Source organism: Phocoena sinus, chromosome 3 (assembly GCF_008692025.1).
Source record: "Phocoena sinus isolate mPhoSin1 chromosome 3, mPhoSin1.pri, whole genome shotgun sequence".
NCBI lineage: Eukaryota > Metazoa > Chordata > Mammalia > Artiodactyla > Phocoenidae > Phocoena > Phocoena sinus.
The window spans coordinates 135102928-135334239 of record NC_045765.1 but is presented as its reverse complement, the minus strand read 5'-3'; the positions used below and the strand labels follow the sequence as shown (position 1 = coordinate 135334239).

The following is a 231312-nucleotide window of genomic DNA, read 5'->3' as shown; positions in this document are numbered from 1 at the left end:
TGGTTTTCTTTAATTAACAATAATCTTTTGATGTTCCCGACTACCTGCCCTTATCGCAAAACCCCTGTATATCCTGGCTCCCCCGACCTCGCCTCCTCGGAGCAGTTTCTCACAGTTACCTGAAACACTGTCTCCCAGGCTGCAGTCCTCATTTTCCCCAGATAAAACTTAACTTGCAACTCTCACATTGTGCATTTTTTTTTAAGTCAACAAACTTAGGGTTACCAGGGGGGAAGGGTGGGGGAGAGGGATAGACTGGGAGTTTGGGATTGACATGTACACACTGCTATATTTAAAAGAGATAACCAACAGGGACCTACTGTAAAAAAATAAAACAGTAAACTTACCAACCAAAAACAAAAAGAAAAATGAAAATCTTAAGAATCTGTGGAACAATATCAAAAGTTCTCATCTATGTGCACATGGATACCCAGCCAGAGAGTGAGATAGGGGGATAGATTAAAAGTGGACATGAGAAAAATTTTGGAAATTTTTCATTAACTTGATTGTGGTAATGACTTACACAAATGTGGAAACTCATTCAATTATACACCTTACATTTAAATATAAAAATTTAATGTCAATTGTACTTCAATGAAATTGTTTAAAAAAATTTTAATTACATACGCACACAAAAAAAGAAGAAAAGTAAATGTCCTTACAACCCCCCAAAAAAAGCCCAGAGATGATAGAGACCCAGACAAAGATTTTTTACTTAAGACATGCCTATGATGCAGTTACAATTGCTGAATGAAACTGCTTAAACAATTTGATCCAGATTTCATCTTTCTTTGAGGCAAAGGGAGGAAACAATAGGCTTACAGAACTCTAGGAACTAGAAGTCAGCTAGCAAAAACATACTATCCAACCTACTCCATCTCATCATATTGCTTTCTTGAAAACATTGTACAGAGCCAGTTAGCATTCAAAAAGCCAACTCTTCTAATTCTAAAAAAATTAAAAGACACACTGTAATTTTATTTCAAACGTCTTCTAGAATACTACTTAAAATTCTTTTCTTCTTGCTTCATTAAAATCTGATTAGCAATATGTAAAAACTTCCACTTTATTAGCAATCAGTAACCTCTCTTCTTCTGATCAGCATTATTTTTTTTTCTATTAAATATAGAAAATGAGATTCTGGGAAGTATACCTAAACTTTGTGATCCTGAGATTTTGTATTTTCAAATTGAAGTTACTATCCTCTTGTATCACAAAAAAAATACTTAAGATGGTTTAGATTATATTTAAATATTGTTGGATGAAACGTACTTAGTGGCTGAAGCCAATTATGTTACAAACCATGTGTTTTTCAGTACCAAATTAAACGAAATGGAAAAACAATGACAGTTCTATCTAGTATCCCTGCTTCAATATTGCACAAATCAGGATCATACATATTCTGTTATATATATATATATATATATATATATAAAAGTTCTGGGGCTTCTCTTCTACTTAGAAATAAAATAATTGATAAGTAAGGAAATTGTGTGTTTATGTGTATAATAACAAAAGATTGGGTAGATCTAGAGACCCAAATTGCCTGAATAGCCAGCTGAGTACTTTAAGCAGTATGTATTTTTACTCCAACAATTTTTTATTAAACTCCAGTGATAAGTAAGCAGTGTATACTGAACATCATGAATACTTTCCTTGGTGAGTCAGGGTTATCTCAACACAATACCAGTATCATATAGATTAGAGTTAAAAAGTGACTGCTCTTGGGACCTTGAGGTATTTGGGTGATGTTGGTAGCATATGAAGAGAAAAACATGCCAGTAGAATTTAGTCTGCCACCTGCATGAACACGCTCTTGCCATTTCTGAATGTTAAGGATTCCCTTAGCTTTTGAACCACTTCGACTCGTGTTTGGATTTACCTGTAATCATGGGGCTTGACAGGCTCTACCTTTCTGGTCCACATTGTGCAATGAATACCTATTTTCTGTTTCTTCCTAATCTGACCCATTTTGATCTCTTCACCTCTAAATCTTATTTGTATTTTACAGTAAACATACATAACACGTATGCCAATAAGTAGAGTGGAGGATGGAAAACTTGCCAGACAACTTTGTTTAATATTATTCTTTTCACAAACTAGACACCATAACACAGAAAAAAATTTAAGAATGTTCAGTAGCCTTCAGTGCTTACACTGGTTATTGCAGAATTTGCAGGAATCAAAATTTGTTGAAGATTCACTAGGTCTGTGCTGGTTAATTGTGTGTGTCAACTTGATTGCATCACAGGGTGCCTAAATATTTGGTCAAACATTGCTTTGGGTGTTTCTGTGAGGGTGTTTTTGGATGCAATGGATATTTAAGCCAGTGGACTAAGTGAAGCAGATTGCCCTCCCTAATGTGAGTGGGTCTTATCTAATCAGTTGAAGGTCTGAATGGAATAAAAAAGCTGACCCCCCCACTTGATTAAGGGATTTCCTGCCTGACTGCTTTTGAATTGGGCCATCAGCTTTTTTCTGCCTTCACATTTGAACTGAAGCATCAGCTCTTCCTGGTTCTTGAGCCTGCCCATCTTTGAACTGAAACTATACCATTGGTTTTCCTGGGTATCTAGCTTGTGGACTCACCCTGCAAATCTTGGACTTGCCAGCCTCCATAATCATGTGAGCCATTTCCTTATAATGTATATACTATATAATATACAATATCCTTTTAGTTCTATTTCTTCAGAGAACCCTAACACAAGGTGCCTCAAATAATTTCAGAATTTTGACTAAGAAATAATAATGAAAATGCATTTCTTATAGTGTTCTTTAATCTACTGTTTCCTCTACATGTGGTGTTCTTATTTGTGTGCATGGTTATTGTTATAAGATCAGAGGCTAGTGGAGGTATTTGTCATGACCTGTTAACTTTTTCTTCTATACTCAATTTCCTGACCAATTCATGCTTTCCTTTTGCCCACCTCTGCCAGATTTGGGGACAAGTAATAGATTAGCTCATGGTGGCTATATTAAAGATGAATTTTCCTTCAATCAGTCCAATTTTTAGAAAAGAGACTAGTGAAATTATTTTAGATTATAACTTCAAAATCATTAAGTGGGTTGTAGAGCTAGAGAACAGAGTTGACCCTCTCCATTCTCAGATGGTTATAAGGAAAACTGTATCCACAGAAAATATAATGGAAGCAGAATCTCTTGTTGCATATTCAACAGCTATTTCCCATTCCTCCTTTTTTTAAATTTTTTGGTAGCCTTTCAGAAGCGTGAGTAGGCCAATGTCAAATGTGTGTTATTACTCAGAATCAGGCTATTAGTTACCAAGAAAATGGCTGTTTACTGGAATCATCTGTTCTTTTTATTTTATTTATTATTTATTTATTTATTTTTGGCTGAGTTGGGTCTTCATTGCTGCACGTGGGCCTTCTCTAGTTGTGGCGAGCGGGGGCTACTCTTCATTGCAGTCCATGGGCTTCTCATTGCGGTGGCTTCTCTTGTTGCGGAGCATGGGTTCTGGGCGTGTGAGCTTCAGTAGTTGTGGCACGCAGCTTCAGTAGTTGTGACTCGCGGACTTTAGAGCACAGGCTCAGTAGTTGTGGCGCACAGGCTTAGTTGCTCCACGGCACATGGGATCTTCCTGGACCAGGGCTCGAACCCGTGTCCCCTGCATTGGCAGGCAGATTCTTAACCACTGCATCACCAGGGAAGACCCCCATTCCTCCTTGATAACAGATCCCTATTATCATTTAGGACCCTGGTCTCAGTTGATGAACCATGAAGGAGTCTGAGTCAACAAGGTAATATTTTCTCTTTGCTTGTGATTGTTTTAGAGGCAGGTCTGTGATGTATTTCTGACCTCTGAGATATAAGAAGAAATATGTTGAAGACTTCTGGGAAAGATTTCACCTCTAATTTAAAAAAAAAGATAGCCTTTTTTGCCCCTTTCTCTATTTTCTTACTTTGGAAACTTCCAAATAAGTAGAGCTGCAAAGCTATTTACAACTTTGAGGTGATGAGCCTGCTGGTGACATTCGATACCCTGAGGAAGGCAGAGTGAAAGGATAGAAAGAAACTAGTTTTTTAAGATACCACTGAGCCACCAAACCAACCCTGGGACCAAGTACCTTAAGACCTCTTGTTAAGTAAAAATCAAACGTTGCTGTGTTAATTAAGTTTTCTATTGCTTTCAACCAAACACAACCTAACCGGGATAATCTAACATGATTAATTATGTATTAACAGTGTATGAATTTGTCTTTATTTTTCAATGGTTCTTTCTGATTATGTTGGCTTCATACTGAGTAGCCTATCTTTTCTTGCATTATACGTAATTGCATTATGTTCATTTCTGTTATGATGTTTTCTATTGACATTCTCATGAATGTAATACCATATGGTTGCCTTTGCTTGCACAATGTAATCTGCAAACACACATTATTAGAAATATAAATAAAGTATTTTTTTATACTAATGGTCTAAAGTACCCCTCAGAAGTTCACAGAGTTTAGAGCAAAATGCTTTTTATTTGGCAAAATAACATTTTTGTTCTTTAAAGAAACGACTCTTGATTTGATTCCAGGCCATTGTAGAGACTGAAGTCCTATCAATGGAAGAAACATGACAACATGAACTGCTTTTCCAGAATTGAGTTCTACCCAATTAACTAGTCTCCTCCATTAGCAGGTGGGAACAATATATGTGGACTTGAGCCAAAACGGATTCCAAAGACACAGTAAGCTGCATGAGCTTACTGTCTGCACTGCTGCCCCTCCTTAATGCTCACCTATGTCTTCATGGGAAGTTCCCTCTGGCCAGTTGACCAATGAGGGGAAAACTGAGCCTAATTTACAGAAGTCACTGCACAATATATCAGCACCAGAGAAAAGTAGACTGCTTAGGCGTTATGGTCCACTTGAGTGTAATCTTAAGAGAACTTCAGGCTATATATTTGGTTGTTCACTATTCCTGTAAGGAGAGATAGTATTGATTTATGTGTGGTGGCTAATGATTGGCTAAGTGTGTAGGGACTTGGAAGGAACAAGACTGGAGGTTGGTAACCATGAGTTTGGGGGAAGAGATATGGGGATGAATCACTGAGAATGAACCAGACAGAGTAGGAGAACATTTGTGCTTAATGGGAATGCTCACCAAACTACTGTCAAGAAGATTATCAATCGGATATTCACTTCAGGTGTGATACAACCTCTTTCACCAGGCACTACGTTACTTGTCAGAAGGCTAGTGACCAAAGCAACCTTGGTGGTGGCAGTAGAGAATATGCATAGGCTCAGCAGCATGGCCCATTCCTCTCCAAAGCCAGCTTATCTGCAGTACTATTAGGTGTCCAATAAGGAAACGACAGGAATCAAGGCTAAGCACCCAACAATATGTCATTGGTGAACAAACCACTCGCTTTTCGGCAGGCTCATTGACAATCCTGGCAATCTTCTGTCACAGTGGCAACAGGGAATTTTATAACTGGAATAGATGTTCATTCTAGGATTACGTTGTCTCCATTACTGCACACCGTGCTTCTCTGATTACCGCTCTCCATGAGCATATCAAATACCTTATATGCTGCTGCAGTATCCAATTCTACATTGCTCCTATGCAAGGAACCTGTTTTATAACAAGAGAGTATTCATTGGACTTGCCTGTCTCACCATTTACCCTATCACCCCAAAACAACTGTTATTACAGAATGGTGAATGTTCTATTAAAGTCTCAATTGCAGTGCCACCTGAGAGACAATGGCTTGTGAGGTTGGGCTGATACTAGAGGATGAGGTGTGTGTTCTGAACTAGTAACCAAGCATGAGCTTGTATGGTGTCTCCCACAGAGCAAATACAAGAATCTTTGATCTGGGTTATGGATGTCAGAATGACACCATTCACTGTTAAAACTACTGATCCTTTCCAACTTTTTGTCTCCTATCCCTGAGATTCTAGGCTTTGCTGAATTAGTACCCAAGGGGAAGATCCACAGCAATATTCCACTGAATTTGAGGATGAGACAGCTATGTGGCCTTTAGGGGTCCTCATGCCTCTGGACAAACAGTAAAAAATTTAAGAGTGGATCCATTGTTGGCTGGGTTAATAAACCTTGACTCTAGAGAGGAATTAAAATTGCAATTTCTGAGAAAAGTAGAAAGGACCCAGGGGATACCCTTGGATAGCTCCTAATTCTGCCAAGTCCTGTGGTAAAAATTAATGAAGACTAATTGCCAAAACCTGGAAGCAACCAAGATAGCCTTCAATAGGTGGATGGATAAATAAGCAGTGGTACATCCACACAATGGAATACTATTCAGTGACTTTTTAGAATGAGCTATCAAGCCATGAAAAGACATGGAGAAAATAGATGTATTTTGCTAACTGACAGAGGCTAGTCTGAAAAGGCTGTATACTGTAGTATTCCAACTATATGACATTCTGGAAGCCACATAAAGACAGTAAAAATATCAGTGGTTGCCAGGAGTTGGCGGGGAGGGGGACGAGTACATGCATGAGGTTTTTAGGGCCCTGAAACTATTCTGAGTGACACTATAATGGTCAATACATGATATTATACATTTGGCAAAATGCATAGATCTGTGCAACATGAAGACTGAACCCTAATGTAAACTATGCGTTTTAGTTAATAGTAATAATAATAATGTATCAATGTTGATTCCTCAATTTTAACAAAAGTACCACACCAATACAAGATGCTAAACTTTCTTGGAACTCTCTGTACTTTCTAACTCAATTTTTCTGTAAACCTATAACCACTCTAAAAAATGAAGGCTATTAAGTTTTAAAAATAAACTAAGAATGGCTACAGCAAGTTCATACAAATAAATTATGAAGGACATTTCTGTCAGGAATGAAGATTTGGTCACTTTACAATGTAAAACCTCAACTAGCAGAGATGTTAGCTGGGGGCACATGGTCATAGATACCTGGTCACCAATAATGACCTGGTGACCATCCACAGAAACAAGGGCCTTAACTTCCACCCACATTTCCTTTCCTGTATTGTCTTGTATATACTTATATACCTTAACAGTTTTTCCATCTTCTTTCCTTTCCATTTCTCCCTTTTTTTTAATGTAGGGTATATATTGAAGGTTAATTTTGAAGCCGTACTTGACAAAATATCAAGATAGTATAGTGATGGACTTAGAAGAGGAATGGACATCACCCAGAACTCTTGGACTTAAAGTAGATGCTGCGACTGGTGATATTTTTGGATTATTCCCTTGTTGTAGAGATGTAGGTAAGTGTTCACTTGTGGAAGAAATCGTATTATGTTAGGAGGAAGCATGGGTCTTTTGTGATTAATTGAAAAAAATAAAAATTTATGTTAATATTGAGCAAACCAAAAGATGGGTAACTATTATAATTTGAAGTTTGTTCCTATTTTTGCGGAATTCCCTAGCCTATCAGTCTTGATGGGAGTAGGAAACTATTTCTTGCTTTAGAAGCTAATACACCAAATGCATGCTTTCTCCACCTCCTTTGCAGCTAGGGTACCAGCATATGATTTAGGTTCTGCCAACCTGTTTGCCGGTGCTGAATTTTGACTTAGGAATTCATAGAAAAGAAACAGATTCAGTTAAGCTTTCTCTGTTTCTAGCGGAGGCAATGCAGCAGCTGCTAAAGTGTCTGCTGTGCGGTGCACGGTGGGTGTGATAATAGTAGTTTAACAGTTGGCCTCGGATTGTGCAACAGGTACGGTTGCTGCCTTCTGCAAGCTGCAGCGTTAGTTCTTAGCGACGGCGGCAGTGGTTTCCTCTCTGGACCAGTTCTACAACATGGTTTGGGGCACGTTTCCTGTCTATTTAACTTTAGGTCTGGTTTTCCAGCCTTTTCAACAGTTCCACCAGCTCCCCAATATTTCTGTGATAAGCTTATTTACTGTTAAAATCGGGCATATTAGGCGTCTGTAATTTATATTTTAAAAAATCCAAGATACACGGTTATAAGAGAGGCACAGCAAACATTTATCTTTTTAATTTAAGATCTAATCTATGTCACATCAGGTAAAATGAACAAAATTCAACAAGTTGAATTGAGGTAAAGACCAAAGATATCTTAAGCCTGGTTGGTCTTAAAAATGTAACTGGATAGGCCTTAGGTTTTTGACTAAGTAGAAAAAAGGTTACATATGTGTATATATATATATATATATATATATATATATATATATATATGTATATATATGTATACATATGCTTAAATATATTTATAAACTAACATTTTAAAAGGACTGGAGTGTTTGGGTCCAAATGTTCTGGCTAAAAATGTTGATTCTAATCTTGTGGGGAAAGTGGAATGTGAAAATATACTGATAATCTGAAATCAGTATTTTTCAATTCTAGGAAACAACTTTTTTATAGATTTTCAATGGGTATTACATGGAAAAGGAAATATTGGGTTAATTAATATGAAAACTGTAGGTATGATCATAATTAGAATTTTTAATTTTTTACTTCTTAAAATGTTTAATATGTCTTGTGCTTTGTGAATCTCTAAAAGTGTGAAAAATACAGCTTGATATTTTCTAAATGTATTTGAACATGGACTATTTAACTTATTAAGTTAGCAAGCAAATACTCCCCTAAACACTCTGGCAAATCTGGTATAGATCAATTGTGAGCTAACATTTTAGCACGAATCTATTTGAATAGTTTTGGCTGCAAGTAACAAAAAGCATAATTCAAACTGGCTTTTATAATAAAGAGAATTAGGATAACAAAGAATTAAGGAGAGTTTAATGCAAAGGTTTAGCAATGACACAAAATAAACGCTTCTTGCCTCTCTGTATCTCCCTTCTACATTATTAGGTGTCTGTTTTATTCTATGGCTTGAAATTCCATGTCATCACAAGGTAACTCCCTCATGCTTCCTCTGCTGCCATCAGAGAGAGGCTATTTTCCCCTCAATCATTGAATTAAAAAGCTGTGCTCCCTTCTGATTTGATTAGCTGAAAGCATATGCTCCTTCCCACACCAATGATCATGACCAAGAGTGCTTGGCATGGGGGTCATCCCACTCAGATGTTGTCATGGCTGGGAAATTTACTGTCTGGTCAGCAGTATGTGTGGGCAGGGAGTACTGAATGCTTAGGAGGCCACTGCATGTATTTCCATTTCAGTAGACTTTGCCATTAAGATACTGCTACAACAACAATCAGAAGAGCAGAGTCTGGAGTCCCCAACTTTGTTGATCTGACAAAATGAGGTTGTTTTCAACTGGATAGTTTTAAAGCTCACCTATGCCCATATGTCCTAGTCCAAATTTATTTTAAACGATTTTCAGACCCATATGTTTAGGATATTCCATTTGTTTGTTTACACATGAGTGCATTGTGTATTATACATATGTACATCATATGTATAAATATTTACAATATATGCGCATACACACTCCTACATACATTAAACTGTTTTCCCTAAAGAGTGAAGAAAAAAGATGGGTGCCAGAGTTGAAAAGAAAACTTTTATTTTATTTACATTTGTAGAATATGCATCTAAATATTTTACATTGTGGATGTATTAATATTTTCACAGTTTTATTTATTTATTTTGCCTTAAAATGACAGACATGTATTTTCTCACAGTTCTGGAGGATAGGAGCCTGAAATCAAGGTGTCAGCAGGGCCACGCTTCCTCTGACACCTGTAGGGAAGACTCCTTCATGCTTCTTCTAGCTTCTGGTGTTTGCTAGTGATCCTTTAAATTTCTTGACTTATAGATGCACCATTCCAATCTCTGGCTCCATCATCACATAGACTTCTTCTCCCTCTGTCCTTGTCTTCACTTGGTGATCTCCCATAATTTTAAACACTACTTTAAAACCAGCAGATGAGTTCCCTTAAACAAATTTGGCTCTCACCTAAAAGATATCAAAGTATATGGTAGAGGCACTTTGCTTCTCAGTGTCCTCTATAGAAATTTAGAAGGCCCCTACATTTCAGAAGGGTCTAACATATGTAATTACACACATGCACTAAGGTCTACAACTGTCAACCAAATACTGACAGAAAGCTACAGGATGTGACATAGAGGTGGCAGCTCCAGGGTTTGCATTAGCTTCTACTAGTTCTTTCCACCGTGTCTGCCATGTTTCATGTTACTGTTATTTAGTTACTGAGATAATGTACTTATATTTATAAAGGGTCTCGTGTGAACCTGTAAATAATTAAAGACGCATTAGCTCCCTGGAGGGCCAACATGAATTCCCGAACAAGCCAAAACACCTAGGGACCTAATCATGCAATTTCCCTAAAAAGCCTAGCTTTGAGGAAGAAGTCACATCACTCAGCAATGAGTAATATAATTACTCAGAGTACTTTGCCTGGTGCTCTATAACATTCAATTTTCAGAATTAAAGGTAATGCAATTCAAAAGAAAAATAGCTGGTTTTAACGAATGAATGGCCACATCAACTATTGAAAGTGTCTTTGGGTTAGAGCCTCTGTATTAGGGTTTCGCAAGGCTTATACTTTTAATTAACATCCTATTTAGCTTGCTGTAACTTCCATTAAGCTTCTCCAGGACAAAACAAATCAGAAATTGATTTTTGATTATAAGTCAAAAAGCAAAAGAACTGAGAAAAATTTTGAAGAAAGAGGTCAATCAGGACTAATCTTTCCAAAAGGATAAAGACAAATCAGATAAAAAAAGAAGCAGATATAATAAAAAAAACCCTATGAAATGCGCCTAGAAAAAAATAATTTATTTTTTTAAGAAAAAATGTTTAACCTGCCAGAGGAAAGAGTTAGCAGTTTGGACAGGAAAACAGCCAAATACCAAAGAATTACTTGAAGTCTAGAAGAGGAAGCTTTAAATTTTCTCAGAAAGAATTGGGTTGCTAAAGGATATAGTGTAGTTAAAAGTTGTGACATAAGACTTTCTTATAGTCTAATCTCAACTCAGTGATTTCTAACTTTTTAGAATTGTATTATATGTTTAATTTATTCATAAAAATTATGTTTCATTGTTTATTCATTTTATCATAAGCATAACAAATGCAATGGCATTAGATTTAAAGAACTCATTGGATTTAAAATGAGAAATAAATATGCCCCTCTCCCCTACCTACACTATTGCACAGAGAAAGGTGCTGTTAATTTCTTTGTCCTTGTATGTTACATTTCCTTTTCCAAAAAAGTAGTGTACGGGGAGACCTTCAAGATGGAGGAGGAATGAGACGTGGAGATCACCTTCCTCGCCACAAATACATCAGAAATACATCTACATGTGTAACAACTCCTACAGAACAACCACTGAATGCTGGCAGAAGACCTCAGACCTCCCAAAATGCAAGAAACTCCCCCACGTACCTGGGTAGCGTAAAAGAAAAAACAGAGACAAAAGAATAGGGACGGGACCTGCACCTCTGCAAGGGAGCTGTGAAGGAGGAAAGGTTTCCACACACTAGGAAGCCCCTTTGTGGGCAGAGACTGCTGGGGGTGGAGGGGGAAGCTTCGGAGCCACAGAGGAGAGCACAGCAACAGGGGTGCGGAGGGCAAAGCGGAGAGATTCCCGCACAGAGGATCGGTGCCGACCAGCACTCACCAGCCCGAGAGGCTTGTCTGCTCACCCGCCGGGGCAGACGGGGGTTAGGAACTGAGGCTCGGGCTTCAGTCAGAGCGCAGGGAGAGGACTGGGGTTGGCGGCGTGAACACAGCCTGAAGGGGGCTAGTGCACCACAGCTAGCCGGGAGGGAGTCCAGGAAAAAGTCTGGAGCTGCCTAAGAGGCAAGAGACCATTGTTACAGGGTGCACGAGGAGAGGGGATTCAGAACACTGCCTAAACGAGCTCCAGAGATGGGCGTGAGCTGCGGCTATCAGCGGGGACCCCAGAGACAGGCATGAGACACTAAGGCTGCTGCTGCATCAGTGGAATACCTGAATAGAAAACGAATCATCCCAAAATTGGGGCAGTGGATGTTGGGAGCAACTTTAGACGTAGGGTTTGCTCTATGCGACTGACTGGTTTCTGATTTTATGTTTATCTTAGTTTAGTATTTACAGTTTATTATCATTGGTAGATTTGTTTATTGATTTGGTTGCTCTCTTCGTTTTTTTTTATACATATAGATTTTTTTTTCCTTTTTCTTTTTTTTGAGTGTGTATGTGTAAGCTTCTCTGTGTGATTTTGTCTGTATAGCTTTGCTTTTACCATTTATCCTACGGTTCAGTCTGTCTGTTTTTTTTTGTTTTCTTTTGTTTTTTAAGTATAGTTTTTAGAGCTCGTTAACATTCATGGATTTGTTTTTTGGTTTAGTAGCTCTCTTCTCTCTTTCTTTTTTTTAATACTTTTTTTTTTTTTTTTTTTTTGGCAGTACATGGTCCTCTCACTGTTGTGGCCTCTCCTGTTGTGGAGCACAGTCTCTGGACACACAGGCTCAGCGGCCATGGCACACAGGCCCAGCCGCTCCGCGGCATGTGGGATCTTCCCGGACTGGGGCACGAACCCGTATCCCCTGCATTGGCAGGTGGACTCTCAACCACTGTGCCACCAGGGAAGCCTGATACTATTTAATTTTTGAATTTTTAATAATTATTTTTATAACTTTATTTCTTTTTATTTTATTTTATTTTTCTTTCTTTCTTTTTTTCTCCATTTTCTTCTGGGCCATGTGTGTGACAGGGTCTTGGTGCTCAGAACAGGTGTCAGGCCTGTGCCTCTGAGGTGGGAGAGCTGAGTTCAGGACACTGGTCCACCAGAGACCTCCCAGCTCCACATAATATCAAATGGCGAAAGTTCTCCCAGATATCTCCATCTCAATACTAAGACCCAGCTCCACTCGATGACCAGCAAGCTACAGTGCTGGACACCAAGTGCCAAACAACTAGCAAGACAGGAACACAACCCCACGCATTAGCAGAGAGGCTGCCTAAAATCATCATAATCATAATAAAATCATAACACCCCAAAACATACCACTGGGCATGGTCTTGCCCCCCAGAAAGACAAGATCCAGCCTCATCAACCAGAACACAGGCAATAATACCCTCCCAGGAAGGCTACACAACCCACTGAACCAACCTTAGCCACTGGGGGCAGACACCAAAATCAACAGAAACTACGAACCTGCAGGCTGTGAAAAGGAGACCCCAAATACAGTAAGTTAAGCAAAATGAGAAAACAGAGAAACACACAGCAGATGAAGGATCAAGGTAAAAACCTACCAGACCAAACAAATAAAGAGGAAATAGGCAGTCTACCTGACAAGGAATTCAGAATAATGATAGTAAGGATGATCCGAAATCTTGGAAATAGAATGGACAAAATGCAAGAAACAGTTAACAAGGACCTAGAAGAAATAAAGATGAAACAAGCAACGATGAACAAAGCAATAAATGAAATTAAAAATACTCTAGAAGGGATCAATAGCAGAATAACTGAGGCAGAAGAACGGATAAGTGACCTGGAAGATAAAGTAGTGGAAATAACTACTGCAGAGCAGAATAAAGAAAAAAGAATGTCCCAGACCTCTGGGACAACATTAAATGCACCAACATTCGAATTATAGGGGTTCCAGAAGAAGAAGAGAAAAAGAAAGGGACTGAGAAAATATTTGAAGAGATTATACTTGAAAACTTCCCTAATATGGGAAAGGAAATAGTTAATCAAGTCCAGGAAGCACAGAGAGTCCCATACAGGATAAATCCAAGGAGAAATACGCCAAGACACATATTAATCAAACTGTCAAAAATTAAATACAAAGAAAGCATATTAAAAGCAGCAAGGGAAAAACAACAAATAACACACAAGGGAATCCCCATAAGGTTAACAGCTGATCTCTCAGCAGAACCCCTACAAGCCAGAAGGGAGTGGCAGGACATACTGAAAGTGATGAAGGAGAAAAACCTGCAACCAAGACTACTCTACCCAGCAAGGATCTCATTCAGATTGGATGGAGAAATTAAAACCTTTACAGACAAGCAAAAGCTGAGAGAGTTCAGCACCACCAAACCAGCTTTACAACAAATGCTAAAGGAACTTCTCTAGACAAGAAACACAAGAGAAGGAAAAGACCTATAATAATGAACCCAAAACAATTTAGAAAATGGGAATAGGAACATACATATCAATAATTACCTTAAAGATAAATGGACTAAATACACCCACCAAAAGACACAGATTGGCTAAATGGATACAAAAACAAGACCCTTACATATGCTGTCTACAAGAGACCCACTTCAGACCTAGAGACACATACAGACTGAAAGTAAGGGGATGGAAAAAGATATTCCATGCCAATGGAAACCAAAAGAAAGCTGGAGGAGCAATTCTCATATCAGACAAAATAGACTTTAAAATAAGAACTATTAAAAGAGACAAAGAAGGACACTACATAATGATCAAGGGATTGATCCAACAAGAAGATATAACAATTGTAAATATTTATGCACCCAACATAGGAGCACCTCAATACATAAGGCAAATTCTAACAGCCATAAAAGGGGAGATCGACAGTAACACATTCATAGTAGGGGACTTTAACACCCCATTTTCACCCATGGACAGATCATCCAAAATGAAAATAAATAAGGAAACACAAGCTTTAAATGATACATTAAACAAGATGGACTTAATTGATATTTATAGGACACTCCATCCAAAAACAACAGAATACACATTTTTCTCAAGTGCTCATGGAACATTCTCCAGGATAGATCATATCTTGGGTCACAAATCAAGCCTTGGTAAATTTACGAAAATTGAAATTGAATCAAGTATCTTTTCTGACCACAACGCCATGAGACTAGATATCAATTACAGAAAAAGATCTGTAAAAAATACAAACACATGGAGGCTAAACAATACACTACTTAATAATGAAGTGATCACTGAAGAAATCAAAGAGGAAATTAAAAAATACCTAGAAACAAATGATAGTGGAGACACAATGACCCAAAACCTATGGGATGCAGCAAAAGCAGTTCTAAGGGGGAAGTTTATAGCAATACAAGCCCACCTTAAGAAGCAGGAAACATCTCGAATAAACAACCTAACCTTGCACCTCAAGCAATTAGAGAAAGAAGAACAAAAAACCCCCAAAGCTTGCAGAAGGAAAGAAATCCTAAAAATCAGATCAGAAATAAATGAAAAAGACATGAAGGAAACGATAGCAAAGATCAATAAAACTAAAAGCTGGTTCTTTGAGAAGATAAACAAAATAGATAAACCACTAGCCAGACTCATCAAGAAAAAAAAAGGAGAAGACTCAAATCAATAGAATTAGAAATGAAAAAGGAGAAGTAACAACTGACACTGCAGAAATAAAAAAAAATCATGAGAGATTACTACAAGCAACTCTATGCCAATAAAATGGACAATCTGGAAGAAATGGGCAAATTCTTAGAAATGCACAACCTGCCAAGACTGAATCAGGAAGAAATAGAAAATATGAACAGACCAATCACAAGCACTGAAATTGAAACTGTGATTAAAGATCTTCCAGCAAACAAAAGCCCAGGACCAGATGGCTTCACAGGTGAATTCTATCAAACGTTTAGAGAAGAGGTAACACCTGTCCTTCTCAAACTCTTCCAAAATATAGCAGAGGGAGGAACACTCCCAAATTCCTTCTACGAGGCCACCATCACCCTGATACCAAAACCAGATAAGGATGTCACAAAGAAAGAAAACTACAGGCCAATATCACTGATGAACACAGATGCAAAAATCCTCAACAAAATACTAGCAAACAGAATCCAACAGCACATTAAAAGGATCATACACCATGATCAAGTGGGGTTTATTCCAGGAATGCAAGGATTCTTCAATATACGCAAATCTATCAATGTGATAAACCATATTAACAAATTGAAGGAGAAAAACCATATGATCATCTCAATAGATGCAGAGAAAGCTTTCGACAAAATTCAACACCTATTTATGATAAAAACCCTCCAGAAAGTAGGCATAGAGGGAACTTTCCTCAACATAATAAAGGCCATATATGACAAGCCCACAGCAAACATCATCCTCAATGGTGAAAAACTGAAAGCACTTCCACTAAGATCAGGAACAAGACAAGGTTGCCCACTCTCACCACTCTTATTCAACAGTTTTGGAAGTTTTAGCCACAGCAATCAGAGAAGAAAAGGAAATAAAAGGAATCCAAATCAGAAAAGAAGAAGTAAAGCTGTCACTGTTTGCAGATGACATGATACTGTACACAGAGAATCCTAAAGATGCTACCAGAAAACTACTAGAGCTAATCATCAAATTTGGTAAGGTAGCAGGATACAAAATTAATGCACAGAAATCTCTAGCATTCCTATATACTAATGATGAAAAATCTGAGAGACAAATTAAGGAAACACTCCTTAATGGAAACATTTATGATTGCAACAAAAAAAATAAAATATCTAGGAATAAACCTGCCTAAGGAGACAAAACACCTGTATGCAGAAAACTATAAGACACTGATGAAAGTAATTAAAGATGATACAAACAGATGGAGAGATATACCATGTTCTTGGATTGAAAGAATCAACATTGTGAAAATGACTTTACTACCCAAAGTCATATCTACAGATTCAGTGCAATCCCTATCAAACTACCAATGCCATTTTTCACAGAACTAGAATGAAAAATTTCACAATTTGTATGGAAACACAGAAGATCCCGTATAGGGCTTCCCTGGTGGCACAGTGGTTGAGAGTCCGCCTGCCGATGCAGGGGACACGGAGATACACAGACTGCCAACAAACATATGAAAGGATGCTCAACATCACTAATCATTAGAGAAATGCAAATCAAAACTACAATGAGATATCATCTCACACCAGTCAGAATGGCCATCATCAAAAAATCTACAAACAATAAATGCCGGAGAGAGTGTGGAGGAAAGGGAACCCTCTTGCACTGTTGGTGGGAATGTAAATTGATACAGCCACTATGGAAAACAGTATGGAGGTTCCTTAAAAAACTAAAAATAGCACTACCATATGACCTAGCAATCCCACCACTCGGCATATACCCTGAGAAAACCATAATTTAAAAAGAGTCATGTACCACAGTGTTCATTGCAGCTCTATTTACAGTAGCCAGGACATGCAAGCAACCTAACCTGTCCATTGGCAGATGAATGGATAAAGAAGATGTGGCACATATATACAATGTGGTATTTCTCAGCCATAAAAAAAATGAAATTGAGTTATTTGTAGTGAGGTGGATGGACCTAGAGTGTGTCATACAGGGTGAAGTAAGTTGGAAAGAGAAAAGCAAATACCGTATGCTAACACATATATATGGAATCTAAAAAAAAAAAAAATAAATCGTTCTAAGGAACCTAGGGACGGGACAGGAATAAAGATGCAGATGTAGAGAATGTACTTGAGGACACGGGGAGGGGGAAGGGTAAGCTGGGACGAAGTGAGAGAGTGGCATGGACTTATATATACTACCAAATGTAAAATAGATAGCTAGTGGGAAGCAGCCACATAGCACAGGGAGATTTGATTGTTGCTTTGTGACCACCTAGAGCGGTGGGATAGGGAGGGTGAGAGGGAGACACAAGAGGGAGTGGATATGAGGATATATGTATAGGTATAGCTGATTCACTTTGTTATAAAGGAGAAACTAACACACCATTGTAAAGCAATTATATTCCAATAAAGATGTTAAAAAAAGGTAGTGTACTATACTAGTATACGTACTGTCTGTTCATGAACTTTGATTTTATCATTTAATATGTCTTAGATCCCTTTTCATAACAGCATATATCTCTACCCATGATTTTTTTTTTTATTTTGGTACGCGGGCCTGTCACTGCTGTGGCCTCTCCCATTGCGGAGCACAGGCTGCGGACACGCAGGCTCAGCGGCCATGGCTCACGGGCCCAGCCGCTCCGCAGCATGTGGGATCTTCCCAGACCGGGGCACGAACCCGTGTCCCCTGCAGCGGCAGGCAGACTCTCAACTACTGCGCTACCAGAGAAGCCCATACCCATGATTTTAGTTATTGCATAGTGCATCATTCCGATGTACAATTATTTATTTACCCAATCTCTTATCAGTGATTATTTAGATTGTTTCCAGTTTGCCCTTGCAAACAACACTGCAATGAACAATCCTTACACATATATTATTGTACGTATATCACAGGGTTTGTTCTACCAAAGAGAATATACATTGCTAATTTTGGTAGATGCCACCAAATTGTACACCAAAAAAATTTAATCAGTACACACACTCTCTCTAAGATTATGTGTGAGAATAGCCCTGGTTCCCAACTAGGTATTTGACAACCGTAGATATTACTAAATACAAACTTTGCCAATTTATTAGTTGATAACTGGCAGTCCAATGCTATTTGGATTTGAATACCTTGAGTTATCAATGAGGCTGAGCATCTTTTCACACATTCATTGGTAATTTGCTTCTCTTTCTCTGTTGTCTCTCTTTTTCTATGTTATACAGGTTTCCCAAGCTTTCCAAAAATAAAATGAAACCTTTCCTAAGCCAAAATGGCATAAAGCAATGCAATTACCTTAAGACAGATCTTGCTAATGGACACACAAAATAAATCGAGGTAAAGCACAGATGATCACTGACAAAGTTTGAAGGTATTGGCGGCTTATGCTGAGATGTTGAGTGTGGAAGGAGCTTAGTGATACCAGTCTTACTGCTGGGCTGCGCTATGCCTCTATAACGGCTCTCAGCAAAACAAACGCTGAAGCCTATTTTTTCTTTTTGCCTTTTTGTTTTTTACAAAAGTGAAAAACCTCTTTAGATTTCTTCCAGTTAGTGAAAAGGCAGGTAGTACTGTAAATCTTTTGTAAAAGAGAAGTGGCCAAAAGTGAACTTTAGAAAAGTGGGGGATATGTGTACTTATTCATACCGTCTACCCTTCTGCATATTGGGCTCTTCACTGTTTTCTTAATCATTTGTAAGTTTAAAAAATGACCTATTTATCGGCTGCATTTTAGTCTAATAATTTTTCTCAATTGTTTATCTTTTATCAATGATTATGGAATTTCTTGCTGTTTAGAAAGATTGTTTAAAATATTTTATATAAACTAATTTTATTCTTTGCCATTAATATCACTAGGTTTGAAATCTTCCAGACCTCCCTGTAAACCACCTACAGGAAATTTTCCTCAGAGATAAATCGCCTTTTTCCCATTTGATTGTTGAGAAAGAATAACATTGGCAATGTGAGGCACTGAGGAAATTTAATCTGTGCATAATTGCTTTTAACCCTCATAATAATCCTATGAAATAAATATTATTTATTATCCCCATCTTAAGGACGAGGAAACTGGTTTAAATAATTTAAGAACTTTGCTTAAAGTCGTAAAAGAAGTAAATGGTGAGACCAGAATTCAAATCTAGGCAATGTGAATCTGAGCTTGAGCATTTTGCCTCTACATAAACTATTTCATTTTGAGATTTCTATTACAGTGTCTGCAACATTTACAACACTTATTTTTTACGTCTCCAAGAAATCCTTTGTAGGGTAGGGAATGCATTAATCTCTGCATTCCCCAGAGCATACCACAGGACCTGGAAATCAGAAAATGATGGAAAATATTTACTGAAAGAATTATTTATCTGTGATAGTTGTTATAAACATTCAATTAGTTGTGCATGCTTACCAATTGCCATAAGGGAGTCAAAAGAAAGAAATTACAGATCTTTTCTTGGAGAATTTATAGTTTACTACCAGGAAATTAAACTATATATATTTGTGAAAGACTGAAGGATACTTACAAAAGAATATCTACTTAATCCCCAAGAGGCTGTATTAATAATGAAGCAAACAAGTTTGTTCATAAACAACTGAATAAATGAATGGTTTTGCTTTGCCTTGCCAGTTATTTTTTCCCCCCAAGATCTCTACTCTTATATTATTATTTTTAAAAAAGTATCGAGTTAACCTTCTAAAAAGAAAAAAAATGAGTGTGTGGCTCAGTTTGGAAACAAAGTATTACAGAGTAGAAATTCAGGATTAAGGTCAGATTCTATGCAACAATGCTGAAACAGAAAAGCATGATTTTTAGCTCAGTGCTCCAACTGAGTGCTAGGTGAGTGCTAGAGGTGTGAGAAGGTAAGCCAGTATAATTGGCTTTGAAATACATCTTTGAAAAATTCTGTCTCATTATGGCATGCCACATATGCTAGCATTTGACCCCTGGAAAAAAGGATGGTATCACACCGAAATCTTGACTTACAATTTTTTCACATTGCTCGCTACATGGATTTCTCTCTATTTGATTCTCATGTTAAGGGCAGACAGAATTCTTACTCATACAAAAGGGATAGTCACCTGAAGCTTTTCCTTCAATTATCACTAGAGTGAGAAAGTTAATCAAGGGATTATGTATATTTATATATATCAGATAAATAATATGGATAGGCTGTAGGATATATAGGGTATGTTACAGGCTGAATTATGCCCCTCCTCCCCAATTCGTGTGTTGAAATGCTAACCCCCAGAACCTCAGGATGTGACTGTATTTGGAGATAGGGACTTTAAAGATGTAATTAAAGATGTAATTAAGGAAAATGAACTCATATGGGTGGTACCTGAACTAATAGGACCGATGTTCCTATCTGAAGAGGAAAGTTGGACACAGCTATGCATGCACACAGAGAAAAGACCCCATGAGGACACAGGGAGAAGATGGTCATCTACAAGTCAAGGAGAGAGGCCTCAGAATGAAATCAATCCTGCTGATGCCTTGATCTCGGACTTGTAGCCTCCAGAACTGTGAGAAAATAAATTCTGTTGTTTAAGCTGCCCAGTCTGAGGTATTTGTTTTAGTAAACTTAAAGAACTAATACAGGGTATAGATAAATAGATAGATAGATAGATAGATAGATTAGATAGATAGATAGATAGATTTTTATATTTATATGTGTATAAACATTCTTTCCTGGTATGTAGAGAACAAGAGGAAAAAGAATCTCACATCTCTCTTCCTTTCTGCTCTTTTTGGATTGCAGACTCTCCTCGTACATACAAAAAGTAATAATGCTAACAAAGTAAACAGAAAGGAAAATAATACTATTTTTGACCCCTGTGCAATCTTTTCTAAAATTACTGCAATTTTTAAAATTTACATTGAGAAGTTGATGTTTAAAGTTTTATTAACGTGGAAGAACTCACTACTATTCCAAACATACAGAAATAATAGATAAATATGATAGAGGATTCTTTTAAAATACACAGCTGAATTAGAATAATAGAAAGTAATTCCCTGCCCCCACCAAGCACAGAGCCAAGCATCACACTGCAGGTTGCTATAAGACCTAGGTCTAAGGACTGAAAGTTAGGATATATATTGAGAGAAAGAAAAAATGATAATGCAAATTTCATAAAATAATAATAATATTAACAATCAGGGTAAAGGGTGTGTGGGTATTATGGGTGCTACTGTTTTTTTCATTTGCTTAATTTCAAACTTAAGTTTGAATTGTTTCCAAATAAAAAATCTTTAAGTTAAAAAACAGAAAGATATTTTTGGGTAACATTTTCACATCTAGGCTTTTCAGATACAGGAAGTACTCCAAGCGCTGAGCAAACTCCATAAGAATAAACGCATACCTACATACACCACAGTGAAATTGCAAGATACTAAAGGCACAAAGAATATCTTGGAATCCACCAGAGAGGAAAAGCACATAACCTGCAATGAAAGGCAACTAGATGATTGCAGACTTTTCTTCATCTGCCGTGAGAACAGGCAATAGAGAAATAACATCTTCCAAGTTGACAACCCTCAAACTAGAATTCTACAGCCTAATAAACCATCATTCAATGGACAGGGATTAAAAATATTACCAGGACTTCCTTGGTGGTGCAGTGATTAAGAGTCTGCCTGCCGATGCAGGGGAAACGGGTTCGATCCCTGGTCGGGGAAGATCCCACATGCCGCAGAGCAACTAAGCCTGTGTGCCACAACTACTGAGTCTGTGCTCCACAACTACTGAAGCCCGCGTGCCTAGAGCCCGTGCTCCACAACTACTGAAGCCCGCGTGCCTAGAGCCCGTGCTCCACAACAAGAGAAGCCACCACAGTGAGAAGCCCGCACACTGCAACAAAGAGTAGCCCCCGCTCACCGCAACCAGAGAAAAAGCCCGCCTGCAGCAACGAAGACCCAACGCAGCCAAAAATAAATAAATAAATTTGTAAAAAAAAAAAAAAAAGAATTCCTGACTGGGTAATGGGTAGGACATCATAAGGTTTTCTTTTCCACAGAGCGTCTGACACAGTTGCAATAATTTATTAAATAAAAGTAAAAGTCACATTATATGAAGAGACAGAACAAGTCAAAGAAACTGGGCTTTCTAGATGAGTGTTAATCAATGTGGATCTAAAAGCAGCAGGAAAAGCAAAAGGATTTGGGCTTGGAGTGTGAGGAGATTTTTAGGTGCTGCAGACAGGCTGTGGTGTCTTTCCAGGAAAGCTGGAATTGGGTTAAAATAAGATAAGATAACCTCAGTGAAGAGATAAGTCCTTTTCCACTGAATGTCTCCTTCAGTGGAGAAATTAAAGTAAAAGGGGATTTCTTTATCATAGAAAGGGGAGAGGGAGGCCACTGTTTCAGAGGGAGGAGAGCTGTGAGAGGAGGGATCTGGAAAGAAAACCTGTGAGTCCTGAAGAAATGATAGTACACGAGAAGGTGGATACTTTGATCAGTTAAGGTTGCAGTAAAAGGTAAGGGTGTGTGGCTTGATAGAATGTGTTGGCTGCATGTTTTCTAAAATAGTTAATTCCAGCAGTCCCTTGACCCTTCCTGGCTGAGGAAATAGCAGCCTAGTGGATGAAGTTTAGACCTTTCTAGAAGAAGAAAGAAAAACGCTGTCTTTTAAAAACCAGTCCAGAAAAATAATAATTATGAGGGGATAATATGCCCATTAATTTATTAAATGTAAAGAGATAGCTCTATCTGCTTCTCTATCTATAGCACCATTAATTTATTTTACTTTTTTTCCTCTCTCTTTCCCACTCAACATTTTCAAGTACTTTTCAGACCACTGAGTGTGCATTGTCTCTGGGGAGGGATGTGAAAAGATAAAGCAGAGGAAAATGTTTTTCAGGCTTTGGTTTCTAAGGTTCTAAGCCTTAGGGAACTAGAGAGGATTCTAGACTTACCAAGGTATTTCGAGGCAGAGCAGAATTTTCCCCCACCTTCTCATTAAACCAGAACCAAAACCAAAATGAGACAAAATCCAAAATACTTTGGGTTCAGATTAGAAGAGAGAGAAGAGACGATGATGAATTTGGGAAGAAGTAAGACCTGGAGAGAGAGCCACCCTTAGAGTCACCCTGAAAGGAAGGAGGAAAGTTGCAACAGCAAAGACCTGCAGCCACAGATGTATCTGGGGGTCCAAGGAGCTGGACCTGAGTGAGCTGACAAGCTTGCACTTGTATAAGCAGAATGTGCTGCCTCATCACAGGGGTAATGCTAACTGAACTTCCCCTCTGTAACCTTGGGTAGATTCCTTCTCCACAGAATTGTGCCTGAGGATCACAAGTGACCCCTGTCAGTGCCCACAGGGGTAGATAACAACAGCCCTAAAATGCCATTGGATGAAAGGGGGTGGGGAGTTTTATATGGATGAGGAAGTCCTTGTTCCTGAACCCTGGTAATGTTACTGAACCAAACCTATGTCCCTTCACCTGACTCACAGCAGAGACAATTTACTGACACCAGGTTGTGGTGAAGGAAAGTACAGTGTTTATTGTAGGGCCAAGCAAGGAGAACGGGCAGCTCATGCTCAAAAGACCTGAACTCCCTGATGGATTTGAGGGAAGGGTTTTTAAAGGTAAGATGAGGGAGAGGTGGCAGGGTGTCTGATCAGCTTGTGAACACTCTTCTGATTGGTTGGTGGGGAGGTAATCGGGAGTCAACATCGTTAACTTTCTGGTTCCAACCAGTCTGGGGTCTACATGCTGGTGGTCAGCAGTTAACTTCTTCCACCTGATGGGGGCTTTCATATCTGCAAAACAACTGAAAGATATGGCTCAGGATATTATCTATAACCCTTGAGGAGGAACTAAATGTCTTTTGACTTTGTTTTATGGATAAACTATTATTATTTTATGTTGCTTGACTGCTTTCCTTTGTTTCTGCATTTTCTCACTTTTTAAATTAAATTTGCTCTATGGAACTCGGGAAAGGCCTAGGAGGCTAAAACTTTTCTATAAATAAGCGGGGGGGGGGGGGGGATTCCCTGGTGGCGCAGTGGTTGAGAGTCTGCCTGCCGATGCAGGGTACATGGGTTCATGCCCTGGTCCGGGAAGATCCCACATGCCGCGGAGCGGATAGGCCCGTGAGCCATGGCTGATGAGCCTGCGCGTCCAGAGCCTGTGCTCCGCAATGGGAGAGACCACAACAGTGAGAGGCCCGCGTACCACAAAAAATAATAATAATAATAAGAGGCGGGGGACTTTGTGTGGGGGCGTGGGCTGTCCCTGGGAATGCCCCAAAGGGTCCTGCTCAGTTTTAGTAAGATATACCCCTACTACAGAGCCTTCCACCAATGTCAGATAAGCAGTATCTAAATGGCCCCTAGAAGTAGGGTTTACTGAAGAAGTTCATTTTAAAAAGAAATCTTTTCTTTTAGAGTTGAGAAAAGTAGAGTAGAAGTAAAATAAATACCTCAGTTATGGAAGTGTAACAATGTTCGCTTTCCATCTTTTTGTTGTTGTTAGTTCTGAACTTTCCATGGGAAAACAAATGATCACTTAAAAATCCGTAATTTGAACATCAGGCTAAATTTGTTTAAAATAAACTAAAATGTTTTAAAATGCCAATAATCCTCATAGTTATTGAAAATTTAAAAATAAGGAGAAAAAAATCAACACATTCATAATACCAACATTCAGAGATAAATACGTTTAACATTTTGGTATAATTTCCAAGACACTATGAGACGTAACCATTCAGAAGTAAAGAATCCTACTTTGTAAAAGTTTGATTTCACACTGTGTTTTCATCTTGCAAGGCACATGTTGAGCGTGACAAAATGGGAGCCACCATGAGGGCATGAAGGCATCATTGTAGGTATAAAGTTCGTGACTTTTGTAGTAAGTTTTCTTTTCAAGAAACTCACAGTTTTCTAGTGTATGCCAGCAATGGTCTGGTGGACTGTTTGCATTGTCTTTATTGATTTATTTTTTCTTTACTGTTTGTGTCGGTCAACAATTACTACAACAATGCCGAGTAACAAATCCACTCCAAACTCTGTGGCTTAAAGCAGCAATCATTTATTCTTATTAATGTGTCTGTGCCTGATCCAAGCTGGAGTAGACTGGGCTTGGCTCCAATTGGCAAACTGAATCCAGATCTGCCCTACATGTCTGTCATCCTTCTGGGAACCAACAGATTACCTAGGTTATGCTCTTCTCATGGTGATGGACAGGTGCAAGAGAGCAAGTCTAACCACCCTCGCACATTTCAAGCTTCTACTTGTTTCACATCTGTGAACAACCTATGGGCCAGAACAAAGGCAAGGGCAGCAATGTACACTATACCTGGCAGGAGACCAAAGAGAGTCACATGTCCAGCAACAACTAGTAGACTTTGCTCCTGCGGATTAAAGGGCAGGAAAATTATTGAGTAATAATGGAATCTATTCCATTAAATTTCAGTACAAACACTGAGTATCGTAAGTTTGCTTTGTCAATTCTTGAAGTGATTGTATACTGTTAAGGTCAATGGTACTTACATTTTGATTTACAAAAATTTCCCTTATGACAACTTTCCATGGATGACTCACTTTCATAAGATAGGAGAAGAAACATACATTCTTATTGACTTCATCATTACTAGGTTGTTTTGTAACCACTTTTCCATGACAGTAACCAGTAATAGCAATATTAATTCTAATTCCTGATTCTATTTTAAATTTCCCTTGTTAAACTAGAAGTTTAAACAGGTAGAACAATCATTTTAAACACCAAGTATTCCCTACACAGGGCAGTAGAAAGGCTAAAGACCCCAAGAGAAGAGAGGGTCAGATTTAGGAACTAAGGCCCTATAAACTGCTTTTAGGGATCAGAAACTAGGGGAAAGGGAAGAAGGCTCTTTGACTGCCGTGAGGTCAAGTAAGAAGTTTTTGAGAGCCTGTCCACTGCTGACATCTCATGCTTTCATAAAAGCAAAACCCTAAATGAAAACCAACAAAGTGACTCTGAAAAGAATGCTCCAAGGTAGCTCCTCATTTCATCCAAATCCCATGTGCAGCTGCTGCTTTCACTATAAGCTTCCATCTCAACAGCCCTGGAAAGAACATGACTCTATTCCTTTTTCCTCCTCCCTCCCTCCTTGCCTTCCTGCATTCCTTCCTTCCTTCCTTCCTCTCTCTCTCCCCCACCTCCCTCTCTCAGTCTCTTTCTCTCTTAAATAGACTTTTTTCTATACATATTCATAAAGTTGAAAGCAACGTGAAAACCCATTTAGTGTATACCTCTGCTATTAGACTGGACCACACCTAAAATAATCTGGACAGAAAAGAAAAACTTGGTGAGAGTTGGCAACCTTTTAGTTGGAAGTTTGCTAATGTCAGCATTTCAGGAGGCTGGTGTGCCAGGTGGCAGGAGGAAGTAGACTTGTATTATATGGGAGATATGAGCTACTGGCACTGACAAAGTAGTGCTGCTATCGTGGCTTGGTCTTGATGGAACCAAGCTTAGGTTGGGCCTGGTGTAGCTCTAGGCTAAACTGTTGGCTAAGGTTGATTTGCTAGGACAGGCAATGACTTCCCTAGAACTGCAAGCATTTACATAGGGCGACCGTTTATGTCACCTGCCCAGTTTGCCATACAACACTATTGTTGAAGAACTCTAGCCAGCAGATACTGAGCGAGTCGTGTCATGTGTTTTCCCTTTCAGAATCGTTCAGTGGCTAAGAAATTCAGATGTCTGTGCTTCACACATAAGTTCCTTCATGATTTGATTTTTGAGTAGCTTTCTAGCTTCATCTGTAGTAATATTCTGTCCTCATGCTTCATGCAGTGGCATGGTAAATGTTTTAACTGTCAGCTCTCTGGAGAAGAAAGTTGAGGCTCTGCTTTGCAGTGATTCTGATTTCTGTGGTGAATATTCCCATCAGTGAAGGGAGAGTGGGGAAGAGCTGTGTACCATTGGTCTTGCAAACTTATGGGAGCCAGCTTGGGCACACCACTGACTCCAGACCTTCCCACAGCCGAGAATGTTCTTCACTTTCTTTACTCCTACTCTGCCTCCAATACTTAGCATCACTGATACCCGCTTCCCCCCCAGCTCATCTGAGTTATATGCCCAATGAGTGTTTCACATTCTCCTTCCTTCTTTAAACAAGCACTTATTGTTTTCTGTGTTTCACACGTTAGCTTAAGTATAAGAGAAATACTGTTGAACAGAGCAAATTACTCAGGCTCTGGTCACGTTTGCTCAGCCTTGTAAGAGAGGAGGACAAACAGTATGTGTGGTACGTGCTGTTACTGGGGTAAGCGCAGAGGAGGGGCACCAATATGGAGCATAGCATGCAAGTATTCTCACTACTTCACTGTAAGAATAAAATGAGAAGAAATCCAAACTGGGAGGAATAAAATAATACATTTTTTGAGATATTTCAACCCCCCAAATATTAGTGAACACTCCAGACCCAGTCTAGAGAAATGTAGTAAACTGGTGATGTAATAAATGATTTTTTATCAGACCAGTAAGAGATCAGTAAGAGATATTGCCTTCATTCTTTCTCACGTGCTGCCCCTAAACGTGAAATGAGTAACGGACTTGGTTCTAACAAATCAGAATACTTCATGCACTTGACCACAGTGATTGTCCAAAGATAGACCCTTGACCGGAGGTGGGTGGCTAGTCTTATTACTTTTATCCTGGGATTCATATAGAGTTCCTGGGGAAAAGAAGCTATCTTGTCCCCCCTGCCCGGGCTTAATAAGCTGCAATGTTATAGGGGATTACCAGAGGGCCATTTTCTCTGGTATCTGAAAGTATGAAAATGCCACGCAGAAATGGAAATGGGAAGAGAGAGACAGTGGGTTGAGTTGAGTCCTCAGTTCAGTTCCCTGAGCTGCTAGGTCTACCAGCTCTTGCTTTGGTCTGCTATGCCACCCAAACATCCTTCCCAGTTGTCAGAGCCAACAAATCAAGTGTTGCTTTTGCTGGTTTGAGTTAGAGTTCTGTGATACAACAAAACATTTCCTGACAAATATAGTGACCCTGGATGTGACCTCAAGGGGGCAAGACTGGGTTATAAAAACTGCACCTCCAGGGAGGCACTTGTTCCATGTTCCTCGAGCTCCTTCCTCTACCTAGAATCTGTATGGGCTCCCAGATGGCACCAAGTACGTGGGCAGGGCCTACAAATATGAATAAGAGGAAGTCCCTGTGCAGGGACTTACCACTTACTTATAACAAATGCATCCAGACCATATGACAGAAACCTACCAAACTGGGGAAGCCAAGAAGGAATTAGTCAATTGTAGATAGGGGTGAGGGAGAGAATTTTTTAAAGGCGGTTCCTGGGGCTTCCCTGGTGGTGCAGTGGTTGAGAGTCCACCTGCCGATGCAGGGGACACGGGTTCGTGCCCGGTCTGGGAAGATCCCACATGCCACGGAGCAGCTGGACCCGTGAGCCATGGCCACTGAGCCTGCGTGTCCAGAGCCTGTGCTCCACAACAGGTGAGGCCACAACAGTGAGAGGCCCACGTACTGCAAAAAAAATAAATAAATAACATAAAAGCGGTTCCTTAATAACAATTAATTCTTACTAAGCAACTCCTATATTTCTCTTTACATGGGCTTATCTCATTTAAACCTCTTCAACTGTTAATGGCTAAGGGCCATTGTTCTTCCCATTTTTCAGATAAGAAAACTGAGATTTTATGTAATGACAAATTGATATTGGATACCTTGCCCAAGTTTCCAATTCTAGTAAGTTGGAGAGTCAGAATTTGATCCTGACTCTTTTACTCCAAAGCCCAGTGGGATGAGGGTTAAAGTTGTTCCACAGTTAATATCGTAAAGAAGAAAAAGAACATATAATGGAAGTTTTTACCTGAATTAAGAAAATATTGAAATTACATGGAACACAATTCATTGCCAACAAACAAATGCAAACCCCAAGTGCTCAGTCATCTAAAGCTGTTTAAATATGCCACATATCCCTCTTAGGTGTATTACAGGCTCAACATTAATTAGAGAGAAGCCTATTTAACTTTACTTAATCCACTTTCCCTCAAACTTATTTGAATCTGGAACCACTTTGGGGGGAAATCTCATTATATAATATAAAATTAATATCCCATGGGACACTCTTGGGGAAATGCTTCTCTTTTTCAGAAGAAAGCATGAAATGTCGAAGGTCATAACAAAGTGAAATCAATTAATCAATACATATGTACTGAGTACCTCCAATATAGTCAGCAATGTGCCAGGAGCTATTTATGGTCAGTGGAAACAGAGTAAGTAACAGGGGAAATCTAAATTTCAAGGAATTTAAAACAAAGCAATAAAAGACAATAATTAAGGCTTCAAGTTAATCCAACAATTATCCATTAAACTACAGTGCATTATATTAAAACAGGCTCTTTTGTAAGCTCTGCGGTGGTTACTGAAATGAGTAAAACTAGTTCCCGCCTTCAAGGAACTTATAGTCTAGAAATGGGGAGTTTGGAGAAGAGGAGATATTAGTGAGTTGGAAAAATCAGGACAGATTTTTTTGAAGAAAAGAGTATGTGGTCTTAAAGGAGTTCGTTTAATTTTTTTTTATTATTGTTTTTAATAAAGACTTAAAACTTCTATCTGACTAGAGTACCTATGAAAGAAAAGGTATTGCTATCCAGAAGATATAAAACCTCCTAGGGGAAGAAAAAAAAAAAAATCCAGAACCAATAGGAAAACAGAGAAAGCCTATGACAGACAGCCATACTCAATTATACTTGTATACTCAAAAGACTACAAATTGCCAATAAACACTTGAAAAAATGCCCAACCTCACTAACAATCAGGGAAGTACAAATAAAATACAAGGCAGATATTTTTCATCCAACCAATTAGAAAAAGATTTAAAGATTGATAGTGCCTGTTGTTGGAAATGTTGCAGAGAATTAGGTATTCGCAAAAAACAGTTGGCAGAGTATAAAATAATTTTGAGAGCAATTTGCTTGTACCTATCAAATTTTTAAATTGCCAGTTCCCTGTATTTCAGACGATCCGCTTCTAACAATCTACCCAAAGAAACAGCTGAAACTTTGCAGAAAGTGTGCATTTGTTGCAAATTGTTTTAATCACAAAACATTTTGAAAAGCCCATCATGACTGCAGAGGCATGGTTAAAATATATTCAATAAAATATATTTTATTTCATTCAATAAAATTCTCTGCAGGAGCTAAAAGAAATGAGTTAGATCTCTTTGTACTGACTGAGAAAGTTCTCCAGGACAGTGGAAAAATCAAATTGCAAAACAATGTGTATTACGTGGTTCCTTTTAAATTAGAATGTATATGTATAAACCTATGAATATATGTACATTTGTGTGTGGATAGATGAATGCAAGAACCAAGAACGGGAGGATTCTCTTATAACTATTAATACCAGTTACCTTTGGAAGGAGGAGTAGAATTAGGGGTTATGATAGATGGGAATTTTCACATTTTACTCTCTGTACAAATACATGTCTTAAATGGTTTGCACTGAGAATATATTCATGCAGTATTTATGCACTTTAAAAAATAAACAAAGGAGAGGTATTTAAAAGAAAGTAGAATTAATATGATTGAGTGCAAGCTGAGAAATTTAATGAGTTTGTTTGCATGGGATGGTGACGCATCTCATCTAACTAGGGCCGAGGATGCATCTATGGTAGAAACAAGAATTAAAGTTTAATGAGAGACAAATGGGACTAAATTAAAGAGAAACTTGGAACTAGAAAGAGCAGTTCAGGTTTCACACTGTAGCTGTGATATTAGTTAAGTTCATTAAGATTGCTAGAAAGTGCTGTAAAACCTCCACATGACCACTGTGCTGCCCCATCTGACCTTAGGTTAGGGGTGGGGTAAGGATTAAATTCAGATGAATTTCATATCAAGCCACCTAAAATTCTCCATTTTCAAGGCTGACTTTGGTTTGCCCCTACTTTGATTGCTAGGCCAATCAGATGAGGCCAAGATAGCAGGATTAGTATCTCTCAAAGCAAAACTACTAGCTGCTTTATGACAAACTGCCCAAATCCACTTGTTTTAGAAGAGGCCAGCTGGGGCTAGCAGAGATTTTGAATTGGGTGGATTCCTTTCCATTATAGAACAATTGCAAGAAGAAGTTATAGAAATCTAATGATTGACAAGAGCTTTGAGACTGCCTTCCTTCCAGTGGCTTCCCATTTCTCTCAAATTTCACTTCCCCACTCTGGCTTAAAGGCTCTTGGTGACCCCTTCCCATAGCGACCCCTCCGACACAACCTCTCCCTTTTTCACTCTGATTCTACCACAAATGATCACAGCGCTGTTTCCAAGGTCGACCAAGCCTGCTGGGCATTCCCAGGGCATTTGCTACTGATAACACCGTCACATATTTGGGAAAGAGGGCTGCTCTCTTTGCTAATCCTGTCTCCCACCCTCTTTTCTTAATCCCCATGGAATAGCAGAGGTCAGGCTTTTACTAAGACTTTACTGAGGCCTGGGATTCATTTGGGAAAGGAAGTTCAATGCAGGAAAGAGAAACATAACTGCAACTAGAAGAGGCTATTTTGAGAGCCCATAGGCTCCAGGCATCCCTCAGAATCCATTATGGGGCTTCTTGTTGGCTTGGGTCCTGGCCTGCTGCCATTAGTGGGGCCAGTTTACTCAGCAGTGAGACTTCTGAACATTTATCTTCCTTAAAGCTCAGTTCAACTGCTGAAAGGTTTGGAGAGAGGAAAAGGTTCATTGCCATCTAGTCCCACCTTAGACAAGCTAATTAACCCTTTTGTACCTCAGTCTCCTCTTTTGTAAAATGTGAAGAATAATAGGACAGCTTCCATATAGGGTTATTGTGAATTAAATGAGTTAATATATGTAAAGCATTTAGAGCAGTGTCAGGCTGCACTACTAAGTTCTGGATAAGTGTGAGTTATTAATACCCACATCACACTGTTGAACTTAATGCCACATTTCCATTACCTTACACTTCTGCAGTTGAGTCTTTTAGCATAGGTGAGGAATTTACATTTTTTTTCTAGTAAATCCTCTCTGTTGGCTTGGGATCATTTTTCTAAACCAGTGGGACTTTTTTTGGCTAGACTCTATCATCCACCACATAAAGTATTATTTCCAATTACTACGGCATACCACAGGCGTTCTCTCTCATCAAGAATAATGATTTTTTTTTTTAACAAAGTGATTAAGGGCCTGTATGCACTATGTTCCTGAATGCATGCAAGTGTGTGTGTTTGCACAGAAGTGTTTAAGGCAGGGATATAACCTCTTCCTCATCTCAAAGGTACGTATAGTTTTTAATAAGACCACGAATAATCTAACTGTTTAAATAGGAGTCTGAGATGAGTCAGGGTGAACGGGATGCTGGCTATGAGCAGAGTTTGAAAGCATCATGCCATAAAGATCTAGCATAGGAACACTGATGCCTTGGTAGTTTTTATGAGAGAAACTTATCTTGTAGAAATGCATACTAGATAGAAAAGTTAGTTTTTAATTTTTTAATTATCCCTTAAAATTTAAAAATATTTAAATATATCACACCTTAAGGGCATGAACAGAGTGAGGTTAGCTTTGTTTAACCAAAACAAGGCAGCCTGTGAAGCTTGAAGAAAAAATCAAATGTAGGACAAATCACAAGGCCTATTTTATGGAGTGAGTGGTAAACCAGGAGGTGAGCCAGACCAAAAACATTTGGTACCTTTAAAACTATTTCAAATTTACTTTGGGAATGCAAGCTTGATGGATAGACAACTATAAAATAAATTCTTGTGAGTTAACAGATTTTAAGTTTTTAGAGACGTTAGGGCACAGAATGGAAGGAGGAAGTACGCATGATACCCAGTGTTATGTGGAAGAGAAGAAAGTATTTTTGGTAGCCAGGGGGCCTACACAAAGCAGCATATTCAGGAAGGACTTGAACCCGTCCTGCCCTAGTCAGGAAGCATTTCAGGAAGGATGTGAGCAGATGTACCGTGACTGTGCCTCTACTACATCAAAGACTGCAGTGGTCCAGGTAATGCAGAGGAATGTTTCCTTCTATAATGCACAACGAATGTGATGTATTCCAGGGCGTACCACAAATCATTTCGTGTTTTCTTTCTGCAAGATAGAGGAGTTGGAGCATATGATTTCTCATTGCTTTTGTCTCTCTAGAATCTTAAGAATCCATCAGGGATCACAGTCATTCCTAATTCTCCTAAAGACATTGTCACTGTCAGTGTTAGAACTGTACAGATTAAGGGTCTGAGCCAGTTTGACAACTCTTGGGGACTTATACTGATAAGGAAGCAGACTGAAGCTGGAGTATCCATAAAGAGGTTGAAGGGACGACCATTCATGCATTCAGCCAACATTTCAGCCTCGCTCCTATATTCCAGGCACTGTATTAGGCACTGGGGATGCAGAACCAAGTGAGACGTGGTCTGCTCAGGGAAGCAGTCTCAGTGGAGAAAAGATCAACAAGCAAAGCGCTGTTAGAGGCCTGTCCTAGGCCATATGGCAGGATAGAGGCAGGGCAGCTACATCAGCCCAAGGTGTTCTTAGGCAGAACAGAACCAAGTGAGACGTGGTCTGCTCAGGGAAGCAGTCTCAGTGGAGAAAAGATCAACAAGCAAAGCGCTGTTAGAGGCCTGTCCTAGGCCATATGGCAGGATAGAGGCAGGGCAGCTACATCAGCCCAAGGTGTTCTTAGGCAGAACAGAAAGTGAGGCTCAGAGCAGTATCTCATTTCTAAACAAGACAACAGGATTGTAGACGCTTTCCCTTGATTGGCGAAAAAGTGGCTTTTTAAAACGAGCCAAACAGATATCCATCCTTTAGGGAGACCCTGGCACGTGCCAGATGATTCTGCCAATTTTTCATGGACGGAAACACAGAGCAGGGAAGAACTAGTGAGTCTCTGCAAGTAGAAGTCCCTCAAAAGGGTCTGTGTTTCATAAACGGCGCTCCAAAGGGACTAAACTACTTCCATCCGGGAGAAAAAGACTCTGGCAGTCAGGGCACGGGAGGGTGTACGTCTGGAGGCAATTCAAGGCTTTTTCCATCTTGCCTGATGTGGCAACAAGGAAAGATTTGTTCGTTTTATTTATTTATTTTCCATTTTGAACGCTTTTGCTTTTCCCTTCTTCCCCCCTCCCAGCCACTCGGGTTTGGGTTTTCCGTATGACTCATAATTCCTTCCGAAAGTGGAGTCGAATTCATAAAAGTGGTGGTGCGCGGGGGGGAGGGGCTGGGAGCCCCAGGGAGTCTTCACTACCGACATTCCCAGCCCCCGGCGCGAGCGGCGGCCGGGCTGGGGAATCCAGCCTGCGCTCGGATGGCGGATACTATCAGAGCCCCGGCGGCCGGGACCGGGTGACTTCGCGGCGGGCGCGGGAGGGTCTGCGGCGGGCGGCGCTGCAGCAGCCTCGGCACGGTCGCCGCGCCCCCGGGCGGGAGTGTGCGCGGGTGTGGAAGGCCGGCGTGCGGGCCGCGAGGGGTGTGTGCGCGTGAGGCGGAGCGGGGCTCGCCCCTCGCCGGCGCCCGCCGCCCCGCGGGCGATTGCTCTCTTGCCGTCTCCGGGACCCCCGGACCCCCACGGCCTTTGGTCCGGGCGGGGGAGGGAGAAAGTGAGACTCTGTGTCATCATCATCCATTGTGAGGAGGGGAAGAAATTGGAATCCAGCAGCGGCTAGCAGCAGCTGGGCGGTCACATCTGGGAATGCAAAGCCGACCTCCCCCCCCCCTCCTCCACCACCTCCTCCTCTCTCACCCAGGATCTCTTCCGAAACCACTTCGCCTTCAGCCCCTGCCTCGACCAGAGGTTTCATTTTTAACTGAATATTTACGAAAGCTGGAAGCGTGCGAGAGGGTGGGGTGGGGTGGAAATAGCGGCTGCTTCTTTTCCAGGGATTTATTTAATGGGGATGTGTTCAAGGCAAGAGCGAATTCAGAAGGATATCGACGTCGTGATCCAGAAGTCCAGAGCTGAGAAGGACTGCCTGTTTGCAGGTGAGTTCTCGCCTTTCCAGAGCCTCGGACCCAGCGCCAGCTTCCTCTGCCTGCCCGTCACCCCCTTTCCCAGTTTTCTGGCCGCGACGTGTGTGGCTGGGGCTAGGGGGTGGGTTGCACGTCCCCATTCCCGGGGTCATTTGGCAACAGCTGCGGCAGGGGGAGCGGGAGCCAAAAGGGGGAGGGGGTGCCAGCCTCTCCCCTTCTCCCCTCCCCCCTCTGGGGCGGCCACTAGCTTTGGGGGCAGAACCCTGATGGCCCGAGCAGGGGTCTAGGCGGGGGAGCCTTGCATTGTATTTTTAGTCCCCGGTGAACGCCCGGAGCGTCCGAGCCCGCCTCCGGGGTTTCAGCAGCAGCGACCCAGGCGGCGGGTTGGACTCGCCGGGTTTGCGCAATGGGCAGAGCAGCGGCGGCGGCTGCCGGGAATGGAGCCCGCTGCGCTGCGGTGGCCGGCTGCGCCCGGCACCGAGGCCCCCCGTGGGTCAGCGCTGGGCCGATCTCCCGCCCCTTCTGCTCCCTCTAGTACCTCCGACTGGCAGTGCGATGCCCCGGAAAGAGAAGGGATTCCCGAGGTTCCGAGGCGCGCGCCGCCCCTGCCTGGGGGTCGCCTTTCGTCCATTTTGCTACCCCGGGAGAGGGACTGGATTTTGCTTTCGCAGCCGCGACCTCGGCTGGGGCCGCTTCCGGCTGTCCGGACCGGGAAATTCCCGCCGTTGCCACGGCACCAGGCACTTGTTGCGGGGGGCGGCCTTCCGCGGCACCCGGCACGGGGTGCGCGGCATCCCCTTCCGCACCACTCGGAGAGCGGACCTAGGGGCTCTCCAGCTCTGGCCTCCCGCCCTGCCCCGCCCCACCCCGCCAGGTTTCCCTTCGGCTCCATCAAATAGGGGGCCCGAGCCATGACCAGGGTTAAAAATCCACTCCAGGGGTAGCTTTTAACAAGACTTTTCGTTTCAGATTTCAGATACTCAGACTCCACCTTTACTTTCACCTACGTTGGCGGCCCCAAAAGGTACTTATGTGTAGAGTTGCTTCATTTCCTGTTCACAGGCTTGTGTTTCCTTTGTTCTTAGCGTGTTCCGTGTTCCGGTATTTTTTTCTTCTTTTTCTTCTTCTTATTCTCTTGTTGTCCTTTAGCCACGTCCCAAGCCTGAGGTCCCTCGATTTTAAATAGCAGAGGGGAAAGAAATATGTTTGATTCAGGTGTTTCTAAGATCACGCCACGGGCCATGAACAGAGCTCTCACACTCTTCGTGTTAAAGCTGTTCTACAGTAGTAGCTAGCTCTTGAGGCTTTAGGGGTTGACATAGGCGAGTGCAAAACCTGAATACTGGGCATAAGACATAACATGTCACAGAATAGTTTGATCACATGTGGTGATTCTTCTGGTGAGCTGGGGCTGCATGTTTCCATGTTTTCTGAAGATTGACATAAACATGCAGTGTGCCAATTCTCCATGCTTTTTTTTTTTTTTTAAGGAGTCCTATTTTGGTGTTCATAGTTGGAAAGAATTTGGGAGTTATATGTAGCTGGAGTGTATAACTTCTTTCTTGAAGAGGAAGAATGAGAGGTGCATATATTAATACTAAGTTGTTAACAGTATGAAAGAAGCCCAAATCCAATTTTGTGTTTAAAGAATTAGAGATGAAATGAAAAGTAATGATTAAAATATGCTTTGCTGTCTTCACTTGGTTGAGGTAGAATTTTCTCCCTGTTAGCCCTTTGGGGACACAGTGGTTTAAAAGAGCAGTGGCCACATATGAGAACTGTCAGAGTTTTAACCTTGCTGTTCGGACTTGACATTCACTACCATTTGATCATATTCCAAATTATGTCTTAGCTAATGGAAACATTTATGAACATATAAATTGCAAAAGAAGCTTTCTTCTGTAAATACATTTTTTACAAGCTTGGAATTGTTACGAATCTTAAAAATGCTTAGGATCTGTGTTGCAATGTACATCTCAAGAAAGCTTTCATTGAGATAGTTATTCAGGTTTCCCATATGCACGGTACACCTAAGTGTCAGGATTGGTATATTGATTTGATTTACTGGTTGAAAATATAACATACGGACTTATTGGGGGAGAATAAAATTACAGTATTTCTCAATTTCCTATAGTACCATCATTTTTGAATAAAAAGAATCAATTAGAAGAGATTCAACTAAGTTAACGCTGCTCCTACACTTGCTATCCAGAGAATGTTGGTGTATGACTAATAATCTCTAGAGTTGTTTTAATAGTTAAAATATGCTGTGTGGCCCACTGAAAACATTCCCCATGCAGTCAGGTTGATACCTGCTTGAGTCGTCTGTTTCACCTCATGAGAGGTGCGGACTGGGAAAGCCCTGGCTAGGCTTTTTAACTAACTAGCTTTACTATTTCCAATAAGATAGTAGAGTTGTTTTGGCCTCAGTTTACTTATCTGTACAAGGGAAAGCCCTGGGTAGGCTTTTTAACTAACTAGCTTTACTATTTCCAATAAGATAGTAGAGTTGTTTTGGCCTCAGTTTACTTATCTGTACAAGGGAAAGCCCTGGGTAGGCTTTTTAACTAACTAGCTTTACTATTTCCAATAAGATAGTAGAGTTGTTTTGGCCACAGTTTACTTATCTGCACAAGGAGGGGGTGAACCTTAGACTTAATTTCTAAGATCTGTTAGATACTGCACTAAGATTGTTTATCAGCAAATTACTGAACTAGTGTCCACACAGCAAGAGGTGAAGGTATGAACGCCTCCAGGAGCAAGGTCTGGAGGTTGGGATGAATAATTAACTAATTGAGATAACGTCAGTTTTCACTGTAGGAACAAGTTTCCTTTTCTATGTTATCCTACTAAGGAGATAGTTTTTTCCTTTGGTTCCTGATTTAAATAATGGGGAACTTGCATATCTAATGTGGAACAGTCTGCTTTTTAAAGATGTGTTGTGAATTGTTGATGTGATTGCTTTGTCTTCCCAAAAGCTTGTTCTATAAACCAATATATAAAAGATTGTTTTGGTACAGTAATAATAGTACCCTTAATGATTATCCCTTTATGGGTTTGTAGCTAATGGCAGAAAATAAATTTTCCGAAAGAAAAAATATTGTTTTCATGAACTACATTATCTACATTAGAATCTGATATTTATTATGTATTTCTCATTGCTGTGTGTCTGTCGGGCATTTAAAAATCAAATAATCCTCCTCTGTTTTGATCTAATATGCTTATCAACTTGTAATATTCAATTAATAGTGTCATGTCGGGAAAAGTAGACTTATTTCCTGATTAAAGGAAGGTGGGGATCTTATGGAGAGATAGTACTTGTTTATCTTGAATTATATTGTACTATCATTTCATCTAAACCATTGAAAACATTTATTTTTGAGAAATGATTTCAAGAATAATTTTCAATTCAAGTTGTAGATAAAACAATCTGCTCTTCTGTGTCTGACACTCTCCAAGAACAATTACAGTTTGTTCTAGGACAAAAGTTGATCTTACATGTTACCCTTCAAAAAAAGAAATAATATTGAGAATTTTTTTTACATGTAAATTTATTTATGTTTCTGTGGATAAGAGGAAATGCCAAGAGGCCACTGTGTCAGGACTGGCTGCTGTCCTAGTAAATTGGCCTGTCATTCAGAGGTTGTGAGAGGGGCAGAGTTCCTTTTGCCATTTGCTCTCCTGCCTGGGTGGACTTCAGGTGAGGATTGAGGGGGAGCAGATGGTCAGCTGGAAGACTGGGTTCACTTAGTTCTCCCTCATGGGAAGGTTCATGGAATTATTATTATCCTCAGCTTTGGACTGGATTTGCAAACTGAGGCACAGAGAGTTTAGAAAACATGCTCAGATTTACTCAGTTACTGATGAAGCTGCCATATGAACCCTGTTATGTCACACTTCTGAGACCTGTGCTCCTTCCTCTACACTAGTGTTCCCAACCTCTTTGAGACCTCTTTGAGACACTCGTACATCAAAAAAATTATGCAGATGTTTACTTGAGAGCCGTAGTGTTAGTGTCATTTGATTGAGAAATAATGAGAAAAGTGTTAAATGTTAAGAATTGATGGGCTTCCCTGGTGGTGCAGTGGTTGAGAGTCCGCCTGCCGATGCAGGGGACACGGGTTCGTGCCCCGGTCCGGGAGTATCCCACATGCCGCGGAACGGCTGGGCCGGTGAGCCATGGCCGCTGAGCCTGCGCGTCCGAAGCCTGTGCTCCGCAACGGGAGAGGCCACAACAGTGAGAGGCCCGCGTACCGCAAAAAAAAAAAAAAAAAAAAAATTGGTAATACCATCTACATATGCTTGAAAACTTGTGTTATACATAGGGCAAGATTGACTCATTGTAGCAATGGTCCTTATAATGCTTCTGACTCCTGGGCTTCTTGGAAGAACTCCACAGTCATCAGTGTTCCAGGGCCTGCTGTAGGCTCCTACCGAATGCTGCCCCCCATTTCAGGGGTGTGCTAAGAACTATAAAACCGGAAGCCTCAACTGTATACAATTTGTAAGTTTATGCAAAAGTCATTCCTTCCTTGTACTTTGTCATGCTGTGATCTCCTGCCTCCTTCTTTCTCCTTTTTTGGTTGGCGGTAAACTCCTTTCAGACCACTAAGGTTTGGGGTTATGGTCCTTCATCTCACCTGCAGTCAGTTGTACAGTTAGTGGTAGAAGAAACAGAAGGGATAAAGTGGGTGGTGACAGCTACTGAGAGGCTGGGGAAGCAGGCTGAGTGTCTGGGGCCAGAAGTTAACAAAGACAAAGAGAGAGCAGGGAGAGAGCCCCACATGAGCCTGGCCATGGACCCCTGTGGGATTCCCTGATTGTGAGCTTTTAGCAAGAAAAGTGTTGTGAAGATATAATTGAAGTTTTAAGTGTTGATTGTTAAAAAAAAAAAAAAAAAAAAAGGAAAAAAGATAAGCCAAAAAGAAGAAAATTTAAAAAAACATGATTTCTCCATCTTCTATTAACATATTAGAATTTATTCTTTCAGAATTTTTATGTCTATATGCATATAAAATGTATGCATCCAAAGACGGTATTATACTCTTGAGACCTCAAGAGTTTTTCACCTAAGAATATGACATGAATGTCTTTCCTTTAGAAAGAATATGAAAATAAAGAAATGTTTATTGAATTAGGAGTTTTCCAGTCAAGGAGTGTGCATGATAAGAAATATAAAATTTATATTAGAAATTATTAATAAATTAGAAATTTAATATTTAGTGGAATGTTCAGAGTTGCCTGTAAATGTACAACCTGTATTGTATGAATAGACACTTTTTCATGTGGTCATGGGTAGATTGACATCTTTGAAGTGCACTCTTCTCTTTTAGGAGTTTCTGTCCACATAACTTTTGGAGCATTCTGTGTGACACTAACAGTAGTACTCCACAATCTCTCAAATCACGTGCTACCTCCTCTTTCTCCTGGGCCTTTGCACACCCATCCACATCCTACCCTCCCACCTCTCCCACCTCTCCACCCTAGTCAGCTTTCCTTGTCGAGATCTTTGCTAACCCAAATTCCCCTCTGAGAAGCCTTTCCTGGCATCCTCTACCCTGTTTGATTTTGTTAGTTGTTTCTAAAATCATGTCACATTGTATTGTTAGCTACTGTTTACTTGATCATCTGTCTGGCCATAAGCCTCTCTGAGGCAGGGTCTGTCTTATTCATTGCAATTTGCCCAGCCCTTCGTGCACTGCCTAGTACTATATATTTTCTCAGTAAGTAGATGTTGAATGAATCAGGAAATGAATGCTAAAAGGGCTTCTGGCAGGTGAAAAACAATTTCCTAACCCAAATGGCCAGGTGTAGAGATGCTCAAATAGTTCAAAAAGCCCCCAATCTGGTGATGTCACTTGGACTGGAATGTCTTATGAATCCAGAAGTTGCTTACCCAAGTTATAAGCCCCGTTCTCTGCCCCGTTCAAATGCTTTCAGGAGACAGGTAATGCAATTGCTCAGGATAATAGAGAGTTACAAGGACTGTGGTACACTGGAGAGTTTGGTTTCTAAAAGTATTTAATTCAGTTAAAAAAATCAACACCACTCTGGTTATCAAGCACATCTTCTGGGGACCCTAACCCACCTGGACTCCCAGTGTATGATTCCTTACTCATGGAATGCTATGGAAAGAGAAAATCTACTTGATTGCCAAAGTGCATTTGTTTTCTTTTGATTTTCTTAGAAAGGAGGCATGTACCTGCGTGCAGGAGTTGGGGAGCTGGGAGGGTGGAGAAGTAATTCCATCATCTCCAAAAGATTTGTCAGTTTTCATTATGAAAGAAGTACATGCTCATTCTAAAATCTTGAAATATGTAATTATTTTGAAACCATCAAGTGCCCCTGAAGGTGTCAGAATGAAAAGAAGGATCTTTTTTTTTTTTTTTAAATAGGATGCTCCTGTTAGAAACGGGGACTTGTTTTCCATCATTTTTGGTTATACCAATTATTATTCAAAATGATGATTTTTTAAAAAAAGTGTGTGCCCTGGAGCCCTGGGAACCTACCTTAGAAGTTTGGGGTGACCGGTGGAAGGGAGTGTGAAGGAAGCTGAATGTGTGAGAGCCAGGCTTTCACATCCCTTTGTAAATCACAGCTGCTCTAGCTCTTTTCTGTTCCGTATAACATTTTCTTTGAAAAACGTTTCATTGGTAAATGAATTTTAAAATCATTGACCTAAAATAACCACCAATTTAATACAAGTGTAACGTTATTGAAGCTTATATAGTAAAAACATATTTAAACTCCATTTATTTCATGGATTAAAATAATACTACTAATCATATTTCTGGGCATAACCTCTGCTATGCTTTTTGCCTACCTTACATCCTGTATTTGCAACAGAGAAGACCAGTAGGTATTTTGTCAGCTGTTTTACATTTTATAGCTAAAGAAACTGAGGCTTGGGTAGTTTAAATAACAGAGTTAGTAAGAAGTAGAGTAGGGATATATTGCAGAGTAAGTCAGTGTTTTTGTGAGGTTTTAAGGGGCATTGATTGAACTGGCAAGACTAGAATAGTAGGGAATGTTTGAGCCTAGGAAGGGATTGCTATTGCCAGTGGCAGGGGCAGACATCTCTTTCCATAGCATTCCATGAAAATCTACTGCTTGGCAGGGGAAGTGCCCAAGCCCAGTGCTAAGCATTAATAGTAGGAAACTTATGTACATTTGCTGTGGAATCCTTATGCAGATATCCGGCCGACCCATTTAAATTCCCCATCGTTTCTTTCTGCAGCATTGGGTGAAAAAAATGAATAAAAGTGAAATTTCATCAACCTTAAAGATATTTTGTAATTCTCTGCACACGTTGGCTTTTGGATGGATATTGTGCTATAGCAGATAAGTATTGCTTTAAAACAGCTGCCACTGACTTTGTATGGAATTTTAATCAAGTTATTGATATATAATCTTTCTTTTTTTCATTCTCTAAACTTCTGAAATCCTATCTTCCATGTAACCCCCAGGAAAGACTAATCAGGAATATGTTTTTATTAATAAGCCTTGTCATTCCTACTTTATTGTGTCATACTTTAGGTTTTCTGTTCAGTCATCTCACTTAAATGCTGGGCACTTCAACCCAACACATGAAACAAATCATCATTTCCTCCTTAAAAGAAGCTTCTCTTCCCAGCCCTTCCTTGGGCGGTATCACATCAATTGAGCCTGGTGTGGGGAACCACAGTCTCAGGTTTCATGTATCCCACCATCCTCTTTGCCTCCTAAGCTCCACCAGCTCTTCCTTTGCAATCTTGGTTGGCACCTTCATCCCTCCCCATGTTTACACTTGGTCTGGGCCCTGATCACCTTGACTTAGGTCAGTCACTTTAACCAAGTGCTTTAAAATACTTGATTAACAGCTATTCACCAATCCAGTTCATTTATACTTGAATTCTTTAAGCATGAGTTTAATCATAGCATTTACATGCTCAGAAGCTTTCAAATGCAACCAAAGTTTATTCCGTATCAAATTTAATCCCCCTTCTTGGCTTTCAAGAGCCAGCTTCCCCATCCATTCATATATTTCTCAGCCTTCTAAACACTGACTCACTACTATTTGTTTATTGACCTCATCTCTCCACTCAACAGCAGTTTGTATTAACTTAGTGCATTAAGCATATACAGCAGCTGTTCAAGGTTTATCGATTGTAACGTGTCGCTTAATATTCTTGGTTTGGCTATCAAGATCATGTTTTTTATTATCACGAAGACTGGTTCATTTAATCTTTCTTTGACCCCAAGTAGCAACTCCGTGAAAATGTATAATGTATTCACATACAAGAAGAGGATAGAGTGAGGCCCTGAGTGGAACAAGGTGAGACTGAGAAAGACAAAATGAAATCTGAGGAGGGTGGGATTAGACTATAAACAGATTAGTCCCAATCCGTTACACAATAACAACAACAGCAGGTCTCAAGTGTAGTTTATTTGCATATCAGTGACATCCTGTTTGTGGCTGACACCTTCTCAGTATTAAATGGAGGATGCAGATTTTCCAGTGTTAAATTTAAAAGGGAGACATCCACTTAAGTCTTTGTGCAGTCAGATCGATTTTCCTTATACCGAAATTAGCAAACAAGATGGTTTCTTTCTGAACATTTTGAAATGTAGGTTGGAAAGACCTTCCCAATGGCCTGAAAATGTTCGTAGGATTTGTCAGCCAACTCTGAAGTGCTGTAGTTATTTGGATTTTCATCATCATTTTGTTTATGAAGCAAATACAGGTTGTTATTATCCAAGAATCGTTTGTAGATTATTTACTGTATTTGAAGTATAGAATTGAGCCAGAGACTAATAGAACTACTTTACATTCGTCAGGCTTTCACATCTGTGCAGAAAAAAGTTCAGGCAAAACTGTAAAACAACAAACCAAAAATACTATTAAGGATAGAGCTGTGTAAAAGAAACAATAAGTCAAATAAAATGTCACACACAAGAAATCAATACTCTGTTTAAAGACTAGAACTATTTTAGCAGAGTGCCCAGAATATAGTATTTCCCAATATTTCTTAAATGATAGTAGTATTTTTCTTAAATGCTATGCGATAGCATTTCCCAAACTGTTTAATTAGATGTTAGGTATGTGGCCAAATAATGTCTGGGAAATGCTTAGTTAAATAATATTAAACAATTTTAATGGTTGTCTTTTTAGAGACTTTTATATGTTAGTGTGCATTATGCATACCCAAGAGGTGAATGAAGTATTCAGGGTTTTTCAGACTTATTTGATTACAGATCTGGAACATCTCGAGAGAGTCATTTTGTGGAAAACGCTTTGGTAAACTCTGTCTTATTCATTAAAAATAGTTTTTGAGTAAACAACAGTATAATATAAATGGAAATTGCCGATTCACATTGAGCCCCAAAGAATTTATTTTAAGTAAGTTTTACAGGCGTTGCTTTATGACAGTTAAAGGCACTTGGCATTTCATGCCACCAACATTTCCACATGAGGATTTATCTTTCTGGGTCTCTCACTCCCTCCTCAGTTGTATTGAAGTCACTTATGATGAGGGTTCTCAACTATTCTTCGTTATCAAAGCACCCAAGTTAGCAGGACCCTGTTTGGCACATGATTAGAAGTCAGCTTCATAAAGAAGTATTAGAGATAATGATTCTGTGTAGCAGAAGGATTCATTATGTCCTCTTAAATTCTGCCACTGTAACTGCAGTAGAGCTTCTTAGTGGGCCATCTTTGTTGGAGTATATACTGTGGGAGAAGTTGGTGGCAAGAGAAATCTAGAATTTATCTAAATGTTTCATTTCTTTGACAAATTACCTTTAAAAAATCAATGTGGTTATCTATTTTGTAAACTCATTTTCCTCCCAGTGACCACATAAGAAAATTACTTGAAGGAGTTTTACAGCATTTCTCAGAATGTTTTCAACATTAGTCAGGAAGCAAACTCCCTCTTTAGACAGTGTCAGTCGTTAAACTTTAGGCAGCCACACGTTTCTTTTGGTAACACATGAATAGAGGATGAATCATCTGCTTTACAGCGCACTCCTGGGGACACAGGGTCAGGTCTGTATTTAAAAGGATTCATGTTAACAGTTGATGTTTTGTCTATACGAACATTTTTGTGATTCAGGGGAGCCAGTGGAACCTCACATGTACCAAGATCTGCTTAGTTCTAGGTTTCTCATTTGGAAGTCAGTGTGCAAAATCTTAACAGTGAATTTGTGATTGTGATAATACATTTGTCCGTCTACATGTATTTGTGTCATTGATCTTCTTCAGAACAAAGTCTTCGATATTGGCATGCGGGAGACCTAAGCAGAAGGCTAAAATCTGCTTCATGGATAAAAGCTGATGCAGTCATCCTTTCTCATTAAAATGCACCACAGCTAGATATGCAGCAGCAAAAAAAAAGGCCCTCCAGCTGAAAAGCAGTCATTGCTTTATTACTACTACAGAATTTGATATGATTTCTCTAGTGATTGGTCATATTCATTTTTAGCTAACTAAGAAAGAAGTTTGAATAATTCACTGCAAGCCACATTCTTTCTTGATTCTTTTTGGATCAGTCCATCCTTATGAGAAAACCAGCCTAGAATGGTGATTTCAGTGAATTTCGATTAAGCGATTTCAATCAGAGTTGCATATTCTTGGCTGAATTTGACCCCCCATTGATGAAACTTTGGTCAAGAAAGATTTTAGACTTAATTTTTTGAAATTATACTAGTTTGATTTCATATGAGCTTTCTGTGTTGACTTCCTATGTCATTAATTTAAAATTTCCAGTATTCTCAATTCTTTTTTTTTTTAAATAAAAAAATTATCTATTTATTTTTGGCCGCATTGAGTCTTCGTTGCTGCGCGCGGGCTTTCTCAAGTTGCGGCGAGAGGGGGCTACTCTTCCTTGCGGTGCCCGGGCTTCTCACTGCAGTGGCTTCTCGTTGCGGAGCATGGGGCTCTAGGCGTGTGGGCTTCAGTAGTTGTGGCAGGCAGGCTCAGTAGCTGTGGCTCGCGGGCTCTAGAGCTCAGGCTCAGTAGTTGTGGCACAAGGGCTTAGTTGCTCCGTGGCATGTGGGATCTTCCCGGACCAGGGCTCGAGCCCGTGTCCCCTGCATTGGCAGGCGGATTCTTAACCACTGCGCCATCAGGGAAGTCCAGTATTCTCAATCCTTGATGTCCAATATGTACAAAATTCTTCCTAACCAAAAGTAATTGGTGGGGAAAAATCTACTTAGGGCAATAGTTTCCTAAAGGGGTATTTTTTCAAAACAGAGAAATGTTGACATTTTCAGCCTTTGAGTTATATTCTGGGAAATGTTACATTTCAGAGGTACTTTGAAATCAGAATTCAGGTGCTTAACACTACACAGCTATTAGAATGGCCAAATTCCAGAACACTGGAAGCACCAGATGCTGGCAGGGATGTGGAGCAACAGGAGTTCCTGGCGGGGAGGCAAGATGTAGGTCCGGTCACTTTGGAAGACAGTTTGGACACTTTCCGATAAAACTAAACCTACTTTTACCTGTGATCCAGCAATCACACTCCTTGGTAGTTACACAAAAGAGTTGAAAACTGAATGTCCACACAGAAACCTGCACATGATGTTTATAGCAGTTTTACTCAAAATTGCCCAAACCTGCATGCCACCAACATGTCCTTCATGTTGGTGGATGGATAAGTCAACTGTGGTACATCCAGACAATAGTGGAATATTTTTCAGCACTAAAAAGGAACTAGCTATCAGGCCATGAAAAGACATGGAGGAACCTTAAATGCATGTTACTAGTAAAAGAAGCCAATCTGAAGGGCTACACACTCTATGGTTCCAACTATGTGAGTTCTGGAAATGGCACAACTACAGAGACTGTGAAAAGATCAGTGGTTGCCAGGGGTTAACAGGGGAGGAAGGGCTAAATAGGCAGAACAGAGAATTTTTAGGGTATTGAAACTGTTCTGTGTGATACTATAATGGTAGATACATGTCATTTTACATTTGTGTAAATCCATAAAATGTACAACACCAAGAGTGAACCTTAAAGTAAACTACAGACTCTGGGTGATAATGATGTGTTGCTGTAGGTTCATCATTATTAATAAATGTATCCCTCTGGTGGGGAAAGTTGGTGATAGGGGAGCCTATGCTTGTGGGGAGGATAGAGGGAGCAAACGGGAAATCTCTATATTCTGCTCAATTTTGCTGTGAACCGAAAACCACTCTAAAAGATAAAGTCCATTTAAAAAATTAGCCAGAAAAAAGAGGCAGGTGCTTGCCAAGGCTTTTCCAACTTAAGATTCATATCGATAGAAAGCAATCTACAGATTCAATGCAATCCCTATCAAACTACCGCTGGCATTTTTCACAGAACTAGAACAAAAAATTTCACAATTTGTATGGAAACACATAAGACCCCGAATAGCCAAAGCAATCTTGAGAACGAAAAAAGGAGCTGGAGGAATCAGGCTCCCTGACTTCAGACTATACTACAAAGCTACAGTAATCAAGACAGTATGGTACTGGCACAAAAACAGAAAGATAGATCAATGGAACAGGATAGAAAGCCCAGAGATAAACCCACGAACATATGGTCACCTTATCTTTGATAAAGAGACAGGAATGTACAGTGGAGAAAGGACAGCCTCTTCAATAAATGATGCTGGGAAAACTGGACAGGTACATGTAAAAGTATGAGATTAGATCACTCCCTAACACCATACACAAAAATAAGCTCAAAATGGATTAAAGACCTAAATGTAAGGCCAGAAACTATCAAACTCTTAGAGGAAAACAGGCAGAACACACTATGACATAAATCACAGCAAGATCCTTTTTGACCCACCTCCTAGAGAAATGGAAATAAAAACAAAAATAAACAAATGGGACCTAATGAAACTTAAAAGGTTTTGCACAGCAAAGGAAACCATAAACAAGACCAAAAGACAACCCTCAGAATGGGAGAAAATATTGGCAAATGAAGCAACTGACAAAGGATTAATCTCCAAAATTTATAAGCAGCTCATGCAGCTCAATAACAAAAAAACAAACAACCCAATCCAAAAATGGGCAGAAGACCTAAATAGACATTTCTCCAAAGAAGATCTACAGACTGCCAACAAACACATGAAAGAATGCTCAACATCATTAATCATTAGAGAAATGTAAATCAAAACTACAATGCAATATCATCTTACACCAGTCAGAATGGCCATCATCAGAAAATCTAGAAACAATAAATGCTGGAGAGGGTGTGGAGAAAAGGGAACACTCTTGCACTGCTGGTGGGAATGTGAATTGGTACAGCCACTATGGAGAACAGTATGGAGGTTCCTTAAAAAACTACAAATAGAACTACCATATGACCCAGCAGTCCCACTACTGGGCATATACCCTGAGAAAACCATAATTCAAAAAGAGTCATGTACCAAAATGTTCATTGCAGCTCTATTTACAATAGCCCGGAAATGGAAACAACCTAAGTGTCCATCATTGGATGAATGGATAAAGAAGATGTGGTACATATATTCAATGGAATATTACTCAGCCATAAAAAGAAACAAAATTGAGCTATTTGTAATGAGGTGGATGGACCTGGAGTCTGTCATACAGAGTGAAGTAAGTCAGAGAGAGACAGGTACCGTATGCTAACACATATATATGGAATTTAAGGGAAAAAATGTCATGAAGAACCTAGGGGTAAGACAGGAATAAAGACACAGACCTACTAGAGAATGGACTTGAGGATATGGGGAGGGGGAAGGGTAAGCTGTGACAAGGTGAGAGAGTGGCATGGACATATAAACACTACCAAACGTAAGGTAGATAGCTAGTGGGAAGCAGCCGCATAGCACAGGGAGACCAGCTCAGTGCTTTGTGACCACCTGGAGGGGTGGGATAGGGAGGGTGGGAGGGAGGGAGATGCAGGAGGGAGGAGATATGGGAACATATGTATATGTATAACTGATTCACTTTGTTATAAAGCAGAAACTAACACACCATTGTGAAGAAATTATACTCCAATAAAGATGTAAAAAAAAAAGTTTCAGGATTTCTTTTCACATTACACAGGCATATAAATTTAAATCAGGAAAGTATAACATTAGCTATTTTGTTTTATTAAATAAGAGTGTCTTGGCACAAAACTAAAATGGGTAATCTGTATTATGGTTTTAGCATTTAGCTAATTATGTAAAAGAAAAATCACAATTTTAAATTAGAAATTTATAAATATTATTCAAATACAGATCATAAAACTGTACTAAACAATAAGTATTTTGTATTCCAAGAAATATCAGTAACTATACAAAAATTCTATGCTTCCAGAATTTTAGTCACCACGGAAACACAATATTTAGTAATGCCAGTGCACTTCTCAAATAAAACCAAGTAGGACTTCGTGCTATCAGATATTTCTGTGGCTGAATACTGAACTTAAACATAAAATATATTTGAAATATTTCTCTCTTGTACACACACGTACACGCATACGCACAAACCTGCAAAACATTGAAATGACAGTGCATTTTAAGCTTCCCCCCTCAACATACAAAGATAACGTTCTGAAGTACACTTGTACATGTTAAGAAAATAATGTATCTATTTCTTTCCCTCACACACACACATCCCCATATGGTTTTCAAAGATGGGAAGCACTGAGAATTACCCTGAAAAATTTTTTTTAGGGTGGAGGGATAGGTAGGCAAGGAACATCGTATAATTTTTAAAAGTGCTGGTACCATATTACTGCTTTTAGAACCACCACAGACATACATAAAATTCTTAATGAATGTAAGTTGGACAGTGTTTACAAATTAATTATAGTCTAAATATTTTTCAAGGATTATGAAATTGTATTTTATATTTTCCAAAGAAAATATTGCAAATGTAGGTTAACTTATAAGATTATTTTAACAGTTCTTTATAGCCTGTAACATTACAGCATGGTATAGCAGAAGTGATTCAGATTCTTTTAACCAACCAGTCAAATGGCTTAACCTCTCTGAGTCTGGATTCTGTCGTCTGTGAAATGGCAGTAGTTATATTGCAGGGTTTTCAGGATTGAACTAGATAACATGTTTGGAAGGGGTCTTGAAGACTGAAGGAATCACAGGACTCAGAAAGCTGTTAAACTCACTGTTATATTTTATCGTAACAAAAAAATACAGATTAAAATCAGCAAAGGGCAAAGGCTTATTGGGCAAAGTCCAGGAGACACTAGCACAAGTTTCCAAGTGTCTGGTCAGTAGAGTCACATGGACACACTTCATTTTCCCTGCAGTGATTGGTGATAACACATGCAGAGTGTTGCCAACCAGGGAAGCTCCCCTGAGCCTTGGTGTCCAGGCCTTTCATTAGGGGTCAGTCACAGCCGTACCGCACCTTTATGACTGACCTTAGCTACTCAGACTCCAGCAGAACAAAAAAAAAACAGGTGTTTACCATAAATCACAGTTGTTAGCACAACCATCTGAGCAAATCCAAGACCATAGGCCTAGAAAAACACCCTTATCAGGCAGAATATTCCAAGGGCTCAGAGCTCCTTTCCTAGGAACTGGCCAAGGGCCTGTCTTAAAGACAGACCTTTCTTGGGAATGCGCAGGGTTTGAACATCCAAGGCCTGAGTTAATCCTTTTCTGCAGTGTCCTGCACAGGACAATACTTGTGCTGGACAATAGAGAAGGCAATACTTGATATAATTATTCATAGCACTAGCCTGACTAATTCCTGGAGTCTGGGCCCCAGGAGCAAGCAGAATAAGGGTGGAAAATGCCCTTTTTTGGGTAGGAAAATTGCTCTGATTGATTTGGAAATGCAAAATGTTCTCGATTTAAAAAGGCATTAATTTGCAAGATGCACTGTCATTGAATAACAACTTCTAATAAAAACTATAGTAAGTGTACACAAACGTTAAAAAGATAGCAATAGCATATGTTCATTTGTATAATTGCATGCTATTCTTTTTTTTTTTTTTTCTGTGTCACGAGGTCCAAGTCTAAGCCTTCGTCATTTTTAGAGTCTAAAGATCCTTCAGACTCACTTGTGGCCGCTATCAGGTCACCGCAGCATCCCAGTGATACTAATTTTCCTTCCCCAAGTTCTGGGTTCCTGATCTTCACCTATAACTTTAGAATAGTTAGGCCTCCTTTTTTTTTAAAAAAAAAAAGTTGAACAATTGTAGGATTTTGTCTACATTTCTTATTTGCTTAACCTTGTAGTTTTTCCCTTTCTTTCATTGAATTATGTATTAGTGAAAATTAAGTAGTTTCTCTGGAAAATCAGCTAAAATGTGTTTTAAGGCCACCATAAGAGCCCTCCTCTTGGCAGGTCCCTCCTATTGTACCAGCCTCCCCCATCCTTAGAAAGTCTTCATATTATTCTGGTACATTTGACAGTTCCTCCTGACGTTTCTTGCGTTGTCTGACATGTAACGACCCTCTCCATAGGAAAAAAAAAAATCTTTTATTTCAGGGTTGTATCCTAGCTTTATGCAACAGACAAGTGGTGATTCCAACGCAGCTGACGATCAAATGAGGTGAAATACTGTTGAGGTTAAGCTATCACTTTTGCTAACACTGGTCGGTAAATGTCACAACTTTTCAGAAGCTTCTTTTGATATATATTTTAGAGATAACAAGTTAAAAACATGAGTGTTATAATCAAGAAAGTTCAATAACCAAGCAAAGGCTTAGTGAGCAAGTTTATGAGATAGGCAAACAATTCCTAATTTCGGCTTCTAAATTACCCCTCACATTTTGGTCCCAAGCAGATTTCTCATTTATTCCATGTCCTCTACATGCTAGAGAAGCTGTTGGAACAGGTGACTGGAATAACTTTATACATTCTGATAGCCTGGATTGCCTCAACATTTACATGTTTAATTAAAGTATCTGATGATTTAAATTAATTTGAAACAGTATAATGAAGGGAAAGCTCTTCAGATTTTGTGAGAGAGGCTATTTGGGGACCAGATATTTATGGCTAGGCTTACTACTTCTGCCTCTTCCATTACCGTGGATCAGTGCCCCTCGTTCTGATTTTTCACAGCGCCCTCCCTCCTGCTTCTCATAGCCTCTGCGTTTTCTTTTTTGACAGTGACTCTCAAGGCTATTGGAGCTGCTACACCAGGCAAGGTGGGAAACGGGAGGGGTGAATGAACATAGAGGTCATTTGCAAACCATCTGTGTTCTTACTGCTCCTCCATTCACTCTGTGTCTCTGCCTCTGTCTGTGTGCATGTCTATTACAATATGTATTTTTCACGCACACATTTACAGTTTTTAAAGAGCAACTATTGTCACAGTTAAAACCGGGGGAAATTGATTTTTTTAAAGGAAATACCAATAGGCAAATAAATCAATTGATTTTTTTCCCCCTGAAACTTGCTTAAGTGCATTGATGAAACACACTCAGTAAAGAAAAACATCACTGTCTCATAAAGTATGTTTCACTTTCATATGCCTTCCATATTCCAGTAACTCAGAATTCCCCTTTCTAAGGGTTAGTTTCTAAGTGATGTTGGAAGCCGTGTATGTGGTAAGAGGACAGAATTATAACATCATATTTAAATAAAAAAGTAAAATCTTGCTATATTTGGCACAAATCCATCAGTCCTATGTCCTTTGTTAGGACCTGAGGGCATGCCTGATTTTCATAAAAGCCGTGCATTGCCATTCAAATAAACAAGCAAAAATTATTTTTGATACCCTACTGAAAAGCACATGAATAACTTAAGTGTATTAGAAATTTTGCAAATGGTTGAAATTTTATAAAATGCTGAGTTTTATCTTTTTTCATGAATCCAAAAGATAGACCCTAGTTTTCTGAAAAAAATAATTAATTCACATAGATAATATCTATGTGATTATAGGTAGTAATTAATTAATTAGCATAGATAATTTCCCTACTAATAGGGCATGAGTGAGTTTTAGTTCCAACTTAAAAGAATATATATTACCAGAGATATAAAAACAGAAGAATCAAATATATCCGATCCCATTAGAAAATATTACTTTTTCTTGAAATTTTAAATGACAGGAATTTAATGACATACGTAAGTCACCTCTTGTCTGATTTTAAAAAATGGTTTCAGTAAAATGCAGTTGAGCAATTGAGATTTGTTTTCCCAGTACCTATGATATTTTTTGGCTAAAAATTAAGTGAGTTTGGCTTTGAATCCAGTTCATTTATTCTTTAAGGGCTGTTGGATCACTGACCTATGAGGCAAAAGTCATTTAATCATCCTGGACGTGGATAGTCACTTCTAAGCATTTTTTAGATCCTGTTTACTTAAAATGAGAGGGATTAGCATTGGGCACCTGAAAAGGAGGGTGAATATTCCTCTTTGATACCTAGAGCAGCAAGTTTACAGATTCGTTATTCTCACAGGTCAGATTGAGAGCTTCATATAAAATTTAATTCCAATTTCAGCTACTTGTGAAGCAGTTTATTTAAAGTAAAATTAAAGTCCTTGTTTTGAAGTTATGGAGGAGACGCAAGAATCAGAACAGAGTTTCTTTCAACCTGAAGTTGGAAGTCTGTGAGTTCAAGGACTAATAAGTAAAAAAGCAAACTATGTAGTGTGATCATTAAGGGGGAACTATTCCTGTAGTTACCCAGTTGAGGAACATTCCAGTCTTGAATCTCCCACTTTCTGTCCTCTGTCTCCACACACCCCATTCTTCTTTTTCAATTTACTTGTAATACAGTGTGATCGGAAACCAAATAACCTGCTTGTTAGAATTGTGTCAAAAATGGCACAGGCTTTGTGCAGGGACCAGAGGGAACATAAGGACACGGCCTTGTGACATATTTTTTGATGGTTTAAAACCATTTTGTGTGTTTTGTTTTCTTCTGTGCTTAATCTCATGGCTATTATTGTTTCATATCCTCTGACTTAGACCTTTGGCTACAAAGCAGTGTAAATGTTGCACATATTACCATTTGAAATATTGGCAGATGGCAGTGTATAGATAGACGGTTGGAATTTTGCTGTTTGGGCAAGGCTATGCCATTAAAAACTTGTTTTCCCAAGTATCAGTACATTCTCTACTTCTCTGAGTAGAGAAACCCAGATCAGAACTAAGCATAATTGAATACATACCAAGCGAGAGGAGGGAATAACAGTCATTGCCACTTCCTTTGCTTATATATTGTTCATTGCATTTGAATATGAATGGAAAGGTTTTCTACCAAGAATATGAAAGTAACATTTTGCTAAGCGTAATTTTAATGAAATCATTTGGGCTTATTTATAGTCACTTAACATTTTCGGTTCATGTGTTCATATTAATTCTGCTTGCTGGAGAGAAAGTACAGAAATGGTATTCAATGTGAACACCTCGTTACTGCAGACATGTAGAAATTTGGCATTTTTAATATCAGATGTTTTAAGTTAAAGAAAACTTGCCAGTGTCCCACAGCATAATCTATGCTTGCTTATGTCCCTTTAATCTTTCCGTTATAAAATTAAGCCTAGAGGCCTTATACGATTTAAAATTTTCAAAATTAGGTCACGTAAATGTTGTGTCAGACTTCTAATTCATAAGTAATATCCTCATGAATAGTGAAGATCGGATGTATTTATATCCTACTACTTGCTTAGCTGTGGATCAGCAGAGGTGAATAGAGAACACTAATGGTACTTTCAAATGTTGGTAAACTGTTTTTCTTGATCTCTTATATACAAGTGTGATGACTTTTTTTTTCATTCCTGAACACTGGAACATATGGTCTGGTAAGTGTGAGTACATTTGGGGAAGGCAAGAGAGAATGCTTCAAATTAGGGCTGACCTGGAAATTTGTGGATTAGGAGGGGGAGGTAGTGAAAAGGAACTTTAAAAGCAACAGAATGAATGGTAAAGAGAATGGATTAGCAGCATTCTCGGGGATCCCAAGGATTTATCCTGAAGAGACTGGGGAGAGTTCCTGTGATTAATGCAGCAGGGGAACAAATTGAAAGCCTTCCACCTAGGAAATGATTTAAATACCCTGGTCCTATCCAGAGTGTGAATACTTTATTTACTTTGAGGAGGATGTTTTGACCCTTCTTACAGATTCTGTCAATTTCAGATGTAAGGCAAATACATTTTCCCTTTGGCTGTTTTACAAGGACGTTGAGGATTAATTAAATTTAAAAGAAAGTAGTGCATTGAACTCCCAGGAGACAGAGGAGCTATTTATTATTTTCTCATCATTCATTCCTCATTCATTCATTTTACAAATATTTGTTGAATATCAATTGCAATGAAGACACTATACCAGGTGCTGTAACTGGGAATAAAAAGATGAATAATTAGGGTGACTTCTGCCCTCATTATGTATTGTGTTCGTATTTTATTTTAAAAATTTCCATTGTAATATGAGTAATTGTGCAGGGATATAACGTTGCCAGTGTCAGCAGTAGTTGATCTTTGACTAACATCACTGACACATATTTTTACTTTGTAAATTCATTTTTCTCTTCTAAATTTAGAACTGCTCTACCTTCTACTGTAAGAGAGGCACAACATAACTTCATTTTGTTTTATATTATAATCAGCGCTATATGAACTATTTTTTCTTACTAAAAAAATAAACACAAATTATAATAGGAAACCAAAATAAGCCCCTTACACATTACTTCTCCCATTAAAATACATAGGTATCATTTTAGATGCCACACTGAGAATGATTTTAATCTTGCGTTCTTATTTGTGAAAATATTAAGTAGAATTTTAAAAAAGGGTCTCTAATATTCATATCCTTTAATTAGCATTAAAGAAGCATAAATTAATCCACAGTTTGAATTAAAATATATGTTAATTATCGAAGACATAAACTTAGACATTTCCAATAAGCATTTGTAATCTATTGTAGTAGAAAAATGCACACTATTTTCCAAAGAGGCTGGCGAAGGTTTCCTAGCTTAGATGACTTTTATAGCTCGTTGGTTCTTGAAGTTCATTGAATAATGAGTGAACAATTTTGACTACCAGCCTGAAAATGTTAATCGTTCATTTCAGCCTTAGCAAGTGAAAGTAGATAAATTTGTAACGTGTGCCTGGTTCTCTCCTTTGCATTTGAGAAGAAATAAAGACTCTCCTTCCTAAATTAGTACATACAGAAAAGAGGAGAATTTCTCTCCTTGATTATTTCTCAGTTTAGGTTTGTGTTTTTGGAGAAGGAAAATAGTGCTGGAATCAGTAGCCTTTGCCACTGCCAAATAACGCTGTCCTGGACTGGGCTGAAAAAATACTGGATTAAGAATAATGATAAGTGATAAGCTAAAGTTTTATATATATTCATATACTCTATTTCTCTTCATCTTATGTAATGTTATAAAAATGATAAAATGCCTAAATGTAGTCTTGATAGAGCACCAGCGTCCAACTTCTGCTTAAATTACGTGAACCTATCAGAAATCTTAGGATGATATTTTGGGGCTAACCTAATATTATTTGGAACCAGTGTCGGGAGTGATTTCCGGGACTCACTTGACTTCCATATTTATGGCATGGATTTTTAAAAACGATCTTTTCAGTTTGGCTACTTTGAAAGCAGGGAGTTTAGTAAGTGTCACAAATGGCGTATTTTTCTATTCCTGCCTCCTGTTCCTTTCCCAGAAGCGGGATATGGGTGAAGTCTCTTTGTAGGTGGTGTGCTTGCAGGGCAATCAGGGGACCTGTGGTTCTACTGTAGCTCCATTCCCATGAAGATCAAATCATTCAACATCTCTGTGGCTTCAGCTGTCCCACTTATAACAATTGTTCTCGACTGTAAGCTCCTTTTACCAGAAGTGCAGATTTTACGGTATTTCTAAATTTTTTTGCATTTAGTTTAAAGGGTTATTTGTAGTTGATTAGAGAATGCGGAGAAGGAAGCAGGATTTCTGGAATGTGCAGATCATTCTCAGAGCATGGAACACACACAAGCTGTGTGTCTTGACATTTGTGTATGTCAGGATGCCTTCATTTGAGAATGACGGAATACCCAACTCAGTTGGCTGGAATAAAAGAGGATTTTCTTAGTTATCTAATTCTGGATTTGGTGATAAATTGAGTTTCTGGGTTGATGAGTTCAGAGTTTAACAATGTCTTCAACTACTTGGTTGCTTTCCAAAAGTGGGCTCTTGCCTTCCATGTCAGCTAGTATGTATCACTTTCTCCAGGGACTGCAAGATAGCTACAGACAACTCCAGTGGTTTTTCCTTTCCCATATCCAAACAGGGGAGATGCTTTCAGAAGCTGATTATTTTAGGCCTACATTCCATGTCCCATTGCTAGAGTCGGGGGTAAAATTAGATGTCCTCAAATTAGCTACCCTGCGGAAGATATGATATAGTCATGGACAGTAGGAACATTTCTAAGAAAAAAGGAATAGATGATGTTGGCGTGACAACCACAAAGTCCACCAGAGAGAGAGTTTTTCCATTTCCATTACATAGTGTATTTTTCTGTTTGGCCTTGGAAAAGCTACAGAACAATTGGATTTATCTTAAGCAAATAATTGTACTGTGCTATGTGAGAGTAGTTCACTCTGACACGCAGCTCTAACAAACAAAATACACTCCTTGGTTTGAGTGTGCTCGGGGCAGACTTCTATAACCACTATCATAATTTTTTTTTTTTTTTGCGGTACGCGGGCCTCTCACCGTTGCTGCCTCTCCCGTTGCGGAGCATAGGCTCAGTCAGCGGCCATGGCTCACGGGCCCAGCCGCTCCGCGGCATGTGGGATCCTCCCGGACCGAGGCACGAACCCGTGTCCCCTGCATCGGCAGGTGGACTCTCAACCACTGCGCCACCAGGGAAGCCCCCAGTATCATAATTTTTGCCACGAACCTCAGAGTTCCCTGGTGAGTAGGCATTGCAGAAGAAGAGACTTCACAGGAAATACAGATTCATTGGGAAATAGATCAGAATATGTCATCATGAACCACGCCCTTCCAGTGCAGATGGTGGAGATAATGATTGGTAAATATTTTATTGTTTTGGATAATATTCTACAGTTCATTTGAATTTATATTATTGATGTAGTTTCAAACTCACATGTGTGACATAAATTATGTATTAATACTTTAATAACGATGGGAAATAAAAATCATAATTCTCATTTCTGTATAAAATCTAATTATGAAAGTTCTAAGTTAATATTTATATAGTGCCTAGAAGTTAATTCTAGCTTGACTCTTCAAGTGTTCTTCAAGTAGCATTTAAATTCTTTACTGAAAGAAAATATGAGATGAGTCATTATGTTATTTTACTCCTTTTATTATATAGCTTTGTCAATTCAGAAAATTAAGGACATCTTGGTATATTATGGGTTGAGCTGTGGCTCAAGGCACTCAAACAGGAAAATGATCACTTTGGTGATTTTGGACAAATATCATCATTCACAACGACTTCCTTGTTTGTGCCAAAGGAATGGCGTAGTGTGGGGGAAGGTGTTTAAATATGAATGATTTTTCTTGCCGAGTTCTCCAGGGGATGCTACATTGTTCCTGGGGGCTCTTAAACTGCCCCTTGACCCTCTGGCCTTCCGAGGAAGAGACACTTTAGTTCACCAATTATCGGAGATGTGATTTTCCAGGAGGCTGGGCTGCCTGACCCTTTAAACCGACTTATCTGTAATTTTGTCCACACCATCCACTCTTGTCAGCAATCACAGCTTTTGATTTTCTTGGCCAATATGGACGTTTTCTATGTTTAGTGAGTATAGCCTAGTTATGCTGCAGTAACCAAGTAACTCTGAAATCCAAGCCACTTCATTCTATTGATACTAAGGCTTAGTTCTCTCTTACTGTCTGCAACCATCTTTGGCTGGTGGGGGGCTCCATATAATCACCCAAGGAGTAGGATTGAAGAGCCTCTATCTTGTATGTTCATTATCTGGAAACGCACCCTGCTCAGTCTCTATTTCAGGGAAAGAAAGAAGCTAGAGAATTCTACATGGGCCTTTCATTACCTCAGTCCAGACGTGACACACAGCACTTGCTCTCCCGTATCACAGGCTCACATCGGTACCGGGCCACGGCCTGTTAGGAACCGGGCTGCACAGCAGAAGGTGAGCAGCGAGCGCGCAAAGCTTCGTCCACCGCTCCCCCATCGCTGGCATTACCGCCTGAACTGTCCCCCCAACCACCAGTCCATGGAAAAATTGTCTTCCACAAAACCAGTCCCTGGTGTCAAAAAGGTTGGGGACCGCTGATGTAGACCTGCTCAACTATGAGGGTTACAGTGAAAGGGGGCAAAAGGAATGTCAGTGAACAGTGCTACACCTGCTTTACTTCTCTGCACTGGAAAAGGTTGCAATTTCTGAACACTTGGGGAGGTCGCAGGGGACCAACTCATTCCCTCGCCTACCTTACTTGGTAGAATGGTCTCTTGGTATTCATAGATCTAGACAATTCCTAAATGAGGCATGTGTCTCACCTTGTACCTGGATTATTGCAGGCACTTTCTGTTGGAAGATTGTTTTGGAAACATTATTTATCCTTCTAGCTGCTCTCACACTGAGGCTTGTCAGTTTCTAGCCTTAGGTGGAGATTGGGCCTTCCCTGAGGTCATCTTCCTGCAACTCTCTTAAGAAAGCTGCTCTTAGGTAAGATGGCAAGTAGATAAAAGGATTCCCATTTGATGGCTTTCATTTCTTTCTTAAGGAAGGTAGACGAATAGAGAGATTAAGAAAGTTGGAATAGCCTGCTTAAACTGTGGCATATTAAGCCCATATAACCTCACTCTCTGACATTGTCAATGTGCCATCTTTCCAGTTCTCACATTATTATTACTAACACTTCTTTGAGACCTTTGATCTCATGGCCCATTTACTTTCTCTGTTAACCTCTTCCTAATTTTACTCCTTCCCCTTTTAGCCTGTTCTGTTGTCTCAGAGACCCATTTGGTAGTATCCTCTAAACTTGTCCTTTTAGCTTTCTGTTGGACCCATTTAGCTAAACTACATTTAAGATTTGTCTACCTACCTACTCCACCCCTAGGCTGATTCACATTTCTGCAGGTAAAAACTCAGAAGTGACAATTAATGTTCCTAAGTGTATGATCTCCAGCCTCAACTGGGCCCTCACATACCAGGTACTACATTAGCTGTTGAGAGAATACTGAATAGTGAGACACCAGTACAGTCTGCTTCCCTGTTCAGCTCTGTCTCCTGTTTTCCACAGTAGTTGCTCTTTCTCTACCTCCCTTCTCCACCCTCCTAGAACCTCTTATTCCTCCACCTTCTTCCAGATTCTTCCAAAATTCTCATTAAAATCAGTAACCAAAAGGTAGCAACTCTTCATTTTTTGCCCGGTACCCACAACCCTGCTTTTGATGATCCTTTCTTCCGTCATTCAATCTCGTTGGAAAGGAGCCCGTGGCTAATGTGTTAACATCCCGCTTTGTGCTCTGGAACACATCTATTCCATGATTTATTCCCCTTTCGCACACCTTCTTCTCACTAGTTCCTTTGTCTTAAAAAAAAAAAAAAAAAAAAAGCAAACCAGCTTACAAATAAAAACTCCCTTGTTTCCCCATTCTTTTGTTCCTGCTTTACTCGCCTCCAAAGCCAAATTCTCTGACAGAAGTGTTTGTGTTCTTTTCTTTACATCCTCAGCTTTTCCCTTCAGCTGGCCAGCAATCCTGTCCAGTAGTTGCCCCCTGTGCTCCATTGACACAGCTCTTTGCTTGTCTTGCCTGAATGTAGGCTTTGACAGGATTAATCAGGCTTCCTTTTGGAAATGCTCTTCTCCCTTGGCCTCTGTGATGGACTCCTGGTTCTGCCCCACACCTCTGACTGCTACATCCTTTTTATGGACTCCACTCCCTATTCCAGTCTCGGAAATGTCAGTGTAACTTAACATTCTCTTCTGTTCCCTCATTTTTACCTACTCCAAACATCCGGGGAAATCTCCTGTCAACTCCCTTGTGTTGAGTTAATTTCATTATTGTCATGTCCCAGATCTCCCCACTTCCTGACCCCCTTGTTTTCTTCAGCCCCGATCGATGCTCTGTATATCTGCTTATCTACTAGGCACCCCAACTCGGACATTTAAAGAATCTTCAAACTAAATACGTCAAAAATGAAACTCAGCTTTTGTGCCCTCCCAAGTTCCTATGCCATTGAATGACTCCACTGCTTACCCATATTTACTACCCATGTGAAAAACTTGGGGGGCATCCAAGATGCCTTTGTCTCCCACACTCCCTCTTTATAATTAACCACCACATTCTTCTTGCTTGTTTAACTCCTTAATATCAGTCAAATGACTGATATTGAATGGCGGCCACTTTCCATCCCAACTCCCTCTACCTTAGTTCTGACCACCACCACCATTTCTTTCTTTGATTATTCTGATTTTCCAAATTGGTCTTTCTTCTTCCCGTCTTGCTTCATTCCATTCCATTCCACCATAGCAAGATGACCTTAAGTATAAATCTGATCATATTACTTCCTCCTTTTAAAGCCCGTTCTGGTTTACCCACTGACTACAGAGTGAATCTAGAAATCTTCATCGTGTTATTCAGAAGCCGTCTTGTGATCAGACATCCCTTGATCTTCCTAGCTAATCATTAGTCCTCACCACTTTATTTACTTTGGATATTTTTATTTTGCGTTTTATTTTATTACTGTTTGTTTTGATTTCGGTTTAGATGTCATTTCCTCTAAGTTTTCCCTGAAACCCTCAAGGTTAGAGTATATGTCTGTCTCAGGTGCTACTGTAGCCCCTAATACTTACCTATATGTAGAGTAACCTCATAGTTAAAATTCCATAAAGTATTTATGACTCTGTCTTTTACACTCCTTAAAAGCAAAAAAAGTTTCTTTTCCACTTAGCCTGGTGCCTGTGTGAAAGCAGATAATCAGAACTTTTGAATGAAGGAGTGAATGCTATTGGGACCTAATTAGACAGGCCTATTGATGAGAAGTTCTCTTTGTCCCCAGGATTGTGTTTTCTTACATCCATAGGATGGTAAAAATTAATACCCTTTACCTCTCTAATCCATTTGACTAGATCTTACTATCAACATCTAAGATTCAGCTTAAGTAGTCACACTTGGTCAGTCATTACCTTGTCTTAGAGGCACTTAATTTGCACCACCATGACACCTCATGCTTGCTTGTTATAGCACTGAAAGCAATGATTTATAATTATTGGCTTTCCTGCTTGTGTTTACTTCTTGACTTCAAATTCTTCAAAGCAAGAATGTATATTGTTCTTATCTGTGTATCTAGATGACTGACCCAGGAAAAGAGGAGCGCTTAAAATTTTTATTATAAGGATGTTGGGGACTGCCCTTAGGAATTCTTTATATACGTTAAACATAGGAGTTCTCCAGATGATTACCAAACTCAAATGCCATTGGTAGATTTCAAGAGAAATTATCAGTTGACAGGAAATGAAAGGGATATTTTAAATGCTGTTTTCCCTTACTTTTCAGTATTTATTACAACTGACCATAGATTTCCCCCACTGATTTTTAAATGGCCTGTCTCAAATAAAATTTGAATAAGCATGGGAAGTAGCTATCTTGGCCTGGTGTTTTCTTACCCTTTATTCATTCATTTAACACTACAATTAAAAGCATCCCCGGGCATAGGATGGATTACATTTAGCCAGCATTTTGAATCTGAGCCATGTTCTGCAGCCATTAGGAAATTAAGCCTGTCCAGGTGTTGCTGATTGTGTTGATTTTCCTAGGAGGTCATAACCTACCTCAGGATAGAACATAACTACTTTATAGAAGAACATGTTCAGAGTCTAGGGTAGCATTATAGAATTCTAAGCTTTTTTGGTTTGTTATATTCACATCTACACTGCCCATGACTTTAGAGTTACGCATACTTGTTCTTATAATCCTGACAATGCAGAAGGGTATGAAGAAGAAAGAAAGCTGCTTATAATTTCAGCACCCAAAGATAATGGATTAACCGTTTGATATCTTCAGTGTATTTTTCTATACACACACACATTTGTACTCTCTCTCTTGCTCTTTCATAATTTTTTTATTATGTGTAGACTAAGATAATCCTAAATTCCTAAATGGTGTTTTGTAAGTAGCCTTTTTTTCACATAACAATAGCAATAAATAATTGTCTACAGTACCATACTTTATGCTTGAAGCAAATATTTGTGAATATTTTTGTTGCTTTCAATATCCTGCAGTGAACAAGGATCCTTGTACTTACATTTTATTGCACTTGTCTATTAACTCATAATATATTCCTAGAGTGAAAATTCTGAGTCTTTTGACACATGTTGTGAAATTGCCCTTATGAAAGTGACACCGATTTACTTACACTCCTGCCAGCACTCTCATGACTTAGCTCATGCAGGATGTTAGAATTCTTTTAAATTTTTGCCAGTTCCATGCACACAAAGTTGAATCTCATTATAGTTTTAATTTGCATTTATTTAATTGGTAGTCAGTTTGAATATGCTTTCATGTTTAGTTTATTCTCCTAGATTTAATCAAAATCCCCTTGGAGGGTTTTGGTACCACATTTCCTGCAGAGCGGGTTTCATCTCTGAATGTCCTTGAGGCATTTTTTTACGGTGGCTTCAGGAACCTTGATTTTAACTATGAGCCTGACAGTACAGCTTCTAGAAACTGGGGCCATGTGTACCTGGCTTTATATTCTCTATGGAATAATCTGCTCCCAAGTATAGAAGTGGAGTGCCTTGACAATCATGCTGAATCGTCAGTGCTCAGGTAGCACTGAGCTTTAGGTGGGACCATGACCTGATGCAGCACCCAGGATGCTTAGAAAATGAAAAAATTAACAGCCTAATCCAGGTTCCTGCTTAGTCACCCAGACTTCCTAAAGCAGTGACCTGGGTTGTTAATGTCTGAGCAGTTTAGCTAATTGAATATTTATTAGACATACTTCATAAAAGCAGATGGGTAGTTTCTGTAATCTGCACTAATAATGTGTACCAATTAATTATTATTATTGTCAATAAAAGAGCAAAATATTTTTATGTCTTTCTTTTATGGCTCTTTTTTTTTTTTTTTTTTTTCCGTACGCGGGCCTCTCACTGTTGTGGCCTCTCCCGTTGCGGAGCACAGGCTCCGGATGCGCAGGCTCAGCGGCCATGGCTCACGGGCCCAGCCACTCCGCGGCATGTGGGGTCTTCCGAGACCGGGGCACGAACCCGTGTCCCCTGCATCGGCAGGCGGACTCTCAACCACTGCGCCACCAGGGAAGCCCTATGGCTCTTTTTAAAAATAAATATGAATCATTTTTTTCTTTTGGTTATTATACAATGAATCTTTGCTTCATTGTATAATACAGTAACGGATTATTTCTAAACTTTTCCCCCAATAATACATTATTTTGATTTAAAAATAACTCAATAGATAAGGAATTATTACTTCCAGAAGCACTACAAGTTGATTTACTTTTGAATATGCAAAATATAAGCTTTAGTGTACTTGAGCAATGTTTTTGTGATTTAGAGTTGCTGTGGGATTTATAAATTTCAAAAAATTTCACTTGGGTGAATTCAGAATCATTCTCCACTATGGCATCTTGATATATTTCAGTTGAATTTACTGTTTATTTTTGAACAAAGGCATGATTTAGTTGAAAGAAATACTTGTTCTTCATTATCAGGGATTATGTAAATCTTATAAATTAAACCTGTACATCAGCACTTACAGGACATAATTTAATGCTTATACAGGAGAGATAAAAGATTTTGTTTTAAATGAGGAAAAGAAAAACAACGACTTCATATTAATTTCAAATAGACAATGTAGCAAAAGATTGAGGAGAATCAAACTTTAACTTAGCTGCTTCTGTGTTAATCTATAGTCACTTTTTAGAGTGTTTGGGCTGCCTTACAGAAATAATTTTTTAAAAAATTTTATTTATATATTTATTTATTTATTATCTTTGGCTGCGTTGGGTCTTTGTTGCTGTGTGCAGGCTTTCTCTAGTTGTGGCAAACAGGGGCTGCTCTTTGTTGCAGTGTGTGGGCTTCTCATTGCAGTGGCTTCTCTTGTTGCAGAGCATGGGCTCTAGGCACACGGGCTTCAGTAGTTGTGGCACGTGGGCTCAGTAGTTGTGGCTCCCGGGCTCTAGAGCACAGTCTCAGTAGTTGCGGTGCACGGGCTTAATTCCTCTGTGGCATGTGGGATCTTCTTTCTGGACCAGGGCTCGAACCCGTTTCCCCTGCACTGGCGGGAGGATTCTTAACCACTGTGCCACCAGGGAAGTTCCGATTGTTTTAAAAAGTAGAATTTTTTTAAACTTTCTGGGTGAAAGCTAAAAGTTTTAAGATTAGCTTAAACTTGGGTAACCGAAAAATTGTCCCAAATTTTAAATTAAATTTGGCCATCCAAGGTACCATATTTTCATGTATGTGGAAAACATCCATTAAATTTCTTGAATAATTAGCCCATAATCTTCAATATGAAAGGATGAAAACTGTAGGGCAGCCAGGATGATATTATCTAAAAACAAAGTAGCAGTCCTGTTTTACTCATCAGCTACTTCCCTTTCTCTTTCTCCCTTCAAAAATGTTCTACGCTCTTTATTTTCCATTTACTGATTACCCACTATGTGCCCTCTGCCCTCGCTGTTCTGACTGATGACCTTCTACTTGGTGTCTTCTTTCTGTGAAGTCTTTTTCCCTTTGACCTTACTAACATCACTCCTAGTTTTGTTTGTTCGTTTTTGTTTCTCTTTTCCTTTCTCTCATCGCTTCTCAGGCTTTGACATTTCCACATTTCTACTTTTTTATCTGCCTGCTTGCCCCTTAATCTCCTTGCCCCTTTCTTAACTGACTCTGTAGCTTTTGGAATTTCTTATGCTTTTGCATACTTAGCTCTGGCTATCAGACCCTGAGGACTCACCTGTCTTATCTCTCTCTGTGCCCTTGGACTTATTGCACTTGCCTTGGGTGTTCTTATTCTCACTGAGGATAGTGAGACCCAGGCTTGCAGCAACATCTGTCACTCAGGACATTAAAAGAATGGGCCTGAAAACATGTTCATACCCTTCTGAGTCAAAAACTCTAGGCTTTCGGAAAGTTATTGAACAGGCTGCCAGAATCCTATCTGGAAATCCTGGCCAACAGTGTTTGAAAGAAGAAAATTGGTACTTAAATCAAGACGTAAATTAAAAAGACATTGATTCTATAAAAAATAAAAAAAAAATTATTTGTATCATTTTCTTGATAAATGTGTTGGTGGTAACGGATACATGTTGGCAAAGCTGTATCTTTTAAGTAAATAATATTCTCATTTGTCATCCATAATGTAATTTAGCATGTGGCTTATAAACTGTTTGTTTACTTAACTAATTTCACTAATAATGACAATAATCACTGGGTTGGATCAGTAACACTACTTCCCTTTTGTACCTCCTTTGTAGCTTTCACCGCTGAAGTGTCACAGGAAAGCCTCTCTTTCATGAGGTTAAATCCTCCCATTAGACATCTCTCCTAGCATTGCAACTGAAAATTTACACATTCATATATGATTACTTGATCAAAGTTTAATTTCTCTCTGGACTATGAACTCCACGAGGGCTTTTGGTGTTATGTTGTCCAGGGCCTAGCACAATGCCTGGTACACAATAGGTGCTCAATGACTATTTCTCAATTGAGTGCATAAGTAAGTAAATGAATGAGCTGGTGCTTCATGACTAAATTAAAGGTATAGATAAGAAAACCTCTGAGAACAAAATTCGTAAAATATTTACTAATTGGTTTACTCACCTATCATTCCAGCAGATTTAGGCATCAGAGAAACAAAGATGAATTCGATGTGACCCCTCACACTGCAGGTGTCCATATTAATCCCAAACGTCCCCTATTCTCAGGACTTCCTGAGAATCCTAGAACATCTGTGAGTGTTGTAATTGAAATACTCTCAAATGATACCTTCTAGCAGGTTCTTCATATCCCCCTCTTATTCCTTAGCATCTTTTCACTTATCACTTTGTCAAATGCCTTATATGAAGCCAGAAATTATACCTGAGTTTGATAGGCAGCAGAATCTCAATGGAAATGAGAACCCCACCCCTACCCCTGACCCCAGCGCATTGAAGAGCAGGAAAAAGGCCGGAGACCATTCTCAGTCAAAGAATAAACAATCTCTTATCCTGATGAGATTTTTGCTTTACCCCGTCTCTGAATGGAAGGAAAAACCATTGAAGGAAATAAATGGGAAACCAAAAAAAATCTGAAAAGAGGCTCTGGTGCCAGGGGTTCCTTGAAAAGGGTTCAGGGAAGGAAAAGGATTAGAAGATGAGGTGTTATATAAGATGTGCTGGCCAAGATGATCTGTAGCTTCTAACTGGTAAGTTAAAAATGTACCAAGTAAATCTATTCAAGACATGTTCCCCCACTGGGAAGACTTAGAACAGGATTTTGCTTAGTTTCATAGGGAAAAAAAAATTCTTTGGAAAAAGTTCAACTTTGCCTCCTTGGAACTATAGTGGAAAGATACTTTTCCACATGCCTGTGTTCAGGAAATGAGGCCACTGTGGTGTCATTGGATCTTGTCTGTCTGGTTGGAAGAGGATGATACCTAGAACCATGATAATGTCGTTCCCATACAGACAGAGTTGTGTCTGTTTTACTCTCCACTGACTGTAATTCTTATCCTTAACATGGCAGGACACAGATAATGTTGTGTTAAATGAGTGTTAAATGACTGACCAAGTGAATGAAAGATTGTGAAGGGCCTCCCACCCTGGAACATGGAAAGGATTGCTGGATTTGTTGACCCTTTAAATTCCTCCCTTGCCAAGTCCATGATCTAAAGAACATGGATCTCTGGCAGAATTGGGATCTTCAGAAAAAAATCACAGGACCAACAGTTATTTAAGACCTTACTGGTTACAAAGTGTTTTGTACATACATTTCCATGTAATCTCATTTCCAGAGCTGCCTCAGTTTCTCAGTCATCTTGAGAGCACATCATTGTGTAGAGGTAGTTGGATCAGAGGAAATGTACATTTACTCAGCCATCTTCAGTAAGCCATCATCACCTGCTTAGGATTCCTACCAAAATGGTCCTAGAGAGACTCTTGTGGATCAGCCAGATTATTTATAGTGCTGTCTCTATTCAATATGATGAAAAAAACAAGTGTGCTGAATGTCAGCCTTGAATGTAATAGGGATCGCTTGAGCATCTGTTGAAATGTAGATTCAGATTCAGTGGGTCTGAGATGGGCCAAGTTGTACTATTTCTAATAAACTCCTAGATAAGCTGATGCTGCTGGACTGTGGACCATATTCTGAGTAGTAGCAAGTTGCTAGGACATTAGAGGTCTTTGGGTACAGCTAAGGTCTCCCATTGTTTTTCTCTGGCTGATACATTGTTGATAGGATAACATCACCCATTGGTTAGATAAAAGTTCCCATTAACACGCAAAAGGACAGACAGCATGACTTATGGAACCTGTCTTCATTGAAAATGAGTGAATTAAGCCAGACTAAATACATATCCATTTTTAAAAGGCCAACCGGAGGCATTCTGGTGAGAAAAATGAGGCTTTCAGGTGGCGTTACTGGTTTAAGGTCAAGAAAATATTGGACTTAAGTCTTAAATCATCAACATTTGTCCTTCTCCTATACCAAGGGCCAGATGTGCCAGAATCAGCTTCTAGAAAAAAGAACTGCACTGGTTTAGGGGTGAAAGGAGCTGGTATTTTTAACTTGTTGCCACTTTGCTGAAAAAAGAACTTATCTTTATATGATTTTCCTCTTTAAAATTCTCTGAGTGGATAAAGCTCTGCAGAGAAAACTAAGTTCCAACTAACTATTGATTATTCAGTAGATAACTTCATTCACAGTTGGGAGAAAAAATAATAAGTTTGCACATAAAAACTTCTTAAGTAGCCTGTGGTTTCCATCATAAATTTTGTTTTGCTTTTCTGTAATGAACTGAAATGGAGACTTAATTTGATCAACTACAAGGAAATAAACATAATATGACCTAAATTTACTAAACAATGCTTTAAGGCAAGTATTTAAATTCTTGGAATATATGTTTGGTTTTCTCTTAACTATTTTATTTTAGTCTCTTAACTATTGCTTATACTTAATAACTGAATGTTTGTGTCAGGCGTCATTTCTCAAAATTATATTTTCCCCCTATGGATGCAATGTTAAATTATTGTGGTAATGTGGTAATGCTAATTCAACTACGGTTCCATAAACTTCCATGTCTTTTCTTTAATCTGGCAAAAGCTTTCTCTCAAGATAATCATTATACTTAGTAATCTTCACCTTCACACTTGATGTAGTTACTAGATAGATAATCTTCCAAGTAGTACTCCTGATCTATCTGCATACTCATTAAAATATTTATTGTTGGTATCGGAAGTTTCTGAATTTCTGTATCTCTGAGACAACAGAAATTCCCCAGGTTATGCTATGGAGAATTTTTTATATTAGAATTTATATTTAAGTCTCACATTGTTTGAATACTCAAATTCTAATTTTAAACGTGATTTATTTTTAATGACTGACATGAATTCAATCAATTAAATCAATGAATTAAATCAATACAGATTTTAATTTTTGGAGTTCAGTTAACCTAACACAGATTAAAGATTTGACAGCCTAAGTCATTGTCCCCCTTCTCACTCATTTTTTCTTAGTAGAGTGATAAAACGAAAGCGTCGTATATAATTATCTTTTTTTAAAAAATATTTATTTATTTATTATTTATTTATTTATCTTTGGCTGCGTTGAGTCTTCGTTGCTGTGCACGGGCTTTCTCTAGTTGCGGTGCGCGGGCTTCTCATCGCGGTGGCTTCTCTTGTTGCGGAGCACGGGCTCTAGGTGCCTGGGCTTCAGTAGTTGTGGCGCATGGGCTCAACAGTTGTGGTGCACGGGCTTAGTTGCATCCGTGGCATGTGGGATCTTCCCAGACCAGGGCTCGAACCCGTGTCCCCTGCATTGGCAGGCGGATTCTTAACCACTGAGCCACCAAGGGAGTCCCTATAATTATCTTTAATAAGAGGAGACTTATAGTATGGCTATAAGGATGGGGATAAGTGGATGAATTGATATTAAATGGCAGAATTTGGTGTTGATCGGATGTGTAGGCTGGGGTGTGTTGATTGCATATGTGGGGTATGAATTGGGGGAATTCATTAAAACGAAGTTCAAATTTCAAAGCATAGTGAATTTGTTTACCTGGGGATAAAGCCTTTATTTAATTCTTCTAATGAAAAGAATATGCTTTTTACCTGAATCCTTTTTATAGATATCAGTTTGCTCTCCGCATAATTTTCAAAAGTAGCATATAATATATATGACACTCAGGTAATTACCTTTCCATTTTGAATAGTCATGTTTGAAGTGACTTTGGTTAACAAGATCGGCTCTTTTGAAATCTGGAAATCTGTATAAATGGTTAAAGAGATAAAGTTTGCTTGCAAAGACCATTTAAAGCATGTGTTGATTAATGATTCCAAAATAAATCGTTACTCTTCTGCTTAGATAATAACCACACACATCCAAGGAAGACCTTGTCTTGCCCAAGGGGCTACAGAGAGGGTACATTTTGAGAATTTTTTTTGTTTGTGTTCAGCAGCACAGTGATACACAGCATTTAGAACTTCTCCCTTTATTATTTAGAAACTTGGAACCTTTTATGTCATAATTTTATTTTTAAAAAAATTCAAGAATTTGACCTCATTCTTCCAGCTCTGACTCATGAAAATGATGGGTGTAATTGTGGAGTTGTGACTGTTTTAGCTTGTAAACATAAACGAATACTTTTTTCTTGTTTTTACAGCTGACCTTTTAAATAAAACAGCATTCAGTTTTCCTGCTTTTGTGGACCGATTTGCAGAACATATAATTTGAAACCTGATGAAAATGTATTCATCTTTAGTTGTACAATTTATGTACAATTTATGTTCTTAAATTTGGTTCGTTTGGAAACAAAAGGAGCATCTTCCCTTAACTTCTAATTATATCTTATTTAATTTCCCTAAGCAAGAATATTAAGTTTTTTTTTAAGGTAGATATTATACTACCCTTAATCATACAGTTGCCATAATTAGACCTAGTCCTGTGTGATCATAAATAGCTTGATCTTGGTCACTGATAAAGCATGAAAGTAAAATTCTCTTTAAGTAGATAAATAAATTCCTACTTTATTGGTGGCCTCTAGAACAATACCAACTTTAAAATTCACACCTTCTTATCGAAGTGAAAGTATTCTGAAATGACAGTTTTCAAGTCTTGTCACTTTGTTATATGATTTTCTAACACATTTTTATTGTCTATGAAGTATTTAAAATTCATTCTAAGTCAAAAAACCCTAGTTCATCCAAACTAAGAATCTAGTAGATGACACCCTTGCTTTTGACTTCTCACTCTTACCTCTATTTTAAAAATGCATAAAATTCCAAATCCCATAGCTACAGCACTGTTCTTTTTCTCCACCCAGTTTCCCTCTCCACTGTATTCAACAACAGTAGTGGGAATTGTTTCTTTTATTAATGTATGTCTTTAATCCTCCTGTAGAAGTAATTGAGGCACCCAGTAACGTTAAGTGCAAAAACAAGGATTAGGTGAATCCATCAATTACACAGGAGAGGAAACAATAAGGACAATATATGCCTTTCCTCCACGTCATTGTTCCATGAGTGCTTCCTCTCTCTGTGCCAGGCACAGCGGATATAGTAGTGACAGTACTGACCTACTGACCGGGACCCTGACCTCCTGGGCAGACAGACAAATGTACATATAAATAAACCAGATAATTACAGATGATAGGAGGTTTTTCAAAAGCAGATCAACAGGATGATGTGATAATCCCTGGGAAATGCTATTTCTGATTAAGGAAAAAATTTCTTTTTAAAATTATTTCCTCTATGTAGAGACGAGGTATGATACTCGAACTGTCCAACTAAGTCAGTTCATTTCTCCAGAGGTTTACCTGGGGGTTTGATTTGGCCCTTGAAGGAGTCATGATATTATCACTGCCACTGCTTATGCATCAAGCCACCAATATTGATTGAGTGCCTGTTGCATTTCAGGCCCTGGTCTGGCCTTTGGGAACAAAACTGTCAAATTCCCTGATCTCAGTGAGCTTGCCATTTGTTCTCTGCTTTGATATAACCCACCTTGGGAACAACTGGAAGTCTCTTTCCTCTCCGAAGAAAGCTTCAATGGGAAGCTTTGGCCAGCAGGGAACTTGCTTTTCCATTTGTACCCTCCATTAGGCTTGGGAAAGTGAAACAGATGTAGTCAGAGGGTTAGATTTTGGAATTAGTCATGCTTGTCTTATCTCTTTACTTTTAGTGGTAGTTGTTGTCGTAACACCTCACATACCGCTCTTCACAGGTGAGATGCTGGTGAATATTAATGACTGACTTCCTGTGTGTTCACACCACTGATCTAGTAGTGTATGTGTATGTGTTCTAGACTTCTGAGGGCCTTTATCTATGTGCCGGACACTAGGGTTTGAACAATAGAGCCTTTTTCAACAAGTCCCTCTTCATTAAAGAGAGACTCATCTGGAGACCTTATGGAGTTTTCTTTTGAAGATTTTATGTCAAATATGGAAGGCCATTAATAAATTTCTGTTTTTACATTTGCCTAATTAATTTATATTTGCCTTGAGACTTTTTCATGCTTTAAAAAGTGCTTTTATTTTATTTTTAGTCTCAAGAGCTTGAACTTTCAAAATATTCTTAAAATGTATTGATGGAGGTTTGTTTTAAATTTACTTTTTAGGTAAGAAAAATGTCATTTGGGGGAGCTTACTAGAAAAGAATAATGGACTACAAAATGTATTGATTCTATAAGTTTTTATCAGGATCCACTATGTGGCAGGCACTTTGCTGGCTGCTGGGAATATGATGGCGAGCACAGTGAATGTGCTTGATTTCATTATGCAATCAGGCAAAAATACTCATTGAAATATTTTCAGTACTGTTGTACAAAATGTGATGTGATAACCATTTAGCAAGATCCCTGTTTTCAAGAAAACTGTAATGGGGCAGAGTTCATAAAATTTAATTTGGTGAAGAAATTTTATTAAAGTAAGGTGAGTGTCATATGATACTGACTACACACCTGTATATGGTTGTAGTTCAAAGGAAGGAGAAACTGCATTGCCTTGAGTGAGGCACTGGGTTCTTAAAGATAAGTATAATTCAAAAGAGTATCAAGAAAGATAACAATGACATTAAAATTGGTTTACATTTATTGGGCACTCACATGGTCCATACAGTTTTACACACACACACACACACACACACACACACACACACACAAACACAATCTCTCATATACTTTGAGTTGACATTTTCAGTTTTGGGGGTTTAACTTCTTTAAACAAATTGTTATTGTTTAAGTACTGAAAACTTTGTAGGGAATACTTTCTTCCTTTATTTTATCACCTCAGTTATATCAGAAATGTAATGAAAATGAGAGGAAAATATATGACATAAATATGACAAAGCCTTGATGGAGGAAATTTTTGTGTAATTAGTGTAATACAAGGACATTCCAATTTAATAGCGGTTAGTAAAGAGAAAATGACTTTAGAAGAATGAACTTTTAAAAAAACTTTTGGTAGATTTTTCTTCTTTTTTTGGCTGTGTTGGGTCTTCGTTGCCATGCGCGGGCATTCTCTAGATGCGGCGAGCGGGGGCTACTCTTCTTGCGGCGCGCGGGCTTCTCATTGCAGTGGCTTCTGTTGCGGAGCACGGGCTCTAGGCGCACAGGCTTCAGTAGTTGTGGTGCACGAGCTTAGTTGCTCCGAGGCACGTGGGATCTTCCCCGACCAGGGCTCGAACCCATGTCCCCTGCATTGGCAGGCGGATTCTTAACCACTGTGCCACCAGGGAAGTCCCCCTGGTAGATATTTTAAGATCGTTGACTTTTCATGTTAGATAACCGCTAAATTATTAATTCTTCTAAGTGCTGCTTTGACTTTTCATTTCTCCTTGAAAGTTTGCAATGCTAAGGAAGTGAGGCATTTATTGCCTTTTTCATTTCAGTTTTTATTCTTTAAGGAGAAGGCAGAAATCTCCTAGATTCAGCATTTGACCTGGAATAGTCCTCTGTGTTAGACGGTGAGGAACCCGAGATTGAGCGAGAGAATGACTACTCCCAGGTCACACAGCCATCTCAGCATGGCCTGCAAAGCCATACTTTTTTACTTCAGGACTTTTTCCACAACATGTGACTTTTCTTGGAGAAAACAAATCTAAAAATCGAGCCCTCCTCTCCCCTCTTTTAAGTTTTAGAAACCAAGCTGTTTGCTTATTGTAAGAAAACAACTCTGAATACGTGAATACAACTCTGAATACATGAACTTAGGTTCCATAATTAATCTTTCATCTTGGAGACCATTAAAAGGTGGGAGTCAACTAAAATTGTAGTCTGCTTTCTCATATTCGTGAACTTGGTGAAGGTAGAACTCACACTGTGGCAAGATTGCGCAGAGGGCTTAGGCTTTGTTTAAGGGACCACTTGACAAGTAAAATAAGGAAGAGCTTGTATTTGGTTTTTTATTTCAGCTCAGAAAATTTCTTCCCAGTTAATATTGTACTTGGTTTCAGCTTCCCCAGATTTCATCTTGAAGTTCAAAGCCTATGAACTGCCCTAACCTTATATTTATACCTTCTCTTCCATGGCTCTCCCAGTCGCACACACTGTTGCCTTTGACATTGTCTTTGGAATTCTGTGTTTTTCAGCACCATTTGTCTATTTAGAGAGTCTGACCTTGTCCATGTCATTGTCTTGATTCTGCCTGCACACATACTCGCCAGTTTTTTTTAAAAAATGAGTAGTTTTATTATGATTCTTATTTTTTCTTTCCATATTTTACTCGGACCTATTAAAATGCTAACATTTGAGAAAAATCTAGGTCAAGCCATTTGAATTAGTTTAGTTTTTGAGTAAAATGAGAGTACTGAAGAAGAGGAAAGAAGGTATCATATCCACAGATAAAAAGGGTCACATTTTCAATGCTCTCCAGCAGTGGGTATGTTAACTTTAAGTACTCAGCCTATTTGGTTGGGTGGATGTTGCCATGTACATTACAGTGCTTGCTATGATGATGTATACCTGAAGGTGGGCATGGTGACAGCACTCAAGCTTTTCAGCCCCTGCCTCAGTGCCAGGGATGTAGCTCTGTGAGAAACAAGAATCCAGTCACGATAGGAGTAAACCTGCAGTACATTTGCAATGAATTTGCAAAAAATAACAGCTTTGCAGTCCATCTGTTGATGTCCATGGGATAATGCCTCAATATCTCACAACTTACGCTTTCCTTATATGAAAGGTTCTGTATTAGATACTTAAGGGTCCTCCAGGCCCCTCAGTTTTATAACAGTCTGAACATTCATTCTTTGAACATTAATTTTCCATGTTTAGATATGAATTATAGGGGAAAGTACCTGCTGTATAAAGCAAAATTTAAGATTTAATTGATAACATTGAAATGATTGACTTTGCTGTTGTTGCTGTTATTTTTGAGCTGTATTTAACATTTGTTTAGCTTGCCCTCATATTAAATCTTTTCCTGCAGTTAGAAGTTGTCTTCTCTGTGCGTTCTATAGGGAATCTGGTGCCAAATCTGCCTCAGGCTGGAGAGTCTGGCCTACTTTTCCTACTTTTAGCCTTTGAGACTCGCGGTGCCTCAAAGTCCTTATCATTCTGAATATTCTGATAATTCTCCTTGGTGTATGTAGATCCTGATCACCAACTGACTATCAAAAGCCATTTATCTGTCTTCTTTTCAAATCATAATCAGAAAATGTTGCTTATTTTTCTACCATCTTTGAAAAACTACCCTGACCAATGTGTAATTACCTGGGTAAGTACATGGTCATTTATTTAGTATCAGTCTTTATTCCCTAAATGCTCACCTCTAAAGTCTTGCAGTAGTTATTCCTTTAAATCTCTCCTCCCCTGGATAGCAGCCACTAGCTGAAAGTGGCTGTTGAGTACCAGAGATGTAGCTGAATTGAGATGTGCTGGAAGCTACACACTGGATTTCAAAGATTTAGTATAATAAAAAGAAGGTAAACTATCTCAATAATTTTTACATTGGTCACATATTGGAATGATACTATTTTGGATATATTGGGTTAAATAAAATATATTTTAAAAATGATTTCATCTATTTCTTTTTACCTCTTCAATGTAACAATTTAAAATTACATCTGTGGCTTGCAGTATATTTCATTTGGACAGTGCTGCTTTAAAATAGGAATGCATGAAGAATGTTTCAAAATGGTTTTGGAAAGCTGTATTCGTTAATCTATTTGCAGAGATGCAAAATCAGTCTAGAGCAGTGTAATTTTAAAATTTAGAATCACTTCATGGTCAATAATTTGCTTCCTTGTAAAGCAAGTGAGAGCTTTAATGTTGCATATGGGATGGATGCGACATTTACAAATGGACAAACTACAAACTGCCACAGCAGTGTCTTCATTGCCATCTTGATTCTCTTCTCAATATAGATTGAGACTCATGTACACAAGGAAAAATGTTTTGGTGGAAATTGTTGTTTCAGATTTTTAAAGTGTATTATTTTAAAATTGAGATTATTGACCTGAGTAGTACTGTAGGCAGTACTAGTCAGAGATTGGCTTTGGGTTTGTGTTATGCTTTGTTGAGTTTCCAGACACCAAAGTAAATCAAGGGGTTTTCTTCATGTGAGTTTTATGTGCGTCACTTGATTATAGGAGAACAACCACAGTAGCTAATTAGCTTGCTTCTTTTTTAATTGCCACTTCCTAATGTGTCACACAGGTGAGGAAAGAAAAATACTAATTTGATAAAGATGTCTGACTTATTTTTAGTTAACTGGGCTCATTTTTTTTTTAAAATCAGAAGGCTGCAATATAGGATATAAAAATTGGAAATGTAATTACTTGTATGAGATAAATTATTGAAAACGAAGTTTTTAAAGCCAGTTACTTTTATTACTTTCAAAAATAGTTCACTGATTCAGACAGTTGCTCTATCTCAGGCATCATGGCTCAGGAGAATGTGTGATTTCAGAAGTAAAAGATGAAAGGAACATTGGTGATGCCTTTTGGTCACATATGTAGGAACTATTTTCTATAATATCTGCTTAACTATGAAGAGTAGAGAATGGAATAATAAGGCTTATTATGGAATAATAAGGTATATTATTTCAAAGCACCAAGGTCCAACTGAAAAACTAAAAATAATAGCAGAGTTCTTATAGATACAATGTAAACATTGTAAAGGAGGTAAAATAAGATATAAGTAACATGGAGATAACCAGTCTAGGAATTAAAAATTCAGATGTTTAAAAGGAATTGGTGGGATGGGGCTAGGACTTGATTTTCATCATAAGATAGCTGCATGTACCCTTTAATTTGTTGCCATTTGTCTGCATTTCTTTAATATATATTTTTAATTTGGTCTCGGGCAGTATTTCTTAAAATGTGGTTCAGAATTCTGCATCAGAATTATTGGAGTGCATGTAAAATGCAGATTCCTAAGTCCCAGAATAATTGTATCAGTTTTTCTGGGTGTGATGCCTGGAAATCTGTGTTTTAACTTGAATCTCAGTGGAATCTTTTTTTTTTTTTTTTATCGATACCCGGGCCTCTCACTGTTGTGGCCTCTCCCGTTGCGGAGCGCGCAGGCTCAGCGGCCATGGCTCACGGGCCCCACTGTTCCGCGGCATGTGGGATCTTCCCGGACTGGGGCACGAACCTGTGTCTCCTGCATTGGCAGGCGAACTCTCAACCACTGCGCCACCAGGGAAGCCCTCAGTGGAGTCTTTTAAATTGAAGTTTAATTGGTTTACAAAATTATGTTAGTTTCAGGTGTACAGCATAGTGATTCAGTATTTTTGCAGATTATTCTCCATTGTAGGTTATTACAAGTTAATGGGTATAATTCCCTGTGCTATACAGTATATCCTTATTGCTTGTCTATTTTTTACACATAGTAGTTTGTATCTGTTAATCCCATACCCCTAGTTTGTCCCTCCTCCCTTTCTACTCTCATTTGGTAAAGATAACTTTGTTTTCTATATCTGTTGGTCTGTTTTTGTTTTGCATATACATTCATTTGTATTATTTTTTAGACTCCACATATAAGTGATATCATACAGTATTTGTCTTTTCCTGTCTGACTTACTTCACTAAGCATAATATTTTCTAGTTCAATCCAGGTTGCTGCAAATAGTGGCATTTTATCCTTTATGGCTGAGTAATATTTCATTGTGTATATATATACCCCCAGTGGAATCTTGAGCACATTAAAGTGTGAGAATCTCTTTGAGATGTCAGAGTATATTTGGTGAAAATTTTCATGTCGTGAAGTATCTCAGCAGTAACTAAAACAAATGTGCCCTACAAATTCATTGGTATTGATATAATATACAATTCTAGCCAGCCCTGAACAGCATAACATTGGGATTTACAAAGAGCTTTTTGATAGTGGTGGTTGGGGACCAGCCATTTCTGTATCAGTAGTAAGATGTCAGTGATCTTATTTCCCAGTTCTTGGGGGGCGGGGGGAAGCAAGTCCTTTGTTGGCATTTTATAATTGCAACATTGTGGACAGCACATAGGGGATTAACCCTAAACAAAGTGTGCTTTTTAGTGGGGGGCAGTGTTGTTCTGCTGCGATTACATCAGGGATGGTATCCTTGTCTCAGCCAAGTACCTACGTTATAAACACCATAAACACTACTTTGGTTATGGTATTTTGACAGCAAATAACAAAACGCCTGACTCAAATTGGCTTAAATATGAAGGAAATTTATTATCTCAAATGACTGAAAGACCAGAGCTATAGTAAGATGAAGTCAGGGCATACATCAGGGACTAAGTTATGTCATTAAGGAACTGGTTATTTAGGCTTCATCCTAAGGCTGGTTTTCCTCCTGTTTCCAAGATGGCTGCCATTAATAATCAGCACTTTGCTTACTTCCCTGTTCGGATTCAACAGAAAGCGTGAGGGGATTACCTTATATCAGTTTCATTGCAGTGGAATTATACTCCACTATGTGGTTGTTTCGAGGTAGTGTAGGTACTAATTCTATTGAACATCTTTGTATGTCTCTTTATTTACTTGAACTAAATTCTCTCTTGGATATATTTTAAAAGTGGAATTGTTGGATTAAGATAGGCACATGCTCAGAAATTGCTTTCTGAATTGGTTGTATCAATTTATACTGCAGGCAGAAATGCATGAAAATCACCATTTCCCCCCATTCTTGGCTGTAATTGATGTTACATTTTAAAATTTGTATCAATGTTAGGGTGTTAAATCATATCCCATCGTTATTTTAATTTGCATCTACTGATTATTAGCGAGTTGGAGTATTTTTTGAGTTTCTTGAAAGTTTGGAACTTTATTTCTGTGAGGTTCTATATTCTTTTGCATATATTTTATTGGGTCTTAAATACTTTTCTTAGTTACTTTTAGACATTCTTTTTTTTTTTTTTTTTTTTTTTTTTTTTTGCGGTACACGGGCCTCTCACTGTTGTGGCCTCTGCCATTGCAGAGCACAGGCTCCGGATGCTCAGGCTCAGCGGCCATGGCGCATGGGCCCAGCTGCTCCACGGCATGTGGGGTCTTCCCAGACCAGGGCACGAACCCGTGACCCCTGCATCAGCAGGCGGATTCTCAACCACTGCGCCACCAGAGAAGCCTTAGACATTCTTTATATACTCTGAATAGTTGGTTTATGGGAGGCAAAACTTTTAATGTGTTATCAATTTTCTTTTATCTGAAAAATCATGTAATCCTCTTCCTGTCCCATTTGACTGTATCTGGAACCTTTTGATTGTAAACTTCCTGTGACGGTTAATGTCAGAAACAAGCCTACTTAACAATAATTTTAGTAGTTAAGATCAGGGTTTTGAATCCAGAAGCTTCAGTTTGAATCCAGGCTCTTCATGATCTTGGGTAGTTACTTCATCTCTCTAATTTCTAAATAGGAATAATAACTTGCTATAATAAACACACACAAACACAAATGTTTAACTCAGAGCTCAAAACTATACCCACAATAAATAGAAAGAATAATACTATTGTTATTAATAAGGGAGAGAATAGCACTGACAATTTTCATTTCACCAAATAGCTTATGCTTTCAGAGTGCTTTTACTTAAATAAAACTTGGTTGTCTGAGCATTTCCTAATTCACATTTTAATAGTCCATTGTGATGCTGGTAGCATCAAGTGATTGATTTCTGCAATTTTCATATACTGAGACACATATATCTTGCTTATGAAATCACCACTCAAGGGCTTCATAATTTACACAAAAATCTATATAGCTATTTTTTTATTGGGTAGTCTTGTCTAAGTAAGTGTCAGATTTGCATATAATTATGTAGTTCATTAAATCAATATGTTCTTTGTAAACTGACGTAAAATCTTTTTATACAGTTATAAGAGCATGTATTGACTTAATAAATCAGACACTTGTCAACCATGCATCAGTGTAAATTGTTGTTTGTATATAGTGTGAGCATAGTTCTTTAGACAGAGTACATAATTCATCATTCAATTAACAAAAATATATGATCAGTCAGCATTTACCTCCCATGGCCCAAATCCTGCAGGAAGGGAACTTCCTTAGATACATAGAAGTTATAATTGTTTCTCATTTGATGATTCTACTAGGGTGCTTTTGTGTTTTGCAGATATTTTAAATTTAGACTTTTTAAAAAACTCATTTCACAATAAAAATTAAATAGACTTGACAGGTATAGAATGAATAATCTTTTTCTCAAAAACAATATGGCAAATTCTAAAGGTTTGATTAAAATCCTTAGGCCATTAAAACTAACCTCTTAATATTTGAATATAATGTTTGATTTTGAGGCAAAATCAAAAATCTAAAGAGATACTCCAGAGAGTATCTGAGAGAGATTCACTCATTCATTCACTAGGGGACATGTTCTGCTACTTTTCAGGGAACAATAGCCAGGTGTAGAGACCATACTACTTGCCAACATCGTCTTTCAAACGTTGATGGTACTGACTGCTTCTTTTGGATTTGAATGCCTGCTGGTATTTTCCTGCTTCTACTTGCTGTGATCTCCTCTTGTTATCAATGGAGAGTTAAAAAGAATTATATATTCATGACATAAACATATATATAAGTGCAAAATCCGACAGCATGGGCTTATATCAACTGTATTTACCGTAAATTAGAATAATGTGCTTTAACTGCTCTTTATTGATTTGTCAATTTTAGACAGCTTCTACTGAATGCCTGTTATAGTAGTATTTATCACCTCTTGCATCTCCGTACCCCATAATATCTCCATATAGACATTTCAATACATTGATGCATTTTTGGTTGTATCAGTAAATCAGCATTACATTTACATTGACTATATCATTGTATTATAACTATATATTTTTTCTTATATAACTTTTCCTAGGATTAAAGATTGTCTATGAATTTTTTCCATTAGCTTTTATTTGACTATATATCTATTTTTTTTCAATTATTTCAGAACATTTGCCATGGCTTTCAATAATTTTCCCAAATGGTCAAACACATCAGAATAAATTATCAGTGGCCCATCTCTCTTCACTCCTTACCCATCCTGGTGACCTTCCCTGAGTTCTTTTTTTTCCCTTGAGTCTGACCCATTTTCTGTGTACGTCTGATACACATGTGTTATCCTTCAAAATAGCCTTGTGTTGTAACCTCTGTTTACTGGATGCCATGCTTTCCCTTTTTTGTTGAAAAGTGTACTCTTTTAGCTGCGAAAGAAAAGTTGTGTTGGAAGTCATTTTTTTGAGTCTGGGTATGTCTAAAATATTTTGATTTAACCCTCATTTTAATTGACAAATTGAGAAGGTATGAAAATCTGGGTTAGCTCTCATTGTCCCTCATAATTTTGAAGACATTGCTTGACAGTCTTCTACTATCTGGTGCTATTGAGTATACAGTACCTTGCTGATTCTGATTCCTATATACTTAACCTGTCTTTGTATCTCTCTGGAAGCTTGATTTTAGGGCTTTCTTTATCCTTGAAGTTTTGACATTTCACAATGAAATGTCAAAGTAGATTTAGAGTAGATTTTTAGGTTTAGAGTAGTTTTTTTTTTTTTTTTGCGGTATGCGGGCCTCTCACTGTTGTTGCCTCTCCCGTTGTGGAGCACAGGCTCTGGATGCACAGGCTCAGCGGCCATGGCTCACGGGCCCAGTTGCTCTGCGGCATGTGGGATCTTCCCGGACGGGGGCATGAACCCGCGTCCCCTGCATCGGCAGGCGGACTCTCAACCACTGCACCACGGGGGAAGCCCTAGAGTAGATTTTTAAAAGAAGTCTATTAGACTTGACATTCACAGGAACGCCTTCTGATACAGAGGCTTCTGTCCTTCTAAGAAATTTTCTTGTACTACATCTTTGATAAGATTTCTTCACCTCCTTCAACTCCTTTGTTTAAATTTTGATTCTATTGTTGAACTTCCTAAAATGATCCTCTATGTTTCTTATGTTTATTTTCATATTTTCCGTGTCTTTATCTTTATTCTGCTTTTTCAAGATTTCTTCAGTTTTATCTTCCAATCCTTTCTGTTGAATTTTTAATTGTCAGTGTGTATATATATATATATATATATATATATATATTCTTTATTTCCAGGGCTCTTTCTTCATTCTTTTATTTTTTTTTCCTAATTTTTTTCCTTTTGAAAATACTTTCTTAAAACATTTTGTTTTATTTTATGTACTTAATATCTTCTGGCTATCTGTGTCTCTCTGTATCAACTTAAGTTCCTTCTACTTCCTTCATTATTTCTGTTTTCTCCAAGTTTCCTTTTCTGTTTGTTTTGGTCTCTCACATTCATGTTGGAGGCTTTTCTCAAATGTCTAGTGATCGTTCACTGCCTGTTTATGTTCAAGAGTAAGGCAGTGGGTAAAATACAGTAATAATATGTGTAAGCGTTATAGTAGGAGGCAGTAATCAATGAAACTCTAGAATGCAGTAGCCATGTGGTTTAGAGGACTGTTTCATTTCAGGATTCATCCAGAAATTTACTTCTCCCACAAAAAGTACCCAGTGTCATTAAAACCTGCTACTGTTGCAAAGCATAAAAGAAAGAGAAAAATGAGAACAATGGAAAGACCCAGAGCCCCAGAGAGAGAAAGACAGAGACAGAGAGACAGAAAGAGTTGTAGACGACTAAGAGCCAAATATGGGTAGATGGATTGATAAGGGTGAATTCAGGAGGAAGGGAAAAGGGAGGAAGAAGAGAGAATAAATGATAGTGAGAATATATATTCAGAGATGTTTGTGAAGTGAACTTAATGACCCTTCAATAGAGAGAAGCTTTGTGTTAATTTTGGCAAAAAAAAAAAAAATGACAAAGAAAATTCACATTAATAATTTTCTGGGGTTAATCATTATGTTTTTATTTTATTACATGATTACTCCTGAAATGGTCCTTTCTCAGTTATCTAAAGGTGATAAAGTGAGCACCTTCCATCAGCTTATTATTTATTCAGATCTATTTGCATGTCCGATTCAACCTGAAGTATAAATTGAGTTTTTTTGTAATTTCATGGGTGTTTGCTTAGGTGCTGTCTTCTAATGATTTTTATCTTTATTTTGGGATGATTTATGAGGCAGTGATTGCTGTTGCCTTAGAACTTTATCAGCAATAGCAATAGAGAAGTACTCACATGCTTCTTTCTATATCCTTTTCAAAGGGAAATCTTTCTATTTAGAAGAATCAGAGACTAGAATGGCTTGAACACCAGTGGTACCCAATCTCACTGAATCCTGCTAATTCTCATTTCTGTACCATTCCTTTGTTCTGGTAGGAACCTTTTAGAGAAAGATAAAGAACAGTGTGTGTGTGTGTGTGTGTGTGTGTGTGTGTTTCCTTCTTCATAGTGCAAATTTTCTTGAATTTCATTCTCCTTTTTTAAAATATCAATATGTAAGTGTGACAGATTAGCAGGGTAACTCTACTACTGACTTTTGAAAAAGAACATAATTTTGTTTCCATGTCTGCAACCTACATATATGATGAAAAATTATTACATCGAAGAGGTTCTGGTTTGAATGACTTAACCTAGCCTCCTTGTATCTATCTCTGTCTCTCTCTCTATTTCTATCTATATATTATATATTTATACACACAGATGGGCATGTCTCAAATATCTTGATATGATCCTCATTTTAATTGATAGATTGAGAAGGTATGGGAGGTGGGTATGTGTACCTACATACATGTGTATGTATATATATATTTGAATGCTTTCCTAGCCTTAGCATATAGTAGTATGTTTAAGTACTTTTTAGAAAGTGAATGGTTTCTTGTTACTGGCCTTCTGTAAAATGGCATCCTGATTCCTCCTCTGGTAAACGGAACCTACCTCCCTCATCCTGCATCCTCGGAACTTGGCAGTTTGGCCTGTTGTAGAGCTAACTCTTAAGACACCAGTCATCTCCCAAGTTTCAAACATTATCATCTATCAGACATCAGTTCCTACCTTTTTCTCTGCAAAGGGAAAACCTGCTTCATTCAGGAAATCACCCATGGTGAAAATGAGTGACCTTCTCTCCAGTCAGGGGTAAAAGGGAGGTAGTTTAATCCAGTCGTGTGCCTGGCCTCTCTTGCCCACCTTCCCACCCTGATTGATTCAAGGCTGTGGCTATAGGACTCACATCTGGCCTCTCAGATATGAGGAGTTCCCTACCGTGAAGCTTCTGGACCTGACTCCTGTTAGAGTTGCTCTTAAGAAGGAAATACACACAGGAAGCCTCTTCTGCTTTGGACATGCTCATGTCTGGGTGTGATGTTGGGACTGTAGCAACCATCTTTTTGGCCACATACGAAGTTAACCCAAAGGTGAAACGATAAACTGAGAGAGAAAGAAAAGCTGGAAGAAACTTGAGTCCTTGATGGCATTGTTGAACTGCTGAGTTAAACAATTAAACAACCATGGAGTACCCCCTGCCCCTCCCACACACATTTCTTTGCTTTTTCTTACATGAGATAATTGAGGTCTTTTTGAAAGTCAAGTCAGCTTGAGCCAAAAACATCATGAGTGAAACATATCACTGCTTTACCTTTTACTTCCGTTTTCCATGGTGATTATTAGTACACCTGTTAACCCTCTTTTTGTTTTTAAGCCAGTGGAGTAAATGACAGGCCAGGTTATTTGTCTGGTATTATTGCAATAATGATAAGCCTTCAGAGAAAAAAAAAATCTAAAGGATTTTTCTGCAAAACTGATTTACCTGTTTCCCAAAGGATCTCATTACTTCTTCCATCTCTGAGAAATATTTATGGTACAATGTGATTTTCTTCTTTATCAATTTAAAGTTTTATTAATCTTCACTTTATTCAAGATGGTTTGAAATAGATTACAAAGTGGAATGATACTTATTATGTCCAAAATAATAACAAACAGTGTATGCTGACCTTTGGTTATTGGTTACCATTTTTTGTATTTATCCCAGGGCTATATGTGTAGAAATAGGTATTTAGCATTTTATTTTTTTAAAAAAGAAACTTCTGGAAAAGGTTTTCTGTTTCTCCACAGTGAATATATACTGTTTTGTGAAGCACCTATAAAGCTACAGAATGTTCATATTTTTTATGTTTGAATCAGTGTATTGTTGATTGCAGAAACAAAAGAAACAGGAACATTTTAGAATCTATTCAGTTTCGTATCGATTTTATGTTAATATAAGGAGATGTTTTATTCTAAGGAAGGTACAAAATGGTAGCAATTGGTAAAGATTCTTGGCAAAACAACCTACCAGGTTTTTAAATTACTGCGGTTTATTACTTCTGCACTCATTCATTCAGTAAGCACAGAGGACCAGCCTCTACAGGCCACCCTAAGTATAGAAAGTCCCTGTCCTCATGACGCTCACAGGTCAGGGGACAGATAAAAAGTCAGACATTACAGTACATTCTAATATTGTCAGTGACAGTACAGACAAGGGCAGTGAGCTATGGGAGCATAATAGGATGGGAACCAAATACAGATCTGTAGGGAGGAGAAGAGAGGTGTTTTGGTGTAAGGAGTATTTAATATAGGGAAGTGGGAGGCACTTAAAATGTTTTTAATTTTAAAAAGTTCTAAATGCTAATACTGGACTTGATCTTTATCATGTTTTTATGTTTGTGGCATTAGATTTATATAATAAACTCAATGCAGAGATATAATAATAACTAAATATAATATAACAACTAAATATAATAATAATAACGAAAATGTACTCAGTGTTTACCCCGGTGGTTAAGGAGTGGAGAGGAGATTTTTAATCCCCCTTCTGTCAAATACTTGCTGTGTGACTTGAGGCATAGTTATTGAGCTATATTTTCCTCATCTGTAAAATGGGGATGATAGTGGTCTGTATGTCACAGGGCTACTGTGAGGTTTCAGTGAGTTAAATCTCCAAGGGATTTAGAAGAGTGCTTGGCGTATATAGAGTGATCAATAAGCTTCAGCTGTTATTGTTATTCTTTTGATAGTATCGCATCATCTTTTTTAATAGTCTGACAAGGTAAGGTGGGAGACAGAATAATGGCACCGCAGTGTCCACATTCTAATCCCAGAGCCTGTGAATATGTTCCCTTGAACGACACAGAGGAAGTTGCAGATGGGGTTAAGTTAACATTTCACGATGGGGGGGATGATCCTGGATTATCATAGTGAGCCCAGTGTAACGACAGGGATTCCTAGAGGCAGGAGAGTCAGAGTGGGAGACGTAATGAAGGTAGCAGAGGGTTGTAGTCAGAGGTTTGCAGATGCTGTGCTGTTGGCTATGAAGATGGAGAGAAGAAAGCACCAGGAGCCAGGGAATCAAGTCGTAGGCAGACTCTAGAAGCTGGAAATGCCCAAAAGAGATTTTCCCCTCAGGCTTTGGGGTAGGGGTTGGTGGGGAGAATGGGACATGGCCCTGCTGACGACTTGATTTTGGCCTGGTGAAGTCTATTTTGGAATTGTGACCTCCAGAACTGTAAGATAGTCAATTCGTGTAAATTTAAGCCACTGAGTTTGTGGCAGTTGGTTAGAGCAGCAATAGAAAGCAAATACAGATAGGCATTATTCCCCTTTCTCAAATGAGGAAATGAGCTCTGGGACATTAAATCACTGGTAAGGTTACTGGAAGCTCTGAGATGTGAGCAGGGCTTGTAGGCCGTGTGAGGGGATAGTCACCGGGTGGACCCGGGGCCTACAACCCTGTGCAAGGCCTGCAGTTAAGCCTTCCTGTGGGTCCTGAGCCTCTCCAGCTCTTAAGGTAGCAAATTGCCTCTCTTCTCCCTGAGATACATTCTTGCAGGTAGCCCCTCACTGGCTTTTCCACTCTGTTAAATCACTTACCACTTTTCTAGCCCCTTTTCTTTTCCCCAAAGTGTTAGACATCTCTTTTCCATGGTTGGCTCTCTCATCCTTCCTGTCCTTGTGAATTTATGCCCCTCCCGCCCCTTTTCCCTGCTTTTAGTCTCATTTTAGTAAGAGTTCATCAGGAAACAGAAATCTGAGGTCAGCCAGCCACGCTCGCCCCAAGCAGCATATTAATTTCTGACCTGTAGCAGTGCCTCCTGTCACTTCAGTACCCTCAAAAGATTGCAAACAGTAGCATATATTCAGCCAGATGACCACAGTAAAAAAAGGTCTCACGTGGTCATCATGAAAGCACCCGAGGTTTTTGCACTCTGTAGTAATCTTTCCATACAATCTTAGTGGTAGACCAGTAGGTGGTAGGCAGTCTTTTTCACAGCCTGCCAAAATACTCACAATGGATACATTTCATATTTGGGGACAGATTTATATGAATTCACTTATATTTTTTACAGATATTCTGGGCGTTTACTCATACTTTCATGAACTCCTTCCCCATATTGGGGGAGGAAAGAGACCTGCAATGCATACTTTTTAGATGTGTGTGGGTCAGCGTGTCCTGGTATTCATAAAGACCTTTAATAAAAATGAAGTACTGGGCTTCCCTGGTGGCGCAGTGGTTGAGAGTCCGCCTGCCGATGCAGGGGACATGGGTTCGTGCCCTGGTCTGGGAAGATCCCACATACCGCGGAGCGGCTGGGCCCATGAGCCATGGCTGCTGAACCAGCGCGTCCGGAGCCTGTGCTCCGCAACGGGAGAGGCCACAACAGTAAGAGGCCCGCGTACCGCAAAAAAAAAAAAAAAAAAAAAAAAAATGAAGTACTGCCAAAGAGACGACCAAAATTGGACATTTAATAAGGAAAAGACAATATGATTAATCAGAATTTTAAAATGTTCATTTTTAAACAGTTACTCAGACCACCATATCATGGGCAGTAGTAACAAGGGGAGTAAGTAAATATTAATTAAAAGAATATTTTAAAAAAACCCTAGTGTTTATATTGTAATACATGGTATGTTTACCCTATAACTTAGATTAGCAAATTTTCATGTCTCTATATAATTGGAAGTTGTAACTCTTAGGTCTTTACAGAACAGATACGTAGAGCTGCTTTTTCATTCTTGTGTAGTGTACAAGAATAATTCAAAGTTTTTCATTTGTTCTTTAAAGATGAACATTGTTTTAGAGCTTTATTTTCAGTTTTCAGTTCCCAACTTTCTAATTGTAATTCCATTTCTCTTCCACTCTCACATCCGAATGGATGAAACTGACATGGTAACAAGAATCTCAAATTTATTATGCCTTGTCGAAATGAGTAATTCTTTCCAAAATTTTGCTGTGCTTCAAAATGGTCATCTGAGACTCTTGTGCTCTCACATGGAGGCCGAGAATTGCTAATTTGGAGCCTCCTGTAAAGAAAGGAAGATGCTGTTATTCCTTACACTAGAATTCTGTTAAATTACAAAGGAAGATGACTTGATGATGTGGCACAGAGCTTTATAAGTGAGGCAATAATTGTATGATACAGGATAGTTCTGATTTAATAGTTGTATCAGTATAGTGAATATCATTTTTTTTTTACTTGCTCATCAAAGGGTTTGATGCTTAAATGAGCCTAATGCCTGGATAACATTGAGATTCTCAGATTAAAGGAATTTGGTAAAATTTTCTTGCTACTAGTGAATGTAAATTGTGTTTGAACAAACGTACTGTAAGTTTACTATGCTTTTAATATTTATTCCATTCATTCATTCATTCAACAAATAGCAAATGCACACCTACTATGTATCAGCAACTGTTCTTAGAGCCGTGTTAACAGTGAACGAAGCGCAGTAGGCAGAGGAAGATCATGTAGGGCATTTTAAGAAATTTGATTTTTATTTTAACTACCAGGGGGGCTATTGGATGATTTTGTGGGAAAGGTACATCATTTTCAAATATGTAAGTTGTATAATTTATAAATATTGGGTTAACCAAAAAGTTATTTCAGATTTCTGTGTATCATCTTACGGAAAAGCCCGAACGAACTTTTTGGCCAACCCGATAGATCACTGTGGCTTCTCTGCACAAAGTGGATTATTTGGAGGAACAAAGAGGGAGTTGGAAGACTGGGTGCATGCATTACAGTAGTTCAGGGGGGCTTCCCCGGTGGCGCAGTGGTTGAGAGTCCGCCTGCCGATGCAGGGGACACGGGTTTGTGCCCCGGTCCGAGAAGATCCCACATGCCGTGGAGCGGCTGGGCCCGTGAGCCATGGCCGCTGAGCCTGCGCGTCCGGAGCCTGTGCTCCACAACGGGAGAGGCCACAGCAGTGACAGGCCTGCGTACCGCAAAAAAGAAAAAAAAAAAGTAGTTCAGGGGAAGGATGACGGTGGCTTGCCTTGGGGTTAAAGAAGAGGAGATGCAGAGCAGTGGATAGCTTCAGAAGGTGGTGTCAGTAAGACTTAATGATGCAATAGACAGATGTGAAGGAGTGGGTGAGGGAAGGAAAGGAGTTAATCATGATGCCATAGTTTTGGGCCTGAGCAGGTATTTAGATAGTCAAGATAGAGAAGTCTGGGGAAGAGCAGGTAGAGGAGAGGAGAGAGAAGGAGTTGTAAGACTGAGTCCTGGAACATTCCATAATTTAGTGGTCAAGCCAGAAGATGGGCTCAGCAGTTGAAACTAAGGAGGGACCATAGACGAGAAACTAAGAGAGAGGATGGTGTCATGGAAGCTAAGAAAAGGAAGTGTTGCAAGAAAGAGAACATGTTTAATTGTCCAGTGCTAATGAGAGTTCAGCTCTCGTAGGGAGAGAGAACTGACCATCGGATTGGGAAACAAAGAGGTTGTTGATTATATTAACAAGACAAAAGCCCAAAATCTGATTGGGTTAAGGAAAAACAAGAGGTAGGAAAATAGCAGAAATAGTGCATATTGGTAACTCTTTCAAGAAATGTTCGTATGAAATGGAACAGAGAAATAGGGTGGTAGCCTGGAAAAATTATCCTAGATTATACTAGAGTATGTTTGGATGCTGATGGAAAGAGGTAAGGAGAATCTGATGATGACAAACAGGCTAATTTTATGCATGAGATTGTTGAGAGTATAAGCATCAAGGAATTATACAGTTGTGACCAATTGAAATTCACATTAAAATATGGGAATTTGACCATTGGTAAGAAGTTTGGTAAAACTTAATGAATCTTTGTATACCAAATTTTGAAAGTGATACACAGGTAAATTGATCTTAATAGCTCCTTTCTCTCGAAGAAGGAATCTTGTATGTCTTCTTGATAAAAGTTTTAAACATACTATGGAATAAATAGGAAGCGCTTTTAAAACCATGGAGAAAGCGTATGTATATCTTATCTCTGAAGGTGTGCCAACAGGAATTTGGCCAGAGAATATTATCAGTATTTTGGTCCTTTATTGTAGGTTTTAAGAAGAACCATATTAAAATTTGTGTCTTTCTCCCCTCTCAGAAGTTAAGTGGTTTAAAAGATAAAGAGGGAAATTATAAAAAATATTTTCAGAGTCCCCAGAGAAAGAACACCCCTTGGAAACAAAACATGCAGTACATTTTCAGAAATCATTTTCATCATGGAAAGTCAAAGTCTACTCTAGATCAGTTTCATGCCAATAACTGAAACCTAAGAGGCTTAACAGAACCAGTAGTATCTTGTTAGGTATAGCTGTTATAAGCCATACAATCCTCAGGCAAATTATTTGAAAATATTTGACTTATTTCTGTCCTTGTTATGGATCCCATCAGCAGTCATATATTATCATTAATGGAGAACCTTTCAAAAATAGTGTTTTAGAAATCTTCCTCTTGCTCCAAAAGTGTACTTTGCATTGCTTATGTTGTAAGAGACGTTGACTCCTTCACTGTCAAGGTCTGGCTCAGGCAGCAGATTGCATTCAGTAGGGATCTAGACTATATGTCAAGGGAAGGTGTGTGTTTCGGACCCTTCTTCTCCCCTCTTGTGTGTTCTCAGCTCCAGCGTCTTCCCATAGCACTTTGGCTGCAGTTAACAAAAAACCATAATAACTTTGGATTAAATGAGAAGTTTTCTTCCTTCTCATGTTGGTCTTTCGGGGCGGGTCTGGTCTCTGTGCTCAGGGACCCAGGCCCTTCCAGCTCGCCCCTTCCTTGTGGGCCAGGATGGTATGTGTGTCCTAGCAAGAAGGAAGAACAGAGGAGGAAGAAGGCAAAGGGACATTTACCAGCTGCCTCTTAGAGGAGGCTCCCAGAAGCTGCCGTAGGTTAGTTCTGTGTGAACCATATTGGCCAGGATGTGATCCTATCCTAATTCCTGGGCGCAGTGGAGGCTGGGGAATATAGTCTTGATTCGGGGCAGCAATGTTCCAGGGTAAACATCCGGTTTCCATAGCAAAAGGCATGAATACATATTGGGGTCAAGGAGCTGTGGCACTGCATCCAACCCCTGACATCACAGAGGTCTGCATTTCCTTGAAATATACGTGCTCTTGATCATCTTTCTTCTTCCCTTCCATGGGCCTTTGACGATGAGAAAATGGCATCCCTTACTCCCAGCCATGCTGCCCTAGGGTTCAAGTCTTACTGAGCAGAGTGAAGGCTGAATAGCATTCTCTCGGGAGCTCTCAGCCTGGAGCCCTTGTGTGGTGCACACTTTGCACAGCTGTACATGGCAGTGCTGTTTCCCTGCTCTAAGATCTTTTTCTCCTGTGTCCTCTCCTACTTTGGGGGAGAAGAGCAATCTAATTGTCTAATTAAAGTGATTCACAGGAGGTAAAAATAATTTTTTTTACCTTCCAACAGGGGTTATTATGAAATATTTTTGAGTTGGGATAAAACCCTTTCAGCCCTTTAATATCCCTGTGTGCAAAACTTTCCAATAGCCGTCTGCCTGTTCTAAAGAGAAGTCTGTCTCACTTAGTATAGGAGTTAAGAGGTTGCAGCGGTGGCTTCCCCCTGTGTTTCAGAAAGCATGCAATTTAAACACCAGTGCATACAGGAGACGCTAAGTTGTTTGTTTTCTAGAGGTAGCATTAGCTTTTGTAATGCAGTCATACCCATGTAGATGATTTATTGGAAGATGAAAATTGGCCAGTTGTTTAAGAAACATGAAGCTAATTTTGCTTGTGTTTTAGTCCACCAATTCAGTAATTTATCTCAGAATACAGAGCTGACATTCTTGAGACAGAATATTCAATTCACTGTATCTCTCCTCCCATCTTCTCTGAATTCCAAGTACTTGCGACTTAAATAACCAGTTGTATTGTTCCGTGCTTACCACTGACCGTGGTTGATTAGTTCACATGGGTGGATTATAGCTGAAATAGTCAGTACTAATTTGGGAATGAGTTTAATAATATTGTGTGGCTGAAACTGTCTTCTTCTTCTGTAACCTTTAGTTGGTTTTTGAACACAAGAGTGTCTTATTTAGTACGAAAGTATGAGTGAGCTCATAGAAATGTTTTCTCCTTAGTGAAAAAGAAAAAGTTCTTGGTTGGTAAGAAATCATGCCTTTGTATGCAGCATGAAATGAGTTAAAAAAACTACTAGAAAGGTATTCTGATTTTTTCAGATAGTTTTTATAATATAGTCTTTTCTTTTTTATGTATTTTGTTTTCTGTGTATCTATATCATGCTCTAAAAATGTTGCAGCTTTGTACTAGTATTAAGAATGTGACTGAGTAGATGAATCAGATTTTATTTTTCATGCCCAAGCTGTTTCCTTTTTCAATGTGTCCAATTAAAATATGTTACAGTTTTCATAGTGAATGTTTCAGTGTAGTATTTGAAGGATGAGGGACAGCTGGACTGAAACAGTTGTTTTTTTTGTGAAAGTTTTGGGGGACTACTAAAATCTGCTTTAAAATTACCTATATTTGTTTTCCCCTGCTGTTAATTTCTAACTAAGGGCACTGGAAAACTGAAGTTCTTTAGTTACCGAAAGAGTTTAAAAGTTATTAAATTTTACAGTAAGCCAAATGTATTAATAATGTTAAAAGATGCTGTGGTAGAAACTTCTGTGTATTCACCAGCTCCCTTTCTTCCTGAGCACAGAGCCAGACTACATTTTCCAGCCTCCCTGGCAGTTCATCATGATCATGCATTTGAGTTCCAGGGAATGGAGTATGGATGGAAATGATGGAAATGATGTATATCATTTCAAGGCTTTGCCCGTGAAACTCTCCTCCATGGCTTCCGTGTTTTGTTTCCTGAGCATGTGATTTAATGCTGAGGTGGATGAAGCCTTAGCAGATGGTTGGACACGACAGACAATAAGCCTGGAGCCCTCAATGACTGTGTGGGGCAGAATTACCCCCTCTTATCCACATACTGTGATATGGATGAGAAGTCAACGTCTGCAGTGTTAAACTGCTGAAAACACATGTAAAATTTGATACCAAAATGTATATGCTTCTCACCCCTCTTGGAGCATGGAATCGAGCTGTGTACTCTGGAGGAAATAGGATTTAGTGAAGATAAGACATTGTCTCTGCCAAAGATAACTTGCCAAAATTTTCAGGCATGGATGTTTTATGTGCTTAAAGATTCTATGCAGCTTACATTATCTCAGATGTTCCCTAACCTTGCAAAGTGATACGAGTTGTATACTCACTAGGAATGTTTGGGATAGTCTAGCATCAAGAAGGCATTTCAGTTCAGTCTAAATCATGAATATTTCTGCAGGAAATAATTAACATTGGTAATTGCACCTTTTCAGAGCCAGCTTATTGGAATGATCTGTGATGCAACTTGGCAACTGTCAACAGCTATCAGAAGCCATTTGAAATAATTTACTGATTAGAGATAAGTTCTTAATTCGTGCCCAGCTTTTTTACTCGATGAATGCTAAAGCAGATTTTTGCCTCTTAAATACAGTAATAGCTTTTCCTTGACATGCAAATAATTGTTATAAACTAAAAATTCCTTTCCCTTGAGAATCAACTTTCCGATGCTTTTAATGGATGATACTTTTTCAAAAATGTTATCCTTTGGTTCACAGATGTTTGTTTTAGAGTTAGATTTGTTTTAAAAACTCACTCACTTCCCCTGGAGTGAAGTTCTGTCTTTGCCGTCTCAGGAAGTGATGGAAGGACATTAAATTTCTCCTTCTTATACTCTTGCCCAAGTGTTTAACTAGTACATTTTCTACCGGAACAGATCATTCTTTCTCAGTTCCTAGATGAAACAGTTGCCTTCTTATGACTTTGGTGAAGATGATGATAATATGATTAGGTGTTTGGATATCAAAGGCCAGTGGCCTATCTTTTCTGAAAGAATTGGTTTTTTGGTTTTGGCTGGTTTACATTTAATTTCTTTTAGGTGGTTTGGGTCTGCTTGAATACCAGATTCTGGGCCTAATTCTATAACTTTCTTGCTGTACAATATCAATGCTTTCTCATTCATTCATTTGTTCGTACCTATAACAGGAAAAGTTAGGAAGCCCTTTAAAGCTCTGTGATAGTGTGATCCATTGAATTTATGATTTACACATGGCAGGTAGTACCATTATCCTTGGTGATTGTAATCCTAGAGGTAAGAATAAGTTCTTGAAGAAGGATAATAACAAAAGAGAAAACTGAATGAGAAAAATTAAAAATGTATGTACATCAGTGAGGAATATTTTCAGATTTTGCCAAAGAGGTTCATTTCTATTCCTTATTAGATTGGAAAAAAAAATCTTTCAGGAAATGCGGAGGGAGATTTTTAAAAAGTCTGTCTCAAAGTGTTATGTCCTAGAAACATCGAAACTTTTCTAACATTCATTTATGAGAAGTTTAGTTTTGCTTTATAGTTTAAGTAGAGAATTTGAAATCCTCCAGGAGAAATTATTCTGTTTGGGTCCACATACATCTGTGCACTGACATTCATATAAGCATTCTTCAGGATCAGCTGTAGAAATTCTTAAAAATATGATTGTCTATTCAGATTACATGCCTTTCCTTTCTGCTTTTGGAATGGACAGACAAATATATAGCTCGGTGAAATTATATTATGTGTGGAAATTGATTCTTTACTCTTACCTACCTTATTAAGCATGCAAATTGCTGACGTTTCAGTAGATGCATTTAAAATAGATCATAGCTAATCAAATGTGTCGCTTTGTTTCCTTCTAAATGACGCAGTGTATGTGCCAGCACAGCAAAGGAAAGAAATCAGTTTGGTTATCCTTTACTGGAGACAGAAGTTGATTGGTTCAGAAATGAATTTGCAGCTACATGAATTGATATTTATGAATTGCTGTGTAGATGAGTAGGAATCACAGTTTTTCAAAAACAAATGATTGCTCATGAATATATGGTGAAATGTTAGATAATTCTTCCCTGTTCTACCCATCTGTGTGTAGTTTATTAGTGGAAAATAATGTAATTACGTTATTTGTTTTAAAAATTTTTGTGAAAGCAATACATAATACAATTTTGGCTGTATATGATACTCTTTTACTTTATATTTTTATTTGTATAATTGGAGTTAAAATGTCTGAACTTTTCTGATTAGAGTAGTAGTCTAATACCAGTTAAATGTATTTAGTTGTTTTCCATGAAGCGTTTTACTTAATGCCTGTGTATATGTGTATTACCTAGAAGTGAATGTTGACTAACGTCTAAAGTAAGAAAAACAATTAGTAAATTATTTACCTATTTATACTTTTAATAAAATATTTATACATAGGTTCAAATAAAAATCTTGTATTTGGGGACTTCTCTGGTGGCACAGTGGTTAAGAATCCACCCGCCAATGCAGGGAACATGGGATCGATCCCTGGTCCGGGAAGATCCCACATGCTGCGAAACAACTAAGACTGTGTGCCACAACTACTGAGCCCACGCTCTAGACCCGCGAGCCACAGCTACTGAGCCTGCGTGCCCTAGAGCCCACGTGCCACAACTACTGAAGCCCATGTGCCACAACTACTGAAGCCCACGTGCCTAGAGCCCATGCTCCGCAACAAGAGAAGCCACCGCAATGAGAAGCCCATGCACCACAACGAAGAGTAGCCCCTGCTCGCCACAACTAGAGAAAGTCCGTGCGCAGCAATGAAGACCCAACACAGCCAAAAAAAATCCACAACTTATATTTGATTTCACTGTTAATCATTACAGTTAATCTGAGAAAGTATTGACTAACTATTGCTTCCTAACATAAGTACATGTTCAATCAGGGCGTGTCTGTGAAATTCAAACATAATTTCCTGAGTTTACTGCTAGTAATGGCTGTTAACTAAAGCAAAATGAGTGGGCTAAATAACATAAATTAAAGGGTAATGCATCAATTTACTAGTTCTCTTTTCCATGGTAGACATTTTCAATTGTTTATGCAGTACACCGCCCTGGTGCTAAAAGAAGTATTTACAGTTTAGTTACGTTGCCATAGCAGTAGAAGATCTGTTAGGCCCTAAGCCAGTCTTTCTAAAATATAATCAGTATGTTCTTTTCTATTGGTGTTTGTATTTCAGTATGGCAGTGCTAATGTTGGCCTTATCAGTTTGTAAGCAATTCTGCTTAGTTTTTCTAATTCTGTTCATGTGAGATTTCCTTCAAATCATGACTGTAGAAGCCTCCCTTAGAGCCTGAGCTGTTTATGGCTATGGCACCTACTCCTCTGGTATTTCCATGCCTCTTTTAAGAAAGCTGACAATTTGTTTGCTTTATATGTGGTTATTCCACAGTTATACCATGTTGATTCAAGTTGTCCTCTTCCCAACTTAAAAAAAAAATTCTGTTACTTAGCTGTGTGTTAGACAGATCTGGGTTTGAAGCTTCACTTTTTCCCTTGGTAGGATGTGACTTTGGAAGTTTGTGTGTGTGTGTGTGTGTGTGTGTGTGTGTGTGTGTGTGTACACACACACACATATATTTATTTATTTGGTTGCACCGGGTCTTAGTTGTGGCACGCAGGATTTGCGTTGCAGCATGCGGGCTCTTTCAGTTGCTGCATGCGGACTCTTAGTTGTGGCATGCAGGATCTAGCTCCCTGACCAGGTATCGAACCCAGGCCCCTGCATTGGGAATGCAGAGTCTTAACCACTGGACCACCAGGGAAGTCCCTGGGAATGTTTTTACGGTTTTTTTTTTTTTTTAATTTTATTTATTTTTGGCTGTGTTGGGTCTTCGTTGCTGCACACGGTCTTTATCTAGTTGTGGCGAGCGGGGGTTACTCTTTGTTATGGTGCGCAGGTTTCTCATTGTGGTGGCTTCTCTTGTTGTGGAGCACAGGCCCTAGGCACGCGGGCTTCAGTAGTTGCAGCACGCAAGCTCAGTAGTTGTGGTTCATGGGCTCTAGAGCGCAGGCTCAGTAGCTGTGGCTCACGGGCTTAGTTGCTCCGCGGCATGTGGGATCTTCCTGGACCAGGGCATGAACCTGTGTCCCCTGCATTGGCAGGCAGATTCTTAACCACTGTGCCACCAGGGAAGCCCCCTTGGGAATGTTTTTAAACTAGGAGTCTAAACTGTACAATTATACTGAATTTAGGGTGTTTTATTAAATGACATATTTAAGTGCTTGGCATATAAAACATATTCAGTGAAAATACACTGAATGAAAGAAGTATGGGTAAACTGTTTCATTAGCTGTCTTCCAAGCTTTCTTTCTTTTTTTTTTCTAACATCTTTATTGGAGTATAATTGCTTTACAATGGTGTGTTAGTTTCTGCTTTATAACAAAGGGAATCAGCTATACATATACATATATCCCCATATCTCCTCCCTCTTGCATCTCCCTCCGACCCTCCCTATCCCACCCCTCTAGGTGGTCACAAACGACCAAGCTGATCTCCCTGTGCTATGTGGCTGCTTCCCACTAGCTATCTATTTTACATTTGGCAGTGTATATATTTCCATGCCACTCTCTCACTTCGTCCCAGCTTACCATTGCCCCTCCCCGTGTCCTCAATCCATTCTCTACGTCTGTATCTTTATTCCTGTACTGCCCCTATGTTCTTCAGAAACTATTTTTTTCCTTAAATTCCATATATATGTGTTGGCAATGATATTTGTTTTTCTCTTTCTGACTTATTTCACTCTGTATCACAGACTCTAGGTCCCTCCACCTCACTACAAAAAAACCTCAATTTAGTTTTTTTTTATGGCTGAGTAATATTACATTGTATATATGTGCCACATCTTCTTTATGCATTCATCTGTCGATGGACACCTAAGTTGCTTCTATGTCCTGGCTATTGTAAATAGAGCTGCAATGAACATTGTGGTACATGACTCTTTTTGAATTATGGTTTTCTCAGGGTATACGCCCAGTAGTGGGATTGCTGCGTCGTATGGTAGTTCTGATTTTAGTTTTTTAAGGAACCTCCATACTGTTCTCCATAGTGGCTGTATCAATTTACATTCCCACCAACAGTACAAGAGGGTCCCCTTTTCTCCACATCCTCTCCAGCATTTATTGTTTGTAGATTTTTTGATGATGGCCATTCTGACTGGTGTGAGATGATATCTCATTGTAGTTTTGATTTGCATTTCTCTAATGATTAGTGATGTTGAGCATCCTTTCATGTGTTTGCTGGCAGTCTGTGTATCTCCGTGTCCCCTGCATCGGCAGGCGGACTCTCAACCACTGTGCCACCAGGGAAGCCCTATACGGGATCTTCTGTGTTTCCATACAAATTGTGAAATTTTTCATTCTAGTTCTGTGAAAAATGGCATTGGTAGTTTGATAGGGATTGCACTGAATCTGTAGATACTACTTTGGGTAGTAAAGTCATTTTCACAATGTTGATTCTTTCAATCCAAGAACATGGTATATCTCTCCATCTGTTTGTATCATCTTTAATTTCTTTCATCAGTGTCTTATAGTTTTCTGCATACAGGTGTTTTGTCTCCTTAGGCAGGTTTATTCCTAGATATTTTATTTTTTTGTTGTTGCAATCGTAAATGTTTCCATTAGGGAGTGTTTCCTTAATTTGTCTCTCAGATTTTTCATCATTAGTATATAGGAATGCTAGAGATTTCTGTGCATTAATTTTGTATCCTGCTACCTTACCAAATTTGATGATTAGCTCTAGTAGTTTTCTGGTAGCATCTTTAGGATTCTCTGTGTACAGTATCATGTCATCTGCAAACAGTGACAGCTGTACTTGTTCCTTTCTGATTTGTATTCCTTTTATTTCTTTTTCTTCTCTGATTGCTATGGCTAAAACTTCCAATACTATGTTGAATAATAGTGGTGAGAGTGGGCAACCTTGTCTTAGTGGACATGGTTTCAGATTTTCACCACTGAGAATGACGTTGACTGTGGGTTTGTCATATATGGCCTTTATTATGTTGAGGTAAGTTCCCTCTATGCCTACTTTCTGGTGGGTTTTTATCATAAATGGGTGTTGAACTTTGTCAAAAGCTTTTCCTGCATCTACTGAGGTAATCATATGGTTCTTCTCCTTCAGTTTGTTAATATGGTGTATCACATCGATTGATTTGCATATATTGAAGAATCCTTGCATTCCTGGGATAAACCCCACTGGATCATAGTGTATGATCCTTTTAATGTGCTGTTGGATTCTGTTTGCTAGTATTTTGTTGAGGATTTTTGCATCTATGTTCATCAGTGATATTGGCCTGTAGTTTTCTTTATTGGTGACATCTTCGTCTGGTTTTGGTATCAGGGTGATGGTGGCCTCGTAGAATGAGTTTGGGAGTGTTCCTCCCTCTGCTGTATTTTGGAAGAGTTTGAGAAGGATAGGTGTTAGCTCTTCTCTAAATGTTTGATAGAATTTGCCTGTGAAGCCATCTGGTCCTGGGCTTTTGTTTGTTGGAAGATCTTTAATCACAGTCTCATTTTCAGTGCTTGTGATCAGTCTGTTTATATCTTCTATTTCTTCCTGCTTCAGTCTCAGAAGGTTGTGCTTTTCTAAGAATTTTTCCATTTCTTCCTGGTTGTCCATTTTATTGGCATATGGTTGCTTCTGGTAATCTCTCTTGATCCTTTGTATTTCTGCAGTGTCAGTTGTTACTTCTCTTCATTTCTAATTCTGTTGATTTGAGTCCTCTCCCTTTTTTTCTTGATGAGTCTGGCTAATGGTTTATCAATTTTGTTTATCTTCTCAGAGAACCAGCTTTTAGTCTTATTGCTCTTTGCTATTGTTTCCTTCATTTCTTTTTCATTTATTTCTGATCTGATCTTTATGATTCCTTTCCTTCTGCTACCTTTGGGGTTTTTTTGTTGTTCTTTCTATAATTGCTTTAAGTGTAAGGTTAGGTTGTTTATTTGAGATGTTTCTTGTTTCTTGAGGTAGGATTGTACTGCTACACACTTCCCTCTTAGAACTGCTTTTGCTGCATCCCATAGGTTTTGGGTCGTCATGTTTTCATTGTCATTTGTTTCTAGGAATTTTTTATAAATTTATTTTGTTTATTTATTTTTGGTTGCCTTGGGTCTTCGTTGCTGTGCGCGGGCTTTTCTCTACCTGCAGTGAGTGGGGGGGGGGGCGCTACTCTTCACTGCAGTGTGCAGGCTTCTCACTGCGGTGGCTTCTCTTGTAGTGGAGCACGGGCTCCAGGCGCGCGGGCTTCAGTAGTTGTGGCTCGCGGGCTCTAGAGCGCAGGCTCAGTAGTTGTGGCGCACAGGCTTAGTTGCTCCGTGGCATGTGGGATCTTCCCGGACCAGGGCTCAAACCCACGTCCCCTGCATTGGCAGGCGGACTCTTAACCACTGCGCCACCAGGGAAGCCCTGTTTCTAGGAATTTTTAAATTTCCTCTTTGATTTCTTCAGTGACCTCTTGGTTATTTAGTAGCATATTGTTTAGCCTCAATGTTTGTATTTTTTTACAGATTTCTTTCCTGTAATTGATTTCTAGTCTCATAACATTGTGGTTGGAAAAGATACTTGATATGATTTCAATTTTGTTAAATTTACCGAGGCTTGATTTGTGACCCAAGATATGATCTATCCTGGATAATGTTCCATGAACACTTGAGAAGAAAGTGTATTCTGTTGTTTTTGAATGGAATGTCGAATAAATATCAATTAAGTCCATCTTGTTTAATGTGTCATTTACAGCTTGTGTTTCCTTATTTATTTTCATGTTGGATGATCTGTCCATTGGTGAAAGTGGTGTGTTAAATTCCCCTACTATGATTGTATTACTGTCGATTTCCCCTTTTATGGCTGTTAGCGTTTGCCTTATGTATTGAGGTGCTCCTATGTTGGGTGCATAAATATTTACAATTGTTATATCTTCTTCTTGGATTGATCCCTTGATCATTATATAGTGTCCTTCTTTGTCTTTTGTAATACTCTTTATTCTAAAGTCTACTTTGTCTGATATGAGAATTGCTACTCCAGCTGTCTTTTAATTTCCGTTTGCATGGAATATCTTTTTCCATCCCCTCGCTTTCAGTCTGAAGTGGGTATCAAGGGCTGAAGTGTGTCTCTTGCAGACTGCATATATACGGGTCTTGTTTTTTTTTGTTTGTTTGCACTATGCGGGCCTCTTACTGTTGTGGCCTCTTCCGTTGCGGAGCACAGGCTCCGGACGCGCAGGCTCAGCGGCCATGGCTCACGGGCCCAGCCGCTCCGTGGCATGTGGGATCTTCCCGGACCGGGCCATGAACCCGTGTCCCCTGCATCGGCAGGCAGACTCCCAACCACTGCACCACCAGAGAAGCCCTGGGTCTTGTTTTTGTATCCATTCAGCCAGTCTATTTCTTTTGGTTGGAGCATTTAATTGATTTACATTTAAGGTAATTATCGATATGTATGTTCCTATTAGCATTTTGTTAATTGTTTTGGGTTTGTTATTGTAGGTCTTTTCCTTCTCTTGTGTTTCCTGCCTAGAGAAGTTCCTTTAGCATTTGCTGTAAAGCTTTGGTGGTGCTGAATTCTCTTAGCTTTTGCTTGTCTGTAAAAGTTTTAATTTCCTCGTCGAATCTGAATGAGATCTTTGCTGGGTAGAGTAATCTTGGTTGTAGGTTTTTCCCTTTCATCACTTTAAATATGTCTTGCCACTGCCTTCTGGCTTTCAGAGTTTCTGCTGAAAGATCAGCTGTTAACCTAATGGGGATTCCCTTGTATGTTATTTGTTGTTTTTCACTTGCTGCTTTTTATATTTTTTCTTTGTATTTAATTTTTGATAGTTTGATTAATATGTGTCTTGGCGTGTTTCTCCTTGGATTTATCCTGTATGGGAGTCTTTGCGCTTCCTGGACTTGATGACTCTTTCCTTTCCCCTATTAGGGAAATTTTCAACTATAATCTCTTCAAGTATTTTCTCAGTCTGCCCCCAGTGGGTAAGGTTCGTTCAGTGGGTTGTGTAGGCCTCCTGGTGGAGGGGACTAGTACCTGTGTTCTGTGGAATAGGCTGGATCTTGTCTTTCTAGTGGGCAGGATTGTGTCCCGTGGTGTGTTTTTGGGTGTCTATGACCTTATTATGATTTTAGGCAGCCTCTCTGCTAATGGGTGGGTTTGTGTTCCTGTCTTGCTAGTTGTTTGGCATAGGGTGTCCATCACTGTAGCTTGCCACTCGTTGAGTGCAGCTGGGTCTTAGCGTTGAGATGGTGTTGTCTGGGAGAGTTTTTGCTGTTTGATGTTATGTGGAACTGGGAGGTCTCTGGTGGACCAATGTCCAGAAGTTGGCTCTCCCACCTCAGAGGCACATTCCTGACACCTGCCCAGAGCCCCAAGACCCTGTCAGCCACATGGCTCAGAAGAAAAGGGGGAAAAAAAAAAGAAAGAAAGAAAAATAAAATAAAGTGAAGTTATTAAAATTATTTTTTTAATTATTAAAAATAAAAAAAAATAAAAATAGTAAAAGAAAGAAAGAAGAGAGCAACCAAAGCAAATCCACCAATGATAACACACGTTAAAAACTATACTAAAAAAAAAAATAACGGACAGAACCCTAGGACAAATGGTCAAAGCAAAGCTATACAGACAAAATCACACAAAGACGCATACACATACACACTCACAAAAAGAGAAAACGGTAAAAAAATATATATTTCTATATTTAAAAAAAAGGGGGCTTCCCTGGTGGTGCAGTGGTTGAGAGTCTGCCTGCTGATGCAGGGGATGCGGGTTCATGCCCCAGTCCGGGAAGATCCCACGTGCCACGGAGCGGCTAGGCCCGTGAGCAATGGCCGCTGAGCCTGCGCGTCCACAGCCTGTGTTACACAGCCGGGAGGGGCTGCACAGGTGAGAGGCCGGCGTACTGCAATTAAAAAAAAAAGGAAGAGAGCAACCAAATCAATAAACAAATCTACCATTGATAATAAATACTAAACTAAGATAAACACAAAAGCAGAAACAAATTAGATGCAGAAAGGTAACCCCAAGTGTACAGTTGCTCCCAAAGTCCATCGCCTCAATTTGGGATGATTCGTTGTCTATTCATGTATTCCACAGATGCAGGGTACATCAAGTTGATTGTGGAGATTTGATCCGCTGCCCCTGAGGCTGCTGGGAGAGATTTCCCTTTCTCTTCTTTGTTCTAATAGGTCCTGGGGTTCAGCTTTGGATTGGCCCTCCCTCTGCGTGTAGGTCACCTGAGGGCGTCTGTTCTTCGCTCAGACAGGACAGGGTTAAAGGAGCAGCTGATTCGGGAACTCTGGCTTACTCAGGCTTGTGGGAGGGAGGGGTACCCGCGGCGGCAGAGGCCGGCGTGATGTTGCACCAGCCTTAGGCACTCTGTGTGTTCTCCCGGGGAAGTTGTCCCTGGGTCACTGGACGCTGGCAGTGGCCAGCTGCACAGGCTCCTGGGTGGGGAGGTATGGAGAGTGACCTGTGCTTGCACATAGGCTTCTTGGTGGCGGCAGCAGCAGCCTTAGCATCTCATGCCCGTCTCTGGGGTCCGCGCTGATAGCCGCAGCTCACGCCCATCTCTGGAGCTCGTTCAGGTGGTGCTCTGAATCCCCTCTTCTCGTGCACCCCGAAACAATGGTCTCTTGCCTCTTTGGCAGCTCCAGACCTTTTTCTGGACTCCCTCCCGGCTAGGCGTGGCACACTAGCCCCCTAAAGGCTGTGTTCACGCAGCCAACCCCAGTCCTGTCCTTGCGATCTGACCCGAAGCCTGAGCCTCAGCTCCCAGCCCCCGCCCGCCCCGGCGGGTGAGCATACAAGCCTTTCGGGCTGGTGAGTGCTGGTCGGCACCGATCCTCTGTGCGGGAATCTCTCCGCTTTGCCCTCCGCACCCCTGTTGCTGTGCTCTCCTCCGTGGCTCTGAAGCTTACGCCCTCCACCCCCGCTCAGTGTCCGCCCATGAAGGGGCTTCCTAGGGTGTGGAAACTTTTCCTCCTTCACAGCTCCCTCCTAGAGGTGCAAGTCCCATTCCTATCCTTTTGTCTCTGTTTTTTCTTTTGCCCTACCCAGGTACGTGCAGAGTTTCTTGCCTTTTGGGAGGTCTGAGGTCTTCTGCCAGCGTTCAGTAGGTGTTCTGTAGGAGTTGTTCCACATGTAGATGTATTTCTGATGTATTTGTGGGGAGGAAGGTGATATCCACGTCTTACTTCTCTGCCATCTTGAAGGTCTCTCCCCAAGCTTTATTTCTTTTCCCATTTTATAAATACGTTTTTCCTGATATGAGTACCTCAGATTTGATTTCAAAGTCTGAGAGGGCAGGCTGCTTTTTCCCATTTTAGCACGTTAATTAGCATCACTGACCACTATAGAGCACATTTTATATTGCCAATGATGTCCCAATTAAAAAATCCCCCAGGAACAAAGCTCCATTTAATAAAGTTGGCTTGGGCATAGCAATGGTTGAGAAAGTTCCCTTTGCCCAGCGCAGGAAAACCCACAAGGGAGCTGTTTGCCTGCTGGTCTCTTGGAGACTTGCTGGCACCTGAATGTTCTCCGAGAAGGGCAGTTCAGGCTGTCACAGGCAAATGCAAGAGGCACTGATCGGTGCTTGGATCATCTCTGTCCCCATGCTGTAGACCTGTCCCAAAGGGCAGAAGCCAAGCCACTCTACTTGCCCAAAGGGCAAGAGTCCTTTATTTAGAGGGAAAGGGTGGAGGTGCACTGGGGAGAGAATTCACATCTTAGAATAAATACATCCCTGTTTCCTTTATTATTTCTTCTTGTGGAAGCAAACAGAAGAGTGTGCTATTGGAAACTACACTCCTATGGGTAGTTTAAGGACAAGGTAATCCCAAAGGGGAAAAGTTGGGGAGGGGATAAACTCGGAATTTGGGATTAACGTATACGCAGTACTCATGTAAAATAGATACTCAACAAGGACCTACTCTATAGCACAGGGAGCTCTACTCAATATTCTCTAATAACCTATATTGGAAAAGAATCTGAAAAAGAATGTTGATCTATGTTTGTGTGGAAAAAAAAAAGGACAGGGTAATCCCATGCTATGGTGTCATTTATAGTCATAAATCAAAACCATCTCAGATTTCTCAGGGCCTTTGATGTGTGTAAGAGAAACACAGGCACTTCCTTTGTGGTAGTGTTTTGTGAGTGACAGAGCATTGCCCGGTTAATGGTTTTGGTAATCGTTTTATCCTTAGCTCCCTATCAGCAGGGCTCTAGTAGTTCTATGACCACTTCCCCCTTTTATAATGAACATTTGAGCTACTTCCTTGCACAAAGAGCTGTAGGCCCATTTGGACACGATGTGAGTCAGCCCTGGCTCTCACGTGCCAAATACCCCCTTCTGCTGAAGTTTGCCCAGTCCCTGCGCCTACTGCTTCTGCTTCTCCCCGGGCTTGGCTTCCTCTGGAAAAGGTGAACACTGATCCACTCAAGCTGTGTCTCTCTTTTTGGGTTGTTTTTCTTTGTGTAGATACTGTGTCAAGTGCTTTGATCAAATGTATTGCAGTGGTAGATGTGGACAATAGTTTTTAAAAGTAAAATATATCAGGTAATCTACATTACTTGTAGGCTCGCGTGCAGTTCTTTTCAACAAAATGTTTTAAGGTTGATTATGGTTTGCGCCTTCTGCTGTGCTGCGGGCTATCGGTACTACAGGTACACAGAGGAATAAAATGCAGTTTCTGCCCATGAAGAGGTCTGGGTTCTACACTTAGTTTGGAAGATAAAGGCTAGAAAATGAAAAATTTGAAAAATGAAGATGGTGCATTTAAACTCCTCCAGTCTTTTTCCTTTGCTCATATGCAAATTTCTGCCCAATTATCACTTTGTCTGGGAAACGTTCCTTCGCCTGCACCATGGGAAAGTCACATGCCCTTGTTTTATGCTCCAGCTTATGGTGTAGTCTTTCCTTCAGAGCATTTGTCATAACTGTAATTTTCATTTATTTGGGTGATATTTTCATTGTGTTTTCCTTCGATGGACTAGAAAGTTCCTGAGTTTAGGGGTCCTATCTATTTTAATTCAACTCTGTTGGCACAGAGTAGGTCTTCAACAATCATTTACTCCATACTTGGTTGAATGAATACGGAGTTCTGACTATTAAGGACTGGTGAGAACTGATTGTTGAATTCAGTTTCCTTTTACATTTTCACTCTGAATGTGAATGTCATTTCTTTCAAGGGCTTAATATTTGTAGTGTTTTGGTAAAGACTCGTGTGCTTTTAAAAGTTCTCTTTTGTTTTGTAGTATTTTTAGTCATAATGGGATAATCAGTTTGAATTGCTTCCTCAGAGTCATGTTTGCGATTGGTGGAGTGTGTTAAGATATTTGAGTGCATTATATTTAAGTGGGTGCATATGTGAGAAGGAAAGTTTTGGGACTGGAGCTGGGTAGACATGATCATCGCTTGCATTCATTAGTTCTGTGCCATTTTTCTAGGTGGAAGGAAGTTAAGGCTTAAGTATTTTCCTCTAAATTCTAATGAGTATTTCTAAGCCATTATTTTGTTTCCTTTGTTAAATGACAACATCGAGTGAAGACACTTCATTGATACTTGCAATTTTAGAAAACAGAGTGGGTGTAGGTGATGAGTGGATGCTATTGAATTAGGCTGACATAAAAGAGTGATGAGAATGTTGAATTATCTAGGAACCAACTCATTTAAAATGGTAAAAGTGATTCTATTGATCTTAACATTTTGAGTTCTGATCAACTTTTGTCATTTTGATATTTTTATACGATCTTTTTAAATTGACCTTATTCTTGTATTCTTTTTCCTCTCTGTTATTCTGAGTGAAATTTAATTGGTGGTTATCTCAGCTTCGCTTTTGCTATTTGTCAAACTATCTGTTTTTATGTTAGGCCCTTGTTTTCTTAGGAATCACACTTTCAGAGTTAAGGTACTACGGTTTCCTCAGTTTGTAAAGAACTACACAGATTGATTTTATTTTATTTTTGTTTCTTTTTTTTTTCTTGGCACCCATATGGGACTTTTGGTTACACCCCTTCCATTATTGGTTGCCTTTTCTTTCCTGAGAATGCCTGATATAGAAATAGTTCTAAAAAAGAAGTAAAACTAATATTTTAATATTTTTAATAATTTAATCTCTAGGAATTGAAATATTTTTGAATTGATAGCTTCTCCAGCAAAGTTTAAAATGTTGTGTAAATTTATGAGATACGATTTTGATAACACTCAAAATGAAATTTTGTGTGAAGTATTTTAGAGTTTTTCCATATCCTTTCATATCAGAGACACCTATATGTTAACTTTGAAAAATATTTAGTGTGATGAGACAAATCAAAGTTCTTCACTGATGTAGAAAAAAGTAACCAATAGCTCATTTTCTATTCAAACTGACTGAAGACTTAAACTTTTTTTTTGTCTTAAGTGTACTTAGCTGTGTGGTACTTTTATGGTTGAATCTTGTGGTACACATATAAATGTGCAGTTGTTGAAAATTACCCCTCTTCTAAAGTGAAAATCTCATTCATTTAAAAAAATAGACAAACTTTTGCTCTCATTGCTTTGGCAACTATGAACTAAGTAAAAGTTTTCAGCAGTCACCTCATCATCATAGGAACTTTCCTTTGATAACTACTATACAAAGATTTGCAAAATTGATGCCAAATAGCATTGCACGTATCTTCATTCACAAAGATTGCTTTGCTAAGGAAACTATATACAGAGGAACGGTAACTTTCTCTTCACATTTGGCTGTTAAATACATTTTATGATTGATTTAAACTGAATGACTTCTGACTTGGAGCAAGAGCTGGTGTCTGGTACATATAAATGTTAATAAATATGCTATACAGATTAAATTAAATAATTGTGAAAGATGATACAATTTAATGAAAGGCATCAGTATCAAAGAAGACCTAAGTTTTGGATCAAGTGCTGTGTAACCAAGGGCACATTGATAGACCTCTCTGGGCCTTAATTCCCTGACCTGTAAAATGAGAGGCCCAGAGAGATGGTCCGTTTTTATGACTATAATTCTGTGAGTGTTATGAGAGTAAATTTTATTTCTCTTTGCAGTTCAGAAAGTTTACTCTTTGAATTATTTCTTTTCAGTTAGATGTGAATATCTCCTGCAGGCATCTTCCATCCATCTCTTCCAGATTAGCTGTCTCAAATGTTTTTCCTTCCTTTTCTTACCAACAAATTTGGACTCTGTCTTGACACTGATGACAACTTCAGTATCCTTCTTGTCACCTGACAGACTTTAAACATAAAAATCCTCATTTTATAAGTATGCATTAGGACTATGAAGCCTGGCCCTGAAAATTTCCTACCTTTTTAAAAAATATTCATTACCTGAACAGAATTTATTTTAGAATGTAAAATGGGAGAAGAAAGGAGCTAGATGCATTTAAGAATGCACTTATAGTAAAATAAACATTTCAAATGCTTTCGTAAAGTGAACACATATGGAAATGTATTAACTAAGGTATGAAGAAGTGTTTTAGCTTGTCTCCTCCTAATTAGGGCAAGCACCTGGCTATATTTCCTCTTTTAAGATTGGAAAAGGTTTTTTATTTTTTGCGGTATGCGGGCCTCTCACTGTTGTGGCCTCTCCCGTTGCAGAGCACAGGCGCCGGACGCGCAGGCTCAGCGGCCATGGCTCACGGGCCCAGCCGCTCCGCGGCATGTGGGATCTTCCCGGATCGGGGCACGAACCTGTGTCCCCTGCATCAGCAGGCGGACTCCCAACCACTGCGCCACCAGGGAAGCCCTGGAATAGGTTTTTAAAAAACATAAAAGTCATCAGCATAGATTGTAGATGGATTTTAACTGGATTTTGTTTAGTCTTATCAATTTTTTCTTTGCTAGTCTCTGTCATTTTATAAATGTCAAACCTACTTTTATGTCTTGAAAAAGCTGCTATGACAGAACTGAGTTATGTGTGGATTATTAACCAGTACATTAGCTGTTGAAATATTTATTCATTGCCAAAAATCATTGAGATTTTTTTGTTATATTTTAAATGATTTCCTTTGGAAATAATTTATACTTCTAGAATATGAATAAGTTCTTTTGTTATGATTATCAAAGGTGAAATAAAACAGATGAAGAAATAACTGCATAAACTTAGGCATGTTGATTAGAAGCCAAGGTAACCTGTGAGGGAAAGGGTACCTGGTGGGGTTGGGCTTACTTTGGGACAGAAACTTTATTCTTTTGACTCTATGTTCAGAAATACTTTGAGGAAGAAGAAGATTAGATCTTGTCACAAAATAATCAGAAGTTTCTTGCCGTAACAAAGCTCAGTGTGCAAAATTCACAAGAGGCCAAAAGACTTAGAGGAAAATGTCAGAAAACCTAGCTCTGCTTCTGGTTCCACGTGGAATTGAATGAATCCCTTTAAATTTATGTTTCTTCATCTGTAAAATGAGTGTGTGCATGAGGTGATTACTGACTTCTGTTGTAGTTGAACACACTGTGAAATCCAGATCATATTGTGAACATTTTTCTTTTCCATTTCCAAAACATTTTTTATCCTTTGGTTGGCCTTCAGAGAGTGAAATCAAAACAACCTCTCTCAAAAAAAAAAAAAAAAAAAAAAAAACAACCTCTCTCCATTTTGAATTTCTTTGTTCAATTGATTTCTCTTTCGCTCTTCTGTCCAAAAGAATGAGCATATTCGTCTGTTGGACTTGAGTCAAATGAAAATGTAAAATAGGAAATTCATAGCATTGTGCGTTTGCTTGTACAGGTCTGGCTCATGTAAATCTGGTAAGTCTGGTAGGTATCTTAAATTTATCTATATGCTAAAGAAGAAAGATGTACTTGTTGAACTTTGAATAAAGGACTGCTAGACAGCTTTTCGTCCTTTCCATTGTGAAGATATATTCATCCTGATCTCACTGTGAAGGGAAATGTTCATTATCTCTTTCAGATATTTTTCTTTTTTTTTTGATACGTTTATTGGGAAAGCATAAGGTATAGGACTCAATGCTTAGGTGTTTAGATTTCTTATTATAATCAGTTATTTATTTGCTTAATTATAGAATGTGGCCTATGAATCATCCTTTTAAATATTAAAAGTTGAAATATTTCAATTATCCAAATTCATTATCCAGAATTTCTAAATCTAAAACGCTCTGAGAATTGAAGCAGAATTATTTTGTAAATTTGGCCCATGTTAAGTGGCAAACTGACCTGAACTGACATGAGGTTATTTATAGTAGCAACATTCATGCATCTCTCTCCATATATATTATTGTTTTTGATGGTAAGGTGTAAAATATGCACTCTGTTACCTTTCTAAAATATGAAAAACTCTGAATTTCAAAACACATCTGGCCCCTGGGGATTCAGATAAGAGACTGATATCTTTATCATTATTAATTTTCCCAAAAGATTAGCATGTGAGCGTAAGAATATTCATTTCTTACTCATTATTGCTGGTAGTGGAAATACAATGCAATAATTTAGTGCTTGCGCCTAAGAAAGGTTGGAATTAGAATCTGGAAAAATAAAATACATACAATATGCGGGAGAATCTTAAAGAACACAGAACATATGATAGTACTTATGTATCAAAATTGTGATTTTTAAAACCAGTGTTGTTTGCTATAAATGTAAATAGTGTTTTGTACAGATTTGCTAAATGGTTAAAAGAAATTCTGAATAGAAATAGTTGATATGCAGACTGATATTTGCATAAAAGCTAATTAATGGACTGCTTTGGAAACATTCAATATTTTGTTGAGTAATTTGGCTTTGAAAACAAAATAGTAAAAATTGTTTTCTTGGGCTTCCCTGGTGGCGCAGTGGTTGGGAGTCCGCCTGCCGATGCAGGGGACGCGGGTTCGTGCCCCGTTCTGGGAAGATCCCACATGCTGCGGAGCGGCTGGGCCCGTGAGCCATGGCCGCTGAGCCTGTGCGTCCGGAGTCTGTGCTCCACAACGGGAGAGGCCACAACAGTGAGAGGCCCGCATACAGCAACAAAAAAAAAAAAAAAAAATTGTTTTCTTAAATGACAAATGCAAATGACATTACAGTAGTTTTGACTCAGCAGATTTTATTTTTTTCAGTAACTATAGGAATGAAACTGTGAATAATTTTCACATAAGGATGCTTTTAAATTTCTGATCTGTGCTCATAGACAACATCCAAAATTGATGAAAAACTTGCTCCTGACATAACAGATGGTGTCTATTGGGCTGTCTGATAGGCAACTTGACTTTAAAAAAAAAAATTGAAAATTCAGTTGCTAGTACCAACATTTTTTTAAATTGAAGTATAGTTGATGTATAATATTATATAACTTACAGGTGTACAGTACAGTGATTCACAATTTTTAAGGGTTATACTCCATTTATAGTTACTATAACATATTGGCTATATTCCCCATATTGTACAATACATCCTTGTAGCTTATTTTATACCTAATAGTTTATACCTTTTAATCCCCCACCTCTTTGTTGCCCCTCCCACCTTGCTTTCCCTCCTGGTAACCACTAGTTTTTTCTCTACATCTGTGAGTCTGCTTCTTTTTTGTTATGTTCACCAGTTTGTTGTGGTACCAATACTTTTTGGAAATTTTATTTTGCTTAAAAAGCTTTATATTTTAAAATTCTTTTTGAAATAGTTTTTTAAAAGCTTTAAAATGTTTCCCTGATTGATTGACTTTAATTTAATATTCTTATTTTATGACTTTTTTGAAAAATTATATTAAGCTGTAATAGCTATATATATATATATGTTTAGATTTCAATTAAACTATACACAGGGTCAGAAAAGGTAGTTGTAAAATAATTTAGGAAATAGCTTATCAATTATTGACTCATTACCTCACAATTTGTTATACATAAAAAGGGACTTTTTGTCAATACAGTAGAATCTAATGCCTTTCTTACCTTTTTCAATCTCTTATCACATGAGGCTTCATTTTAATATTCAGTATGATTACTTGTTTTCCTACTAAGTCAGATTCTCTACAGTGCCCTACATATCTGGTTCTCACACTTGTTCATCTTTTCCTTAAATCTGTAGGACTCATCAATTTCCGGTGTATTCTCAGGTATTATAGTTACCTCCAAAAGCCTTCCATAAGTGGCCTTGTGCCATATAGAGCATTTCCTTACTTTGCTCACACTCTGTACAGTAACTGGTAACTTTTCTAATGAGGAAGGGGAACTTAAGTGACATACTTTGTTATGAAAAATAATGTTGGAAAATCTTGTGGAAGCCTATGATCTAATGATGTTAAATGCAAAAATGTGGATAAGAGTGGTACAGAACTTTTTAACATTGAACTTTGTCTTTCTCTTTTATGGAGGTTTTATTTCAGATCCCATATGGACATTTGTCTTTTTTTCTATTATTATATGTGAACTTTGTAATAATTTATGAAAGATCTCTTGAGGGTAGAGTTGGGGTTTGGGAAATCCCATAGAGGACATTTCATCATTTTCCTTTTCTCTGGCCCTCTTAAGAAAAGGAAAGGGGGCTTCCCTGGTGGCGCAGTTGTTGAGAGTCCGCTTGCCGATGCAGGGGACACGGGTTCGTGCCCCGGTGCGGGAGGATCCCACGTGCCGCGGAGCGGCTGGGCCCGTGAGCCATGGCCGCTGAGCCTGCACGTCTGGAGCCTGTGCTCCGCAACGGGAGAGGCCACAACAGTGAGAGGCCCGCGTAACGCAAAAAAAAAAAAAGGAAAGGAAAGAAAGAGAAGGAAAGACCTTTGTGATGGTGCAGGAGAGTATCCAGTCCTTCATTTGCTTTGGGCTGTCACTGGATGAGTAAAGGAATCATAATTATACATAGTCAGTTCCACGTGATAACAGAGGGAGGCACATAGGTGAACTGTTTGCAGAAATCATCACAATCATTTCAAGCAAGTCAATTTGTCACTAATGTATTTACTGTTATATAACATTGATTCTCCTTTCCTATTTCATGTCTTTAGGACTATATATTTCCCAACCAAATCGCAAATGTCCCCAGGATGGCTAGTGCACATTTTCTATCTCAAATTGACTGAACAAAGACAGTTAATGCACTTTCTCTTATTCTCTCTCCCTCTCTGCTTTGCTTTTCTCTGCATTCTTTGCCCTGAGAAATTTCTTCATTGACTTATCTGGGGTTAAGAGGTTTATCAGTTTTTATAAATAGAGAAGTGACTTTCCATGGGTGCTGGAGTTTTCCCATTTTCTTCAGTGAATTCACAGTGCCAAAATCAAGGAGGCCAAGACATGGATTTATTCTGTAACGATGCATTGCCTAGAAAGGGAAGTTAAGAGATTGGGGTCTTTTTGCCCACCCTAAATTCAAACCCTAAGAAGGTTAGGTATGCAGAACCACGTATTAGACAAACTATATTCTAGAGTCTCAATATCATTACTACTACTATAATAGAAATCCATCGTGAGCAGAAGGGTTTGTAGTGATTGGAAGAACATTTTTATAAGTCAGATTGATGTTTGCTTCTCTCATTTGGTAGTGCTATAATAGGATTCCAGTGTACATTTGTATGGCTTCTGGGGAGCTGGCCGAACAGAATAGTTTCTGTAATTTATTTAAACATATTTGCATGGCTTGCAGATACTGAAATTTCAAGACCTTCAAGTGCCTTTTGCTGTTTGTTCAGATTTTATAATCAATATTGCAAATATCAGGTGTAATGTTTTCATGATTTTGAGCATGTTGAATTATAGATGAATGTACTTGAAACCTCTGCACATAATATACAAACACAGGCAATGTGACTCCTGTCTTGTCTCATTCAGGACATTATACAGTACAATAAAATTCCATCACAATGATTTGTTTCATGCAGACACATTATAGGCCAAATTATATCCCTTAAAATATTTCATATGTAAAAAAAAAAATCTGTTCCATGAGTGAAAGACAGCGTTATTCATCTCTCCTAAAATTAGACCTATTAACAGACTTAATTTAATTGTATTTAGGTTGTTTATCTTTGATAAGACATAAAATACTTATTCTACCATATTTTAAGAGTCATTCAGTGTACTTGGGAAGAGAGTTATACATATATTTTGAGTGCCTCTTAGGATACAATATGCATAATACTGAGCTTCTGGGACACAACAGTGAATGAGCTACATAGACATCTAGTAAAATAAGATACATTAGATCTAGTGTGAGAAAGAAGCATTGATCTGATTTTCACCCAAATTATAGCTGTGAAAGTTTTAGGAGGCGTTAGGATAGGGCCCTATGAAAGTGTTTATTAAAGGGACAATCTGGTCTGGGTCAGGTTGGACAGAGCGGGGTGGAACCCGAGAGGGAGGACCTAAGAAAATAAAAATGTAAACTAATTCCTAAAGGATGCATAGGATCTAACCAGGAGGTATAGAGGAGTTTGCCCCATTTTATTAATGAATATATCTCACAAGTATTTGATTTGTGAAATATAATTTTTAAATTAATTCTAGTAGTTTTTCCCTATAAATATACTTGATTACTATTATAAAGTTTATTCCAGAAAAGTTAGGAAGAAGAGAAAAGCAGACATCATCGGCAATAACAACAATCAATGATTCAGGAAACCTTCTCCCAAAAAGGATACCTTAGATCCTTCTTCCCCACCAAAATGCCCTATACAACTATAAATCGATATTTTAATAAGTATATATAAAAATCGGAATTTTTAACAAAAATGGAGTCACAGCATCATTAGATTACAGTTTTACATCCTTTTATTGTCTGCACCATCCTTTTAATAGATGCACCATTATTTAATTAACCACTCCCTATTTGTGAACTTTTTAGTTACTTCTAACTTTTCAACAACCCAGAAGTATTTTAGACAAAGTGTACAGTATTTATGAAGTTGACTTTATCATTTTAGCACCTAAATTAATCTGAAATAAGGAAGCATTCACTTATAAATTCCAAAGCTTCTTTATTTATGTTTGCATGATTCAAATGAGAATTGGAATACAGATATTTAACTTACTGAGATACACATTCTTTATCAGAAAAAACTCATTTGTAATGCCATGAACAGAAATCATTTGCGTTATGATCAGTGTTTTTACAACTTAGCTTTTATCCTTATAGAGTATAAAAATAGCTGAGGTGATCAGAAATCCCTTTAGAATCGGATACGCATTTGCAGGGGCCCATTGTTCCAATGGAAAACCCTCAGAATCCTTTTTGCCCATTTTCATGCTTTTGACAGTTTTTCCTTGTAGTCTTCCTCCTGTGATCATAAGTAATTTCCAAAGGTAATTCTTCATCACAAAAATCTTCAGCAAGAGTGTTAATCGGCTATAGAGGCCTCCTTGAGTTTGCAAATCTAGAATCATGACCTATTGAGGTGATAGAATTTAACTTCTCTCCAGAATTTTTCATTAGGAAACTTAGATTGGAGTTTTAAAAGCCTCTATTATTTGCTTCTCTGAGGCTAGGAAAACAAAACCAAGACACACTGTACAACAGATTTCACCTTGAGTACCTATGTAATTGGATGAATAGCTGTTTGGTTGAGTCCTGCCAGAAAGCAACCTTTCTCGCCTGTAACTCGCTGTAACTCTGGGAACCTACCAGCCCGACAGTTTTCCTGGCAGAGATTTGTAGGCATTAGTTGCACATAAAAGTCAATTCTTGTTTCCCAGTAGTGGCTTGTCATTTCTGATCAAATGAAAATCATTTTGAAATATATTCTAGGGATAGTTTTGGTTACACAATTGCTTTGTCCAATAATATACTGGTAAAAAAGAGAGGGCAGATTCTTACTGAACCTGTGAAAATAACTATAGGGCCATAAAACATAAGGAGTCTCATTAGGAGTTTCTGAATTCTGGAGGGATCAGTGAGAATTAGATGCTCTTTCTAAACGTTTCATTTTAGTTTATAAAAGCAGTGTCTACAAAATTGAAGTTAGTTACAGCTCAAAAATAAAGAAAAAGATGAAAGTCTTCCTCATCTGTCTGTTAGAAAATAGAATATTAAAACAGGATCAACAATATCTCAACAAATAGCTGATCAGTTAACTCAATTGTATGTAATTCTTTTTTTTTTTAACATCTTTTTTGGAGTATAATTGCTTTACAATGGTGTGTTAGTTTCTGCTTTATAACAAAGTGAATCACCTATACATATACATATATCCCCATATCTCCTCCCTTTTGTGTCTCCCTCCCACCCTCCCTATCCCACCCCTCTAGCTGGTCACAAAGCACCGAGCTGCTATCCCTGTGCTATGCAGCTGCTTCCCACTAGCTATCTGTTTTACATTTGGTAGTGTATATATGTCCATGCCACTCTCTCACTTTGTCCCAGCTTACCCTTCCCCCTCCCCACGTCCTCAAGTACATTCTTTTTTTTTTTTTTTTAGATTCCATATATATGTGTTAGCATACCATTAAACTGCCACCTTTCCTTGGTTAAACCATCCACATGGCTCTCTTTGTGTTAAATATTTGTTACTTTGAGGCTGTCTTTTAGTTACATATTCACTGGCTTAAGAATGAATTGCATTTGCTAATTGAATATCTAGTAATCAATTAACTTTGTGGTCAAAATATGTCAGATTTAAGTACATTACCCTTGTTTTCAAATAATTATACTTTCCACATTAATCTTGTGAGAACAAATCAGTTTTCAAAAGCTTAATGAAGAGTGAAAGGCTAATTGATTTTAGTAAGCACTAGGAAATACTATTCTACAGTCTGAAAGTCTCCTGTTTCATTGCTGACCTCCCAAAAGGCTGTAGTCCAGAAAGAAAGAATCAAGAAAATCAGCAGATAGGACTACAGCTTTCCAAATCCAGTTTTACATACATACAGTATTGAAATAAAATGGTAAATCGAATGCCCATGAAGGACTAACAAAAATCATTTCACCACAAGGAAGAAAATGTTATACCCTAAAGAAAATGATCTCATCTTTGACAAATAGAAAAATAATAAATAACTTGCAACTTTTATTTTATAATATCTAATATATCACAATTGCTTTCAGGTCATAAGTTCTGTAAAAGTTATGAATAGTACTTAAAACCCCAAATCATTAGTGTATTCTCTACTTTCAAATAATTAGGCAAAAATTATGAAATTAAACCATGGGTAAATGTCTATTAATTTTTTGTTTGTTTGTTTTTTTAACATCTTTATTGGAGTATAATTGCTTTACAATGGTGCATTAGTTTCTGCTTTATAACAAAGTGAATCAGCCATACATATACATATATCCCCATATCTCCTCCCTCTTGCATCTCCCTCCCTCCCACCCTCCCTATCCCACCCCTCTAGGTGGACACAAAGCACGGAGCTGATCTCCCTGTGCTATGCAGCTGCTTCCCACTAGCTATCTATTTTACATTTGGTAGTGTATATATGTCCATGCCACTCTCTCACTTCGTCCCAGCTTACCCTTCCCCCTCCCCGTGTCCTCAAGTCGATTCTCTATGTCTGTGTCTTTATTCCTGTCCTGCCCCTAGGTTCTTCAGAACCATTTGTTTTTTAGATTCCATATATATGTGTTAGCATACGGTATTTGTTTTTCTCTTTCTGCCTTACTTCACTCTGTATGACAGACTCTAGGTCCATCTACCTCACTACAAATAACTCAATTCCATTTCTTTTTATGGCTGAGTAATATTCCATTGTATATATGTGCCACATCTTCTTTATCCATTCATCTGTTGATGGACACTTAGGTTGCTTCTATGACCTGGCTATTGTAAATAGAGCTGCAATGAACATTGTGGTACATGACTCTTTTTGAATTATGGTTTTCTCAAGGTATATGCCCAGTAGTGGAATTGCTAGGTCATATGGTAGTTCTATTTTTAGTTTTTTAAGGAACTTCTATACTGTTCTCCATAGTGGCTGTATCAATTACATTCTCACCAACAGTGCAAGAGGGTTCCCTTTTCTCCACACCCTCTCCAGGATTTATTGTTTGTTGTCTATTAGTTTTTTTGTTGTTTTTTTTTTGCGGTACCGGGCCTCTCACTGTTGAGGCCTCTCCCGTTGTGGAGCACAGGCTCCAGACGCGCAGGCTCAGCGGTCATGGCTCACTGGCCCAGCCGCTCCACGGCATGTGGGATCCTCCTGGACCGGGGCATGAACCCGTGTCCCCTGCATTGGCAGGCGGACTCTCAACCACTGCGCCACCAGGGAAGCCCTTTTTAATTTAAATAGCTTGTAGATGTTTACATTAAAATAACGCAAGCAGTTTAATAGGTCCGTGTCCAAATTAGGATGATTTTGGTTCTAAGAAACAAAAATATTTTATGCTGACTTAAACTGTAAAAGCAAAGTTATTTGTTCCTGCCATGAAAACTTCATTGATAAAGAGATGTAGGTTTATTTTGGTCAGGGCTCTGCCTCTGTCTCTGTGTCTGAAATTTTCTAAGTTCCAACTTTCTCTGCTCACCATGGGTGTTAGAAGGCTACCAGCAGAAACCGTGGCTGTATACTTCCTCATCCGCATACAGGAGGAGCAAGTGTCATTTCCCAAAACCATTAAATAAAAGTTCCAAGCTTGACTCTGAACGAATTACTCTGAACCAACTACTGATGCCAAGGTATAGGCTAGGTGACGTCTCTTTCCTACTTTAGGAGAGGGATTGGCAATTCTGATTGGCTTATGTCTCCACCTGAGAGAAGGGATTCTCCTCCCCCAAATTCAAGGGCTTCTTCCTGCAGCAGGGAGGAGAAGGAGGGAAATGGAGAGTGAAGAGGCCTTGTGGATGTCTGTTACAGAATTATTTTACATCTTCTCATGCTTGAATATTTGGGGAGGGGAGAAAGTTGAGAAATCATTTTCATTGATCATTGTCTCCCATTCCACAAGCTGCTTTCTTCCACATGACAGTCTCCATGTAATACTCTCTACAAGATGAGAAAGTAGATGTTATCTCACCTAACAAATAAGCAGGAGAAAGTTAGCCAATTTAATGTTCTCAGGTTCACATGGTTCATAAAGGCATATTTTAAAGTCCATGCTCTTTCTTCTGCACTCTTCAGGTTGTAGACTAAATCATATTTGCTAAGTAATTTTGTGAGGAAGGTTATTCCAAGTTGGAAGGTCAAAGGATGTATACATTTTAAATAAACATTCATTCTGCAAATAATGACAATGTTCCTACGATGTGCTGAGTACATGGGAGGTGCTGGCATACTGTGGTGAAGAAAATAGGTGCCTTCTAACCTCACAGATTTCGTGGGAGAAGCAAATGTTAATGTCACGCAGTTAAGTTTAAAATTACAAACTGTGTGACTGCTCTGTCATAAGATCTGTCCAAGCCTGGGAAGGTTGATCAGAAACCTTTTTCCTGGGAGGTGACATTTGAGTTGAGATCTGAAGGATGAGAATGAATTCACAAGACAAAAAGGAGCGGGCTTCCCTGGTGGCGCAGTGGTTGAGAGTCTGCCTGCCAATGCAGGGGACACGGGTTCGAGCCCTGGTCTGGGAGGATCCCACATTCTGCGGAGCAACTGGGCCCGTGAGCCACAACTACTGAGCCTGCGCGTCTGGAGCCTGTGCTCCACAAGAGAGGCTGTGACAGTGAGAGCTCCGCGCACTGCGATGAAGAGTGGCTCCCGCTTGCCACAACTAGAGAAAGCCCTCTCACAGAAACGAAGACCCAACACAGCCCAAAAAATTAATTAATTAATTAAAAAAAATAAATAAATACAATATATCATTAAAAAAATAATAAAGGAGGAGGGGGAGAGAATTCCAGGCAGCGGGAACAAGGCATGGCGAAGAACTGAAAACGTGCTTTTTGTCTGAGCATAGAGAGTGAAGCAAGAGGGTGAGACGAGGAGATAGGCTGGATCCTGCAGGGTCTTCGGGTAGTATTAAGAATTGTGCTTCGTATTCCACAAGAAATTGTACCTTAACTCTTGGAGAAAGTCGGTGAGATAATATCTTAGTATTTATTGCAGTTATGTCTCTGAATATTTATAATCTTTTCTTAATACATGTTTTCTTGCCTCTACAAAGCCCTTACTTCAGTTACAGAATTATTCCATCATATCCGGCATTTCAGCCTTGACATGCTGTGCAAATCATTTGCAGTAGCTTTAGACTTTTTATAACCACTTATAACTTGAACTTAGATGTAAAATGGTGAAGGCAAAGGCCTCTACATTTTAGTGAATATTTACCAAAAGAGTACTGAATTAGTTATAGTTGCAAACTGTGCAGAAAACTCCAGACATTAAACTTAGAGGGAAGAAATATGGAAATTACATATATATTATACATATTTATATATCTATAAATTTAATGTAGGTTTCAGGTTATTTATATATAATTAACTTAATGGAGGTGACCTGGCATGTTGTCCACTATTCATGTCCTGTTGGAGTTGTGCTTGTGACCTTCTCTTATTTCTGGTTATGATTAAAGAAAGAGAGAGAAGCAGAACTTCGTTTAAATATACTGTTGGCTTTTGCATTCGACTAAGTCAGTATAAAAGAATGATTTTGCTCATACCATATGGTATATTAATACCATAAATAAAGCATGCATCTAGGTTACTAATTAAAGTTGGGCTGAGGTTTTTAGAGTTCATCCTTGTTGAGAAGATGGTTTACTTAGAAGTCTAAACATTCGACCTATAGTGTAACATTTAAGCATAGAAAGTTGCTGACTCAGCCACTTCCCTAAAATCAAACAAAAGAACACCATGGCTTTTGATTCCATTACTTCACGCGCTGCAAGTATAACTTTAAAAATTATCAAAATAAGCTTTGAAAATGGGAACACGTATATTATCGGGAAACAGTATTTATTGGGCAAGCGTCTTCACCCTTTACCTTTGTCAGGGGTGGTATAAATTGCCTTGTATCAACAATTTATTTCCGGGCTTCCCTGGTGGCGCAGTGGTTGAGAGTCTGCCTGCTGATGCAGGGGACGCGGGTTCGTGCCCTGGTCTGGGAGGATCCCACATGCCGCGGAGCTGCTGGGCCCATGAGCCATGGCTGCTGAGCCTGCGCGTCCGGAGCCTGTGCTCCGCAACGGGAGAGGCCACAGCAGTGAGAGGCCTGCATACCACAAGAAAAAAACAAAAAAACAATTTATTTCCTTGGTGGGAAAGATGAGCCTGCTGTTCTGGAGTGAGAGCTTCCTGCTCTTGTCTTCATGTTGAGAGGAACAGAGGAAGGGAGGCAGATACATTCTCAGGCTTTTCACTGGAGGCCTTGAGTAAAGCATGCTTATTCCTTGCGTGGAACATATGATGTTGCAACAAATTCCTGCTCAGACATTTTGCATACCGCTGCCTCTTCTGTCTAGGAGAACTGACATTCTTTCTTCTATACTTTCAGGATAGGAGTAGATTAAATAAAGACTTCCATGTGTACTGCTCTCCTGACAAGTAAATTAATTAAACTACTGATCAGTTTGAAATGCTAACATGTCTATTTTTTGTGAAAATAACTGGTGCTTCCATTTTTTAGAGCATCTCAGAGATCTTCCTCTATATCGTGTCGTTGAATTTCAGCTCATGCTATCAGGTCTGGTAGTAATTCAAGTATCACCTCATTATGGTGATTTGAAAATGAAGAAGACAGAGAACACACATGACCTGGGTGTTCAGACCACTTCTACTTCTGTATATCACAGAAAGCCTGTGAAGAGAATGTGATGAAAGGGCCTGGCACTCACGTGAACAGTGGTGTGTACCCACAGGGAGAACTGCTGGGTACCTGCATTTGCTGATTTTTATCAAATATTTGAGCACTTGCCTACTACTTGGTAGGTATTCTGTCCAGGACTGTCATGGTATATCTTCAGGTAATTTAGGAAAAAGATATGATCTGTTCATTTATTCAGAAATTATTTTATTGACAAGTTACTCTGTCAGAGCCCTGGGAATTTGAAGATGAAAATGTTTGGTCTGTACCTTCAGTCTAAGGACAGTTAAGGTCAAGGTGAAGTGGGACATGAAGGAAAGAACACCCAAGTCTACCTGGGTTATTGAAGTTTCATAGGAAGTTGTTCTTCAAACTGAATCTTGAGGGTGGAGGGGCGGGTGTTCTAGGAAAGTAAGTCTACGTGCAGAAGTAATAGTCAATTAATAATATTAATGAAGCAGCTAATGTTTATTGACTACTTTGGTGTCAGTTTTTTTCTTCTCAGTGCTTTACCTGTATTAACTTGTTTAGTCCTCACAACACCCCCAAAAGATAGGTACTACAGACGAAGAAACTGAGGCAGAAAACAGTTATCTAGCCCTCGGTCGCACAGTTAATAATGGCAGAGCCAGCTTCAAAGCCCAACAGTCTGACGCCACCACGTTCCTTTGTGTGAAAAAGCTGACCTGTTTCGGGAATGGTAGAGCCTGAAATGGTTGGAAGTTAAGGTCTGTGGGTATTTATCAGGGTTTTGGCTGGGCAGGTGCTTAAGGGTCAGATCGTGAAGAGCCTTGGGAGACACGCTAAAGAGTTAGAATTTTATTCCACAGGATCAATATTTATATGTTTTTGAAAACAAGATCCAGAGCTTACCTTCATCGGTATCGCTTGGGGTGCTTTTTAGAGATGCACACTCCCAGGTTCCACTTCAGATCTACTATATCAGAATTTCCCTGCTCCAGAAAGTGTCCAAGGGGCTTGTGCCCTGAGTGGTCAAGTGGTAAGTTGATCCCTAGCTCCTGAGAGCAGCCGCTGCTCTTATTTTTACCAAGTTTCTTGGTATTTAATTTGCTGAGTTGAAAATTAACGTAAAGAAGGCTATGAGTTCTGTTTTGTATGTGTTGGGTTTAATATGCTTTCAGAATATCCTATGGGAAATGTGAGGAAAAAAAGAAGCTGCCTGCTTGATTTAGAGATAGGGAATTTTTGAGTCTTCTGCTTATAGCTGGTTGGAGACACTTATGGATATAGTTGAGATTACTCATGTGAAAAAGTAGAGCAGTCAGCATGGCTGGAAAGCATTGAAATATGAAAACAACATGAAACGTGAAATATTGAAAGAGATTAAGAAGACATCAAAAGCAAGCGGGACCCAGGGAGAGGTGGAGTTCAGGAACCAAGGAAGGAGGGTTTCATGACGTCTTTGTTTTTATTAAATGCATCTGAGAACTTGTGTAAGAAAGGAACTAGAAAAATAAAACAGGTCAGTGGTGACCCAAAGAAGCAGAATTTAGGGGGAGTAGTAGTACTAGGCGTGGAAGCTGCATTGTAATGTGCATGTAAAGTGTGTGGCTAGTGAGAACAGGTGAGATTATTCTTTGTAAAAACTTAACTTTCAGAAGAAAAGTATGGTGATAAAAAAGGCTACAAGGTAAAGGGGGAGCTTAAACATTACTAGCTTTTTAACTTTTTACACGGTTCACATTTATTATAAGTATTGAAACAATACAGATGTAAACAAAGAATAGAGTTCCCTTTCATCCAATAACCAAAAGATAGCAACTGTTGAAGCTTGTCATTATTTTTCAAGCCATGTTTCTGTCTGTATATGTTTGTAGTAGATATGCATTTACACATTTTAAATGAAAATATGTTACAGCAGTCTACATTTTTGTATGTACCTTATTGTATTAGAAACACTTATCTCTTTCTTTTTTTTTTTTTAAGAAATTTATTCAATTAATTTATTTATTCTTGGCTGTGTTGGGTCTTTGTTGCTGCCTAGTTGCGGCGAGCGGGGGCTACTCTTCGTTGCGATGCACAGGCTTCTCCTTGCCGTGGCTTCTCTTGTTGCGGAGCACAAGCTCTAGGTGCGCGGGCTTCAGTAGTTGTGGCACGTGGGCTCAGTAGTTGTGGCTCACGGGCTCTAGAGTGCAGGCTCTGTAGTTGTGGCACACGGACTTAGTTGCTCCAAGGCATGTGGGATCTTCCCGGACCAGAGCTCGAACCCGTTTCCCCTGCATTGGCAGGAGGATTCTTAACCACTGCGCCAGCAGGGAAGCCCAGTTATCTCTTTCATTACATATTATTTTACACCATTACTTTTTCACAGTTGCCTAGCATCATATTGTGTGTATGTATATAATAGTTTGTATAATCCTATTATTGGCACTCTTGGTTTTGGCAGGGGGGGGTAATTTTTCATTTTAAATAGTGCTACCATTAATATCTTTGTGGGCAAATCCTTTCTCATTTGCATAATAGCACATTTTTTATTAATTTCAAATGGTGGCATTGTTAGATTAAATTAATAGAAAAAGGTACCAAATGGAGTGTGGGTTTATGGGATCTATAAATCGAGATGATATTAGTCTTAGATAAAAAGACAGACATTTCCTTCTTTCTGGATGCAAGGAGGGTGGAGGACTGCTTGCCATTGCCTGCAATTTTGTGTTAGTTTCTGTATTTTGCTTTCTCTCATGTAAATTCTAAAAGTGATCTAACTGGGAGAGAAAAGATAGGAAAAGATTTGGTTTATCGAAGACATTGCTTTAGATTTTAGAGAATAAGGTAAAAGGTATTACTCAATAAAATACTGGTTTTTGCTTGCTCTGTCAAAACCCCCTGGGTGAAGTATGAGTTCAGGATCCGGGAGTTTTGAGTTAGAGATGGCAGAAAGTCACAGCATTTGGGGGCCCACTTGTAGAATACAGATGTTGAATTCAGTACCACTGACAGGTGCTCTTGGTCTAAAACTCTTTCAAGTCTGAATTCCCTTCTCTGTTGTGTTAAAACTGCCATCTTCCTTTAGCTCCTTCCTGTTCTTAAAGAATTTCCTTAGATCTGTGAGCTTGAGAACTAGATCTAAACTCGATCTACTTTCAGCTCTCTGCAGACATTTCAAAACAAAGAGGATGGTAATGCAGCAAATGGTGAATTGATACAAGAATGACCTTATGAATGATTTTTTAAAAATATATAAACAAACACAAGATTAGGCAGATACTGAACATCTAAGGGCTCTCCCAAGGAACTTCTCCAGAGGCTCTTGGCTATCGGGAGGTATCTTTAACTGGGATAGATGCTTTCAGAGGAATAAGAGGTGGAAGCAACCATTTTAATCTAAAAAGTTATTGAGGTTATGAAATAACTTACAGATTCTAGTTTTAAACTTGTGATATTAAGAACCTAGTACTGTGCGGTGCATACAGTATACGCCAAACACACATAGACGGACCTCAATTTCTCTGGCAAAGCACCTCAATGTAATTGTAATTTAGCGAATTCCAAATATCTGAAGGCATTTTTTTTAAATCAGAATTTTAGAGTTTGCTCCAGGTTTTTCGTCCTTCTCATGTTCACCCTCTTTCACTTTGACTTCTCAGTATTTTTGCCTGCTTTAGTATTTATTATGTACAGCATATGCTACCCTTACTCTCCTATCTATTTAAGCTTGGTCCTTTGCTCTTTTTTTGGTCCTACCTTTTAGGTCCTTTAGTTTAATCATGCATGTCTGCTTCTATTGATACTAGATTGTTTCCCTAAGGACTCTGTTAGTGAAACTGATTTGGATTTTACATCTCTGGTGATATTCCTTCTGGTGTACACCAAGAAGATGCTATATATCACAGGGGCTGATGCATTATTTTGTAAGGCTTTTGTTTTCTATTTTGTATTTGAAAAATTAGGTGTGATCATGAACATGGGAATGTCTCTTAATATCATGAGGATAATACAATTATAAAATAAAATCATCCATGTTAGCTTTGGTCTCTGAAAAATGTAATATATTGTGATTTTGAGCAAACCGAGTTCCCCAGAGGACATTCATTCATGTAAAACTTCACTTCTGTAAATTTTCATTGCTTGTACTGGAAGCTGACTAAAATTACTTGGCATCTGCTGCTGTGTGTCTGGCGTTGTCCTGGGGACTTTACAGCTGTTAAGCCATTAAATCATCACAGCAGGCTTGTAAGGTAGGTCTGGATTCCCCCATTTTACTGAAAAGGGATGGAAGCTGAGTGTATAGAAAATGGCTTTTCTTATGCCACCCAGCTCAAAGCTGGAATTTGATCCTGTTTGTTTGGCCCTAATCACAGCAGTCTTCCTAATTGGAGTTAGACATGGGAATGTATTAAGGCTTCACTTTGGATTTAAACATTGATTCGGATGAAAAATGAAACCAAGTGCTGTTGGTTGAGATGGTAAGCTATTGAGAATTAACCCAATTTAGTACTGAGTATAATCTCTGGCAAGGTCCCAGGTTCTGTCACATAGTACTGCCAGATAAAGGGTTGCCTTGATCATCAGTGATTTCATTTCTGCAAGTACAGTTCCATTGTAGAAGGGAATGAATTGTGGGAAAAGAAATTCACACGGGATCATGGTGTATATTTCCCCCAGCTTGTCTGAGGCTCCACTGGCCTGGTTATTTTATCTTCTAAGTTTTGGCATTTGATTCAGGGCCCAAAGCTGGGCTCTTGGCTGGGGTTCAACATCTGCCATTTGTTCTTCCTTCTCCTTTCCAGTAGGCACCTCCTCACTGATATTTGCTCATTATTTTATTACTTAATTCAATGTCTCTCCTCTTCAGTCTATCCTAAATGTTTCCAATCACAGTAATTTTTTCAAGACACTTATTTTGTCTTAAAATTCTATTACGCTTCACAGTCTGACTTCACTTATATAATACTCTTGAAATGACAGAATTACAGAGGTGGAGAATTAATTATTGGCTGCCTGGGTTTAGGAATGCTGGGGTGAAGGGAGACAGCCTTGACCCTGAACACGGCAGCATGAGGGAACTCTCCGAGTGATCAGATAATTCTGTATCTGGATCAGATAGTTCTGTATCTGGATTTCCGTATCACTCTCCGAGTGATAGGCACACGAAGCAAATGTAACAAATGACATAGGTAGAACTGCACCCAGATTTTACACTAATGTTGATTTCCTGCTTTTGATGTTGTGCTGTAGGAAGAGAAGATATAATCAGTGGGGGAAACTTGGTGAAGATCCATGAGACCTCTCTGCACTGTCCGTGTAACTTCGTGTGAATCTATAATTATTAAGAAAGAAAGGACTGTTGTGCTTTAAAATATTCAAGTTCGTTTGTCTAGCATACATTTTGGTATCTATACTTATATCTATATAAAGTAATGGCTAACACGGGGTTGGTTTTCATTGTGTAAAAGCATGTTTGCCTTAGCAGTAACTCGAGCCTTTCTTTTCTCTCTCTCTCTCTCTCTTTTTTTTCCTGTTTTAACAGTGTATCCTATTCAGTACATGTATCTGAAGATTACCCAGGTATGTTTTCCTTTTTCTTTTTATTACAAATATTCATGCCATGATTCTTCGAATAGTTTTTTCTTCTGGAGATGTAAAATGTATATAAATATATCTAGGGGTGAAGGGTTGGCAGGGAAAGACAATATAAAAGAATTCTGTTGATTGCCTGTGAGTTACATGTCTCACCCTGAGACACAGTACAGAATCAAAATAGTTCTCCCGTGAAACTACTTTCCTTGAGTCAATATGATAGCTTCATCCTGTATATTTACCTCATTACAATTAAAATGAAGATTCTCTAAACTGGTTTAGTTGTTGGCTTTGGATAGTTTTTTCATACTCTAAAAATAATGGGTAGGAGTAACAGCTAAAATAGTAGCTAAAAATAATAGTAATATTTGAAAATAATAGGCCTTTCTTAATTTCTCTAAATTTATATACAGTTGAGCACATCTCACAACAACTCTCTGAGGTTGTTACTCTAATATCCTCATTTTACAGATGAATGATGACACTACTAGTAAGAGGAAGAACTGCAATTTGAACCCAATAGTCCAGAGCCCGTGGACCATACTGCTAGACTGTACTAGGCTTCTTGCATATGCACAGCTGTCCTCACTGTGTGTCCTGAAATAGATTACTAGATCCACACACATTTGTCCATAGAAAACTGAATATAAGGTCACTACAGATCTACTTTTCTATTGATCAAACCAGTATCTTTCTTCTAGGCCATGTTCAGTCTTACTTTCTAGACTCACTGTAATCCCACCAGAGCCCAGGATGTGTACGCCAATATTTAAGTCATGATAATTTGGACTTTATCTTTAGTGTTTTTCTCACTAATGATGTCTATAATTTTATCTTGAGTAAGAGCACGAGCGCTGTAGACTTAGTGTAGATCAAACGTGACTTGATTAGTTTACCCCAAAGAAAAAAGTATAATGCGAGAATCTATTTCTTATCATATTCTGTGGCAAAGATTAGCAAATTTTAACTGCCTATGTTTCATATATATTTTTTTTACTCCAGCATTCTTACTTAATAAAATCTGATGGTTACCAAACTAACTGTTCTGATCTGTCAGGGTCATGAATTGAAATCACAATTCCAATTCCTATTCAAATCTAGCCATTTTATTCACTTACTGTGCATGATTGGGATCATAATTTTCTGTATAAAATGAGTAGATTGCTATAAGTAACTTTGATTACGTATACTTTGAGTATTTTTAAAAAAATAATTAGTTAATAATGTGGTATGAGGATATTGTAAAATATTTTTTTAGCCTTTAAGCTAAGTATTTCCAGTGGCAATTTGCATTATGCATTTAACCTTTTTGTAAGATCAAATGTTACATTTTAAAATAATTTTCACATATCATAAGTTCCCTTACAATTGTTTTGCTATGATCTCTATATGTTTTAAGCATAGCATTCTATAAAACTATTGTGCAATTTCACAAGGAGGGTTATTCATTATTAAAAATATGCCTATTTTTAATAGTATAAAAAGTATTCTAGGCAGATATTATTGGAAGAACCAAGACATGAAATGTATAAAGAAAAAAAATTTCTTAGCTGGTTTTGCAATCAGCCCTCTCCCTTATTATGATATAGTATGTTTTTGATGCTGAATGTTTGCTTAAATGTGTTAGGAAAATAAAAGCCCCACTATTTATTGTAAATATTATGATTATTATGCTTCCCATCTGAGACAGCTCCTAGAGATGTCACCCAAGAGAGGTGCAGGACATTTAAGTCAGGGTGATAGAAATAATGCCACAAATGAAAGTCCCCTGAAGACAGGAAGTGAATTATTCTGTAGCGCAAGAAATATGATAGATGCCTTTAATAAACCAAGTGAACCAAATGTTTAGCTCCCTCTTGTGGTCAAGAAGTATTACTCTGGTTTTTCTCGCCATACGGGAGCCCCACTGCAACTACAGTATATAAAAATTGAAATTAAAACATAAAGTATTGGTTATCATTGGTGCTTTTTAAAATTGAGTTTACATCATGAAGCAAGTGCATAGTGAATTGCCAATATAATTTAATTTATAAAAAAGAAGTGTAAATAAAACACAGAGATGGAGAGAGAGATTAGTGCATTCGGGGATAGAATTTTGAATTGGTTGATGCCAAGTATTTTCTTATGCATGATTGAATTGATTCTAAATACCAGTTTGTGTATAGACAGAACAAGTGCTATCATGACATTTTATACTTGAAGAAATGTGCTGAGGGAAGTTAAATATTCCCCAAGGATGTGTAGTTTGGTGGTAACCAAGTCTATAATTCAGTTCTGATTCCTATCACTTCTGTGGAAGAAGTAGTAGTAGTATTTTTATGGAGCTTTCTTCAAAGTGAATATTACTATGATAATATTTTCCCCATTATTAAATTTTAATCCATAGTTATTTGTACTAGTTCAGTTAATACGCTTGATTTCTCATATAGATAATATTATATAAAAATTATATGTTTGCTCTTCCTTTCCAGTATTCATACCTGTATTTTTTTTCTCCTCTTGTACTGGCTAGAATTTCCAGAATGACTTTTAATAATAGATATGAAAATTGGCAGCTTCGTTCCTTTTCTCAAAGTTAGTGAGCTTGCTTCTAGTCGCTTTCAGAGAGCAAGTGTCATTCCTTTTCTCATTTACTAAGCTTTTTTTTTTTAAGAATGAGTATTAAGTCTTTATCGAATTCTTGTTTGGCATCTAATGAGGTATCGTGTATGTCTTCTCCTTTGAATAGAAGGTGACAAGTTACATTAGCAGATATCTTAAGGCTGCTCTATAAGAACTACGTGTATTTTGTCATGTACTCTGTTATTAAATACTTCAAATTGATGATGGAATTAAACTGTTCTTTGGCATTTGATAGAACTTGCTAGCAAATCAATCTATCTGAGCCTGTATCTTTTTTCTTTTTTTTTTTTTTTTTTTTTTGGGTACGCGGGCCTCTCACTGTTGTGGCCTCTCCCGTTGCGGAGCACAGGCTCCAGACGCACAGGCTCAGTGGCCATGGCTCACGGGCCTAGCCGCTCCGCGGCATGTGGGCTCTTCCCGGACCGGGGCACGAACCCGTGTCCCCTGCATCGGCAGGCGGACGCTCAACCACTGTGCCACCAGGGAAGCCCTGAGCCTGGTATCTTTTTAGGGATGGTTCTAGAGCAGTCATATTTTTCTGCCATGATTGATGAATCTGTTCTTTGTTTCTATTTCTTAGTCATTTTTTAACATGTGTTCTTCTTGAAAGCCCACTATGTTGGAGGAATGTCCAGATTTTTCAGCAAAAAGTGTTTTTAATAGTATTCAGTCTGTAAGTCTAAAAATCTTCTGCATCTCTGTGGTTATTTCTCCTTTCTCATTTCTGTTATTTTATATTTATTCTTGTCTTTTTCTCCCCTTGATTTTTCTTCCAAAAAGTTTGCCTATTTTAAAAATTATTTCAAACAAATGCTCTCTTTTATGTTGCTTTTAATTTCTAAATGCAATAATCTTGATAGTACTTTTATTAATTCCTTCTGCTAATGTTCCTCAGGATTTTTTTCCTACTTTTTCTGGATAATACGGTTCAGTGCTTAGCTCATCATCTAAGTTTGAAAATACAGTATGGAATTTTTTTTGCCCTATGAATATGTATTAGCATAATCCTCCAAATTCAGGATTATGCCATCCTATTTATTCCTTAGCAGATTTGCCATTTTATAGTTTTAATCTATTAAGTTACCTGTGCCATCTATTGGAACTCATTTCATAGTTTGTTTTTGTGAAAATTAAAATTGAGAGGGTCTTCAGTTTTAGGTACATATAATAACGTATATAAATGAAATACTAAAGATATATTGGCTATTCAAATAAAATGAAGAAATAAAGCAGCCTTCTAGTTTACCTGTGGAGTTTCTACTGTAGACAATTTTCTGTTTTTTAAAGGTAAGTGTATTACAAGTCACAGATAATTGACTCTGTTGTGACCAGCAGAATTCTTTCTCATCAGTTACCACCTTTAGTTGGGAGGCTTACCTACTGGAGGGTATGAATTCTCTGATTTCTCTTACATGTTTTACAAGATACTGCAATTGTTGAGTGACAATATTCTGATATAAAAAAACATAGCAAAGCATTGATGTTTGGATTCAGACAGTTTTACCACTTACTATGCTATGTGTAATTACTTTAGTTACTTAAATAATTTGGGTGAATTAATTTTTCTGAGCCTTGGTTTCCTCATCTTTAAAATAGGGATAATAATTGGCTTGGTGGTTGACATGAATATCATATGTAGAGGAAATATGCAGATTGTAGTATAAAACCAGTATAGTTATTATTTATAATTATTTCTATTAAGTTACATAGTAATGAATAATGGAATACTGGCTTAAATTAGAAATAGAATAAAAGCAGTAATTTAAGAGATGCGTTTCCGTAGCTCTCTACTCACCTCTCCCTTGTCCACAGAAGTTCCAGTAATGCTTACATAGTCTGGTAGGGAAGGGAAGAGAAAATATTCATACTGTTAACAGCCTTTAACAAGAATCTACAGGTTCTCTACAAAACATACACGTTAAAGAACCTAATTGTCCCGGAAGCTTTCAGAAAAAAAATTGCCATCCTCAGACTCAAGTGGGAGACTTCCCGTGAAGGAATTTGAGTTTGAAAGCATTCTGTTCTGTCACTGACTCATTCTGTTACCTTAAATGCATTCTTTATCCTTTTTGTGTCCTACTTTCCTATGTCTAAACAAAGACAATGTATTATTACAGATATCAGAAGAGGTTGAGGAAGATTTAGAAATAATTAGTTAAACAACAACAAAAGAAAACATAGAATCAATTCAGACAGCTGGGACGCTCCTCAAAGATCATCAGCAAACCTCTTCATTTTATAACAAAGCAGACAGTGGCTTAGATTTAAAGGGATCAACAGCTAATTGGTAGCAGAGTCTAGATTTGAAGTGCTTTGTCTACTCTTAAATTTCTGTTCTTGACTTGAATACACCTCTGTGATCTGGCCTATTGTATCGTAATGGTTATTTAATGGATACTGTCATGCAAACTGAAAACATTTTGGTTTGGGTAAATTAAGCCAAAAGCAGAAATTAAAAGTGTTCTAATGCTTAAATACTAATCAAACTACAGACTGGTAGAAAATCTCTTAGAAAATGATATGTTGAATGCCTAATCCTGTCTTTCGGTGTTATGCAACAATTATTTACTAGGTTATATTGTCTTGAATCACACCTCACTGCCTTCCAGTGTCAACACTTTGTGTAAGCCATTTGGTCCTTTAACTTGAGTTATTCATTTCCCTGTTTTCTTAAACAGAAAGTTCTAATTTATTTGCCTCTTGATGCTTTAGTACAATCCTCCTCATTCCATGATATGGAGTCCACTGTCCAGATTTTTCTGGATCTTTCCTTCTAGTTGGTGGTCAGCATTGCTTCCATTGCTGTTTTTCTTCTCAAGTTTGCGTCAAGGAATCCATTGTACATAGGGAAAACCGAACTATGCACAGTGAATCAGTAAGGCTCTGAATGAGGGTTTAAGAGGTTTAAAAATGGACTGAACCCTCTGAATGAGGGCTGAGAAATTTTAAAACTCTGTTTTAACAGAGCAGCTGTTGATCCTCACCTGAAGGTATGAGTTTACTGACAGAAGAGACCCCAGATAAGCAGTCAAAGGCTCACCTAATATGATGAGACAGTAATTAAAAAGTTATATTAAATCTGTTTCTTAATCCGGGGTCTCACTTGATAAACACAAAAATCCTCACACCCTCCTAGATGCTACTTGAAAAGGAAATAAGGCAAAATTTGTAATTAGAACAAATCAAAATAATGGGGCAAACCTGTTTTGTTTCAAGTCTAATCCACCTGCATCTCCTCTCAGATTCCTGAATAACTTAAATCCTTTGACTTTGAGAGTCTTTTGTGGCTGCGTTGTGAATACATATCACTGTCACTACTCAAGGTCTAAAAACAGTACAGATGTTTCTTTGGAAATAAAGTAATGACTTAGCTATCTATCAGTTAAAAATCATGTTCTCATTGTACTGACACAATATTATGAAGACTGGGCTCAAGATCTTTTATCATGTGTTCGGTAAGTCATCTGAACACTCATTTCTCCTAGCAGAAATTGATACAGGCTTCTGTTGTTGGTTAGGTCTATTTTAGACTTTTATTTTTTATATATATATTTACATTTTTTATACATCATTGGTGAGTGTATTATAGGACGATTATTTAAAAATTGGTTAAATATTTGTTGAATAGCTGTGTCACAGATGCCCTGTAACCATCAATGAGCAAAAAAAATAACAGTCGTGTGTCATATTACCATATACTTGATACCGATATTGGGAAGGATGCTCTTCAATGAGTTGGGGCAACCAGTTGCGTCCAAATGATCCATTACTGCATGGGATGTTAGAGATGTGTTTGGATAGTCTCTATCCAAAGTCCATATTTGTCTAGGAGATGCAAACATCTTTAAAGAAGCTATTTACAATTAATTCGCACATAAACCTGCAATTTACTTCATTTTTTTTCTGAGATTAATCAGAACAGTAATGTGTGCCTCATGAGTGTTGGACGCGATGTGGCTATACCTTAATGTTTTTTAATAAAGGTTGTACTTTTTCAAGTTACTATGCCTTTAGTTGTCTATATTTCTTTTGCAGATAATACATATGTGTCAAGTTCAGAAAATGATGAAGATGTATTAGTTACTACAGAGCCAATTCCAGTAATTTTTCATCGAATAGCAACAGGTAATAGGAATACACAATTTTCTTAAATTCCAGGTTAATATTTTCTTGATTATAGGTAGCTTTGTTTTTTGGTTTCTTTTAACCCATATAGTATTTATCTTTGGCATCTATAAATCTGGTTTTCCATACAGATTTTCTATTTAAAGTCATTAATTTGTTTTTCAACAGTTTTTAAAATGCATAAATTAGTACTTTTAAAAAGTCCCATTTAAATGCCTTATGCAGAGATTTGCTTTTGTGAAAATATTTTCATTCATAATGATACTGCCAGACAAACTGAATATTTAAAAAACATACTGAAGGCAATGTAGATCCCATGAAATATATAGTGAGAACTGAAGGAATTTGTACTGTGGCCGCTTCAGTTTGAGCACATTTTTATGGGCGATGAAAAATCAGAATAGTTTGTATGTAATATAATTCTCCAACATAATATAATTTCAAAATATCCCTTAATTTCTCTTGCAAAGGAAAGAATCATCTATGGGGTGTTTTTATACTGAAACTTATAAATATTTGGTAAATAGTATACTGAAAACTAAAATGATTCTTTAATTATAACTTTCAGAATTAAGAAAGACAAATGACATTAACTGTTGCTTATCCATAAAATCCAAATTACAGAAGGAAAATGGGGAGGTATGTAAATTACATTTTATGTTTTATTATATTTCTTCAAACAGTATAGATGTATTTGAGATTTACTGTGTATTTGTAGTTAATATCATCATTATTTAGGTTAAAATTGCGTATAGTGAATGAAGTACACGCTCCTGGCTTAGGGACTTATGTATGGGAAAGATGGTGGCCTAAAATTAGCTACCTTTCAAGTAATAGAAAGAACATCTGGTTTAAATCTAAATAAAGTGCATACAAAACCTAACTTGTTCTCTGTGTTTTCATCAAATAATGTAGTTGATTGAAGAGCACTTATGTAACATATTTAGAATAACCGTATGTTATTCTAAACTGTATGTTTAGATTAACTGTATGTGGTATACATAGTTTCGATCAGACCCTGAAAATTTCATCTGTAAAAGATGATCTTTCTAGCTAAAGGAGCACAGAGCTTGGGTATAGTCTTATTATTTTTGGCCAGTGTTAAAACAACAACAAACTTATCCCCTTTCCTCACCTTCAAGAAATTTACTTCAATCTGTAAGTAAATACGGGGACATTAAACAAACAAAATGAATGTGGTGGCACCCGACAATTCTTTGGTTTTAAAACTATGCACTGAATGCAACCCTGCCTTCCCCTCAGTGTTGTACCATTCGTCGTGCTCTTCAGTAGCCAAACTGAGAATCACTGATTTAGCATTATTGCTGCTAAAACCAAAAACTGTTTGTATTTTATAAAACCCAAATTCCCTTTTCTAGGTTTTTTGTTTGCCTTAGTAATTTGAAATTTGATCTAGAAATTTAAGGATAATTACAAAACATTGAATTAATAGATTCCTGTGTCTAAAAGCAGCTACCTTTCTCTTAATTATTTTAAAAGGGTCAGGGATAGGAATAGTTACTTTAGATGAATTTTCGTTGTTTGTACTTTAGACACATAACAGATACGGTTCAGTTAATTAGAAACTCAAACTTCAAGTTCAAGCATATTTAATTAAATACCCTTTTGAAATCTGAAATCTAAAATTATTTCTACAAAGTTCTCTTCATAATGTGATTTGTATTTATTTTCATAATTTGAGTTTTATATTATTAGATTCAAAGTGCCTTTTCTTTCATACCATTATGTGGTGTTGGCAGTGGAAGTGAGAACAGTCTGGGATAAATAACGCTGAGGAATTTTTTAATAAGAAATTGAATCAGTGTGAGCTGCTCAGATGTTTTATCAGAACAAACCCAAAATTGTAATTGATTAATGTAGCTTTTTATATACATCAAATATTAAATTGTACAACTCAAGACCAGTGAAACGTACATAGAGCTTAATGCACCCACAAAATTGTCTCTTACTACCTTTTTGGTTTTGGTTTGTACTGCACCAACAATTCTTTCATTTAAAATCCATGTGGTATGCATAAGACCTGCCTATTATGGCCACTTGTTACTTTAGTTTCAGAAGGAGGAAAACTAGTTTGACCATTAAAATTGCCTTCTTACTATTATTATAAGGAGTCAAGACAAAATAGTACGGTGGAAGAAGATTCTGAAGGAGATAATGATTCTGAAGAATTTTATTATGGAGGACAGGTAAGCACACCAGCTCCTCCAAATAGCCACTCTCAAAGGTAGCAGTAGCCATACACGGTCTAGTGGAAATCTGTGCTTGTCATCTAAAACACCTGTGTGGTGTTCAGGGTTCTGTAACTAACAAGGAAATTTCTATAATTTGTCTGTCGCTCATTTTCTATATATTTTCAGAAATTAAGGTTACTTTTGCAATTATTTGACTGTAATCATTTATTTACATTGAGGTTGTCTTAACTTCATTACAGATGTTTTGCAGACAGCATCTTATTATGCTTTTAACTTTTACATTTATTAAGCATATTGTGCTCAGTCAATAGTTTGAAATGGTGACACTAATAAAAGCATGAATTGTTAGTTTTAAATAGAAGGTGATTAACCTTTATAAAAACTGATGGGCCCTAATTATCGAGCATCCTCATTATTTGTATTCATTATCTTCCTTTTCCTTCTATACTAAAGTGTTTGTTGAAAAATTGTTATGAAGAAACATCATAATTTATATATATGAAAATAGCATAGCTACATATGCATATATGTGGAAGAATTCATTATATTTTTCCAGAATAATGTTAAAATTTTAAACTGAGCATTTGATTTTAGGATATGGCTATATAAGTTGTCTTGTTCTGTTTCTGTAAACTTCTTGATCCAATATGCTTTGTAACTTGGATAGTTTAAGGGAAAGGTAATATGTTAAAGAGATGCTTTAAAGCCAGTTATTATTATGTAAAGAATGCAAGTCAATTTATTCATTCAGGATCAGAAATTAGTAATCTGTCAATCAAGTGTATGCAAGGCAGTAGAGGTATGGACGGACATAAATAAAACTAGGTTTCCTGTCTCCAGAATGCCTTACTAGGAACGGGGTACTTTTCCTAATGATTCTTTAACCAATATAACGCTCTAACATTCTGCAAAATAATTCTTCCAGTTTCGATTTTTGTTTACACTGCTAATTCTTACAGGGGGAAGTAAATGTTTTCTTCAGTCTAGAAGTTTTTCAGATTATCTGCCACTTCACTCCTTTTAACATTGGCATTGTCTTCGTATCAAAGTAGTCGAATATTACTTTTTAAGCATAATAAATTCTACTAGATGTACGTGAACCTAAGAACTTTAGTGAATATATTGCTGAACTGTCTATACTTTTTCTTTTTTTTTTTTTTGCGGTACGCGGGCCTCTCACCGCTGCGGCCCCTCCCGCTGCGGAGTAACAGGCTCCGGACGCACAGGCTCAGCGAGCGGCCATGGCCCACGGGCGCAGCCGCTCCGCGGCTTGCGGGATCCTCCCGGACCGGGGCACGAGCCCGCGTCACCCGCATCGGCAGGCGGACTCCCAACCACTGCGCCCCCAGGGAAGCCCTGAACTGTCTATACTTTTTTCATGAAGGCGACAGAGAAAATGCCCATGGCAGAACTACAGGGTCACCTGTCCAAGAGATTGTTTGTATTTTGATTTTTTTGATTCTCTTTACCCTAAGTCATTTCTAAATTATCCCTTTTCATCAGGTGAACTATGACGGGGAGCTGCACAAGCACCCCCAACTCGAAGCTGATTTGTCGGCAGTGAGAGAGATATATGGGCCACATGCAGTTTCTCTCAGGTAAATAAATAGCTTCGGTGAATACAACTTAAAATTATTTGGAAAGTCACTGGAATTTTCTGTTGGAGTTAAGTGGAAATTTCCTTGGGCTTAATTATATTTGAAAGTATATGAGAGTCTATTATGTTTCTACTTACACAAAATGGCATATTTATGGCTATGATTTTTTTTGTGTGTACACATGGTTTAAGATTGCATTGATTTCATTAAAGAAATTAGTTATTTTTGGAGAGTTAGTCTGATAAAATATCAGTCTTGAGTGGCATCATAATCAATTCCCGTAACAGATTTGGCTAGCTGAGCCCATGTTGTTATCATAAATTAAGGACATATTTGTGTGAACAATAAAAGTAAATAATGCATAACTGCTGGTATCCAAATCACATTGTGACATGTAATCTGGCCCCTAAAAAAAGAAAGGAAAAAAAGACATAAGTTTGTGCAATGTGTGTTTGAAGGATAATTTTTTTTTTGTTGCAGTTACTTAATATATTATTTGGTGATAAATTTCCAGGCCACTTTCTATTACTTTAATCATTCAGAAGACCCCCACCATCCCTATTTAGACTTTCTTTTCTCTCCTTAATTTAAGAAAAACCCTTTTCTGCCATCATACTTGTTTCCTTCCATGAGTCAGTTCTGATGTTTCAGATTTTTGTTATCTTCCTAAAGGGTGGTCTCCAAGTCTCCAGACTCCTCTCACAGCCTGACCTCAGTTCCAGCCTCATCCACCCAAACCAGGATTGTTTCTGTTCTCGAAACGTGCTATATTTCCCCTTGACTTTGTCTATTTGCCCAAGCAGTGCTTCCCTCTCAAACCCGGTTGTTCTCTTTATTCAAGCCCCAGTCTAAAGGTCAGCTTTCCTTTGAGCCTTCCTTGAATCTCTGATGCAGATTGGTTATTCTGCCGTCTGCACTCCCATCACATTTGGCTCTTAATCTCATTTGTTAGTCTCTTCATGTCTTGTTGTTATGGGTTTACTTCTCCCCCTCTAGACTCTGAATTCTGTGAGTGCTGGGGCAGCACACTTTTTTGTTACTTGCCTTTATTTTGTGTTGGTTTGGTTTTCAGTCCTCCTTGTACTCCCGTACTTAGCCTAGCACAGGGCACATGTGAAATATAAGCTGGGGGCTTCTTGACTGTTTTCAGTGGAACGTCTGTGAAAAATGTTCATATTATCTGGTTATATTCTTTTCAGTGAACATACGCAGATTTTGAGAGAGCAAACGAATACTTAAGGGAGTATAACACAGCTGTAATTTATAATTGCTAACCGTTTCATTTTACCTGCAGAAACTCACAACCACCTGTGGCCTAAATAAGCTGGGATCGTACACCCGGACCCTCTCCCTCCTGCTCATAGAGGGATATTAGGCTACAACTGAGTGAGGGTGATTGGGATTATACTTGGAAAAGCAAATCTGCAATTTCCAAAGTTTTGGCAAATTAGCTGTGATCATTTCACAATTGATCTATGCTCTGGCTCCAGGATAAGGAATATGGAGATTCCATAAGTATTATAGAATGAATAAATGAAGAAGGCAACAGGGACTATCAATAAATTGTCCAGGGATTCCCTGGTGGTCCAGTGGTTAAGACTCTGTGCTCTCACTGCCGAGAACCTGGGTTCGATCCCTGGTAGGGGAACTAAGATCCCACAAGCTGTGTGGCTCGGCCTAAATAAATAAATAAGTAGTCCAAAACAATGACTAATCTTTTTAACTTTAGTCAAACTTTGGTTGAAAGCTTAAAACTTTAATCGCAGTAGTTTAACCTTCTCCCCCATGAAAGAAAAACGTCTGTATGTGATTAATTCAATACAACATAGAATTTAGCTGCTTTTCATTTGAAATATGTATTTTTGTTTAGAGAATCACTTTACCACACATTGATTGCTTTTATAAAGCTTTTTTACATATATTTCCATGCTATCTAGGCCTCAATCATATCATATATATATGTATATATATATGAATATTTTTGTTTCTTCAGCAAGCATTTGATAATTTCTTATATTACCATCATGTGGTAAATACTTATAATTTCTATTAGTATCTTCCATTATTAATAAAATATTGATAATTTATGGACTGTTGAAATTAGATAAATATCTGGAATTTCATTCAAGTGAAGTATCTAAAGTCATAAATGGTTTTGATTATTTTCCCCTTGCCTCTTTCACTTACAAGTTTTGGTCCAATTTAACTCTCAATGAATGCAAGCCATGTTCTTGCCTGCTCTAGATTTTCTCTAACTACAGAGGATGTTTCCAGAATAAATAACCTCCCAGAGGCCTCATGATATAAAGGGAAATCACAGCAGGACTAGTGTGATTTACTTAAAATAAATAAGAATGAATTTACTGTCTGGTCTCAAATACTGTGGCTTGGACATATGGGAGAAAGGAGTAGGTAGGCCTAAGATCTTGGAGTCACCTTCTTTGCAAAGTTTTAAGTCTATTGAAAACAGACTGTTCTAATTAGCTGTTCTTTTACTTAATTGAGTTTCATAAGAACTTAATGGAGTTTGAAGAGCAAAAGTACCTCAATATGCATAATATGCTATTTGCTGTCATTTTTTTTAATGTGACATCTAATGAGAAAGGCAGCTAACCACATCTGAGTTCACTTTAAGAGAAGAAAATAAGAGATTGCCTCAATTGAGGCAAAACTCTCTTTTAGTAGGTTAGGGAGGTTATAGAAAAAGTGACCGATGATAAATTTATTACTTAAGTAGCTAATTTTAGCTCTACCTGGCCAAATCATTCAAAAGCAGCATTCTGGCTGGGTTGAACCATACTTGGAAACATTGATGACAATTCTGATTCACAGGCTCTTGTGCAGGAAGTGAGTTAGGTCTCTGGGGGAGCATGGTTAACCCCCTGATCAGTCTGCATGTGTCTCATCTTGAATCATGCAACAAAATGACGTTATTTTATGTTTTTATTATAAATTTACTCCTATAGTCATGTATTCATTTAAAAAATGATCAGTGCTATTGAAAACAATTTGAGACTAATATTTTTAGAAAGCAGGGAATTACAAATCACAAAATTCTCATTTGGTTGGGAATGAAATGATTCTGATAATTTGCTGATGATGTTTCAAACTTTTACCCCAAATAAAATATCCTTTGCTTTATGATCATCCATCGTCCATTTAAAGAACTGAAGGCAGCTGAGTAATATTCCAATCTTTGTATTGTGGCTAATCTTAAAGTAGGTCGGAAGATTGCAAGATTTTGACTATTCACTTTGATCACTTTTTGTGGTTGGATGATTGTAATTTTGGAGTTGATGTTTTGGAGGACAGGGCATGCAGAGGATTTTTTTAAGGTTTGAGGAAGCTATACCACTGAGAGAGAGAGAGAGAGAGAGAAGAAGGAAAGAAAAAGCCACATAAATCAGGGTGGACCACTTTAATTTCTCTGGATTTCCATTAGTAGTGGGCCAGTAGGACTACTTAACAGATCTCTGGTTCTCCTCTTCTGGCAGATGGCAGGATTGTATTTCCCTATCTCTTTTTTTTTTTTTTAATTAATTAATTTATTTTTTCGCTGCGTTGGGTCTTCATTGATGTGCGTGGGCTTTTGCGGTGAGCAGGGACTACTCTTCATTGCGGTGCGCGGGCTTCTCCTTGCGGTGGCTTCTTTTGTTGCGGAGCACGGGCTCTAGGTGCGCGGACTTTGGTAGTTGTGGCACGCAGGCTCAGTAGTTGTGGCGCACGGGCTCTAGAGCGCAAGCTCAGCAGCTGTGGCTTTGCACGGGCTTAGTTGCTACGTAGCATGTGGGGTCTTCCTGGACCAGGGCTCAAACCTGTGTCCCCTGCATTGGCAGGAGGATTCTTAACCACTGCACCACCACCAGGGAAGTCCCGTCCCTACCTCTTATAATATCAGCAGTGGACACACAACTAGTGTTGGCCAGTGAAATGTGAGCCAAAGTGCTAGTGTGTGAGTTCCCACATCTTCAGTACTCCACCACTCTGGACCCCTTGGCGACTACAATGAATAGCATTCTTTCTAGTCCTCTGATTCCATAGTAAGCAGGTAGTGTGAGTGAGATATAAATCCTTTTTTTGTGCGTTAAACCAGTGAGATTTTGAGGATGTTTGTTACTACAGCATAACTTAACCTACACCGAAGTATGTCATTCATCAAAAGATCTTGGGTTGGATGTTTGTAATGTCCTTTGCAGCATTACTGATTCTCCCGCTTCTGCCTCTGGAGCCCATGGAAAAGCAGTCTGAACTGAAAACCAGGGGAAAGTGATGGCAGGAGGCACACAGAAGAAAGAGACAAACAGGAGACTATTTTTCAAAAACACTGGCATAAAACCTAGATGCAAGCTTCAGAATGTGAGATCCCAGACAGTCACCTCTTCTTCCAATGCCTGTGCTTTCCTCAAGCAAAACCAAGGACTTTTGAACGGAGGGCAGAGTTGTAGCAAGTGTTTACACTGTACCTCTTATACACTGTTTATTTTATATGGGTTTCCTTTCTTATCTGGATCTAATTTTTAAATTCTTCTTAGCCCTGTTGTCCTTTAGAGAAATTTATAGCTACCATGAATACAGTCTTGCAAATGCTTTAATCTGCCAAGACTTCTTCCCAACTACTGAGTTTGCATATTTCTTGGCCCATTCACAAACATCTCTCCCACACTGAGCATGAAACACACACTGAGTAGGCATGCAGAGATAGACACACAAGCTGTTGAGTTTCAGATGTCATAGGAAGGTGTATGTTTCTTCACAAAATATATTTCTTCTCCAAATATAACTGACTAATTGTTGAAAGCAGAAATAACTAAATAGCAATAGAGGTTTATTTCCCAAGAACTTGTGATAGAGTTTCATGTATGTGTGTGTACGCATATAATTTCCTTGACAGTTGATAAGGGAAGGCTATCTGTCTAAAATATATTTTTATAACCAGCACAGTCCTGCTAATTTTGATCAGATAGTATTATAAAACATCACAACAGTATAATAAATAAGCTGTGGTTTTATAGAGAAAGGAGGACCAACATAGATGGTCTAACATTTAATATATTGTAAGTATGTATGTGGTATCATTAATGAGGATGTTGTCTTGATTAGTTCCACTAAAAAACAGGAGAATGAATTGCTAAGAATTCTAACACATAGTGCCCTCAACAATGCATGTTCATAGAAAAATATATTTCATGCATATGTTCTTAAATGAACTAGGTCACATGCAAGTAGTCCAAATCAGATGGCTGGATTTCAAGATATGTCAATTCAAAGACTAATAACTCAGATGCTGAAAAGAAATTTCTGGAGCAGTTCTTCTCAAGCCCTCAGTCCCAGAGTAAAACAACTGCATCAGATCATTTCTGTGTAGTCTCCCTTCTCTTAAAAAAGTATTCAAGTTCAATTTGATGTGAACTTTTCATAGTGAATAAATATAGGCAGTGCACGGAATTGTTTTGAATTATTATAAACCCGATACAGCATTCAGTACACAATCAGATGTCAAGATTCACAGTTCAAGTTGCATTCGTATTTCAAGCATTCGCCTTGATTCTGCGTTTGCTATTCATGAGATCTAGGGCTACTGAAAGATACTCAGATACAGAAGCAATCCTGATGGCTGGGCCGCTGCATCTGGACAGGCTGTAATCACGCTTTGTAATCTCGCAGTGGGAAACGTGAAATTACTGGCAATATATAAAAAGGGCATCACAAGGGAAATTGGTTTGCATATACACAGTGTTTTTGTGAGTTCTTTGAAGTGTGGCATAAAAACAAAAGTGTAACTATTTACAGATCTACACCTGCAGAATCCGGCTAATTGCAAACCTTTAATGCCTCTGCCTCCTTAAAATTCTGTATTTATGCTCTGCTGTGGTGAAGAAGAACACTTGTAACCCTTTAGTTACTTTTTTTTGGAAAGAAATTGATAGTATTGGTAACTGGGAAAATACTAACTTTTAACCAGAAAAATGCTGAAGAAATCATGTAAGGAATACTTCAGAATTCACATATTAAAGGTTTTATAAGGAACGTATATCACATTCTGATCATAACGTTATGATAAATTCCGTTGAAGTGATCTGGAAATCTATTTTTGAAGAAAACAGCTGTGGGTAAGGTTTGTGCTGACTTTTGTTATCTCTTGATTCCTTTTGCTCTGCCTCTAAACATACCCAAGTCTTGCCATCATAAATAAATCCAAAATTATTCTCGCCTCTGAAATTGGCAAAGATGGGAGAAAGAAATGCCTGGCGATGATGATCATGTGGAAAATGGTCACTGGGGGATCCTCACTGGTGCGATTATAAGTTGTTTTAACCTTTTAAAATAGTAACTAAACAGTATATATTAAGACTCCCAAATATAGTTATACTATTTATTTTACTCAGTAATTCTAGAAATTATTCTCTGGGAAGACAGCTGCACATTGATTTTTATCCAGAGAGCTATTTATCAATATTTATAGTGTAAAAAAGTTGAAAGCAACCTAATGTTGTATTACATAACTTTATTCATATAAATACAGACATTTAAATTTATGGTTTTGAAGAATATTCCACAATATAAAAAATACTCATTATAGAAAAAGTGAAAGAGCAGGACAAAAATCTTTACATACCTTATTATCCTTAATAATAATCATGTGTATTACATGGTATATTAATATATGAAAGAGACTGGAGTGAGATATAAGCAAAAAGAATTGTCTCTGAGTGACCGTGTTACAAGTTATCTATTGTCTGTTTTTCTCTTTCTCACATTTTATATAATGAGTCTATATTACCATTGTAATCAGAAAAAGTAGATATTTTTAGAAAATACATAACATTTTTTAATAAAATAAATTGTATCCACAACCTATAGTTAATATATAAGTACTCTATACTTTTTTGGTTTTCCTACTTCTATTTTATCTAAATAAAGTGTTTTAGTTTCCATAGTGTTTTGGTAATCCGCTTGCTCAGTGAACAGTATATTTGGAACATTTCCCTCAGGATACTAAATGTTTTTATATCAATATTTTTAATAATGGGTAATTTTAAAAGATTATATTAGCATGCCATCATTTATATCCTTATTATTCAATATTCTTTTTTTTTCCTAATTTCTACTCTTACATACATCCTTCTAGGTAAAAGTTTGCACGCATTTGTTATAATTTTCTTGGGAATGGTTGTTGTCAAGGCCTCTTTGTCTCACCAAAATGTCTTTTGCACATCATTAGTGATCTATTCCTCATCATTGTATTTAATGGCTCTCTTTTAACATGCCTGGCTGTAGGTTATTTGACTTCTTAAGAGAAATATGCAACAGAGACTCTATGTGGCCTGAAAAACCTAAAATATTTACTCTTTTGACCTTTATAGGAAAAGTTTTCTGAACCCTGAAGTAGAGGCATAAAAGAAATGGTTCTTGTGCTTGGTCCTTCTTCTTGTCTTAGTTTCTGTATAATTTCATAACGAAGTTGGCATACTTTTGTATCTAAATTTGCATATATGTCTATATTTGTAAAGGGTTATAAAGGTTTTTATCCTTTATGAATAATAGCACAGATGTTTTGACGCAGGCAATTAAAGAATTCCTATTCTTTTCTTCTTTATGTAACCTTTAAAAATATGACCATGAAAAAACAAAAAGTAATTTCATAAATAGTGAAAATGTGCTCAGTGTTTTGATATATTTCTAAGGAGAGGAAGGAGAAAGCATAGAGGCTGAGTTATTATTTTCTAACATGCTGCATGTTTTTGGTCATTGATATCAAAAAGCAAAAGGACCCTCTAGATTCCTTTATTCATCAAATTACATAAAGCCATTTAATCATTAAAAATGCCTTCTCTAAACCCTATAAAAGTGCCATAGTTTTGTACTCTGTTAGCATTATTTGCATATATCATACACAGAAATTTTCATTGAGTACTTACTATGTGCCAGATACTGTACTGTACAATTGTGAAGTTGAACGTGAGTTCAATGCCTGGCTTCCCACTGACTTCTTATCTGCCCTTTGACAACTTGTTTCGCTTTCCTAAACCTCAGTTTCCTCATTTGCGAATGAGGATAATTATAGTATCCCTGTCAGAAGGCCATAATGAGGACCTAATGAGATCATCCATTAATGTTTGACCTGGTTTCCAACACAGAGTGGTAAGTGATAGTTTACTGAATATCGAATCGGCTAAGCACTTGCATAAGTAAATAGGATACGTGTATTCACATCCCAGCTCTGCTACAAAGTGATGACAGGTGAGTTACTTTATTACTCTGAGCCTCAGTTAATGGGCATATAAATTGGAAATAGTGGTAGTACCTATAGGGCACTATGATCGCAGGTATGCAAAATCCTTAGAACGATTTCTGGCATGAAAGTGCTCAATAAATATTGTCCATTAACTTTTATAATTTCTGTTATCTCTGTAGTTTTCTCCCTCACTATGATTTGTATTTGTAACTTAGGAAATTTATTACAATATCAAAAATAGGGATGTGTGTATGGAGAATATAAAAATTGCTGTTTTTATGATCTTTGTTAACTAGTTTGTGGCACTACTAGTTGGCACTACTAGTTGGCACTACTAGTGTGGCACTACGTTGGCTGGAGAAAAGTTGGTCTCCATCATGTCTTTATGTGGAATATACTGTTGTTTCTTGTTTTAATTTTGATACATCAGACCTTTAGAGCTGGCTGTCAAAACATAGTGACATTTAAGTGGCAGAACACCTGGACCAGTTTCAGAACCACCGTCTAATGTGACAGGAAAATTTATGGGCACTTTATTGTGGCAGTCACTTATCCTTCCTTGTGTCAGAAACTCCATTCTTGTCCTTAGAGGCAGCCCTTCATCTTCAGAGAGTACAGTGGAAAGCGAGTGGTCACATAAGAAGATTGTTTAATTTGTCACAGAGAACTGGGAATGTTTGAAACTATGAACCAAATAAGTCTTGAATTTATGCATGCATTTGCCTGAACACGAAGATGGAAAGATATCTATATGGTATAAAGAGGTCACATAAGGCCACAATCCAACTAAACTGAGTTAGTTAATTCATGTCCACAGTCATTTCTGAGCTATCTGTGGAAATCAGAGATGAAAATTCATGATTAAATTTTAATTTAAAATAAGCTAGGACACACTATCTTTTAAGCAAAATGAAAAAAAATAATGTTAATCTTTGCTTTCAGGGAATATGGAGCCATTGATGATGTAGATATTGATCTGCATATTGATGTTAGCTTTCTTGATGTAAGTATCCGTTGAAGCAATATGATTGGTACATTTAAAAAACACGCTTTTATTCTTGGAAGAAATTTAATTTTAGTTTCTCTTGTACATAATACTATAAGTAACATAATGACTTTGTCAAAGTGACTTATGAAGAAATGCTATGACTTGTCAAAAAAGCAGAGATTTTATATACATATATTTTTTTTCCATCAGTTCTTGTAATACATTCTGAAACTTATGGGCTTGTAGTATATCATTATTTCTTAAGTTTTCACTTTAATTTTCAGATTTAGAAGGCAAGAATTAAGAGTACTTTGGCTTTCTTTTCACAAGCAAATAGGTTTTGAAATAATTTATAGGCCTTAATGATTTAAAATAAGTTTAAAAAATTTTATCTGGAAAAAAAATCAAGAACTCTAAAAGATGACTAATTCATCTTTCAAATATTTGCATAGGAGGAGATTGCTGTGGCATGGGAAGTGATTCGAACAGAACCTATAATTGTCCGACTACACTGTTCGCTTACACAGTATTTAAATGGCCCAGGTTAGTTTTATTTCTCTATTATTTTGAATGTTCATTAGTTGTGCATTATGTAAAATGACTGTTCATTTGGTAATTCTGAACATAAATGCAGCTGTCTTCATAATGATACTTAAATATACTTGCATCCTAACAGAGGTGCTTTATGACCAATATAACTATTGGAAGCAGAAACATATAACATTTAGTTTTATAGTTTTCAGAAGTTGACAAGTTGCTGTGAAACAAACACAATAAAACCTAAAAGAGAATTTTGCATATAATAGATTCTCAGTAAGTATACTTAGGGTTGCTCTTAAGTTTATTTCTGTCTCTGAACCTGAGATTTAATTTTAATGTTTACTTATCTCACCTTTGATTACTGATGAATTTAGCCTAAGTGTAACATATTCCTGTTTTTGAAAATGGAGATCATAATAATATTTTTGTTTTCCAATACCTGAAGGGATGATTTTGCTTTATCTCAAGGAATAGTTGTTTATAACACAGGACCCTATTATAAATCTTGCCAAGACTTACTGGATTTAAATGTTTTCTCTGCCTACTAATACTCTCTCTCTCTCTCTCTCTCTCTCTCTCTCTGTCATACACACACACACACACACACACACACACACACACACACAACTGCATCTATTCATATTATTGCAGTTATCTACTGCTGCAGAACAAACCACTTTAAAACGAAGTGGCTTAAAACAACTTCTCTCTCACCATTCTTTGGGGCTCAACTGGGCAGCTCCTGCCTGGGGTCTCCCGTGCCTTTGCAGTCAGGTGGTGGGCGGGGTTTATGTCATTAATGGCTCCACTAGTTGGATGCTCAAGATAGTTGGATTTCAGATGGCTAGCAATTGATACAGGTGTTATTTCGGGACCACACAGGGCTCAGCTGGGGCTATTAACTAGAGTGTCTCCTTACACAAGGCTTCTTCATGTGGTTTGGGCTTCTTGTAGTATGGTGACAGGGATCCGAAAGCAAGTGTTCCAAGAGACAGGTTGTGCTAAAAGGCTTAACGGCTCTTTCACTGTATTCTGTTGATCAAAATTATCAATGAACCCACCCAGAATAAAGGGATAGGGACATAGACGGCACCTCTCGAAATTGTGGCCATTTTTGATCTGCTGTGCACACATTACCGTGGTCTCTGCACATTTCTCTTTAGGCATATCATGGAACTTATATCTACTGTTAGTTTTCACATAAGAAAAATATTTGCCCTTTCAAGTTCATGAAATATATAGGAAAGTCTCTCATTTTGAAAATGCCTCTGTTGTCACCATTTTTAAATTTTTGGATAATGTATTCTACTTAAATAATCAACATGCAGTAACACATAGTAACTGATGTGATTTAATACTAGGCAAAGACAAATAGATGTTACATATCTTTATTTTGATTACTTCAAATATGTAGAAATGTAATAAAGAAGAAAACTAATTCCTCATAATCCCTCTATACTGAGAAACCTGTAAATCGGTTGGTGGTGTTTCTGTTTTCTGTGCACATGTGGTTTATTTTCATAAAGTTGCTATCAAATGGTATAGATATCTGTGTGCCTTAATGTTATGTCATGAGCCTGTCCTCCAGTCGTTGCACAATATTCCAGCCTGTAGGTGTAGTTTTTGCTGTTTTCCCACGTATTCTGCTGTGTCGCTAATATTTTTCTTTCTTTAGTGATCTGAAATGTACTTATTCTATTTTATTCTGATGGTGGTTAAAAGCAAAAGAACCCCTCATGTCTGAACTTTTCTTTTAATTAATGGGGTTAGGAAGAAAATTGGGTCATTTAATCTCTACCCACCCCAATTCCATCTGTGCAAGATGACGATGTGGCATGCTTTTATGTAATCTTACCACTGTTACTCATGTGTTTATGTAATCTTGAATTTTAGGCAGAGATTTTCCATTCACAGTATCTCTTTAAAGATTTGTCACATTTGCATGGTTTTATATTTCAACAATTATATTTTAATTCACGTTTAGATCATTTTATTGCTCAATACTATTTATTTAGTATCACAGTTCATCTGTAATTTCTTATTTTTTCATCTTTGTTAGTTGATTTACATGTTTAATAGTTTGTAAACCAAAGAAACGTGAGGATTATGCTTCATTTTTCATACCTAAGAATGACTCTTTGTTTTGTGAATGAGACAAACTTGACCAACTATAAATTTATGGGCTTATAACAGTTCCCCCCAAAAAGGCAAAAGTGCTTTAAGAACTTCTGCTACTCTGTGTCTGAAGTGTTTAACTTTGTTCATTTGTAAGAAATCTATCTTGGTTTTGTTTATGTTTTGTTATATGTACGTATCGAGGTATTTTTTTCTCTTTCTCCTTGATACTACTCTTTATATATTTATTTTTGATTGGTATGCTTACCTTCTTTATCTGCTCACCCCAATATATGTAGATTGGATCTAATTCCTGTATCCTCCATGCTGTTTATCATTTCTCTTAGTCTTTCATCCATCACCTCTGATTTTCTAAGTTTTTTTCATTTGTCTTCTACTCCATTGAGTGAATTTTTTTCATAATTTAGTCTTTGATATAATGTTCCCCTTCTATTTTTAATTTTACTACAATCTCTGCTGATACCATATTTTCCCGTTTATTATCAATTGCTTTCATTTTATTTATGCATCATTTTGAATTTTGTTCACAAAATCAATAATCGTCCAAGAATTATAATTTTGTTCCTATAGATGTGAGTTTTGTTTTCCTCAGAATTCAAGCAGTGTCGAAATGCACTTCTTTCAGAAATTAGTGTGATTTGTGTATAATTTCTTCCGATAAGAAGAGTAAAGACTCTTTATAATGAAAACAGGAAATACAGAGACAGTGTGGGGAAAAAAAATGGATAGTAAAGAAAGAGAGTTCCAGGGACTTCCCTGGCGGTCCAGTGGTTAAGACTCTACGCTTCCAGTGCAGGGAGTGCGGATTTGATCCCTGGTCGGGGAACAAAGATCCCACATGGTACGCGGCCAAAAAATAAAAATAAATAAAATATTAAAACTTCTTTAAAACAAAAAAAGAATTCCACATTTACTCATTTACTGTACTCTAGAGTTAGTTCTGATAAGAATTGAAGAAATACACCTCCTTATCCAATTTGAAGTTAAAAATAAAGATTATTTTTATTGTACATGGGGAAATATACTTTAAAAAGAAAAGGTTGTTATGATTCTTATGGTACTAGATATTTTTTCCAGAATTGCTAGTATATAAGTCTAGTTTATGATCTCAAGGACAGGGCTGCTTTTAGTTTAAAGTGATAAATAGCTGATGTTATTAAAAATGTTTGCCTGTGCAGATCCTCTCATTATTGATACCTCTACATTTACACGATCACAGTGTGCGACTAATTTCCACATATCTTGAGCGACCCTCACTTATTGCCTTCCCAACCTAAATTATTAGACAAGGAGAAATTGAACAACTTTTACCTTTTGTAAAACAGAAAATATTTTACTAGTATTTATCTTTCTCATTCTATTGCCCCCAAAACTGAATGCTGTGGGGAGTTTGGTTGAGGTAAACTTTTAATTTTGGAAGAATAGACATTTCTATAATATTTATTACTTTTCCTATAAAGGAGCATTTATTTGTAGATTCTACTTTTAAATGTTGTACAGTTCTGTGTTTTTTGGGTTTTGTTTTTGTTTTTGCCTTAAATGACTGATTTTAGCTAAATTTATTCCTGAATATTTGTGTACTACTTGTTTGCTTAATGGCACTTTTATATTACAGTTTATTTTCTAACTGATTGTTTTGGCTATCAAAAATCTATTACCTTCCTTTTTTAAATTGTGGTAAACATATTATAAAATGTACCATTTTTAAGTGCACAGTTCAGTGGTATTAAATACTTTCACATCGTTGTGCAGCCATCACCACCATCCATCCCCATAACACCATGTGTTCTTTTTTTTTTTTAACATCTTTATTGGAGTATAATCGCTTTACAGTGTTGTGTTAGTTTCTGCTGTATAACAATGTGCATCAGCTATACATCTACATATATCCCCATATCCCCTCCCTCTTGTGTCTCCCTCCCATCCTCCCTATCCCACCCCTCTAGGTGGTCACTAAGCACTGAGCTGATCTCCCTGTGCTATGCGGTTGCTTCCCACTAGCTATCTATTTTGCATTTGGTAGTGTATATATATATGTCCATGCCACTCTCTCACTTCGAAGGAAGAAAAGAATATATAGTAGACCTAGGTTTTATATTTCTTGTGAACCCAGTCAGGAACTAGAATGTAATCCTATACATATAATATATTCTAAGAAAGTACTTAGTAGTAATTTGATAATTATTAGCATCATGATTTAACTTAGTAGATATAGTACAGGAAGAAATTTTATTCTGTATGTGACTTGCTTTTCGTATGATGGCATACAATTACTTTTGTTTACTTCTCACCAACCATCTTGTACATTGCAATTTGGAGTTTTAGTCCTCAGCATTGAAATGTTTTTGGTATTTCTTCCTGTTCCAGGACAAAAATCAGAAAAATAAAAGGTATTTGTTTAATAAATTGCTGTACTTTAAAAAAAAAAATCTATTACCTTTACAAACATTAAAAAAAATTAATCTAAAACATTTTTAGGTTTACAGAAAAACTGCAAAGGTAGTACAGAGTCCTCATACACTCTACCTCCAATTTCACTGATTACTAACATCTTATATGAATACATTAAATACAATAAATTACAATAATTAATTGCATTAATTTTAATAGTAATAAGAATTTTGTCACTTGAATTTTGGAATATTTTTAGAAGTAACATCTTGTTAGCTCTTTCAGTGTATTCCAAAATTTGGGGTCATTCAGATTTTATACTACTAATTTGAGTCAATGTTGGTGACATTTATTTTCTAGTCATTCATAGTAGGAATAAGTTTTGGCCTTTGTATTATTAATTTATAGGATAATTAGTATATTCTGGATAAACAGTTGTGTCTATTATATCTCTTCTTTCTCTCTATATGTGTCTTATACAATTTTCTTCAGTGAAGATTTCAGTTCTAGTGTGTTTTGGATTTTTCTGCATTTTTTAAAACCAGGTCCTTTTTGCTTCTTTGCCTCCATCTTCCCAGTTACTTTTTCCATCTGCCTGAGAAGAAACTGTGTCTTCTTAAATCTTAGAGAGAGCACACTGTGTTCTAGTTTTGTCATCTTTTTCTTTAAAAAATAATTCCCCTGAGTTTTCAAGTTAGGATTTTTTATTCACTTTTCTATAGCCTTGGGTTTGGGACACATGGGATTGGAGTGATGTACTCTCTATGTTAAGGATTAGAATGTTTTCAGGAAAGAAACTGATGGGTGATATAACATCCATTTTCTTTGATCAGTGGAGTGTTTGTATCTCAGACTAACGGCCAAGATGGTGAGGCAATTGGGGATACCAGCCTGGTTTACTATGTGGAGCATGTGTGGTCTGAGACTGTCCTATTAATAAGTCAGTCTTTGCTCTGTCTTATTAATAACTAACAGTGATCCCAACTGTTAGTATGAATGGTGCTACCCATGCTCCTGTGCGATATCATCCTTGCATTTGCATGCTAGCTTCCATCTCCTTTCACCTAATTAAGATACCCTTCCAGCAGTTCTCTCTCTCCTTCTTGTACTGTTCATGTCCCTTTCTTCTAAAAGATTTCCTTCAGGGAAAAAAAAAAAAATTCCTCTCATCTTTAAAACAAACACCTTTAGACCTCAAATCACTCTTAACTTAGTCCCTAACACTCTGCTTCCCATGCCTGTTAAATATCTTCATTAGAGTTGTCTCTATTAGCTTACTTCAGTTTTTTAAAAAATTCTATCTATTTTTTCTACAGCAGGTTCCTATTAGTTATCTATTTAATACATATTAGTGTGTATATGTCAATCCCAATCTCCCAATTCATCTGACCACCACCACCTCCCCACTGCTTTACCCCGCTTAGTGTCCATACATTTGTTCCCTACATCTGTGTCTCTATTTCTGCCTTGCAAACCGGTTCATCTGTACCATTTTTCTAGATTCCACATATATGCATTAAATATGATATTGTTTTTCTCTTTCTGACTTACTTCACTCTGTATGACAGTCTCTAGGTCGTTCCACATCTCTACAAATTCGTTCCTTCTTATGGCTGAGTAATATTCCATTGTATATATGTACCACGTCTTCTTTATCCATTTGTCTGTTGATGGGCATTTAGGTTGCTTCCATGACCTGGCTACTGTAAATAGTGCTGCAGTGAACATTGGGGTGCATGTGTCTTTTTGAATTATGGTTTTCTCTGGGTATATGCCCAGTAGAGGGATTGCTGGGTCATATGGTAATTCTAATTTTAGTTTTTTAAGAAACCTCCATACTGTTCTCTGTAGTGGCTATATCAATTTACATTCCCACCAACATTGCAAGAGGGTTCCCTTTTCTCCACACCCTCTCCAGCATTTGTTGTTTGTAGATTTTCTGATAATGCCCATTCTAACCAGTGTGAGGTGATACCTCATTGTAGTTTTGATTTGCATTTCTCTAATCATTAGTGATGTTGAGCAGCTTTTCATGTGCCTCTTGGCCATCTGTATGTCTTCCTTGGAGAAATGTCTATTTAGGTCTTCTGACCATTTTTCAATTGGGTTGTTTATTTTTTAAATATTGATCTGCATGAGCTGTTTATATATTTTGGAGATTAATCCTTTGTCTTTTGATTCATTTGCAAATATTTTCTCCCATTCTGAGGGTTGTCTTTATGTCTTGTTTATAGTTTCCTTAGCTGTGCAAAAGATTTTAAGTTTCATTAGGTCCCATTTGTTTATTTTTGTTTTTATTGCCATTACTCTAGGAGGTGGGTCAAAAAAGATCTTGCTGTGATTTATGTTAAAGAGTGTTCTTCCTATGTTTTCCTCTATGAGTTTTATAGTGTCTGGTTTTACATTTAGGTCTTGAATCCATTTTGAGTTTATTTTTGTGTATGGTGTTAGGGAGTGTACTAATTTCACTCTTTTACATGTAGCTGTCCAGTTTTCCCAGCACCACTTATTGAAGAGATTGTCTTTTCTCCATTGCATATCCTTGCCTCCTTTGTCATAGATTAGTTGACCATAGGTGCATGGGTTTAACTCTAGGCTTTCTGTCCTGTTCCATTGATCTATATTTCTGTTTTTGTGCCAGTACCATATTGTCTTGATTACTGTAGCTTTGTAGTATAGTCTGAAGTCAGGGAGTCTGATTCCTCCAGCTCCTTTCTTTCCCCTCAGGATTGCTTTGGCTATTTGGGGTCCTTGTGTCTCCATACAAATTTTAAGATTTTTGTTCTAGTTCTGTAAAAAATGCCATTGGTAATTTAATAGGGATTGCACTGAATCTGTAGATTGCTTTGGGTAGTTTAATCATTTTCACAATATTGATTCTTCCATCCCAAGAACATGGTATACCTCTTCATCTGGTTGTGTCATCTTTGATTTCTTTCATCAGTGTCTTATAGTTTTCTGAGATCTTTTACCTCCTTAGATAGGTTTATTCCTAGGTATTTTACTCTTTTTGTTGCAGTGGTGAATGGGAGTGTTTCCTTAATTTCTCTTTCTGATCTTTCATTGTTAGTGTATAGGAATGCAAGAGATTTCTGTGCATTAATTTTGTATCATGCAACTTTACCAAATTCATTGATTAGCGCTAGCAGTTTTCTGGTAGCATCTTTAGGATTATCTGTATATACTGTCATGTCATCTGCAAACAGGGACAATTTTACTTCTTCTTTTCCAATTTGTATTCCTTTTGTTTATTATTCTTCTCTGATTGCCGTGGCTAGGACTTCTAAAACTATGTTGAGTAATAGTGGCAAGAGTGGGCAACCTTGTCTTGTTCCTGATCTTAGAGGAAATGCTTTCAGTTTTTCACCATTGAGAATGATGTTTGCTGTGGGTTTGTCGTATATGGCCTTTATTATGTTGAGGTAGGTTCCCTCTGTGCCCACTTTCTGGAGAGTTTTTATCATAAATGGTGTTGAATTTTGTCAAAAGCTTTTTCTCCATCTATTGAGATGATCATATGGTTTTTATTCTTTAATTGTTAGTATAGTGTATTACATTGATTGATTTGTGTATATTGAAGAATCCTTGCATCCCTGGGATAAATACCACTTGATCATGGTGTATGGTCCTTTTAATGTGCTGTTGGATTCTGTTTGCTAGTATTTTGTTGAGGATTTTTGCATCTATATTCATCAGTGATACTGGTCTGTAATTTCCATTTTTTGTAGTATCTTTGTCTGGTTTTGCTATCAGGGTGATGGTAGCCTCGTAGAATGAGTTTGGGAGTGTTCCTTCCTCTGCAATTTTTGGGAGAGTTTGAGAAGGATAGGTGTTAGCTCTTCTCTAAATGTTTGATAGAATTCACCTGTGAAGCCATCTGGTCCTGGACTTTTGTTTGCTGGAAGATTTTTAATCACAGTTTCAATTTTATTACTTGTGACTGGTCTGTTCATATTTTCTATTTCTTCCTGGTTCAGTCTTGGAAGGTTATACCTTCCGATGAATTTGTCTGTTTCTTCCAGGTTGTACGTTTTATTGGCATAGAGTTTCTTGTAGTAGTCTTTTATGAGCTTTGTATTTCTCCGGTGTCCGTTGTAACTTCTCCTTTTTCATTTCAAATTTTATTGATTTGAGTCCTCTCCCTCTTTTTCTCGATGAATCTGGCTAAAGGTTTATCAATTTTGTTTATCTTCTCAAAGAACCAGCTTTTAGTTTTATTGATCTTTGCTATTATTTTCTTTGTTTCTATTTCATTTATTTCTGCTCTGATCTTTATGATTTCTTTCCTTCTACTAACTTTGGGTTTTGTTTCTTCTTCTTTCTCTGGTTCTTTTAGGTGAGATGTAAGGTTAGATTGTTTATTTGAGATTTTTGTTGTTTCTTGAGGTAGGCTTGTATTGCTCTAAACTTCCCTCTTACAACTGCTTTGCTGCATCCCATAGATTTTGGATTGTCGTGTTTTGTTGTCATTTTTCTCTAGGTTTTTTTTGATTTCCTCTTTGATTTCTTCAGTGATGTTTTGGTTAGTTAGTAATATATTGTTTAGCCTTCATGTGTTTGTGTTTTTTTCCCTGTAATTTATTTCTAATCTCATAGCGTTGTGGTTGGAAAAGATGCTTGATATGATTTCAGTTTTCTTTTTTTTTTTTTTTTTTTCTGTATGTGGGCCTCTCACTGTTGTGGCCTTTCCCATTGCGGAGCACAGGCTTAGGACGCGCAGGCTCAGCGGCCATGGCTCACGGGCCCAGCCGCTCTGCAGCATGTGGGATCTTCCCGGACCGGGGCACGAACCTGCGTCCCCTGCGTCGGCAGGCGGACTCTCAACCACTGCGCCACCAGGGAAGCCCTGATTTCAGTTTTCTTAAGTTTACCAAGGCTTGATTTGTGACCCAAGATGTGATCTGTCCTGGAGAATGTTCCTTGCGCACTTGAGAAGAAAGTGTATAATCTGCTGGTTTTGGATGGAATGTCCTATAAATATCAATTAAATCTATCTGTTCTATTGTGTCATTTAAAGCTTGTGTTTTCTTCTTAATTTTCTTTCTGGATGATCTGTCCATTGGTGTAAGTGAGGTGTTAAAGTCCCCCACTATTATTGTGTTACTGTCGATTTCCTCTTTTATAGCTTTTTGCATTTGCCTTATGTATTGAGGTGCTCCTATATTGGGTGCATATATATTTATAATTGCTGTATCTTCTTCTTGGATTGATCCCTTGATTATTATGTAGTGTCCTTCCTTGTCTCCTGTAACATTCTTTATTTTGAAGTCTCTTTTATCTGATATGAGTATTGCTACTCCAGCTTTCTTTTGATTTCCATTTGCATGGTATATCTTTTTCCATCCCCTCACTTTCAGTCTGTATGTGTTCCTAGGTCTGAAGTGTGTCTCTTGTAGACAGCATATATATTAGTTGTTTTTCTGGGGTTTTATCTTCTTCCTTCATCCGGTACATAGTCCTCTGCCTTTTCATTTGGTCTGTCTTTCTGTGAATGTCGTTTTCATTCCACAGGCTGCAGGATTGTAGTTCTTCTTGCTTCTGCTGTCTGCCCTCTAGCTTCCTTCATTTTCTTCCCTCTTTTTTTCTCCTTGAATACGCTGTAGATGTGCTTTGGATGCATCATTTCACAAACGCTGCTCTTGTCAATGTCACCAGTGACTAGAATATTGCTTAATGACCCCATGACCAATTTTGAATCCTCATCTTAATTAACTTAGCAGCATTTGATAACAGTTGTTTACCCCCTCCTTGGAAATTTTTTTGAATATATGTCCAGATTAACATATTAATTCTGTAATCTTCCATCCTCCCAGCCATTCCTCTTCAGCCTTGTTTGCTGAGCCTCTACATACTGAATGGCTCAGGCTGAATCCTTAGAATTCTCTCCGCCATCTGCACTCACTCGTAGTTTCTCATCCAGCCTCGTGCCTTTAAGTACATATGTATTTTTGCTCTTCCACATATAAGTCTTTTTTTTTTTTTTTGTCTGTGCCATGGGACTGGTGGGATCTTAGTTCCCCTACCAGGGGTTGAACCCCGACCCTTGGCAGTGACAGCTCGGAGTCCTAACCACTGGACCGCCTGGGAATTCCCCCCACATTTATGTCTTTAGCACATTCCTCTCATCCGAAATGCATAAACACTGGATTTCTTTATCCAGTTGCCTACTTAACTTTTCCACTTGAGTGACAAATAAGCATCTCAAATTTACAATAGCCAGAGTCAAGTTGGCAGTCTTCCCCACTGCTCCAAACCTGATTCTGTTGCAGTCTTTCACGTACCAGGAGTTGGTACGTTTCGTCCTTCTGGTTGCTCAGGCCAAAAATCCTTTGATTCATCCCTGACTCCTTTCTTTTTCTGACACTTTAAATTCAGTCCATCAGCAAAATCTGTCAGCTCTCCCAGAGAGTGTGAATCCAAAATGTTCACCATCTCTGCTAATCCAAGCCACTATACTCTTCCCTTAATTACTGTAATGAGTTCCAGACTGATTTTCCTATTTCTATCCTTGCTCTTTACAGGGAACCTACACTGTTTGTGGTCCTTTTCTCATCTCATCTCCTAATGAGATACCTTGTTCACTCCTCTCCAGCTCTCCCTGCTGGTCCTAGAATATTGAAGCACATTTCTTCCTCAGGGGCACTGCCCTGTGTTTCCTCTGGCTGGGATCCTTTTCGTCATGCCATATTATCTGATGTTGAAGTCTGTTTATGCCCACATAACCTTCAGCTCCCCCACCCTTTTCTGTCTTTATTTTTATCCAGAGCCTTTATCACCACGTGACATTTAATCTATTTTCTTATATATTTTTTGTCTGTCTCTTTCTCTTTACTAAGGCTCATGAGAGCAGGGATATTGGTGTGTGTTTTTTGCTTCTCTATCTATAGTGGCTGGCACAGTGAGAAAACAATAAATAACCTTTACACCAGTGAATAATGAATGGTGAGTGACTCTTTTGGAGGTTATCAATTTCGTAAGCAGCATAGTTATTAACTTATAGAAATATATATATCTGATAAAAATATGAAGCACACAAGAGGTTGTGCAGTGAAAAGTGAGTAGCCTATGCCTACTGTCATCCTCCATTGTTTTATTCTTAAAAGGTCAGTGTGTATACAAACATGTCTCTCTTCCACCTAAGGAACAGTGTGCAAACTATCCTACACATTGCTATTTACACTTAATATATATTTTTGAGATCATTCTTCATTATTATATATATTGTGCATTTACATATGCGTATAGTATACATTAGTATATATAATATATACTAACCTAGAATGATCTCCAGTATCTCTCTATAAAGCATAAATAGCCATGTGTAGGATTGTGTGTAGACTATTTTAAAGTGTGTATGTATATACATATATATTACATAGACATAGTAATATATATACATATTACTTTTCAGACTTTTTCCTGGCTGATGGTTGAGTTTCAACTCAACATTTAGGCTGATTTTTTTTCCTTTGCAGTGCCCACTGTTGATGTCTTTCAGATTTCCACAAAAGAGAGATTTGGACTGGGACATCAGCTGAAAAAGTAAGTTTTCCGATGAATAAAAAACAAATTTCTATTAAAGAGAACTGAGTTCTCATTTTGCTCACCACTCCCCGCCCTGTTTTTATTCAACAAAGCTTTTTGAAGTAAATGCCTCAGGAGCGGAAGTCGTCCTGATGCTAAGAGCTGCATCAATAATTTAGTTGGCAGAGCTCACTTTAGAACTGAGCCAGATTCCTTCCATCTGCCCCCCCTGGATTCACTCTCCTCCCTCTAACATCCTGCCTTCCACCTGAGGAGGTGGGCATATAAAAATTAGAAAATAAACCCTTAATGTTTAGAATTCCACATCTTTGAAACTAAATTCAATTTGCAACATATATTTAGCACATTATATTATGCAGTGTTTTCTTTTTAAGGACTCAATATAGATCCATCAGTTGTAACAAATGCACCACTCCGGCAGGAGATGTTGATAATAGGGAAGCTATGGGCAGGGGCATATGCAGAATCTCTGTACCTTCCTCTCAATTTTGCTGTGCACCTAAAACTGCTCTAAAAAAATAAAGTCATTAAATTAAAAATAATTTTTAAAATGAGGGAGAAAATTGGGTGAGGGAAAAAATATCACAGGGAAAATTTTCTTGGTTTCCTGTACCGGATTAGGTATCCTTTTCCAGTGCAATTGGCTTTGTTTTTTCAATTGGATTTTGTTTTTCAAGCCAGTATCTTACAGGTCTTGGAACTAAGCATGGAGCCTGCCTTCTATGTTAAGCCATTCAAGTTGGCCACCACCTCATCTTAGCACATGTTTTTTTCTCCCCCGCCTATGATTTTTTTCCCTCATCCAATTTTCTCCCTCATTTTTTTTAGAGCAGTTTTAGGTTCACAGCAAAATTGAGAGGAAGGTACTGAGATTTTGCATATGCCCCTGCCCATAGCTTCCCTATTATCAACATCTCCTGCTGGAGTGGTGCATTTGTTACAACTGAAGAATCTATATTGACTATGATTATCACTCAAAGTCCGGAGTTCTACTTTATGTACTTTTGTAAGCCACTTCAGAACTTTTTTTTGGGGGGGGGGGTGAAATGCCATTGGTCCAAATGAGACAACAATTATAAAAGCACAGAAGTCTAGGAATAGATAGCTTCCTACCCTTAATGACATTGAGCTCAGAAAAAGAAATTATGTGTGTAATCCCAACCCTGAGAAATTAAGGAAAGCTATACTCTGTATTCACTGTTGAATCACCTTGTAGAATACGTAACATTTTATTAATAGTTCCACCCAAATGTTTGACATTTTTAAAAAGTTATTTACTTTTATGGACAAATTTTAATTATATGAAAAATTTGGTATATGAACTAGAACTTTATTTAATGACCCTTGATAAATTTTAGACTAATTTAGTTTCTTTCCTTAATTATAAATAACTGGGTTTGTCTGTGATCTTCTAGTCTAAAATTATATATAATAAAATTTCAAAATCTGATCTCATCCTCACAATGTCATAAGAGGAAATCGAAATATAAAGAGGTTATTTTCCAGAAACATACAGCAAGTTAGGAAGGCAGATTTAGAATCTAGGCCCTTTGTTTTTGCTCAGGAAATAAGAAAGACTCATTAAACTTTTTCTGTGGTTCTTTATCTTGTGTGTTTCTGGCAGTAAGAGTCTAAACAACAGCAACAGCAAATGCCTATGCAGTGCTGCTTACATGTCAGGCACTTAGAATAGTGACGTATATTAGCTCCCTTGATCTTCACAGCAACCCTATCAAGCAGGTACTGTTCCTCTCCACGTTTCCTAGATGATGAAGCCCAGGCCCCGGGAGCTTAAGCAACTTGGTTAAGCTCACACAATGAGAAGGTGGTACAGCCAGAATTTGACTCCATATCAATACTTTTGATCCATCCACTAATCTGCCTCTCATATAATCCTAGATACTCCTTTGTCTTAATAAGGCTTGGAATATATTTTCATCATTGAATGGATATTGGGGAAATGTGAGGTCATTAAAAGAGCCTGAAAGAGAAAATACTGACCCCAAACAGATGTAATAAAGTGATCAGCCTTGAATAGGGTATCTGTCAATCAAAGGCGAAGCATATCACAGACTATGGAAATAATCTTAAACTGTGTGTGACTTTATGTTGAATTGATGTTGATCAAACTTAAGTTGCTTTTTTCTGTTTTTGTTTTTGTTTTTTTTGCGATACGCGGGCCTCTCACTGTTGTGGCCTCTCACGTTGCGGAGCACAGACTCCGGACGCGCAGGCTTAGCGGCCATGGCTCACGGGCCCAGCCGCTCTGCGGCATGTGGGATCTTCCCAGAACGGGGCACGAACCCGTGTCCCCTGCACCGGCAGGCGGACTCTCAACCACTGCGCCACCAGGGAAGCCCCTTAAGTTGTTGTTTTTTTTTTTTTTTTTTTTTTTTTTTTTATGCGTTACGCGGGCCTCTCACCGCTGTGGCCTCTCCCGTTGCGGAGGACAGGCTCCGGACGCGCAGGCTCAGCGGCCATGGCTCACGGGCCCAGCCGCTCCGCGGCATGTGGGATCCTCCCAGACCGGGGCACGAACCCGCGTCCCCTGCATCGGCAGGCGGACTCTCAACCACTGCGCCACCAGGGAAGCCCCCTTAAGTTGTTTTTAAAAGGAAAAAAATACATTGCAAATCTCCAACATTGCCTGAAGTACATACAAACATAAAGTATGGTGTAAATTCTTCATATGTTGAGTTCACATTTATAACACAAAATTCAATTTATAACTGATGTGCAAATCAAAATAAAACATTCAAATTTCAAATTAATATACTAATTTAATTTGACGGGTGGTGTCATTTCGCTGAAGCTGTTTCACCACCACAGTTTGAACACAGTACTGACTACTATAGTGCCTATTTCAGCATGTAGAAGATCACGTTACCCACGTGTATTCCCTTTCTCTTCTGAACTACCCTGGAAGCTTTGTTCACATAGCTGGCTGTGACCTCATCCGGTCTTCAGTTGATGTGAATGTATAATTTACCTTGAAGTCTTTTTCCCTTCTTTTATCATCAGCCAATGGCAATTATAGTAGTTCTTCTTAGTGACAGCACAAACTCAAACACCAGTGTGAGCACTGAAATCTCTCGGTGGCTCTCTATTATAAGGGGGTGGTCGTTATACCAAATGTGCTTATATGTATATTTCAGATCACAGTTGAAATGAAACACTATATTGAATTTCTTAGAGGAGGTAGTTAACTCCTCCCTTTCGAATCCAAGACCATGTAGGGATTTGGGTGTGCAAGTTTAGGAATTACTAGTTTTAGATGTTGAAGTCACACTTTAGAACGCTAATGTAATATGAAAGTGGGAACAATTTTAGCTCTGTTACTTGTTATTTTTTGTTCCAGTTAGCCTGTCAAGAATCAGAGAAGCACTTGCTTGGTTTCTTAGGGAATGGTACACAGGAATGGCAGTTTTTCATAGGAGGAAAAGAATCTGAATCTGCTTTGTACAAAGGGTGGTGTCACTGGAGATTTCAGGTTAAGTACAAGGGAAAATGATGACCTTAATATTACTGTTACATTTAAATCTTGATGAAATCTTGGGAGAAAAAAACCTTCAAAAATTAAGTGGAAAATAAGAACTTACCCTCGTCCTGAGCTCTAGGGAGAATTTACTGCAAATTTGGAATCATGCATCACTGACTGCAGCTTTACCCCCTTCTTCCTCACTACCTCTGCAGCTAAAAAGACCGCAAATAATTGCACGTTTCCTCTGAATTCATCTAAGCTAGCTCACTAAAGTTTGGGGTAGTTAGTCTGAGTGATGTAGTTTCTGGCGATCTGAGTTAATGTGGTGAGACCTGAAGGATCTCAAGAAAATAATAATTGGCCTAGTGCTAAGAGTCACAGCTGCCCCTTTTGAATAACATACGTTAACATAGGTCTCTCCGTGTTGGATAACATAGGTGTTACAGCTCTGCTTACAATCCAGGCTAACTTGGACAGATTTCATTTCCTCACCTTACTTGTGAAATGTGTGGAAGGAGAAAAAAATCTGTATATAAAGTTCCTCTTTCACACCCTGCTGTATTGTAAATAGTAGATATTGGTACCATCTTCCTGGTCCAAAAGCAATCTGTGTTAGAAACAACTGAAAAGAGCAGGAAAGCAGGACCTGCTGAATTGACTTGGGAAAGAAAATCAAAATGTTTAATTTACTGCGCACAATGTTTAATTGTAAAATTTTGCCTCTACTTAATCATCAGCCTTAAGGGACTCTCCTCCATTGTCACTGGAGGGATGGGATCCAGAGAAGCTGTCATAGCCTGAGACCCTTCTCAGAAAACAAGGCTGTGTCTTTCTTAAATCCACCTTTGACGTTCTAGAATTCTTTATCACAAAACAGTGATGCCATGGTCTTGACTTAGAAAATATTGAGATCAGAAGTTACCAAATTCCTGCCTTAGGATAGGAACTAAAAATTCTTAGAGGCTCACCATCTTTTAAAAAACCAGCACATTTTAAAGTGAATGGCAGCTGTGCTGAACGTAAAACTTGCTGACCTCCTAATTCTCCATAGAGTCAATTTTGCATGGCTTATTTTTGTTTACGATTTTGTACTTTCATTTTGTTTTCCTTCTCATGAAGAAAAATACATAAGCAAATCAAGGAGAAGGAAAAGAACTTTACTTTATCTTAATAAATCATAATTACTAACAAAACATTTTTTAAAACCTGTGTTGCTGGCACCAACAAAATAATTCAGACTTTTCTTTTGCCACCTCAGCTAAAGGTGTTGATCCTAAAGGCCGTCCTTATAAATCTCTTTATATCCTTATTCTTTTATCAACTTTTTAATCGTTTGTATTTTTAATTATGTCACAGTAATTAATTATTAATCGTGACACAGTAAAATCATAGAAATTTTCTATAGGATGCTTTCCTACACAAGAAGACATCTTGTATGGTTCAAAATTAAACTCCACCTAATTACCATGCATTTATTTTCCTTTGATAAATGCATTCTCTACATAATCCATACAGAAATCTGATATTAAATTACCTTGGAACTGTGATAACAAACTTACCTTTGGTTTGACAGAATCATGCAGACATTTGTTACACAGCAGTGGAAACAGAGCAAAGAAAAATCTAGTTGCCTGCACAACAAGAAGCTGTCAGAGAAGAAAGTGAAGTCTCCCCTGCATCTATTTTCTACCTTGCGCAGGTGGGTAACAGACGTCTTTCCATCGTCTTACTAAACGCTGCACCTGTGATATTCCATGCTTATTTAATTCAAAGCATTCTTGCTACAGTCTTGGCATCTGTTTATTTTCTTTATGACTTTAAAAGAACAGACCAAGTTACATCCATTCCATCAAAAAACACGGATACTCATTTCTATGTTTTGAGTTTGTGTTTCCTTTACATGGGTTAAATTTACTAAAATTACATTGTTTGGTTTCTAATCACATAGAGTTTTCCCTACCAAAATTAGTCCTTTATAGGGCTCTGGGATAGGTAGGAGGGAAAAACAAACTGGACAAACCTTTTTTGCTTTCCAGGAAACATAGAATTCAGTCCCTGTGATCTTTCCATACATATTTGGCTTCAATTTTGGCTGGATAAGCTGGATTAAAAAGACATGGTATTTGTAACAGAGTTGAGTTGATTGAGCCCGACAAGTGTTCTCCATGGTCTGTTGCACTCACGATTTGCCCTGTTAATTGTTGCATTTTGAAGGTCGCCAAGTTATCCTCCCCCTGGTTGTGGAAAAAGCAAATCCAAACTGAAATCGGAGCAAGACGGGATCTCCAAGACGCATAAGCTGCTGCGGAGGACTTGTTCCAGCACAGTCAAGACGGAGGACGTGTGCGCCCCGAAGCCACACAGGACCTTCGGTCGCTCGCTGTCCAGCGACCCCCGGGCTGAGCAGGCAGTGACGACCATTAAGTCACACAAGCTCTTGAACCGTCCCTGCCCTGCAGCCGTCAAGCAGGAGGACTGCCTCGCTCTCAAGTCGCACAAACTCTTGACACGCTCTTGTTCTGGAGACCCGCGCTGTGAGCACAACGCCAGCCTGAAGCCTCACAAACTGCTAAGCAGGTCTTATTCCAGTAACCTCAGAATGGAAGAATTATATGGACTCAAGAATCACAAGTTGCTCAGCAAGTCTTACTCCAGTGCCCCCAAGTCATCCAAAACGGAGCTTTTCAAGGAACCCAGCGCAGAGGGCCGGAGGCTCTCTCTTACCTCAGGGCTCATTGGTATCTTAACACCATCATCATCTTCATCTTCCCAGCCTGCTGTGCGTACATATTTTCATCTTGAGTTCTTAAATGTCAGCTAAGGGGCAATAGAGGGTTCTGTTAGTTTTTTTGTTTTGTAAGATCTGGGAAAGGAAAGAAGCACAGTTCTGTTTTTGTTTTTTAAAATTTTTTTCTTTTGGATGTTATTTTGCATACCAGACATTTGCAACTGGTACTGGAATGTTCGTTTTGATTCTGAAAAAATAAATGTGGCTGTCAATTTGAGGTCTAGTCCAGAGTCCTATCACGGGAATGACTGCTACTAAAAATGGAAGGAAGTCCATTGGATTCACAAAGCCTGTCCTTTTAAGCAAGCGTAGCATTTTTAATGTTTTAAGTAGGTTTATCTAATCTCTGGTTTTCTCACAAAAGTAGTGGAGCGCAGAGTTTGTCTAATAATTTTTTTTTATAATAAAAATTGTTGATGTTTTGTTTTATTTATTTATTTCTAATAATTAAGAGTGGTGTCCTTCCTATTGTATATAAGAGGACAACTTTGCCCATGAACTTGTGGAGAGAAGTAACAGTTACAGCTGTATCCCTGAGCCTCACTTAAAGCTGCTCTCAGTGTCTACTTTATGAAACTGAAGTCACTTTGTCCTGAAGCTGTTTTGCATGGGGAGATGGGCCTGGGAGGTGACTGTATTAAAGCTTAAATACTTTAGGTGGTATTTATTGGGAGTCAGTCTTACACAAAGTTTACCTCTAGAGTAATCAGCATTATAGCCAGTTTCAGATAAAGAAACAGACCTATCTTATGTATATTAATTACATAAAAGAATTGACCAAAAGTTTTGTTTGCTTTTAGTAAATTTGTGTTTGTGTGTGTTAGGGAGGAACGTATTTAACTCTTTAACTATTAATACAGATATACCAAGCAATAGATGAAACTGAAAAAAAATAAGAGGATACATTTTCAGAAAGTTGTGGTGCTCTTGTATAGATTTATTTCTAAAATTACATTTTAAATTATACCATGAAATTTTATTTGTGTTAAGAAAATGTATGTATGTTGGTAATTTTAGGTGGATATCCCCAAAGCCCATTTCTTCTCAAATAAGTATTAAAGACATATAGAAAAGTAATTATGTCAGAGTTACATAGTAGAAAGTTTCCCATGGTTACTTTCACCTAAGAAAGACAATTTCGGATATTCTGTAAAAGAAAACGTCTTAATGTCCTCCTGTATGGTTAAGCCTAATACAGTAGTTTAGTACTGTACCCTTACAGCAGCTGTCTAGTACGTCCTTGGAGAAATAATTCTATCTGATTGTAAAATGAGATTGAAATAATCTAAATGAGGAAGTGGGAGCAATCAGTGATGAGTAATAGAGGCAACGAGTTTTTGTGATCATTTAAAGATGGCACTCATTTTTATTAGAAGATCAGAAATTAAGAATGCTGCTCATTTAGTTTAAACAAAGATTGCAATGGAGGAAAGGGCATTATAATAAATTCTAAAATCTCGATGTCATAATCCGTGATTTAATTCACATTACAGGTGATCTTAGATCACATCTGTATTCACTGTTGCAAAAGTAAAAGGCTATAATTTATATATTTTCCTAATTAAAAAATTATTTTCTTCTGCTTTGCTTTTTATAGCCAAATGGTGCCAAATGTATTCCAATACGAGACCGTGGCTTCCTAGTGCAGGTATGAGCCAAGCCTCCATCCGTTGTAGAAACAGTTTAGCCTTTAGTGGGTTTTCAAATCCTTCATGAACTTGACTTCATTCTTTCTCTTTATTGTTTTATTCAGACAATTGAGTTTGCTGAACAGCGGATCCCTGTGTTGAATGAATACTGTGTGGTTTGTGATGAGCCACATGTGTTTCAAAATGGCCCCATGCTTAGGGTAAGTTCTCATTGGTGGAATGGCAGTTTAGAATATAAATGAAGAGGGTTAAGATATAAAAATAAATAAGTAAATAACTGCATTTACAGTAAATACTCTCTATTGAGCCAATTACGTAATACACAAAGTCATAATTCTGACAAATGAGTCACTATTTCTGAAGGAGTCTGTGAAAGATCAAGCTGTTTCATTTAGCAAAATGTTTCTTATTTCGCACGTGTGCTTATTTATCACTTCAGTGTTTATTCATCTATCTCTATATCCATCCATATCGATATGTATATGTATGTAAACTTGTAAACACTGTTTTTTCAAAACAGCACAATTTAAAGATAGTTAATACAGAGAGTAGACGGTAGTCATTGTTCCAGTTAGAAGAGGTATGTAGTAGAGTCTGGAGAATTAAAGATTTCAAAAAAATGCCAACTCACTAACACATTTGTGGCATTATTAAGCGAGTATGGAAATAAGAATCAAAGTATAAGTGGTATTTTTGGGGAGAATTATCCAATTCAAAAGGTTTTTTTGCAATTTTTTTACTGAGTTAAAATTTCTATCAATATACAGTTCACTATTTGAATGTGTACAATTCAGTGGTTTTTATTGCATTCACAATGTTGTGCAACTGTTACTACTAATTCCAGAACATTTCTATTACCCCCAAAAAGAAACCCTATGAAAGTTAGTAATCACTCCCAATTTTCCCCTCACCTCATCCCCTGACAACCACTAATATATTTTCTGTCTCTATGAATTTGCCTGTTTTAGACATTTCATATAGAAGGACATTAAATATAAGTTATACATTATGTGGCCATTTGTTTTTGGCTTCTTTCACTTAGTAAAATGTTTTCAAGTTTCATCTGTGTAGCATGTCTCAGAACTTTATTCCTTTTTATGGTGTAATAAGACTACATTATATGGATATGTGACTTTTGTTCATCCATTCTTCAGTTAATGGAATTGCTGGGACATATGTTAATGCTACTTAACTGTTTCAGGAGCTACCAAACTATTTTTGACAGTGGCTGTACCACTATATTCCTACCAGTAGTGTATGATGGTTCCAGTTTGTCCACATCTTCACCAGCGCTTGTTATTTGCCTCTTTTTTTTCCCCAATTATAGCCATCCTAGCATTCATGAAGTGGTATCTCATTGTGATTTTGATTTGCCCTTCCCTAATAACTAATGATTTGAGCATCTCTTCATGTGCTTATTGGCTATTTGTATATCTTCTTTGGAGAAATGTCTGTTTAAATCCTTTGCCCATTTTTTATTTGGGTTGTCTTTAGTGAGTTGTAAGAGTTCTTTATATATTCTGAATACTAGATCATTGTTAGAGATATGATTTGCAAATATTTTCTCCGATTTTCTTTTTCTTGATAGTGTCCTGTGACACACAAGTTTTTAATTTTAATGGAATCCAAATTTCAGTTGAACTGTTGCCTAATCCAAGGTCACAAAGATTTGCACCTATATTTCCTTCAAAGAGTTTATAGTTTATATCTTACATTTAAGACATTGATCCTTTTTGAGTTAATTTTTGCTTATGGTGTGAGGTTGTTGTCCAGATTCATTCTCTTGCATGTAGATATATGTAGTTGTCTAAGCACCATTTGTTGAAAAGACTCTTCTTCCCCAATTAAATGATCTTGTCTCTCTTGTTGAAAATGATTTGACCATAGATGTTTTGAGTTACTGGTCAACTCTTAATTTTACTCCACTGATTCATATGTCAGTCCTTATACCTGTACTATACTGTCTTGACTAACTGTAGCTTTGTAGTGAGTTTGAAATGAAGAAGTGTGAGTCCTCCAACTTTTTTTTTTATATAATATTGCTTTCCCTGTTTGGATCCCTTGCATTTCCATATGAATTCTAGGGTCAGCTCATCTGCCAAAAAGGCAGATAGAATTTTGATAGGGTTTGCTTTGGGTCTGTAGGTCAATTTGGGAAGTATTGCCATCTTAATATTAATCCTTCCAATCCACGAACGCAGGGTATCCTTCCATTTATCTAGATCTTTTAAAATTTCTCTTTACACTGTTTTTTAGTTTCAGTGTTCAAGTCTTGCACATCCTTGGATAAATTTATCTTTAAGTAGTTTATTCTTTTTGATGCTGTTGCCACTTCTAATCAACATTGTACTGGAGGTTCTAGCCAGGCAATTAAGAAGAGAAGAATAATAGAATGTATCCATATTGGACAGGAAAAACTAAAGCAATCTGTTTGCAGATGACTTGAGCACTGTGTGCCAGGCACACTGTGTAGACATTTTGCACACTGCTTCCTTATTTGATTTTCACAAAGCTCTGTGGTTTAGGTATTTTTGTGCCCATGGTGCAAATAAGGGGGTTAAGATTCAAAGAGGTTAGGCGATTTATTTAGCATCACCCAGCTATATGAGTGGAAGCTGAACTTTGAACCTGAGTTTGTCTGACTTCAAAAATGCATCACAAACATTTATTGAAGGCTTTATGAGTATAATGCACCATACTAGATTCTGTTGCACTTTTTAAGAGAGGTTTGTCCTGTCCTTAGGAATATATGTTTGAAAAGATGAATTGCAAAGCCTAGAAATAGGTACTTTTATTAGAAATTTTTTGTATTTCAGGATTTATACTTTAAAAAACATATATAATATCCATTTATGACCATAATGACTCAGGCTTTATGATATATTTGTTTCATTTTATTTGTTTATGGGAAACATATAAAAGAGTTTTTTCTTGCCACCCATATGCTATTTTTTTTCCATATGCTATTTTTTGACAGTCAGTTATTCCTCTCAAAGAGATATATTGTTACTCTGAAACCCAACTTAACTAAATCAGAATTTATTAAATATTTGTGCAAGATTGTTATTTTTAATCAATACACGGAAATGTATAGTTACGATGAGAGGAGAGAGGATCCTTTAACCATGTCAGTTTATCCCAGTAAGGAGGCCTATTTTTACTTGGTCGTTGTGCATCTGTGGATCTTGATTTATTTCTTGATCCATGGCAATGACATTTTCCTTGCCGTAGATAATAGTAATGTTATTAATGGCATAAGCTTTTTGAATGCTTTTTATGTAATCATGTTTTTGAAGTGCCTTATGTGGATTATCTTATTTAATCCTCAAAATAACCCTATTAGGCAGGTATTAATACTGTCCCTGCTCTATAGATGAGGAAAACCGTAATTTTTTTAATGTCACACTACTTGTAAGTAATAGGGACAGGATTCAAACCCTGGCAGAATGGCACCAGGGCCACAGTTCTTAATCATGATGCTACTCTTGACTCATGTGCTTGAATGAACTACTTTTATGTCCTGGAAATTTACCACACATATTGTTGGGAGTTTGCTCTTTACGGTTTAATTGCTGTCAGTTCATTCCTATAATAGGTGATAGAAATATCATAGTTGATGTTAGTATTCTCTTTGCCTTGCTTCAAGTTCTGTTTTACTTTATCTTTCTGCACCAATGAAGTTTGCTGTCTCTTTCTAGAAATGGAAATGCTTTTGTAAACGAGAGAAAACGTTTTCTAAATAAATATAGCTAGTTATCAGGTGGTTTTATGTTGCTTCAATTCAGACTGATATCTAAGGAAATCAGAAAACTTACTTTGGTTTCTTAAATAGTAAGATAAGTGACATATGAAATCAGATCAAGAAATGAAAATAGAGAAACATCTCATAGTCAAAGGAAGAAAAGTAAACAAAACTACCTCCTTCACCTAAATCAGGTATATATTCATTTTTTCTCTCTCTCTCTTATATTTACATCGCAATATGTTTTACTATAATTTCAATAATGTACATAGTGTATAATTTCAATAAGGTATAACAATTATTACAAATATAATATTCAGCCCATATAACACATTAAAAACTGCAGTAAATCCTCGAGCTATAAAGAGGATAAGTCATAGCCCCATGGGATGATTAAATAGGTTAGATAAAACTCGATTTCCATAGATTTCTCTGCCTAATGTTTATTACGTTCGTTTGATCTTTCTCTGTCAAAATTCAAATTGTTTCTTATATTTTGTCTCTTTTCTTCAAGCCTGATTGTTTTTTAAATGACCTAAGTCCCCTTTTACCCCTATTTCCCAAAAGTCCTAAAATTTTACTCACTCCTTTCCTATTCTGCCACTTTACTCAGAGGTCTAGGTAAGCATGTCACACTTTCACAACATGAAGAACTACTTATTTAGAAATACCACAATGCTCTGATTTTCTCTTTTGTTTATAAAGGTTATAAATATCACTCTCAGGTGTGAGTCCTGACATGTAGTACTGTGGATCTGCATAAAACTCACATTATCAGGAGGGTTGTTCAGAGTCCCAGAATTTCAGTTCGGCAGTACAGTCTGCATTGTGATCAGAAAACCAAACCACTGGTTCTCTACGTTTTGGAATCAGCTAGAGTGTTAATGCGCTAGACTGTCCTGGAGATGCTTTAGAATGTTGATTTTGGTCTTGAAGTGTGTTCGCAAAACAAGAAAACAAGGATTTACTGCCAAAATCACCACTGCTTTTATCAGCCTATAAATTCCTAGTGCCCTTGTCTTTCTGTTAGTGTCACATTAAACACCCAATTCTTGGATCAATGCAGGTGTTTGTCTTCTTCTTTGAACCCTGTACGTGAGCTGCTGAATCCTGTTGGAAAAAACCACTCATGTGGTTGTGTGGCTTAGTATCCCTACAAAGTTGGAACTTTGTCAGTGATACTGGAGGCTCATTCTCTGTGTCCCTGGTTAACAGACTTTCCTGTTTCTCACATCAGTATGTGATGTGGGAATTATGATTTCCTTTTCTTCTCCTGCTGTGTGAAAATGTCCCACATTACTTGCTCTGGATTATCAGGCCTGAGATTCTACTGTCACCTCTTGAGAATAATGCTCTTTCCTACTAAAGCAAGGTCAGAGAAACCTGCGAGTCTAATAATTTTGTGGTCCAGTCTTGGCTGTGGACCATAGACAAATGTTTGTAACTAAGGTTCTTATTTTCAGAGTGGAAATGAACAATACCCAGCTGTAATTTGGTCATAGTATAAGGCACTCCCATGACCATTTTTTTGGAAACTGAGTGTGTGGGTCAACCTGGGTATGTCCCATTTTACCTTGAGGAAAACAGGTAGGTCTTCTTGTATTTAGGTCTGATGTTAAAGAATGGATGAAAAAGCGTAGCCTATTTTCTCCCTGCTCCCCCTCAACGCATTTTGTAGAAGTTAACATTTCAAGTTCTGAAATAAAGGCTAAACTAAACAATTATGCCAAAAAACTTTCAGTTCAAAAATATAATTATTTTTACATCCAAATTGAGCAGAAATTGGTTTTAATGTTCAAACAACTTTAGTTTTATCAGACAATAGGGATCACCATGTATATTGGGGACTAACCAGGCCTGATCCTATTTTATTGTGGATCTGTCTTGATCTCTGTGGGATTCCTGTCTTTCTTAATGGACAGTAAATCTTTCCCTACCCCAAATGTGTCTGTCTTCCGAACCATGAAAAGCACCCAAAGTACTGGCTATAAAACTGGAAACACAGAGAATTAAAGGCATATAGGTTTTGTGTTTCCAGTAGATATTCTTAATTATTCTCATATGTTTTCAACACTTGTTTTTAAATTATGAAGTTGTATTTACATTGTTCATTTCTTTTTTAGCAAGAAATAGTGTAGCAACAAATTAAGAATTTTGATAAACTGTGGGTATGAAAATAAAAATACCACTTCATGATATGCTTCAATGAAAATTCTTATTAAACACTAATTTTTGTATATACATTGGGTTAAAACAAGTAGAAGAGACAGCTTATCCAGGTTACCTAATACTGTTAATATTTAAACGGCTCTGTATACCTCAAGGAGATTTTATAAACCATATCTCACTTGGTTCTCTTTCTCACTTAGTCCTTTTGTCAACCTGGTGAACTAGATCTGATTTTATCCCTGTTTTATAGCTAGGAGAACCGAACTGTGCACATATGCTCCAACTGGAACAGTATCCACTTTTATCTGTTTTATATATTGGGCTTACATGAAATATTTTGTTTGAAAAAAAAGACCATGGCAAAAAAAGGTTTGAAAACCACTCACCTACACTGTGCTATATATAAATACATAGCTAGATCCTCTTGAGTTGTGTCATTTCTATTTTCAGTAGGAAGTAATTTAAATTCATTGAAAACACAAAGTTTCTAAAGTGCAGTTAGGTTCTAAAATATTCTTTAGGGCTTAAAGCCATTTTTTTGAAACATGTTTTTACTGCTCACATTTAAATTGCTTTGATTCAAATAAAATTAAAAATGTATTCATCTTAGCTTAAAATTTTCTAAAATGAATCTTAACTTAGGGACATATAAAGTTCCCCATGTTTTTAAATGGTGCATAATGAATATTATATTGCAGATATATTATGTATGTTATGTGTAATGGCAGGAGGGAATTGCCATGGTTTTGCAGTTTACATTATAGGGACTAATTTTTTGAAGGCAATATAATACTATAACATTAAAAATAGATAATATTTTATAAAATGAAACGAATAGATTTATTGTAAACTCGAATTAGTAAATAATGTACATTTTGGGTGATATTTAGGCATACACACTTTGTATTAAAGTATGTTTAATAAAACACACAATTTCACTTATCTAGCGATAGCTATTCAACGACTACATTTTGCTTTGAATTGATGCTGGAGTTTTCTGTGCAAATGATATAGTTATAGCAGAATTTGTTGGGAGCACGGTATTGGCTGGAAGTTGGCTCAGGGTGGGAGAATGCTAATTACAGTATAACTGCCTATTTTATTAAGGAAAAATGAATCCGTTTCTTTCCTTGAATAGGATGTGCTTTCTGTGAGACATCTAATCTTGATTACTTACAACTTGAGAACTTTCTTTTAGTACGCCACCTTGTGTTGACATTTTGAACTCCTCTCAAATAAAATGTGGATAAACATGGGAGAGGGTCAGTGATCTACAAAAACTAGTTGGCAAATTGTTATATCAAAATTAAACTCATTTATATCTTGAATACTCTATAGAATGTTCAAGTAAAAAATGATTGATATAACATTGTTACTTTAAAAATTCACTGGCATTTACTTAGTATGGTGTTAAATAGTACATAAATTATTCACAATATTGCTACCTCTATAGTTGCTATTTTAAAAGGAAAGGAAGAAACATAGGCAGAACACTCTATGACATAAATCACAGCAAGATCCTTTTTGACACACCTCCTAGAGAAATGGAAATAAAAACAAAAGTAAACAATTGGTACCTAATGAAAAGGGAAACATAAACAAGATGAAAAGACAACCCTCAGAATGGGAGAAAATATTTGCAAATGAAGAAACTGACAAAGAATTAATCTGCAAAATTTACAAGCAGCTCATGCAGCTCAATATCAAAAAAACAAACAACCCAATCCAGAAATGGGCAGAAGACCTAAATAGACATTTCTCCAAAGAAGGTAAACAGATTGCCAACAAACACATGAAAGGATGCTCAACATCACTAATCATTAGAGAAATGCAAATCAAAACTACAGTGAGGTATCACCTCATACCAGTCAGAATGGCCATCATCAAAAAAATCTACAGGGCTTCCCTGGTGGTGCAGTGGTTGAGAGTCCGCCTGCCAATGCAGGGGACACGGGTTCGTGACCCAGTCCAGGAAGATCCCACATGCCGTGGAGCGGCTGGGCCCGTGAGCCATGGCCGCTGAGCCTGCGCGTCCGGAGGCTGTGCTCCGCAGCGGGAGAGGCCACAACAGTGGGAGGCGGGAGAGGGTGTGGAGAAGAGGGAACCCTCTTGCACTGTTGGTGGGAATGTAAATTGATACAGCCACTATGGAGAACAGTATGGAGGTTCCTTAAAAACCTAAAAATAGAACTACCATACGACCCAGCAGTCCCATTACTGGGCATATACTCTGAGAAAACCATAATTCAAAAAGAGTCATGTACCACAATGTTCATTGCAGCTCTCTTTACAATAGCCAGGACATGGAAGCAACCTAAGTGTCCACTGACAGACGAATGAATGAAGAAGATGTGGCACATACATACAATGGAATATTACTCAGCCATTAAAAGAAACGAAATTGAGTTATTTGTAGTGAGGTGGATGGACCTAGAGTCTGTCATACAGAGTAAAATAAGTCAGAAAGAGAAAAACAAATACTGTATGCTGACACACATATATGGAATCTAAAAAAAAAAAAAGGTTCTAAAGACCCTAGGGGCAGGACAGGAATAAAGACACAGACATAGAGAATGGACTTGAGGACACAGGGAGGGGGAAGGGTAAGCTGGGACGAAGTGAGAGAGTGGCATGGACATATATACACTACCAAATGTAAAATAGATAGCTAGTGGGAAGCAGCTGCATAGCACAGGGAGATCAGCTCCGTGCTTTGTGTCCACCTAGAGGGGTGGGATAGGGAGGGTGGGAGGAAGATGCAAGAGGGAGGAGATATGGGCATATATGTATATGTATAGCTGATTCACTTTGTTATAAAGCAGAAACTAACACACCATTGTAAAGCAGTTATACTCCAATAAAGATGTTAAAAGAAAAGAACCGTTATAAGAGGAAATTCCAAATGCTAATGAACATGTCTAAAAAGGTTATTCCGGGCTTCCCTGGTGGCGCAGTGGTTGAGAGTCTGCCTGCCAGTGCAGGGGACACGGGTTCGAGCCCTGGTCCGGGAGGATCCCACGTGCCACGGAGCAGCTGAGCCCATGTGCCACAACTACTGAGCCCACGCGCCGCATCTACTGAAGCCTGCGCACTCTGGAGCCCGTGCTCTGCAACAAGAGAGGCTACCGCAGTGAGAGGCCCGCGCGCCACAGTGAAGAGTGGCCCCTGCTCGGCAACTGGGGGAGGCCCGCGCACAGCAGCGAAGACCCAACACAGCCAAAACTAATAAATAAACAAAAACAATAAAATAAATAAATAAAAAGGTTATTCCACGAATAATCAAAGAAATTCATAATATAGCACTTTCCTTACCAAATAAAAAAAAAGGAAGATAAAATTACTTTTATGAGAATATAATGTGTAGTTCTACTTCAGATTTTTCAGTATGATAGCAAACTTTCTTTTCTCCCCGCCAAAAGCAAGTTTTCTGTCGTACCTGATTTCCTTCTTCAAACAGTTGCAGTAACAGGATATTCCTAGAAATCAGCCTTACAAATTTGAGTATGGGAAGAAAGTCCTCTTTTCAGTGAAAAAAAATGCGGGAAAGAAAAGGAGTGTCTATAAAGTAATTAATCCATAGCTTTACATTAAGAACGTAGGTTTATTTTTTAAAATAATGGGTCAGCTGGTAAGTCCAGGTAATTTGGAGATTTAGAGGTTTGAGTATAAACAGATGTGGGAGGGAGATGAAATGGTAATTCAAAAGAAAACATTGAACTGTTGTTGCTCATCTGTTAGCCAAGATAAAGACCAGGAGGTCTGGGTGAAATCGGTAAAAAATCACTTGAGACAAAGTCAGGGTGGCACATGAATACCTAGGATTGACTACAAAGTGTGGTGATAGAATATTCAAATTTCAAAAAATTATCTTCCAAAAAAATTATCTTCCAATCTAGTTTAGCAGAATATTTTATTTCATTTTCATTGCTTAAGGCAACAATTTGGTACCAAAATGGTAGTTTCTACTTATATTCCCTGAATATGTGTGTGAACACACATACATACATACATATATTTTAGGATGATCACAAAGTAAGTATAATTAATTATCCAGGGTTCAAATAAAAATATGAAAACCAATCATTACTCATATATACTAAATGAGCCTTATCCTGATGTTCAGCTTTGGGATTGATGGATTTTAGTCATAAAAACGTTATTTGGCAGTAGTATTATCAAAAACGAAGTACCTTCTGTGTCTCTGTTTACTTCCTCAGTGAACTTTGGGTGTCTGGTAGAATACACGTATTAATTCCTATGGCCCTTTATGATTTCCAAGGTTTATGTTCCCCGGGTTCTTGTCTGTGTATAGTTTCACTATCCTCAGACACCAATACAGTGTTTGACACTATAGTAAATATGCAATAAAATGGTTGATGTTATTATTTCAGACCATACCATGCTCCCCTAAAGTAAACAAAAGAAACAACCCAATGTCAGCGGGGGAAGTTGAGGAGGAAACATACGTGCACATACACATGAAAAAATAGATTAAGAATAGGTTAAATGGTAAAGTAAAAGAAAAAGTAGTAGAAATTGAACAGTCTGCTCTAAGTATATCCAAATATATGCAGCAGTATATATCGCTTGAGGCTGGATGAAGAAATTTTTCCAATTAGTTTCCTACCATAGGTAGTTTTTCCTGAAATAGAATCAAACTGTTCTTTTAAGGCTGACAAAGGAAATATATCAATTTATTTGTTTTGAAAATTCTCTTTGGGGAATGTCAATCAGAAATCTTTGTGTGATTGGTCATGCTTTTTGTCTGCAAAGCTACCATGTGGGCCTATTCTGAGCATAAAGGATGCTCAGAATGGGGCCATCCTTCCCCACTAGTTAAGCAGTAGATGAAACTATCCTCTGAAATGAGTGAACATAGGAGCAATGGCACTAACAAATGCGTCTGTCTGCTGTGCGGGGCACCACAGGCTGCATCGTGTTAGGCCTCATCAGCTACCTAATGCAATGTAACTTGGGAGATAAGATAAATCAGACAGATGACACTGTATCAGATGTGAAAGATGAGAGCTCTTCCAAAGCAATTGCAGAGTGTATATTTCAGTGCTGTGACTCCAGGAGGTTATTGAAGTCAAAAGTCTTTCCAAAAAAACCAATCTTTCAAGAACTGGGTAGCAAGTAAGCAGAGTCATGCTATTTCTTCCAGAGAAAATTACCTAGGAAGAAATGGAATTCTCCCTTTTATATTTGTTTTACACAGCTTTGTGGTTTAATTAGTATATCACCAGCTTAGGTATCTGCTTTTTTTTTAGTGCATCTCATGTGCAAATGTGTATTAAGCAGGCGAGGTGGATTTTCCAATTAAAGGATGTTTTCATCTGTTGCTAAATCATCCAAGTGCAAGTGCCTAAAACTAACTAAAATGAATTTTTTAATCATATTTGTGACTCTGTATCAATAAATGATTATTTACTAATTGTTACCTAAATTTAGAAATTTAATTCTTTAAAGTGATATTTCTTCCCTTTTCCCCCGTCCAGTTTTATTGAGATATAAGTGGCGTACAGCACTGTATAAGTTTAAGGTGTACAGCACAGTGATTTGTCTTACATGCATCATGAAATGATTACTACAATAAGTTAGTGAATATGCATCATCTCATATTAATGGAAAATAAAATAACAAGAGAAAAGTATTTTTTCCTTGTGATGAGAACTCTTACGATTTACCCTCTTAACTTTCACATACACCAGTGTTAATTATATTAATTATGTTGTACATTATATTCCTAGTAGTTGTTTATCTTATAATTGGAAGTTTGTACCTTTTGACCACCTTCCTCCAATTCCCTTCCCCCCACCCCTCCACCTCTGGTAATGGCAAATCTGATTTCTTTTACTACGAATTTGTTTGTTTTTGAAGTATAATTGACCTACATACAACACTTCGTTAGTTCCTTGTGCACAACATAGTGATTTGAAATTTCTATACGTTACAAAATGATCACCATGGTAAGTCTAGTTACCATCTGTCACCATACAAAGTTACTGCGTTATTACTGACTACCTTCCCCACACTCTACATTTCATCCCTGTGACTCATTTATTTGGTAACTGGAAGTTTGTACTTCCTAATCTCTCTCACCTATTTCTCTCATCCTACCACCTACCTCCCTTCTGGCAACCACCTGTTTGTTCTCTGTATCTATGACTCTGTTTATATTTTGTTATGTTTGTTCATTTGTTTCTTTTTTTAGATGCATGTAAGTGAAATCATACAGCATTTGTCTTTCTCTGTTTGATTTATTTCAGTTAGCCTAATGCCCTCGAGGCCCATCCATGTTCTCGCAAATGGCAATATTTCGTTCTTTTTAATGGCTGAGTAATATTCCATTGTATTTATACATATACCACATCTTTATCCATTCATCTGTCAGTGGGCACTTAGGTAGCTTCCACATCTAGGCTATTGTAAATAATATTTCTTTCTTTTTTAATATTCTAAAACTTTGCATTTTCTGTTTATTGTAAAGAATGTCATACATTTAATTTAGGAATTGGAGGATGGGGAAAAAATGTTGAATTGACTCCCTTTTCTTTTGTAGCCTACTGTGTGTGAACGAGAGCTGTGTGTATTTGCTTTTCAAACCCTGGGAGTAATGAATGAAGCTGCTGATGAAATAGCAACTGGAGCTCAGGTAGTAACATGTGATACTAACTATTTTTATTTGAAAAATTTATTCTGATCCACTAGCTAACTTTACCTTTCTCTGGGATGAATTTTTGATAGTTTCTTGATAGATTAAGAAAGCAAACCAGCATTTGATATTTCTAGATAGAAACTAAATTTTGCCAGCTTTATCTAATGTGTGTTTTTTGTCCTTTTGCAATTGCCAAGAGGAGAAGTTAAACCAACTTTAATTGTTTGAAAAATAATTACGTTTCTTTCTTATGTGGTGAAATTGAGATACTGAAACCCTTGCACTTGCATTATGTAATGTTTATTTGTAAAGTTATAGTGCCATAAAATGGAAGCCAATTTATTTTTAAAACTTAGGTGAAAAGATAATGGACAGACCATGTAATAAAAAGAGAGCATTCAATTTTACAATAGCAATGTTTATGACATAGGAAGGAAAATATAAAAACAAAGAAACAACTTGAAAGTAGAGAAGCATCCCATGTTTCTGGAAAGGAAAAAAATCCATTGTAAAGATGCCAAAATTTATTACTTCATGCAATGTCATTAAAATTTCAACTAGTTTTTGTTCATTTATGGAACCTGACTGAAATACTAATAAATAGATGAGAAAAAAAATTACAGAAAACAAAAAAATAATGAGTGTTAATTAAGTGAGGCTAGACCAACCAAATACAAAACCATATTATGTAATCCTATGATATTTTGAAAAAATATAGTACTGGCAAAGAGTAGAAAGTCAGATTATCCCCAAAATAGGTCAAGTTATAAATACATTTAATACGTATTAAAGGAGGTATCACATTATATTGTAAAATAAAAATGGTTTAGTGAAGGGGGGAACAAATGACCTACAACATGGGGGGGAAAACAGGTTATCTCTTTATGCTGTGTGCAAAAACAAATTCCAAATGGCTTAAAGAATAGTTTTGTTTAAAAGTATTATGCCCACACTAGAGGAGGGTTGAATTAAGCATGCACAGCCTAGGTAGGGCCTCAGGTTCATGTATTTATGCAGATACAAAAAAATCATGAAGAAAAATATCAACAGATCTGAGTCCATACATACTTCACATTTTTTACTTGAAAAAATAGTGAACACTAAGAGCTAACACACTTATGAAAAAACGTGTTTTGCTACAAACTTAATTACATAGAAGCTCATAAAAATTGAGACAAAAAACATGAAGATCATCACAAATTAACAGAGGAAATGAATTCACAAATATGGACCTATAGTTAGTAAAGAAACATGAGAAAATACCTAGTCTCGCTAAAAATCAAAGGAAGCTAAATGTAAAAGAATTGTATAAAATTCACAAAGATGGGTGGAAAGAATGATCACACAACAGACATCTGGTCATTCTTATAGTAAGTATCAAATGCCTGCTATGTAACAGGCAGTACACTAGACTAAGGTACAACAGTTAACACAGACAGCCCACGCCTCATGGATTTAGACTCCCTTAACCTCGTTATTTCACTGATTACCTAGACTGAGATGCATCCACTTGATGAAATTTTAAGGACCATATTTGTGATGTAATGAGTTATAAATGAAAATAATGCAAACAGAACATTGATCATATGCAATGTGAAAAATGATTCCATGATTAAAATAAATTTCAAAAATGCAGCTTAATATTGCCCCTATACCCAGTGTGCACAAATTTGCATACTAAAAGCTCTGAGAATCCCTAAAACTGAAGAAAATGACTAGCCTATACTTAGAGGGTTTCTCAAATGTATCTATCCATGGTGAGTCTTTATCTCTTTTTAAAAATGGTAACATTTTTCTCATCCCTTGAAACTAATATTGCTCGAAAAAAGGTACTTTAATATATGCTATTTATAGCTATGTAAAAATAAACTTTACACGGGTGTGTGTATGAGTGTACATATGCACATACATGTATATTTACATGGATATATGTGTGTATATATATGTATAATTTTTCAAGTAGTATAGTTAATATTTATGCATTTTACTGGAAGTAAAGTATCCCGCATACAATTTGAAAAGGGAAGGAAGTAAAGCCTAGAAATAAGGAATAATTGTTTAGAAGGAAAACTAACATATTAACAGTAGGCTAGGTTGAAAGAATAATAGGTGCTTTTTCCCCTCTTACTATAGATACATCTCTAAAAATAATGGTTCTTAAAGTGAAATTACTTTTGGATTATATAATGATAGTAACAAGGCACAAATACTCGATCAGATCAATTCAGTGATTCAACTCTAAAGATCAGTATCCAAAAATCTCAGAGACTTTAGTGATTCTACTCCAAAGTCAATGCGGAATATTCTTTTCACCACTTTAAAGGAGATATCCCAATATTCTGGTTATAATCCTAGAGATTACATGGAAATGGATTCCTTTTCTAAATAAAGACTATATCTCTGTAGCCTTGTTGCATCAGTTGACTCCTGTATTTTTAATGGTCTCTGAGGAGCTCTGGAGGTTGCAAGAACATTCTTTAGAGGGATCTGCAGGAGGCTGGGCTGCCATGAGAGTGTCTCAAGCAGCTGGGATTCCAGGCCTCTGATACTGCTTATCCAGAACAGCAGCTCCATTTTATTCTTTTATGTTTGGGGTCTCTCATATACAATTTTCTTTTAAAAAAAGAAAAGATAAAAGGAATTACTCTTGAACTGTTTGAAGGCCATTAGTCTACAATTTTAAATTCACTTCTTTTCCAGATTACATTGTACGTCATTTTACTCTGTGGAAAAAATTAACATATGTAAATAGAGTACAAAATCCAAACAGTGTAACATAAACCTTTCGTTGTTTCAAAGATTCTGAATGCTAACTCCTATAACAGATAAACCATAAAATTAAAGTGATTTAAGATGGTAGGCTTTTATTTCTAACTCACACAACTGTTCGGTTAGAATGTTTGTTGGGCAACTGTGTGATCACTGAGGGAACCGGATTCCGTCCACCACATGAGTCTGCTGTCTTCAATACTGGCATACAGTAGAGGGGAAGGGAGGAAAGGGGAGAAAGAGCGCCTCTTTCTTCATCAGCTCGCCCCTATTCCACTTTCTGTCCATTGGTTAAAACTAGTCTTATGGCCTGACTTAAACAAGACGGGGAGAAAATGTCAGCATGGCAGTACAGTTGCTTCCAGGCAGTAGTAGCCCTATACCTTGAAAGCAAAGGAGTATGTGACTTCGGGTGGACAGCAGGAATTTTGCCAGGGTAGTTACACTGTTTCTTATTCAGTTAGGTTAAGACATATATTAACAAAAATATTCCTGTTTAATTAACTTCTTTACCCCTACATACCATTATTTCATTATAATTTACTTAAGGTCACCGGTGAAAATGAGTGGCAAAACAATGCATTTGCTTTTTCTGGTAGTTTTGATTGTTTTGAGAGCTTTGGGCACAAGGTTTTTAATTAAAGTATTTGATTGAAAGGGGAACATTGTTCAGGGTTATCTTGTATCCATTTGTGCCTTTCTTGTTGTAGTGAAAAACACAATAGTGTAAAATTTACTATATTCATCGTTTTAAAGTGCACAGTTCAGGTCGTGTTGAGTATAATTCACATTGCTGTGAAACAGACTTCCATAACTTTTTCATTTGCAGGAACTGAAACTCTATACCTGTTGAAAACTCCCATTTTCTCCCTACCCCCATCCCTGGCAACCACCGTTCTACTTTCTGTTTCTGTGAATTCGATTACTTTAGAGTCCTTCGGCAAGTGTAGGCATATAGTATTGACTTTTTGTGACCCGGCTTATATCACTTAGCATAATATGTCCTCATGGTTCATCCATTTTGTAACAGGTGAGAGGCTTTTCCTTCTTTAGGGTGAATAGTATTTCATTATATGTGTATACCCCATTTTGTTTATCCATTCACCCATCAATGGATATTTTGGTTGCTTTCACCTCTTGGCTGTTGTGGGATAATGCTGCTGTGAACATGGGTGTGCAAACGTCTCTTCAAGATCCTTCTTTCAATTCTTTGGACCATATACCCAGAAGTGGGATTGTCACTTACAGCAGGATCATATGGAATTTCTACTTTTAGGTTTTTAGAGGAATCTCCATACTGTTTTCCACAGTGGTTACACCATTTTACAATCCCATCAACAGTGCACAAGGGCACAAATTTCTCCAGCTGCTCACCAACACCTTTTATTTTCTGTTTTTTTGATAGTAGCCATCCTAATGGTTGTGAGGTGATATCTCACTGTGGATTTTATTTGCATTTCTCTGATGACTAGTGATGTTGAGTATCTTTTCATATGCTTTTTGGCCATTTGTATGTATGGCTTCTTAAAAGAAATGTCTGTTCAGTTCTTTTGCCCATTTTAAAATTAAGTTTATATGATTTCTTATTGTTGAGTTATAGGAGTTCTTTATGTATTCTGGATATTAACCTCTTATCAGATAAATTATTTGCAAATATTTTCTCCCATTCCTGTTGTTTTTTCACTCTCTTGATTTTGTCCTTTGAGGCATAAAAGTCTGATAGAGTCCTATTGTCAATTTTGTTTTCGTTGCCCATGGCTTTGGTGTTATATCTAAAAAATCACTGCCAGATCCATGTCATAAAGCTTCCCCCCTGTTTTCTTGTAGGAATTTTACAGTTTAAGGTTTTATGTTTACATTTTAATTCTATTTGATTAACTTTTGTGTGTGGTGTAAGACAGGGTCCAGCTTCATTTCTGCTGCATGCGTATATCCAGTTTTCCCACCTCATTTGTAGAAAAGACTGTCTTTTCCCCATTGAGTGGTCCTTGGCACCCTTGTCCAAAGATCATTTGATCATACATAACGTGAAGGGTATGTATTTTACAAAGCTTCAAATGCATACTGTGACATATAATTTTTTAAGGTATTTATAAGATTGTACCAATTCCTGGCCCCAAAAGGTTTCAGAAAAGGCTCTTTATGTTACTGATGATTCTTTCTCAGGATTCCTTGCTTGGGGTTTTACTATATTAGGAGACCAGATAATGCTGAAAACATTTGTATCTGGGTTGACGGTGCATCTTTCTGGGGTAGAAGAGTTATGAGTATGGGAGAGGAAACAAAAAGGAGGGTTTTAATTTGCCTTTATTATTATTATCTGTTGCTTGGAATCCAATTTATTGCAAACACACACATCACACACACACATAAATGGAATAGTGTGGTAGAAACATATTAGCTGTTCAGTTCTACTGTTTTCTGAGTAAGTCCCTGTGGGTATCTATGTCTGTGTAACTTTGGAATGTGTTACTTATAGATCCTATACCCGATGGCTTGAGTGTTGCTAATTATTTTAGGTCACTGGAAAAATTCTGGATGCTGTGATTGGGTGGATGGGTTTTTGTGAGTATACACACAACATAGTAAGCCCTACTGTCATTAGGTCACAATACCCCCATCATTAACCATAAGAATCAAAAATTGTCCTACTCTTACTGTGCATTTTTTAAATGCCTGTTTCAAAACTTTCTGGAAATATCTTTCCCTATAAAGATTAAGTTAGCCGCTTCCTTATGAAGTCTCTTGTCTTTACCCTATAGGTACGGTCCGTTCTGATGAGCTCTCTCTGTTTAGACAGTATCGGCTTTCTTGATCCAGTTGCTAGAGTGTGTTGTTTTGGGGAACTAGGGAGGGGAGCCACGCTCTTGACTGCTGTGTCGCCTTGCCTCTTAGTGAATTGTGCGAAGGAGTCATAGACGCGCATAGGAATAAAGCCATCTTATTTAACAAATCAGAGGGCATTAATAGCCTTTGTCAGAGGAGAGTAGGAAGAAGTAAGATGGTGTCAGGAGATTTACTGTCCTTGGGGCATGTCAGATTCATTTTCTGCAGTTTCCTTCCCCCGGAATGGTTTCTTCCCAGTTAGTCACGTCTCCGTCTCCCACTTCGCTCAGGTCTCTGTTGAAACGTCACCACATTTCCTGCCACGCTAAAATAGTCCCCCCTACGGCCTAAGTCTCTAATGCCAAGCTTTATTTTTATAGCATTTAACACTGCCAGACACTATATGTCTTTAAGCGTATATTTAACTGATTTTTCAGCACATCTTCTCCATTGAAAGGAAAATTTCACGAGACCTTTTCAAGGACCTGTCCTTGTTCATTGTTCTTCCACAGAACCTACCAACAATGTTAGCACGTAGTATGTGTTAATGAACAAAGACATGTTAAAGACAGATACGAAGACGTGAGTAGTTGGAAGCAACACATATTAGTCACTTTAATATGTGTTACCTATAAATAACATATATTAAAGTAACTTTAAATATTAGTTACTTTAAATTAATAGTCAGGTTTGGTCAAATTTGATCTAAAGTCACAAATTACAGATTTCAGAGAATTGCTAGCCATCCTGAATCTTTCCTAATTACCTACCGTGAGAGGGAGAAACAGTGGCAAAGCATTTGATAAAAACCTGAAGGGTAATAACTATCTTATGTACTGTATTTCAAGGTGGTAGATCTACTAGTATCCATGTGTAGGTCCGCATTGGAATCTCCTAGAAAAGTTGTCATTTTCGAGCCATATCCTTCTGTGGTAGATCCTAACAATCCTCAGATGCTGGCCTTCAACCCAAGGGTAAGTAGTCATTCTAGCACATCAGTCACAAGTTTCCTTTAACAATAACTGAGATTTTAGTCTCATTAGCTTTCTTCTTTCTTAGCTAAATTACTGTCTCATCATACCCATGACCTGTCACGAACTCTGTATCCATTTAGCAAATATGATATTCTTTTTCCACAAATTTGATTTACTTCCACCTTGTCTTTCATGTATCCTGTTACTTCTCCTCTCTTTTCTAGCTTTAAAACAATTTTCGCTAACTTTGCCTTCATCAAACTAGACCCATTTAACTTTAATCCCACTCAATTCTGATCTTTACACATCCCATCTGCATGGAAGGTAGGGTAAATAACTATAATAAATTGGCTTTATAATGGTCAATATGATTATTTTAATTTCATCATATATTTTTTGAGAGTCTAACTTATGTAATCTCATTTTAATTTTAAGGATCATGGGTTAAGGGACAAATTTTCCCTTTTCTTTTGCATTTTTATTTCATCCTCTCTTGCCGTCCCCTCTCTCCCTCCCCAGTTAGCTGAAGGTTAGTGAAAGTTTATTTCATATTGTTGATCAACTGACATTTCTTGAGAAAACAGTTTTATAAATATTCAGGGAAGTTTGGCAGAATTCTTCTGAAATAACATGATTTTCAAATTACATGAGAGCCCAAATTGCCTTAGTTTCTATTACTATTCATCCTGAAATCATTTTATGGAAACAAGGACTATATAAAATTCTCTTGGAAACACTTTCCCTCCTTCACAAGTGGCAACAGTGCACATATTTTCAGTGTGCTTTAAAATGAATTATCAATTGAGTGTATGGTGTCATTTACACACTTATTAATCATACTTGTTTGGTAACAATCTTCCAATCAAAAGGAACTAAAAGCAAAATGAAACTGTAAGATTTAAAGTGGATTTTTGTGTTTTAGAAGGATTCTGTGCTTACTTTATTCATCATGGCTTAATTTTTTAGTGGTGACAACAAGAATCAGGAGCCTAATATCTTTTGTGTATTTATAGCTTTTCCCCTGTAAGCTGAACATCATTTTATGTATTTACACTAAAACTGGCATTATTTTCTTTTTTCTTCCCTCTGACTCAGTTATAAATCCTATGTCCTTGAGCCATCTTATTAAAGTCTTCCTTTTTTTTTTTTTTTTTTGTGGTACGTGGGCCTCTCACTGCTGTGGCCTCTCCCGTTGCGGAGCACAGGCTCCGGACGCACAGGCTCAGCGGCCATGGCTCACGGCCCCAGCCGCTCCGCGGCATGTGGGATCTTCCCGGACCGGGGCACGAACCCGTGTCCCCTGCATCGGCAGGCGGACTCTCAACCACTGCGCCACCAGGGAAGCCCAAAGTCTTCCCTTTTGTGTACACAACACAGTCATTGCTTTCAAATTGACCCTGATGGAAAATTCAGGTACAGAAATAATATGTCTCTCAAGTAACGTGCAGACTTGCAAAGGCTTACGGTGAATACTATTTTTTCCCCCATTCAAACAGAAGAAGAACTATGATCGAGTAATGAAAGCATTGGACAGCATAACTTCTATTAGAGAAATGACACAAGTAAGTTTATCATCTTGTGGTCTTGTACAGTTCAGTTTTGCTTGAGTGAAATTATATTTTTAAAATATCTGAGAGTACTGGCCATGTGGTAAAATGTAGACTTTTCTATTATATGAGAGTACAATTAAAATCATAAAAAAATGAAAATTGTTTTGTACTAGGATGTTTTAATTAAACTACATCAGTGTTTTGGCATGCTACCGCTGTGACTTTGGAGGGTAATTGCGTAATCATAATCTGAATGCTCGGCTCTCAAACTCAGACAAGAATTTGTTGGAATATCTTAAGGTAAAAGTTAAATCTGGTACCATCTTCCTCGACTGCCAATTTTAATTAATGGTAGTAATTTCAAAACATTTTAATGTTAAAATCAAAACTAATATTCTGTCAAATGTAAATTACACGTAAATAGTTTAGATGTAACACAGAATCTCAAAAGAACTTTGGAAGACACCAGACACCTTGAGAGCATGAGTTTATATTTTTGGCCACTAGGGAGGTTTTGGTGGAGGAGTTTGATGAGCAAGGATCAGGGTTTATTATGAAAGTCCAATATATCCCTGGGCAGGAGTCCAGCACTTAGAAAAGCACATCTTATTGAACTATTGAGGCCTTTCCACTGCCAAACACTTGGCGAAAGGTTTGAAGCTCATCATTATAAGTAGAAATTAACAATCTAATTGACAATACCACACATTGCGGGTTGAGTTTGCATATGGTGGTTTCAAGGCTTGCACTGCCCCTAGAGGCCTTTGCAAGTTTATGGTAAGTCATTGCCTTTCTCTGGGAAGGGAGGGAATAGTGATTTCTCCAGTCTTGGGGCCCACAAAGCTTCTGTGCCACTCCCCCGCCCCCACTACCCCATCTACTCCATTTGCAGATGTGCATCCAAAGTACATTTTTTAAAAAGAGTTATTCTTTCTTAAAATTTATTTATTTTATTTATTTATTTTTTGGCTGCATTGGGTCTTCATCACTGTGTGCGGGCTTTTCTCTAGTTGTGGCGAGCGGGGGCTACTCTTGGTTGCGGTGCACAAGCTTCTCATTGTGGTAGCTTCTCTTGTTGTGGAGCACGGGCTCTAGGTGCACGGGCTTCAGTAGTTGTGACTCGCAGGCTCAGTAGTTGTGGCTCACGGGCTCTAGAGCGCAGGCTCAGTAGTTGTGGTGCACGGGCTTAGTTGCTCCACGGCATGTGGGGTCTTCCCGGACCAGGGCTCGAACCCATGTTTCCTGCATTGGCAGGCAGATTCTTAACCACTGCACCACCAGGGAAGCCCAAAGTACATTTTCACATTCCCAAATTTGATTCTTGGTTCTTTTGATAGTTATTTATTTATAAAGTCAAATACTCATTCATCCATTCAACAAATGGTATGTGTCAGACAGTGGTAAACAAGAGATCCTTTAATTCACAAGTTATATTATTTGCTTAAAAGCCGTCATTCTTTCCACCTGTTTTTCTATGCCCTTTCTACATTATCAGAATTCCTTTTCAAGCAAACATTTATAATTTGTATGAGGAAAAGAAAACAATAAATGCATTTCCACTTAGGGGGAAAAAAGAACCTATTGCAGTACCTTACATACAATTAAACATTTTTGGTCACCAAAGACTTTGGTATAGGATATTTATACTATACCGTAGATCCAGAGCATTCTTGTATCTAAAAATAGCTACAAACCCTGACTCTGGGATCAGCTCTGTGCCAAGAATTGCTGCCTTTATTCTGGGTCACGTGTAAGCTATTTTAATAGGAGGGAATGGAGATGATTGCGTGTCAGCTTGGGAAGTTGGAGGCCCATGTGGTATGATTTGCTCATCAGTGACGTGGCCTGCAACCTTGAGCAGTTGCTTAATTGCTTGATGCCTCAGTTTCTTCATTGCCAAGATGGTAAATAGTAATGTTGCCTTCTCCCTCAGTGTACACTTCATAGGGATGCTGTCAGGTTTTATCCTGTCAAGTTCTTTAAATTTCTCCAAATAAATATAACATTATACTGGCCTAAATTGTCACAGACAGATTGCCTTTCTTTCTAGGAAAATGTTAATTGTCTGGGTGAATTCCTTTTAAATATTTGTTAATTGTTAATTATCTGGGTGAATACTTTTAAAAGAAGGGGTCATCGTCTTATGTAAATTTTGTCCAATTTTCTCATGTAAAGATCTACCCGAAGTCAGTACCCTCAGATATGAGCATGAGTAGTAGCTATTAGAAGTTTCGCTTTAATGTTAGTTAAATGTTAAAAATGTCAAAGAGAAACCAGACACTTGATAAAGGTGACAAGACAGATTTATTCAAGTACTGCAGTAGGGGAGAGAAACTTGCAGTGTGAGCTGAGATCACCTCCGAGTAAGGCAAGGTGACCGAGATTTTTTAAAGTGAAAACAGAGAGGGAACAAAAAGGGGCTACAGAGAAGTGAAAATAGGGGGGGCTCTGGGGAAATGGAAATTTCAGGGGGGATAAGAGAATTACTGAAAGGTTAACTGTATGGATTGGTACCTTTTGTGTTTTAGCAACATTGGGTTTTCTTGAGCAAAGACTCAGCAGTGGTCCAGGGACTTCCAGCCTAGTGCATGGAAGCCAGGCTAAAATTCCATTGAGCCTCTTATCAAAACGTTCCGGCAAGTCCTTTGTCCTGCATGGAAGGTCAGAGTTCATATCATCTTGGGGAGAAGCAACTAGGGTAATGGCTGCCATTATCATGTCACAACCACAGGTCTTCACGTTTAACTGGATAAGGCATACCTGTTCAGTCTGATTTTCCTTTTGCAAAAAAAGAAAAAGAGAAAAGAAAAAAAGGAATTTTTAAGAAAAATCAAAACGTATAATGACTTTTTTTTCAGGCACCGTATCTGGAAATCAAGAAGCAGATGGATAAACAAGACCCCCTTGCTCATCCCTTACTGCAATGGTATAAAATTTAGTTTTCCTCTTAATGAAAACAGCATCACTTCCTACTGCCTGCTTTAAGGAAAAAAAAAAAAAAAAGCCTACGTTGCAAGACCTGCAATGCTACAGTTCTGCAAGCCTATGAGGCCTGGTGATTTTACAGTCCAAGAGTCCTTAAGGACTCTCACTTTAATTAAAATTTGGACATCACAAGGGGAAGAAAGTGCTGTCATATGCACTGCAGGGATATATGGTGCAGTCGACAGCAGTTTGTTATCTATCATTTTAAAAACTTTGATTGGTTAGATTACATGGTGAAGCCATTTTGGCTCGTTTAATTTTCTAGTGTGATAAAACTAATTTTCATCTAATTTTCTGTGTGATAAAACTGTTTCAAACACTTACTGAAAATCTCTCTATAATGTGTGTTTTGCATAATTTACTCCCTTAACAAAGACAGTGTAAATTTGATAAACTCTGTGTTTGATGACTGCCCATGAGGCACTGTTTCAGAGGAAGTCGGGTAAGGCACACAGCGTTAGTCCAGGCTGACCCTAGAAAAGAAGGGTTAGGCTATAGTTGAGGGGTGGGTTGAGAGCTCCCCTTGCTCTACAACACTTACTTCAAATAATTTGCCCTCTGGTTTCTCATCTGCAAAAAGAAAACAGTAGTATCTACTCACCTACTCACCGTACCTATGGGGGTTTTAGGTGCGTCTCTTTGAAATCACTGACAACTCAAAGACTATGGAATTTACCATGATTATCAGGCAGTAATACAAATGTAAAGATTATAAGAAATTGGTCTGAATGAGTACTTGTTCCATGCTACAGCCAGGAAGTTTTTAAAAAAATATGTAAAGATGGGCAAAGGAGGAAGAAGCCACCTCATGACTCTTAATTACTTGACTTTCACTTAGGCAGAACCTTACAAAACACATTTAATTTAGTCCAGTAAAACCATGACAAAAGTTAGGTTTTAGAAGTCTTTCTCCTTTGTATCTTTTATAATCTATTTTTAAAATTCTGACGAACTGAGTAAAATAACACAGTTTTTATTTTAACTTTTAAAATTCTCATATTAAGTCATATTCAAAATGAAGGTAAAAATTTCAAATATCTAATCTCTTTCTTTTTTTCCCTGAAGTTAGCCTGATTGTTCACTTTTAATTATTTGTGATCATTTCCTTCAGCTTGTTAGTCACTCTTCCTTCAAGGAGGAGAAAATTTACCAACATGTTTTACACTTTTTTTAGCTATTATTCTCTATACTGCAAAGCATAAAACAATTAGTCCTTTCAGATACCTGAGGTTTTGATTTTTTTTCACCTTCATTGTCTACATATGGTGAACAACAGTTTGTATATAAACCATTGTATGTATCAGCACAAATATCCTCAAATATTTAAAGAAAGGAAAACTATCTTCATAAAAACTCATTCTTAGTTAGACAGTGTAGGGAGAAGCAGATGTCTGAATCAGCTTCTAAATTTTGTATTTAGATTACCATTATTTGAAAGCATATTCATAAATGTTCACTTTGCTGACATCTAAGGTTGTGGTTATTAAAAATTATATCTCTTAAGTTTTAAAGAGCTACGTCTGTGTTTTCAGATTAAAGTATCTTGTTTATTATATCAGCTCTTTAAATTGTTTCAGGAAGCAAAGCAAAATGATGTAATTAAGTAAAATTGTTACTCAATTTAGTTTATGTCACAGCAAAAATAAGTTTTAATCACTTGCCAGCTGAGGGAAAAACACTTTAAATATATGTGGCATATATTTGTGACTGATGGCTTATTTTAATTAATTTCAGGGTTATTTCAAGTAATAGGTCACATATTGTGAAACTGCCAGTTAACAGGGTAAGTTGTTTTTTCACGTATACATACAGAAATGTGAGGGACACTTACTAGTTGGGAGAACTGACCCCTGTGATTTTTAGGCAGCCTCTCCAGGAAATTGAAGTTAACTCGGGCCAAGCCTAATCCTTCAGTTAGAAATGACCACATGCGCCCCAGCTCTAAGTTTCTCCAAGATATCAAATTCAATTTCAGGCTGCTGCCCTGAACTTTTAAGTAAACGAGTCAATGTGAAACCATTTAGTTATTCCACATGTGATAGAGAGGACATTATCTAGAGATTGACCAGAAAAAGGTAATGTGCTTTTTTTATCATTGTCAGTTTAATGTTGGCACAGCTTTACTTTTCTATATTGGAGAAGATATTGCCTCCAGATAGCTTACTTATCGGCCTAATATGCTTACAAAATAAAGAAAAAGCTAATGGACTCTGATTTCAGTTCTGATCGTCACCTAGGAGCAGTATCGAAAATCTCAGCTCACCCATCTATGAATCTCTAAACTATGAGATTCCTATATATTGGATTCCTGTATAAGTACATATATTCTTAGGTGAAAGGGCAGCGGTTAGAAAATTTTGTTAAGCGACTGATTCAAAAGACTTTGTTTCAATTTTTTCCATAAGCAAAGTGGGAAACTATAATTTGAATGTAGGCAATTTCTAATTTTATAAATATATGTAAATAAAGCATGATGATGATAATTTTTGCAGTTTTAAAATCTTGAACTAACTTTTCTGCTTAGCAAATTCAGATATTTCCCCAGTTGAATAGCTGGTGGATACTTAGGGAATTCAATAATAAAAGTCTCAAAAAGAAATGTAATTAGGAAGGCAGATCTGCTTGAATGTGATTACATGGCATATTCCAAAGCTAAATATAAATGACTTTGGATTGTCTGTCTCCTATTCCTTTTCCATTAGCCTAAAGAATTATCCTTCAAATCAGCAATTCCATGCGATTTATCATTTATGCAGGGTTTTTGTCAAATGAATGCCCTGTTAATATAAACTATTATGGTTTGAAACTAGATAATTCTTAAACCAGTAAAGTTTGAAATTGTCATCAGCCTGATTGTATGTTAAATTTGACATGTTTTCCTGCATCCTTATTTTAAATGGCAGCAACTGAAGTTCATGCACACTCCCCATCAGTTCCTTCTTCTCAGCAGTCCACCAGCCAAAGAATCCAATTTTAGAGCTGCTAAAAAACTCTTCGGAAGCACCTTTGCATTTCAGTGAGTACGGCTTTATGTTTAGGGGTGTGTGTCACCCACTTAGTCTTCCAGAAATGTGTGGGGAGGAAGGCATCCTCTTTTAGTAGTTGGCTGTTAGCACTGGACAGTTCACTACACGGTACTTGACTAGGAAACCCAGAACTCTGAGAAGGCACCATGACTTGTTATATTGAGACCCCCATAAAAAGGTCATTGATTTTTGCTTTTTCCCTCCCCTCCCCTGTGTTTTAGTGGCTCGCACATTGAAAACTGGCACTCCATCCTGAGAAATGGTCTGGTTGTTGCTTCTAATACACGACTGCAGGTAAATTTTCTGCATGCTTTAACAAGACTCATTATTCTTCAGTATTGGAGTTCAGTAAGCAGTCCGTCCTGGTGGTGTTTTCACTTGCAAAAGGGGATGCGTGTATGCTTTAAAAAATTACGTGGATTTTTCTAATAGGCATACGTAATTTTCACAAAATAAGTCAAGCAGAATTGATCTATACACAACATAGGGATGAAAAGAAAAAGAAAACTGAGTTCCCCTATGAGAAAATAGTGAAACCACTTTAAACTTAATAGAAAAAAATTAGCACAAAAGAGGTAAAACCTTAACACAAATTCTCTCTGCTACTCCAACTCAAGTTTTTTGAGCACAACCTCAGTGTGAATACTTTAACAGAAGAAAAGGTAAGGCTAAGAATAAGCAAAATGGAGATTGGACACCAAAGAGCCATCGGCTACCTGCTTTTCAGCCCGTAGGGCAGCACATGGGCAGGATACTGTGGGTGTGGTCTTCATCTTTATTTACGCCCTTCATCTCCAGCATCCCACCTCACTCTCATTCAGCTGATTTTCATCTGATGATGTAAGGAGGTCAGGAGATGAAATCCTCAACCCGGTCACCTGTGCGAGATCTCATATTCTGATGACAATTGGGATGACACAACTAAATATAAATGTTCATAGATACACATTTAATATAAATATAAATGTCCATAAATATAAAATGTCCATAAATACATATTTATTGAATTAATATTTGGTGCATACTAAATACGGTATGAGGGCCCTAGAGCATGGAGATAATAAGAGAGAATTTTAATTGTTCTGAGTAGTAGACCAGTCGAAGAGTTTCAGTTAATGAAACTCTCCGTAACTTGAAAAATTTAGAGGAAGTAAGGAATGGGATGACAGTGCCGTATAATGAAAATCTAAGATATTTTGTTGATATACTAGCAGATGAGTCCTGATCAACCTTCTGTCACATGTGTTTCAGCCACGTTTATTTTCAGTATTTTAGAGTCATTAACATAAAAGCCTACTCCAGGGCTTCCCTGGTGGCGCAGTGGTTAAGAAAACGCCTGCCAATGCAGGAGACAGGTTCCATCACTGGTCCAGGAAAGATCCCACATGCTGCAGAGCAACCAAGCCTGTGAGCCACAACTACTGAGCCCGCACTCTAGAGCCCATGCGCCACAACTACTGAGCCCGCATGCCTAGAGCCCGTGCTCCACAACAAGAGAAGCCACCGCAATGAGAAGCCCGCGCACCGCAACGAGGAGTAGCCCCTGCTCGCCACAACTAGAGAAAGCCGCACACAGCAACGAAGACCCAATGCAGCCAAAACTAAATAAATTAATTAAAAAAAAAAAGCCTACTCCAGTACTCGATACTAAGTGACTCTTTGTCATCAGCTGGGTGGAAAATCTTTACTAAGGATTTTTTCTGGCTGTCATTTTCCATATATCAATGCACTCTGAATTTTAAGAACGAGAATATTAGTACTCTTTTCAAATTAGACCTTGAAATCAGAGCTTTATCATTCTATTAAGAACTAATGTTCCAGCATAAGACCAATGGTCTTCTTTTGTGAAATATTAACATTTGAAACCATAAACTGACCGTTTCCTTTCCCACCTCCTCTCATTCTAGCTCCATGGTGCAATGTATGGAAGTGGAATCTATCTTAGTCCAATGTCAAGCATATCATTTGGTTACTCAGGTAAGCTTGTATTTCATTTCAACCTCAAATATATTAAGTTTTTGTTGTTGTATATTCTAGGCACAATTTTTTATCGAGTGAATGAAGCTTATTTGATGTATTTGTATTAAATTCATTTGGTAAATGTCAGAAGTAAAAACAAAGCTCACGTGTCAAGATGAATTTATAATACTTCCCCTAGCATATGAGATGGAACATATGTTTTGTCAGTTTCAAAATTAATTTTAATTTTGTTTCAGTAGTTTCGACATTTGTTCCGTCTACAGTAAACATTGAAAATATAGCATGTACAAAATATTACGTAGAGCACTGAAAAATGTTTACATATTATATTAAAGAAGTTTTAAGCAGTATGGAAAACTTAGGATTAGAAAAACACCCTCAGAACCATCCTACTTATTGACAACTTCTTGTTAATATTTTAGTGAGATTGTTTGAGAAAAATATATTGGAATAAACTGAAACCATGTGCCGAGGAGGAGCCTCATAAATTCGAAATATGGAAAGAACGATTACCAAATTGTTAGCATTCGTAATCCTGAGGTAGTAAAATTCAGGGTGATTTTTTCTTTGTACTTTAAAAAATTTTGGAATATTTCACAATGATCTGTGTGATTTTTTTTCTCAGAACAGAAACTTATTCTGTTTAAATATAAAATAATTATGCCCATTGTAAAGAAATTGAAACTACACAGAATTGTATAAAATAACAAATGAAACATTTTCCTCCTAACAACCTCAGGGTTTGGTGAGTTCCCCTTTAGACTTAAAGGCTTTTATATTTGTATACCTGCATATATAGTTGGTTTTGCTTATGTGCTTGTGTTGTGTGGGGTTACATGATTCCACTAAACAACTTCAGGAGATGTTGTTCACATGGTGCCTGGATGGTAAGTCTTAGGATCCATATATTATAGAAAAGGAGACTTAGAGAGATCTAATAACCAGGAGAACATTGAGCAGGCTTACCTGTCTGATTCTCTTGCCCAAGTTCACACTCTTTCAGCCACAGCAAGTGGTTTCTCAGTGTTCCACCTCGACCTTTCCCAGAGCACATGTCCTAAGAGGACCAGGCGGGCTCTGTATGCCTCTTCTGACCCAGCCTCAAAACTCACATGGCGCCACTTCCCATGTACAGTATTGGTCAAAGCAGTCACAAGCCCCTCCATATCCAGGGGCTGGGGAATTAGACTCCATCTCCTGATGAAAGAGTGGCACAGTCGCACTGTAGAAAAACATACTGTTGAGAGATATTGTTGCAGTGATCTTTGAAAATACAATATGCCAAAATAAAACTAGGAAAATAAACATCAGAAGAGTAAGATAGTATAGGAAATAAAATCATGTAGTTCAGTGGGAAAGATGATCAGAATCAGCTTAAATCAGACTCTAAATCTTTTTAAAACAGAACACAGTAAAAAAGTAATATCAAACCATTTTTAATAAATAAATACAATCTCAGCATAGATAAGGACAACACAACACATCATCGAGTCCTGTGATTTTCTTCTTATACGGGTGTACTGACTCCTTAGATGGGTTCATGGAAAGGTTTTTGAGGGATTCAGATGAATGTGAAATTTGTCTGTGTGAATGTTTGTCTGGAGAGAGGGTAGATAGCTTTCATCCAATTCTTTCAGTGTCCTTGATCTGAAAAATAAAAAGGAAGAACCTCTACAGTACGTTGAAGTAGCTTCATACTTGGTTTGGAGGACTTCAGGTCTACGAGTTAGAGAGCAGAACCATCTTTCTGCACTAATAGCTTCGCCTGTTCCTCAGCTTGACCACACCCACTTCTGCCCCTTTGCGGGAATGTCTGCCTTGGAAAGTGCCTGCATCCACACCATTTGCAGTTTGGTCCATAGGCTTTGCCCCATTTTCATTAAGCCGTTTATTGAAACAGCAGCAAACAAATAGGCTTCTCAACTTCAGGATAGTAGATGAGCATTTTTAAATACACTATAGCTACAAATCTACCTATTCTAAAACAGACAGGAATTTTAATTCTGTTTTGTCTGAAATACTTCACAGTAAAAAGCCATGGCATTAACAGGTTAAGGTAAGACTTGTGAGTATCATAGACACAAGGACTTAAATGGTTTTTCTTTATTAGGAGGAATAGTAAATTCTACAGGAATTGAGCATGAAGTTAAGTTGCAGTATAAATATATTTTTCTGAAATTGTTTATATTTTCCACCCCTTATCTTCTTCTAGTCACCAGATGGTAACAATAAAATTTAGGTCCTAAACGCCTTTTAAAATCAAGTTTTAAGAATTTTCTGATTATATCAATTTTATGCAAGGGAAGGTCCTAGCCTTCTTTTCAATGCAAAGAAAAACAAAGTATATTTTCTACTTTGTAACTTGACCAGGATTTCCAGAACCCACCAACTTTCCACCCTGCTTGCTCAGGGCACAGCAGCTGCTCCTTCAGGAGCCCTTTGTGATGGTCTGTGGCCTGATGCTGTCAAACCTTTGCCTAAAGTGGAACTTTGCAGTGTAGATGGATTGTATTTTGAGCTGCATGATACGCTTTGTCCCTAAATTATTATTTTGCTGATGTTTTTTAGGGATGAACAAGAAGCAGAAGGTGGTCAGCCAAGGATGAGCCAGCTTCAAGCAGTAAAAAACAGCAACGCATCACAGGTGTTGTAGCTAATCGGGTGACTGACTGCCTCTGATGAGTGAACTCTAGCTCCCTTAGCTGGCAGGACTTCGATAAATACTCAGGCTTTTTAAATCTGCAGAATTATTTTAAGTGGTCGTTGCTCCTACAGGAATGAAACTCACCCTAAAATGCCTTTATTCAATAAATGTTCAATAAGTATGTATTGATCTTCTACAAGAGTGCTGGACATCTCCAAGATATGGGGCTACAGTGATCATCAGCGATAGACAAATCCTCTTGGTGCCTGCATTCTACTGAGTGGATATAAATAAACTAAATATATATTTAGATAGAAAGAATGCTAGATGGTGGTAAATCTTACAGAGAAAAAATCAGGGGAAAGGGATGTTGAATGCTGTGGGATGCAAGATGGAACTTGAATGAATTTTAAATGGGGTGATCAGGAAGGATGCTCTGAGAAGGTTCTATTTGAGTAAAGACCTATAGGTGGTGGGGTGCACCGAGCCATATGGCTCTCTGGGAGAAAGAGCACTCAAGGCATAGAGAAGGGCAAAACACAGATCCCTGGTTGTTTCAGAGAAAACAAGCATTCTGGACCAATTAAAATCCATCTGATGAATAATGTGACTTAGATTATTTTAAAAAGAGTATAGCTAGTCTAGTGCTGAAAACAAAAACAAACCCCAGATTTTCTACATGAAATGTTTCTGAAACCTCTGTGGCTTAATGATGCTATAAATATGGTTTGTTTTGGGTAGTTAGATGATCTAGAATAATTCATTTTAATGTATGAAAAGATTATGCAACTTTAATTTTGTTTCCCTCCAAATAGAGATGCTAGGCTTCTGGTAAAAATAAATTTGAGTTCTAATTCTATGTTGTGAGGCTATTGAACTTTAATTTAGTATTTTTTAATTTGCTTATTTTTGAGAATAATTTAATTATGATTATGTACAGAAATTAAGTGATATAACAAATTATAGATTGACATTAGAGAGAATTCAGGATTTTGCTGTTGGTCGAGATAGACCTTTTTAAACCTCTGGAGCTATCTTAGTGACTATTACTTTTTAATGATGATTCTTTTTTTTCACTTGAGTGACTGTCCCATTTTTACTCTAATTTTTAAATTCTTTTGGACTTTAGTCACAGAAAAAAGGACAGCAATCCCAGTTCCTGCAAAGCCGTAACTTAAAATGCATAGCCTTATGTGAAGGTAAGTTGAAAGCTTTACAATTCTCATAGCGTTAATTCTCTCTCTTATCTGTATTTAAAAGTTTAAGTGTGTTTACAAAATGCTCACAATGGACTAGTGAAAGCTTTATTCCTTATGACCATCTCTAAGGGCACAAATGGAAAATACTTACAACAGAGATCATAAAGGTTAAAACCAAAAAGCAGAATTGGCAAGAATTCAACTAGTGCTATATTTTATTCTTGGCAGATATTTCAGAATGGTGATTATCTCTTTCTGATCAAGTATTGCTTTTCTCTTTTGTTAATATACCCCTTCCTCTTTATGTTGGTTTCTGAATGTATAATACCATAAAAAATCTGAAAGATGAACCAAGTGCTGAGTAGATAACCCAGTAGGCCTTTCTCATTCCTACACTGAAATTATTCTTCGATTCTGAACTTAGGACAGAAAATTGATAGGCGATTTGCAAGATCATATACTTTCCTTTGTTCTTGCTTTAAAATCTGACTTTGGCTAAAAGTTCATTTGTTTTTTCTTCTTGTGTTGGGAGTTTCGGTAGCCACTGTTTACTGTCTTTCAAGTTTTTCAACGTTTGATGGTTATAGAGGACGCTAAGTTGCTTTCTACATAGTTCCCAAGTCAGGACCTATTTGCCACCATAACACAAAAGTGATTTCCTTCCTATTGTTATGCTAATCGTGTTCCAGACATAAAATTGTTACTTGGCATTTCACTGTTTTTATTTACATTTCTTGATAGCTTAATAAGGTGAAAGAAACATTTTCCATATGTTAATTTGTGCATGCACTTTTGCTTTTAGATTTCTAAGAGAAGGGATACAGTAACTTAGAATAAATAGTTCTTTAATTTTCTCTTCCATTTACAGTGATCACCTCACCTGACCTGCACAAACATGGAGAGATATGGGTTGTCCCAAATACTGATCATGTCTGCACACGGTTCTTTTTTGTGTAAGTGTAAAAACTTAAAATCCTATGTTATTGTCTTCTCCATAAGTGAGGTAGTAGTGACTACCTTATTCTTTGGTCACTTTAGCTGCCAAAATATAGCAGACAGGTATTTTCTCATCTACTCAATGTTTTTGTTTTATTTTACTAAGCCGTGAAAAACGGGGGTGTTTAAATGCTATTAACTTAGAAGAATTGAAGAAAAACGTGGTCTCTTTAACCACTATCTGTGTGTATGTATGTATACATGTGTATAGAAGTGTATATATACATACGTACAGATCTTATATGTATCTAGATAGATATATACACACACATAAATATACACATATATTATTTATAGATTTAAAAAAATATTAGACCTGGGAATGAGGAAAACAATAATGAGAAGGTCTTCTTCCTATAAAAAGTTGATCTGCATTCCATATGATAGAGGCTGGCAATGCAGGGCATGTTAATGTGGGTTTTTTGACACAGCTATAGCATAAGAGCTGCATCAAAATACAAGAGTGGTATTTTTCTTCCCTAAGTAAATGAGTGCAGTAGATCTGTCTGATTTTTACCCACCTTGCTTAACTCTCAACTTTCTCCCATGCCTGAGCCTTCCTCATCCACGGTCCTGTCACAGAAAGGACCTCAAGGAAGAGTTGAGTATATCTGTTTTGTACGTTTATGTAACTTTCTAAAAAGAAGCTGGAAAAATGCACTGACTTGTTTTATAAGCCATGTCAAAATGACTGTATCATGATTACTTCGATATATAGCATAGCTGGAGCATGCTACATCTGCAGTATTTGATCTATTAGCTTATTGACTGACGGTTCACAATGAAAATTTTATGAACTGCCTGGTTTTCTTTTGGTTGGTCTGAAAAGTGTGATTTTTCTTATGATCCAGATTTATATATTATGTATTTATCTATCTTTTGTGTTTATGTTACATATCAATATATAGATTACATAGTGTGAGACATATACATACCTATAGATATCATTCTTAGTGGCAAGACAGCAATAAGTATAGTAAAAAGAACCCTGCTGCTGCTTTTGATCAGACAGTTTGTGTCTAGGCTCACCAGTTATTAGTGAGGTGACATTGGCCAAGCTGCATAACCTCTCTAAGCTTCCTCAGTAGACGCAATATAACATCATCAATAGATACAGCAGAACAATATACCGGTATCAGTTAGAATCCCAACAGGAAACCACTGGCCCCTAAGAAACGAGATAATTTCTATCATTCACAGTTAGATCACTTGCAAAAGTGTGATTATAGGGAAATCATAGGTCTAGGACAATAACCTGGATCTAGTAGCACCAGAGCTATTATACATCCTCAGGTCCAAAAAGATAAGAATAGGAAGCAGTTATCAGAACCTGGTAGGAGAGCCATTTCTAGTTCATCAGCTTTGACAGGAGTCATGGCCTTCAGTTCAGGGACGTAGGCAGCCCAAGGTGACCTTGTGGGGCTGGAACCAAGCAAAACCTTGACCTCGCCCTCCCCATTGGCCAAACTCTACCAGAAACTAGAGGGCAAGGGAGCATATTGACCAAGTCCATAGAAGTCACCCTTCTGGGGCAGAAGGCAAGGTAGAGAAGTGTACAACCACGGCTCTGGAGGCTCCCAAGATAGCTGTCTGCTTTTCAAGGTTATGATTCAGATTAAGGTATAGCATAGTGCAGGTCTCCACTGAAAGGCACTCATTGAATATTTTTTCCCTTCTTCTTTCTTGCTCATCCTGACTCTTACCCATTGTTAGAAGGTCGGCCTTCCAAAAGACACCTCCAATCACAAAGTTATTTCATTGTGTGAGCTGGAGATTTTCATGGAAAAGTAACTCCAGAGGCCTTTCCTTAGCTTGTCGTTAATCAGCTAATCTGCTCCTTTTAGCATCTTGCTAAAATTCATAGTTGTTGAGCTAAATAACATTAGACATGGAAGTAGGCAGTAAACATTTCTCGTGTTACCTCTTGGCAGTTTTACATAAATTATATGTAAACTAAATCAGTGGAGGTATATGTGTGGGTGTGTGTATGTTGACTGGAGAGAAGGATTTCTATATTTCATAAGAAAAAAGTGAGGAAAGACCATCTGAAGAAAAGAGAAGAAAAAGCCTTCAGTACACTCAGATACTTTCCAAATAATGCAAAGGAAAACATTCTATTAAGGTAATGATTTTCATTCCTTTATAAACACAAATGAGACTTCATTCTTTTTTCCTGCTCCCTCAGGAGAGAAGGAACTAATTAAGGAAAATTGATAAGATTCAAAACACATGAAAAGGAGAATCCATTCACTAATGTACATTCCAATTACAACCATCAGTTTTCCTTCTTTATAAAAGATATAATCACAGAGTTCTGCTAGTGATGTGCCTGCCTGGTGAATGGCACTATCTAGGAAAAGAATAAATTGAGGAGAAAGAAGTGAGTTATCAAATATACCATAATCAGACAGAAACTCAATTTCTATTCTTATTTCATCCTTTCTTTTTTTAACACATTATGTGATCTCTAAAGTTAGATGCTTTGCCTGATGACTAGGATATAAATTGGTGAGGCCTCCGTTTTATCTGTTACTAACTGAAAATATTAAAAATTATATAAATTCTATGCTAATCTGATTTCCAGAGTGGAGATAATAAAATGTATAAAATTAAATAAATAAATAAAACAGTCATCTAATATCCTAATCACATTCTTCCCAATAAGTAAACAATAACAGAGAATGAGAGAAAAATGGGGGAAACTTTAGAACAGGGTATCAGAAAAAATTAAAAGTAAAATTTAAAGGAAGGTATCTGTTAGGAAAAAAATAAGAGAATAAGAAGTTTGAAAAAAATTTGTTGGAAGACTCCAAAAACGAATAAACTTAATCAAAGATAAGTGCTTCAGGCAAAAGGTAATAATTCAGATGTTAAGAACAGATTCCAGACGGTTCTGAGGGTCTAGGAATCGTTGCTAGAGCTTGATTTTGTTACTGACCTTGAGACACATGTACAAAGACATTAAGGTCAATATGTAGAAATAAGGCAGCTATTTTAAAAAGGGCCAGAAGTTTCACAGGGGGTGTGAAAACCACAGAGACGTATGGTGCTCCAGTCATATACAACAAAAATGTTATGAAATGGGGATTTTAAAGCTAGAGAGGAAAACTTATTATTGGTGTTTTCCAGAAATAGGAATAAATAATAAAATCCAAGAGAAGGTAATTGATGATTTGGCAGGTTATCAGATTAGGTGTATCTAGTGCCATGGGCACCCCATGTTACACTGCCCCCACCACTGCCATAGTGTAAACTCATAGAGATAGGAGTGTGTCTTCTCCCTCAACTGTCTGGGACCAAGGAAAGGTTAAGAACCGCCAGGTTTTTGTATCTTGCTTATTATCTGGTGTTACAACCTACATGTTTGATGCTTTAGTGGTTCTCTGATTTAGAGCAGGCAGATCTGCAAATGAATCGTTTCCATAGTTTCTCTGTTACGTCGATTTAAGGTATATATTTCTCAAAATATTTCAAGAAGTTCAGAAATTTAGGAGCAAGAAGGACCAAATAAAACAAGACTATCTGCAGAAAAGTGATGCAGGGTATTTTCAGTTCTTGTGTCAAGCAGATGTCGGTGCTAAATAAATTTCAGGAATTCCTATCTAAAGTCTATTCTGTCTTTTAAGATCTAGCTCAAATACCACCTCTTCTATGAAGCTCCTAATCAAAATTTATCTCTCTTCCTGGTATTCCTACAACTCAGTGCAGAACTTCAATTTAAAATTCAGCTTATTCATTGTATCTGACTCTTCCACAAGACTGTGAACTCCTAAAAGGCAGACTCCTACTCTTGTGTTTTTACTGTCCTGCGTGCCCTGCATCACCTTGCACGGTACCTGATGTACAGCTGCTTGTCAGCAAATTTTTAACGAATGAACAGAAGAAGGCCAAAAGGAAAATATTTTGGAATATGTATTGTTTTAATTTTAGGTCAAAGTTTGAAATATATCTAAAAAGGTAGCTACAGGAAAAATTTATAAAATAATTGTATCATGGCTGTTACATGAAAATAAGAGATACTTTGCATCATGATTTTGCAAAAGATACACAGTGTTTGAATGGGAACATAGCAAGGAGACAGCTTATTTATGAAAGTTAAAAGATAGGACATTCAGTCATGGCTCAGTGACATAAATTGTGTGACATCGAGCTGATATGATCTGGGAGCTTTGCTTTATCCCAGTCTATAATGAATCCAATTTCTCTGTCTCTAACTCAGATCTCTTTCCAAGAGTGAAACTGCCACATCACTCCCCCTGCCTTAAAAGTCTTTGATAGCTGCTTACTACTTATAAGATGAAGTCCAGTCTCCTTTACAAAGGGAACCAGCTGATTCCTTGGTGCTTTGTTCTTCCTTCACTACCACTGGCGTTGAAGGTGGAGGAGATCCAGTCTCCAGCTGCATGGCCCACCACTTTTCGTTGCCCACTGTTTCTCACCCCATGGTGTTAATGCTGCACAACCTGAACTGTGTGCTGGGATTTCCACGCTCCATGCTTTTGCTCTTTCCTTTCTCCATTCATCTTGAATTCTCTCTTCCATCTTCTTCCCTCATATTGTTTATCTAATTCCCACTCCTCTTTTAAATCTTCATGTATGTCTTCCCTCCTCCCAGAAACCTCCCTTGATGCCTTGTGCTGCTCCCTTTGTTACTATCTAATACCCTGGGCATGTGTTTATTACTGGATTGTTCTTAGGTACTGTCTTCTCCATTAACTCTGTATACCTCTTGAGGTCAGGGACTATACAGCTCATTTGTGTTTGCGTACCTAGCACAGTGCTTGGCAGATACGTAGGAATGAATGAAATGCCCATTTTAGAACTGCTTGCTGGATATTTTGTCCCCCAAAGTCCACTAATACCTTAAAATCATTATGTACAAAGTGGAACCCATTATTGCTATAGTTTTCAATTCCTTCTTCCATGCTCACTAGTCATCAGTTCCCAATTACATCTTTTCACAGTTTTCTTCTGTGTTTTCTTCACAAAGGTGTGAAGAAAACTGCACCACACAAAGTAAGATTGTTCTTTCCCAAGTCACAATGTCAAATTCATTTCACATGTGCAGTTTTCTTCACACCTTTGTTTCAGTGTGTATCGTTCTCTCCCCTAGAGTACACCAAAAGGTTACTAGCTATTTTCCATGCTTCTGCTTCTTCATTGCTCCTAATCTGTTTTTTAAAATGCCAGATTTTTTAAACATTGCCATCCTTACACCAGTGATACCTGTTCAATGTACAGAAACTGAAATCAAAGGTAAGCAAAAAGAGAGAAAATCACCCATCATATTCCCACTTAGAGTTAGCTATGGTTAATAAGATCATACAATTTATACCACATTATTTTTCCAGAAGGAGAGTTTGATTATTCCTTGCTCATACAGGCTGATAGTTATTAACAAATAAAAACATGGCATTCTGCAATATAGTGCCCATCTGACTTGACTTCAGTTACGCATACAAACCACTGATTGAATAAAATTATTATCCAAGCTGTTTCTTGAAAAAAGCTTGGAATTCTTTTCCCCGCTAATGTGCCTTTGCTCGGTCAGTAGGAATGGTTGGCTTTCTCACCAGCTCAGCCTTTACCCAATCTTTCCAGACTTAACTGTATGGTCTTTTCTGTGGGGCCTCTCCCCGTGTCCCACTCAGACAGGATCTGTCTTTACTGTCAGTTCTGCTTGCCCTTTCTTTGTATCACCCAGGCTGCCTTGTCCTCCAGTTATTTGCATAACTCTGTTATCTCCCCTAGTAAAATGCAAATTCTGTCCGTGTTTGGGAATCTTGCATCTCGTGCAGAAACACGTAATACATATTGAATGAAAGCAATGACAAAAGACTGAATGTTCTAACTTAATAGACAGATTTATACAGGGCTCTGAAGCAGACAGTACACTACAGCATCAGATTTCCTACAAGAACTTTGGAGAAGTGCTGGATATCATTCAGTTCACATTGAATTTCTCCTCTCTGTGACTAATGAAAAACAGTGCTATCATTTCTGGCTTCCAGATTTAGGGAGTCAGCAAACAAGTGTAGGGCTTCCCTGGTGGCGCAGTGGTTGAGAGTCCGCCTGCCGATGCAGGGGACACGGGTTCGTGCTCCGGTCCGGGAAGATCCCACATGCCGCGGAGCAGCTAGGCCCGTGAGCTGTGGCCGCTGAGCCTGCGCGTCCGGAGCCTGTGCTCCGCAATGGGAGAGGCCACAACAGTGAGAGGCCCGCGTACCGCAAAAAAAAAAAAAGAAGAAAAGAAAAGAAAACAAATGTATGTGAACCAATCTTAAAACTGTCACAGAGCTGCTATAATCAGTTTGAAAATAAAGGTTGTCAATACATTTAAGTTTTTGTCCATGAAATTTCCTAACATACCCAAGAGAGTTCCAGATAGCCAGATTCCATCTATTGTTTCATAGCTATTAAGGCAAATTGGTTTATTATTTATTAAAATTTAAGTTATCTTTTATACTCCTAGGAACATAAGTAATTTTTTTTTTTTTTTTAAACATCTTTATTGGGGTATAATTGCTTTACAATGGTGTGTTAGTTTCTGCTTTACAACAAAGTGAATCAGCTATACATATACATATGTTCCCATATGTCTTCCCTCTTGCGTCTCCCTCCCTCCACTCTCCCCATCCCACCCTTCCAGGCTGTCACAAAGCACCGAGCTAATATCCCTGTGCCTTGCGGCTGCTTCCCCCCAGCTATCTACCTTACTACGTTTGTTAGTGTGTATATGTCCATGACTCTCTCTCGCCCTGTCAAAACTCACCCTTCCCCCTCCCCATATCCTTAAGTCCGTTCTCCAGTAGGTCTGCGTCTTTATTCCTATCTTACCCCTAGGTTCTTCATGACATTTTTTTCCCTTAAATTCCATATATATGTGTTAGCATACGGTATTTGTCTTTTTCTTTCTGACTTACTTCACTCTGTATGACAGATTCTAGGTCTATCCATCTCATTACAAATAGCTCAATTTCATTTCTTTTTAAGGCTGAGTAATATTCCATTGTGTATATGTGCCACATCTTCTTTATCCATTCATCCGATGATGGGCGCTTAGGTTGTTTCCATGTCCTGGCTATTGTAAACAGAGCTGCAATGAACATTTTGGTACATGACTCTCTTTGAATTTTGGTTTTCTCAGGGTACATGCCAAGTAGTGGGATTGCTGGGTCATATGGTAATTCTATTTGTAGTTTTTTTTTTTTTTTTTTTTTTTTAATTTTGCGGTACATGGGCCTCTCTCTGTTGTGGCCTCTCCCATTTCAGAACACAGGCTCCGGACACGCAGGCTCAGCGGCCATGGCTCACGGGCCTAGCCGCTCTGCAGCATGTGGGATCTTCCCAGACCGGGGCACGAACCCGTGTCCCCTGTATCAGCAGGCGGACTCTCAACCGCTGCGCCACCAGGGAAGCCCTATTTGTAGTTTTTTAAGGAACCTCCATACTGTTCTCCACAGTGGCTGAACCAATTCACATTCCCACCAGCAGTGCAAGAGTGTCCCCTTTTCTCCACACCCTCTCCAGCATTTATTGTTTCTTGATTTTTTGATGATGGCCATTCTGACTGGTGTGAGATGATATCTCATTGTAGTTTTGATTTGCATTTCTCTAATGATTAATGATGTTGAGCATTCTTTCATGTGTTTGTTGGCATTCTGTATATCTTCTTTGGAGAAATGTCTATTTAGGTCTTCTGCCCATTTTTGGATGGGGTTGTTTGTTTTTTTGTTATTGAGCTGCATGAGCTGCTTGTAAATTTTGGAGATTAATCCTTTGTCAGTTGCTTCGTTTGCAAATGTTTTTCTCCCATTCTGAGGGTTGTCTTTTGGTCTTGGTTATGGTTTCCTTTGCTGTGCAAAAGCTTTGAAGTTTCATTAGGTCCCATTTGTTTATTTTTGTTTTTATTTCCATTACTCTAGGAGGTGGGTCAGAAAGGATCTTGCTGTGATTTATGTCATAGAGTGTTCTTCCTATGTTTTCTTCTAAGAGTTTGATAGTTTCTGGCCTTACATTTAGGTCTTTAATCCATTTTGAGCTTACTTTTGTGTATGGTGTTAGGGAGTGATCTAATCTCATACTTTTACATGTACCTGTCCAGTTTTCCCAGCACCATTTATTGAAGAGGCTGTCCTTTCTCCACTGTACATTCCTGCCTCCTTTATCAAAGATAAGGTGTCCATATGTGCGTGGGTTTATCTCTGGGCTTTCTATCCTGTTCCATTGATCTATCTTTCTGTTTTTGTGCCAGTACCATACTGTCTTGATTACTGTTGCTTTGTAATATAGTCTGAAGTCAGGGAGCCTTATTCCTCCAGCTCCTTTTTTCGTTCTAAAGATTGCTTTGGCTATTCGGGGTCTTTTGTGTTTCCATACAAATTGCGAAATTTTTTGTTCTAGTTCTGTGAAAAATGCCAGTGGTAGTTTGATAGGGATTGCATTGAATCTGTAGATTGCTTTGGGTAGTAGAGTCATTTTCACAATGTTGATTCTTCCCATCCAAGAACATGGTATATCTCTCCATCTATTTGTATCATCTTTAATTTCTTTCATCAGTGTCTTATAATTTTCTGCATACAGGTCTTTCGTATCCTTAGGTAGGTTTATTCCTAGATATTTTATTCTTTTTGTTGCAATGGTAAATGGGAGTGTTTTCTTGATTTCACTTTCAGATTTTTCATCATTAGTATATAGGAATGCCAGAGATTTCTGTGCATTAATTTTGTATCCTGCTACTTTACCAAATTCATTGATTAGCTCTAGTAGTTTTCTGGTAGCATCTTTAGGATTCTCTATGTATAGTATCATGTCATCTGCAAACAGTGACAGCTTTACTTCTTCTTTTCCGATTTGGATTCCTTTTATTTCCTTTTCTTCTCTGATTGCTGTGGCTAAAACTTCCAAAACTATGTTGAATAAGAGTGGTGAGAGTGGGCAACCTTGTCTTGTTCCTGATCTTAGTGGAAATGCTTTCAGTTTTTCACCATTGAGGATGATGTTTGCTGTGGGCTTGTCATATATGGCTTTTATTATGTTTAGGAAAGTTCCCTCTATGCCTACTTTCTGGAGGGTTTTTATCATAAATGGGTGTTGAATTTTGTCGAAAGCTTTCTCTGCATCTATTGAGATGATCATATGGTTTTTCTCCTTCAATTTGTTAATATAGTTTATCACATTGATAGATTTGCGTATATTGAAGAATCCTTGCATTCCTGGAATAAACCCCACTTGATCATGGTGTATGATCCTTTTAATGTGCTGTTGGATTCTGTTTGCTAGTATTTTGTTGAGGATTTTTGCATCTATGTTCATCAGTGATATTGGCCTGTAGTTTTCTTTCTTTGTGACATCCTTGTCTGGTTTTGGTATCAAGGTGATGGTGGCTTCGTAGAAGGAATTTGGGAGTGTTCCTCCCTCTGCTATATTTTGGAAGAGTTTGAGAAGGATAGGTGTTAGCTCTTCTCTAAACGTTTGATAGAATTCACCTGTGAAGCCATCTGGTCCTGGGCTTTTGTTTGTTGGAAGGTTTTTAATCACAGTTTCAATTTCAGTGCTTGTGATTGGTCTGTTCATATTTTCTATTTCTTCCTGATTCAGTCTTGGCAGGTTGTGCATTTCTAAGAATTTGTCCATTTCTTCCAGATTGTCCATTTTATTGGCATAGAGTTGCTTGTAGTAATCTCTCATGATTTTTTTTATTTCTGCAGTGTCAGTTGTTACTTCTCCTTTTTCATTTCTAATTCTATTGATTTGAGTCTTCTCCCTTTTTTTTTTGATGAGTCTGGCTAGTGGTTTATCTATTTTGTTTATCTTCTCAAAGAACCAGCTTTTAGTTTTATTGATCTTTGCTATTGTTTCCTTCATTTCTTTTTCATTTATTTCTGATCTGATTTTTATGATTTCTTTCCTTCTGCTAGCTTTGGGGTTTTTTTGTTCTTCTTTCTCTAATTGCTTGAGGTGCAAGGTTAGGTTGTTTATTCGAGATGTTTCCTGCTTCTTAAGGTGGGCTTGTATTGCTATAAACTTCCCCCTTAGAACTGCTTTTGCTGCATCCCATAGGTTTTGGGTCGTTGTGTCTCCATTGTCATTTGTTTCTAGGTATTTTTTATTTCCTCTTTGATTTCTTCAGTGATCACTTCATTATTAAGTAGTGTATTGTTTAGCCTCCATGTGTTTGTATTTTTTACAGATCTTTTCCTGTAATTGATATCTAGTCTCATGGCGTTGTGGTCAGAAAAGATACTTGATACAATTTCAGTTTTCTTAAATTTACCAAGGCTTGATTTGTGACCCAAGATATGATCTATCCTGGAGAATGTTCCATGAGCACTTGAGAAAAATGTGTATTCTGTTGTTTTTGGATGGAGTGTCCTATAAATATCAATTAAGTCCATCTTGTTTAATGTATCATTTAAAGCTTGTGTTTCCTTATTTATTTTCATTTTGGATGATCTGTCCATGGGTGAAAGTGGGGTGTTAAAGTCCCCTACTATGAATGTGTTACTGTTGATCTCCCCTTTTATGGTTGTTAGTATTTGCCTTATGTATTGAGGTGCTCCTATGTTGGGTGCATAAATATTTACAATTGTTATATCTTCTTCTTGGATCGATCCCTTGATCATTATGTAGTGTCCTTCTTTGTCCCTTTTAATAGTCCTTATTTTAAAGTCTATTTTGTCTGATATGAGAATTGCTACTCCAGCTTTCTTTTGATTTCCATTTGCATGGAATATCTTTTTCCATCCCCTTACTTTCAGTCTGTATGTGTCTCTAGTTCTGAAGTGGGTCTCTTGTAGACAGCATATATAAGGGTCTTGTTTTTGTATCCATTCAGCCAATCTGTGTCTTTTGGTGGGAGCATTTAGTCCATTTACATTTAAGGTAATTATTGATATGTATGTTCCTATTTCCATTTTCTATATTGTTTTGGGTTCGCTACTATAGGTCATTTCCTTCTCTTGTGTTTCGTGTCTAGAGAAGTTCCTTTAGCATTTGTTGTAAAGCTGGTTTGGTGGTGCTGAACTCTCTCAGCTTTTGCTTGTCTGTAAAGGTTTTAATTTCTCCATCAAATGTGAATGAGATCCTTGCTGGGTAGAGTAGTCTTGGTTTCAGGCTATTCTCCTTCATCACTTTCAGTATGTCCTGCCACTCCCTTCTGGCTTGTAGGGTTTCTGCTGAGAGATCAGCTGTTAACCTTATGGGGATTCCCTTGTGTGTTATTTGTTGTTTTTCCCTTGCTGCTTTTAATATGCTTTCTTTGTATTTAATTTTTGACAGTTTGATTAATATGTGTCTTGGCGTGTTTCTCCTTGTATTTATCCTGTATGGGACCCTCTGTGCTTCCTGGACTTGATTAACTATTTCCTTTCCCATATTAGGGAAGTTTTCAACTATAATCTCTTCAAATATTTTCTCAGTCCCTTTCTTTCTTTCTTCTTCTTCTGGAACCCCTATAATTCGAATGTTGGTGCGTTTCATGTTGTCCCAGAGGTCTCTGAGACTGTCCTCAGTTCTTTTCATTCTTTTTTCTTTATTCTGCTCTGCAGTAGTTATTTCCACTACTTTATCTTCCAGGTCACTTATCCGTTCTTCTGCCTCAGTTATTCTGCTATTGATCCTATCTAGAGTGATTTTAATTTCATTTATTGCATTGTTCATCGTTGCTTGTTTCATCTTTAGTTCTTGTAGGTCCTTGTTAACTGTTTCTTGCATTTTGTCCATTCTACTTCCAAGATTTCGGATCATCCTTACTATCATTATTCTGAATTCTTTTTCAGGTAGATTGCCTATTTCCTCTTCATTTGTTAGGTCTGGTGGGTTTTTATCTTGCTCCTTCATCTGCTGTGTGTTTTTCTGTCTTCTCATTTTGCTTATCTTACTGTGTTTGGGGTCTCCTTTTTGCAGGCTGCACTTTCGTAGTTCCCGTTGTTTTTGATGTCTGTCTCCAGTGGCTAAGGTTGTTTCAGTGGGTTGTGTAGGCTTCCTGGTGGAGGGGACTAGTGCCTGTGTTGTGCTGGATGAGGCTGGATCTTGTCTCTCTAGTGGGCAGGTTCACGTCTGGTGGTGTGTTTTGGGGTGTCTGTGGCCTTATTATGATTTTAGGCAGCCTCTCTGCTAATGGGTGGGGTTGTGTTCCTGTTTTGCTAGTTGTTTGGCATAGGTTGTCCAGCACTGTGGCTTGCTGGTCGTTGAGTGAAGCTGGGTGCTGGTGTTAAAATGGAGGTCTCTGGGAGATTTCCGCTGTTTAATATTATGTGGAGCTGGGAGGTCTCTTGTTGACCAGTGACCTGAAGTTGGCTCTCCTACCTCAGAGGCAGAGGCCTGACTCCTGGCTGGAGCACCAAGAGCCTTTCATCCACACGGCTCAGAATAAAAGGGAGAAAAAGTAGAGAGAATTAGTAGAAGTATGAGGAAAGAAAGAAGGAAAGGAGGAAAGGAAGGAAGGAAGAAAGAAGCAAAGAAGGAAAGAAAGGAGGGAGGGAGGGAGGGAGGGAGGAAGGAAGGAAGGAGGGAAAGAAGGAAAAAAAGACAGAAAGAAAGATGATACAGTAAAAATAAAATAAAGTATAATATAGTTATTGAATTAAAAAATATTTAGAAAAAAAAAAGGGACGGATAGAACCTTAGGACAAATGTTGGAAGCAAAGCTATACAGAGAAAATCTTACACAGAAGCATACACATACACCTTCACAAAAAGAGGTAAAGGGGGAAAAATCATAAATCCTGCTCCCTGAGACCACCTCCTCAATTTGGGGTGATTCGTTGTCTAAAGGAGGGAAGGAAGGAAGGAAAGAAAGAAAGAACGAAGGTAAAGTATAATAAAGTTATTACAATTAAACTTAATTATTAAGAAAAAGAATTTTTAAAAAAAAGTCATGGACGGATAGAGCCCTAGGACAAATGGTGGAAGCTAGAGTATACAGACTAGATGTCACACAGGAGCATACACGTACACCTTCACAAAAAGAGGAAAAGGGAAAAAAATCATAGATTTCGCTCCTAAATTCCACCTCTTCAATTTGGGATCATTCCTTGTCTATTCAGGTATTCCACAGATGCAGGGTATATCAAGTTGATTGTGGAGCTTTAATCCGCTGCTTCTGTGGCTGCTGGGAGAGATTTCCCTTTCTCTTCTTTGTTTTCACAGCTCACAGGAGCTCAGCTTTGGATTTGGCCCTGCCTCTGCGTGTAGGTCGCTGGAGGGCGTCTGTTTTTTCGCTCAGACAGGACGGGGTTAAAGGAGCCGCTGATTCGGGGCCTCCGGCTCACTCAGGCCGGGGGTTGGGGGATGGGGGAAGGAGGGGCACTGCGTGCGGGGCCGGCCTGCGGCGGCAGAGGCAGCGTGACGTTGCACCAGCCTGAGGCCCGCCGTGCGCTGTCCCGGGGAAGTTGTCCCTGGATCCTGGGAACCTGGCAGTGGCGGGCTGCACAGGCTCCGCGGAAGAGGGGTGTGGAGAGTGACCTGTGCTCGCACACAGGCCCCTTGGTGGCGGCAGCAGCAGCCTTAGCGTCCGCGGTTTTAGCCGCGGCTCGCGCCCGTCTCTGGGGTTTGCGCTTTCAGCCGCGGCTCGCGCCCGTCTCGGGGGCTCGCGCCCTCAGCCGCGGCTCGCGCCCGTCTCTGGGGTTTGCGCTTTCAGCCGCGGCTCGCGCCCGTCTCTGGAGTTCCTTTAAGCAGCGCTCTTAGACCCCTCTCCTCGCGCACCAGGAGACAAAGAGGGAAGAAAAAGTCTCTTGCCTCTTCGGCTGGTGCAGGCTTTTCCCCGAACTCCCTCCCGGCTAGTCGTGGTGCACTAACCCCTTCAGGCTATGTTCAAGCCGCCAACCCCAGTCCTCTCCCTGAGCTCCGTCCAAAACCAAAACCCGAGCCTCAGCTCGCAGCCCCGCCCGCCCCGGTGGGTGAGCAGCAAGCCTCTCGGGTTGGTGAGTGCTGGTCGGCACCGATCGTCTGTGCAGGAATCTCCCCGCTTTGCCCTCCGCACCCGTCGCTGTGCACTACTCCGCGGTCCCGAAACTCCCCCCTCTGCCTCCCGCAGTCTCCGCCCGCGGAGGGGCTTCCTAGTGTGTGGAAACTTTTCCTCCTTCACAGCTCCCTCCCACTGGTGCAGGTGCCGTCCTTATTCTTTTGTCTCTGTTTTTTCTTTTGCCCTACCCAGTTACGTGGGGAGTTTCTTGCCTTTTGGGAGGTCTGAGGTCTTCTGCCAGCCTTCAGTAGGAGTTCTGTAGGAGTTGTTCCACGTGTGGATGTATTTCTGGTGTATCCGTGGGGAGGAAGGCGATCTCCGCGTCTTACTCTTCCGCCATCTTCAAGGTCCCCCCATAAGTAATTTTTGTATTCTTTTAGATGGTTTCATTTTTCCTTCTGTAGAAAACCCCAGTCAAGTGTATCATTTCCCTATTGATATCATTCTTGCTGTATTTCTTTCTTTTTTTTAATTTTGTTGCTGCCAGGACGTAAGTGAACTTCAGTGTTATATTAACAACTTAGTGTTTGTATGCAATACTGATAAATAGCTGCAAAATAATCTGTATGCTATATTGTAATAAATGTCTTAATGCCACTAGTAATTCATTTATCTAAGCCCTGCTGGTTGACCAATTCAAATGGTAGTTGGTTTTACCTTTATTATTATATATGCTTCATAATTTAAGACACCTGAATGCCTTTGACTGATTTTATCCTTCAGCCCGCAGCTGTTTTGTTTCCTTTTGGGCTTCATAGACAATGGAAAAATCAGCATTTTTCTTAATACTTTCAATCTCATTCTCTCACTCTTGCTCTCTATTCTCTCCTCCTCCTGTGTTCTTTCTATAAATTATTATAGTTTATTTAAAGAATGTGAGTCTCATCTCCTCTCCATTAACTTCAAATGCTTTTTAAGTGTCAATGAATGTGTAATACTTGGATATAGCAAACGCTTCCGTTTGACTGGGAAGCAGAGTGAGGGAGGAGTGATGGGTCATGACTAGAGAAGAAGTTCAGGTTTGGATTATGAAGGACCCAGGTGTGCCATGCCAGTGACATTGGATCTTGTTCTGCAAGTGAAGCGAAGGCCATTTGCATCACTCTAGCAGGGCAGAGAATAGTCTTGTAGGAGGGATGGGGGGGATAAGTGTAGAGAGAGAAAGATCAGTTATAATGTCATTACAATAGTCTAGGTCAGCGTTTCTCACTACAGAAAGAAATGAATTTGACATTGTGACTTGGGAAAGAACAATCTTACTTTGTGTGGTGCAGTCAATACTCTCTGTCCTACTTTATTCTAATTTCATTGGAAAATGCTAGCCTGGACAACCTAATTTCAAAGCCTGCTAACTGTACACAACCTGCCACTTGAAAATCACCCGTTTAGATGAATGATAATGAATGCCTAAACGAAGGTGATGGTATTACATGGAGAGAAGATGCAAGTGGGAATAACTAGGGAAATGGAAGCAACATAACTTGATGATGTATTGGATTTGGGCACGTGGAATAACCAAGAATGACTGAAGTTTTCATGTTGGTGGGGGGGGGTAGATGATGGTAGTTCAAACTGAGATATTATTGACAGAGTAGAAAAGAGCAGTCAGTTTTGTATTAAGAAGTTAAGTTCAACTTTGAATATACCACCTCTGTGATTTCTGTAGGAAATTTATAGTTAGGGAAAGATGTAAGGACTGGAGATACAGTTTTAGGAATCAGCATGTGGGTGATAGTTACAACAATGGGACAGACTAAAGTAAAGTGAGTTTGCATATCATAAAAAGAGGGAACACTGAGGAGGGAATTGTGGATAAAACCAGCATTGAAATGGGAGGCCAGGGGAGAGAATGCAATGAAAGAGACTGAGAATTAATAATCAAAGGACCAACTAGGGAGGGAAGAGATGATATAGCTTTAAGAAAAAGAGCAGTCAGCTGTATTACATGCTGCAGACATAGCAGATACAGTCTCTGGAATTTATCAGCTAGGAGGCCATGGGCAACCATTGTCAGTACTTTTCAGTAGGGTAGTAGGATCTGAAGAATGATTGCAGTGGGTTGAGGACACATGAGAAGTTTTAATGTATTACAGGCAAACCTTAATCAAGGTCAACTTTAAGTTGAAAAGAACAGAGATGGTAATATGTAGGCTGGTATCTATTAAGCTGAAAATATCTTATATAAACAGCTATTAGGAAACTTAGGATGGAGATACATGGTAGACTGGTATCAGAAGTTGGGAAGCCATCAAGAACCAAAGCAGTTCTAAGACCTGCCACTCTTCCTGCTTCTCTCAAAGCACTATGGTTTCCTTTGTGTCTGGTTCATTCTCTTTTCGTCAGTCTCTTTTGTTTTCCATAATCTGTATCCTAGAGGAGCTAGGCCAGTTGGTTTGATCAAACACCATTATCTCATGTGGGCCAAGCCTGCAAGCCAGGTTGCTTCCCCAGCCTTGGCTCAGAATTATGGATGGCTTAGCTTACCCTTGGTCCAGTGAGTAGCCTGGATTTATACAAAAGCCAGGCTAACATATATTTTACTTGCCCAATAAAATATATCTGTACACAGTTTGCTACAAAACACCCAATTAGATCTAGGTCTAAAGCATTTCACTTACACATTCTCTAGTTTGTAACAGAGCACTTATTGTTTGAACTCCTGAGAAAATAATTACAACTGGGCTTTGTACCACATATCCCATTCTTTTTTTTACAATAATGTCTCACCATTGGGTGCCTTATGTATACGTATGTGTGTGTGTATTTGCACGGTAAAAATTAACCAAGTAGGCAAACTTGGGCCCCTTCTTAGGAGTTTAAACTCGATATAGATGCAACCATCACTAGGTTTTTAAGTAGTTGATTAGGTAAGGACCTAAGTTCTCATTGTTATGTGTCATCTATTTCATTTTTCTGTACTGTGCTATTTCAGGAGAATTTAAGCATGGTGAGGAAAAGACAGTGGCACACATTAATCTTTGAGACACTATGCTCACACCCCTGGTTATCTATTTTGAAGTAATTACCACTTCTCTAAAGCTTCTGTCTTGAAGTCATTTTTATGAAGTAAAATTAATTCATCACCTATTCTACTCTGAATATTATCATGGAAGTTTAAAAATTCATTCTTGGGAAATTCTTATTGCCCAAGTAAGTTTATTTGAGGAAATGAATTATCATCTAAAATGTAATTACTTCTTTCTAAAGGACTTAGTAATTGCTGTCCTTTAAAGTTATATTTTCACTTCTATTGCTTAGCTAAACTTAGCAGACTGGCATTCTTGTGTGTAGTACCAGCATAAATAAGAATATTGTTGTAGTCGGACTAAATAGAGCAACCAGTGATAAAAAAAAAATGCAGCACTGATTACAACAGAATAATAATTAGAAGGCAGGAATGGCAAAGGAGCAATGGTGGAAAGTGAAGTGATTTTTCTGAAAGTGTCACTGATCAGAAAATAAATGATTGAAGTAGGAGTGGAGTTAAGAAATCCAGAACCCAAGGAACATAAAACTGAAGTCAGTACCTTCTTTCTCAGCAGGCTTCATATAACAACTGCTGTGAAAAATGTTTGCAGAGCCAAAGACACTGGGGCGCTTCCCGCATCTCAGGCAATGCTTTATGTGAGGTTAAAAAGTTAAAATTAAAAAGGAAGGGTCAAATCAGGGCATGACGTAGAATAATCATGTGTTCAGTAATGTGAGCACATTATTAAACACAACTGAGAAGCACCTGTCTCTGGCTCTTGTTTCCCTTGGGCTATACTTTAGGTACCAGACAGCATTTCTAAGCTGTCTTAAATGCTTTGGGGATGTTTTTGAATGTTTCTTCTTTTCGAATGTTTTATGTTTCTGTGTCTTGTGTTTTAGCTACGAAGATGGCCAAGTGGGAGACACAAATATTAACACACAAGAAGGAGGCATTCACAAAGAGATCCTTCGAGTAATTGGTAATCAAACTGCTACTGGTTAAAGGACCACCACTTAATTAACATGATTTGAAAGCCTTCCTCGGGTTCAAAGCTGGATTTTGAACTGAAGAAGATGATAAAATAATTTATTGTTATTATAAACAAAATTAACCCTTTGAATACTGATTTTTTTCTTAGTATTTCTAAGTTTCTCATTAAATACCTAAAATGGTATAAAATTTATCAATTGTAGGGTTATGGAATCTAGTAATAAAATTACAACAGCACTTAAACTGAAGTTTGGGTTCCTCACACAATAAACAGATTGAAAAAACAGTTTTGTGCTGATATTTTTATATTAAACTCTTTAATTGGAAATTTGGTATTATATACCGACATCTTAGGGTACAAAAATAGAACTGAAAGCATTTTATAATGGCGTCTAAATCTATAAGATACTTTGCAATAAGTGTAATGTTTGCACATTCTGATGTGCTATATAATTAGCGGTATGAACATTCGAATGTTTTGGGGAGGGATGTTTCCTAATCTGTTACTTTTCCATATACAAAAGCAATTAGGTCTTAGATACAGTGCTTTGCCCAAAAGTATGTAATATACATATCTATAGATTGATGCATCAAAATGTATGATCGTGCATATATGTGTGTATGTACACATACGTGTATTTTAACAGATGGCACAGCTCCACAATTCTGTTCTCATTCAGTGGAAAGAAAATAATGTTCAGTAAGAAAATAATATTCTCTCTGGACATAAACCAAGATATGAGCCAAATTCACCACTGCTCATTCACTGAAAATATTTGCAAACAAGTTTTCTATTTGTTTAAAGAATTTTCCCTTCAGTTAAAATTTAACTCTTTATAATATTATAATTTGGGGAACATCTTTATTCAAATGATAATATGTTTAAAAGAAAGGCCTCAGAATTTAAAACAACAGTATATATATTTTTATTTCCTACTGTGGAACGTTTTCTACATTTATTTGTACCACACCAGCATTTTTATATTTTTCATCTAATACCTCTGCTTATTTTTTTTTCATATTGAGAAAGAAGACAAACTTTGAAGTTTCTTTTATATTAAAAGAACATGAATAAGTTTATATAGAGAACAATAACACCAGCTCTCAGCATTCTCTTTTCAAGAGTCATGTGTGCATCAAAATCATTACTATTTCTTTGGGACCTAAGTTCTTATTCATTACAATTTTTAATTGACAGTGTTTCTTTTCCTACATGATGTTTTTGGAATAAGGCCATTCATGAGAGCAGTTTAATTAGCAAGTCTGCCACTCTATTCAAACCCTGAATCAAGGCTCATATCTGACTCTAATTTACTTAGAAAGAAAAAATAAAAATGTATACTCATTTGCAAGTGTAATATAAATTCTGTGATTGTTCCTTTGGTATAAAAGGTGAGAACAAAGGTCATACACATTGTTAAGGATTGCTATCTAGGAAGCATTTACTAATTGTTTGTTTTCTTATATTGTAAATAATTGATATGCCACTTATTTCTGCAAAAATAGACTTGAAGGGATATTAATCATTGTGATAGGATCCACCTAAAACATTGATCTGTTTTGACTTGTGCCTCTGAACTCAAGGCCAGACTGAGGGATAATATTGGTGTTGTAGGTCCAAGATACAGTATCTTATTCAGTTCTGTGACCAAATATCTGAAGACTTTATATGGGACAAGAGGACTCCTTGCTTCTTTCTGCCAAGACTCCCAAATCCCTTTACTGTGTTTTAAAAATATTTTAAAGTAACAAAATTACATTTTCAAATTAATTTTGTGGGACATTCATGTATGTATGACATAAATATGAGGATGTAATAGTAGGATTTGGAAATTGAAATCTTGAAACCCCATGTGTTTGGCCACTAGGACCACTGAGGCACCTCCAAAAACCCTTTAAAGTGCCTCCAAGCATAATTTAAAAACCACTAATCCACTAAGGATTTACTCAACAGTTGAGTGACCTGTAAGGGTATAGTATTAGAATCTGAACTGGAAGGGTAGCTTGGAGGACTCGAGACTATTTAGGGGAGATAAAACATTATAATACAAACTTCTACTGTCAACTTAAGAGTAAAAGTAGATTCATCTATCAGAGCAAGAAAAGTAATTGATAGTTTTAATGTCCACTAAATATTACAGATAATAGACATCTTTTATGATAGTAAGATGTCTTCTCATGATAATTGAATGCTTTTGCAATGCAGAATGACAGATTTTAGTTTGTTTTGAAAAACTGTCAAAACTTTTTAAGCCTGTGTCTAAAAATAAAGCCAGTCTTCTCATTGGACTTTTGATATTGGGAATACTATAGTAAACTGATGTTTATTTCTACAGAATCTAATTTCAATACCCATTAGTAGATGAATATCATGCTTTCAGAACCCAAGCAGGTCCTTAAAATTTAAAAGTTTAAACATTATCATCATGCCTTGATTCAGTTACCTCGTTAAGATATTCTCTTTTGACTTATTTGATAATTCCGAACATGTGATATTGTATTGTACTTCTATAATCACTTGAAGTCTGTTCACTGATTCTTTGTAATAGTTATACTAATTATGTAGTCATTACTACTTAATATTAACCCACTGAGCAAAGGCAGTCATTTCTTTTCATTCTTCAAGTGGGAGAAGAGGAGCCTTAATTTATTAGTTCTACTTTGTTTCCTGCATTACTGATTTTGTAAACATTTCACTATGAATAATTTGTCCTCTTTCATTGTCCACTGTATTTAAAAAGAGAAGAAAATGATTGAACGTTCGAGAAGAGAAAAAGTAATAATATACATATAACCTAGTGCTGTAGAATACATTATGGTAAGGTACTTTGGTGCCTTAGATTGCGTTATGTTAAAATGATTTTTATTTTGCTGCTCAGCAAATCTCAGTCAAATGTTGGATTTGAAGGTGGTTTCTAAATTTAAAATTTAAATATAAGAGTGCCACATCCTTAAATTCACTCTCAAATACTGTGTGATATAAGAAACCTACTCAAGCTATTGTTAATGCTATGAATATTTCTCATTGAAAAATTTAAGAGTTTAGAGAAGAAATCCCTCAATTATTCTCCCCTTAGCTAAAAGAAAGGAAACTTTTAATATGTAAGTCTATGAATCTTTATTATCACTGAAAGAATTTTATCAGTACTTTGTACCATAACTTGTACCATAACTTGCCTTAGGGCATGGGGTTTCAGAAAGTTCTAAGGAAGACCTCATTATCCTTGTTAAAGTCTGGATGACTTCATCAGATAGTGATTTAATACGTCATGAAGGTCCATTCAACCTTGGACTGTCTACCATCTAAATGTATGGATTTCACGGTGGCACTTGAAGCACATTTTAAAAATATTATGATGTTATTCTATTGTCCTGCTGAATTCATTATTACACTACCTCAAGACAAATGATAGACTGTTTGTCAAGATAAGTCTGGGTTTTCAGTATAAGGATCAAATAAAATTTTACAAATAGAAGTCATCAAATAGTATGACAGTCAAGACCATGCTAGATCTATGTTGTCAATTACCTCTTGACAATACAGTAATATGGACATTTCAATCACCAGTGATGAATAACATAGTTAGCACCCAAAGAGTAAGTGAAGGGGTTTCAAGTTGCAAAATTTGAAAATAATTAGTTCCCTTTAGGATTGGTTTTCTACGTGGGCCAATTTTATGTCCTTTCACCTGAAGCCACAAAGAATTGCCCACCCTTAACAGTTAAAGGATTAAAATACCCAACTGCTGTGCCAGAATGGCAGACTGAATATTCAAATATTCTTGAATGCCTGCTAAATTTTTGTCAGATTATATATAAATTTGATGTATATTATTATCCAGTAAATTTTTCTTGGGAATTTTGTATACACTCTGATATATTAGGATAAGTTTTTGTAGTTCAAAGGAATTTCAAGTAGTTTTTAGACAAAACATATCATATCCATGAGTGTGAAAAAGCTGTGTTGAAGAATAGATTACATTACACATTTACCAGCAAGTCAGTAAAAAATAGTGCTTATTTACATAGTCAACATAATTTAATGTTCTAAAAATAATTTCTTCAATCTGCCCGGTATTTAATGTGTCATTTGAGATTTTAAAAACGCAGCCACTCCTTTATGTAAACATTAAGATATGCCTATGTTTCTTTAATTCTACAGCCTTCTTTACAATAAATTTCTTGACTTTTGTGCACAAAATAGTATTGCAACCTGCTCTTTAGCCTTTGGTGCCTTAGAGTTATTATAAATATTTAACAATATGTACATAATGTAAATACTGCCAAAAGATCACTAAGGCCAAATATTTTCTCTATTCACTTTTTACTGCACTTGCTTTCTATTGCTACTTAAGCCTCTTTTATCCAGCTTTGTAATAGTTCTAACATTGTAGCCAATGTAAATGTTTACTTTCAATAAATCTGAATTTGTTCAACAAGTACGGTATATGTGGGCACTATTTTGAAAACTCGGTTAGGCCTTAGATACTCCTCATGATGAATCTTGCTTCTGGGGACTAGATATTTGAAGTTCTCAATAAACTCTAAAAATGATGCTGCCCTTTTCACTTAAAAATACTTGTAAAATAAGAGGGAATAAAAGAAAAAACTCTTCCTGCCAGTATTCCCCAAGTAGTTGCAGTAGATTTAATTGGTCATGTGAGTACCATTTTAATTTCAAGTTCCGTCAAGAAATACAGGATTGAAGCAAAAGGTTTTTGTACATTTTACATATATGCTCTATTTATAAACACTTTGGCATAATACCAACTGGAGCATTTCAAATGAACTGTCTTGAATTTTCTAAGCATTTCTGACTTGGTTAGTAATTGGAAAATAATTGTTAAAGCACCACTTTATAAAATACGTTTCATTAACTGAATAAGGTATTAGTCCATAAATAAATATGGTTCTCTAAACACTTTAATAGTAAATATTTATGAGGAGCTAAATTTACATTCTTGTAATAAATAAAATATTTTACTCATGTTACATTTATAGCTGCAAAACCATAGATAACACACTTCTGGTTTTTAGACTTGATTTCAGTTACTCTAGAAATACTTGTTAGAGTCTAATATGCATCTTGACATTCAGTATAAGGAATAGAGAGTATTAGATTTTGTGTTGACCTTAAGGAGCCTTCAGTCTATTTGGGAAAGGAAAACACACACGTTTGCAAATAATTCATGAATAGCACAAGGCCAGTGATGCTGAATGGGAAAGACCAACAATACAGGCAACACTTAGGGAAGGAACAGATCATCTACATCATAGCAATGGGGGAAATACCGTGCGAGATCCTTGGGCATTAGCAGAACACTTAATAGACTGTCCCCAGTCTGAGGACAAGTAAAACAAAGATAGGATGGAAAGCAGGCTTACAGATGAAAGAATCTTGAGTGAACCTACAAAAACTCATACTTTTATATTTGTTGAAACAGAAACTGCAATCCAAATGGCAACTTCGATCCTTTAATCCTTTATTAAAAAGACGTTTAATCCTTAAATTAGTGTTAATGAGTAGTGTCTTACTAGTATTTCCATTTACTTATTCAGCACTTTTCATAATCTTTTTGCAGCAAAGTTACAATGATTTGTTTGTATTTGCTTGTATATCTGCTTTTGCTTTGTTGTAGATAATACGTATATTAGAAAGCACTTAACTTTTTTGAGTTTTTAGTTTTTGATTCATCCACCAAATTTTTGATAATTATCTTTTTGACTTCATGGCTCAATCTTACAGACTTGTGGAGCTGTCATTCCCTCTCATGGGGAATGATATTTCTCCTCATAGGAATATAACTGGCAAATATAATATAAGAGTATAGTTCTACATTCCAGGTTAACTTAAAAGTTACACAGGCTGCGTTTTTGGAAAGCCGATGTTGAGAATTTGCTGAGTATTTGGCCTCTGTTTCTGCTCCTAACTTCCGGGTCCCTTTTCAAAATTATTTCAAATAGTAGTGATTTGTAACTTATATCTAAGAAGACTGAAATTTTCAAAGATACCAAATATATATACCTATCAATAGTTGAAAAACCAGGTATTCTTGAGTTTCAGATAAGAGAATTTTTTAATTAGATAGGATCTGTTTTATGAGCTCTTGATAATTTAGACAGCACATTCACACAGATTGTCTCATTTTCCCATCCACATAACTGTGGAATGTGTTAGCAGATATCTTTATCTCTTGTAGAGGAGAAATTAAACACCTTGCCAAAGGGATCACTAGGCTCCAAACCTAGGGTCAGTGTTTCTGAATCTCATCTTTGTGCTCTTTCTAATAAACCGTGTTTATCCCTGTTGAGATCCTAGCTTGGCAAAATGGATAACAAGTGTAAGAATTACAGCAGACTGATGGGAAGCGTCAGTGAAGAGTTAGGTCTGGTTGCCTTGAAGAGTTCTATCAAGGGGTCATTAAATACCATTGCACACGCTGGGTGTGGTTTTATTCTGGAGAATCTGGAAGGAAAGAAGTCTACACTTCAGTGGAAAAATCGTTGTCAGCCCTTGGGTGAGTGACATCATGAAAGTGGAGTTTTGGAAGCTTGCTGACAGCTGTATTCAGAACGATTTCAGAGGAGGCAGAAAGCAAGAAACGTTAGAAATTGGTTTTAGTAATTCTGACGGGTACAAAGACCTGGAGAAGGAGGAACTGAGAAAAAGAGTGGATAGAAGAGATGGAGAGGATTTAGGAAAAAGCAGTAAATTAGGAAACAAGAGATCCAGTTTGTGTGTTAGAGATAACTTGATATAAATTGGGAATTTTCCCCTGGACTTTGTATTGGAGATCAATTAAAATTCTCCTATTCCTTTTGGTATTCAGGAAAGAGAGGACGACCTGAAGACGATGGCCTAACAATGCTGTCTCTACACCAAGAAGCCTAAAAGCACACATTTAGCCAAGTGAAGGGGAAAGGTAGAGGAGGGATGTTCTGGACCCTAAGGGGACATGTTTGCGAACACACTTCACCCTCCTCCTGTAAAGCGGGCTTGCTCAGTACTGAGATCTGCATGAGAATGGTTGTAGTAGTTTAGTAAGTTTCATGTCTGTTGTGATGTGACTTATCATTTCCCAGATCCATCATATTGTCAAGTTGTGTGTGTGTGTGTGTGTGTGTGTGTGTGTGTGTTTGATGTACTGTAGCCTGGGCGACACTGAAGACTCATCACCCAGGATGGTGGCATCTTACTCTTCTGCTTGGAAGATGCTGTCCGCCATGGCTCCAGATCCCACCTGTAGTCTGATGACTCCTAAACCTGCACTCTTATTCCTATCTCTCCCCTGAGCTTCAAATTCATATGATCAAATACTGCCACACAAACCTCTCTTCCTCGGTGCTCCTAGGATACCTCAAATAAACTCTAACCAGTGCCCCCAACCCCCCACCATCTGACTCTCCTCTCAAAAAGCCAATGAACACCATCCACCTGTTTACTCAAGCCAGGAGGCAAGTCATCCCCTAGTGCCTCCCTGTCATTCAATCCCCACCAATCAATAGCCAGGTCATTTAAATTCCTCTGTGTGAGTGTCTTGAGTGCGTTCAATTTTCTTGATCTCTCCTGTGACTTCTTTTGTTAACTTTTATGTGGGTTATATCAATATCTTCCCGTGATTCTCCTTGACTGAATCTGGGACCCTCTCCCCAGAGCAGACATTCAGCTAGAACATATGAGTACAGCCTATGACTGTTAAGATTCTGAATGTTAGTTCTGTGTGTTAGTGAAGAGACACTGCCTCAGTCCCACATGCCCAGATGCAGCAACTAAAGGGTTAACTCAGCACACAGCAGACCCTCCTACATTTTGGTCCCCACTAAATAAGCTACTAGATTTAAAAAAAAATTTTATTGAAGTATATTTGATTTACAGTGTGTTAATTTCTGCTGTACATCAAGTGATTCAGTTAATAATATATATTCTTTTTCATAATCTTTTCCATTATGGTTTATTACAGGATATTGAATATAGTTCCCTGTGCTGTACAGTAGGACCTTGTTGTTCATCCATTAATATCACAACTGTCTTGACCCCCTTACATAATACTGAAGCTAATGTGATCTTCCTAAAATGCAAATCTCATTTTATAAAACCCTTACTTAAAATCCTTCAATGTCTTCCAATTTATTACTCAATAAAATAAGAACTTCAGGCCCCTGTTTCCCTCTTCCGTCTCCAGCCTCATTGTTCACCACCACCACAACGATCCTTACACTCAGCTTTGGAACCACCCTGAATGATTTGCAGTCCAGAGGACAGCCGGTCGCTACTCATCTCCTTTCACAGGCTTTTTCTCTCTGCCTAAGACAGCCCCACTCCCAGCCTCCAGTTTTTACTCCTCTTGGCCCTCAACCTGTTTTCACTTCTTTCAGAACCTCCTCTTGTCCTCCCAGTCTGGACCAGATGTTTCTTCTAAGTCTTCTCAGAGCATCTGACCGGCACTCATCTGTCTCACTTAGCACACGGTGAAAAGGTGTATTGATCTGCCTGCTGCTTTCTCCTGGTCACCCTCCTCCATGCCACCAGGCACAGATTATTTCCAGTACTTGGTAAGTGTTTGACACTATGTAGGCACACAAAAAAAGTACGCTTTAAATGTCCATCTGATGAAAATGGTCTTCAAATAAAGTGACATTAAAGCCAAAAATATGTCTTGTAATTGGCACATAATATATTCATAAATCTAAACAACTACCCAGCAGGGGGAGAATAACAAGCCAAAGCTAACGTCATCATCATCACCCCGGGGTTCCAGCTCTATCACCTGCAGAAATTGGAGGAATCCCTAGATGTGGGTAACATTTTCTCTGTCACCCTTGAATTATGTATTTTCATCTTCCCATTATTTAACTTTGGAACAAGCAATACCTGGATTGTTAGGTCATTTTGAGAGCCCAGAATGAACCATAAAACTGGGTACCTACAACTTTATAATTTAATGTCAGTAATTTGCATAACCAAAGGGTCATTGCTTTGCTAAATAATTACTTTAAATTTTGAGCGTCCTTAGCATACTTAAGAGTTAATTTACAGGTCATTAACTACTTGACATACAAGGAAGAGATATTTTAGGCTAAAGTACTAATATTCATTACCAATAAAAATAAATCAGTGATGGAATTAAATACATCTATAATTACGTCAGTGAGGAAATAAGGTTCTTTCCAAAGGAACTACATTCTTCTAACTTGGTATAAATTGCAAGGAACCTGAATTTTATTATATATACTTACTACTTTGTGACATCTAACTTAATTTTTGCAGCTGTGTAATTGGGAACATTATGTTCTTTATGTGTTTCCTGGTTAACTTCTGGGATACATATTTCTTTCTTTTTTTTAACTTTTTATTTTATACTGGAGTACAGCCGATTAATAATATTGTGATAGTTTCAGGTGCACACAAAGCGACTCAGCCATACATATACATGAGGGATACATATTTCTTAATAGTTATAGGCTTAGAGCATAACCAGTTTTCTAGTTCTAATCTGCAACAGCCGTGGAACAGCATAGCTTTTTGCAATTTATTATTTGGAATCTTTTTCCTTGCATTCCTGCCTATTGTAAATTTATCTATAACTCAAGGCCATAATTCTCATACCCTCAAGTACATGAATACTTTCTGGATCACTCAGCCATAAATGATGTCTCCCTGCTCCAAATTCCTGCAATACTTTGTGGTTTGGGGGAACTGACTTATAGTTACCACTACTTCTGGGTTTTTTTGTATAAAAAATTGCATTCCTCAAAATTACACTCTGCCTACCACCACCAATAATCTTTCTTTGCTAATGTTGTGCTTAATTTCATAAATTTAACCTGTTAAACATTTAAGTGTTTAATTTTTTAAAACCATGCAATTAAATAATATTTAAATTTTTATTAGTATTACTGAAAAATGTGACGAAGAGTAAGTCCAACCACTTTGGGCTGAAGGTGACCACAGTCTCTCTCCACCTCTTTCATACCTTCTCCACTTCTGCTATCCAACCAGGATGATTTGGGGGAAGTAACAGGGCAGAGTCATCATTTATTACCATAAATAGTATAACAATTATTGCCATATGTAACATAAAAATTCAATGAATAAGAGATCCACCACCTTCCATCCTCTTTAAGTTTCCTTAATTTGTTCAGAATGAAAGAGACTGTTCATACATTGGACCTAAGGCAAAATATTAAGCTGCATATAGACATTCAAAAAGCATCAACAAATACATGATTCATTGTTTAGTATACAAAAGTTCTAAAACATGTGTAAGCAAGCATGAACTTTCATAAACATACTGATTTTCTTTTGTAATGTCTGACTGACATCTGTTTTCAGGGATCGGGAATGCTATTTCAGCTTGCATAATTCTAAGGATGAGGGTTTGGAAGTGTGTACCAACACATTTCCCATTGAAAAAGCAGTGCTGAGGGCTCACTGACAACCTTATTTCTGTTCAAGACTACCTTCATTCTCAAACTCACCAGGTTGAAAACCATCTCTCTTCCCCATTGCATCCACTCAGTCTCCAAGAACTGTCAAGTCTCCATCCAAAAAATCTCTGCTTTCCCTGGACTACTACAGTATTTGTCAGCCCTAATATTTTCATTTATCTCTTCAAAACACTTGTTTTTCTTTTTAGCCCATGGTATGTACCAGACTCTGTGACAGGTGTTCTCCAGATGCCCATCTTTCACTTTCGAGAAGTAGTTCCTGCCTTAAAAGTGTCTACAGTCTTTAAGAGAGTACCTACAGAGGTAGTTACAATCCAGGATGCTGCATGACGTGATAGGTGGGTACATGGAAGGAAACCTCTCACCGAGCCTTGAAGACCTCTTTGTCAGGGTACTACCCTGCTCAACGATCCTGTGGTTTCTCATTACTGTATAAACCACACATCCTAGCACAGCATTCAAGCCCTCTATGAAGAAACCAAACAGTTTCCATCTCTATCACAAAATCACTACACGTGATTTATTTTCTGTCAAACCAGTTTCCCCATTAATCCCTGAATCCACTAAACCTTGGACATTGTTAATTCTATGTTCTTCCTCACACTCTCTTTGATCCAAATCATTCTACCCATTCCCACTGTCAGATCAGTTGGCTAATCCTCTTTTCTTAAAAATCTCAGAAGAAATCCTATCTCCTCCCCGAAGTCCATCACCAGATACAATCTCTTTCTTCCATACAATTTGATAGCCATTAACTTGAACATTTCTCGTGGCTTCCATCACATTCTGCTGTAGGTAACAGCACCAGGCTTGCCTCCTTTCTTCCACTAGAATGGAACCGCCTCCAAATAAAAACCTGTTTATATTTGTTTTTGGGTATCCTCCACCACCACCCCGAGTAAATGAGCAGCAAATATTTTTGGATGAATAAATTAAGAATTATAATGTGAGAATATTGCAGGCAAAGCAGTTTTACTGCATGCTATAGACACTCCCTTCAGTGGTTTCTGCCCTTCTACCCCAATGGTACCAAATTATAAACTGAGGGAAAATAATATATCTAAATCTTGTTTTGCAAATTCACTATAACAAAATGGTGACTATTCGCAAATAGCAATTAGAAAACCCCTCTGGGAAAAGAGAAAATAGCTGAACCTCAACTTGGGATCCTGGTTGTTCTCTATATTTCCTAATTTGCCTTGAAAATATAGCTACCTTGTTTTTGTTTTTTGTTTTGGTACGCGGGCCTCTCACTGTTGTGGCCTCTCCCGTTGCGGAGCACAGGCTCCGGACGCGCAGGCTCAGCGGCCATGGCTCACGGGCCCAGCCGCTCCGCGGCATGTGGGATCCTCCCGGATCGGAGCACGAACCCGTGTCCCCTGCATCGGCAG

General features: G+C 37.8%; 1 protein-coding gene across 1 annotated transcript; it reads left to right on the top strand.

Moving 5' to 3' along the window:
• Positions 1–34930: 34930 nt before the first annotated feature.
• Positions 34931–223911, top strand: PARP8 (poly(ADP-ribose) polymerase family member 8). Its single transcript, XM_032625106.1, is given in 27 exon segments — positions 34931–35109; positions 36067–36121; positions 127666–127703; positions 134373–134462; positions 135031–135101; positions 136592–136669; positions 138179–138273; positions 147452–147512; positions 147950–148040; positions 160040–160106; positions 165164–165289; positions 165805–166369; positions 167976–168026; positions 168132–168227; positions 180501–180593; positions 187040–187165; positions 188662–188727; positions 191574–191641; positions 193435–193483; positions 194604–194716; positions 194948–195020; positions 196634–196703; positions 199275–199297; positions 199299–199355; positions 200480–200549; positions 201418–201502; positions 219382–223911. Coding segments are annotated over 27 exon segments (2571 nt in total). The 5' UTR covers positions 34931–35018; the 3' UTR covers positions 219485–223911.
• The last annotated feature ends 7401 nt before the right edge of the window (positions 223912–231312 follow it).